This window comes from Melospiza melodia, chromosome 6 (genome assembly GCF_035770615.1).
Source record: "Melospiza melodia melodia isolate bMelMel2 chromosome 6, bMelMel2.pri, whole genome shotgun sequence".
Taxonomy (NCBI): domain Eukaryota; kingdom Metazoa; phylum Chordata; class Aves; order Passeriformes; family Passerellidae; genus Melospiza; species Melospiza melodia.
The window spans coordinates 7,528,317-7,816,065 of NC_086199.1; the positions used below are offsets into that span (position 1 = coordinate 7,528,317).

Sequence of the window (287,749 nt, forward strand, 5' to 3'; positions counted from 1 at the left end):
GGTTACCAGCACATGTGGTGTCAGCACAACCATATCAGGGCCACACTAGTTATTGGGCAAGGAAGCACCAAACGAGTTTTGTCTGGAGCTGTTGTATATATTTTGTGCCTGGGCTGATAAAACATATAGTTAAAAGCTTTGGGCCAAATAAAGGAAATGTCACTTCTAAATTGGATAATCCTTGTTAGATTACAGCTATAGTTAAATGGGACATCAGATTAATTTTGCTGCAAAGACTGTTTATTGTGTTAATCAATATTGTGTTATTTCCTACTCCCCTTGTTCTCTCTATCTACTGTTTCTATAAATATGTTTTTGAGGCAGGAATCTTGGTTTTACTCTGGAATAACAGGGTCTGAGTTTGTGCTGCAGCTATTAAAACAGGTTTCTTGTGCATTATTAGTGTTCCTAAGGGACAGTCCTCACAAGGATACAAATAAAAAACAACATCAACTTTTCAGCTGAAACAGAATTTATTATGCACCTCTCTTTGTATTGCCCTGGCATTTCTCCCTGTCCCACATAATACAATCAACTGAATGAAGTGGCAGTGAATTACAGGAAGAGATGGTTCAGTGATGAATCAGTCGCTGGTCTAACTACAAGAGAAACCGACACCCTTCCCATCAAAGAAATATGCACACAGGATATACAGAGCAGCTCCTGTAGGCAGAGACAGCTGATGGTTCCCATTTTCCAGTGACTTCTTTTGGAGTGCTCCAAGGTCAGAACCCATGTGAAAAAAAAAAAAAAAAAAAAAAGACCAGGATTCACGGAAGACTAATAGTTATTTAAGCATGTACAATATGTATGGTCAGAAATCCAGGCTCTTCCATCACAAAACTACACTACACACATAATGCACAGAAGAGGTGGAGCTCTCACGTCTTGTACAAAAGGCTTTGAAAAATACACTAATGGAAACAAGGATGTTTTGGAACAGGAGTTACAGTGCCTGTAATAACTGTGTGAATACAAATCACTCTGGGAAAAGCTGTAACATGTTTTCTATGAGGCCAGGTACTGCTGAAAGCTGGGGACAAAAGTAATGAAAGAGGATTTAAGTATGCAGTGACATTAATCCTTCTCTCACACAGCTCCTGAAGTCTGTGGACAGCAAACTTAGCAGCACTTTAAAAGGAGCTGAAAAGGAGCTACTCACTAAGACTCTGTAGAAAAAAAAAAAAAATCTCGGGACGTTTTGCCCTCCTTACTAGAACTGGAATATTTTGAAGTGTTTGTCTCAGAGTACGGAGGCATAATTTGGAGAAACCACAGCGGATTTTCATGTTTAATATATTTTCATCAAAGCACTTTCCTACCTCCGAGTTAATAGCTCCATAGCTTTTGCTAAACGTAGGCATGACGACATCTCACATTAGCACAACAGACAAGAATTTGGAGGCGGTTCAAGAATGGTCACCACGCAGGAACACGCAGCACCAGGGCCCCCAGAGCCCCACCGGAGCCACTCCCGGAGCTCTGCCGGGGCAGGGGGGACAGCCCGCTGCCATTCCCTCAGTTCTGAGGGGGGACAGAACCCGGTGCCACTCCCCGAGTTTGGGTACCGGGACAGACACGGGGCGGGGGGGTTGTCAGCCGGCCAAGTTCGGGCGAAATAAGGCTAAACACGGGCTCGGCGGGACTTTCCCTCGGGCACTTTCCCTCAGCGGGAGGGCGCGGAGCGGTGTGAGGGGAAGCGTTCCGCCATGACAGCGCGGGGGTCGCCGCGGCGGGGGATGCGTGGCGGCCGTTCCGCCCTGACAACCGTGGGGGAGGCTGAAGGGAGGTGTGTGTCTGTGACAGGGAGGGAGGGAGGGCGACATTTCTGCCTCCCTGCGACCAAATAAGGGCAAATTCCCCAGTGCCGGGCTGAGCGCTCAGGAATTACAAACACCGCACGGCGCGAGCGGCGGCGAACCCACAGCCCCCCCCCCCCACCCCGCGGGTCCGCGCGGGCGGAGCGCGGGGGCGTCCCGTAGCAACAGCACAGCCCCACCCCGCCGGCCCGCCCCCGCCTGCCATTGGATAGCGCTGCTGTCAATCTCCGGCATAACGTCATGTCAGCTGGAACTTTCTAGCTGAGGTTCGCGCCGGGGGCGGGGCGAGGGGACAGCACCGGTGCGGATTGGCTGAGCGCGACAGCGCACGAGAAAAACCCGGAAGAATCGCGGCTCGCTAGGGGCGGGCTGGCGGGTAGGCGCTAGCGGTTCTGATTGGCCAGAGCGTTGGGGGCGGGCACGCCCCGGCGGCTCGCGGGGGCGATTGGCCAAACGGCTGTTCCAGGGGCGTCGGGATTGGCCGTCAGGGTTCTGGCAGGTTCCAGAAGCGGCAGCGGCGGGTATAAAACGGGCGGCGGCGGCGCGAGCTGGGCATATCGCGCCGCGGCGGCAGCTGGAGCGGGCGGGGTGGACACGGGCGAGCAGCACCACAAACAGCCGACACCATGTCTGCCAAGGGGCCGGCGATCGGCATCGACCTGGGCACCACGTACTCCTGCGTGGGCGTCTTCCAGCACGGCAAGGTGGAGATCATCGCCAACGATCAGGGGAACCGTACCACACCCAGCTATGTGGCGTTCACCGATACGGAGCGGCTCATCGGGGATGCTGCCAAAAACCAGGTAGCAATGAACCCCACCAATACCATCTTTGATGCCAAACGCCTCATCGGCCGCAAGTATGACGACCCCACGGTGCAGTCAGACATGAAGCACTGGCCTTTCCGTGTGGTGAATGAGGGAGGCAAGCCCAAGGTGCAGGTGGAGTACAAGGGGGAGATGAAGACATTCTTCCCTGAGGAGATCAGCTCCATGGTGCTGACCAAGATGAAGGAGATTGCTGAGGCCTATCTGGGGTGCAAGGTGCAGAATGCTGTCATCACAGTGCCGGCATACTTCAATGACTCCCAGCGCCAGGCCACCAAGGACGCCGGCACCATCACAGGCCTCAATGTGATGCGTATCATCAACGAGCCCACTGCAGCCGCTATTGCCTACGGCCTGGACAAGAAAGGAACCCGGGCTGGGGAGAAGAATGTCCTCATCTTTGACCTGGGAGGGGGCACTTTCGATGTCTCCATCCTTACCATCGAGGATGGGATTTTTGAGGTAAAGTCCACAGCTGGTGACACCCATTTGGGTGGGGAGGACTTTGACAACCGCATGGTGAACCACTTTGTGGAAGAATTCAAGCGCAAGCACAAGCGTGACATTGCTGGCAACAAGCGAGCGGTGAGGCGGCTGCGCACGGCTTGTGAGAGGGCAAAGCGCACCCTCAGCTCCTCCACACAGGCCAGCATTGAGATTGACTCTCTGTTTGAGGGCATTGACTTCTACACCTCCATCACTCGTGCCCGTTTCGAGGAGCTCAATGCTGACCTTTTCCGTGGCACCCTGGAGCCGGTGGAGAAGGCTCTGCGTGATGCCAAGCTCGACAAGGGCCAGATCCAGGAGATTGTGCTGGTGGGTGGCTCTACCCGGATCCCCAAGATCCAGAAGCTGCTACAGGATTTCTTCAATGGCAAAGAGCTCAACAAGAGCATCAACCCCGATGAGGCCGTGGCTTATGGTGCTGCTGTACAAGCAGCTATCCTCATGGGAGACAAGTCTGAGAACGTGCAGGATCTGCTGCTGCTGGATGTCACCCCTCTGTCCCTGGGCATCGAGACAGCCGGAGGAGTGATGACTGCTCTCATCAAGCGCAACACCACCATCCCCACCAAACAAACTCAGACCTTCACCACCTACTCAGACAACCAGAGCAGCGTCCTGGTGCAGGTGTACGAGGGTGAGAGGGCTATGACAAGGGATAACAACTTGCTGGGCAAGTTTGACCTGACAGGCATCCCCCCAGCACCCAGGGGAGTCCCCCAGATCGAGGTCACTTTTGACATCGATGCCAATGGTATCCTGAACGTCAGCGCCGTGGACAAGAGCACGGGTAAGGAGAACAAGATCACCATCACCAATGACAAGGGTCGCCTCAGCAAGGACGACATCGACCGCATGGTGCAAGAAGCAGAGAAGTACAAAGCAGAGGATGAAGCTAACCGGGATCGGGTGGCAGCCAAGAACTCGCTCGAGTCCTACACTTACAACATGAAGCAGACAGTGGAGGACGATAAACTGAAGGGAAAGATCAGCGACCAGGACAAGCAGAAAGTGCTCGACAAGTGCAAGGAGGTGGTGTCTTGGCTCGACCGCAACCAGATGGCTGAGAAGGAAGAGTACGAGCACAAGCAGAAGGAGCTGGAGAAACTCTGCAACCCGATCGTCACAAAATTGTACCGGGGAGATGGAGGGGCCGGTGGTGGCTCTGGTGGCCCCACCATCGAAGAAGTAGATTAAAGAGGACTGAAGTAAAGACTGGCTTATGGACAGTCACTCCATTCTTTGCTTTGTTATTTTTTTCTAACGTTTAAGGAAAACGTCCTTGCCGATAACAGAGTTTATTCTGTTGGGTGTGTATAAAGGCAGATCTGTCAGCTTGGTTTTGATAAGAGGGAAGGCACGTCCTGCTTTATAAGGTTAGTAATAGACAAATGTTGTTAATTCAGATACAGCTGTTTGTATTCTGGATGTTTGTCTCTGTCTCTTCTAAAGTAACCACTTGACTGTTGCAGTTGACAAGTTTCAAGTTATGCATGAAAACCTTTACAAAAGATGAAAAAAAAAATTTGCCAAATTTGGCTTCTGGAAATTTTGGTAATAAATAAAATGTTTTAAAAGCATAAATCTATCCTCTTTCTCCTTTCTGTGAAGGGGCAGTAGTGGGGTGAGGGGGTGAGGAATACTTTTCTGCTGGTGTCTGTGGCTCTGGGGGGTGACAGCAGTGGCGCGGGGGGTGTTGGGCTCTGGAGGGGTGGCTGATGCCCCTGGAGTGGCAATGGGAGAGAGCATGGGGGCTCCCTGAGGGACCCCAGCTTGGGATGGGTGATGGGGAGGGGGTCTCCTGGTGTTGCAGCCCCCTGGTTTCCTGGCAGGGGCAGTGGGATTGCAGCTCCCGGGACTTTCACAGCAGGGAAAAATTCCCTGGAGTTCTGTGCCCGTGCTGTTTTGGGGCAGGACCTGCTCCTACCCGCAACCGGTGTCCGGGGCTGCAGTTCCCAGCTGGGGAATGAACGTGGAATGACTCGATGATCTTAAAGGTCTCTTCCAACCTAGAATTTCTGTGATTCTGTGAATGCATCGTGTGCGTGTGGCTGGGAGAGAAGAGCGGGGAAATGAGGACAACAGAAATAGTCCTGCTTGGCAGGTGGTGGGGCTGGGTAAAATAGAGACCGGGTTGTGGGCAGCTGTAAAGTGCTGAGTTATTCTTGGGTTGCTTGTGTGCTCGCTGAGCTTTCAATACTTTACTGAGTGTTTTTCTCCTCTTCAGACAATCAAAAGTAGAGCCGGGAGTGCTGAGTAAGGAGCTGGTATGCTGAACTTAATAGAATAGGCAAAATCTGTAGTAGTTAAACTCGTCTGGCTTTGCTGCAAACGGTCTGCAGAGCTCTTCATTTGTATAAGAAAGCAAAAAACCTGGCAGGCAGCTTGGGAGTCCGAGGCGCTGCGAGTTAATGAGCTCTCCTGCCGCAGCCCCATGGCACGCACATTTCGGACTGGCTTGTCCTTTAAGGGAAAAAACTGCAGAGCAGTGGGCAGCTGAAGGGAATCGGCTGCCGTGGTTTGGTTTGTTGCTTGTTTGGATGTCAGCAGCGTCGGTGTCCTGGGAACCGTGGTGGGTGCTGCCCTGCCAGCTCTCCCCACTGCAAACAACTTTTAGGACTCTGATTGCTTAAGCTAGTAGGTGATGTATTTAAAAAAAAAATCTATAGGGAGGGGAGGCAACAATAAAGTTGTTTAGTATTTAATAACCAGCAGAGATGTAACACTCTGGTTTACTACATGGATTTCTCTCAGCTTTCCAGGGTACTCACTGACTGTGGCTTTCCCTTCACTAGATGCAGAAAAGGGTTGCAGTCATCACAGGGGAGAATGTGAGACTTGTAAAAAGCTTGTTTGATAGCTGTTGTTGCAAATGACTCAAAACCACTTCAGGTTTATGGGGCAGCTCGCAGGTAAATGTCAGTGCCATCACCGTGGGATTGGAGAAGTCGATTGCGGCAACTTCAGCACCGGCTGAGGGCTTCAGTGAGATCTGCAAAGGCAGCAGTCAGGCTCCTGGTGTTCAGGTACACAGCACTTTCCTGGCTTTTCCAGGCCTCTTGATTTCCAGGCTGTAACATAGAGACGGCCCTTGGGAATGAGAAAGCACTGTGACTTTTAATTTTATTTTTCCCCTAGGAATGAATAGGTAATATGTTTATGAATGGCACTAGATTATCTGTAAATTAGAAGTTGTTGCTGCAAACTGTAATACTTTGTCAGATAAACTCTTCTTAACCAAAATCCCACTACTATGAGATGACAATGAGGAATAGGTAGCATCCATTTTCATTGTAAATGCAGGTTGAACTATTTTTTTTTCTATTAACCAACTGGTAATTGCCCTTGCCACATAGTTTCCTTTACTTTTCAGCCCTTGGTTTGCATTCCTCAGCGTCGCTTCCTAGTTATTAAACACAATTTTTTGTTATTTAAGTGTCTTGCAGAGCTAATGGAGCTAAATGCACCCAGCAGACAGTTTGTCCCACGCCTGTGCTGTTTTCTGTCCTTCCTCTCACCTCTGCCACTGCTGCTCTGTGCCTGTTCCAGCTGTGTGGCAGTCAGGGAAAAGAGAGCAGGGATGTGGGGTGTCCATCTAAATGGTGAAAGTGGCTGAGGACAACAACAGGTTAACACTGGGAGAGTTGTATTTTTTTTTCCTACAAAAGAGGTGGTTTTTTTTGGAGTGACACACCTAAGGCTGTGTGTGGGGTACGTAAAGGATTGGAAACTTGTGCTGACTTATGTGCTTGGGAAAAGATTTATAGTCTCGAGGCATAGAGTAGCCTTTCAAATATGTGAACAAACAAGCCCCCAGAACGCAAGAAGCAGAAAACTTGAAGAGCTCAGAGCTAGATTCCTTGCATTCATTCACTTAGTTTATAAAACAGAGAAAAACTTCACGTTGATTTTCAGTATGTTGTACTGACTGTAGAGTGAACTCTGATCCTGTTAGTGGAAACTTCCCACTGACTCCAGTGGGTCTCTATTCCCCCCTCCCCTCCCCAGTTTCTTAAAGAAATAAAGCCAATTTCCCAAATGCTGCTCCTCATTCGCAAATAGGTGCATTTGGTGTGTCCATGTCCTTCTGTGGAGCAGTTGCACATTTCAAATGAATTTGGCAAAGCCAGGAAAGTAATCTTGTTTGAAATCTGCAATTTCATTGCTTTTGCTCTCAGCATCTCTCATCCTGTGCATGTTCCTGACTCACAGCAAAGCCAGCTGCTCCTGTCAAAATCCTGGGCTGGCTTTCTGAACTCTGCCACGCTCCAACAAGGCTCTGCAAGAAAGACAAAGCCCATAAGGGAGAACGTAAAGTGTGTGTAACTTCCTAGCACTTGTGCAACTCCTGTATTAACTTTTGATGGCTCCATAAATTTTTCTGATTGAGTTTGAACGGTGTTATTTCAAACAGAGCAACACCCATGGCATTAACACTGGAGAATTTAATCACCCAAATTAAACCCCTCAAGCCAAGCCGTGTCGCGCTGCAATTCTCCGCTGTAACTTTGCAGGGGAAAGAGCCAAAAAAAAGAGACCAAGCCAGAAGTATCGTTAAAACACCATGCAGTGTGAGAGCTCTCGGAGGGAGCTGAGGACAGGGAGCTGTCTGAGGGCAGCCTATGGGAGCCGGGACGTGCTCGGACAGGCTGTGTCCACCCAGCCGGCCCGGTGAGTCAGCCCGGCCCCGCCGCTCCGCAGCGTCTGTTTGAAGTTGTGCGCACAGACAGGCTGCAGCCCTGCTCATCCCTTGTGATACCATCTTCAAGGCAGGAATGAATACATCCCAGCAGCCTGCCTTTTATCTCTCGAGAGGCACTCCGTGCAGCCCTGCAGGCTGGGGAGCATTTCTCTTGGGAGCTGCCTGTCATTTGGGTTCTCCTTGAAGGTTTGGTGCAGCCAAGGTGCTTCATCCTGAGATGAAGGATCTCAGGAGTGCACCATAAATTCTGTCTTCCCCATTGTGAGCCACTCCTGCAGATACATAGGAGGAACAGGAAGAAAGAGAAAAACTACTCAGGAAATTCACATTTCCAGTCTTGGCACTCACATTAAATGCAAGGCATCACATTAAAAAGCACGGGCTTACACCCAGCATGCATACTTAAAGTTCCTTTTTTACAGCCTTGTCAGTGCATGGTAACAGCATTTTAAACTTGACTTATCTCAAAGGTGTTCCTTGTTTCTCCTCCTTGGCCCTGTGCCTGGCATGAGTTTCCCTTACTGTGTCCCTTCAGGAAGCACACAGTGGTCTGATCTCTGCTGCACCTTGGCACCTGGGAGTCCTGGGATGTTAAAGCAGCAAAGCATGTGGATGCTCTTACAGCAGCAAAATTACCTTCTGTAGCTGTTCATCACAGGAAAGTTATCACCCCTCCCTACCCCCCAGCGAAACAAGTTATGCTAGTAAAGCCTCTTTAGCACACCTATGTGGGTCAGGTATCACATCTCCCTGCTGCTCTCCTCCATGTATTTATGCAGGCAGAGCCTATAGCACAGACCTGCCTCTGGAGCAGCGTGGTGATTATAGAGTTGGGCAGGCCAGCATTTCCAGATGCAACAACATATTTCACTTCCACATATGAAATGGCAGCATTAAAACCCCCTGATCCACCCTTGCATGACCCATTTGCCTTTACTCTCTCCTGCATCAAGAGGGTGGAGACAGAGACAAGCTGGCTCACCTTGTCATCCCAATAACAGCACCAGCCAGGAATTTCAGAAAGGGAAGAAATTTCCAAGAGCCAACATTTCTTTTGCAGTCTTAAAGAAAATCGAGAGTACAGGAAATTTTTGCCCCTTTTCCACTGCTGAAGATATTCTCTCCCACCATTCAGGAGTTGTTTTTTGACTGTTTGCCTCTGCAAAAGTTGACAGATTTCTGTTGCATCCCAGACCAAGCAATGTGAGGTTGTTCTTGCCCATGCTTAGGTAGCAGTTGGCAGCACCTGTACCTTACCTGCTGGAGCAGTTAAAAATGCAACTGCTCCAAATAATTTGCAGGTCAGCAGTTAAAAAAATCTATCTTGGCTAGGATTAAGGGGACAGAACCACTTGAAGAAGTGGCAGTGCTGTGTACTTTGGCAGCATTCTATAGAAACTTCTATGGGTTTAGGAGGTCTTGGTTGCCTTTCTATATTCACTGCCAAGCATCATGAAATGCTTTCTGTCAATCCTTGTAAGAGCTGCTGCACAGTTGCACTGACAGTCTGGCAATCACATGTAATGGATGAAAGCAGAATTTCTTTTTGCCAGGCTGCATGTAAAAATGTTCATAAATTTCTTTCAAAACCACATTGCTCAATTGGATGACTCGTTATTTCCCTGCTGAAGACTTCATTCATTTGCATTTGTGTTAGCAAATGTTCCAACACAGCCTGGTTAAAGACATTAGATGGTAGCTAGTCCTTAGTCCTACCCCCAGCACTACAGGTGGGAGATAACTAATTTTAAAATTCTGATAATGTAAAAAGCCTCTGTAATCCATGAAAAACTAAAAGTCAGACTGTCTGCCATAATTTCCTTCAAAGCTCACAGAATTGAATAGAGAAGATCTTGTCTACAGCATTTCTATATTAAGTTTTCACCTTTTTTTCCCTATTTCTGTAGCAGGAAGATGGTTATTATATCCTGAGAAGAATTAGAAATTAGGCTATGAAATTTTTTTGGTAAAGTTCGTAGATTTCTGACCACCTCAGAATACAGAATCGAAATCAAAATTTTGAAAATACCTTTTCAGTGTGAGGTACTTTTTAGCACTTCTTCCTTTCTGTCAGAGGCACTTAAATAACAAAAGGTTGATTGTTGGGGGTGCAAGGCTGTGTGAAAAGGGCTGACAACTGCTCATGTTCAATAACCTCACCTGATAAAACCATGCAGGGGGAGTAATGGCATGAGGAGTTCACCAGAAGAATGTGCAGCTGGTTTCTCTGGCTTTCCAAAATCAGACTGCAACCAAGGGGAACTCCTGGGTTTCCCTCAGACCTTTGGTGTGGACTCAGGACCTGGTTCTGCCTTTGCCTTCAGCGCCTTCAGGCAGGCTGGAGCTGTGGATGTGGCTCTGAGGGCTCTGGTTCTGGGAAAGGATGTGAGGTGGACATAATGTGAAGTGGATATAACTTTTGGTTCCTCTCCAGAAGTTACACTGCAGCTACCAAACTGCCATTTGCTTTGGGTTATCCACTGTTCAAATTGCTGAAAACAGGGAATTAGGAGCTTCCACGATGCACAAAACTGAAGTGAAAAGCTGCACCAATGTTCATGGTATCTTGCCCAAGGGACAGTATTTATTCCATTCACACAGCACGATCCAGTTTTTAATGAGCAGGCAGAGCACTTGGCAGGTGAATGGTGTAGTCATGGACAGCATTAGCTACTGTGAAATTGAAATCTGTGCTTGTGTGTCCAATACAAACAGTAATGCACACATGGAGTCTGGTATTCCCAGAGAAACCAGGGCTGACATTTAACAGCCCCTGGGAAAAGAGGAGGAAATTAATACAGTGGGGATGGGAGACAGAGGCTTGACACAGCAAGAGTAAAGAGGCAGAGAAGAGGTGGATGACTGGATGGTGAGTCAGTGATATTTTTGTTGAGTTTATGCATTTGTTTACTTTCTGGGTGTGATATCCAAATTAAACATTAGATATACCTAAAGAATGGGCACATCTACATATTGTTGAGCGTTCTCAGCTACTGGGACACTCATGGACACACAAACACCACAAGAAACAACACTAAAAGAAGCCTATTAAGGGTTCAAGGTCAGTTGTTCAGAATTATGACAATTGGAGCAAGCCTGTTGCTTGCTTTCTTTGTGCTTATGCCTCACAACCCAGTTTTTAATTATGCACTAACAGGTTTTTAAATTTTTTTTTCTTCTGCAGGGCACCTGCCTCAGCCACTGCACACAATGGGCAGTGTAAGCTCTAAGAAGGTGGTAGTTTCTGATTCAACATACACCTTATTTAGCTCTGAAGACGAATTCTTGCTTAGGATGTTGCCTGTGGAACTCATCACCATCACATCTTGATTGCTTCACGTTATCTATTTAGTTTTTAACCCTCAGATGTGTATAATTCCCACAAGGAAGAAGGTGATAAATCAGCAATAACCAAATGCCGTGTGTCTATTATGGCATCTTCCACTGGAAATGCTAAGTTTTTTTCAGAGAGCTTAGTGTTCTGCTTTTTGTGGGCTGTTCAAAGCAGATTTCCATTACAGAGGAAGGTTTCTCTCCCCTTCCTCCTGCGCTTCAAACACTAACACAGGAAGCCCTGGATCTCTGCAACACATCCCTTACTTTTGCCAATTCTTTTAGCACAACTTTTACTGAAGTCAAGATGGGCCAGTGGTCTCCTGAGGCTGATGACAGCCCTGCTCTCTAAAAACGAGCCAAAGAGCCATCAGTTCCATCCATTCTCTTTTCCCTTGAGCCTGTTTCTACAGTGCTGCCTGGCTGCCGTGGATGAGATCTGAGGTTGTTCCCAAACCTGCTTCTCTCATCCTCTTAAATATGTAACTTGGCTGCCAAGTCATAGATATGCACTTGGCAGCTGGCAATAGCAACTGGAAACACAACATACACAATGCATTTATATTTAAAAAAAGGAAAGAGATGACTGCAGAGAGCAGAGCCAGAGAACAATTTTCATTTTCAGGCTGTTCTGAGGTCTTTGCTTACCTATCCATAGACTCATTCTGTTTGCATGGATATGCCTTTAAATAGTACCCACAAGAGAAAAGATGCAGTGTTTGGAAGGCTTTGGAAATAAGGGAAGTTAGGGACAGGTTGCTTTATGGAAATTTTCTTGCCCCACATGGTGTTGTCCATTTGTTCTTCCATGTGGTCATGAGCACCTGTGATACTTTCAGGACTATTTTCCCTAGTTAGCAACTACTGCAAAAACTGTTGATGCCATTTTCAAGAGATGGAAGCACAGGAGATGTTCCTTCTGTCTTACTGACCTGACCTGTCTAGAAGTCTTAGGTTAAGTATTTTCATCCTTCAAAGTATGCAGTAGTGCAGCAACATTTTCTTAGGTTGTAGCTGACCTGGTCTGCTGCAAGGTGTGATCCTTCCCTTGTCCCCTTGTATTTATCTGTATCTCCTTTGGCCCTTGTCTGACTCCACCATGAACTGATAGAAAATGCTAACTAAACAGAAAGCTTCTCATTTATTTTTGCTGGATGACTTCTTTTGACAGTTTAGGGAGCCGCCTTGCTGTGGGGTCAAAGATAAAGAATCGTCACACAGGTAAACGATGGGAAAATTTTGATGGGTTCAAGAATGCTCCTTCCATTAACAACTGGCTCTTAGGCTGGTTTAGCTGCAATGTGAAACCTCACCCTTGATGGAGACTTGACTTCTCTTGGCAAAAAGTGCTTTTGTCAGCATAACTTGTACCAATTTTGGGTGTGAACTAAGCAATACCAATTATACACAACATTGACCTGCTGTGAATGATGTGTGATTCTCTGCTTGAAAAACCAAATGTTTCACAATATCCCAAGAATTCTAGACCTCAAAATCATGCCCTGAAGTGACCTGCCTTAGTATATGGGAATTATTTGCAGATGCAGCTTCCAAATCTTGAGCTGACTGCTCATGTAAGGACCTAGGTTGTGCCACATATTTGTGACCTGATATAGTTTGAAATCTTGTAAAGCCCAAAGCTAAAGTGTGTTTAACATTCAGAGCACTGTCACTGCCCATAACAGAAGGACCAGGACCAGCTGCCCTCTCTGCTGCCAGTCCTGGGAAAACCAGGAAAATCTCTGCAGCTCCTGACCATCAATGCCACAATGAGCATAAATAAATGGCTGTGGAGATGTTATCACATGGAAAAAACTCATTTCTCTGTTTGGACTAAAATGTTGCCCAGGGAAGCTGCTTAGCAGAACTGGGAGGAGCAGAGCATGTTGGCCATGAGTCCTGGTGGCCAGAGCAGGCTGCAGGGGAGGGTCTGTGCTGGGATCCGCAGTTCCTAGGGGACAGCAGATGGTCACTGCTGTAAGCAGTGTCACCCCTTCACTCCCAGCAGTGTCCTGGCAGCACTGTGCCATCTGTGAGCCTCCCCAGCTCCATCCTGTTTGTGTTTGCCTCTGCAGCAGATCCCAGGGGCCACAGGAGGCCCCACGGGTGGGCAGGACCTGTCCTGCTGCCCCAGCACAGTGGCTGGGACAGTCATTCAGCCATTTGCATTAGTGAGGAGCAGCTGGGATGCATTTTGAAGACACAGGGGTGGAATTTTCTCCTTCCTGTGGTGTGCTGGTAGGTCTTGCTGTACTGGATTACCATCTTTCCTATTTTTCTTTCATGGCTCATAATCCCTTGTGTGTAACATAAAGGTACAGCATTTGCGTGGGCCTTTTCATCCAGGAGTGGCAAAACACTATTAGAAAGCTGGAACTGAGACTGGAAGAGGCAAGCTGAAATAACCACTTTTTGTCAAAGGATTAGAGCCATGATTTCCTCATATTCATCTCTGTGGTCTAACCACCACATGGGCTGTGGGCTGCTGACTTGAAATTATTCTGTTGTCCCATATCCAGCCTCTGCTACCAAATTAGATTGAGTAAGAATCTCTGAGAGCCTTGTGGCTGCCTGGCTGAATAGTACCTGGCAAAAAGTCACAGGAAAGCATAAAGTTTCACTCAGTTTAAATTTGTAGGCAGAGGGATTTCAGCAGTAAGAGTAATTTTGCTTTAAAGGTGACCTGCAAATAATAGTTAAGGGTTTGCAAGTCTCTGTTGTTAATTAAGAAAGGAGTAATAGACCTCATTTATTTCCAGGGGATATTTTTGTTTGGAATTCTTAGAAATATATAGATGCTGTGAAATGCTGTTACTAGTAGTTTTGTCCAGTGTTCCCTTAACAGTCTGTCTGGTATTTAAAGTTCTTAGAATATCAGGAGCATGCATAATATATTGCTTCTTTTAGTAAAGGTTTCTTTTCTCCTGATACTTAGATTCTACAATTACATAAATATTATTAAAAACCCCCAAAGCAATGTGCTGTTTAATGTCTGGTTTCATTCAATTTCTCAGTCTTTTCAGATTCACTGGCAATCAAAGAACTGATTCCTTTAGCAAATTTCCCATTAGTTTTTCATAACCTGAAAGACAAAAAAAAGAACAAATACACATTTTTCTTTCTTACACTTGCAATCTTTGAGAACTTCTGTTGAAATAACTCGCACACAAACAATATCTAGGGGAAAAGCAGGCTTAAGACTGATGGAAAGTGCCCAACATGCACAGAATTTGCATTATAAATATTTTGTTGGTCTGAGAACTTTGAGCATAGATTTATGACAGGCACTCTATACACTGCTTCCTTGCAGAGGATAAAACTGGCTTGAGATGTGTGGTACTGAAAAGCTGATACTAACACCCTTGAATCTGGAAGGCAAAATAATGATGTTTGCTTTCAAATTATGCAGCTTTAGGCCTTGATAAATACAGAAGAAAAATATAAAATTTGGTCTAGTATTTTTTTTACCCAAGCATCGACTACAGGACAAATTCTTACATCAGGCTAATGGAGTAAAGGAGAAATGCACATTTACTCCATACTCCTGTCAAGCTGAACTGCAGGGGGACAGCTAAAATGGTGTGTCCTGTGTCAGAAATGTGTCCCACACCCTGGGACAGCTGTGCTGGATGTGAGAGCCAAATGCCACCCCAGGTGTCCCCGGGTGATATCCATGGAGTGATGTCCCTGTGGTGTGTGTGACTCTGCAGTGGTGGGCAGTGGAGCACTGCAGACCTTTAGGGAAACCACAACTCTGCAGGAGATAAAGTGCACCTGACTCTGCTTTGAATGTCTGTGGCAGGTGTGGATTAGGGAATTATCTGGCCTTTTAAACCATTAGGGAGAAAAAAACCCCAAAACCTAAAAGCACCCAAACTATCCCCCCTGCTCTTTTCTCAGGGGCAGGGAGCCAGTGGAGTGTTGGCAGCAGTGGGTCACCCACGCTGCCTGCTGCTGCCTCCTGCCCTGCTGGGCATTTCCCAAGCTTTTGTCTGGCTGGAGCCAGGCTGCTCCCCTGTGTCCTGCTCACACAGCCACAGCAGGCACCTTTCATGGGCTGTGCCACAGCAGCTTCAGCCAGCTGCTCCACTGGGGCTGGGATGCTGCTGGCTCTGCCTGGCAGCTCTCCAGGGAGAGGTGTGGGCTCTGTGGTGACCTCTGCCTCATCTTCCCTCAGTGATCCCAAAGAACAGCTCTGGAACGGGACAATTGGCATCTGAAATCTTCCTAAAGCCACTTGAGACACTGCTGGAAGGGTTTACCTGTCACAGGGCAAATGAGGCAGGAGTCAGAGCAAGAGAGCCTCAGAAGCCCCTTTGTTCTTTGCTTCTGTATTCTTGAAAACATCATCTCACAATAGCCTCACCACAACTCAAATATTTTCTTAGTGTCAGCTGGAGGTCAAAATAGATATATCTTCATGTTCTGGGATGTTGACCTCTCCCAGTACTGCTGTTAGTAATTGAAAATCATACTGCTGCATGCTCATACTCTGTATTGCAGCTCCAATCCAGCAGCTGAGGAAAAACCTCAAGGAAGGAAAAAATGCTCTCTTTCAGGAAATGCATGTTAAGACATTAAAGAGGTATTTCAATTCGACTAGCCTAGCTCAAAAAGAAACAAGATCATCTGGGTGGGAATATTTTCACCCATTGTCTGAGGATCATGTCTGAACAAAGCACATGAAGCAGGAAGCCAGCTGTCATTTCAACAGGGTGGATGAGTGGTCTGAACACAAAAACAGAGCCAGACATGCCTGGTATTGAATGCTAGCTCAGGCTCAGCCTGGTCTGACTTTGGTAAAGTCATTCAGCATCTTTGTTGCTGTTTCCAGATCGTTCACAATGAGGTAATAATTCTCATCTACTCCAAAGAGTATTGTGAGGTAATTAATTCATCTGTGTAAGGCACTTCAAAGATTAAATTATTATTATTGTTATTAATTTTATAAATTCACAACACAGTAAAGCTGACTTTCATCCATTACTTAAATCCTCTTTGATCTATATAATACAGTTGCAACTTATTATATTAGCAACTAAAGGAGCAACTTCAGATGCAACCTTAGAGGTGAAATGTCCTGTTTCTCTCAACATCCCCAGCCTGATTTGTAGTTCTAACAGTTGAAAGTTAGTTCAGGATACCTGCCAAGCACATTTCACTGCCTGTCCCTCTGAAACTGAGTGCAATGAAGAGAACATGTGCCAGGCAGACAATATTCTCAGACTGGAATGACCACTGTGCCCTTGAATGTTACATATTGGTCAACCACCAGCATCTTCCAAGAGGATTGCAGTGCCCTGCTCCCTGAGAGAAGGCTGGCTGACAACGGAGGGAAATTGCATAGGCTGTGCAAGTGGGTACAACATGAATAGGTGACGTTGGATGATGTAAAATGTGAGTAATTGCTGGTGTTTCACATCAGCAAGGCATTGCCTCTACAACTTAGAAAGCTCTTTCTGCTGACACTAGTAATTTTTTGAGGAAGTACTGTTTTTCTCCTCTGTATGCTCTCAGATGCTGCTCTGCTTTTGAAAGAAGCGAATGACTCACATCAAATTGCCTTTTGTAGCTGGTCTGAGGTATGTCATGCAGAGTTCATTTTGAGAATTTTGTTTTTAGCTGGATATGGAGGGACCTCTCTTTTGATTGAGAAAGAGAATGGGAAATATCAGAGGTTTAAAATCTCTCAGCTGTGTGGTTCACTGAGAAACAATACTGAATTCGTGTTGTGTTGAACACTTGCAAAGAAATAATTTTATCACCTGTTTGAAAGCTTTCTATCCTGTTACCTAAAGGAAGGTGAAGTGCAGAAAATAAATATGTTTCTTGGAAATAGCTCTGGTAATACCCAGTTCAATCCACTCTTCAGCATGTTTATTGGACTGTCAGTAGTTCTCTAAAAACCTTCAAAATCCTAGTGTGAGGTGGAGTGCTTGCTACAAATAGGTCTCAGCCACTTTGCTCATATTTGGTGTAATGCAGCCCTTGAGCAGAGACTTTGTTCTTTCTCATAATGGTCTGGTGGTGTCTCTATCTGCAGATCTGGAAACTTCACAGTGACCATTCCACCTTAGGAATGAGAAACTAGATGAGTTCCTCATGGCCCTGATCTTCCACCTGCCTTTTCACCTGGGAAAAATTGCCCTGGAATTACCTGGAAAAGGAATGCAGATCCTTGATTTTGTGAGTACATTAGGGGTATAAGTACACAGAGCTTGCCTCAGCAAATCTGGAATCATAGATCCAGATAGATCCATAGATCTTTTGGGTCAGAATCAGTGGAACTCTGCTTGTGAGGAGCTGCTGGCTATGTTGGGATATATGGGATACTACAGAAACCCCTTGGTCTCACATTTTATGTCTCCCATCTCCCTGTCCTCTGTGCTCTCCAGGGCATAGGTTCCTCTGGCTGGGGAGAGGCAGATTTTCTGGCAGGGTTTGAACCCTGCTTTGCCTCAGCCCTTCCCTGAGTTCTGAGCTCTGTTGTCCACGTGCCACAGCATCACCAGAGTCTCCTGCTCAGGGTGCTGGCAGGGTCCAGTCCTGCTGCAGTGGGGCCACCAAATAATCTGGGTCCACAAGGTGATTGGAATAAATAATTTCTACTACCACTGATGTTAAATCTGTGTCAGTCCTCTGGACCAAATGACCCTCCCTTAATGCCCTTTCCCAGTATTAGCATTAGCATCCACACATTTCTGCCTGCACAACAGAGCAGCAAACAGTCACAACTGAGTCTGCTGTGAGTTAATTTGTGCTGTGGGTGACACTGCTTGAAGACTTCATTTCTAAATACTTTGCAAAGCAGGTTCTGATGACTCTTGGGTGCTAGAAACATGTTCCAGCATGAGGAATAAGTGCTAGGAAAGCAGTTCCCAAGTTAGGGTGTGTGAACACATTTGCTGCCTTGCAGAGTGAAGTGGGGATGCCAGGGGAGCAGATCAGGAGCTGCTGTGTTAGAGGGTTCTGTGCCTTGGGAGAAAGCACTGCAGGATTACAGGCTGTGATTGTAACAAACTTCTGTGATTTTCTGGACTCTAATAGTTTCTGGAATTGGTTCACCATTCTCCTAAATCACTTAATGATTAGCTGCTTCACAGTTCATGGAGCCTTGATGCAAAGACAGACAGATTTATCTGGTTTGAAGAATAGAGTGTGGGAGGATTGGTGTCCCTAAGGAATTGATTTGTTCTACATCCATCATTTACAGATGTTTCTTTCATTGCTGAAGGAACAGTTTATAAACAAAGAAAACCATCAGCACAGTTCAGTACACAAAGGTCACAGACTCAGCTGAGGTGCTCTGGGCTGCAGCTCACAAAAAGATTTCCTTGCTCCTGGCTGGTAAAGGACAAGGAGGCCATGCCATGGGTCAGGACACCTCACTCTGCCATTGACTGGTGTGGCAAATGCAGCAGGAAACTGAAACAAAGGGGAGTTCAGACCTATTGCAATATAGGGTTGTGTTTCCTGGATCAAGGGACCTCTGGTTAGCAGGGATCAGCTATAAGCTGCTGGATAAACCCTGTCAGATGAGACTTTTCAGTGCATTGTGCCATGCAGTGCTCTCAAAGTGAGTCCTGCCTATTGGTGGGAAACATACACTGAGTACTGTCCTTTTCTACAACAGGGCTTTATTTAGATTCATTACCATCCCTGAAGGGAAGTGCTTGCTTGTCAGGATTATCTGAATGGAGTGTTAAGAGAAGATTAAAGAACAGGCACTTACCATGCAGAAACAGGAATTCAGGATATTGAGCTACTGAAATATAAATACAAGTAAGGAAAATAAAATTACAAAAGGCAATTTTAGGTCCTATTTCATGTTGAAGTTCAACTTTAATTGTTTTAGTGTCTTAGCTGAATTGGAGAAGCAGGGGGATGTTAGTCATGCTGTGAAGAACTTTCTGGTATTACATCTTCTTTCCCTATTCAAGACCTCCCATTTCTTCTTGTCCACACAGTCCTATTACAAACTTATATGTGTTATATTTCAAATCAAATGTATCAAGGACTGTCTTTCCCCTCCTGTGGAGTAAAATTCTGGAATGATCTTCCACTGGAAAGTAGTGGGGACAAGCAAGGAAACTGCCGTGTTTCTGAAGGTGGAGTTCTGAGAGCTTGTGAAAGGGATTTCGTAACTACAGAATAGAACTGGAATGACACAAAATTACACTTGTGATAAGAATCCTGGGGTTTGTGATATGCTGATGTATTTGGGCAAATGGGAAAGAAGATTGCACAGTCATTTGTTTTCCTGTATCTATCCCACATAAATCCCATGCTCAGGGCTGCTGCTAGTGGCCTGCTCAGGGAGAAAACTCCTCCTCCTCCCTCCAAGATATAATTTAATTTCAGAGGCTCTTTTGCTTCCCTGCCTAGTGCTGGCAATGTGCCACAAGGAGAGACAGGCTGGAGGCAAGACATGCCAGTGCCACTTCAAATTTCTCCTTAGTGATGCCTGTAATTTGCTCCCAGTTAAAGCAACAGACAGATTACTTGGAGACAGGGCTTGCTGACCCACCCAGTCCTTTATCAGCCCCATGCTCACCCATGACAGGCACATCCAACACTGTGCTGTCCTCCAGCAGCTCTTCTTGCAGGCCCAATGAGATAATCCAACAAGACAGAAAACAAAGCTGGCTATTCCTGCTCCTCCTTGGTGTGTTTGGGGGTTCCTGCCATCTGGGTTGCCTATTTGAGAGGTTTAACTCATCTGTTGGGTCTAATTTTGTCCATAATGAGCCAGACTTGATGGTCTGAATAGCTCCTCAGCTGTCTTGAACCTAAACCACTGATACTTGTAGAAGTATCAGAGTCCACAGTCCCTCAAGGGACACCTGAGACCATCCAGGCTTCAGAATTCATTGCTTCTGTGCATTAAACTTTGGAAAATAAAGTATTGGAAGGGGGTCCTGCCAGAGAAAGTCAGGATGAATCTGGACATCTTTTGCTTCTTGTGGCTTTGTCCTTTGTTGATGCCCTGCTGATTCTTTTAGAAATATTTGGTATTTATCCTGAGGCTTTCATGATTTTTTTTTTCTAAATTCAGGAAGATCTTGTAAAATAACATTAAAAACAACTAACCAGTTTTCCAAAGCCGTGAGCATGAGACATTTCCCCGAGACAGCTTGGGAGGATTCATCTCTGAAATATGTGACTCTAAGAACAAAAACTCACCAGCAGTGGATGAGACATGAATGGAACAAGGGCTATTATTTCTGTCCTGCATTTTCTTTCTCCTTTAGTTTCTGGTTCTGCTTCCAGCCCTTTCATGTCTTTTGGGGGAAATCTGCTGAATTTTATTAGCCATTATCCTTGAGAAGCACAGAGTAATTGTTTCAATTTATTAAGGAAGGGTTGGGTAGGAAGCTTTAGAGCTGGAGCCCATCAAGGAAGGGCAGATAAACACAATTCTCCCGTGTGTGAGGGGAGGCTGGAAGCTTCCAGGCCAGCAGCACTCCCAGGAACTGGCAGACAGTCGGCTGGATTACAGGGGAAGCAGAGGAAATAGAAAGCTCTTTGGTTTGGAATTTCCTTAGTGTTTGATGTGAATTGGTTTAAAATACAGGCTTGCAGTGTCAGCCTGTCCTGTTTGGAGGCGCTCCCGAGGGCTTCCCGGGCCCTTTTGAAGAGCAGTAAGTGGTGACTCCGGGAGAGCCAGGCCCACGGCTCGGGGCGGACAGAGTGACAAAGGCAGCCGCCCGGGGATCCCTGCCCCCAGGGCTCCATGCTGCCTTCAGGAAGGGCTCACAGGCTGTGCAGGATCAAAGGCAGCAGCCTGGCTGCTCCTTGTGCGCTGTGTGGGTAGGAAAGGCTGGCTGGGCCCAGGCCCCAGCCCCTGTGGCCCAACCAATCTGAACCATGAGGGATCCCTCATGGTGGTGCCAGCCAGAATGTTGGTTTGGGTGCCTAAAATCCACACCAACTTCTCAGGAACAGTCACACTTCTGCATCCCTATTGTCCAGAGCCTCTTCCCTGAAAACATTGTTGCCTTTTGTTTTAAAAAGTACGGTGATGTTTTAGAGAACATGTGTTGGTGAAGTGAGGGGTGTCCAGGCCTACTTTGCCAAGGTGTACTGTATGTTCATCCCCAAGGAATGGCACAGCAGCACCACAGCCCTGTCCAAAGCAAGCCAGTCCCTTCTGGGGTCTCTGTCAGGGGCCTCAGCAGCCCAGGGTCAAGGTCTCTGTTGCAGGACACAAGTAAATGCAAGGACAATAAATGTCTTGTGAGCCAAGGGGTCACAGAGACTGATGGGATCACGAGACAGAGAAGTGTCCTGATCTTCCTGCAGCCTGTCTCATCTCATAACCAATTCCAAAAGTGTTTCTGGTGAGCTGCTGACAACTGATTTGGCCACAATGAATTGCAGCAGAGCTCTGGATACCAGACTGGAGAGATGTAGCCCTGGTATGCAGAAGTGTTGATGAAGACACAGAGCAGAAAACTTTAATGGACTCAACATGAAAGTCAGTGCAGCCCTGAATCTTACCCCTGCCTCTTCCACTTGATCTTGAAAGCAAATCATTGGGCGCCTGCTGGTTGCCATTCATAAATTTTCTCTCCTGCCAAGTCTGAGATAGCACAAAGACAAATCTGGCAAGGGAGGGAGACAATGTACCTGAAGGGCAGCAAGTGCAGGGAGGAGGGGTAGGAAGGGGCTGTGCTTGGGCATTGGAAGTGTAGGATCCCCCCTCTGAGTGGGGAGGGTGGTGCATGGCTATTTCAGAGTGTGGGGACCAACCAGGCTTCAGCAGTGATGGTCCAGCCATGGGCTGAAAGGGAGACAAACTGATAGTGAGATTTTAGAAAGATCCAGAAGGCAGGAGAAGCTGAGGGTCCCAGGCATGGGCTGAAATGGGAGACAGACTGATAGTGAGATTTAAGAAAGAACCATAAGGCAGCAGAGGCTGAGAGGGTGTTTGAAAAGGGAGAGAAACTAAGGGAATGATGAGGACAAGAAAGGGGGATTTTTAACAGGTGATGAGGACCCTGTTAAAAATAACCTTGGCCAGCAACTAAACCCCACAAAAAATGGTTAAATGGAAGGAAAATGTAATGACAGAGATCAAACACTGTACAAGTGTTAAGGACTCTTTCCTCAGCTATGCATGTCCTCACACAATATTTCCTTTCCCTGGCAATACAAAGGAGCAGTCCCCACACAGCACTCCAATCCCTTGGGATCCTCTCAGAGCAGTTTCATGAAAACTTTCAGTCAGCTGGTGTGAAACTGCTGCCAGTGCCCCAGAGGAGTCACAAACATGCACCTGCCTTCCTGCAGCACTGCTCCAGGCAGCCTGGCTCCTGGCTGGGTGGGGGAACCTGGCTTTCTTTGTAATCAAGAGGAGAAGTGAGCCACAAAATGGAGTCAAAGGGGGCTGAAATTGCTGTCCCAACAGGGCTCCCATCATAGTGTGTCCCATACTAAAAGGTGCTGGACACAGAATAAGAATGTGTTTCCCCTGGATCCTGACACATCAGCTCTTCACGAGGCACTGTGGGAGCAGCCTTCTCTGCCAAATTCTTGCTCCCAAATCCTGATGAGCAGAGTCAACCTTCTCTCTGGTTGGACAGAGAGGGTCATGGCAGCATTCCATTGCTTATTGGGTGGCCCTAATGGCTGTGCTTATCAGAATCAGTTGGAGGAACCTATTGCAATAACTTGGATTTGAGAGCTGTGTAAAAGAGGCAGTTAGCTCTGCTGCCTCCTCAGCCACTCCTGCTGCCTGCTGAAAGGGAGGGATTGAGACAAGCAAGAGTTCTAGTGGTGAAAAACCACCAGCATGGGAGTGAAACCATGTTCTTCAGTATTTCCATTGCAGTGGGGGTTGGAGGCTGGGTTGGGTTGGGATGTTGGTGTCCAGGCTGTGGAAAGACACAAGCTGTGTTTTAAAGGCCTCATGATGTAAGGCAGGTGCTGTGTGAGGAGAGGGCTCACTGAGTTACTCATACAGGGTGGCTGACTACAGCTGCCTTCAGAGTTAGGCTAATGCTGAGCCTGTTAGAATATAGGGCACTTCCCATACCATGCTGCAATTATATAAACATAATCTTTTCCAGGCTGACTCATTCCAGCCTTAAATGTTATCTGGATCCTCCCAGACCATTATATGAACAGCCAAGTACAAGAGCTGAAGGACAGAACTGGTTAACACTCTTAATTATAAGATGGATAGGAATTTTTTGAGCACACCTGGGTTTGGATGAAATGGAAACTGTGGGGAAGGTTACTTTTGATGACTTATTTTTTTAACATGAGAAATGTTTAGATTAAAAAGCTGAGACACTCTTGATGGTGTATCAGCCCCAGTTTTGCTGTATTTCCTTATAACCCAGCTGTGGGTTCATGGTGGTGTTGAAGCTGTTGCTTTTCATTGCAATTCACCATAGCAACATTTTAATGAAACCTTATACTATGGTGGTAAAGTACATTCTCTGCCAGATCTGCCAAATATCTGTGTGTTTACATTAAATTATTGATGTTTCACAGAAGAGTTTTCCCTGAAATTGTAAAAAGGGATGCTTAGGTGGAGATCATCTTCAGCTTAAACACTTACATGATTTGTAAAAGGCAGCATTAAAATCCTGTCTTGACACTATTCCAGACTGGAATTTGAGAGTTCCTGCAGACCTGTTATTTGTATATGCTAGCATTAGTCCTTTTGTGCCTCCAATGCTAAGGAAGGAATAGGTGTGTCTGGCTTTCTCCTTTTAAGTTATGAGGATTGTGCAACTTTTCTGTAGTGCCAGTTTCCTTATGGGCATTTGTCACGATGGGAACAATACAGAGTGTTCCCAAAGCTGCAGCAATGGGGCAAACAGGGCTGTGCTCCTCTTTCTCTTATGCATGAACTCACCCCATCCCCTTCACAGCTCTGAGGAATCAATACTGCTGTGTCAATTCTAGAACAAATATTGTTTTGTTACTAGAAGCCATGATGCTTTTTGCTCACTCTTTCAAATTTCTTACAAGTCCTGTCCTGAAGCTTGTTGCTCCAGGATGTTTTCTTGACCCTTTTTTGAATTTTCCTAATTAGCAACTGTGCCCTAGACATGGGAGGTGCCTTCTAGTTCAATTCTTATTTTAGGAAACTTTACTTCACTCAGGTCTTTTGGCTTAGTGCCTCACCTCAGGGAAGAAAGCACTGGGTAAAGAAGGGTGAAGACCCCTGGCCTTCTTTGTCTCTAATAATTAGTGTTATTTTTTGTTCCTGGCTTCTACATAGGTTTCTCTGCTAAACTAGGAGCTTAGACACTACAAGAGCTGTATAATGTTAAAAGGAGAATCTGGGTTTCATATTTAGGTGTGTCTGGGGTCACTTTAGGTTTCTGAAGACAGAATGCTGCTCTTTACCAGAATCCATAAGGAACCCAAATCATTGAAGCTGTTTTGGGAGTTTTCTTTGGCAAAGGGCCATGCTGTGCACGCACAGTCAAGCCTCTTTTCCCTTGTATATATGTGAGGCATCAGCAGGATTGTGGCTGATGGGAACCAGGTATGGAGATAAGTGGTTTTCTTGATCAAAAATCAGTAAATAGAAGTGCAGGGATGGTAAATAGAGCTAAAGGGCTGAAAGGTACAATCTTTATGGACTGCTCTGCACTGATGTTTCTGGGGTGATTTGAGCTGGCAATCAAGGTCTTGATGTTATCAGGAAGGTGAGGGACACATGAGGAGCTGGTGAGCTGATGTGGGGACAGGCTTTCCTGTGCAGCTGGCAGGACCTGTGGGGATCTGTAGGTTAGCAGGGAAAATGTGTTTGCATTCCCATGAGGGTGAGATGTGCCACCTCCAGGAGAGCAGAGTGGCTGCTGGATGTGTGCATCACCCTCTGCTGAATGTCCCCTTCCATGAGGGACGGTCACTTGGCTCTGTGTGACCATCCTGGGCTCAGGAGGGTGGCGACAGCTTCTCTTTGGCTTCCACTGGGCAAATTGCTGCTTCTTTAACAAAGGCTCTTTGTTGTTCTTGGGCATGTTTTACATTTCTTCTTGGAGATACATCAGGCACCTCCTTCCTGGTTTTCAAGTTTATTGTCTCAGTGTTATCCTGGCTTTTTGCCCCCAATAACTCTGCTTGTTGCTCTTCAGTGATGTCAGGAAGAGTTTTTTTATTGATTTCAGTGGAAACTGGGTTAGATCAGTGCTGACCACTTTTGAGGGGCCCGTGCAGAGAGCTGAGTCTAAAGGGAATAGCAGGGGAGCCTTGCCTGCTCATCACAACCAGCTTTGTTCTCTGTCACATTTAATTAACTCAGCCATACCATATTTTGCATTTTCTTCTTCTGAGGCAGTGCAGAAATCCTGTCTTTCTCCTGGACAGTGGGTCTCTGCATGCTGCTAATGAGGATCCACCAGCAACAACTTTATTGCCCTGGTGCAAAGCCAGCTTGGCATAGCCCCATGAGTCATATCCAGTGCTCTGTTCAGAGAACTGAAAGGACGACTGCTGCTATTAATTTTGTGCTCTTGTTTGCTGCCTTAGGAGAAAAACATCATTGCACAAAGATCGGAGCTTCTTTGAGGTAAAAAAGTCACAAAGATAAACAGAGAGTGTGCCTGAGTGGCAGCCCAGAGCGTGTCCCTGCCGTGCACATACACCCAAATGCTCCTTTCCCTTTTTGTTCCCCCAGTAGTTCATTTGTAGGGCAGAGTGGATAGAATAAAATTTGACCTCCAGGTCCAGGGTGTCCCTGTAAAATTCCATTTTTGCCCTTCTCTTTGCCCTTCAGCCCAAATCTTTTCCCTTGGAGCCCTAAGCTGGGGAGTTTCAGTCTCTTGGTGGCTCTTGGACTCCAGACAGTTCCCACCGCAGCCTGAGGTCCCTCTGGGAAGTCTGCTCTACAGATTCTTCTCATCATTGGCCTCATTGTTTCATCTCTGCAGGTGAGAAATTTTACAGTCTTTCATTTCCATTGCCCTTGGTGGCATTTCTAGATGCCAATAAGCTCCTTTGGCCTGCCACATTCAGCTCCAGCAGCCATTTGTGAGACTTGCCATGAAGCAGGGCTTCAGCAAAATCAATACAGAATATCTGGGCCCAAATTATACTTTGTACTTCATAAACTAGGAATCTTTTCCTTGAAAGAGTGGAACTGTGGATTTAGCTCCAAGGATACCCAGCAGTCCCAATGATGCCATCTTTTCAAGAACAGACTTGGTAGAGATCAGATTCATAGGGAGCTGATTCAGTTTATGCCAGGGATGACAAATGTTACATAGGAGTGAAAAGCCAGATTTTGTTTTTTTTTAATCAGCAAGCAGACACTTGAAGGTGAGATGCAATGAGCTGGTGTTTGGTAGTGATATTTTCTCTGATAAAATGCTGTCATTCAGGGTGGGGATCATCTTGTCTGCCTGCAGCTGCCTAAACACTCTCTGTCCAGTCAGACCATGCCTTCAGCTGCCTCAACAGCCCCTGTGGAATTACGAAGCTCAGCCAGAGGGTGAATTGTTGCCTCTTGAGAGAGATGTGTGTGATAGAACCCCCACAGAGTGACTCATCCCATCAGTCTCTTTCCATTGATTATTGAGGGATACTGAGTGATGATCTTGGGTTAGACCAGCCAAGACTATGCCAAACTGGTCAGAGTTGAGCAAGGTGGAATCCATCTGAGCTCACTCTGTTTCTAGCTTCATCTGTCTGCATACCTTTAAAAAACCAGTGCTTTCAAATCTTCACTGATCCATGTATGGATTTGGTAGTGCTTTAAGGAAGGATAAAACCTAAATCTTTCTCACTGGGAGAGGATTTGGTCTGCACAGGAGGAACAGGAGGGTAGGTTCTGAGAGGCCTGAGAGAGCCTGAAGCTTGCAGAGATAATTCTTTTGGTTATCCAATGGCAGAGCACCTACCATAGTGCTTGCTTAAAAATAATAAATTTTCTGTGGAAAGGAAATATGCCTTAATATAACTTAAGCATAAATTAATCAACACTTCTGAAAACCAAAATGGGGTTTGTTTCTTTGCTCATGATTCATTCTAACTTCTTCAGTCTTCTTAATTTTTAGTTTTTAATAGTGTTTTGATCAGAAATTATTGATATACTTTATTCTAAAAAAGGAATTTTGTTACTACATTGTACTTTAGAAACACAAGTTTGATGGTAATAAAACCAGAACCTTTTCTCCTGATTCATGATAAACATAAAATCTTTCAGGCCTGGGTATGCCACAGGAGAAGAATTCCATTTCCCATCTAGCAGTGGTTAACAGCAGTATCACTGCATAGTTTTAAATGCAATAACTCAGGACTACTGAGTTATCAGTAAATCACTTTTGCTCTGTTGAAGTGTATGGAAAGCTCCCTTTGAGACTTAACCCTTCTTTTGCCTGGAAATGAGAAATTAAGAATTGCCTTCATGAATGCTACAGCCCTGCATATGCAAAACCTTTGGACATGTCTCCAGCACATGACCAGTGAGTCTGGTATTTCTTGAGAGTGTGAAATTTGCTGCACACGCTCCTGTAATTGTTCTGTGCATGTTCTGGGACAATGAGGTGCATCCCGAGCATCTTGGCTTTATACTTTACACACAGAGTCATTTAATTGGTATGCAGGGGAACCAAACTCTCAGGGAGCTTCAGTGGGATGTCTGCAATCCATGCTGTGTGCATGCTCACTCCAGACATGAACACAAGGGGCTTTCAAGGTGCTGAGGGTACAAGCATGGTTATTTGCTTTCCCCTGGGGCAGAGCAGGAATTCTCTGCTAAAGGAGGGAAGGTTCTCTGCTGCTTTTCCTAGGAAACATTACAGACCTGTCCCACTCTCTCCTGTTTTTCTTTTCTTCATTGTGTCCAGCAGATTAACATGATGTTTTCTAACAGGGCAGCACCACTGGAGCTCATTGTAGTGAGTTAAAATCCTGCATGCACACACCCCATGGGACAGTGGAGGAGAAGAGGAAGAAGAACAAGAACAAGGATGAGTGGCTCCTCTACCCTGACAGATGACTTCAGTTTGCCCCCCTGAGAAGCCCCAGAGGAAGGCTGAGCAGGGGCAGCACTGGCAGAAGGTGGCTGCAGTCAGAGCAGCTGCAGCAGTGGTGTCTGTGGGACAGCATGGTTTCACTTTGCTCAGTAAATCACTTTGAAATTGCAGCTTGAGATGCCCAACTCATTTGTCAGAGCTGGGGAAGTCTGACACACAGGAGACTGGGCTGGGTGACTGCAGATCCAGGCTGTAATTCCTGGTCCTTCATCTTAATGCCTTCATTGGGGCCATTCTTGAGAAGATTATGTTCCTGGCTGATTTTGACAATTGCTTTGACACCTGCAGATGAATATGATTATTGATTTCAATGTCAGCCCTGTTTGTCTAAAGGGTTAGCAAAACAACCAGAATACATAATTTAGTAGAACCAAAAAATTGGTGAACTTTTGCTTCTGAAGGAAGCTATGCTATTCCAGAATCTCTAATATATTGTGTTCACATTGTTTTTTTGGTTTTTTTTTCCTTTCTTTTTTTTTTTTTTCCCTTGGATAAAATTATCCTTAATTATGACTATTTTACCTATAAAACTATCTGTACCTGCCAAATATTAAAATGTTAGCATGGAAATTTTAGCAAGGATGAAATCCTGACATGGTAATAGCAGATAAAAATAAATGGAAAAATAATGGATTTTTAAACAGTGGAAAAAACCACAGGTGTAATATTTAATCATTGCTAAGAAGAGAAATTTGACACATTAGTGCCAGTGTGGAAGTTTTTCAGTAAAATATATGAATGCAAGATAAGAAGAATACAATTATTTTACCCTTGCAATATGTGGTTCAGTTTTTAAAAGGATGAAAATTTGCAGCACAATTATGATGAGAAAAGTACATTTTCTGCAGTTACCAATACCCAGGGACTGGATCACTTCTGTGGGGTGGCCCTGCACTGCCTGATGGAGACAGACACTTGGAGTGCAGGTTAACAGCTAATACTTAGACTGGCACATGTGATATTAAATGCCTAAGTAGCATTGTGGCCTAGGCTTTTTTTTCATGTGTCAGGTGAGTCCTTTTACCATTGGTTGAGGCTGCTGTGGTCTGCAGCTTCTCTTTAAGCTTTTCATTAGACATCCATTCTGGTAAAAGGAAAAATATTTAAATACGACCTCTTAGAAATTTTAGGGGATGGAAACCTCCCAGAGAAGAATAAATATAAAAGATACATTTAGAACTGTGTGTAGCTTCTATATCTTCCTCATATAAATGATGGTACACTCTTTATTCTCTGAACAACCTGGTCTAGTGCAAGATGTCCTTGCCCTTGGCAGGGGAGATGGAACTAGATGATCTTTAAGGTCCCTTCCAACCCAAACCATTCTGTGGTTCTATTCAAAATTAACACTTCTAGGTTACACCTTCATTCCAGGCAGACAGGTTAGTGATCATATGATCTGAAAAATGGTGGTGAGATGCTGGGTTTTGGCTTCTTTTTTCTTCCTCTGTCAATTCAGGACTGGAGCTCTCAAGATGATATTTCGCACTCAGGCTTAGGTGTTTATTATTTCTTATCTATATTACAAGTGGTGAGTTTTACAGCATTCTACTAACAAGCTACAAAATGGCTAACTATCTCTTGTTACAAGGTCTTTTAAGGCTAAACTATCCAATTAAGAAATGACACCTGAATTATTTTCACTGTTAACCCAATAACTGATCACTTGAAGTCTGCAATGCAGAATTTTCTGTCCTATTACAAAACACCACCCACGAAGAAGGAAGAAGAAGGGAAAGAAGAACAACCAGCCCTAAAACCTCCATCTTGCCCCATGTATTTTGCTATATTCTAAAACCTTAAACTCTAAGTCTTCCACCCAGTGATATTACACACTTCCAATCAAACTACACACCTGTAATCCCAGTGCTATTAATCAATTTTGGAACCTTCTCCATGGCCTCGGGTCAAATATAGTATTTTCTTGTGGGTCTGTGCCCTTCAGCACAGAAAGTTTAAAATTCTCAGCATCCAGGGTTCCAACAGTGAGACCTTAAGATGGGGCTTTAGCTGCAGTTTTTCTGTGTCAAAGCACGTGTGAGTGGCTTTCCCAGCTGCATGGGTGACTCCTGGAAGGTGCACACCTGGTGGGACACGCAGGAGGCAGCTGTGCTGTCACTGCCCTGTGGCAGCACGGTTTCCCTACGTGATGCAGAAAGATGTTGGCCAATACCTGGAGCTGAGGAAGGCTATGGAACATCTTCCTCTCTTAGTCTTGGGAGAAACCTGTCAGCTCCTGCATTAGGAGTTCTCTGTGTGCCACAGGACAGGTCAGCTGTGTCCCTCTAGCTGCAGCACAGGGCCCTCTGGGACCTGCGGGCTGACATCCCAGCACGCTTGTCCTTGCAGAAGCACCTTGCTTTGTCACAGCATGGCAACAGACGGTGCATGGAGCCTTCCCAAGGTACAAGGGCAAGGTGTCCTTTGTCACCTGTCTGCAGGGCAATGCAGACTGTGGTATGTGCTAATAGCTGGATTTGTTATTAGTGCCTGGGGCAGAGATTTCACACAGTTGCGAACTTGGCCTGTGGTGGGCCCGGGATGACAGGAGGAGACCAAAGGGTGGAGCACACACTCACGTAGGCAGCAAAGCTCCTGGGTGCAAAGAAGCTTTTTGTGCACTTACCTGCAAGGTCCTTGTCAGTGCAGAGAGAGGGGAGCGCTGAGCAGCTGCTGGTGCTGCTCAGGAACACTCAGTGAGTACATCAGAGATGATGTTCAACGTGCTTTGGTTGCCCCTCTGCAGATTCAAGGCAGGCTCCTCACAGGCTCCTTGAAACAGTGAACAACAAGGAGCTGCTTTTTTTCATGCCATTTTCCTTGGACAAAAGGCAGCTCTAGAGCAGGCAGAGTCTTGGTTATTTCTGTCTGCACCTAGAACGTGCTGGCTGGCTCACTCCCTAGGAGTTACCTGGTAAACCTTCATGGTCCTAGTAAGCCATGGCTTAAACACTGCTCTCACCAGCCGTGCCTTTGCATCTAAGTTTTCTGTGGTGATCTCACAACAACCTTGAACTTTTCAGAAAGGGTTGAGAAATACCTTGAAGTTCAGGTCCTTTAGTCAGCAGAGTCCTTTCCAGGGCTGCCTTCTCAGTAGCAAGTATCTGCTTTTTTTCTGAGGTTATGTGTGTCTAACACAGAACCCATGCTTGTTTCAGCATGTAAGGAGGACCTGGCAGCTTTTCACACATGACAGTGAGTCACCCTTGAGCAGGAGAGAGTGAGTCAGAAAGGGCAGTTGACAAGCTTTATTTATCACTCTCCTGTTATTTGGCCCAGGAGAATTTTATCCTGAAAAACCCACCCTTGCTAATGATAGGCAGAGCTCAGACATATCATATGACTCCTGGCTTCTTTCCCCCATAGGTTCTACATGCAGTTTCAAATCAGGAAATCACGACAGTTGGCTGCTTCCGAGAATTTTTATTTTTCAAGGAGTTCTGAACGTACCAGCTGTATTGGAATAACTCTCCTGAGCTAGGGTCACCCTAAAGAGAACAAACTGAAATGCCTCTGAGTGATGAAAAGAGCCTGGGGGCGTTTACAGAGTTCCCATTTACTTTCTTCTCTTAGGGCTGCTTTGCTCAGAGCCTAATTGAATGCTGCTAGCACGGCCTGGTGTCTTGACTCTCTTTTGATTATGGTTCTGCCACTCACAGGCTCCATATAGGGTGTGTCAGGCTTTCCAGTTTAAGTATCTATTTTCAGAAGTTATATGGCTCTGTTGTAGAAATTCATTCCAAGCTGAACATTGGCAGGAGATGTTGCAACTCAGAAATGGAAAAAGAGACAGAGAAAAGAAAAAAAAAATAAATTCTGCCTGATGATTAATGAAGGAAACTCTGTCCTTGGGAGTTTCAGTCTTTGCAGCTGTGAGAAAGGGAAGGCAGCTGGATTTGGGGTGACCATCATGGGTAGTTGGGTGTCTTGAGGTATGAAAAGAAGTGAAGTGAGCTCACGTCCATGTTACTTGTACTGCAGGTGGGTTTGGAGCAGCAGCCTGTGAAGGCAGCACCCCCTGTGCTCAGCAGGTTCTCTGCGAGCCAGCACGGCAAGACCTGGAGGTGCTGCAGGTTCCCTGTCTCCAGTCTGTCTGGTTCAGACTGTTCTTCTTGTCCTGTTAGGGGCCAGTACCTGATATACATGGAATACCAAGGTAGTCTGAACAGCACATTTTTCTGTGCAGGCTGAAACCAGCATTTCATCAGCAAAATAACAGTATTTGTCCATTTTTGCTTGTAATCACAGAGACATTTTAGTAGTGCTAAGCTCTAGTGAGACCAGTGACCTAACACTTCTATATGTGTTAAGGAATGTGGCTTTTTGTCCCTAAAAATGGGGACTCACTGAGTGCTCATCCCACCAGTGTTTCCTCCCCACTGAGGGACAAAATTATTTTTTAGCTCATGCATTTAGTTGCCCTCACAGATAGACAAAGCACTCTTTGACAGAGCTGTAAAGATGCTTCTCACTGCTCGTGTTTATTCTGTGGTTTGTCTCCCTTAGCCTCTCAAAGCCAGAACTGTGCCAACCAACCAACCAACCAACCAACCAACCAACCAACCAACCAACCAACCAACCAACCAACCATCCTCCACTCAAGGAGGACCATTAGCAGCTCCTTTGTACAGACACAGCTGCACCATCACCTCACTTGCTCCTCACCTGGAAATGGGTGTGTTGCTTGTATTGCTTTTTTACCTGCAGGTGTACTGCAGGAAAGGGCAGCAGTCAAACTGGAAACTGGATCAGGCAGTGATTTGCTTCAGGAAGAGAGGTTGTCAGTCTTGATTTCCTTAAAATCTGGATTTTCTTTCTGGATTTTCCTGCTTCCAAATATTGGTGATATGTGCTCCTGTGTTGGCTGGGACTAAGACCTTAATCCTTTAAAGAAACTGCACTGGAACGACAAAACACAAACTAGTTACAGCTCCTGTGGCTCAAACTGATTGTAAATATCTGCCGTGAGATTTTTACAGCTTGAAGGAAAGAAACCAAACTGCAATTTGAAGAATTTCAGGATGTTCTTTCCCTAATTATTCTTCCATGTGAAAGAGATCATACTAAGTCTCAAGGAACAGGCTGTAAGTATGCTGTCACCTGTCACAGCCTTTCTATTTGGAAGAGACAATGCTCGTGTAAATGTAGTGTATTTCTCCCTGCGATCGTGTTATTTACAGAAGAATAAACAGTCTTTTCCCCTTTCCTTGAATACAGCAGAAATAAACAGAAGTCACTTCTGGACACAAATTCCCAAGTCTGCTGGTCCTGACGAGGTCTGACCTCAAATGGGTTCCCTTCTGTTGGCTCCTTCCTTTTTTCTCTCCTATCTGAAGCCAACAAAAGCACATAAACCATATCTGGGCAATCCGGGAAGTCCTTGACTTTGTGAAGGAAATGGAAACTAGACTTTTGAGAGGGCTTCCATTGTTCATCTGTCTTTACCACATTGGAAAAGAATAGTTATTCTTTCTACTGAACCTGAGTATGCATGGCGTGTTTGTAACTATAATGGGATGTGTGGGGAACGTGGATTAAAGCCTTGCCCCAAGGCTATTATTATCATTTTTTCAGAGTAATAATCAAGAGATGAAGGTGCACCATCTAATTTAGATGTTCCAGCAAGTCACATTGAGGCAGTGCCTGGATCTCCATATTGACTGGATTGGGAGACACAATATTCCCAGTATTGCAGACCTGGATAGGCAGGGTACTGACCCACCCATTGCTTCTTTGTACTTAGACACTGTGAAGTGCTGTGATGGGTGGATATGTGCATTTTAGGAGGAGGAGGGCTTCTACAGGTACATTAGCAGCGAAAGGAAGACCAAGAAAATTCCACTGCTGAATTCCCTAGAAATGTGCCTTAAATTGTGCAATGTTGAATGCAGCATGTCCTAAATGCCACAGAGCCCCCAAATCACCATGTGACATGGGAATCTAAATGAGAGGGTGGTGGTAGTAGCAGTGGTCCAGGAAGCAGAGCAGTCAGGAAGGTCTGTAACCTGTGGTTGTGAGGATTACAGGGTTTAAGCAGCACTCTCTGCTGCTCCACTCTGATCTGCCACCCTTCAGGTGTGCTGTAGGAGCTGCAGGACTTCCTGCCCTGAACCTCCCAGTGCTCACTCAAGGTGCTGGTGAAGGACCTCATGAGGCCCTAACAGATCTAATAAGAGTCCTGGGTGGGCTGAGACCTCTCTGAAACTGAATTTACATCAACATGATCAACTGTGGCAGCTGACAGTGGATCTGCTCTTCTCTCACTGAGCTGGCAGAGGTTACAATGGCAGCAGAGTGCACTGAAGGACTTGCTATTGGGAGTTAGCAGCAGACAAGCTCTCTGAAACACACCCCAAGCAGGTCTTGGATTTCTTGTTATGTTTTTACTTTGTCCCTGTATGGCTGCTGCTTCAGATGTTGCACAGTTGCTGGTTCAGCAGGTTCATATGCACAGAAGGGCTGCCATAACTGCTTCAGGATTAATTTGGGTTTAATCAGTGTTTTGGACATGTTAACATTTTTTATTTCAACACTATTGCAGAAGAGTTTTGCTGGAGGCTACTTAATCCTCTGGAGACTGCTGGCTGGAAGCACAAACAGATTTTCCAGGCCTGAAGCAGCAGATGTGTATCTGGACAAGCAAGACACTGCATCCCCTGCTGACTGAGTACATGGAGTCATGAATGTCCTGGAGCAAAACTCACAGTATTTCTGAACCATCTCTGGGGATGATGAAATCTAGTGAAGCAAAACCCAATAAGAACTGAGCTTAATGTTGTAGTGAGGATGTAACTTTAGGCAGGACAAAGTTGCATGTCCTTATAAGAAATGAAATAGACAATTTAGATCATCTCTTTGAAGAGTAGTACTTCTGCTTAATGTTGAGTCTGAACTATTGGTTAATGACAGTCCAAATATCCCAGGTATAATTTTTCAGCAGAAGTTTTGTGACTACAGAAAGGTGAGAAACCTAGCTGAGAGCATATCTGCATTAAAATAATTGCTTTCTGTGCTAATTTCATTTCCAAACTGGACTTGATTGCTGTGTTACTATCCCCTTGGCATGAGTAGAACTATGTTATTTTTAAATTTCTGACCTTCCCTTCACAGTCTGAAATACTGACTGTTGTGACTAGAATACCACTAAAGAGAGGACATTATCTTCAAAGGGAAAACTGATGTGCTACACTGAGCAGAAGGTGTGTAGCAAAGCAGAGAAGTCAGGTAAAAATCCAGGAATCTAGCTTTAAAATAATGAGGAATTTACTGCTTAAAAAGGCTTACATGTAATACAATAACTAATGCAGGATATGAATTGTCTTTCTTTCATTATTTTGTAATTGGAAAAGATCATTAAAAGATTCCTTTCAAAATAAACATCGCTGTACTGGGGTGAGCAAAGCAGATGAATTGGCTTTGAGTTCTGGTTTTCTCCAGAATGTTCTACTTTAAAATAGAACAAAGAAAAAATGAATCCATGGAATAGTAACTTTGTAGAGTAAAATAACATAATTCAAGTGCTAAGAGGACATTTGCAAACACCAATATAAATGCCAAAACATTGTTTTAGCTTTCCAATGAGTTCTAAATGTGAATCTTTGTCAGTTCCATTGAAGATCAGGAACTTGTCCACGTATTGTATTTTGACAAAATACTTCTCTGTGGTTCTCATCTGAGGTATCATCCAAGCCAAGCTCATCCTTGAGGAATTAATTTCAATGGTGTCACATGCCAGGACTGTGGCTCTTTCAACATCCATTAGTGTAGGATCAAATTGGTATTTAATTGGTCCATTTTGCAGAACAGACCCCTGGCTCTCACTCAAGCCCCCCACTGCATCAAAACATGGACATTATGGACCTGTTGCATCCTTCTCTCTCCTCACAGCCCCAAGCACCCACCCTTCTCACCAAGATTGGTGAGGTACACTGAGGGAACATACACAATTGACTTAGCCCAAATCTTTCTGTCATGCTTCTGCCTCTCAGTGAGATTATTTATATGTTTTAGTTCCCTTTTGCCATCCACAAGCCTCCTCTGGGGGTACAGAGCATGGGAAACCCCCAGACTGGACCCTAGCAGAGGGGGCTGCTGAAGAGACCCTGTGACTGCAAGGGAGGGAGATAAGGAGTCCATACAGGTGCTGGTAATTTACCTGAAATCTTCATAGCTCAGTGTCACCATCTTGGAGGGACAGAGAGGAGCCCCATGGCTTCTGAAGCCACACATGCTTTCTGCCTTTCAGGAGAAGACAAGGGCCCTGGCTGGAAATAGCCAGTACATGACAGCCAGGGGAAGGTACTGTCAGTGAACAGCATGGAGTTATTTTGGTCTCACACAATGCACTACCTTTGCTATTTATCCTTGAGTGTCTTTTCCTAGCACTGTGTTTATTTATGCTCACACAGCTAGAGCCCCCTAGGTGGCAATGTCAATAATTCTCAATGCAATGGCACTTGGAGTGGTGAGCAAAATGCAGGAGCTGGTTCCTCTCAGTGGCAAAGTGTCCAGGGACAACAGCAGAGAACCAGAGAACTCTGAATTCTTGACTTGCTCTTACCTGGAAAAGAAACAGGAGTGAGACGGAGCTCAAAAAGGCAAGTCACCAATGCACCCCCATAAAGGCTTAGTGGTTTTGCCAAGAGAATTAAAATGTTTTTACAAGGAATCAGGTAAGTTTATAGGAAATTTGGAGATCTGTGTATGTTAAGGGCTCTTCACCCTTACAAGGCAAAGCTGTTGATACTGCACTTTTTAAAGGTATCCTGAGCTATCCCAGATCAATTCCCTCAGTGCTTTAGAGATGACATTCGAGTGTGGCACAAGGAAAATTCATTGTGTCTGACAATGTATCATTTTACTCTCTTTGGGAAAGAATTGATTCTGTGAGAAAGCAAATTCAACAGCTTCAGTTAATATTTACATCAAAGAAATGAGCTGATCCTTTTACTGACCTCTGAAAAATGAAGCTGGATTTCTTTGAGCAGGGCATTTTAAAGGTTTAAAAAAATCCCATTTGGTAATATTATACAATAATCAAGGCACATGGAGCATCTGGACCTGTATGCTCTGTTGGTAAGTGTGCCTGCCTGTTTAGAGTGGCACAAATTTCCTGGCACCAGTGAGAGTGATACCTCAGGGCTTTTTGAGGATTAAGCCTTGGTTCCCTGTGCTAACATTCTCCATAAAGGTCAGTTAGCTTTCCCCATGTTCCCTGTCAAACTCTCTGACACTGAGCCCCTCTCCTTTGCTAAAGATGATTCAAGCCCTGGAATATGCCCTTGACTAAGGAGCTATTTTGGTTTCAGAACCAGCTGTTTTTCTAGTACAAATCGTTGTAGCTCTGATTTAAGTCAAATGAGATGAGTTTGGCTTTGATAGTAAAACCTACACCCTCCTCCCAGGTGGGTCTGTCATCCCTACAGTGCTAATGTTCCTCAGCTCCAATTCCATGCCACCTGCAGGGATGAAACCTCTCCTTCAGCCCCAGGCTTGCAAGAGCTGTGCTTTGCTTGTTTCTTGGATCAAATCACATTCATCTCTGAGATGATTCTTATCCCTCCCTTCCTTCATGGTCAAAGAAATCTCCCTCTTGGTCCATGTCTCTGTGTAACAATATAGGAGAACCAACCAAAATGGAGTGGGGGGCTTGAATTAAACATATCTTCATTGTATAGCTGGGTAACTTGGAGCTGGCAGTATCTGGTGAGTAGCCCAAGGTCATAAAGAAAGTTTTTGTCAGAGCCTGAAATTTTATCCAGTTCTCCTGAATCTTAGACCCTTATCTTAGTCATTAGAGCACCTCTAACAGCTCTTTTCTACACTTCTCCCTGCATGTACTAATGAATAGTGCATATTTAACAGTTTCAGTCATGAACTCTTTATTTTGTACTCAGATGCTGCCAGAAAAACTCATGTTTTCCCTTTACTAAGGCAATGGAAGCATATATAAATCTGATGAAATATGACTTCTTCAGCCAATGGATCAGCAAAGTTTTTTCTGTGGCTGCATTTTCCTTAGTTCTTCAAATCAGTGCTGAGACAAGTCCATTTGTGTGACATGCACTTATAAACTGGGATAATGAATATAAAATCCAGACTTCTTAGATCAGTCTGAACATACCAGACATTCTCTAGGTCAGTATTTGGGAAAAGCTGTCACAGGCAGCTTATAGCACAGGAGTGGATTTCATACATATGACTTATAATCTAGTTTTAGTGTAGGAATATCTCAAGCATATATCAGTGACTCATTTGTTCAAATATTGAGACTTGAAGCAAGAAAGTGGTCTTGCTGATTGTGTTTTTGTGCTTTCTAGTGTGTGTCATGGAAAAATTTGACTGTCATGCCCAACTTTGCCTACAAGAGGTCATATTCCTTTAGCACCTGTTGATTAACACAATACCTGAAACGCCCTTCCTTACTGTTAATTATTAAGCATGATTAAAACCTATCTGTTTATTTCTAATAGTTGCTGGAATGCTGAGATAGTAGATATTTACCTGTTCTGGCCTGCTGGGCTGGAAGAATCCAGAAGTAGTCATTTGTTTACATTAAGATTCCCATTCTGATGAAATTTTCCCGGAAGAATTGACAGTGTTATATCAGTGAATGTCCTGATCAGCACTTTTCTGCTCTCCCAGACCTCCTCAGGGCTGGTTAATTTTTGTCATTTTGGTCTCTCAGGACCTTTTCTAGTAGAAAACCTCTTACACCTAGGAGGAGATGTCACCTAGAGGGGATTATGTGGCAGTGACAGACTGAAGTGGCAGCATTGTGGATGGTGGAGAACTCTGATGGGTCATCATCCTGTGGCAAATTAGAGGTTGAAAACCATGCATGAGCTACCCAGTGGAACTGCATGGAGATAGATGACACCCTGGCTTTCCCTCCAGGACCCCATAGTGCAGAGGTAGCTGGCCATGGATCGTGGGGCAGGAGGGCAGAGGTACAGAAGGAAAGAGGCCATGGCCTGGTACCTCAGAACGTGTGCCATGAGCTCATCTGCAGAGGAGTTTGGCTGGAAAAGTCTCACCTTCAATCCCAGAAGTTGCTGGATTGGATTGGGCCAATGAAGACATGCAGGGGGCCCAGGACAAGCTGTGCCCCATGGCAGCAGAGGAAAGCAAAGCTCTGTTGATGTGGAGAATAGGTGTCTGGAGCCAGTTACATCAGCTCTGTCCAGGCTGCCAGGCCTGTCATGGCAGAAATGCAGGATTTCAGCAATGCTGCTCAAGGTTTTTGGGCTTTTCAAGAGAATTCTCAATGCAGGCCAGTGCTGTTTTCACTGAGTGAAAAATGGTGTGGAGGGAATATAAATCAGGAGGTTGGGATTTATTTCCAAACTGGAAAATGAATATTTGCCTTGTGATTTCCCAGCTTATACTTTATGTGCACATAACTCAATTTTTTTTCCATTATTGCTGTCATTTAATTGTGGGATTTGCTTTTACTCTTTGGAAAAAATCAAACCAAACCAAAACACCACATCAACCTTTCAGTTCTGTTATTCAAAAGAAAATTTGTAAGCAGGATATGTGCACTTATTAAATTAGAATGTTTATTAGTTGCTCATTTGCCCCTTAAATTATGAGAGGAAATTTTCTTTCTACCTTCTTTCCCAATCTGGTTCTGTCTGAGAAAGCTGATAAAATCTCACTTTTAAACTGCAATTTCTCCTCTTGTTTTTAGCAGACTTGATGATTGCAAATGAAAGGTGACCACAGAGGGAGTGGCTAAAGTGTCATTGTTGTACAGGCTGATGATCATTAGTCATGGTATATGTTGGGAAAGGCTCCTCATAATTTTATATGCCATAAAAATAATTTGGTTTTGCTCTGAGTCCACTAAATTGCTGTTTCAGCTGGATATTTGTTGCAGCTTGCTGCATTACAAAATCTTTGGTCATCTGGATAGTATTTCTGCAGCATGGGTGAGAAGTCATGGTAGTAGCTCTAAAGCTTTATTAGGAAGAAAGTTCCACAGTTACTGTTTAGAATGGGATAAACGAGGAAGGGAAGATAGTTTATTTGTTAGAAATGCCAGCACTATAATTTTATTCTTTTTTTGGAGGTCCTTTCTACAGACTTCATATATAAAAGCCCTTTCAGTAGGGGCTTTCCATATGTAAAATATCATGGGTAGAAAATGTATGGGGACATCCTTTTCTAGCTTTCCCTTCCAAAGGAAAGCATACAGTAGTTAAGCTCTACATTTTCTGAAATGTTACATGTATGTGGATGTGGAATTAAACATGCTAAGAGCTTTCTGAAATACTTCTCATGCTGCTATAAATATAGACACTTCACTAACCACTTGCATTATTGACAACATTGTTGTCTACTGTACTCATTTCAAAAATAATGGTTTTGTGTAATTCTCAGCAATATGATACAAACATAACCCCTGCAATGAAAACTGGTGCAAAAAGGGACTGAAGACCTCATTGTCTGGTCGAATACATAATCTGCTGACTGCTCTGTTCAATTTGGGCTCCAGACTGTAAACTCCTGGGTCAGGTTTTTTATAATCTTGGTGTGAGCTGACTGATTGAAGCACAGACAATGGAAGGGCAAGCCAAAGGCTCCAGATCTTACTGGCATATTGTTATATCAGATTGCCACTTTTAATTTACAGGAAAAAAACCACATTTTAAACTCATGAGATGGGGAAGAAGAACACAAAACTGTGATTTTGATGGGGACAGGTGGCAGTGGGAATCTGCAGCACCTGGAAACAGAGAGCCAAGAGATGTGAACCAACAGATTCTCCCAGGGAAGTGTTAATTTCCAGACCTGTCCCTCACTCACACCATCAGTTCTATGGCTCCCAATTCCCAGCTAAGTAAGGTGAACTGTAAAATACAGAGGAGAGAGGTGACCCCAGCTCTTTCTGAGTAAAGCAGAAATTGGCATGGCTGTGGTGACAGCATTCCCCCTTTGGGCTACTGATGTGGTCTTTTTTCTGAAGAAATGGCAAGATTGCCTCTTTGGGGATGGATCCTGTTTAAGAAACTTCCCACCCTAGGGTAAAACTGGGGGAGGAAAAATGTGCTTGCACAGTACTAAAATTTTTCTCTTCAACTATATCATCATTTTAAAAAAAATACACTCATGGAGACCTAAGCTGATGATAAATGTCTCAATTTGAAAATTGTCACAGATTTTACATTTGATAACTCCACACTTAAAGAAAATATAAGTGATTTTCTTTTTCTTCTTCTTCTTTTTTTTTTTTTTTTTTAATTTAAGCTGACTCAATTTACTGGTATGAAACAACTTGATTTACTCAAGACATTTTTATGTCTGCCCTCTGAAAAATGTTACTTGTCTAATTTATTCTACTAATTCAAACTAGGAAATCTGCCAAATTCTTGAAAATTCTCCAGTGACAGGAAATTATTACACTGTGACTTCTCTAAGTTGAATGGTGTTTTTATTTAGCCTGCTGATAGTTTTAGACAGTAGACAGCAACTTGCAGTTTTGACTGATGCTTTCTTTGGCACTTGGATAACTTTGGCATATTTGAGGCACTGGGACTCTCCTGTCAGAAAAGCAGGCAATGACACACAGCTCATCCAAAGGACAATTCTTTGATGTCCTCTATGACCCAAACAGGCAAGAAGTGGCCTCACCCAAGCTGCTTGCTCCACCATAACTTTCCCCAGTGCTAAGGGGCTGTGGGAAGCAGGACACTGTGTTCTCACCCTGATTCCAGCCTCTCCTCCATGCTGGCAGGAGCAGAGGCTTGAGTGTGAATGCAGGGATGTTCTCTTATCCATGCAAATTTCAGTCTGAAGGGAGTCCCTGATGGCCAAAGGGGCTCATGACATTAAAAAATACACACTTTTGAGTCTATGTTGACACACAGGCATTTCATGTTCTTCAATAACACTTGACTGGCATGCTCTCCTTCGATGCCAGCACACTCATTCTGGTCATGGCAGACTTCTGCCTAAGAAATGCCAATAAATTTAATTATTAATACTGCCTGGTGAGAGCAGGGTTTATAATGTCCTGACTCAATGCTACTGAGCTTCTGTTTAAATAGCTGTCTTTTCTCCTAATCCTATTTGCAACTTGCCAGGTATAATTTAGAAATGCTCAGCACTATCTTAAGTACTTTACAGAGTTTATAGCATATATACTTTTTAAATTGCACTGAATTTACTGCATTGAATTTACCTCAATGCTAAAGGAGATAATGAACCACTGCACAGCTATTTTTTCAAACTTATTCTTCAGAACTAAAGGAGGCTCATATTTACTTTTTGATGCTTCCAACTCATTTAGTCTGAATTTCTGGCTTTCTGTTCCAAATTTGGCAAAACAATAGGAACACTCTGTGAGATCTGTGGTTTGCTTCTGTGTTTGAGTATGCAGAACCATTCAGTGTCAAGTCTCTGTATTTCACCCTTGCACATGAGTATCAATATTTACTGAAGGCCTCATGTTAGGCTCTACAGAAGACATATCTGCATCAAAGTATCAAGTGTACACACAAAAGTGAGACCTGTGACCTGGAATTTCTTCATTTCAGTTCAATTTCCTTATGCAGACAGTTGCTTAAACAGGCAGTTGGCTGACTGGAATGGTTCTCTGATGGTGAGTGATGTATCCATTAGTGTTACAATAAATAAATTTCAGAATACAAGAGCTGCAGACAGTCAGAATTGCATTTTACAAGAATATTTGCCTGTGCTTATATTCCCAAGTGATGGAGGCCTGCAGTTATTCAGTGCACAACATAACCAATGTTTCGCTAAAAGGGGTTTCCTGTTAAATGACTCCCTGAACAGATTATTTTGTGTTAGGACTGTCTGATCAGCATCACATTATTTATCTGGAGAAAGAGATGCTCTTGAGAAGTGATCATGATTGAGGGAAGCTATAAAACAGGAGTTTTATAACTTATGACTGGAGCACAAGAACAGGATTGCCAAGTGAAATGTTTAGGCCATTTTCAAACTTTTTCACTTGCTACCCAGCTATATTGTGATACACCTCAAAGCACCAGATGTTGTAGTTCTTGAAAACATACACAGACAAAAAATTGATTAAAGAGATAAAAAGTCTGTTAGTGTGTATGAGTCTTCAGCTGGTGAATCCTCAAGTTGCAGATTGCTAGAAACCAGGAGGACACATCTATTTTTACTTTGCTTACATCCTTCTTAAAAGCACCCACTGACAAGTCATGCATCTTCAAGTGGTGTGTTGGCAGGGGCAGATGTTCAGAGCAAAATAGCTGCTCACAGCTTCCAGCTCATGAGAGACTTCCTCAAGTGGGGGTAGCTTCTAGATCTTTGTGTTCAATACCTTTGGACTTTTCCTCTGCTAATTTCTCAGCACATTTTCTAAGTGACAGAATTTGTGCTTTCTGCTGTCCTCATGTACTATGAATTGTACCAGGCACAGATCCTGGGAAAGTGACTGGGAAAGCCACGAGGTCTCTGCCACACACGAATCCAGCTGAGCCATCAAGTGCTAGATCTGGTCAGCAGTGATGTGATTTAGTAACGCCAAAATCTTTTCTTCTCGGAATGTTCCCCTCAAACCTTTTTCAAGTACCATTCATTGATGAGCGTCATTAAAACAATGTGAGGAAATAATGACAAAATACACAACCCCCCCCCCAAAAAAAAAAAAAAAAGGAAAACAGATGGAAAACCAGCCTGAACTTTGGGAGCACTGCAGCTCCTCGACGATTTCATTTCCTTGGGTGCCCCCTCGTGTCCATCCAGTGTATCCGAATGCTGCTGAACTGAGACAAAAAACCCCAAGTATCCACTTGCTATCACCTTATAAGGTTAATTCATTTCGAAATCCTTTTTTCCACCCCTCTGTCTAGTAACCCTATGACTTCATCTCCAAAGTGTAAACTTTCAGGTTGAGTGCGTAGCTTATGCCTTATCTAGGACTGTCCAAAACCAAAAAAGGTTTCCTCTGTTTGTCTTTTGCCTCAAGTTTTGTGCATTTTCAAACTTCTTGAGAGACTTCATCAACACTCTTAGGCATGATTTTAAGAGGAACAATTCCAGCTGAAATGCCAGAAAGCTGAGGATGCTCACAGAAGCTGATCAAGTTAAAGGATTAAGTTTTGTTCACCTCAAATATGAAAATATTTCCGATGCAGGCTGGTGCGTTGGGAAACTCAGTGCCCAGAAAGTTGAGTTACAACCAAAAAGCCAGAAAGGCTTTTCTGTTTTCTCTGGCTTTTCTGTATTATGGCACTGAAGTATCTGCTTCCAATCTTAATGTTCACAGAGAAGGATCTGTGTCTTGTGGAAGTTCATCAGCATGCCCTGGTACATTTCCTGTTGTGCTGCACAGCATTTACAGGAGCAGAGCAGGATTCCCTCACACTCCAGACTGGATTTGTACAGCCCATTTGCGTTCTTCCTGATGCTGTGAGAGCAGTAGGGAAAAAAATATAATTTTCAAGCAAATGAGAACAGTTCTTCTCTTTGATACCTCAACAGCTGGATGTACTGGATGTCAAAACCATACACCCACAGGTGGATTGTATTTATGCTTTTGGAGGCACAGCAGGAAGGAAATTGGTCGGTCTGGGCTAACAGACATCCAGGTCACCACTTTTTGGCACCCTTAGGAGTCAAAATAAGAGATATCAAACATGAGTAGGTGAAATGGAAAACAGGTCCTTTCCTCCTCTTAACTAAAAGGACAAAATAATGCAGGGAAAGGAGCTTTGTCAATACATATTTTTAAATGACCAGTGTCACTCTGGTTTTTTAAGGTTTTCTAAGCTTTCTGATGTTGACATTCTTGTCGTGAACTTTCTCACACACTTTCTGTAAATAACTCATTGTTTGGCATTCTTTTATAGAAGAAGAGAGAGTTGATAGACTGTTAGTTTGACCAGTGTCATTGGAGAGGTGTCACTGTCACCCTCCAATCCACTGTCACTTTTAGAAAACTATAAATGTTAGAGTCAGAAAATAAACTTCCCTTTTTTCTTCACCTTGAGAACAGCTGTGTGAGCTTGTGTTCTTTTGTGTCCTATAGTGACAGACCAGCTCTTACTCTCAGGCTTAAGACAATTTACTAAAAGGGTATTTTTTTAGCCTAAATAAACCAACCTAGGGGTTATTAATTCAGCAGGCTCAATGCTATAAGTCAAAAGAAGTTTCATTAATCCTCTAGCAAGCAGAATGGGAAAAGAACTTAAAGAAGTGAAAAATTACTTCTATTTTGGCTGGTAAAAATAGTCTTATGGAATGTTTGAAATATTTAAGGGTATTGTATATGAAAGTTTTCATGAGTGGGAGGCAAAGACTGAAGTCTCCTGGACTGGGAACCCATTTTATTTCATCATCATTAGCCTCAACTTATAAGAAGATAAAAATTAAAACAGGCATCCTTCTTCAGTATGGCATTAAATGAGATTCTTTGGACAGCAGCTGTATCTTAGGCTTTCACAAGGGCCCTCTGCTGCTCACACTCAAAGTGAAACACTCTGAACTTGTTTGAGATTTTAAAAAAAAAGTCTTGCAACACTTAATTGAAGCACCAGCTTCAATTTTCAAAGGGATGTAAAACCTGAGTCCTCATGGGACAGGACTACATTAGTCTCTACCTAAATGAGGTAAAAAGAAACTTTTAAATGGAAAGGTATTTCAAAACTGCTCACTGCAGGATTTCTTGTGTTCACGCTGGCCTTTGTCAGAGGCAATCAGGGATTGCTTATCAGGAATATAATTTTCTCCTGATATTATCTACACAGTGTATAATTTTGTGAGGTCATGCTTGGCTACTGTGGCACTCATTACCTCATCATCAGCAGGAAGAACTTCAGGAAGGAAATAACCTCCAGAAGCAGAAGGAATTTGGAGATACCCAACATTCTTATTTTTTAAAAAAATACACCTCTGTGAATAGAATAAAAAGAAAGACCAACTGTGTACATAGTGGTACAATCTCATTATGATATTGCTATTTTTCTTTTCTAAAGCTCAGAACCTTAAGATTTTTAGGCAAATGACATAATTGGAGGCCTATAAAACGCTCAGCTTTCTGGATGGAAAGATATTGCTTTAGTGCGTGTCTCAGTGTGCCTCTAAATGAACAAGTCATTTTGTACCAGGTACAAATGGAGTTCATGGAGGTCCTGATTCTGATCCCTGGCTGCATCTGAATCATTCAGTGGAAGACAAATACTGACAGTATTGAATTTTACAAGGTGAAAATTTCTGCTTCTGCATTAATTGTTAATTAACTCTGCATTTCAAAAGCCGACAGATGGAAGTCTATACAAACATCCAGCTACAGCAGCTATTCTGCTCAGCTTCCTCCCCATCTGTGTTATGGTGCTGATTTGCTGCATGTGGGCTGAGTGCTAAAGTGAGCAGTAACTTGGATGGAAGCTGAGTTCTTTGATTCAGCGATTCTGTGAATCATTGAGGACATCGACCCCTTGGAGCAAGTCCAGAGGAGGCCACCAAGACAATTAGAGGGATGGAGCACCTCTCCTACGTGGAAAGCCTGGGAGAATGGGGATTGTTCAGCCTGGAAAAGAGAAGGCTTCGGGGTGATCTAATTGTGGCCTTACAGTACAGGACCCTACAAGAAAGATGGAGAGAGACTAAAAGGGCATGTACTTTCAGGACAAGGGGGAATGGATTCTAAGTGAGACGCAGTAGGTTTAGATTAAATACTAGCAAAAAATCCTTTACTGTGGCCATGCTGAGGCCCTGGCACAGATTGCCCAGAACATCTGTGGCTGCTCCATCCCTGGGAGTGTTCAAGGCCAGGCTGGATGGGGCTCTGAGCAAGCTGGGATAGTGCAAAGTGTCCTTGTCCAAGACAGAGGGATTTGAACTTGATGATCTCTAAGGTCCCTTCCAACCCAAACCATTCTGTAATTCTAAAATAATAAACATGAGTTCCAAAACACCACACTTCAACTTTATGCTGCCTTTGTCAGGCAGGGCTCAAAGCACTGTAATGGAACAAATTCATTAGGCCTCAACAACTTTCATCTCAGCATTACAGAACGATTGAATAGATTTAAGAGATGAATTTGATTGATGAATTTTATTAATGAATTTGATTGATGCCCAGAGGATGCTGAGGCCCTGGCACAGGTTGCCCAGAGAAGCTGCGGATGCCGCATCCCTGGGAGTGTTCAGGGCCAGGGTGGATGGGGCTCTGAGCAGCCTGGCCCGGCGGAAGGCATCCCTGCCCGCGGCAGAGGGCTGGAACCAGGAGCGGGGGTCGAGCAGGAGCCGATTCCCGAGGGACGGGCACCCCGCGGGCCGTGAGGGAGGAGCGCTGCGGAGGGGCGGGAGCGGCGGGAGGAGAGGGAGCGGCGGGCGAAGCCTCGCGAGAGCGGGCGGGGTGGCGGCGGCTGCCGCGCTCCTCCCCGTGCCGGTGCCGGCGAGCGAGGCCTGCGCGGGCCCGGGCCGGGCTGTGCCGGGCGGTGCCGAGCGGCGGGAGCGGCGGCCGGGCCCGTCCCGGGGCGGCGGGCAGGATGCCGGGCGGGCGGGTGTGCGGCGCCTGCGGGTGCGCGGAGATCGAGGTGGACGCGGCGCGCGGGGACGCGGTGTGCACGGGCTGCGGCTCCGTGCTGGAGGACAACATCATCGTGTCCGAGGTGCAGTTCGTGGAGAACAGCGGCGGCGGCTCCTCCGCCGTGGGGCAGTTCGTGTCGCTGGACGGTGAGTGCGGCCGGGCCGGGGCAGGGCGGGGCGGGGGCCCGGGGGCACAGGGAGCGGCGTGTGGGGAATAGCGGGCGGTGTACGGAGAGAGGGTGCTGCGAGGATGGGGCACATGGCAGGAGGGAAAGGGCGCTGGAGGAGGCGTGGACAGGGACAGGGCGAAGGGGTTGCAGTGTGGGATCAGGGATAGAGCACAAGGATGAGCGACCCAGCGGAAAAGGACCTGGGGATGCTGATCGACAGCGGGGGAACATGAGCCCGAGGCGTGCCCAGGTGGGTGGGAAGGGCAGTGGCATCCTGGCCTCTGTCAGGGATAGTGTGGCCAGCAGGACCAGGGCAGTGATCGCACCCCTGGGCTGGGCACTGCTGAGACCGCGCTTTGAGTGCTGTGCCCAGCTCTGAGCCCCTCGGTTCGGGAAGGACATTGAGGGGCTGGACCCCATCCAGGGAAGGGCAGCGGAGCTGGGGAAGGGTCTGGAGCACAAATCTGCGGCTGTTTAGCCTGGAGAAGGGGAGGCTCAGGGGCACATTGCCACTCCACAGCTCCTTGACAGGAGGGTGGAACCAGGTAGGGGTCGGGCTCTGCTCCCAGGGAATAAGTGACAGGACGAGGGGACAGTCTTCTGAACCAGGGGAGGTTTAGGGTGGACATAAGAAAGAATTTCTTCGTGGAAAGGGTGATTAGCATTGCAATGCACTGGCCAGGGCAGCAGTGGAGTCGCGGTCCCTGGAGGTGTGTAAGGAAAGGCTGGCTGTGGCACTCAGTGCCATGGTCTGGGTGACAAGGTGCTGGTCAGTCATAGGGTGCACTCAGCGATCTTAAAGGTCTTTTCCAACCTCATTGATTGCGAGATTCTGTGAGTTCAGGGGCATGGGAGTGAGGGAACAGTGGGCAGTGTGGGGAAAGGGATGGGGAGATGCTCTGCCAGAGGGTGGGGTTATGGGGATGCTACAGGGGAGTGAGGACCATGTACAGGGGAGATAAGGGCACTGTGCTGGGAGATAAGAAGGACAGTGTATAGGGAAAAGGGTGCTGTGAGGACAGACTGTGGAAAGCCATGTGGTGCAGAGATGGGATATGGATGGTGCATGTGGGAACTGATGCTGCACAGAGTGGGAATGGGAGAGACAATTCATGGGGAGAAGGAGAGCATGCTGTGCAGGGTGAGAGAGAAATGGGGTGGGGGAGGCTGGGATGAATGGGAGAAAAGAGCTGTGCAGGATGACAGAGATGCTCTGAGTGTGATGGAGTACATGTGTGAGGGACTGGGGCAGGTGTGTGAGAAAGTTTGGGGCTCTGTGGAAGGGTTGGGTGCACAGGAAATGGGGAGGTAGATGAAATTATTTGGGATAGAGGACAGGAAAGGTTGGGTTGGGTATTTAATTGAGAGAGGGAACAGTAGGGGCAACAAGGAGGAGAAACAGGCTGGACATGAAGGGTCAAGAGTCTCTTGTCAGTAGTTGAGTTGGGGTGATGGTGTGAATGCTCTGGAGGATAAAACATGGAAAAAGGCCACATCAGGAAGACAACAGTGTTTAGAAAGTGAGAGAAGGAAAATGGATGTGGGGAGGATGTAGTGTTTGAAAGGGGAGAGATGGAAAATCTGTATGGGGAATGTGTATAAGGAGAAAGAAACATAAGCAAAAGCATGGGAAAGAGCTTAGCAGTGAAACAAGTGGCTCTGATGGATTGTATAGCTGTGGGGAAGAAAGGAATTTTTTCTGTGGTGGAGAATGCAGCTCTGCAAATTGGAGTTTGGGAGTTTACTGTAGGCTAGGAGTTGTCTGATGCCATTCCTGTCTTCCAGCTCAGGGTGCTGGCATTACTTTTTTTACAGCTTATAAGCAGCTCTTGCATCCTTCACTTTTTCCTGTTTTGATGTGGAGATTACATTTTTAAGGGCTTGTTCTGCTTTTTCCCTCCCACCCAAAATTATGCAGGACAGATGGCATGCAAGCTAGAGCTCATTTTGGAATGCCTTTATCCTTAAAAAATAAATCTAAGGAAAAGAAAAAAATGCACCATACTGAGGCTTTTTAATGGATGAATTGCACAGTACTTAATAAAATTTCTTTAAGGTATACCTTTCTGTTTTATGTAAGTCTTGAGATGTGATTGTAAGTCTTGAGTCTGTGATTTTGTGAGTGCAGGCCCTGTTTCACACCAGAAATATTTTAAGGAAATTAGGATATGGATGACTTATGCTGGTACAGTTCTTTACATTCCAAAACAGATGCTTCTGTTGTGAATATTTTTTCCTCAACATGAACTGAGTGATGCAAGCTAATCTGAAAAGATATATTTGTGCTGCAATAACAGTGTCTTCATCATGCGTGCTTGTCTATTAATGTGTTTATGACTGATTAAAATTCCTCTGGAATGGAGAGAAAAGTAATTTACTGTGTAAGAAGGACTTTGCATCTCCCCAAAGGGTGGCGAATTTACAAAGGAATGTAAATTTCTTTTAAGTCAGAAACCATTTACATTCTGAAAGCAACATTTTCTGGTAAGTTACACCTTTCAGTGACTTTTGATTATATTAGTAAATTTCCACTAAAATTGAATGAAATGCCTTGGTCAGAGGCTCCTTGGACTGTGGTGTGATGATCTCAGAGAGTGTTACTGTGTGCAGCATTTGCAGTGTCAGAGGTGCCTGGGGTGCTGGTTTTGAGTCCCTGGCTCATGGTTGGTAGGGCTGGGTGCCTTGGAGAATGTTATTGGAGGTTTGCAAAGGATGAGGGATGTCAGGTTCTTTATTGCAGGGCTGGGAATTGAACAGGGCTTTTGGTATTCGTGGAGTTCAGAGCTACTAAAAACATTCCTCAAATCCCTTCAAGATCCACAGCAGCTTCTGTTGATGTGCTATTACATGTTGAATACAGATGCATTTGTTAATAATTAATTTTCATCTTCATCATAAAAAAGCCAAAGGGAGTGGAAAACCCTGAGACACTGTTTTTTTTTTTTTCTTTTTTACATTTAGAAAAACCTTTTATTCTGCCAAGCTGCATGTTAAGATTTCAGAATCTTGAATTTCTTCACTGGAGTGAGTTCTCCACTTCTCTATATTAATATGAAATGTCCAAGTCCTTGCTAGTAAGTAATGTAGAATCTCTATAAAGCATTGGAAATCCCTTCTTTTATCCTCTCAGGGTTGGAGGAAGGTGTGATATCACAGTTAAGTTTTCTCTGGCAGGATTTACATTGATCTAATTATGTGCCTGTTGTAGGAAGCCTCAACACTGATGCCTTCCAAAGAGAAGTTTGGTGTAGCCAGTGTTTTCCTGTGCAGATGTGTGAGTCCTTTGGAAAGTTCCTTTCCATTTTTTTTTTTTGATGTTTTAGCAGCTGAGATTTTGGTGTGCTGAGAAAGCCTGGGCTTGTGCTTGGCTGTGAATGAGGGGGTTTGCTTTGCTCTCCATGAAGTCTTGGGAAAATGCAGCATAGTTAAGTGTGTTGGACAAGAGGGTAGGATCACAGAATCATTTAGCTTGTAGGAGAAGATTTTTTTAGGGTTTTTTTAGGCTTTTAAGATTATCAAGTTCAACTGTTAACCCAGCACTGCCAAGTCCATCACTGAGCCGTGTTCCTGAGTGCCCCATCTACGTGCACAGGATGAGCCAAGAAGGTAGAAGTAGTGAAGGACAAAAAATATATGTTCTGCACAGGTAAATATAGGGTAACAGTGCTTTTTGGCAAAGTGGCTTGCCTTGAAGATCCTTTGGAGCTTTCTGAGGAAGTGGTAAGTAGGAAAGCAGGTGGTTGGATTTTCAAGGGAAGGTCAGCAAGTTCTTTCACCAGAAGCTTTTTTGGTAAGTGGACAAGGCAGAAAGTTGGATTTTCAAAGGAAAGTCAGCAGAGTCCTTCACCAGAAGCTTTTATAGAATCTGAGCTGTCATTGATAAGGAAAAGTCTTTACAGAGCAGAGTAGCTCTTCAAATGACAGGAAATATACTCTAAAGAGTACAGAAGGAGGTGCCAGTGAAATTCCATAGAATCTGGACTGATGATCTGGAAAACAGGTGACTGGTGAGTTAATGGGGTTTGTGAGCAGTACTGAATTATTTGGGGTAGTAAAGACTGCAGAAGGACCTGTTGCTTTTAGTGGATGGGTGGTAGGATAGCAGATGGGATGCAGAGTTGCTGTGAGAGTTAGCATTGTTCCTTTCTTCCACATGTGGGATGGCATCCAGACTGGCTAGGGTAACATTGGAAGGAAACCCCTAGGTCATAATGGATAGCTTTATAAAAACAAATTGCTCAGTGTTCATTCATGGTACAAGAACCTGACTGGGGAGGGGAATGTTAGAAGCTAAAAGAGCACATGCACCATGTCTGTACACTGTTACACATCCACAGCATTACCTGCAGCTGAAGTGCTGTGTGCAGTTCTAGTGGGTTTCTCTTTTCTTTCCCCCTCCCCAGGAAAACCTCTAATAGAGCTAGAAAAGATGCAGAGAGGAAGATGGAGTGATTAAGAGGAGAGCTTCCTGAAGAGCTTCTCAGTTAGGCTGGCTGAATAGACTCAGCCTCTTCAGACTGGAAAAGAGATGATTGAATGGGGCCACAGTAGAGATTTGTAAATGCAGTAAAATAACACAGCAAGGATGAGCAGCTGCTCAGGGTCACATAATGCAAAAGCTGGGGAATGCTAAGAAATCAAGCAGCTAACTGATTGCAGAGGTAGTGGGTAGGAGGTTCAGAAGCATTAGGAGGTTTTGTCTGGTTGGTTTTGGTTTTTACAGAAACCCCCATGTGAATGTGAAGTTGTGGATATTAAAAGTTTACATGAGCTTAAGATGATTGGGCAGACAGAATAAAAATGTGTCATGGCCATTGATAAAATACATAATTTCTGGTTCAGGAAATCCTTGAGCCACAGATCTCTAGGCAGTGGGAGATTTTATGAGAGCTATCACCACAAACTTTCCTCCTGTGTTTTGTGCTGCCCTTGCAGGCATGTATATTGATGGGCTTTCTCATTCAGAGGTAGGATACTGGACTAGTCTTTCAGTCTGATTGGGCACAGGTGTTCTTTTGAGACTTCACAGGAAGATCATGTTCTTTGAGCTTTACAGAGCTAATCCCACAGAGCTGTCTGTCTCAAACACTGGCAAGTCAGCTCTTCTTGCAAGGTACCTGTCACTTCCTGGGTTGTGAGCTGGGAAGTTATTTCACTAGTAAAAGGGAATAATCCCTTCTAGAAGGGGCTGCTGTGTATTGTTGTGTTGATCTTTTGAGAGAAGAGCCCTCTGAAAGCTTTGATATGCCCCATACTGGTCTAGTGGTTTGTAATTCTTAATTCTGTTGTGAGTGGTCACAGTCAGGAAAGAATCCAGCCTCAACATTCCACCCTAGCTATGTTACTGTCTTGAAGCTTCTGAAGGCTGCCTTGAAATTTGGTTTGTGAACTTGACTAATTTGACCCTGGATAAGTCAGGAATTAGTGGAGATGGGTTATCATGCCTGTTTTAGCTCCAAGGAACTCTGCTGATTGCACAGAAAGTGTTTGAGGCATGTACTTTTCCTAGCTGAGTCTAGTTTTGAACAATAACTATTCACTTTATAATTGATAACCAGCTCAGACTAGCCAAATAGATTGTTTGCTCTGATTTCTCAACTTAAATTTGGAGAGCTTTTGAATCCTGCTAATTGGAATGAATGTGTCTTGCTTTTTATTTTTCTTCGTACCCAAGTTCTTAACAGCCCATCAGTTACTACATTTGAACACATCCCAGCAGGAAGTGCAGCAATACAGGGTCTGAGAGTGAGCTACATTTCTGCCTCTCCATTATGCTATAATTGCATCCTGGAGGATGGAGTTACACTGAGCCCTTTGCCAGTTTGCACTGGTTTGATGGCTGCTGCTTTTGTAGAAAGGCAGGTTAAGAGTTGTGTGCCATGTCTGGAGTTCTCTGGTTGCTCTTTCACTGTCTGGGTGTCTGGGTGGGAGTCCCCTGTCCTGTGGTAATTGTTGGGAGGAACTGTTTTCACAAGTTTTTTTTTTAAGCTGACAGGAGAAAAACTGAAGCTGAAGAGAGTGAGAGAAAGCTGAGCATGGAGCAAACCTGACAGCCCAGATCTCTCTTCAGGTTTTTGTTTAAAGAAGCTGAGAAAGGTGAAGGCTGGGACTTCTGACATTAATCAAAGGAGAAGAAAAGTCCCACCTTGGAAGGTTGATGTGCAGGCAGCATAGCAGCAAGCTGGAAGATGTGACTGAGAAATACAGCACAAAGAAACGATGCTGCAATGTGTACTGAGCTTGTGATCCTCAAGCATGCTGTCTGGGGAAGCTCAGCTTCTTTTCTTCCAGAAATTCCCCTTAAAAGCTTGGCAGTAAGTTGAGAAAAGCAGATCTGATAAGCATCTTGGTCACAGCCCAGGTACTTCTGGTTCCTGCTGTTCCTGAGCAGCTTCTCCCTGGGCTTCCCCCAAGGCTGCCCAGGGCCCAGGAGCCCATCCCTGCCCCAGGGACTGCACAGCTGGGCCAGTCTCCAGCTCCCCTCTGCCTTGCCCTGCCCACCCATGGACCCTGAAGAGCCATGCCCACGTGCTGTGTGGCCTCAGCCCATCCTTGTGGCCCTGTCTGGACATTCTGGGGCTGTGTCTGACCTTGTTCCCCTTGCTGGGCCTGACCCTGACTCCCCTGTGCAGCCTGATGTCCTCAGCCCATCCCTGGACCCATGGAGGTGCCTGATGCTCTCAGCTCTTCCTGTCCCTGCCCTGCTGTAAAATTCAGTCACATCTCTAGAACAAATTTAAATAAGAATTATTAATAAATCTTTTAACTTAGTGACTAAGCCTGGAGGTTTTAGAGCAGTAACAAATACAGAAACAGGATTCTGCAGTGGGCACTGACAGCATCAGTTCTGCAGCACTGAGTCAGGCTCTCTGGCTCTGGTACAGCAAACATGCATTAAGGCTCTGCATCTCCAAATGTACATGAGCTTGCACTAATTTGAGGCTGGTGGGAGGTTATCTTCTTGCTTTTCCTCATAAATGGACAGGGAAGTTGTGAACTGGTAATTCTTAACACACCAACAAGTGTTGTTAAAGTTTTTGGTGAAGGAGGTTCTACAACATTGGTAAGTAGCCTGGTTCAAAATTTAGAACATCAAGAAGAGTTTATTTCTGCTATTACAGGTTTTTTTTTACAAGTGAATTATAATTAAGTTACTACAGAGACCCATTAGCACAGCCACAAATCTTGAATGTGTACTCTCACTCTTCAGTGTCCCATGACAGATTTAATGTATCTTTGGCTCTTTAGTAAAGCTGTGGTATGCTCAGTGTTTTAGGTATATCTGTGGAACCTTACTGAAGTACTTTCTCTACTATTTTATCCTTAAAATCTTTGTTTTTACATCAAGGCATGTGATGTAAAAACATGAGCTACATTCACCTCGCATGCAGAACTTGACAAGAGTTTGCCTTGATCTAAATATTTGTCTTTTGAGAATTGTGGACATAAAAAGTTATGGTCAGCAAACTGGAAAGAAAAGAGGGACTGACTACACAGAGAAAAAAACTTACGTAAAATTTAAGCTGAGCTTATTAGTCATTCATCTTCTCTACCTTTTTGTCCTGTAGAACTTTTTAAGATGATCAATTACTGTCACAGTGAGTGCTAGTGAGACAGTTGGGAAAGGAGATGAACTCTATATTTGTGTAGGATTCTGTGCTTTTGTCTACTTGGCTCCTATGTACAATAAAGGATTCCTGTGTATTTTCAAACATTAAAAAAGTGAAAGGAGTAAGGGTTTTGTTTTTAATTTGTAGTTGCTAATCAGTTTCCCTGTAAGGTATTAATAGACCAAGTCCTGACATTAAATGTTTCTTACGGTGCAGCCTCAAATAGTCCTGACCTGGGCTCTGCCAATAACACACATGCTAAACTTGAAATGAAAACATTTGGTACTGAAAAGTTAAAATAATATTAATACCAACAAGTTTCCTTATATTTGTGGCCCAGATTTTTAGAGATGACACTAATTCGTGGTTAATTTTAAGTTATGCAGAGTGATCATGATGTCAGTTGCAATACAGAGAAAGGAAATATAAGTATGCTGGATTTGCAAACCCTTTGATGGAAATCCTGAAGAGTATTTACCTGATTTACCCTGTGCCAGATTACAAAACTAATTCATAATCATGCTGTGTTGGGAAGGAAGAGGGGAAACTTCCGTCTAAAATAATCATCTGCTGTATGCTTTAGTGAGAGGAATGAAATCAGTTTTGCTTCTCTCCCCGAATCCTCCAGGTGGCAATCGTGCACCAGAGTTAATATGAAGCTTTTTCTGGCTTTGAGTCTTTTCCACACTGGGATGGCAGCAGCAGAGGGTGCTGCTGTCAGCTGTGGCAGTGCAGAGTAGTGCACATAACTTGGATGCAGACTGATTTCATAGACACTTGGGCAGTCCTAAGTTGGGTTTTGGTGGATGCAACTATATTTATCTCTACAGCTGGTAGTTAGGAAAATAAGCTGTGATGGAATAGATTTAAAGTTTGTCTATGTAAGTTTATCTGGCAGTGCTGTTTCAGCAGGCTCTGGTGCCTGCAGACCTGTTCACTTCCCTGGAAAAATGAGAAAAGAATTCTTTCAGTTACAAACTTAAGAACTTGAATCACAAAATTTTGCTTTTATTGGTATGATTTGTAATGGGAGGTTTACTTACCCTCCCTTTTACTTTTGTGGTCTAACTTCAGTAGGAAGCTCATTAATTTTTTTTATATTAGATTACTTTGTGTTCCCCAATTATGAAACCATTGGTGTGATATAGTCTGCATTCTTTACCAGACTTTACCAGATTTTATGCTGGATCTGTAAATACATATATTTGAAATAGAAGGTTTGCCCCTACCATGGCCTGAAGAAAGGACTGGTGGCTTTTGGGTTTAATTTTACAGGAAAGGATTTTGGTAGGATTGGTCCTGTCAGACAGCAAGTGCCCTTCAGTTCAGGTTACAAGCAGCTTCATTCCCTGTCTTCACTTGCTCATTTATGTAGAGGAAGCAAAATCTGTAATACTGGGACTGAATCTGTTTCTCCTCCAGGTGCTGAATCTGAAACTCATCATGTCCCTGACATGACAGAAAAGTGCCCTTTAAGCTGCAGATGCCCAAGTGGCTGCTCTTTGCCTCCACTGTGTGGAGTGATAGGTGCTGTTCCTGTTTTTTGTTGTTGTTCAGGATTACCCCAGACTTCAAGCTTTGCTTGCAGCTTTTACAGATTGAGGAGCAGTTTTATGGAGAAGCAGAGTGATGTGACTTTGTTAGGGAGTTGGTGCAGCAAAACAGAAGCTGCTGAGGTGCTTGTGCTGTGAGCAGCAGTGGGAGTGGCTGCTTTTGGCTGATGGAGGGATAGTCACTGTAGAACCATGTAATTGTTTAGTTGGAAAAGACCTTCAAGATTGTAGAGTTCAGATGTTAACCCAGCTGTGACAAGTAGTTTAACACTCAAATGATGTAGGATTATGATCTGTGTGAGCTTAGACTGAGTACCATCAAATTTCCAGACATTATCTCCTGCATCTTCAGTTCTGTTGTGTTAGGGCAGTGTAGCCCACTGAGAGGACCACACAAAAACTGGAGTAGCTGTGTTTCTGAGCTGCCTAACACATCTCTCCACACCTTCTGGTGTCCAAAATTTCATGTAAATGTCCAAAGCAAACTTAGAAAGGAAGCTTCAGTTATGTGAAGCTGCAAATCTGAGTGAGTTTCTAAAAGAAATCATAGAGTCATAGAATATCCTGTGTTGGAAGGGGACCCACAAGGATCCTGCACAGGATGCCCTAAGAATCACAGCAAATGTCTGAGAGCATTGTCCAAATGCCCCTTAAATTCTGCCACTCTTGGTGCTGTGACCACTTCCCTAGGGAGCCTGTTCCAGTTCCCAACCATCCTCTGGGTGAAAACCTTTTACCTAAAAGCCTACAAACCTCCCTGTCCCCTTTCCCTTCATGCCATTCCCTCAGGTCTTGGGACAGGTCACCAGGGGGAGCAGCTCAGTGTGTGTCCCTCCTGTCCCCTGGAGGAGGTTGTACCTGCAGTGAGCTCTCCCCTCAGTCTCCTCCAGGCTGAACAGACCAAGAGCCCTCAGCTGCTGCTCATGTGGCCTTCACTGTCTTCATGGCCCTCCTTTGGACACTCTCATGGCTTTTTAACATTGTGGTGCCCAAAACTGCCCCCACGACTGGGGGTGAGGCTGCCCCAGTGCAGAGCAGAGTGGGACAGTCCTGACCCTCACCTGGCTGGTGATGCTGGGACACAGCTGTTCCAGATGCTGTGCCTGATGTCCCCAGGACACAGCTGGCCCTCCTCAGCAGGTGGCATGAGTAGATGGCAGTGGGCCTTGGAGCAGTTCACCACCTCCTGAAGGAGGGCATTTGAGTTGCCTTAGGGAAATGGTAGTGTTAATGTTGAAGTTTTGGCAGGCAGTACTTGAAGACACCAAATACTTCTCAGATGTATTTTTGTATGTCTTGAAAGCTGAATGTGAAAAACCAAAAGCCTGCTTAATTCACTTTTGAAGTTGTGGGGGAAGAATGGAAAAGGTCAAGAAATGTAAAAATTGCAGTTAAGCTGGGATGTTAATTTGGTTGTGCCTAGCAATTGCTGTTCCTTTCCTTTGTACTTTTTAAATTGCTAGCTTTGTAGGGATTTTTGTCTTTAAATGAATTTGATGATTTCAGTTTTCTTTTTTTAAGAGTTTATCTTTTTATTACCCAGCTGAACAGTTATGATAATGAGTTTGGTTTGCATTTTGCTTGTAAGATTAAAGCTGATGGTGAGACTACATAGTCAATGGCAACATTAGTTTGCAGTTCTGAGAGTGTAAGTGCTCAACAGACTAGTTCTCTGTCAGTTTTCAAAGACAAATGCTAAGTAGAGATGTTCAGCCTTTCCAGTTAACTTGCTGAAAAATGGGTACATCAATTCTGATAGCAGAATCTGTCTTTCAGAGAGCTCTGCTGGTATGTGCTGCAGTCTCTATAGCTTGGAAAGAAATTACTTTATGTATGATGTTAGAGCTTGATGGCTAATGAAAAAGAGTCTTAAAGAACAAATAATTGAAATCTCAACTTAATTCCATTTTGTTTATATTATTTTGGATTTTAACTCCTGAGTAAGTTAAATTATTTAGTTGTTAGTATTGTTTATCACCACTGTAAGATTGTTTTGTGCAAGCTTTTTAGTAGTAACAGGGAAGCATTTTAAAGTGCTGTCTTATCAATGATAGTCCAAAGCAGTTCAGTATTTTGGTATATTCAAGGATAGAGGGGACTGGGAAGTGGATGGAGCTTTTGTGTACAGAACCAAAAGTGCCTTTGACCCAAGTCCTGGGTGATCCCCCTGCCTCCAGCCTGCTGCTCCTGCCTTGTGGGTGGTGTCCTCCTCCCATGCACTGATGCTCGAGTGTGCTGCAAATCAGACTAGTGAGGAAGCTTGTAGTAAAGCAAACCTTAAAACAACAACAAAAAAAAAAGGAAAATGGGAGGTGGAATTTCTGTTTAGATTTTCTACTGAAGAAAGGAATGTAAAACTATTGCCATCATTGATATATTTCCTGCCAGATAAACCATTCTTACTAAATGTACACAAAAAATGTTATGCCTTCTTTTGTAGCTTGGTAACCTCTCTCTGTTTTGTTGCATTGGTTTGTTTTCAAGTGTTTGTGGAAATACAAGGCTGTACCTGTAAGAATGGCAAAAGGAGACATTGCTGCCTCTGGTAGTCAAACACAGAGTTGGGAGAGTTACCTCTGTACCCAGTAAGGTGATCACTATTAAATGTTTTTCACTTTTTATTAGGATTATTATTAGATTAAGATCACTTAATCTGTGGGGCATTTAGGTGAAAGCTTGTTACGTGAGGGACGACACAAACTCACTGAGTGTCTTGGACAAACAATGCGTTTTATTGTTCAAATCTTCTTTTTACAGGGCATTTGAATTTCCCAGGCTCAGAGCTGGGATCTCTCTCTGCCCAGATCTCTGGCCAGTGGTGTTTGTGCACCTAGGCTTGAACAGGGTTGGCTGAGGGTCCCTGTATAGGTTTGAATCCAGCCTATCTGGGGACTGTTTATCTGTTTTTCTGGAAAGAACCAGGCTAGCAAATTGGATTTGTGTTATATCTAGATTTACCTTGTCCAGCTGCAGTGTGACAGCACTGCCACAAGAGCTGATTGTTGTTTGTTAAAGGATCTGTTAACAAAGTGAAGTTGGTTTCTGTTGTGGATAGCACTGGAAACCTAATTTAAAAGTTATATGGAAAAATAAGCTTTGAGGGCTGATATTAATTCTGCAGGAATATTAGCTTATTAGCTTTTCTGGGTTTTGGTTTTGTTTTGTTTGTTTGTTTTTCTCAGTATTAATGTACATTAAGTGCAACTGAGAGGGGACTAGAGCAAAAAAAGTCTGGTAAGAGTGAACAGTTTAGGTCACAGTTTTTCATCAGTTCTACCTGCCATGGAAATATCTTATTCAGGTGTGTACCAGAAATTCCCTAAACTGCTTTAAAGAGCAACTTCATTCCCCTCTGTGTCTATCCCAAAGCCTTTCTAGTTTGTTCTGAAGAGCCAGTCTGAGAGGAGGAAACAACCACAATAACCTGAGGAAAAGCTGTAGGCATCATAGACCACAAGATGGCTTTTTCCCCTATCCTGAAGACTTGAATTAAGTAGAACTCCAAATTGAACTAACAAATTGCTTGTTTTCAATCCTGTGCAATTTAGCTTTTTGGTCTCACTTGCTGTTGAGCTGATAAATTCAGATATCCTGCTTGAGGTATCCTGATTGTTTTAAAAAAAATCTTCCTGCTTTAGTGGGAGACTATTTTTGTCCTTGGTAGTTTAATTCCCTGTTCTGCAAGATTGGTTTGCATGAGTAGCTCCACTGACTCCCAGCAATCTCTGCATTCAGGCTGCTTAGCATTGGCATGGATGGCCAAACCAGCCTCTAGTTTATTCTGATTTAAAGCTCAGACTTCTTTTAAGTCTCCAACCTTTCAGGGTGTGAAAGTGGCAGTTCCAGACTTGCAGTTTTTGTAGCCTGAGTGTTGCTGTGTTTACCTAATGACAAACTGAAGTTACTTTAAAATAAGTGCTATGTCTCTAGTAGCCAACACAGTCATTTTTGAATGCTAAACATGTTTTATATTCTGTAAAGCCAATAATTACCTATTAGAATTCTGTAAATTCTTCATTGAATATTCTTCAGACAAAAATACTGACTAAGCAATTTTTTCCTCCATTATTTTGAGAAATGTTTTACAGTGCTGATTTTCATGTTCTGCTTAAAATTGACATTGGGAGATTTTTTGTAGTTTCTTTGGAACTGAGATTGGGAGGGCTTATGGAGCCATGTAATTCTTATGGTATCTCAAGAAAGAAATAATTTGCACAGTATTGGTTCTTGATGTCTTAAGTACTTTTAGACCTTCTTAATGTAGTTTGGCATGTTGTAGATGATACAGATACCGACTACATTGGCAAAATAAGTTTTATTTTAATATTTTAATTAAGTTATTCTCTTTGACATGTCTGGTGTTTGTTTTTTTTTTTCCCTTAGGTGCAGGGAAAACACCGACTTTAGGAGGAGGATTCCATGCCAACCTGGGAAAGGAGTCACGAGCAAAAACTCTACAGAATGGTACTAGCAAATTTTAGTCTTGCTGATATGAATTATTTTTATTAATATGGTTGAAACAATTAATTTTTAGTTTTGAATGTGACCTCAAAACCTTGGCAGGCCCCTCATTATTCAGTGGACAAGTCTGCTTAGTGCTGATTTTTCATTCTGCTCTCATTTGGCTGCTGCACCTGATTTATGAGTTCATGCAGCTGACTGACAAAGGGTAATGGCACCTGACAATATTACTGTGGTTTAAAAGGGCTTTTTCAAGGTTGACATGCCCATTGCACCTTTTTATTATCTGTTAAACCTATTGTGGCTTTTTATTTAGTCCATTTTCAGGGTTCTTGGAACACTTTATTCATGTTTATTTAAAAGTATAATTCTTCAAATATTTTTGGTCTTAAGCAATGCAAGTGTGGGATAATGCATATAAGTAATCATGTGCTTAATATGGGATCATTGAATAGAGAGAGGAAAAATGGAAAAAAGGTTTTAGCGTACAGATGACATTGAAATAAATATTCTCATTACATGCTTTACATTTTAATTGAGATCTCCATATTCTACACTCTTTAAAGAGGGTGAATAAATCCAGCTTTTATTCCAGGAGCAGAATGGTCTTGCAGTTTGCTGTTGCTCATATCAAGGGACAGGAGTTGTCATTTTTTGGTTAATTAATACTCCTGTCTCATGACTCCTGGAGATGACAGCTGATGGACTGTCATAGCAAAGTCTCAGAAGCTGACATGTAATTAACTATGGATGTAAATGGGTTTTATGATAAGGTACTCATTTGGGGTAGATATTTTAGAGAAAGGTATTTTCCTAAATTAGTCTTGCATTTGCAACTCAACACAGAAAAATCTTGCTTATATTATGCCTCTGTAGGTATATGAAGAGTAAGATTGATCTGGTATTAAATCTTCATAGGTAGAGAGGCTAGGATTGATCTGTGTGATTGAAGTATAGTCAGATTTCTCTACTCAGCATTATTCAGCTGATATATATAGAGGTTGTTTTATATACAGAATGTTGTATTCAGCTGTTTTTACTTAAGAGTATTGAGCCCTGTTTGTTTGGCAAAGTAAAGCTTGCACTTTAGGTGAGGTAGTGTCAGTGTCAGGTCTGAAGTTACTATCTTTGGAATTTTAAATTTCCTGTCTAACATGTAACCTATATAAGCAGTTGGATAAAGCCAGTAAACTTAATGAAGTCTGGTTTTGGATTAAGGCACTTTAATCAAAACTGTAATTTGGAACAGGCATTTTAAAAATAAATTGGCTTTTTGTGCATAAGAACTTCACAGTTGTCTGTAATTGTAAAAAGTAAAATGCTGATGGAAGGAAATCTGTCTTGTTGCTTCGTGGAGTGTTTGAATCCTTCACAAGCCCTTTTGGTTATGCCAAAAGGTAATCACAAGTAAAGAGAGTGTAGGCGTTTTTCTAGAATCTAAACACAGCTTTTTCTTGGATGAGTGTTTGCTGGGGAATATGTCTGAGCATCTTCCTTCCCCACAGCTTTTGTGTGGGGGGCCTCCCTGATCAAAAACAGTGATTGTGACTAGGCTAAAGTAAATCAGCATAATACACAAAAACATTTAGTTGCTTTACATGAATTTATCTCCCAAACAGTCTTGAAACAGGAAAATAATTTGTCTTTTTAGTTACACCTCTCTGAAGCTCTTTGCAGGTTTTCTTCTATTTTTTTCCCCTGTTTCTATCCTTTATATAAGGAGCAAGTGTTTGGTCTTTGATTTCTGTAGCCAACCTGCATTTGTCATGCTGCCAATCTATCTCTGGGAAAGTTCTTTTCAGTGAGCTAAGTGATGTTCTTGCTCAGTCCCAGGCATGACAACAGCAGCTGATATTTCAGGTAGAGCAATTGGTGTTTGAAAGCCTTTTCTTTTCTGTCGCTGAATAATGAGCCGGTTGTCTGCTGCTTTTAATCACACTTCTGGCTTTACATAGTTTTTAATTGCAAATTGAGCTATGGCAATGAGCTTATAAAATCTCACCCTGTCATTGTGGGCCCACGATCATGGCTTTTTTTTTTGGGGTGAAATTATGTTAAATATCCATCATGGTTAGACTTGAAAGTGTAGCAAGGTAAGTGGACGTATTTTAAAGGAGAGGTATGGAGTTGTTCATTCAGTGAAACTGAAGTGCACTGCTAGTTGGCTGTATGAAAACTGAACAGTTATAAAAAATGCTGAGCTACTTATTTATTTGCTGGTGCCACTCTGTTGGCATTTCCAAAGTTAGCTGTGCTGCAGGTGAAGTGCTGAACTCTCTCCCCTGGGGATGCTGGCACAGGACATCTGCGAGGGCGGCCACTGGTGGCTCTTACATCAAGGCTGCTGCTGCTGCTGCTGCTGCCTTCTTCTCTCCTGTGCTCTCAGTGCTCCTGCTGAAGGGGAGAGCCAGGCCTGGGAAGCAGGGTTGGGCAGTGGATGAGTCCCCAGAGTGCTGGGGAGCAGCTGAGAGCCGTGTGTGGTCCGGGAGCGCTGGTAGCTCACTCTGCGCCTGCTCTGCTTGCCAGCAACCTGCAGGGAAAGTCCAGCCATGGAGCAGGACGTGCTGGGTTTTAAAAAAAAACACCTCCCCTGCTATCCCTCCATCCCCCCACTCCTTCCCCGTGTGCTTTGGGCCAAATTCTTCTTTACTGTAAAGTCTGTCTTTCCAGGGGAGGTGATCTGGACTCGCTGTCTCTTACTTAATTACCAGCAAAGCAGCTGGGCTTGGCTGAGTGTATGATGCTGCTCTTTTTTGAAGCTTTTAATGAAAGGATGTTTAGAATTAGATGAAGAACAGTTTGGCATTAGAATGCTTAAGGTAATAACTTTTTTTCCATGCATTCTAAAGTGAAGAAATGCAAAAGTAAAATCTCCCAGCAACTGCTCATCAGTTCTGGACTCTTCTACAGAAATCGTGGTGTGTGTTGGTGTTTTTATAAATATGTGTATTTATGCTCTAAACAAAGCCATGGGCAAATCCTGACCATTCTGTAGTTTTCAGGTTTGTGTAAGAATGTCCATTACACAGAACCAGTCTCCCTTACCACATGTACCTTTCCTCACTATTTATAATGCAGCAGGGCATGGCTGTTCAGTTTCTCCCTTTATTTCTGAACCAGCTGATGTTTGTGTGTGTTTGTTTGGGAATGGCTGCTTACAGAAACTGGAGTCTTGTTTACACTTGCTAAAATATTTATGCAGAGAAGATTTAATACTGTTGTATTTGTTCATAATCACTTTGATTTTCGGAGTGCAGTACTGTGCTAATTGAGTGTATGAAGCTCCACAAGTTCAACAGGCTCAGGCCCACAAAATGTTTTGCATCTGTACATACAGACGTCATTTTTGTAGTAAAAACCTGGACATCTGTGAGATGATGTGGTGTTTCAGCTTCAACTTTGTTTGAATGGATATGGCAAAATAGCTAAATACTAGTGTTTTTCTGAAAAAGAAGAATTATGAGTAAAATACCAGCTCAGAGGGGAGACTCTTTGACAAGACACCTTCCTCTGTTTCTGAGCCTCTTCAAATTTCTACAGTATTGGTCAACACTTACAGTTACTTCCAGAGCTGAAATGCAGACTGATGTCTCTTTAAATCCCATTTTACAGTTCTGTGCTGCATTACATAATCTCTCTAAATAGCCAGTTTATTCTTGTTTCCTTGCAGGCAATCTGCTCTCGCTGTATCAGTGTCAGAGTCGTTGTTACAGGGAAGTTGTTCTTGACTTGGAGCTCTGATATTTTCAAGTCTTCAGTGACCAAAAAGAAAAGGACAGAGGAAGAAGGATCAATAGCATGATTATATATATGATATGATTATTAAAAGTTTCAGTTGCAGATACTCAAATTTGGTCTAAACTAAGTTTGAAGATTGCAGCTGCATCTAGCTTAATCCAATTTCTGAACTGTTGTGCTGTGGTTTTAATTATTTCTTTAAATGAATGTGTGTTTTCCCTCAGTCCTCTTAAATACCAAAACATAGCTAACAGTATTTTAATGCTAAATGGGAAAGTGTTTCTGAAGATGGTCTGTAATGCATTTTTTACTGTTTGCATTTAAACTATTTGTTTAATTCATTAACATTTGGTGTCATCACTCATTTTATAGCTGGTTTGTTACAAGTGATTATGGAAGGTTCTGCTTCCTCCCAGAACCATACATTGTGAATTAAAAAAGGACATAATATTACACATGTGAAGAACAGAAGTATTCAAAAGGGAGGAACAGAGAGCAAAACTAGAACAGCAAGGCAAGGGAGATTAGTGGAATTCTAGAATAACTGAGATTGGAAGAGACCTCTGGAGGCTGACAAAACGGTGGCTTTGAAGTTGCATTAAGCTGCTGAGGGCCTAGAGCAGCTGAGCTCCAGTTTTTACCAAGGAAGGATATGACAGAATTTCCCTGGTCAACCTGTTCTCCAGTGATTGGCTACCCTCACTGTGAGGAATTTTTTTCCTTATGTTGAGTCAGAACTTATTTTGATGAAATGCAACTCTTCCCTCTTGTCCTATTGCTGTGCATCTCTGGTGATGCAGCTCTGGCTGCATCTTTATAACCTCCTCCTGCAAAGCTGAAAGCAGCACAGAGAATTCTCCCTCAGCTTTCTTGAGACTCAGCAAATTCATCTGTCAGCCTCATCCACGTGCTGCAGTCTCCAAATCATCACAGGGACTCTCTGCTGGACTTGCTCCAATATGCCAGTGCCTCTTCTGCAGAGGAGCCCTGAGCTGGACAAAGTACTCTAAATATAGTCCATAAGTGCTCAACAGGGGATGATAATCACTTCTCTGGACCTGCTGGCTGCAGTTTTAATAATGTTGCACTGGGATGAAATTAACCTTCACCACTTTGACTGGGTGCTGCTGAGCCATGTTCAGCTTTTTGTCCGTGAGGAACCTAGACCCTTTTCTGCAAGAAAGTCAAACAGTCCCCAGCCTGTGTTTTTGCCCTGCAGTTTTTCTGTCCCAGGTGCAGAAAATTTGCATTTGGCTCATGAGGCTTCTGTCTTCTCATTACTGCAGCATCTTAAGATTTCTCTGAATAGTGGCTCTGCCCATCAGCATATGGCCACTGCTCCAATGAGATGTCATCTGTAGGCTGGCAAAGGAAACCTCCTGGCCTGTTGTTCATGTTGTTAATGAAGGCATTAAACAGTATTGATCCCAGTGTAAGTCTGATGGTGAACGTGCTGAGGACTACCTTTGAACCAGGCCAGCCTCTCACACAAGTTGCTGTTCACTGGCCCAGTCCAGATCTCTGCAATTTGGCTACCAGGGAGAAGGATGAAATGGGATGAGGGAAAAGCTGTAGTTAAAATTTCTCTTGACTGCATTCTGGTTGTGGCTGCTGGGCATGATCGGCCCTCATTGAATCTGTGCTGGCAGTTCCTGGTTACATCCTTGGGTTTTGCCTGTCTGGAAATGGTTTCCAGGTAGATTTGTAGCCTTCCAAGAGGCTGAGAGGAGCCCGACTCACCTTTGGAGTCTGACTTCTTCCTCTGGAAGAGAAGCCTGATGCTTGCTGCCTTCAAGTCAGAGAGGACCTCTTTAAATTCCTACACCTTTTTTAAGATGTCAGAGATTACTCTTTTTACTGTCTCCCTTTGCATTCTCAGATGTATGCCATCAAGTCCAGTTAACTTGTGTGTGTAGACTGTGCTTAGGGAGCCCTTGCTCAGTCTTTCTTTACCATGGAGGGTTGCCTACCTGTTCTCTGAACAAACTGAAGCTCTCTGAAATCCAGTGTTGTGATTATGTTACCCATCTTCCTCACACCCCTCAAGATCTTGTTTATCTTGGGTTGCTGTAACCAAGCCTGCCATCAGATTTTACACCCTCCACCACTTCTTCCTTTCCAAAGAGTGGTAGGTGTATCACAGCTTTCCTTGACCTGTTGCTGATGTACTCTGGAATTCCACTGGATTGCCTGTGACCCACTGTGGTTCCTCACAGCAGCTGCTGGGGTGGATCCAGTTCACCATGAGAACCCGGAGGTCTTCCTGCTTTCCAAAGAAAGCTTCATCCTCAGATTCAGATGGTCTATGGCAGGTGCTCGTGACTGTTCCTCTTGGCCTTGCCTCTCATCCAGACCTATTTACTTTTTATTGGCCTGTCAATCATTTTTCAGCAGAGCTTCACACTTTCAGGCAGTTCCTCTGAGTAGAATGAATCCCTGTCACCTTCCCTGTCTGTCCTTGTGCAGCCTGTCACCATCCATCTCCTTACTCCAGGCACGTGAGCTGCTCCACAGCGTGTCTGTAACTCCCCAGTGAATTTGTAGTTTTGCAGCTGTGCATAGGCTTTGAAGTCTTCCAGACTGTTTCCTTCATTAGATGCAATCTTTTCTTTTACTCTTCCTCCTGTATCAATTCCTGTCCTTGGCTTTGATTTCAATAATGAAACTTCTGGTCTAGGCTCTCTGCCATCATCTTGTCCTTCTTGCCTTCCTTTCTGTTGTGATAGAAGCTAATCCTAATCCTCTCATCTCTGTGTTTATTAGCACACCTCAAGATTTCTCTTGTTGTCTTTTAAACTAATCATTGCTTAAAGTTCTCCTTTTCTGGTTTTGCCTCATATCTTCCTCAATTTCTTTACTCACTAAGGCTTTGAAAGACTTCCTCTTCTAGCCAAACCATTGCTTCAGTTTTACCCTTTGATCTGCCTACTGCCTTGTCCCTTACAATTCCTTTCCTACCATTAGCAATTTCTCTCTCATCCATTTCCTTCATCTTCACATTTCCTGTTAACTTTGCCCATCTCCCTTTGAGGATAAGGGGGCATCTTCTCCTTTTCATTTGGGATGATATTACATGTTTTTCATGTATGAGTGTGTTTGGTTGGGTGGTGGATTTTTGTTTTTTTATTTTGTTTGCTGGTTGATGTTTCAAGTGCAACCTTTTCCCTTGGTAAACTTCTTCAACCTCAACATACCTCTTCCATCTAGTCCCATGTCATGGCTGGACATGGGTGGCAAAATTTGGATGTCTGTGTGAGCTCCTGTTTCTCGTCTCCTTTCAGAGGCTGTGCATAGAGGCAGACAGATTTAGGGTGTGATTAATTTAATCCGAAAGGAAGTCAATGACTCATTCTCTGGAGCGTCTGTTTCTCTTCACTCACTGAAAGGAAGCCTATATTGACTAAGCCCAGTCACTCATCTCTGAAGATAAGGTTGATGGATTGTAGGCTTTGGTGTCTGCTGAATCTGTCTGTATTTGTGTATCTCCTTGTTGACATAGAGTTAACATGGCCAAAACCAAACTACAAATTGCATCCAACTGTTCTGGCCTTTTGCATGTTAACAAGTTCAAACTTCTTCCCACTGAGGCCCCTCACAGCTTTCTTTCCTCCTGTCTTGTAGATCCACCCTCTCCAGCATCTGCTAAACCATGGATGTGTCCTAGCCATAACACTCACATATTTGTTTCTTGAATAAGTGTTTCTTGACTTTCATTACTCTTTCTGTCTCATCAGAACATGCTCCAGAGCCAGGAATGCAGAAAAGTTGTGACCTGAAATGCTAATTCTTTGGTCCTTAACTTCTTCATCAAACAATTTTTAAAGGAATGTTGTTTTCCCTGCTTGTTTGCTCTTTTGCATTTGTGATTGCTGTTACTGATCAGACAACAATTCAACAGGGAACTTCCCTGGTGTTACTGGGCTGTTGTGTTTGACCCCCAGCTTGCTGGACCTCTGTGCTTCTGAGGCTTGCTTGGATGTCAGCAAGTGTGGGCTTTCCTGGTCCTCTGCTTCAGTGCAGGCTCTGGTAAGTTCCACAGCTTGATGCTGGACTCCCTGGTGGCTGAATCTTCAGGGTATCTCAGTATCTTGCACACTTTTCTCAGTGCTTTGTGTTCCAGGGTTTGCATACAACTGCACTAATCAGCAAAGACTTGAAGAGATAGGAAAAACACTTAAGGAAAGCAAACAAAAAACCTCAGGGGCAGAAAACCTACTCTTTAGCCAGCATGAGTTACTGCAAGAATTTGGGTAAAAGCAGAAAATTGTGTTTCCCTACTCTAGAGTTTGATTCAGAGGCCTCTGAGGAAGCTGGGATCCTTCTGGTTGGTACTCTGGCTTCTCTTCAGGCACAGGGAGAACCTCTTCAATCTCATTTTGCTGATGAGATTCTGTCCTTCATCATCTCCAGTTACCTTTGTTAAAAGACCAGTTGAGTTCATCAGCTGATCAGGGATGACCTTTTGGTTATACATTGATTAATTAGTTTCTACTTGAGTTGAAATTTGAAAATTTCTATTGTCTTAAATCTTGGCCATTTTTGTGTTTCGCTGGGGAATGATGAACGAAGTACCTGTCTTGGAGATGCTTTTGATCTGCTCTTTATCCTTACAGGGACAGTTTAATGGAGAAGAGTCCATGTGTACTTTAATGAGTTCTGTTATTTTCTAAGAAGAAGATCTGGGATCCTTTAAGAGTAGAGGATAATGCCCAAATTTTGCCCAGAGGCTGACTGACAACTTAAAACTTTAAGCACAGCAGTCCACTGGGTAGAAATATGTGAGTCAAGCTTTGCTGGTCTTCCTAACTTTGTTCCTGTGTTTTTTTAGCCAGAAAAGGGAAAGATTAGAAAAGACATTTCTAAAATTCCTCAGAGGTGTTGGTTCAGTCTGTATGTGTCTGAGAAACTGAGGGATTGTCCTGTGACTGAGAACAGTCTCTGTTGTTACTTTTTCTTTTAATTTTGAAGGTCGTCTTTGAAGTTGAAAAAAAATAAAACTGCCGTCTTAATCAAATGGGTTAACATGACTTGGGTTGACTTAACTAATAACTAGAAATATTTGCATGTTCAGCTGCTTTGAACTGGCCTGTTTGTGACTCTGGAGTTAAAAGCATCTTTCATGGTTCCTTTGCTCTGTCTCCTCTCTGGTCTCTGCTCTGTCTCTTGGTTTATTAGCTGGCTGTGGGCAAGAGAGCTCTTCTGGCAGGGAAGCACAAATCTCTCCTTCATTTTATCAAACAAGAGAAGAAATGCCCTCTAAAGTTCTGCACACTTGTGAAATTTCTGGCTTGGATATTAAAGTTTTGGCCTTTTTTATTTCCACATTTGTCTCCTAAATTTGACAGTTTCTCTATGCACAGAGTAGCATAATACTGATCCCATTTGTGGAATTCACTGATGGAGATTCATCTCCCTGCAGCCTTGTGTAGGTAATTGAAACTTGTCATTTCTCTTGAGAGCAATTCTTTAGTTAAAGATAGTTTACCTAGTAGGCTAATGTTTTTTAAAACATTTGCTTTTTATAGTATTATTCACAAGGAAATGAACTTGGATATTAATAGGTTTATCTTCCTTCTTGTACAGTGTGGCAGAAAATAGGTGACTGCCTCTCTCCTTCCTCCCCCTCTAGTAATATCTATAAATTTCAGAGCTAGATTTCTTCTAACAAGCATCTGAATTAAGCCATTTTAACTTTGCAATGTTGTCAGACAAGCAGGTAACACTCCAGGTAATACCGCTTTGGTTTAAGTTCCATGTAACTGCTGCTTTCTTTTTTGATAATGAAAGAATGTGTACGTCACTTTTGTGGCATAGGGCTGTCTTAAACATTGAAATCTGAGTTTTGAAGTGTCTGTGTCATTTTATAGGCACTGTGGCTCAAAACTTGAGAGGAGGAAGGTTGTTGTTGCTTTTTAATGCTGTGATCTCTGATAGTGCTGAGTTCTTGTCATGTGTTTAAAGTGCTTTTTGTTTTGCTGTGTGGAATAAATTGGAGTGTTGGTGATGTGGCAGCACAGGAAAGCATTCCCTAAGCCTGAGGGTCTGCAAGTGTGATTTGCTTTTGAAGCTATTACATTTTTTTGGAAGATTGTTTTTCTGAAATAATGGCCACAGCATTAAACTTCTGAACCTCTGTAGAAATAACAACAGAAAAAATTCAGAAACTGCTGAGCTTCTGTATCAGGTGTGAAATGTGTGTCAGTGGGAGCGTCCTGTATTCAGTACAGCCACACCAGCAAATTTATTAGCAGACTGACCTCTGTCAGCCCCCTGAAACCACCAAAAACCTCAAACCCAAACTCTGGCCCCAGCCTGAACAACAGCTCTGTGCACAAGTTCTCTTTGGGCCGGGTGGTTGCAGCCCTGGGCTTTGCTGCCCTCCCTGCAGGTTGTGCTGTCAGCCCAAGGGCTGCTTTGGTGCAGTGTGTGGGTGGGAGGAGCTGTTGTGTAAAGGGCTGGGAACTCCTCTGGGTGGTTTTGCCATCAGAACCTGCAGCCCTGGAGTCCAGCCCACCTTGTTAACAGCAGAGCCAGTTCAATCCCAGCCCTTCCCATCCCTCAGCTGCCCCTTCCCACCCCCTTCATCCAGATATGCTGTGCTGTAGCTTGGGCAGTGCACCTCTTTATGGGGCAGTGAAAAGATCTGGCTTTCACAAGCAAAATAAAGAGAGAGAAAAAAAAAAACAACCCTTGTTTTCCTTTTATCATTTCACTCCTCCACATGGCACCAGAGATTGGAGGAGGGAGTGGGTGACGCAGAGATGAGCAGGAGCCTCCTAAACCCGTTCTGCAGCACGAGAGGCTGAACGCGGAGCTGCGCACTGAGCTTTTCTCTCTTAGTGTTTTTTAAACATTTATTTATAACCCACTGTCCTGTTACGTTCAGTCCTGCACAGTCAGTGTGAAGGAAGGTGTTTTCTGTTCTTTTGGCTTGACTTAACATGAGTGGGAAGACTTTTTAGCAGTGTTCTGTTCATTGACTGCTGCTGGCAGATGGATGCTCTCCGCTTGAAGTGCCTCAGGCCTTGATATCTTCCGTTCTCTCCCCCTCCCTCCTCCCAGCACACACCCCCGAGTGTGCAGGCTGTGCTAATTTAGTCACAACTTAAAAGGAGTGATGAAGAAGAAATGCTCAGCTCTAATAGAATTCTTGTCGCTCATGACATCTTTGGGGAGCACATTTTCACTTCAGGATCCCTAAGGATTTTTTCCAGCGATGTGTATTAGATGTTCTGTGATGCTTCGCTGGAGCAGCAGGAAAATTTGTAATGCATTTTAGGACCAAGATGCAAATCTATTTATATATTAATCAGTTTAGAAAATACAGCATACATGACATCCAGTTTAATATTTTTCAAATGTTTTATTAACCCAGGCTTGACTGTTTCTGGTTCTGGGGCAGCTTTTCTATCTGTCTGAACTACAAAGCAAACCTTTAAACAATCATTTGGTTAACCTAATATGTTAACATTTGAAGCAATTATTGTATTTTCCTAAACTGAGTGTTTCTATGCCAGGAGTTTTCTTTACTTACCATCAGAAGTCAGCTGATGTTAGGTCTGAGGAGTTTGATTAATTTTTCAACAGAATCACAAAATTGTATCATTTGCTGGTAAAAATTGCATGTATTTTTAATGGAAAAAAAGCCAAATTATACCCAACCAGACTTAAAAGCTGTTCTTCTGTGCTGATGATTATGCCTTAACTTAGTGGATGTTTTCAAAATCCTGTACAGCCTCAATCACCAGATGGTGCTGTTACACACTGCTCAAAACATGCCTGGAAAATTAAGTTTCAATTCTACCATTGCCATACTTACTCAAGTGTAATTTCATGGGAGGAGTGGTGAGAAAGAGAATTTCTTTCTTTAACGATGTCTTTAAAGTAGAGCCTTTTCTGAAAATTTTGGGTTTGCTCTTGTGAGAGCTGCTCAGAGCAGAATTTTCTCTCACATGGTTTATGACCATGTTTGATGTAAAAATGTTTTGTGGGGTAATTTAGGAGGTTGGGTGCTGGCTGTGTGGGGCCATGTCTGGGCTGTAGCCAGCGTGATTCCTTCTTGGGTGCTGAGATTATGAAGGCTTGCAGTGAGGAATGAAGGAGTGTAATATGCAAATATTGAGTGTTTTAGGAAAAGTGAAATGCTGAAAAGTCTCTTCATAAGCTGGATATAATCTGTTTAATGAATGAGATGTAATTTAACCTGGTGAATTTGGACGGGAAGAACTCCGGTCTGCTGTGGAAAGACTCTCTTTAAAAAAAAGAAATCCAGGCTCCTAATGCACCATTTCTTTTCAATGTCTTCAGTAAATGTAATGCTTTTTCTCTTATTTAGAAAAAAACTTTGCAACATACATATAAAATGTAGTCATTTTTCCCCCTCAGCAGTTGCAAAGTAATTAAGAGTTGTAAAGAAAGTTGCTTTTTTCCTAAGGCTTTGCAGAACTGGTTGTTTATGGTTAAATGTGGAATGGGAAATCATGAGTTTAAAGTTGCTAACTCTTCCTTTAGATGAAGATGTTTTCCCCCTCTTTGTACTCAAATAATTGAATCATTTTGGAAAATAAAAACAGCTAAGTACTAGGCTGTACTACTTAGACTAAACCTAAGTAGTGTTAAACATGTAGATAGAAATGAAAGAAGTTTAAGTAATTGCAGGAGGGGGGAAGAATTCTCAAATGCATACCCCTCCTGAAGGCATTATTATTGCTGTAATTTTAGATGTAATTTCCTACATTAAGAACGTAACACTTGTAAAATGAATGAAATTATTTTCCTACACAGTGATTTTTCTTTTAACTTTGTTTCCTAATAGACATTATCAGCAAATGACACTTAAAAAACAGAGAGAAGGTCTCCTCAAGCCCAGGCTCCAGTGTGGCAGGCTGGGTTTAGCATACTTAAGCCTGGTTTTGATCCATGCTGTGTAAACCTGCCCTGGCTGTCGGCAGGAGCTGTATTTGCTTGGCATTACTGCTTGGGACACCAGGTATGTAGCTAGAAGATGGCTTTAATCACCAAGATTTAAAGCCTTCATGCTGTTACAACAAAGCTGTCCCAAACAAACACAGTGAAAATTAATTGGAAAGGCCATTGATTGCTTAGGTATTTAATGTCAGTTCAGAGGATTCCTGCCTTTTCAACCCAAAGAGGCTTCTCTTAAGTTTGAACAATAGAAAAATCAAACGTGGATCTTTCTTCAAAGAAGGGTCATTAGCACTGAATGCCACAGACCAAGTGGCTAATTATATTCAAATGTGTGACTCCCTAAGAAGTTACATTATGTGAATGAGCATATAAATGCATTTTTAATAAAATCAATTAGAAATGGCATTTTTAGAAGAAAACTGTAAACTCTTCCTTTATGTGCCCTAATGTCATTCAGTTGATTATTTGTGCTTTTGGGTAATATGTTATGAAATGCATAATATTAAGAAAGCAGATTAGGGTCACAGTTCCAGTTTCTGAGTTTCTGGGTTTGTGGAATCACTTAGGATGTACAGGAATTACACCCACACCTTCTCCTGTATGGCTGTCATTCCTTAGAGAGAAAGTATTGATTAGTGTTTCCATTGTATCTTTATATTATATATATATTTATATTAGATGTGCTTCTTGATTGCTCTTATAAATCAGTAGTCAGGGAAAGCACTCTGTGCATTTTTACAGTAGGAATCATGAATTTGCTACTTTGTTTTGTAGTCCATCCACTTAGGATGAATTTCTGAGAATGGGTTGCTCTGCAGACACTGGTCATTAGGTCTGGTCTGAGGCTTGAGGGCTTTTTTTGGTAACAATATAGACCTAAGGAACCTGAGATTGCTTTTTTGTTTCCTGTCCTTACAAAATTGATGTTTAAGACAAAGCCACCTTCAATGTTCTTCCTTTTTAGAAAGCATCACATTATCTTGTCTAAAAGGGAAACATAAACATTGCAGTTTCCAGCCACACTCTGATGGGTTTGCACAGGTGCTGAAGCATGGGTGATCATCCTTAAAAGTCATCCTGGTACTTCTTTCCAGAGTTTGACAGAGCCACTTGATGCATTCCTGCTTTTATTGGGCACATGTGCATATGTGTGCAAGCTCAGATGCACAGAAATAGTTTTACATGAGAAAGGACAATTTGTAAATTAGATCAGGAGATGGATGTCTGTGCTCATGGCATGTAGTGACAGGACAAGAGGGAATGGCTTTAAGCTGAGGGAGGTTAGGTTTAGATTAGATTTTAGGAAGAAAATCTTCCATTTTGGAGTGATGAGACAGTGGCTGATGCTCTTGGAGAAGTCGTGGCTGCCCCAGCCCTGGAAGTGTTCAGGGCCAGGTTGGATGGAGCTTGGAGCAACCTGGTCTGGTGTCCCTGCCCGTGGCAGGGGGTTGGAGCTTGATTATCCTCAAGGTCCCTTCCAGCCCAAGCCATTGTGTGATCCCATGATGTTCCTGTAACCATAGAAGCTGTGTGTTACTGATGAGCTTCACTCAGGGCTTGTGGCTGCCCTTCTTGCCAAGGCTTGTCTCACTTCTCTTGCTTGCTCTGGCTGATGCCTGTAGAAAATAGAGTGTTTGTCTTTTTCCTTGGGTTGTGTCTCAGCACAAAATCTTCAGAGCACTGGGAGCTGGTGCAAGGGGTGGTGGTGGGATATATGGGGGGTTGTTGGATTTCCCCTTTCAGTTGTCCCCAGCAGCTTCATCCTCTGCTATTTTTACCTGATTTGTTATGAAAGAAAAAATTAGATTTCTTCTAATCCAAGAAGGATAGGGAAAGTACTCTTACAAAAAATAAAATGATGAAAAGTACAGGCCTAGGTGGTCCAGTTGAATCTAGTCTTCAGGCTGAGGTTTTTGTGTGTCCTCTCCTGTTTTTTACCGTACATTTGCTGTGGAGTGAAAAGAGGAAAACAGACTTTATATGAAAATGCAGTAAATCACTAATAGCTCTTAATTTATCATTCACTCCTCTCTAATTACCAGCCTCCATTTTAAATGTGAGATGAATCCTCACAATTTGCTAATCCAAATTCATCCTCATTTTCAAAGGTGAGGATGAAGCTGTCCTCTTATTGCCAACAAATCAGCATCTATAAATTAGGAGATTTTAGAGGGGTTGCCTTATTATCGTGAACCCCATGCAACTTGCCAAATCCAAGCAGGTGTTTTGTTTGCTTGCTCCCTCATTGTGAAAGCTCAGGGAAAATAGTTAGAAATAAAATTATTGAATGTCAGCAGAAATCTTGTGATTTCACAGCAGTGCTAATATGGGTGACTAGCTTTGCAAATGCAGTCCCTTTCCACCTTAAAAAAAATTTCTATATCTAAAGGTTTCTTCTTTTTAGAAGGTAGGAGGTGGGGAAATAATCTGACATATTTAGCTACATGAAGTCTTGTTTTTAAAATTAAATACAAGGAAAATAATTTACAAGGTTGCTTAGTGATACTGTGGGAAAATGCGTATCTTGAGACTATTCAAAGGCATCTCAAAGTAGATTTAGAAACTATGGTTCCTGACAAGCACTAGAAAAAAAAATACTGCTTCTGGTGCAAGCTGAATCAGTTCTTGAGTGTGTCAAGAAAGAATACCACTTTTCAAGTGATTTTTGGAACAAATCCAGGGTGCTTGTGAGGTGATGTTTGTTGTCTGAGTGGTCTGTGTTGTTCCAGCTGGCCCTACACTAAAAGTTAACTCTTGCTTGCTGCCAGCTTCTTTCTAGAGAGCAAAGGGGTATCTATCTGTAGCTTTGGTCAAAATAAAGTTGTTAGACACCCTGTGGATCATAAACACACTTCTGTCTCTTTGTGTTCTCTGTCCATGGTGAGTCCACCATGCATTGATGGCACATGGTCTCCTCAAGGGTAGTTTGCACCCTGCTATAGATCTGGGGGAACTGGGAATAGAAAAAATGTTCATTTTGCAGGATTACAGCTGTGCTCAGATGCTCTTTTTGCCATCAGGTACACAGTTTTCCTACTGCATGTGTGGGTAGTTTGTTACCCCCAACATTGCTCTTTGCTTTTTGATCTGACATGTACGATAAATTTTATTCTGAGATCGTTGCAGTGTTTGCTTCCAGCTGTAAGAAGAAGAGGAAACTTGATGTTGATCAAGGTCTTTGACATAGAGGGAAAAAAGCTTTGAGGTTGTTTTGGATTTCTGAAAAACACTGATCTGTCATGCCAGCAAAGTCAAGTTGTGGGATTACAGTGACACTGAATATTGCATACCAAATTCAATATCCTAAGAAAACTTCAGCAGAAGAAAAGGGAAGCATAAGGGAATGTAAGCAGCCACATGGAAATGAAAATCAAGTTCTTTAAAAAGTACATTTGAAATGAATTGTCTCCTCTGCATTTTGCAGCAGAAGTCAGGGGCTGTCACCTGCCTCCGTGGCTCGGCACAGGGGATTGTGTGTGGTTTTCCATCTCCTCCAGGAGCACTTGCTCCCTGTTAAGCCAAGAAGGATCCTTGTGTCCCATATCCATTCCTGATTCAGTCTGCAGAAAGTCTGAAAGGGAGATGATATAACAACAGCCACTTGCAAGAAGATGTTGTTAAAGTTTGAGAGTACTGATTTCAAAATGAGTACAGGCACTGTTTCTAGAGGGTAAAACCACAGTTGATTTGAGGCCCTCAGAAATGTTTGGTTGTGCCAAGTTCAGCTTCCCATGCATGGGGGCATGGCTTTCAGTGGGAGTTGAGTGCTCAAGATAATTAAAGCTGGGTTAAACAAAGCAGCACCTCTGCTTCTTGTTGTAGGACAGTGCAGTAGGCATTTGACCATAGGAAAATGTGAACTTGGCTGTGTCCTGTTGCTGTTGAAGCTGCCAGGGACAAGGATACCTGGATGTAAGGTTGTCTTGCACAAAGCTAGGCAGAATTTCATCAGCCTGTCTGCTTTTCATAACACTCCAGTAAAATACAAAAGGTAGGAAGGGCCAGATTATAATTGTTTTGCAGAGGGAGAACACGGTCCTTGAGGCTGATTAATGTAGCAATAGAACTTCTGAGGCCTTCAGTGAGGAACTGCTTGTAGCATAAACAGGTGTGAGGCAGGCAGCTGATTGAAGTGTTTGTTTATTTTTGTGGATCTTGAAATAGGTCAGTAAATAGAATTTACTCTGCGGACTGTATTGAAGCAATATGTTAGTTAGGTACAAGATGATGCTGATGTTAAGCGATTCCTTAGGGCAGCTTCTTTGATTACAGCTGCACACAGTCAAAGAAAAAGCTCATTTTGGTGTTCACAGCACCTGCCTGATTGAAACACTGAGGCAGGTTGTGTTTTATAGTCAGCTTATTAAAAAAAAAAATACTTCTAACCACTGTCACCAATCAGAAAATGCTGTGAAATTCAGACCTGTCTGTAGTCAGACCCGGGCAATATTAAATTCAGATAGATCATTGTCTCAGCTGGTCTCAGAACTGTTTTGGGGGTTTGCTGCATCAATACTCTTTCTTGTGCTGAGCATCCTGTAGGAGCAGTGGCAGTATCAGGGGAGAAGAATCCATGTCTCCTTTAATGAGATCTTTTAGGATGCTACATAGCAATCATCACATAAATCCACTGATTTCTGTTTAAGCCTTTAGTAGTCAGTATGTTCTCTGGTAGCTATTTTTCACCATACCATATTACCTAGAGGAAAAGGAATTAATAATGCATCTAGTCTTGGATATGTATGTTTAATGGATGATCTCACATCCTATCTTGGAGTCAGGCTGCACAGAAAAAGCCCTTTTGAAATTGATCTTTGAGGTCCAGCACATAAAGAACAGAAAACTGTAATTGTGCTTACTTAAAATTTTCTTTAACTACTAAGGACTGGCACACAGGAGGTAAGCAGATCATCTAGAAGAGCAAAGGAAGTTGGTATCTGAAGATTTGGTTATGGAGAAAATTTCTCAGATTTTGTTGCATGAGCAAATGTTGAGATTTTTGGGGTTCTTTTGGTGGCATGTACTGTTAATACAATATTTAATAAATAATGAATGCCATTTAATACTTAATAAATATTTAATTCAGGAAAACTAGAATGGAATGGTGACTGGAAAAAGAATTTAAGAGGCAGAAACTTGAGTAGGTGGATCTTTGCAGTCCAGGTCAGGCTGTTCTGTGTGACTGACAGTGGCTCTGTGCTGTTCTGGGTCAAACTGAGCAGGCTCAAGGCTGATGAAGAGTCAGCAGTGGTGGCCACTTGGGGAGGAAAGGGTGGAGGGATTTCTTCCCTTGTTCTGACCATTCAGAATACAGAATAATTCTGTCATGCAAAGCAGCCTCTCTCTGAAGGTTACAGTTTTGCAAAAGCATAAGAATTTCCTTTAACCTAGTAAATAATCTTAGCCCATTTCTCTTATACAGCATCATACCATATAATGATTTTTTCTTGTGTTTTGCCCTTACTGGATTCATATGTTCCAAGCACTGGGAGTTTCCACCAGTTGCCTTGGGAAAATATTATGAAGTCCAGTGAGTTTTGTTGTAAGGTCCTGTTAACATAGTGCTTATATTTTCCTTTAATTTCATGTTATTAGCCCTTAAGCATGAACTCATGCTTATATCAATTTATGGCTTAAACTTCCCTCATCTTCCAGAGATCTAGTGATCTTCTGCTTTTCTCTTGATAAATCATGTCTGATAATTAGATGAAGGTTCTAAGTTCAATCTCTGGGTCTTTAAACATCCACCCTCTATTTCCCAGCCATGCTCTCAATCTTTTATTCTAGGGTGATCAGGGCTCCTCCAGAGAAGGCCAAAGTCTGGTGAGAATTTCCTCATCCCAAACAGTTTTGATATATGACATCCCATACATAAATTGTAGCCTCATATAAATGGAAGGCATCACAAACATACAAGTAACTATTATTATGCCAAATACTTTCTAAGAGAGCCACGTTGGCTCACTAGAAATATGTAAATGGCATCGTAGTTTTAATTCCTTACTGAAACAGTCTGTACATCTCACTTATACAAATGTTATTGTTTAAAGAAATACAAGGCTGTTCCTGAAATATGTGCATTCTGTCTTTGAACATAAATCTCTTTCCAACTCCAGGCTGAAGTAGGTGCCACAAGAGACTGACTTGATAAATGGCATCACTGATTCACTACATGGTTTAGCTGAGATGTGTGGCAACCTTCAGTTATGCTTAGTTTAAAAGGGAAGGAAATGCAAAATAGAGGCTGAAGCCCTATCCATAATGTCTTCTGTCATCTCTGGGCAGGACAGAGGTGCAATTACCAAGGGCAGCTGTAGCTTTGATCTAAATGGGCCGTTTGTGGTGCTGGGGGAGAGCAGCCCCTGCACAATCACTGCTTGCATGAATGCTGTGGCTGATGGACTCAGCTGCCAGCGACAAGCTAAGGGCAGAATTTAATTCTTCAGCTGCAGCCTGGATAAAGATTGATGCTGTCTTACCTCACTGCTAGGTTTCTTATCCCTTCTGTATAAAGGAATAAGTATTTGACCACTCGTCAGCTTCACATCAAAATGCCTTAAATAAGCATTAACCTAATACAGTCTTTCTTGCTTTTGTAACAGCTCTGTGCCTTTCCCTGCTTGATTTCAGTTCTCTGTTTCTGCTTCCATTTTTAGATCATGTTTTATCTCTTATCCCTTTGATATCTTTAATAACTCCCTCCTTTTCTTCACCCTCTCAACTACTTCTCTCTGCATCCTTTTACCTTGATGCCTTCTCATTGTATTTCCATCTGTTTTGATGATTTAAGAAATTTGACAATTAGTTGATATTTATGACATTTTTACTTTGGAAATGACCGTGTCATCTTCTTTGACTGCCAGCTGAGTAGGGTCTGGATGTGGAGAGAGTGTCCTTTGTTGGATGTGTATGTGGAATTACAGGGGAAGAGGAAGGAAAGAAAGCCTCAAAGCTCAAAAAACAAACCCCACAATGGAAATCAGAGCCTGAAAGTAGCTTTGGGCTCTCAGGCCTTTTTCAGTCCTGAGGAAGCAGCAGCAACCTTAAGCAGAGGCTGAGAGCAGAGTGGGTATTAGTGCCTGTCTGTATGGTCCTTCCTGCCTGCACAGTTGGATGATGGAGAGTGGAAATAACTTAGCACTGACAGTTGTGTTTTGACAGAACAACCGGTGTGCAGAGGAGCAGGCCTGAACTCTAGGAGAGGAAAATTGTTCTGCGTGTGTCTGAGGACAAGTAAATTCTCAGACATGTTATAAAAGGTGAGTGTTAAAGGTGGACAAGGAAAGCAGGGAAGGTTCACAGGGATATACAGGGGCCCCTTGACAGGAAAAGGGAAAGGCTGGACTGGCTTTTATAGCAGGGAATATGGATTAAACAGGAAGGTTGGTTTTGTTGTTTTTATTTAAACAATCTTAGTATGTGTGACCTTATCTAATGGCTGCTGCAGTGCAGCTGGGAAGTGGTAATTGTTCAGCTGTGGTAACTCAATGACTCCTGCTCCTGTCCCTGTCCCTTGGCCTCAGTGGCAGTTGTGGCAGGGATGCCCTCAGCCCCTGCATCCTCCTGGTCCGTGAGGCTGCTCCTGTGGGCTCTGTGGCACGGGCAGGGCTGAGGGATGGCTCCTGTCAGCTCTCACTCTGCGGGGAAGGCAGCAGAGCTCCTGTCAGCGAGCAGATAACACTGCCCTGATTTATATGCTGCTCGCCTCTGCAAAGTTTTCCACTGCAGCAATGGAGCCCTTTGTGTTCGCTCTTCATTTTGGTTTTGTTTTAAAGGTTTTGATAACTTTTGGGATTTTTCTCCTATATTGTGCTGTATTCATGAATTTTTCTAGCTGGGTAGATTGATGATAGTTTTTTGTTAGTTAAATGTTTTTTATGTTGTAAAAGTATGAAATAGGTTCTATCATTCTCAAAATGCAGGTTTTTAAAACTTTTGAAAATGATTTTTTAAAAACTGTCAGATTATGTCATGAGCTAATATTTTTCTTTTTTTTTTTGTAGTGATGTAAAAATGATTTTGGGTGGTTGAAGGTAGTGCTTGGATCAGCAGTAATGCTGTGTGACAGCAGAAATGTTCAATTTCTTGTTGTGACAAGAGTAAAAACTGGTAATTGATAAGTGGAAGGGAAAAGATTTACATGTATACACATATAGAAAAATCTCTAAGAATAGCTGTCCTTTAAAATGTAACTTAAAAAAAAATCATTGTCCAAATAATTCAGAGGAAAATTAAAGCAGGGCCTAGCTAGTGGTGCTTTCAGAAGGAAATCTTGCATGTCCAAAAGCTACCACTGTCTAAAAGTTCTTGGTATTTTGATTTTTTCTTTCCAATTCCCTTAATGTGAGACAGGTAAAGGTTATGCTACATTAATCATACATGTGCTCACAGTTCTTGCCAGTAGTGCAGCTTTCCAGCTGTTTCAACTTTGAAACAGCTGCAAATCTTCTGTGAGTAAAAAAAGTTCAGTTAGCTAAACTTTTGGATATAAAAAAAAGCCCATATTTGCTTTCTTCCAAAATGAATCTGAAATGCTAATAGACAAATAACTAATGAGCACGATAGCATTTGTTTAAACTGTGGTAATCAGAGTTTTGTGCAAGCTGCCTTGCACAGGAGGAGCAGGGAGGGCTGGCAGCAGTAGCAGGGAAGCAGGAGGAAGCGTAGGGATAGTGTGTACTTTTCTCTTTGACCCATTTAGGCTTCAGTCTCACATTTCTTTAAGTTGATCCACGTGTGTGTGGCTGCTGACAGGATTTCTCCTCGCCCCTGCCACATTCTGCCGCCGTCAGGGCCTGCGAGGCTGCTCGTTGAGTTACATGAGGGAGCTGGTCCAAATGGAAATTCAGCTTTTTTGGTGGTTTGGGTTGATTTTCAGCACAGCAGATTCCCTCATCTGTATCAGTGTGTGGCCGTGTAAATGTCACATCGGAGGTGGGAACGGTGTCTGCAGGAACTTCAGCTTCACTTAAAACAGTTGTGATCCAATTCCTTCAGTGCTGGTGAATCAACAGATAAGGGCTTTGTTGGGGTTTTCTTGCTTTTGTTTTCTTTTAATGTCAGCATTGACTGTGGTTTCCCAACATGACACCATAAATGAAGTTCAGTAAGGACTTTATGAGCAAGCAGTTCTTGAGCTGTGCTGAAAAGAATAATTAAGCAGGGTTAAGAAATGAGCAAGCTGCTGTCTGGAGGATGATGGGCAAGATTAGCAATAGGTTAAATGCAGCCCCTGCATCAGCTGTGTGGCTTCTAGTCTGTAGTTGAAGCGTGGGTAGCAGTTATAGATGGATAATGGGAATGAAATGGCAGCAGGAGAAATGCCACCTGTGAGGGAAGCAGAATTCCAGGAACTGCATGCAGAAAAACAGAGGAACCACTTGTGATGCCAGATTTTTCAGAGTGGTTAAAACAAATTAATTCAAATGGACAGTTGCTGTATATGCAAAGAGGGAGTGGTATCATAGGATGAGAGAATAGAAAATGTGCTTGAGGAGGAGGGGTGGGAGAAGTTATGTGGGTGCTTTGCAGGCCTGTTTTGGCATTAATGGAACACAAGGGCCAATTTTGAGGGATTAATACTTAAAGAAGTACAGGCAAGTGCTGAGAAGAGATGTTAACAGCAAATTTTCTAGGTGAAAGAAAAGTAGCTTAGTATCAAATATTTAAAAAGTGGTTGCAGCAGTGACCACCATCTGAATTTTTAAGACATTAATCTTAAAGATGCATGGTTGTTCTCTTTAGCTGAGTGAGTGAATGAGCCTTTGAGGTGCTCTGGAAGGGCTTTACCAGGACAGAAGGGACCTGCACCTGGTAGATGGGGAGCTCTCTTGGGAGGCAAAATGGATGGGTTGGATTGTTGTCAGCAGGCAGAGAAATTGAATACAGGTCTCTGCACTCAGCTAGTCTGGGTCTGGCCATACAGAGATAAAGAGGAGGCATCAATCCTTCAGTAAACAGGTCTGGATTAAGTCTTTTTTTATTTCACAAGGTAGTTTTTATAACACAGGTCAGTTTACTGGTTTGGTTTTCTGTTCATTGCCACAAACAATTTTGCTGGCACAGTTGGTGAAATATCCCAGGGAAAGGGCCAGGAGCTGTTTTATTCTGCTGAGATAAGAGAACAGAGTGTACCCTTGGGCAGCCCCTGGAGCAGCTCTGCCAGGTGACACGGGCACTGGGATGCATCCATCGGAGCAGGGCCAAGAGTTCCCGGGCTCCAGGGTGCTCAGCCTGGGCACTGACACATCCACAGAGGAGCTGGGGAGCTCTTGTGTGGAAGAACTGGGTTTGGGATGTGGGGTGCACCCACAAGCAGATGACAGGATAAGGATTTGGAGCCAGGCAGAGCATGGGCACAAGGCCAGCGTGGTCATCACTTTGCTCATGGGCAATTAGGTGTTACTGGGAATAACTCTTAGCTAACCTTGATAAAATTAAACTTGTTATTGTGCTGGCTCAGCACTGCTGCAATGTCCTGCTGTGCTGCTACTTTTACTGCTCATTGGCCTTTTTCCTTACAGGCTCACAGGGATGGAGCTGTTCCCTGCTCCCAGTATTGCGTGTGTGGCTGGAAATGCTCAGTGTGAGCCCTGCAGCCTCACTTCCCTCCCTTCAAATGTGTTCTTGTCTTTGATCCCAGGACTCTCCCCTTGATTAGGCTGCTGGGACCAGCCTTCATGAGTGTAGCCCCACTGATCTGCCCCTTTTGTGCCTTTGTTTGTTTGTTTTACTGATTTGTAATACAAATAACATAGAAGCCTGGCATAGAGCAAAGAGCAGGAAATTCATTCAGGCTTTGAGCCGGGAATTGCTGAAATTGAAACGTGTGACAAAGCATGCAGGGATGCTCACACATAAAAACTGCTCTTTTCCCCCTTTTTTTGGAGTTCTTTTGGGCAGCCTTTTCGAAGAAAGAAAAGGAACGAAAACCCAAATGCAGAACAAAATCTGCACATAAAATTCAGTGGGTAAAGTAATTCAAATGCTGGAAATGCATATCCGAGTGCAAACCATCCAAACTGTTTCTTTTAATAGAATCTAGTGTTTGTTACCATAACAATCCTTTTTGCAAAAGAAGGATTAGTGCTGTTAACATGTCTCTGTTCCCTGCTTCAGGTGGCACTTGTTTTCAGGGCGCCTTGAGCAAATTGCAGAAAGGGAGGAAAATCCATATGCCTCCTGGATTTTGATGATGCACTTTAGTATCGTAATAACAATTCATTTAGGCTCTGGCTTTGTACTGCCTGTTATTTCCCTAGAAACTTATGATTCATCCTGACAAATATATGAAATAGCAGTGTCACAGCCTGTGTCAGACTGAAGGGAAGGCTGCAGATGAGCAGGCAGAAGCCAGATAAGAGTAATGTAGAGCTGTAGCTGCTTGACATTACTGACTTTTAAGGGGTCCAAAAAAGGTATGATTCCTCTTCCATAGGGGAACAGAACAAGATGTTTCTGTAGTAACGAGATCATAAAAGAAAGAAAATTGCTTGTAAAGAAGATGTCTGATTTTCCCTCTTTTTCTACTTTGCTTCTATTATAACTTAAGCTGCAGTTTTGCTTTCAGCTGTCTCTTGTGTAAGCATTTAATAGAACCAAGATATTCTGCAAATCTATTTTTTTTTGACAGTGATTTCTGGCCTACACATTTTGTTTTATAATAACCACCGTTTCCTCTGTCAAAAGCATGGAAATTATCTGAAATAAAAGGATAGTAGTGTTCTGTGGTCCTATGTGAACTTGTCACTTCAGGTTCTGCTGTGCCAGTTCAAAGCATTGAGGTTGGCATGGGATGAGAAGATGATGGTGTTTCTTTCAGCATGCTGGGAGTAGATGGGTAGAAACACTTTTTTTTTTTTTCCTGTAGGCTTGGAACTAAAAGCTGAAAAGAGCCTTTTGTTTTTTGCTGCAGATTCAGGAGCGTGATAAACTTTACTACTTGGTAGCCTGGGAACTTGATTTTGTGTGTTGATTACAGCAGTGCAAACTTCTCTCTTTCTCTCACTTCCCCCCTGCTTCCCCCTCTGCCCGATGGCATGATGAGCCTTTGAGAAATAAATGGGAATTGCGTGGTGTGTGCTCTATGCATTGCAAAATTTCTGTCCTTTCTAGACTTCGGTTCTTTTGCTCTGTAGAAGGAAATTTATTGCTTTATACTGGTGAGGGAAAGGGGAGGATTTTTCAAACCTTGCTGTTGGGCTTGTCCTGCCTTTTTAAAAAGACACTGTTCCCTGCCCTTCTCCCAAAGGTACTTAGATACCAATTTTCTTGCCATCACTAAATTGCAAGGGCAGCATGAAGTGTAAGCTTTGACCTCAAAGGTGCTATTTCTTGTTTAAAAAAAGAATCCCAGCATCTGTCAGAAACCTGTAAGGCCCAAAAGAAACAATGCTTATTGCAAGTTACTAATAAAAGATGCATCTACTGAGAGACTTGTTTTACCCCTATATATTTTGTCTTATGATTTGTGCTTCTACATAGCAATTCAGAAAAAAAATGCAATAATTAATTCTGACTGTTCCATGTGATGATATTCCTTTATTGTACTGAGATAGTAGCTGCAGGTTTTTAGAGCAGGGTCACATTGAAACTTTTTTAAAAGCTGTCCTGCAGGATAAAATGGATAAGAGAGTTAGGAAGATGTTGTGAGTGTTCTATAACCCGGATCATGATAGGGTTTAAAGGTGTATCAGTTCTTTTCCATCCAGTGGTGAATCTCACTTAATTGGAGTTTGTAACACTGTGATGGAGTCAGGTGAGCACTGAGTGGAGCAGATTGCTAATAAACTGCACTGTGTTGTTGGATATTCCCACTGCTTTGGCTGAGATCCTCAGATCCTCAGGCTTTGCATCCTTGCAGCTCACTGGGAGCACGCAGTGAGGGTGGCAGTCACAGCAAAGATGGGGACAGGAGGGAAACAGCAGCTGCAAGGTTCCGAAATGCCACCCAGCTAGCAGGGAGCAGTGGGAGTGGGAGGATGCTCAGGGCTGATGGCCATAATGCAGTGCTGTAGATCTGCTGGAGGGAATTGCTCATCTCTCCCCAGCCCTGGAGCTTGCAGCTGCTCAGCTGCTCCTCCCTGCCCTGACCCTGTGCTGGGGGAGCAGCATCCCAGTGCTTGGCAGGGCTTGTGGCCGCCACTGCTCACTTCTGGGGACTTCTCATGGTGAGCACTGCCAGTATGAATGAGTATTTGCACTCTTTTCTCGTTTGTCAGCAGTAACTGGAGCATTGGATAGAGAGTTTATTTTGATCAGTTGTTTTCTTACAGCCCAGTTTCTCTATGTATGAACATCTGCTCTTCAGATAGCAACAGATTAAATCACTGTATTATAGTTAAATAAAATGTTATGGAGGAACATTTTTGAGCTCTGGAAATGTCAGATTGGCCAGCTAGGCAGAAGAGGTTGGAAGTCACAAAATGACATACATTTGGTTGTCATCTGACTAGGGTGAGGGCACTCTACAATGGCTTGGCTGTGTATTGCACAGCCATCTCACTGATACCTGCCTTTTCTTGGAGTCTGTGAAGAGCATTCTTGAATCTGGGAAGGAACCAGAAGGAGTAAAGGGTATCTTGAAGTTTCCTGCGGAGAAATCTAGAAGCACAGTTGCTAATGCTAACTTTTCCGGCTTTTTTTTTTTTTCTTAGTCTTACATAAGATACCAGAAAAATAGAATTTTGTTGTCATGTTAAATTCAAGGGGCGGAGGTGGTGATGGGGAAACAACAAAGCTTTTGATCTTTCTTTGGTAAATAGGAGACTGGTTGCAGAATGTAAATGTTTGTCTTAGATGATGCTGGAAGCAGTACATTTCTTTCTCTCTTTTCACAAATAAGGACAAAACCAAGTTAGTCATCAAGATACACATAATTTCTAGGATGATTCTTGTCCTGAATTAAGTTGTTCATTTTGGAGACAAGCAGCAGTGTAACAGTTGTCTTGTTTTTCCACAGACTGTATGACTGGTATAATACCACAGGGCAGCTTGAGGGAGTCCTAACACACAGAATTAAAGCCTCCTCTGGTCTGCAGAAGGCTGAGTAAAGCATTCAGTAACATTTCCTAAGTAGACAAGTACCTTTCTCTTAGATCTCTTTGGTATTTTTTCAGTAGACAATTGCCCCTAAAGTAATTCTACTTTAAAATATTGATGGTGGATGAAGAGTTCAGCTAAAAGAGCATGTATTACTCAAACAAGCATACTGTTTTCTTAGGATGGATTATGATGAATTAATTATATTTTAACATTTGAAATTAGGAAAAGGTTAAATACTCAGAATATTAATGGTAGCTTGAGGATGGGAGCAGCTCAGTGCTGAAAATAGCTTATGAAAGAAATTAATTTCAAGTATCTTCCTCTATGTTATTCTTTTTTTCCTCTTTTAGTATGTTCTTTGTTTTTGAAGGGAAGCTGGTTTGCTGCCACTGCAAAATGAGTTTTTAGTACTCAAGTACATTTATTTTCCCCCCCAAATAAGTATAAACTGATTTTTTCTTAGGGACAGAAGAAACAGCATACCAACTGTAGAGTGTCAAATAAAGTTCTGGAAAGACCAGATGCTAGTTAGAACCTTAATTTTAGGAAGAGGTGGTATTTGTATTCGAGGCTGGTGAGTGCCAGTCCAGGGCCTGCTGATGGCAGTGGAAAAGCTGCTCACCTGCTGGGCTTTGGATTACCCTTGAGTAGCTTATCGTGCCCACACCTTGCTTGGGGGGTGATGGATCCTTCCTCTGCTCTTAGTTCACTGTCCAAACACGTTACACCTGGCTGACCCATGTGCCTTAAAGGATATCTTGGTGGTGAGTGCAGTAATTTCCACGTGTGCAGGAAGGAGAAGCTGCTGCTTTGTGGCAGCTCCTGTTTGGCTGGAGTCCCACTGGCCCCAGCTGCCTGGCTGGAGTCACTTCTTGTTAAAACCAGCATCTTTGGCAAAGGGGTGCTCAGAGGTGAAGATTTTTTACCATGATGATGGTGTAGGGATTTGCATTAAATTAAGATGGGTTTGTGCAGGAGCTGGTGGTGTTCTGGGAAGCATTCTGTGGGTGCCATTGCTTCCTGTGAGCAGTGGTGGGCATGGCAGGCACCTTTGTGCCCTCCACAAGCTGCTCCTGACATCTCTGAAGGGAGCAGATGAGAGTTTCCTGTAAATACACGTGCTGGAAACATCTGCCCAGCACATTGAATTAAAGGATTTTTCTTGATGTGCTGTCTGACCCCGTGTGCTGAGGAACTCGAGTGCTCAGTTTTCCTCATGACTTCCCCCATCTTTTTCTTAAGCTGTCTTTTCAGCACATCCTTCTGAAGCTGGGGCTGTGGGGACGGGCTGGACCTCGCTTCCCGCATCTGTCCCAGCAGCTGGACCACTTCCTGCCATGAATCATCCCAAACACACTTTTTTCTTTTTATTGTTTTATTTAAGGGTGAAGGCACATTTGTTTCCTGAAGCCACAGGCTGATCTAAGTAGTCTGGCAGACAAGCCTCAAATGAAGGCTGGGGTGTGAACGTGTTTGGAGGAAGGAGGTGCCTCCCATCACTGGGATCCTGGGCAAGCCAGGAGCAGAGCTCTGTCCTTGTGGACTTCATTTGTGGTCAGAGGAACAGCAAACTCCATCACTTCTTGGAGAGCTGCAGCAAAACGTCTTCTCTGTTTGCACGTCAGTGTCAAACACACCATGACCTCTGGTTTTTAGCTGCAGCTAATCAAGTGCTAATTGGCAAGTGATGCTAAGGGAGAGGGGCGTAATCTTTTGTCTGAGAAGTCTTGGCTATGGCTTGGATCCTCTGTTGGACCGATGTTTGTGGCTTGGTTTTCCAGAGTTCATTGATTGCATGTGTTTCAATTTTAGCAGTCCAAAACAAGGCTTTTTTTCTTTTTTTTTTTTTTTTTTTTTTGTCCTGAGGAGCTCAGCCTGAATAGTTCCTGAAACTTGAGAGGTCATTGTGTTTCACAAAGAGATGAAATCCAAAATCTGCCCCCTTTATTTTGTCTTAAAAAACCGCCCCAACACTAAAAGACCCCAGCCTAAAAACACATTAACAGCATAGTTGTTAAGCAATTGTTTTCCTTGTTAATTTTCCTAGGGAAGCGTCAGATTCACCACTTGGGAAACCAGCTCCAACTCAATCAGCATTGCCTGGATACTGCCTTCAATTTTTTCAAGATGGCTGTGAGCAAACATCTGACTCGGGGCAGAAAGAGGACCCACGTCATCGCTGCCTGTCTCTACCTGGTGTGCAGGACAGAGGGAACTCCTCGTATCCTTTCACTGTTAGAAAATATCAATAAATAGAAGACTCACTTTTAGCAAGTCAACTATCCCAGTCAGACCTTGTTTCGGAATGTGGAAAGGTAAGTGTTCAAGAGCTAGCTTGGTCATGGCTGGGTTTATACATGGAAGTGAATAGGAGTGTTTCCTGTAATTCAAGTAAATTCATTCCCTGTCTAAATGTGCAATACTTAGTATTTAATGCTATAAATGTCCCTCTGCCTCTCATCAACTCATTCAGACTTATTCATCACTAACTCTGAATTTCTTCTTTCACAACATTTGCTTCAAGTATAAAATTGCACTTCCCCTATGCTTTGCTAGAGTTTATTATTTTTATTATTATGGACTTTTTTTTTGTTTATTTTGTTTTTCTCTTTTAAAGTAAATGACAGTTATCCCCAAAACTTCTGCAGTGTCAGCATCAAAGAACAGATTAGAATTCCAGTGGGTTTTTGATCAACATACTTGGATTTCCTTCTTCTCATACTTGCAGGAAGGACAGTATCACTCCTGTTTAGGTTCTTGAAAAAAAAATTTCATAAATTCTGAAATTTGCTCAAAAATCATACAGGAAATCAAACCTGTACACCAGGCTGGAGGTGCACACAGGACAGATTTCCAAGTGAGTACTCCCTGCTTTACCATCCCTTTTTTGTCTTGGGGAACTTAATTAAAATCCACATAAGCTTTAAATACTGATGACCGTCCAAATTAATTTGTTTTATAAATTTTTTATTTCTTGTTTTATATATTTTTATTTCTTTAATGTTGTATTTTAGTTGCTGGAATTCAGAGTTTAATATCAAGCAATCATTTCTGTTGCTCTGGCTCTGAGCAACCTGGTCTAGTGAAAGGTGTCCCTCCCTATGGCAGGGGTATTGGGACTGGATGTATTTTAAGGCTCCTTCCAACCCCCAAACCATTCTCTCATTTTATCATTCTACAATTCTGTGTTTGGTTTCTTTCTACTTTAAAATAATATATTCACATCTTCAGTATTCTGATTTGATGCTTTTAATAGATTGCTGCTCTCATTCTATATTTTTGCAGTTGAACAGTTTAGCTTTCTTTTTAAGACTGAGATGATTTTTTTGTCGTTTCAGAAAATATATTCAGTATTCTAAAAGTAGTACTTTCTGATCTTGTAGTAGTGTTGTGGTAATTGTATTTGCATGTTTTAAAAAAATATGGTTTTGCAGGAATAATGGAATTAAAAGGCAGGCTTGCCTATTACACTGGTTTTTTCCTACTGTAACGTCTCCATGTGAACTTTGAACATTAGCACTCTATCACTGCCATAAAGATAGTGTTGATTTTAAGGTGTTACCAGTATTTTGATAATGTATCTTCCGGGTAACTGCCTGAAAGAGGGTGGAATTAGATTAGCTATTAAAAAATTCTTTACAGTGAGGAAACTGAGGGCTTGGCACAGGTTGCCCAGAGCAGCTGTGGCTGCCCCATTCCTGGGACTGTTCAAGGCCAGGCTGGATGGGGCTTAAACAACCTGGTCTGGTGGAAGGTGTCCCTGCCCACAGCAGGGATGTTGAAAATAAGTTATCTCAAAGATCCCTTTTATGATTCTGTCTTATATTTATGCTCATGTCATGTTCAAAGTAATTTTTTTACAGTTGTTATTTGATACTTCTGAATGATAGCCCAGCTGTAATTTCCAAATCCATTTTTCCCCACTGATAGGGATAAAAAGCATTTGAAGAAGTGAGGGCTGGAAGAGGCAGGTAGGTGCACTGCAATGTTCAGCCATCTGTGCAGCAAGTGCAGCTAACACAGCAAACAAATAAAGCAAAAATAATTTACTTCTTTTTTAACCTTCTCCAAAGTATTTCAGCGTGTATCTCACTTATGTGCAAGATGTACTGATCTGGTTGACACGTAATAAATCCCTAAATGAATTTCCCAGCTTTCTTTGTTAAATGGAGATAATGTCCTGTGTGACACTTCACATAAAATACTAGGAGTAAAGTATGAATAAAACTGCAAAGATGAGTTCTGTCTTTCTCTATCAATAATGCTCCACCCTCATTTGCACAGTTACTGTGCTGCCTGGGAATGAAAAGGTTGTTATGCATGTCCATAAAGCTCAACTTTTTTTAGGGTTTTTCTTTTTTTTTTTTTTTTTTTTTTAATCCATTAGATAAACCTCATTTTGTCATTGATATTAAGAGTTTAACCTTTGTCACTTTGGGAGAGGGAGTTCATTCAGCTTCTGCCTCTGTTCTGCTATGGTTTTTTTGTTTGTTTTGTTTTGTATTACTATTTAAAATCCAGTGTAGTTTAAAAAACAAAGTCCATAATTTAAAAAATAAATTATGGACTCTCAACACTGAAATACGAATTCCTTTTTTGGTATCTTTTCCTTTCAGAAGAAACTTGAAAACCTGAGGGCCACGGGTGCAAATTGCTGACCTTTGAAATTTGAATATGTTCAAGGCTCTGTAGATTAATTATGATGATAATCAGCATGTTATAATTGTTCCCAGCTTAAATCTGGCTCTACAGGCCTGGGCCATGGGAGGCAGGGGTGCTCCCAGGGCCTTTGGAGCACAGGGGCCAAGAGCAGGTGTAGGGAGGATGGCCATGGGACAAAGTGCTTTAACAAAAATTAAAATCCATATTCAGGGTAATGAACTTGGCATTGGTTTTGTTCTTCTGGAGAAGGTGACGAGGAGGGTTTGGAAAAGGGAGCAGTACACTGAATAATTCTGTACAAAGGGGAATTGCAGTATTTTTAACACTTCAACATTTAAATAAATACTCTGCTCAGCCACGTTCCTGAGTTAAAGTGTTCATTGGTATTGTGTTCATTTCAGAATTCTAACAAAGAAATGGGAGAGAAATTTAGAAAAGGAAGCTAAAAACTAAAGATTGGTGAAGTATTTTAGAGGAAAGAGGTGACATGGAAGAAGTAGCAAAGGGCAGCAGCATGCTCAGAACTGAGGGACAGCTCAGTAATTTTGGGTGGCCCAAATGAGTTATCCAAGTGACCTGGGAGTTGTGGAGGCAAGAGATGTTACCTGGGAACAGAACAGTGTTAGCAGTGGGAGACATCACATTTCTGAAAAAGTTGTGTGGTAGAAGGAGCAAAAATGCCTGGGGAGGTACGGGGAGATGTAGTAGGGGACTGAAGTGACAAGAAATGTTGTGTTCTTGTGGCAGAACCAAAGGAGTGGGAAGCATTTGGAGAGGGAAAAGAGAATGTAATTGTGTCTGCAAGTTCACTTTGAGGGAGTGGAATGTATTTATCTGACATGATTATCTGCTTAGTCTTCTTTTTTTCATAATGTACATGTCGCCAGCCAGCCTCTGTGAAAATGTGAAGAATACTTTGGCCAAGTCTGCTAGTGCAGTCTGAATTATGCCTGAATAAACCTCAGCCTGAAACAGGAAAACATTATGTTCTCCTTGGTTCTTATGTATTATTTCATTAATGCAAAAATGCAAAATATTCTGGTAACTCAAGTTTTTTTTGATCTGAGAAAATAGTTCCACAACTTAAGGAGAAAATAAAAATTTATTAATCTGAAGAGCAGCTTTTATTTGTAATCCTTTGCAAAGTTTTGTATGTATTAGTTGAGATGTGAATTGATTTTGCATCAGTTTATGGTTTTTATTAGGTTATGTGACACAAACCCCCATAGTTTTTCATTTGCCTTCCTTTATTGCTTGTCAGTGTTAATGTTTTCCAGGGAAAACAGCTTGCTAACTGTTAGCTGGATCTGGGAGGTGTTTCATCCTTCTGATGAGTTGCCTATAAAAACTTCAGTTTATTATTCTCTGTATAAAATGTGTGAATGTGTCTGTATTATCAATGTCAGAAGTACAGATACAATGCAAAAAGTCCATCTGAAGGAGCCAGTGGTTTTCAGACCCTCAGGTGTGATGGAAGCTGTTGTCCCTGTCCCAGGGACTGAGTGATGCTGAGCCTTTCCAGTGACATCTGACTTTGTCTGGCACTGCCAGCGCTCTGGGCACTTCAGGCTCTGCCTTTTAATTTGCTTCTTGGAATAGCAACAGCCCAGAGTTGTTTCTCTCTGATGTTTTGAGCAGCTTTTCCACCCCTGCCCATGTCAGAATGGAAACAAAGGGCCTTTAGCTGGTCCCGACGTTCCCGAGAGAGGGAATTTGGGAAGAGCCAGGCAGGGTGTCTGAGTGACCTATGGGCTCAGCTGTCACCTGTGCCTGCCCCAGGCTCACTCAGGGACAATGACAGCCTGGCCAGCGTTTTCCAGGTGGGACATCAGTCATCAGTTTGTTTTAATCAAGGAACACTTCATTCTGTTTGTGATCCTGTTACTGTACACAGCAGTTAGAAAAACTGCACAACTGTCCACTCCTTTGTGTAATGTTTTCCAGTGCTACCACCTGGGGTCTTTTATAGCAGCATTTTGCATGGAAAGTGTCTTTTTTCCCACACACACATACACCTTTTTTATACTATTTATTTATTCTTTTCCTTTGAAGTTCACTGAAAAATGCACCTTTAGTTGTAAACCAAATCCTGTCTTTTCAGAGCCTAGTAAATAAAACCTTTTCCACATGAGAAGAGTCCCTGCAAATTTCCCTCACTAGCTATCTTGTGTAAATATAATAAAGGTAAATTCAGGGCAGGTTTTTCTCCCTCCAGTAAAGCTGATCAGTCTCAATGGTGGGGGCTCTGGGCTGGGCAGCCTCTGAGACTGAGGTTGAATTATTCAGGGGGTTTTTGGTAGCATTTTTTTGTCAGAGAACAGAGGTGGGATCCTCCTGGGGTCAGACCAAGGCAGCCAAGTGAGGCCTCTCTCCTGAGTTGTTTGCAAAAGAACATTTCTGAGAAATGTATAAGAAAAATAACCTCTTCAGTTTGGGTGTGGGGAGCAGATGGCTTTCAGGAGAACCTTTGGTGCCTACAAGTCTTTGAGATGTAAACTTGAGCTGGATGGGAAAGCACAAGGAGCTTTTCCTCCCTGGCTTCCTGTGCCCTGTGAACCTCCCTTTTGTTTGAGGGAGGATCACGAAGGCATTGCCAGATCCCAGCAGGCAAGAAGGGTTTGGGAAAAAGCTGGGCAGCTGAATGGGGCAGCACTTTGTTATTTCCTATCTGTCTGCAGTACTTGTACTTTATTGCCAAGCTATTTGAAAGTCTCCTGCTTTAATGTGTTTATTTTCATGTCACAGAAAGGGAAGTTGCGAGTATTTATCTTCATTTCCAGGTGCAGAACTGAGGCTAAGTGACACGTTCAGAGTTACCCAGAAAATCTGTGATGGAATGAGGAACTGGTCTCTTTAATCCTTGCTCAGGCAGCAGCTCCTGGGCTTTTCTACCATGTTGGTCTTTGCAAGAGGAGTTCAGCTAATTCCCTGCAAGCTTCAGCAGCTCTGTCAGCTCCATGTGGTCTGGGGAGGCTTTGTACAGCCTCGCCATGAGAACCTTTGATGGATTCAATCTTTGTTTCTCTACTAACACTTCAAGGTCTGTCTTTGCAAGGAAAAGGGCAAGACTTCCTTTTTTATTAGAAATGAAAAATTATATCTCCAGCAATCTTTTGACCTCTACTAAAACTTCCTGGAGCTAGCAGGCCTTAGTGTTCCTGATTAAAAAGTTAACTTTTGAAATTAGGCTTTAATCAAGAAAATTTTAAAGCTGTGGTTAGGGAGGTTAATAAAACCAGTTTCTATTTCTCTCTGGTTAAGGACTTTCTTTTTAGTAACTGACCTTTTATTTTTTTTTTTTTTCTTAACTGGTCTTGCATTGAAAATGTGTTTTGTTCAAGTGTGCAGTGTGACAAGGACATATGAGAATAAAAATGGATTTTAAATTGCATGGTTAAAATACATATAATATTTACTGAGGCAAATTACTTAATTTCAGTGTGTGGAAAGAGATGCCAAGATCTTCACAGTAAGTTAAATAGAATATTTTCAGTTGGAACTGTCCAACTGCTTGACCAATTCAGGGCTGACCAAAAGTTATACCATGTTGTTAAGGGCATTTTCCAAATGCTTCTTAAGCATTGACAGCCTGGGGGCTTTGACCATCTCTCTAGGAACCTTGTTCCAGTGTTTGACCACATTCTTGGTGGAGAAGTGTTTCCTAATGAAGCATTTGCTTGAACTTGAAGGCTTGCAAAACCCTTGTTCACTTAATTTCAAAATGAAGCCTTAAAATTGCTGTGTTTTTAGCAGATGGATTTTAGCTGGAAGAGCTTCATCTATTAAGAAAAAATTGCTGCCTTAAATAGGGTGTGTCTGTTGTTGCCCCATGTCATTTACATAGATTTCCAAAGAGTTAGGTGTTTAGTAATGCTTGGCTTTTGAGATCATTCCTGTTTAGTACCACATGAGAAAATGCTGGAGATGTAGGGAAGAGGGCAGCCAGGGACAGCAATAGAAATTTAATTTCTGCACCTTAATTTCTCCCCATCACCCTCTCCTCCAGCCAGGGCTAGATCTGCTGAATTTCAACAGCAGGGCTCATGACCTGAAGCCTGCATATCATATCCAGTCTGCTTTTCTATGGAATGAAGCAGAATCATACAATCTTTCACTTGCAGTGCTGCCTCACACATTTTTTTCCCTGTAAAGAAGGATGTATACAGCAAGTGTGGTGCTGAGAGAATCACGTGTTTTGTGTTTCCAGTTGCTGGGAAAGTAAAATTTTCCTTTGCATGTGCTCATTGACATCATGTATTCCACTGTGTGGCTCTGTCCTCTTCCCTGCTGCATCCCCTTACTGCCAGGGCTGCTCATGGGTGGGCAGCAGTGGGGCAGAAGGAGCCTCTCAGATATCTCACCTGGCCTCCAGCTGTGTTGTAGAAGAGCCTGTGTTTCCTCTGGATGCCTTTGTAGCATCTGAAGTGGTGCTGGGTGCTTGAATTGCTCCACTTGTGTCTGGTGCTTTGCAGTGTTTTTAATTTTAAAGAGAATTCCTTCTTGAGGAGATAATAACCTGAAGCCTTTCAAACTGGTTGTGTGGCTCTGCACCCTGGGGGACAGGGCTGGGGACATGATTAGTGGCCCTCAGGTTCTCCTCTCATCCCTTGGAGGGGAAAGGCATAAACCTGAGTCGGATGTGGCAGGAGAACAGTGAGTGTGATTGCTGACTGGAATTATCCTGCAGGGTGCCCTGCTCTGGAATCATCGCGGCTTTCTGCTGGGAGCCTGCAATTTTAATGTGGAGATTCTGTACTTGGGTGATTTCCTTTGTTCCTTTGAGATGCTGAAAATATAGAAGGGGAAGGGAACTTTACATTGTGGTTTGTGTCTACTCAACATCTGACTGTTTAAATCCTTGTGCTAAATGCCCATCACGGATGCTGCAGGGAGGGAGGGGAAAAGCTGCTGTAAGTGCAGTAGTGATAATTGACCCACTTAAGAGAGCTGCTCTAATTTTGCATGTTACAGCATCCTGGAAATTCAGATAAGAATGTTGATCTCTCCAGCTAATAGGATTTCTAAATATATCATCCAAAAGAAGCAGGAGGACTGCAATTTTGCACGCATATGTGTGTGCTCAGGCTAGTGTTTTGTTTAAGAACTGCACACTCTGGAAATTTGCTTTTCTGTTCACTTGTTACTAACTGTGGATAAAATAGAGCTTGACCTTTGGTCCTGCCAAGGGGAGACCTGATCATGCTCCATTAAATTCACTGATGAAATTCTCACCAGCTTTTGTGTAGAGGGGTGACCAACTTTTTTCCTTTCAGGATGTTGGTACACAGCAGGTGGCTCAAATTGTCAGCTTTTCCATAATGCAGCATTAAACAAACCATCTGCAGAGATGGAGAGGGGGACAGGGTCACAAGATGGCCTATCAAGATTACAGGTTTTGGCTGGTGTTGATGGCTTTGTTTTCCTCATTTAAGGGAAATTTTGAACAGTAGAGGTCAAAATATTACTCTTTTGAAATCTGTCTGCAGAAATACTTTATTGCTTTGCAGAGCAGAGTATTTCAAGCCTCTCTCTGGGCAGATTTTTCTCAAAGTGCAGCACTGGAATGGCCTCACATCCATTCCTGGGTGCAGTTTTGGGCACCACAATATAAAAAAGACATGAAGTTGTGAGAGTGTCCAAAGGAGGGCCACAAGGATGGTGAGCAGCTGTGAGGAGAGGCCACACGAGGGACAGCTGAGGTCTTGGGTGTTGTTCAGCCTGGAAAAGAGGAGGCTGAGGGGAGACCTCCAAAAGAGGAGCAGGAGGGGCAGACATTGATGTCCTTTCTGTGGTGACAGTGACAGGACCCAAGGGAATGGCCTGAAGCTGTGGCAGGGGAGGTTCAGGTTGGATATCAGGATCTTCACCTAGAGAGTGACTGGGCACTGGAACAGCTCCCCAGGGAAGCGATCACAGCACAAAGCCTGGCAGAGCTCAAGAAATGCTTGGACAGTGCTCTTGGACATATGGTGTGATTCTTGAGGTGTCTTGTGCAGGGCTAGGAGTTGGACTTTGATGATTCTTGTGGGCCCTGTTGAACTCAGGATGTTCTGTGGCTGCTGAAAACCTTGGGGTTTACAATCAGTAGAGCTGCTGCACTTACATTGTTTTAATTCTGGAGGTCCTTTGCCCATCATACCTTCCCAAACAAGAATCACTGTTGCCTTTTGAAATGAAGGGACAGGATTCTGGGATAGGTTCACTGCAGCCTTTGTGGCTCTGGGCTTGAATTACATGATGTGTGGGTAGAAGTGTTTGGCAACCCTGTGCTCCATCACCACGTCAGGCCTTGTGTAACTCATAAATACTTAGAGCAGAAACATCTGAGCCAGATTTTTAATGTGTGCAATACTGGACTGTTATTGCATGAATAAAAATAATAATTAATGAAATGAATTGCATGATCTGTCTTCTTAGTAATTAGCTTCCAGTTTGGGGTGTCTGAACTGATGAGACATTCTCATGGTAAAGGTGAAACAAGGAGAGAACCAGAAGCAGGGAGTGGGAGAGAGACAAACACATCAGTAATTCTGGGGTAGAAACAGAAGGGGCAGCTCTCACTGGCAGCACTGAGGGGGTGAAGCTGAAAGGTGGTGGCAAAGGCAGGAGGGATAACACAGGAACAACGTCAGGATGAGTTCTGGGTGATGGATGAGGGGAGGGAAGTGTGATGGCAGAGAGGCCTCCTTCCAGGGAAACAAATACAAAGGAGGGATGATAAGGAAGGGATCACACCTCTGATGTCTTTGACCTTCAGCGATCCTTGCATGCTTGTGAAAATAAATATTTAACAATCTTCTTAAAGCTTGTTTAAAAGAGGAAATAATTAAGTTGGCTCTCTGCTTAATACGGTTTATCTCTGCATCTGAATTTTGGGGCTTATGTCAGCAAAAGCAGAATTATCACTGGGTGGTGTTTTGACCTGATGGGAGCTAATATGTTGCTAACACCAGCTGAATAAAAACAGTGGGGTACAGCCTGTCATTGTGCAGCACATTCTTGCTTTTGTCAGAGGATGTGCTGGATATGGTGTGGAATGAGGAGGAGACTCTTCCCCTTCCTTCCCTGCATGGCCATGCTCCTCTTAAGAAAAAAAAAAGAAAAAAAAAAAAAGAAAAAAAGCATTACCTGATGCTAAATCCTGATAGCAAATGTGATCAATTATGGTTGATTTTTTGATTCGGTCACTGAAAAATATTCCTGGTTGTAGCCATCACTAATATTTGATGCATTTTAATACTTTAAAAGTCAATTAGAGAATTAAACGCTTTTTTCATTAAAATACGAGATTGTGTATTTGAATTTTAATGCAGTAAGAATGCTGCCTCAGAACACAAATTCATTTTATTAGATTAATTAAGATCAGTAATGCAAAATAGGTTGAACAAAAGCCAGTGCTTTGCGACCTATAAGCCCTTCTGTGCTTGCTATCTGCAAATATTTTAGCTTGAGGTTTTCTCAAATTGTGTCCACTTTTATCCTATTCTTAAGTCTTATGCAGTTTTTTCTGTCTTGGCAGTTTTTGATGTCGTAAGAACAAAGTGAAGGTATATCAGAGAAACAATATTACCTGTCAAATTTGTTTTGTAAAAACAGGATTCATTCTCGCACCTGACCCAGCCTTATATCTTGAAAGTGGTCTTGATAATGATTTCTCACATCCTAGTAAAGTATAAGTCTTTTAAAAATGGGTAAAGGTCCTTCTCAAGAGCTGCCTCTTTCCTTCAGATGTTTGTCACTAGGATTTTGTTTGCATGATGTAATTTTCTTAAACCTCCCACTAGAATTGCTTGTCAGTGAAACATTTTTAGCATTTTGTAGCTCATGCCAAGTGCAGTGGGGAGCTGAGCCTTTTCTAACTTTGCCCTGCTCCTCTGCCTTTACGGCGAGCCCGTGTCCTTCCTCGAAGGCAAAGAAAATGTCTTTTCAGTTCAGCTGCCAGACTGGCTCAGTATTGTTGTGAGTATGAATGATGTAATACTCAATCACATGGTGGTATGTCTGCTATTTTCCCCTCTTTGAGAGAGAGAATAATCTTTCCATCTCATCCAGTTTCAAGAGTCTGGGAAAATAGCAGCCTTAAATGAGGCCCGAAAGAACCAAAATCTTGATTTCTTCCAGAGCTTTTCTTTTGAAGCCAGATGTTCCCCATGTCTTCTTTATTTTGACTTGCTAATTGGAAATAAGATGTTAAAGATAACGTGTGCTCTGAAGCTTGTGTATTGTGTATTTTATTTGGTTTTAATCCTTTAAACATTTGACAATAAAACATAAATTGCAGAGCTCTCATCTTTACATCAGCTGTAAGTGAATCATTTTAAGTTTTCAACATCCTTCCAGTGTGGGAGAAACACAGTAGTCTCAGTGATGTTTTGGCTGCATGTGTTAGTAAAGTGCTATGAGATTTGCTAATCAGTATTTTTTAAATAGAGATATATTGTTGTTTCTTCAATGAAAGAGCAGCTTGGTTCCCAAATAGAAAGTCTTAGCTTATGCCTAGGCAGGGAGTAGAAATCTTAGTGCTCTTCAGATTCCTTTTGTGTTGATATGCAAGGACGAACAGTGGACAATATATTTTATGTTGTCATGTATCATAATGAAAAGCAAATTTTGAAGAGGGGGAGATACACAGACTGAAAAAAGAAGGTTTTTAGTGTGGACAAAAAATAGCATGTAACTTCTACTGGGCTATAATATTTTTAATATGGAGAGAAGACTGTGCAGTGTAAATGCATATTCAGCAATATGACATGTACTAACTGAAATGGAAAAGTCCTTATTACATAAAAACCAGAACTCCAGACATTGCCTCTGTCTTATTGTCAGGAGAAATTCTCACCTTATCTTTTAGGTTTTATAGTATTTTGCCTTCTGCAATTGCTCTTTTCAACTTTTTATTGTGCCTGTAGTGGCCTTGCAGCTTCCAAGGGAAAACAAAGTTGGTTTTTCATTTCAGGGGCTGTAATGTGTGGCACAACTCTAGGGCAAACAAGGAGCTGGTGTTTCAAATTAGACTGCAGAAAATTGAGAGATTACCTGAACCTGCTTGCTTCTGAGAAAGCACCACTGTGCTCTTGCTTTGCAAGGAATTTGCCTCATTCTAGTTCACTTGCCTTAAAAATACACTTTTTTTCTTTCCGTAATGAATCCATGGTTTCCAGTGTAATGCTTTTCTGCCTGTCCATCTCTGAAGGCTCTGAGATTATAGATGCTTTTCTTGCTTTTGGACAAAAGAGCTGGGCTGTCTAAATTGAGATTGTTTCTTTTGAAATTTGGCATTGAAATTACCAGTGGATCATCCTTGGTCTCCAGGGAAATGAGGAAAGAAATGCAAAATAATTTTCAGTCATTACTGAGGAACTCTTCTTTTAAAGAGACTCTGGGAGGTTGCAGCTGCTGCCTCTCACTTGGTACCTGGGATCAGAGAACATTCAATTTGTATTTATCTGGAGATCAAAGTTTGGTTTTCCCATGTGAGTGCTTTTAACTTCTGCAGAATCTAGGCTGAATTTTCTTTTCCATTTGAAAACTTCTGGTCCTTAAAGGATCAGTCTTCTAGAGGATGCACCAGCTGGGGTGCATCTGTGCTGCTGTCTCTCAGGGACTCCCAGATCACTGCATTCTTGTCACATCTGGAGGACCCAATTCATTGCCAATAATTATTTCCAGTGCATATTGAGATTATTAATATTTTTCAGTGGAAAAATATTTTTTGTCAGTGTCCAGTTTAATATTTATTATCATTCACTTTGACTCCAGACTCTCCCTGTGGCAGAGGAAAGCAACTCAAGTGTTGAATTCTGCTGCTGTTCTCATTCCTCAGACTTTGAATGGGTGGCTTCAGTGTCTCAGCTGTTTCTCACAGTCATTCAATGGTGAAACAAGAGAATGCTCCAGTCCTTGATTTCTGCTGATAATGCTGGCAGCCCTCCCAGCAGAGCTGTGAATTGGTCACTTTTCCTCCTGTTTCAGCTGGGGAATTTGGGAGCACCATCAGAAGCAGAGAACATTGCCTGAGAGGCAGTATCCACAACGTGAGGGCAGCATCAAAAAAAGAAGCTTCAAAATGTAGCTTGACAAAAGTGTTTTATTACAACAGTCCTGCCTACTGACAGGCTCTAGGGTAGGATGAAAGACAATACAGGGTATTTTCCACTCCAGCAGTCAGAGGTGTGATACAGGGAAATGTTTGTACAGGTAATGTATCTGAAGGTGATGAAATATGTAGAAAAGCCTGTGCCCTATGCAGGATTGTAGAATAATTTAGATTAGAAGGGGCCTATGGAAGTAATTTCTCCATTCCCTACTTACATCCTCAGAAGATTCCTGAAGCCCTGCTCTGGTTGAGTGTTGATTGTCTTTAGCAATGAACATGTCATGTTCTCTCTGGGCTTTACTACCATCATGCCAAAGGGTTTTTTTTTTTCCAAATATGTAAACAGATTTTTTTTCATGCTACAGTTTGCTTCTGAGAAGAATTTGGCTCCTTGGTGCCCTCTCATTAGGCAGACAGTGTTAGTTGTCCCCTAAAGCCAGGCTGACAAGCCAGGCTCTCTCAGCTTTTCCTTGTAAATCCCATGTTCCAGCCCCTCAACCATGTCAGTGTCACTCTGATGTTCTGCTGGAGAGCCCAGATCTGACCAAGGCTCTCCAGGTGCAGCCTCACTGGTAGTCAATAGAGGGGAATATCCACTTCCCTGGGCTGCTGGCTGCACTTTTGCTAACACAGCTCAGTGCCTGTTTGGCCTTTCTCAGTGCAAGAGCCCAGTGCTGGCTGCTGCTCAGCCTTTCTGTGGGATGTGCAACTCCTTTGTGCCAGCTCTTCTTCCCCTGCTCAGCCCCAGCCAGTGCTGTAGCAAAGGGTTACTCTATCCTTGCATGTGAGGCTTTTTAGGCAGTTGGAATACAGATGCAGCTCCTGTCAGCCCAGTTCCTCTGCCTCTAAGGTCCCTTGTCAGGACCCAGGACGTCCCTCTGGCTGTCCTGAGCAGCCCAGACCCTGCCAGGGGGCTCAGAGACCCTGGCACGGAGCCCAAGATGCCCCTGTGGTTTTGATTATGACCCATGGTCCAAGTTACCAACCTTAGATGAAGATCTGCAGGCCATGAAAAATTAAATAGAATGATAGTGAATTTATCACAAGGTGGAAAAGTAGATTTTGGGGTTTTTTAGAATGGGCATTCAGGGGGGCAAGATGGAGGGATCTGGGCATGTCCAGCCTTTCTCCTTCTTCTTCTTCTTGGCCTCCATCTTCTGCTGTGATGTTGGCACTTTTAGATTGGTTTAGAGTAGAAGGTCACTGTCTAACATAGGTGATAGGTATTGGAAAGTAATTGTAAACATTGTACATGTAGTTTTTGGTATAAAGACATAACACTGCCCTGGGGGCAGGCAGAGTGCCTGGACTGTCTTGCTGAGCAAACCTCAGCAGGACAGGAGAAAGAATTTTATAGATAAGGAACAATAAACAACCTTGAGACCGAGAAATGAAGAGCTCTGACTCTTCCTTCAAGCTCTGGGCTGGGACAAGAGACTTTGCAACTTTTCTCGGGGTCACTGTGACCAGCTGGATGCCCGACAGCCCCTCTGAGTGCAGCTCCCCCTGTGCTGCAGGGCTCTCCCAGCTCTGTGCCGTCTGCATCCCTTCCTGGGGTGCCTCCCTGTCTCTGCTGCTGGAGACACCATTGTCCCCAGGGGATGCCTGCAGCAGCTCTCTGCTAATTGCACTTTGTGCTATTAACCACAGCCCTTCAAACCTGGCAGTGCAGCCAATTCAGTGCTTGCCCAGGCCAGCCAGCCAGGCCGTGGTGTCTGAGCAGTTCCATTGCACGGCCCCAGTGTCCCTGAGCTGGTGTTGGCTGGGGCCATGCAGCACTGATGGGTAGGGGACACTTGGCACAGGGTGCAGCTGAGCTGTGTCTCTGCACAGGGCAGGTTTTTTGGTTGGTGCTCTCCATGGAGAGTTTCTCTTTGCTCAGAGTCTGGAGCTATCTGTCTTCTGATGGGAAACACAGCAGGGCCTCATTGATATAATTTCAGGTTTTTTTTAAGTACTGGTGACTAAAACCTGTTGCTGGCTTGCACAAACCCCAGGTTCACATCTGTAAGGGGAGTTAAAAGCTGAGAGGGGAGTCAGGGCTGAACACTGCCCATGCTCCTTTTGAAGCTGTTGCTGCTGTGCAGTCTGAAACAGGGGAATTGTGAGGCCAGGAGAAAGGCAAACAAGGGGAATCTTTTGTAGGTGAATGGCCAAGCTTAGAGAGGGGGTGGGTGTACCTGGTTCAGCTTCTTTCTCTAAGGTTACTCCTGTGTGTTTCTTTGTTCACAAATGTATTAATTATATCTTATTCTCTTGACCTAATGCATAATCAGTTGTGGCAGTAGGACTGTAATTCCAGTTTGCCTCCTCCCAGCTCCTGTTGGTGGAGGTGTAGAATTTATAGTGTTTTATGGAGAAGGTCAGTATTCTCATGTTCTGATTGGAGAAACCGAAGCATAGAAAGGAAGCAAAATGACTTGTTCATCAAGATGTGCATATTTTTGTGTCCTGTGTGCATCTGTACCTCTTAGTGCTGCCTCCCATAGTGTAGGAGCCCTGTTGTACATATTGCTTTGTATTTAATTCTTCTAAGATGCTAGACTATACTTTTCCAAGTATACTGGCTAAATACATTGGAATTTTTAGCTAAATTTTCCAAGAGGAGCAAATTCTGCACTGAGCTTGTTAGCTAAATTCTAAGCTGAATTTATAAATCTCACTAGTGAGAAAAAAGTTATCATTTTTTTTGAAAGCTTTGCAAATATGACACAATCAGCGAGCAGCTGTAAACATGAGACTCACAATAGCATTCTCAGTTGTTCAGAGCAGAGCAGTATTTTATGAGCTTGCCATCAGCCTGCTGGATAATGTTATTTGAAATCACACTGCTGGGTTACAATAAAGCTGCTGCAAGACGCCCTGAAAGGCGTCTAAGGAGATCTTTCCCAGCATATCACTGGCAGTTTTTATTTTCCCAGAGGCAGATGATATGTACATCATTACTGACTTTTTTTTTTGCTTTCTCTCATGAGGAATTCCAGCCACTGAGATAAGTTTACAGCTTCTTAAAAACTGATAATGACAGAGCAGCCTCTGTGCTGTAAGAGAGACGTGAGATAAGTGCTTGCCATTGCTGCGGCGTTCAAAAGAAGATAATAAAAGGATAAAAGTTTAAAATGACACTTCAGAAAAACACCTTATTTTCCATCTTGATTAAAGCTATTTAATGAATGTTGTTAACTTTTAAGAATGTGGGAAATACCATTTGCAAGTAAATTAACTTCAGTATGTTCACTAACTGATGCTGTGCAACATTGTCTTGAGATGCTTTGAGAGTTCCTGCCTAAGTGAGGGAAACATTGACAGTAATGCCAACAGAATTCCAGTATCTTTGACAAGTGAATTGTACCAGATTGCTTAGTGAATACCCAAGTTTTCAGTAGGATATCAATGTGGATATTCTGTCCCCTTCCTACCCTCCATTCTCCCCCCACATCTTGCCCCAATAAAGAGTTTTCCTTTATCCTTAATGATTCCTTCTTAAAGATGTGTAACCAATAACAAAGGAGTTGATACTCACTCTATCTTTTTTTTTAACACTGAAAATGGATACATGTGCTTACAAAGTGATTTTAGAGCAAATTGATGCAAAATCAAATCAAATATTAAACTGAATAAAGGATTTTAAAGTTATTGTAGGAGGTGCTTAGCTATGTGTGTTGGATAATAGAAGCATGAAAATTAGGACTGTCATACTTGAAAGGAGTGACTGAATCTGTGATATCTCTTGCATCTCTTTATTGCAATAAGTTCAGGATGCCTCTCAGTTAAGCCCTTTTGCATGTTTTGCACAGGGGGACAGATTTCTTTGTTGATTTGCATAGAAAGGCTGCAGCATGGGTCTTTCAAAGGCAGAGAGCTGGTCTGAAAAAGAATTGTTGCCCATAAAGTTAGTCGCCTGCTGGGGTATTATAGCTGAAATACATTTGAAAGCTTGTTTCTGTGACCTTCTGGGGAGACTTGGGAACCCCAGAGTCAAAATAGCAGACTATTATAGTAGATAGATAATCAGGATATTTCAGAGCATTTTACCAAGGAAGGGGAAGCTGTTATCTTCATTACAAAAACATTATAAAGGATGGAATGTTTTTTGTCGGGCAGTGGCAAAAATGGAAACAGAAATCCAGAGTCCTGAGGCACAGCCAAGAGTCCCTCTGGGTTGTGCCTTTCAATTTCTTGGGAAAGATAGATTCCCAAAGGGAAGCATTTGTTTCCCATCCTTTTGTGTAGATAAAATACAAAGTGTATCAAATGCCTGTGACTGTATTTTCTCTGCTTAATAGATCACCTCAAAGATTTATTCTTGTAATTTAACTCTCTGAAAAGTTAGCTGCCTTTAAAATCTCAGATATGCAAACTCCTCCCTCCACCTGCTCTATTATGCTGGTTCAAGGACCAAATTGAATCTTGTTCTAGAGAGAAGCTTTTGAGACATAAATTTGTTTTAACTTTAAAATCCACTGTATTAGATCCTTGAAGAGAATGTGTCATGTTGAGAATTGTATTCATTTCAAAGTATGATGCATTGCTTTTCCCTAGTCCTGAAAGGTATTTTAAATTGGTATTTGGTATTTTGAAAGTTAGAAGAGCTGTTACATTTCTTTTTAGGTTTTTTATAGTTCTTATAGAGCTTTGCTCAGTTGGGCTGAACAGAAAGTATCAGTGAAAGTATCTTCTTACCCTGGCTGTGACAGCTAAAGGCAATGTCTCACTTGTGCATTGCTGGAAGTAGAAGTGAAGATGTGTTTGTGTATTGCATCTTGTCCATAGGTTGGTAACTTCACACTGAGTGCTAACTCAGTGCTTCTGTCTGTTATCATATCCCAAGATATCCTGGAGGTAATTTGAGTTTTCTCCTCTCCTGTTTCCCAAAAAACCTCCCTTGAACACTCCTCCAGTGGTACTCTAAAGGGTAAGATGCATTATTATATAATTTGGTGAAATGCTTTATTAGTAACTCATTTGGGATATGCTGCTATTTATGAACCATAAGGCAGCTCTGAAATACAAACCAAATTCAGCAAACCTCAGTGCTGCTGTGACTTACGTGGTTTTCTGCTACAGTGAGCACGCAGGAAGCTTGTTTTAGGTTTAGTGTAGGCATTTCTTAAGGTGAAAGCGTGGGCTGAGGAATTTTCAACCCACCAATGCAGTGCATCAGTTCAGCTTCATCTGTTTGTATTCATTTTATTGATAATCCCTAAACCAGGCTGCTTGGAGGAGTTCAGCCTCTGTAAGAGTGGGGTGTTTTCCTGACTTCCAAGCCCTGCTGGTGAGCTTGTCCTGAGAGCTGTTTCCATCTCCATGCTGAGTTCAAGTTCTGTAAGAAACACAGGCGATTGGGGAAGTTGCTGTGAGTTACTGTAATGCCTCTAATCAAACTTTGATTGCTGCAAGAATAGTAATGAACAGTTTGGCAGCATCTGAGGAAGCATTGCTCCACCCATGCCCCAAGAGAGAGCCAGCCATGCTTGGAGCCATGACACTGACATTTCCCAGGGGAGTGCTGTGGGTGTGAGGGAGGGTGAGAATGCACAGAGCTCTTCCACCTGCCCAGCTGAGGTTTCCTGATCAGCAGGAATGCACCCTTAGGAGGAAGGGTATTCCTGTAGTGCCCACTTCCAGAGCACAAGGGCTCCCTTTGGTGCAGCTCAGGTAATGAAAGGTTTCTGCAGCTGTGTGCCTGTGGGCACCTGATGGAGAAGGGTTTGTCGTTGTGTTGTGTGATAGATGCAGAGATGGTTCTCTGAAGGCCTTTGAGAGTGGGAAATTTAACACATCCCATTGTTGTACTTCCCACCAAAGGCCATTAAAGAGCCAACAGCCTTGGAAGGGCAAGGATGCAATTAATTCCTTTTGAAGCTGCATTTTCTCTTAAAACAAAGGCTCTAGTGTCAGAATTTTTATTTTTTTTTTTCTAAATAAGTGACAGTGTTTTATGTGTATGATACTGGATCATGCCTATGCCTGGATAAATCAAATCCACTCACCCTGGCAGAAAAGCAGCAACTGAGTTTGTGTGTGTGTCCCAGTGCAGGGACAACAGCTGCCATGCTCCCATCCCAGCAAGGTCTGCTGAGATAATTCACCCAGGAGCACTTAATACCAGTGCATTTGCCTCAGTGTGGGTATGAAAGCTAAGATGTAACACTTGGCTTCTGGTGTGGGAAATGTAAAACATTCTGTGTCCATGGAATTTGGTTTTACTCTGATTTAATTGAGCACTGTAATGCTGCTTTTTTAAGAAGTATAGGTGAGTGCTTACTGAGGGTAAAACCAGAGTGGCACTGTGACAACTCTGACACAGGAACTGTGTTTGTACTTAAAACAAGAGAGGTTTTATCAGTTTATAACATTTTGGGTTTCTATAAAGCAGTTACCCTGCAGTAACTGCTTACTTGTTTTTTCTTCTTACTTGGTTTTTTTAGGCTTGTCTTTCAGATAAGGTAGGTCTTTGTGTTTTGGAGCAAGCTGGGAAAAACTGTGCAAACTTTAAAGAGAAATTTGAGAAGGTGGGATGGGTGACGGAGGGGTTGTCTCAGGCTCCAGTTTTGGAGAATGTGTTAAGCCCCTGTGAGCTGGCACAGCCTCAGAAAGAAATTATCTTGCTTTGGCCTTGCTTTCTCAGCCCTCCCTCAGTCCATCCCCTGCCCTCTATCAGCCCAGGTGTTGATGCAGTTTCATGTGAGCTGGGGAGTTAATCCAGCTGAAAACAGGCAAAATGACAAGACTTAATTACAGACAGTTCCTTTGGCTGGTTTGCCAGGTTGCTGCACAAATAGCAGCCATGGGGAGGGGGTGGTAATGAGCTGCAATCAAGCTAGTTATGGCAGATTTTTTTTTTATTTTTTCATATTTTTACATATTTCCAGACTCCTGCATTTGGAGTTTTCTGAAAAAGCAGAGTGTCAGGCTGATGACTCTGGTGGTTTTCCTCTGCCACCTCTGAGCAGGCAGTGATTTTCCTCTGCTGCTTCTTTCAGGCAGCTGCTCCCAAATGTGTGCACTGCTGCTGTGCTGAATTCTTCAGAGCCATCTCAGAATAGTTCTTCTGAGTCTGCACCTCTGACTTCTTTGGAACTTTTCTTTCACTGTTGGTACAAGAGTCATAACCTTTATAGACTTTGTACACACAGAAAAGAGAGAGAACTCCTTTACTTTACTTAAATCTTTACTATCAGTCCTCCTTCCCAGCTCCTTTGTAAAATTCCACTTTATTATCAAATTGTCACTCTGTGCCGATTTTTGGGCTATGCACTTTCATACCTGCTTTGTTTTCTGCAGTGATTTTACAATTTATTCTGGTTTATTTTTCCCCTTGCAGCTTGAGCTTTGCTCCTTTCCTGCTGCCTCTCTCCCATTCTCATCTGCCAGCCCTGCTCTTTCAAGTTCTTCCTTAAACCTTGCTTCTCCTAGCAACCTCTCTTGTTTTCCCTTGCCAGTGCTTGTTCAATTTACTGTTCAGGGGATGGGGTCTCTCTTTCTTGTTTGGAGACTTTTTGTTGTTTGAATGTAGCCAACTGTTATTTATACATGGCCACATCATTCAAGTTGAAGATTAACCTCATGTCTCTCAGAACTTTTAAATTAATATTTACATTTTCATTCTATGCCTAAATTTTCTTTGCCCTAAGCAAATATACTAACTAGATTATCTTTCAGGGGCTTAGTATGGATATTCTTTGCATATTTTATCCCTTTGATACCCTGTATAATTGCAAGTTGACTGTACAAGCATTATGAGACAAGAAATATATTTTTTCCTTTTTTTTCTGTTGTGTTGCACTGTGCTGTAAGTTTATATGTGACTATTAAAAATTTACATGTGTCTGTGTAAATACTTGGCAGCACCCTACAAAGCAGGATTTTGCTTGAAGTCAGTAACACTGGGAGCACAGCTTAGCCCCACGTTCTCCAAGGGCAGCATTTTCAGAAGTGCTGAATGCTCCCTGCATATTCAGCCAGCCTGGGTGCTTTGGAAAACGTTCCTCTAAATGGCAATGACTCTGAAGACAATTATTGAGGAAAAAAAGCTGCAGCAATTATTTAGGAAAGAGTGAGCTGTATGTGTGTTGGAGTCTGAGGCTGATGTAGCTCCCAGGCTTGGATCCCTCCTGTCTGCAGCTGCTGGAGGGGCAGGCGTGGGGCAGAACTGGTGTCAAAGCTCTTCAGGTCTCAGGTGAGCCAGAGAGCCCCCTTGTCACCCTGCAGTCAATGCCGTGGGGTCAGACAGGCTGAATGCAGCCCCAGATGCCTTTGGTGTGCCTGGTGCTGGCACGATGCTGGATCCCTGCTGCTGACTTTGCCTTGGCTCTGGAGGCACTGAGGCTGCACGTGCTGCGAGAGAACTGCTGCACAAACATCCTGGTAGACATGGGGAAGGAGTTTTTGTTTTCAAATTGGGGATTTTAGAGTGCAGAATTTAGAGCAATACACTTTTATGAAGCACAGCCATACAGCTGTGTGCAAAGAAGAAAAAAAAGCCCTCAGACCAAAATGCAGTTCTTTTTTTATCGTGCATTAATCTACACATAAATAAAGATTGCTTTTTATAAAAACAGCATTTGTGCTTAGCAGTTTCATTTGTTAAGTGCTGTTTTTATTTGTGTACTCAAGTGCAGCCTGTGCTTTGTGGACTTCTTTGCGGAGGCAAAATTGGAGACTGAAGAAATTTTGGAAGCTGGCTCTGTGGGAATTCAGCCTTGAGGCAAAACTTTCATAAGAGTTGTCAGAAATGAGTTTTCTACAAAAGCATTGAGTTTGAGTATTATTTTCTAATTGCTTTAGTTTGGTGTCGTTGGAAAGAGAAATGTTTACTTTAAACAATTAGCATTGTCAGTCAGTCTCAATTAATGGCTAATTAAAATGGTGAAAGTTTGTAAAGCAGCAGAGGTATAATCATGATAAGTCAATCAAAATCATATGGTGTATGAAATTATGGAAGGGGGAGGTTGTGAATTGGGTGTTGATCTGAAAGGTTCTGGGCCAGACAAATGCTGTCATAGATTTTCACCCTGGTATCACCCCACTTTTGTGTTCAGCCTCCCTTTTGTCTTTCCTCCATGTGTTTGTTAAAGAAAGTGCTTCTGGGAAGTTCCCATTTGTTATGTAGTATATCCAGAACCCTGACACTGAAATTGCAAATATTTCTTTTTGTTAAGAACTTGAGAAAATTTTGTTGTAAAATTCTTTTTTTTTTTCTTTTTTGCTTTTCAGACATGTTTCTTATTAGGCTTTGCTTTTTTATTTGCAACCAGCTGAGTTGCTGCTGTTGAGTACAGAAAGTAAGAATATATTTAAATATTTTATATGTTTAATGGATCTGCTTTTAGTTTTTGTGAGAAACAGAAAGCATGTTAGCTTAAGCTGAATAAAGGTGACACTTCATTACAGTCAGCAGGACTTTCATGGATGTCAGATTTCTCCTGAGTAGCTTGCAGTCACAGTTCCTTGACACGAGTCCTCCTTCCATGGTATGGCTGCTTTTGTAGTAAGCTTGTAAAAATAAGTAAAAAATAATCCAAGGGTAACTTACAGAAATTAAATAACTATAACCCTTTGCCTTCTCCCTGATTCTTAATACTGGCCTGTGTCTCCCAGATCAAGCATGCTACTCAGTGGAAGAACTTTGGAACAGTAGCATGAAATAATCTCAAGATTTCCTGATTATTGTAGATTGTCAGACACTAAAGATTTTAATTTTTTAAAGAATTCTTTAGGAGGGGTAACAACTGTACTATAAGTGATAGTTGTTATTTTAACAGCGTCTTGGACAATTTATTCCTGCAAATGGCAGATTTGCCTCCTGCTCAATGTTATTATTGAAAATCAGGGGGATTTTGCTGCACAAGTACTTTAGGCTTGCTGGAATATGGAAAATGTAGGTCTCTCTGAAATACAAATACATGTTTGTTTTGGTATTTTGGGTTTTAGGTTTCTGGTACTATTCATTTCTTCATGAACTTTTGTTTCCTCTGGTGCTGAGAATGAGATCATTCTTGCTGTGAATCATGGAGTTCTCATATTATCCACATTATAAAGGCAGAAAAGGAACATTTTGGCCGTTCAGTCTGACCTTTTGCATCATGTTGGCCCAAGGATTCCCTTCAATTTATTTTTTTTATATAATGCCTTTAGACTTATCTTGATTTAGACATTTCTAGCGATGGACAGACAGTTGCATACCTTGGTGAAACTTGCTTAAAGACTTAATAGCAAAGGAAAAGTAGTTTAAACTGTTAATGCTTTTTCTTTTCCATTTATTTTTTTTTAACTTGGGCACATTTATAACTTAAGTCCCCTTGTGCCCTGTTATTTGCATGGGTATATCCACAGTACCAGTAGCTTTCCATCCCTTCAGGAGCTTTTCCATGTGGGTAGCAGTCTCCATATGTAAAACGATCATTGTTTTCTTCCAGCCTCAAAGAAAACATTTGTCTTATGATTGTATAATTTTGGAATACATATTAAGTATTATCTGCTGTTTTCAGCTGTTGTTGTATGTTCTCCTGGACTGTTCCAGCTCTGAAAAGGAGTTTGAAAACAACAGGCTGTTTTTACAACCACTTCCTGCTGATAATCGTGCCCACAATGCTCATAGTAAAGGCCAGCCCAGTGCTACTGCATGACTCAAGTTTCCCCTTTTGCTTTGCTGTAGTAGCTGCACATCTAATCAGGGAGGGAGATTGCTGGGGGCTACCTTAAATGAAATCCAGAAGCACCACGTTTTTATTGTGACCTTTGCTTACAATTTTGGTGGACATTTGAACTAACTTCTCTAAGGAGCAAGGGAGCTGTATGTTAAAGCCTCTATAGTGTAGCTCTAAATTAATTCAGAGTTGCTTGTGAATTTCCCACTCGTTAGCTCTGATCTTGTGTCATTATAAATGCATAAAAAGGTGGGTTTGTTTTCATTGCAGTAATAAAGCCTAAGCATTTGTAATGTGTTAATAAGTTCAGATTTTCCACCAAAGTGTGTTCAACAGTTTGAGGAGGTTGAAGAATACTCTGCTATGCAGATTTCATGACTGTAACTGAAGTGCCTGGGTTAGAAAAGCACCTCTCTGAATCACCTAAAATCAGAACTAGCATTTGGCACTGATGCTCCTTCCAGCTCCTCTTCTGTCTCCAGTGACAGCAGCCAGGCTCTAGGACCACTCAGTTATTTACTTCAGTAACCTATAAGATGCCTCAATAACCTATGAGATGCATTTCTTTTGGTGTTTCAGGGTTTTTTCCCCTCCTAAATTGTGGTGAGATCTATCAGATATGAGTGATAATTTTGCTTTGTCTCATTGGGGCCAGTATCTCAGGGTCGGCATAGAAAAATCAGACACTTCAAGTCAATAATGAGCTGGGAATATTTTCAGACTTAGAATATTTCTTGAGCACAGAATTGGCATAGTGATTTCTTCCTAGATCTGTTTGATGAGCTGACAATTAATATGGTTCCTTGGCAATTGCATTGCTAACGTCTTTCCATTTTCTCTTTTTTCACTTTTACAAAAAATTTGCACTGAATTCAGTATTGCTCTGTGTAGATTTCTAAGCTGTGTATTTTACAGATGGTTTTTGTTAGCAGTTTCCTTACTGTGTTAAAATTTCAGATTACTGTAATGTCTTGCATAATACTACCAATAATGGATTTCTGATTTTTTTTTCAGAGCCATAGTGAATTTTCAGCTAATTAAGTACCCAGCATTGCTGTGGTTTTTAATGTGGAAATTAATTTCCACCAAATAATATTAACATAATGTATTAAATTTTGTAACAAATTTGGAGTACATTCATACAATTTCGAATGCAAACTAAGGGTAGAAATGCTCAAGGATAAAAGTTCTTTGCAAGGAAAATGTTTATGTATAAACTGATTACGTTATCTGAATTACTCTCCTTCCTCAGCTGATAACGTTTAGGAGAAATGTGCACTGTATTACCCTGGATTACTTGGAGAACATTCACTAATACTTGTGTTACCACAGCATGCACCAAGCTACCCTGGTGTCCCTGCATTTTATTTAATGCTGGATTTCTTAGCACATTGCTGCATACAAAACCTCACACACAGCCCTGCATACATCTTTTATTTGCATCTCAGTCTCTCCCCTTCTCTCACACTTTACCTTGACACTCCTTTTAATGATAAAACCCTTTTACAACATGTGAGCCACACCTGAGTAGCTGATAGGATATCTGGCCTGTGCTCATTAACAGCAGCAAAAGGGCTACCTTTGCACCTTGGGCCTCGTGGTGCTTTCTTTTATTTTTTCCTCCTCTGTTTTGGACAATGTTTAGACAATGCAGCCATAAGTGTGCTTGCTTTCAGTTAAATCTGATGGAAACTTGTAGTGGCTTGGCTTGTCTTTAACTATTATGTGTTCCAAGTGTGCCCATAATGAGTAGATGGTGACCTCATATTTTGCAGCAGCACAGGATATCATGAAGGGAGTGAAAACTGAAAGGTAACACTGGGTTTGCTTGGCTGGAGAAAGGAGCAGCCAAAGCAGCTTTCCCTTCACAGCACTTTGACCTCATAGAAGACAGCAAAAGAAACTTATTTCAGTTTTCTTGGTGCTCTTCCATCTGTGTTTCTGGGCTCCTAAGCTGGCATAGGAGACTGATGATACTTTATATTCTAAAGTGTAATAAGGGTGTTCTATCTTGATGCTATTACTGTTTTTAGTTGTCATAGAATAATAGAATGGCCTGAGTTGGAGGTGACCTTAAAGGCCATCTAGTTCCTGTCCCTGCCTCATGCAGAGACACCTTCCACTAGTCCAGGTTTCTCCAAGCCCCATCCAGCCTGGCCTTGAACACATCTAGGGATGGAGCATCCACAGCTTCTCTGGTAACCTGTGCCAGGGCCTCACCACCCTCACACCCACAGATTCCTTCCCAATATCCAGTCTAACCCTACTCTCAGTTTGAAGCCATTCCCCCTTGTCACTACAAGCTCTCCTCCATCTTTCTTCAGGCTCCCTTCAGGTACCAGAAGGCAGCAGTTGGGTCATCCCAAAGCCTTCTGTTTTCCAGGTTGAATAATCCCAATTATCTCAGCCTTTCCTCATAGCAGAGCTGCTCCATCCCTCTGATCATCTTGGTGGCCTCCCCTGAACTCTGTCCAGCAGTTGAGTGTCCTTCCTGTGCTGGGATCCCAGCACTGGGGTGGGGTCTGAGCACATCAGGGGACCCCCTTACCCCTGGGTCTTCCTTGGGCTGCAGGATGTGGCGAGTGTTGTAGGTCACATACGTTGTTGGCTTGCTCTTTGAGAAATCTCACCACTGTGATCATTCTGTTACTGTCAACTTCGGCAGTAAATTCAGCAGGTGCTGGCAGGGTGTTTTGGGCAGCTGAACAATTAACTGGATGTTGGCTGTTAGCATAAGTGGTGAATTGACCTAACCCATATTTGGTTTCTTTAACAGTTAACCTGGGTTTATTTCTTCCCTTTCTTTGGCTTGCTAATGAAATGAAATTAAAAAATACATTCAAGAAGCATGTATGTTCCTTGACTTCTTTCACAGACATGTTACTTGACCTCAGCGACCTTCTTCAGGTATTGTACCCTTTTTTATTTTGATTTTTTTTTAATTGTTAAAGTTTAAGATGTTTCAGTTTTTCTCTAAAAAATCTGAGTGGAAAATCACTGGGTTTGGAAATCTGAGTAATTTTCCAGTAATATTAAATGTCAGAAAAATTTTTTGCTTTTAATGTTGCAAACAATATAGAAGGAGTTGGTATGATCCTTTCATCAGGATTCAGAGTCACTGCAGTGGCACAGGGTCAGATACTGCATATTTTTAAAACAACAGTTGTTGACGACAGAAATAACCTTTTTGGTAGGTAATGCTGCATAAATGTATTTGTGCACTTCAGAACTGTGTTTTATAAAATGTATTTTGAGAGAAATACAAACTTGCTCTGTCTGTGGAAATAGAAATGGAAATAGAAATAGAGAGCTCTACTGGCATATGTTGTCCTACCCTCATTCTCTCTGTTACAACTGTTTTACATACAATGCGAGTAGGTTACTTGCATCTATTTTTGTCCTCCCAGCTGTCTTGGTAAATGGCATCCCTCTGAAGACTATTTATTGCTTGAAGCAATCTGCTGGAATTGCAATAATCAAATGCATCTTTAATTCTGAAATTTAGTAACTTTCTTCTCTTTTTCTAAACTCTGATTGAATTATTTTGATTGCTCACGACCAAACAGTACATGTGTAGAATGGAAGGTTTGTTTTCCTTCTAAACACAGGTAATTTTTCATGGTGATGGTTTTGAAATAGAATGATCACAGTAATATGAAGAACAGTCACAATGTGAACTAGAAGAAGAGGTATTGTATCTGTAAGAAGAAAAAGAAAAATGTATTGTCAGCAGAAACAGACAAGAAAGATTGATTTGTCTTTTCCCCTCTGTGCATTCCAGCCAGAAAATATTCTGAGATGGGACTTACGGGGGACCAAAAGGTTAAAGAGAGGTAACTGAGGAGATGAGAGAGACAGAAATATGTGAGCAGTAGGGAAATAATCAACCCCTGAAAGAGAAAAATCCAAGATTTCAGTATCTTGATTTGCATTTAAGTGTCTTCTGATGAGCTCTACTTTATGGCTTCTTTAAGGTGAATCTGAGCAAACAGGAATGTTGAATATTATTGTGAACTCTACCTATCCAGAAAGTCCTGTTTAAGAATACATAAATGTGTTTTTCAGGTTCTAGCTTGATGGTTTTTCCCTCCTCCACAAGTCTGTTAAAAAAAAAAAAAATATCAAACAAACAAACCCCCACAAACAAAACCACAAACCACACAGAAAACCACAACTACAAACTGAGCCAAAAAAAACCCCCAACAAAAAAAACCACCCAAGCCACCTTGGTAGCAAAACATTTGTGGCCCAGGCAGTAAATTTCAGTACATTCAGTACATTCTGCTTTAGATAAAAAAAAGTCTTTGCTCACAAAACCTAAAGAAGAATTAGTTTGTTAAAAATAGTTCATTAGATGATACTATTTTACTTTGAAGCGCCTCGTTTTTTTAAACGACTACTCTCCTATCTTGAAGTTGGGATATAAATGTTCTTAAGGAAGAAGAGTTGAGAGCAGCAGTAGTAGTGGTGGCAGCAAATTACTTTCCAAAGTATTTAATTTGTTCATACTCATCTGTACAAAATTTGTCATAGTGGTCCAGGTGACTGTTTTTCTTGGTGAGATGAGAAATGTGTTGAATTTATATCACAAAAAAAATCACATCTGAAGTCTAAAAAAATGAACTACTGCTGAGCTGCACCAGCTCTTGCTTAGAAACTAATAGTGAATGCTGAGATTTTTCTTCAGAATGTTCCTGATGCAGCTCAGTTGCAGTGGGAGGTGAGGGACCTGCAGGGCTCTGTCATCTGGCTGCAGGAATTTTGTAAGAAAGTCACCACATGAAACATCCTTACAGATTGTCTCCATGGAGGCCACTGACTGAATTACTGAGCACCCTGAAATAGGTTTCAGTGCATTTGAGGGTGAAATAATCATAGAATCATAGAATCAAAAGACCTCCAAGATCACCAGGTCCAGCCATCAACCACCACCATGTCCACCATTTAACCAAGTCCTGAATCTACTGTTACTCTGGCTCAGTATTTGTTTAATGACACATCCTAAATTCTTTCTCTATTGCTGCTCTTTAGGAAAAAAGTGGTAGAGGAAATCCTGTCTTTCTTGAATTGCTTTGGGACTTAAAAATATAAAAAAAAATAAAAAGCTGTCCCCTACAGTGTAATGTGCTTTTAGGATAGTATCGTGCTGCTAAAACTTAGCAATAGAGGAGACTAATTTTTACTGTTAATGGCAGTCTGTTTAAAAAGTCATATCAGTTTTCCTCTTATGCTGATGACTGAGATGTGGGAGTTTGTCTTGTTCCACTGGGGAACTGCTGCATTTTCATAAGAATTTTTGGAGCTTCAAAATTGCTGCCATCTTGGGAAAAGACAAAAAGTCTTTTTTTTTTCCTTTTTTTTTTTTTTTTTTTAATTGGAAAGGCAATTTCCTTGGTGTTTAATCTTCATGTAAAATACATCTTACATCTTGGAAATCTCCTGTTGAAAGTGTTGTTGGATCCAGAATGCCTCTGATCCATTTGGACTTCAAAGCAGGATCTGAAATGATCTGAAAATGTCCAGAGCACTGCTGCAAATCAGGCGCCCTCCTTGTGCCGAGCAGTCGTGCTGCTTGTTGATTGAGTTGGAAGGACAGGGAAAGTACTTGCTTATATTTTCAGATCCTGCAAATTTTACTTGCAAATATAGTCCTTAGAGAGGTCTGCAATCAGGCCTTTTGTTTGCTTTTTTGTTAGTCCAATCTAAGCAACAGGCCTGGCTTGTTTAGGAGAGCTGCAGAGCCTGTCTAGCCTTGGCCAAGTTCTGAACAGTTTAGGTTTTCTCCCATCTTTCCAAGCATCCCATTCCTTGCACCTGGAGAACTGTTTGGCTGAAGTTTCATCTCACTGTGATCAAAGGCTGCCTTTCACGTCCTCAGAAATGGCTGGGGTTTTTTTAGTCTCTTGTCATCTCCAGTGTCATGGTCTTTGCAATGGGGTCGTAAAAGACTTTTGGGAAGGGTTTGGCAGTGCTCTGACCCCCAGTTTCAGCCTGGTAGAATATAATTTTTAGCATGCCTTGTGGTGTGTCCTGCTGTTAAACAAGGCTGGTGTTCACTGAAGAGATCTCAGACATCTGAAGAGCCACACTCTTTAAAGGAGTGTGCAGGAAAATCACCAGCAATGGATGTCATTAATTAAAGTGGGATGTCTCTACTTGATACGAAGAAAAGGTTTTTCACTGTGAGGACAGCCAAGTGTGGAAACAGGTCATTTACAGCAGTTTTGAAGTTTTTATCCATCAAGGCTCTCAAGATCCAGAGCAACCTGGTCTGAGCAACCTGGTCTGTTCTTGTGGCTGAGCCTGCTTGGAGCAGGAGGTTGGGCTGGAGACCCGATGAGATCCATTCCCACCTGAACCACACTGTGGTTCTAGGTAAGGGAAGAGGATGCCCTTGCAAGAAATGAAAATCAGTGACTAGTACTTGCTTGGTCTCTCTTCCACTTCAGAACACAACTCTCACCACTATTTCTTCATCTGCTGTTTGTCTGGTACTTGCTTGTCTAGGAGGATTTTTATTGTGAATTGCTTTTGAACAATTGTTTTCATTTATTTAATGTAAAGGCAGCACTGAGCTCCTTGACTCCTCTATGATTATTGCAAATTATTGCGCTTTGACTTTCTTGCATAGATGGTTTCATAATGGCTTATTGTACTGCTGTGGTATTGGAGGAGGGGCTCCAGGACTGCCATGGATGTGATTAGCAGAAGGAGTTTCCTTTGGAATCCCCTTACTGAGGCCATTGCTTTAAAGCCAGTATGAGAGAAAAGCTGCTTAATTTTGATTTGTGTCTCTTTTGAATGACAAGCTGAGTTTGGTACTTGTTTGTATTTTTGTGTGTTACCTTTTGACTTCCCTAAATAGAGTATGGATCAAAAAAATTAGATGTTTCAGTTTATTGCACGGAGAAAGGTAAAATAGAGTATTCTTTTAAAGACTCTACTGGTTTGCTTCAGTTTTTGATACCCTTTGTTCATTTAAAGTTATTAATATGTTGACTGTATTTGCCTTTATTGCCCCTATGCAAATTGCTGTTGATTGAGTTAATTTAAACAACCTGTTTGGGACCTTCAGGCATTCCTACACTAGAAATGTTAATAATGAATCAAATAACCACAGGTGCCTCTTTCCCCAGCAACAGACACTCTCCTTAAAAACTCATTTGCTTTTCATGCTTGCTTAATTATTTAGGCAAGCAGCCATGGATGTTTCACAGTGTGAATTCTCATCGTGTTCCAACTGCCCGGTCTTTGTCTTTCCAGAGGAATATCTTAACCACTGTCACCATTTGTTGTACTCTGCCAGAATGCCACACTATGGTCTTGAAAAGCCTTTTTGGAAATTGCTTGTAGAAGGGTTATTGTTTTATAACTTACAGTCCAACAGAAACTTCCATTCAATGGTAGCAGCTTTATTTTTTGCTACTCTCCAGAAGTTAACGTGACCTGGTAACCTGGTAACTGTATGAATGGGAGAGTCTCTGCTTCCCCAGGAGAGTTTAAAATTCTGGAAGGTGTTAGACTGATGAATTCCTGTGTTACTGGAAATGAGGTGTGTGTTGTTATTTCTGAAAGTGGAAGTATATTGGTATTTGTGAACAGATCAGGCATGATGTGAAAGCAAGAGGAAATGATGAAAGGATAAGAGTCTCTCTGGAAGTGTCCCTTTGAAATCAGTGTCTGATGACTGACAGATGTGAAATGAAAAGACTGTCTCCAAAAAATACTGTGAAGGGCAAAGAGCATAACAAGTAGAAGGATCTTGTTGTGAAGATGTAACTGAATAATTGGAAGCCATTCCTTCACTAAATGCCCCTTTTAATTAACATAATGTGTTTGATAATGAGAACAGAAATTAACTATTGGTAAAGGACAACATCTTAGAGAATCTTAATGTCTCCTGTAAAAAGAGGTTTTTGCAGTGAGCACATACTTTGTCTGAAAAATGTCTTCCTGCTAAAGAAGCTACTTGTTTTTTTGTTTTGCCTTTTTTTTAATAAAAAAAAAATTGTGATGGGTCCACATGCTTGTAAACTTATTCTGTTAATTATGAGTTGAATATAAGAGAATATGGTAAAAACTATCAGAGTATGCAGATATTTTAAAATCTCCCCTCTAGCAGAGGTTGACACCCCTCTTTTGCATTAGGTGTTGATGCTTAAACCTAGTGATTACAGCAAATTTAGGAAATTTTAATATATGGTGAAAATCTGCAAAAAAAGAGCACAAGTCTTATGAAAGTACATAGAGCAATTGTCTCACTTCAACAGTTTTGATTGGGGAGAGTGGAGAAATACTGTTTTTCAGTATGATCCTTTTAAATTAAGGGGAAAAGAGGCTGAAGTTGATGTGGTAAGCTTTAAAGCTGCACCAATTCAAGTTTAAGCCGGAGACATCCTTTCAGAAGGGCATTTTTGTTTATTCACCATTCTAAGAACTCATATAAAATTAGGTTTTATAAATGCAAATGTCATATGATTCTAAATTTGGAACGTTAAGCTTTTGATGGATTGGAGTATATGAATTTTTATAAGAAGTTCTTAATGAAGAAAGAACTAGAAATTAAAGTAGGCCTCTAAATTAATTCTCCTAATTTTCTAAGCTTAATGGAGTGCAGAAAAATCAAATGATGAGAGTAAAGAAAGACCTCTCTAAATGCCTATTTTATATCGTATCTCCTCTGTCACGGGATCTGTGTGTGCATGTGAGTAATAGCTGAAATCAGTGATAGAGGAATAAAATTTTAGTGAAAGGGCCACCTTCCACTAAACCCAGGAGATCTTAAATATCATGTTTCAGGAGTTCAGTGGCATTACAGATTTCTGAGTGAACTTTATGCCATCTTTAATTTTTCATTTATGAGAAGTGCCTCAGAACCTGTGAGTATCTGTTAACTTTCAAAGTTGAGAAGCATATTGTTTGAGGGGGCCTGAAGTCATTTTTCCTATTGATTTGCCAGAAAAACTGGAAGCAATTAAATATTCCTGATTCTTTTTGTGACCCTGGCATTAAAAATATGTCAGCTTCATGAGGAATACAATACAGAACATGGACTGTACTGTATATTTTGCTTTCTTTCTAAATAGGTAGTAACCAGAAACTACAAAGAAATGGGCTTGTAAGCAAAAGAAATAAAATCCCTCATTTACCATTTCTATTTTAATTTATTATTTTGTGCAAATACATTGCCTGCACCTTGAAGTCAGTCATGAAACACTGATGATGTGGGTGAAGTGGAAAAGCAGGTTAGCTTTAAGCGCATTACTTCTCAAATAAACCATAGATCAGGAGACTTTTAGTTAGTCCAAAGAAAGAAGGATAAATAGTAATTGAGCACATTTATTATTCATTTGTCTTTGCTTTAGATTTAATTTGGAAATCTCTTTGATTGTTAGAACTTCACTAGAAGAAAAAATACATGCTTCTTTATGTCTCTTCATATTTATTTGCTCTTTATTATTGGGTTTATGGAAAGTTTACTTGGGAGGAGTTTCTTAGAGAGTGACATGGTTTGATGGTGACAAACATCAAGTGATAAGGAAAAAGGCTAGAAGGAAAAAATACTTGTTTGGATTAGAGTTTTATGTTGTTTTTTTTTTTCCCTCTAGACTAATATGAGAGAACTAGTTGAGTTTGTGAGGCCTCTCATGGAAACATCATATGTACTTGGCTCCACTGAAGTAACTTTATTGATTTGTGCAGTGAAATCGTCCTTGCAGAACAAGATCTAAGTGATGAGGTTCAGGATTTATAGTAACTTGGTCTGCCAGCTTAGAAGGCTGAAATTACAGCCAAACATTCATTCTTTATGTTAATATTTTTTAGACAAAAGGTCAAAACAACCCTTTTTGAGCTTGCAGTGAATCTAAAGCCAGCTGAAATGCTGCAGACATTTTGCTTTAGTGATATCTGTTCTGTTTTAGTGGCTCGTGGAAAGTCACACACACTCAGGCTCCATATCAATTGCCAGATTCTGTAGGTATTTTTTTTTCTGCATAAAATTTGGTAACTTATTTCCTAGAAAATAGACTTCTCATTCAGAGGGTATATTTTGCTCTTTTCCTTCCCGTAGAATAGTGCTTGAATGTTGTCTGCTATTTCAGGAAGAACAAGGGCAGTGAAACTTAAAGCTATATTTTTGCATCTTGTAGGCCAGTCCAACCATTGGTCAGACACAGCATTTCTCATACACTCCTTTTTCACTAAATATGGAATGAATTACCATCATCTCATGTATAATTGATTGCACAGTCACTTTCAGGATATGTGATCATTCTGAGGATATCTTTGAAGTTCTAATTTCTGATTTTAAAAATATATTTGAGAAAAATACACATTAAGAACATTTTCATGTAAACATTTTGAAGGGCTAGGTGAAAATATGTCAGTTGTTTGGGGGTTTGGTTGTTGTTGAGATAGATATATTTTAGTTAGGTTGGTAGAACCATCTGTACACATGGGAGGAAAGCCTGCTTTTAACCTAATGTTGGAAAAGCTCTTTGATGAAATGGAAAGAGCAATAGTTTTCTAATTCCATAGGCTTGTGCCATAATCATCACTCAGTTGTGTAATTGGCTGCTAAGTAAACACTTCACTATCCAGGCATAGGAAAGAGAGGGGCAGTTTTGTTCCATAAAAGCAACAGAGTATATTGCATTGTTCAAAACAAACCAAAACCTACTTGCTTGGAGTGTAGGAGGATGGAGTTTTTATACTAACCTTGACCTTTACATATGCCTTGGGGGAAGCAAGGTGTTCATGGAGCTCCGTGGGAATGTTTGAGGCTGATTGGGAGCTGGAGTGCATCCTGCCTTTCTTGCTGACCACAAAAACACATCTTAAGATAGAGAACGAAAACTTCCTCAGACTTGTAAAATACAAATATGGCTGTCTGTGCTATAAATTGCAAATCAGAGTATGAAGAGTAACTCCTACCCTCAATTTACATCCTCCTGCGTGCAGCAGTGAAGGAGGGGATGGGAGCAGAGCTCTGTCCCTGGTGCCTGAGCAGGTTTGCTGTGGTTTAGAACTTTTCTGATTATTTTTTGTGTTGCTTTTTGTTTTGTTCTTAATGTTTTTAATGTGATCTGAGGCAATGTCCAAACAGCAAGATATGACAAATAACCCTTGGGGCATGCAGCACCACTCCTTGATTTGGTGAAAAGTTTGGTGTGTGCTTGTGCAATACTTAATTATGCCACTGCAGATGATCATGCAGAACCGAAATTTGTACTGACTTGTATTTGCTCAGGTTTTGTAATAGTGCAAGATAAATGACACTTTATATATACTGATATTACATTTAAGTCTACTTAATGCTTTATGATGTAATGTGAAAAACTGTACTACAGAGTAGCACTGAGCCCACTGAAGAGCATGATGAACAACTTATAATTTTTTCAATATAAACTTATGCTTTGATTTACAATGCTAATTTGTGCAGATTTTGACAGGCTCTCTGAGTATTATCCTGTACATATGAATATTGCTTGTATAACTTGAATTTTTTTTAAGCAGGTTAAGATTTTGAAAGTTGAGGTTTTCTCCTTTCCATATAAATGTTCTATTAAAAACATTTGTGGTTTATGATCTACATAATGCTTTTTTTGTCTTTTAATAGGTGAATGTCTATGTGCTGGGAAAAACCTTCCTTGTGTTGGCCAGAGAACTCTGCATAAATGCTCCAGCCATAGGTATTTTTTTCAATGATTTGACTTTTGACTATTTTGAGTCTTTTATTCCTATGGTTACTTGAAAAGAAATATGTATGTATGTATATATACACAGTGTTGTATGTTAATACTCAAGTAGAAACTTTACAGTGAAGCTGGAATCAATCCAGGCCGAGGAGCATTGCTGACTGTAAGAGTCTGTTCTCCTCTTTGGAAGAGCTTTTTTGGAATTAGATGCTGTTTTCTTTTGCAAATAGTTTTGTTGCTTTTTCCAAGAGTAATTTGGGCTATACTAAGACAATGGACTGACGTGTAACAAATTAGTGTGTGTCAGCAAGCTCCTGCAGGCCTGTCACGCTTCAATTCCACAGATGCAACATTTGATAAGTATTTGCCAAATTTACTATCTGTCGATCACCTGTAGCTGAGCTGTTCATTGCTTGAAATACGAGTGGCTTGGTGGAAAATGAGCAACTTTTTCCAAACATGTGAATAACTTCTAACAAGTCAACACTGAAATTGTAACTGTGATAGGAAGGTGGGGTTTAACCTGTCAAAAGGGTATAGAAGCCATTCTCTAGGTTGTGTGTCGAAGCCAAGGGAATTTGTGCCAATTCCAGTTAAAAGAGTGCATTTATAGTGAGGTCTTGTGACTGTTACCCACCTCTGTGTGGGAATTATCTGCCTGCATCTTTACCCACTCTCACTCCCACTCTCTTTCATCAGTACCAAGAGAATCAGATGGCTGTGTTGCAGAAGGACAACACAGGCACAGCCCTGGAGCTGTTCTGGGCTGGCACAGGGCTGCTGCCTCTGCAGCAAGGGGAGCAGCAGCTCACACACAGAGCACCACACAGCTCAGATCTGCTGCAGAGGTCTTCTTCTCAGTAATCCACTCCCCTTCTTACTTTTCATTACTTTTTTTGGTCCCTTTTTTAGAGAGAGAAAACAGGCAGGATTTGCATCGCAGCTTAGTTTCAAGGTGAAAATTAATGCAGCTTGGGAAAAGGCAAACTTGTTAGATGTAGAGGTACTTGTTATACATGGAAAAAATACTGGTTTAGACTGCTGTTCTCTTCCAAGCCCATCCTAAGACTTACAAAATACAGTAAATATTTCTAATTGGCTCAGCTATCATCATGAGACCTTTGAGAAAAAACTTCTATTACTTTCTGAGCAAAGTACTAACCTAGAATGATTGCTGATAATGCCTGAGACTGTGTTTTCCAAAAAAAGAGCAAGAGGAAAGATCCAACAGCTTTTTTCTTTTTTTTTTAAGGTGGCTTATTTCTAATTAGTAATCTTAAGTGAACGTAAACACCATGTTGCAAGTATTTTTCTAATGCCTGCTGTGCTGTATAAAGATGGGATGTAAATTCAGATAGTGTCTGCCAGTAACACAGCCCTGGGCTAAATCTGTGATGCAGGCCTGTCACTGAATTAATTAACTTCATCTGTGTGTCTTGACTGGCCATTCAAGGGGGGTATAGTTTGACAGGTGCAAGTGGCAGTGTTGCTGTTTGGTGGGCAGGCTGGAGGATAACAGAGATGCTGCATGTGAAGGGGCATTAGGAATTTTCAACTATAACCACAGGAGGATTTTGATCAGCTTTGATTATACTGATGGTTTGTCTATCTTCAGCTTGGGCAACACACAAAAAAACCCTGAGCTTCCTCAAATGTCAGCTCCTTTTCTCATGAAGGGAAAATAAAGGCTGCTGATGGATAGTTGCAGTTACCAAGAGAGGGAACCTTCCTACTTGCTGGGTGTGGATGCACACAGGGACCAGACTACAGTGTCATCACCCCTGTTAGCTGTACATGAATTAACACACACGAGCCATAAGGTCAGCAAAGATCAAGTACACAGGATTTAGGGCAAGTAAAAATGTTTTTTATATTTCACAGATTCGTAAACTGCTCTAGTTTAGAACATTCTGTTTGAGTCAGCTGCAGTCTGCAAGTTAGTTATCTATATACAAAATAAATGCACAGTACGTGCAAAATTTAACATTTTTCTGCATGTTGCAGTCTTAATAATTAAGTCAAATAGCTTATGAATAAATAAAATAAGATTAAATTCAAGAGCATTCCTTCACTTATTTGTATAGCCTGATGTAGCAGATAGGTAAGTAGCATAACATTCCATACTGCTGCAGAGTTCGTAGTAAAACCAAAAAAATCCCTTAATGTGCATCATTGCAGCACTGGAATACAATCAAGGTGAAATGCATCATGCATAGAAAATGAGCTCAGGTATCTGTCCTCCTTGTACTCCGGTCCCATTGGTGCTGTCCGAGGAGCACTGGAACTGGAACGTCACTTTCCCGCACTGCACTTCAGTCATTCCCTCTTGTCCAAAGTAACTGAGTTCGTTCCCATCCAGAATAGCACTTACATTGTAAAACGTGTCTTGCTCGACCTGCACGGGGTGTTCAAACCACACCGAGAAGGTGTTGCTGGAGCCGTCGGAGGTAAACTTTGTCAGGTTCTGAGCAAGGACAACGCCTAAGCGCTTCAGTTCGATTTTGACGCTGTATTCAGCTTTGCCACAGCTTGACCCATACAATCCCAGTCCCGCTATAAATATCCGTTTGTCTACGGCAAACTGAATACTGTCACAGCGGCCTCGGTACCGCCACTGATTGCTGCGATACGCAGACGACTGAAACCGGTGGCAGCGCTGAGGCACGAGTCCTTTCCTTTTCGTCAGGGGGAACTCTAGTTTGGGTTTATTTGCTGCTGTGTACCATAGGAATATGTTGTGAGTCTCCTCAAGGGTGAGGATGTCGGACTGGGCAGCTCCGTTGGCAAACTCTTCCAAAGTCATGGTTGGAATCCGCACCAAGTACAAAGCTTTCCCTAATACATTCCTCTTGTTGCGAGGCGTCACCGGCAGCCCTTGCCTTTTGCATTCGGCCTCTGCCCAGTTGAGAACAGCCTCGAAAACTACCACTTCCTTGGTGTTGAGTGCTTCCCGGGTTACAATGATCTCTAGTGTTTGTTGATCTATCTCACAGAAGCCCTCTGACTTCAGTGCCATTTCTGCCTGAGCATCAATCACTTCCCAGCAGCGCTGTGTCAGCTCTGGCTCCTCGAAGAGCCTGCTCTGAGACAGCAGGACACAAGCGTTCTTCGCCTCTAAGCTGGTCTCCAAAAAATTGACGCAAGCCTTCGCTAGGGCCGGCACGATGTACTTCTTGGCAGCATAGAGTGTAGCCAGAACTGTGTCAGCTTCCAGGTCTATTTCATCGCTATACATGTATCTAGACGGAGGGGTGAAAAAAAAAAATATTAGTTTCTCAGGGAAAAAAAAAAGTAGGCCATGAAAATAATCTATATTCGTCTTTGCTGGCAGTGAATCTGACATTCAATATTTGTCAGCACATTAAGTAAACAGCAATAAGTGCATATTGCACAATGTCAATTAGGAGATGTATATTTTATAAGCTACTTTGATTCTGTCCATGTAATTAGCAGACTTGTAGTGGCCACTTACTTTAATAGGATTAGAAAGGCTGCAGGTTCCACATCTGGTATATGGATTTCAGATTTGACCTCTGCGAGATCGCCATAAAACATAGCATAGAAGACAGAGCTACCAACTGCCAAAACATACTGGAAAATAAAGAGAGAGAAGCCTCAGTAACATGGATCAGGAACAGCTGAGCGTGCTGGCTTTCCTGAAAGCTGCATTTAGCGAAAGTTACAAGCTGCAGTGGAAGCAGAACACTGCCTTAGACTGCTCCCTTTAATTGCAGTGTATTATGCGAATTACTTCTGGGATTAGACAAGAGCTATAATTAGGAAACAAAAAAAGTGGAACCTAGTTGTAAGGCAGGGGGAAAAGGCGACCTGCGCAGCAGCATTAAAAAGCCAAAAATTATCTGCACAAACCTTATGGGCAGGAACTTTCTTGGATGCCCCTGGCGGGCCCACGATGAAGTGAACGTCAGCCATGAGTTCGTTATTGAACATCAGCGCGTTCCTGCAAGCAGGGGAGGGGGAGAAGCCGCGTTAGCCGCGGGCTGCGCTCGCCCGGTGCCCCAGCCTCCCGCCGGCGGCCCCGCGGCTCCAGCCCAGCCCTGCGCTCTGGCCGGGCCGGCCGCAGGTGCACAGGGCGGGCGGGCGCCTCTCGCTCTCTCTCTCTCTCTCTCTCCCGCCCGCCCGGGGAGGGTCCGGCGGGCCTGGCCCTTACCTCTCCCGCAGCGTGGGATGGAAGGATTGCCAGTTGGCGCTCTCCAAGTTGTTGTTGTTGAGGTTTTGGAGCTGGGGCGGCGGGGGCGGCTGGGCGCTCTGCTGGAGCTGCAGGGCGTTCTTCTTGCTGTTGGCAGCGGTGGCGGCGGCGGCGTTGCTGTTTGCAATGTTAGTGTTGGTGCTGGCAGGGTAAAGTTCTGCAGCCATCTTCTTCTTCAGGGACAGGGGCACTATCTCATAGCATCCTGGCACCTTGCCGTTTGACCTCACACTCTTTTTGGACTTCTTTAAGGTCTCTGGAAGCAGAAGAAAAAAAGTCAAACACTTCATGATCCTGCCATTGAGGCAACCAGGGGGCAGTGGCATGAGCAAGAGAACTAACAGATCCCAAATGCGAGTCCCACTATCAGGATATTTTGTACGCTTCTAGATGCAGGGTGGCCTTTGGTTTTTTTTAGAGTGTGTGCCCGTTCTTTGGTTACCGGCCCGACGCACCTTTCCGGGGGGAAAGGGGTGATGCTGTGTCGGATCAGTGCCAGCGCTCACCTTGGCTTGTGGGGGGGTCCCAGCCTCCACGGCACTGCCACGACTGCAGCGGGGAGCCCGAGCGGGGCCGGCAGGCAGTTCCTTCCCCAAGGAACGGGGAGAGAAAAATAAAAATAAAAAAAAAAAAAAAAAAAGAAAAAAAAAAGGAAAAACCAAAAAAAATCCAAAATCCAGCAACAAAACCCCAGGAATCCGGCAGAGGCGGTGGGTCAGGAGCGAGAGTCAATCCACAAATCCTCCGAGTGCAGCAGCCCGGCGAGGGTGAAGCGCAGCCAGCCGCCCGATCCCCGCTGCCAGTGCTCCGCTCCGTCCTTCCCGGCCCGCCGGGGGCACATCCGCGGCGGCCGGGCCGAGCCGAGGCGGCGGCTCCCTGCAGTCCCGCTCCCGGGCGGCCCCGCCGCCGCTCGCACCAACTTTGCTCCGGTCCCCGCGGCGGCCGCCGCCGTCGCTGCTGCTGCTGCTCCTCCGCGCTCCTCCCGCCCGCGCCAGGGGCGCTGCTGCCCGCGGGGCGCCCCGGCTCCTCCGCGGCGGGCGGGAGGGATGCGGCGCTGCCCTGGGCGCTCCCTTGGCGGTGGGATGCAGCGCTACGCGGCCGGGTTCGGCGCGGCTCTGCCGGGCCTGCCTCCGCCTCCCGCACTAAGAGGCAGCGACCGCGCCGCGCGTCACGGCCGCCCGCGCCAATGGCGAGCGCAGGGGCGCGGCGGGGAAAGGGCCGCCCCCCGCCCGCCCGTCATCGCCCCCCGCGCCTACGTGCGCAGTGCCGGGCGCCCGCCGGGAGCGAGTCCCGCGGTGCCCTGCGATCGGTGTCCCCGCACCGCCCGGTGTCCCCGCTCCGGCCGCAGCGGGACGGGCGCGGAGGGACGCGGGGCAGCGCGGGGGCAGCGCGGCGGGGCGGAGGGGGCGGCCCCGAGCGCGCAGCGCCGTTCCCGGGCGGCCCGGGCGGGGGCGCCGCCGCTCCGCGCTGCGCTGGGCGGGGGAGCCGCGCTGCCCCGCGGGGCCGCCCACCGGGCTCGGGGGGCACGGCCGCGGCGGGGCTGCTCCAGGCTGGGGATGCTGCTGGGGTTCCTCCCCTCTCCCCGCAGCCCTGTGCCCGCTGTCCCCGTCCGCGCCGTCCCGCCCATCCTCCGGGATCGTTCGGAGAGGGCTGTCCCCCTCTCTGTGCCCGTTCCCTGGGGGAGACCTGCCGCGGGATCGGCGCTCGCCGCTTTCGGTGGGGAGCACTCTTCGGAGCACAACTCGAAATTGTTCTTACATCCCTCGTAGTGACTGTGTGGCATCAAAGTTCTTCCAAAAGTCCAAGTCAGAATTGGGATCAGGAAAGAAGAGAAAGTCTTGAGCAGAACACATGCCCCTTGCTTAAAACATGAAATAATGTTTTTCTTGTGATCTGCTCCATGGCCCCCAACATCCCCTTTGAGGAAAACCAACAGGGTTTTGCCTGATTGTAACTTGCTCGCATGTATGGAGTTGCATCCCCAGAGGTCGCCCAAACTCAAAGGGGACCCTCCTGCAGGCAGGTGCATCCATGCTGGTTTGGTGCCCCTGGAACGAAGCAATGTGTTTGGGGTTTGCAGCTTCTAACAGTTATTTACTTATTTTCAAATATTTACCTCCATGCAGGGCCTGTATATGCTAACCCGGGCTTGGTCTCTGACTTATATATTCACTGTCCTACTTTTTTTGGTTTCTTTGAGGCTTGCTATTTAAAACCCACCCACGTATTCATTTTCTGACTGTTTGGTAGCTTCAGAATTCAAATTAACGATGTGCAACGTTTTGTCAAATGACCTGTGGGCATGAATGCCAGTACAAATGTCTGAATAGCTACAATGCAAATGTGTAAATGCTCCCGAAATTCAGCTCTGAAACTCAGCTCCAGAGACAGAGCTGAGAGTTGCTCCTCCCAATCTGGTGAGGTATGTGGTGAATAGAATGGAAGTAATTCTGGTCCAGTTGGTATTATTCTTAAACTGGCCAAAGTTTGGTCCTGTGAAGTTTGACTCCATTCAAATAATAGATTGATTGAGGAGTGATATTTGAAAAGGGGATTTTCCTGAAGGTGAGCCTATTTGTTTGCACTGTGTATTACTGTTATTAATTCAGTTCAATTTCTAGAGAGTGCCCCTACCAATGGTAAGTGTAATTGTTGTACCTCTTCAAAGTGAGCTATTGAAGGTTACATGATTTGTGCTAAAACTAATAACAGGGTTACAAAGAAAATTGTCAGGGGAGGGAGGTCTTGGGCTGTACGTCCCTTCCAAAGATGCCAGGTAGATTTTACCAAAATACCCCAAGTGGTAAGGTTTAAGTATCTTCTGGTAGTAGTATGTCAGCTAACAGGGTGGCCAGAAGCATTTCCAACTCTTTCAGCAACTTCAGGATTAGTTATTGAAGTGTTTTTGGAACAAATAATTCCAAGATATGGTACTGTGGAAGCAATAGACTCAGATAGGGGAACTCATTTTACAGGAAAGACCCTTCAAAGGGTGATGACTGCTTTAGGAATACAATGGAACCTCCATATCCCCTGGCACCCCCAGAGCTCGGGCTGGGTTGAAAGAATGAATGGAGAAATAAAGAAACACCTTTTGAAGCTGGTGATAGATACTAAGATACCATGGGTACAGCTCTTGCCACTGGCTTTGGCAAAAATAAGGGCCAGACCCAGAGGAGATAGTCAGTTATCACCCTTTGAACTGATGTTGGAATTCCTTACCCTTGTAATTCTCAACCTAGTGTGGGGATGGAAATAAGTGATTATATTTAAAGTAATATGTGGCCAGGGTACTGTCTGCTCCATTCTGGCAGCTGCAGGAGCTGAAGCTGGGCACTCTCTGGATAAGAAGAGATGGAAGAGCAAACCAGGCATTGCTACATGTTCCTGTAGTACCAAGAGCAAAGTTTAAATGTATGTTGAACCCCAGGCTGTGGCTTCTGAAAGGTTGGGGTTTTTGTTGTTGAATTTGAAATATGTCATTTCTCTAGAGCTTCATAAAGTCATACTTGGAAGTGCAGAACACCTGTCCTTAGAATCATGGGGCTTGATAAAGTTCTCCTAAATCTTTGATTTTTCAAGTCATGTTTGGGTCATGTTTGCAGCCTGGAATTTCTTCAGTTTTGAGGGAATTTGAGGTTGGAAGTTCTTGCTTTATAAGTGCTTTCATTTAAATGCTTCTGCAGGGCTGACAGGCATTATCACCTACGGTGTGATCTTGGTAATTATGGATAGCAACAGGGCATCATTGTTAGGACTTGGTGCTAAATGAAACTGCTTTGATTAGTTGTAAATCCCTAAGATTTCTACAGTATTTTGAGCTGAATTTTCATCTTTATAGGTTTAAGTGCCCAAGTAGGGGATCAGCAGAGGAAATTGAGTTGAGACTAATAGTTAACAATTTACCGTACGTCATGGATTTTCGGTCAAGTGATAAAAGGCTGGCAGGAAATGAGAAATTGATATCTCAACTAAGAGTAAACATGTGTTAAGTGTAGCTTTTAAAAGATTGTTTGATAAATTATAAATTGGTTTAGGCAGAGCACAATCTGTACTGACATATTTTGGTTAGTTTGAAGCTGTTAACACCAACGCTTGAAATAAGTTTATACATCTGGAGGCAGATCTGTGGCTGATGTAAATTGTCATAGTGCTAATGATGTTAATTGGGTTCCAGCACTTTATGCTGATGGAAGTCTGTCTTAGTGTCTGTAATAAAGTGTTTTGTATTCTTGGAATGTGAGTCTGAGAAGAATTATCTTGGAAGGTAACTAGATTTTTGTTAGGGAGGATTTAAAGCAAATGATTTTTTTTCAAGCTTAGTTGGTTTGAGATGAAACATGCAAGTTACCTTGTTACTTTTTGAGAGATGTTGAAAGTTTTGGGAGAGATGTTAGAAGTTTTGGGCCTAAATTGTGTCCTCATTCTGCAAAAGCTTTTGTAAATGTTTCACTTTGGATGTGGTTTCCCTGATACCAGTGACACTGCTCACATGTCACAGTCAGCGTGTCAGCCTTGGATGCTGAAACACCTGTAGGAATGTTTGTGTAGTGCTTTAAAGATCTCCTGTCTAGAGAGCAAGAAATTATTTTGTTTTAGGTTATCTAAAAAAGTGCTTCTGAAGTATAGTGGTAGAGGATCTGCCAAGCAGCAGCGTCTGTGTTTGCTGAGGTGAAGCCAGACCAGCCCGGCAGCCTCGCTGCGCTGCGTTTCCTAAATCCACGTTAGGGTTTGGCATAACTGTGTTACTTTGTGTTGCAGATCCGTGTTTGTACATTCCCCGTTTTGCACACATGCTGGAGTTCGGGGATAAGAACCACGAGGTGTCCATGACGGCTCTGAGGCTGCTGCAGAGGATGAAGAGGGACTGGATGCACACGGGGCGCCGGCCCTCGGGGCTCTGCGGGGCCGGTACGTCCCAGCCTGGCCGTGTCCCTTCCCCCTTCTCACTGGTGATATCCACCAATACCCACCACTTCTAAGGGTTTTGTTCTGTCAGGCATCTACAGATTATATAGGTCTTCATGGAAATAGTTTCTGAAACTATAACTCCATTTTTGCCCTTGCTCCTACAGTATCTCAGACCCTTTGTAGCTTGCGGCTTGAATTTTTTTTTTAAGCTCCATTCTGGTGCTTTTCTTGCCCCCACTCTGCAGGCTCTAGCTGCTAAAAGGTTTTTTTTGTCAGCTAAAAAGACACCATTAGTACAAGCACTTTGATTTGTGTCTTTACACAGAGTCTTATGCAAGAAGTGCCCTCTTTGACCTGTTTTGTGAAACTATTTTTCTCTCTTTCTTCATCTTTTTCCAAGATCCATCGCTGTCATGATGCTTGCATAAAACCTATGGGTTTGGGAGGGCCAGGTTAAAAGACAGTAGCCAGTGGGGTCAGAGTAATGAGGAGTGTAGGTAGTCACAGAGTTCATGTATGCACTTTATTTTACTTGAAAGTTCTTACATGTTTATGCATGAATGAGAAGTTTGCTCAAACCTTTGAGAACCTAGGACTGTGCAATTTTTTGATATTTCTAGCCCCTTTTTGTTAATAGTACTTGATTGTTGCACATTGCTAAAAATTTGAATATAGGCTATGGGAGAGCAGTCTGCTCTTTGATGTGCTACATGGGCTGTGTCCACACGAGCAAGTAATTTAATTCTACAGACATGGATCAATAGATGGAAGCAGGTGGTGCTGAGCCCCCTCTATCCATCCATGCAATCTGCAGCTCACATGTTGGACTGGGGACTGGGTTTAGTTTGGTTCCCTGGCTTAAAATTAAGTCTGTGCCACACATAGCTCAAATGACCAATTGTTAGTTCAGCCCTGATGTTCCTGTTAGGAGCACTTTAAACATGGTACCACAAGTGGAGCTCTGGTTTAGTTTCCTCTATAAAAAACCACTTTTTAATGTTTAAAACTGCTCTGTGCAGTGAGCTGCCGTATGATGAGTGGGGGTGGTGCTTCAAAACAGAGCTGGTGCTCTGAATCAAGACACCATGTAAATGCAACTGGTTATCTGGCATTTAGAGGGTCTTGCAGGAGAGCACTTGGGCACCAGCAAGACAGGGATAGTAGTGACTATCTAGTCACTACTAGTAGCAATGAGGAGACCAAGCTTAGGCACGTTCAGTGTTTCTCTGGAGATCTTTTTATTTGGGACAGAATTCAGTGAGTCTTGCTGAAAAGATGGTAGCTGAAAATAAGTGATCATTGAAATATTCTTATGCTGTAGATAACCATGGTTTCCCAAATGTTAAAGCGCAGAATTTTCCAGGGTGCAACTTGCATTCAACTTAGTGGGTAGAAAGCAAATTTTGTGAAGTCAGGTCCATCACCAGTATTCAGGGACACAGCTGAGCATAGACATTTACAGCTCCTTAGCTGAAGGCAGGGACAAAGACAGGGTATAGTTATCTGACTGTTTCCTGCTTTTCTTCAGGAAATTTCCCTCTTTTCGATATTAACTTTCCCTGGTTGTTCTCCAGCTCTGCTAGTGGCAGCAAGAATGCATGATTTCCGACGGACTGTTAAAGAGGTCATCAGGGTGGTGAAGGTTTGTGAGTCCACATTGAGGAAAAGGTCAGTGCAGTCTTGTTGCTTTTATCTTTGGTTTACAGTATTGAACAGTGATATAGTCTAAAATAAATGTATATTGGAGAAAACCAGGTTATTTTTGTAAGTGCCGTGAATCAAATGAGTGTATGTTTTAGCCGGTCATTTTAAAGTACTAACACCTTGCCTCTTATGTAAAGCCTCAAATGCTCAGCAAAGATGGTAAGGAGCACTGTGCCTATTTAACAGGTGAAGACTTGAAGGCAAAATAATGCTGTGTCAGTAATATTAACAGTATTGTCATGTCCTCAGAAAAAATAATTTATTGATTCTCAAAGCTGACAGTCTACTGTGAGATTTTTTTTTCATTAATCCAGAGGCCAAGTGATGAGAAGTCTTGTCTTTAAGCTGTTATTGAACAGAACTTTTCAAAATATTTTGCTGAAGTGTTCATTTTTGGCAGTGTTGCATTGCTAACAAATAGAAGGCAGCGCAGTGAATCTAATGATAAGTTCAGTGAAGGATCCTCTGAAAGTGGGAATTTTTCAAGTACCTTTTGTGTGTGTATTTTTTGAAGATCAAGTAATATTTTCCATAGTTTAATGATGCAAGCGGATACCCAGTTTCTGTCATTTTACTTTTGAAATGTTGTAACATCATACAACTCTTTCCCCATAGGCTGAGTTAAAAATGACCTAACAGAAATGCCATGATTTCTGTTGTCCACAGCTGGAAATTCTTCTGTCACCAATATATTCTGATATTTGTTCCCCCAAGGTCTGCCTTTACAAAGCTTCCTTAGTGTCACTCTTCACCTTGCTGGGATCAGCTTAAGCACATCCAACTGAGCATAATACTTGTTAAAAATAATGACTTATTAATTGTGGAAAATGTTTTTCTCCCAGATCTTCACTGATGGAACAGGAATGATGCTATTTTCCAGCTATGCATGGGTGGTATAGAGATTAAATTTAAAGTGTTTTAAATGCTTCCAGGTACTACAACCATAAGGATGGAGCAGTACCAATGCCACCTTTTTTTCTCTGGCCAAAAGGTCATGTGTTTCAGTTGTGCATTTTGTATGATTAATGAGTTATGCACCACAATCTACTCCAAGATGCTTTGGTTAAATAGCTCAAGAGTTTGTACTTACTAAGAAAATAAGCATAATAAATTAGAGTTGGAAGGGAAATTAATTTGAGCAATTGTTTCAAGCGAGAAAATCTTACTTCAAAATTCATGCTTTGAAATGTTTACTCAAGTCACACACATCAACTAAAATGACAGCCTTATTTACTTTGACAGGGTAAACGTGACAGCTGAATTATTTTCAGGCAGCTATAATTACAACTATTTATCACGAATCTATAAATTTGATTGATGTTTTTCAAATAAGAGCACGTTATATAGTATTTAACGAAGGCAAATAAAAAAAATACCTTTGAATAACTCTTTCTGCACTCTACTTTTTTTCCTCATCTTTCAAGAATTCCTTTCAAAATGCCATCAAATAGAATTTGTCTAAATGAATAAGAACTTATTTCACATTCTTAAAAATTCCTTTGCTTCTCAGTTTGATGTGCAGTTTTATTTCCTTTTAATTATAGTTACTCAGGTTGGTAAAGAGTAGCTGCTGTGTTTTATGAAGGTGTTGGATGCTGTGCTCACTGCTGATGGCTTTGCCCTGACAGCTCCAGAAGTGAAACCCAACATGAGTCCAGATAATGCTGACACTTCCAGCCTGCAGGTTCTGCTGTGTGGTTTGATTCAGCTCCCAGCTGCCTTCCTGGGGAAGCACAGACCTTTGGAAGCTGGGTTTGCTTTGGTGCCCATGGCAGAAATCTTCAAGGGAAGGGCCCACATGGTGTGTGCTTGCCTGGGAGGGACAGGAGTGTGTGGATGAGGATGCAGGAATGATGCTCTTTAAGAAATCCTGATTGGGAATTCCTGGGAATGTTTGGGGAAGACCCTCAGCAAGGGGTGGTGCCTCTTCCCTGAGCAGGGCCCTGTTTCTGGTCCTGGCAGTGCAGCTGGTGGGACTGGATTAGTTCACCCCATTGTCCATCAGCTGGAGAGCACCAAGCCCTCCTGCCTGGATGCTGTGTCCTCTTTCTCTGCTCTGAGATGGAGGAGTAGCTCTAGAGGAGGTTCACAAAAATGTGAGGTATCTCCAGGTCATAAAAATTCATGACCTGGTCATAAGGGGAGTCTGTTTTGGAAGGAAAAAGTGACAAAGTGTCGCCCGTGTGTGCTGTCACTCATCCTCCAGCCAAGAGTTCTTAATCTGGGCATCAGTTTGGTTAAAAAGCAGGGCTTGTTTATTTTAATGTGAGTGGGTTTTTGGTAATACTGGTAGACAAAACTTTGAAGTCACTTTGGTGGGCCTTCTGGCTTTAAGTTTTGAAGCACACAATTAAAATGTAAAGCTTGTTGCTGTTGTTGAAAGCGAACTTATTAAATATTAATAAATGCACTGATAATTCTATCTCATTTCCAGTCTAATTGAAATTATATTAACTTATATATCACTTCATATATTCAAAGTACTGTACAAATATTAGCTAATTAGTCAAATTGTTATTTTCTATGTAATCATCCGTGGAGGTAGCAGAAATTAACTTTTAATAAACCCAGTCCTTTTATTTAGTTGAGTTCTCACATTTGTGGCTGTGTTCAATGCACCTGTCTTTGCCTCTGCATTTTTAACCTTTAAATACTTTACCCCTTCATCTTTTTATTCACCTCTTGCATGCCTTCTCTGTGTTCTACATTTTGTGTTACCCTCAGTAAAAGTAATTTTTGTGATATTTGTCCATTGTGCATTATCTAATACTGTGCAGTCCTTATGCCTGTTTAAAGACCTTAGGCACTTCTTCCATAGAATTAAAAAAAAATTGGCTTATTTTAACATTTGTATTTTGCTGCTTTGACTTGCTCACTTTATCTTTAAATTGATCTGCTTTTTGCATAAAAAATACTTCTTCTCAGTTCCATGAAGTACTGTCTGCTAAAAAACTTATTTGTGATGAACTTCAGAAGCAGTAAAGCTTCATTTAGAAGAAATTGGAATGAAAAGCCAGAATGGGTTTAAATTGCTTGGTTTTGGGGTGATTGTTTTCTTCTCACAACCTCATAGTGTTTTGGGAAGGAAGACAAGACTTGTTAGAAAGGAGCTTCACTTACCAGTTGTAGATGCTGCAGGGACTTTCATAAATGGGGTCCTTTGCTTATATCCTGGGGACCCTGTTACAGCTCTTTCAATGACTGAGGTGATCATTTTCTGGAAAAATTAATGATCTGTGCGTAGAGATAAGTGTTATGAATGTACTGCCTGCAGCTTTTCTTTTTCTTTTTCTTTTTTTTAATTTTTAAATTTAAATTTAAATTTTAAAATTTTTTAACTGTAATATGTGGCTGGCATCAACCTCGTGTCTGTCTCAGTCTGGACAGATGCATGCCTGAGAGAGAAGGCAAAGAGAGGAGCCATACAAGAGTCAGGATGAGAAGGGAAGGTAACAGGGACATGGGCAGCTGTGAGGTGGCTGTGAGGTTGTTACTCAAAACACCAAAGCCCTGTCAAGGCCAGGGCTGAAGGGAAAGGTGTGTAGGAGTCAGTGTTAGGCTGTGATCCAAGTACAGCCATGCTGAAATTCTGTGGAGGGTATCCAGTGAGTCAGGGAGAGCTTGGCCACCTGAGATGTTCCAGCATGGAGGGGCTGGGGATGCTCAGAATGTCAGAGTCATGTAAGGGCTCTTGCTTGAAGTGTGATGTGGAGAGAAGCTTTTAGAACACCAGGAAATTTATTTCATGTAAAGGACCTGGTGGTGGTGTCTGCTCTGATCTCAGCTCAGCAACTGAGCTGCTCCATTCCTGGCTGCCATAAGCTAAATTGAGAAATATCTCATGTCTCCAGTTCAGTCAGTTCAAGTGGCTTACAGATGATTTCAGAAACCTTTCTAGTATGGTGAGTAAAATACAACTTGATCCGTGTGGGCTGATACTGCATACCTTTGTAAGTTGGATGGTCTGGTTTAATAAAAAAAAAAGCTTTTATTTCTGAGGAATCCAATTTCACAGGCAATGTTCCTTTTTATAAGTGCAGCTTCTATACAGTTAGCAAGTTAATACATTAATTAGATTCCTAATATATTTTAATACATCATACTTACAGACATAATTTCAAAATTATTTGGTGACTCTTACTTTTGAAACAATCAGTAACTTGTTTGCACTAACTCAGGCTTAGATCTTGTAAATAGTTTTCCTGTGTTTGACTTTCTTCATCTGAGTGGCTGTTGAGAAATGAAACTGCTCTATTTTTCTTTTCCAGGAGATCATAGAGTGCTTTTGACAGACCACAGTAAAGGAACCATTCTAATGAAGCAGAATTTTAAGGAATGCTAACACATTTTGTTTCATTAGCATGGTGTGAGCATTTGAATCAGAGGGGAAAAAAGAACAAAAATTGTCAGGTGGTTTAGACTGACAGAATTCTGGGATGGCCAGGGAGGTGCTGGTGGGATTATCCAGTGGCTGATAGAGGGTCACAAGTGTTAATGCAAGTTAACTCTCTGTGTAAGCATTTGTAGAATGAGGGCTTTAAAATTTATGCTAATGAATTTGTGACAGTTTTAAATCTCTGTGTTAGTGTGAGCAAGTAACAGGAACTAATTCTAAAGGGTGCTTTATTTAGTACAATCTTTAGAGGTGCCTGTTCTTAATACTTAGAGAAACATCAGAGAGTTCCATAAATTACTAGTCACCTATTAATTGGAACTAAATTTGTGTGTCTATGCTCTTAGTCCATTGCAAAAAGAGGTGATGAGTATTAATGTTGGAAGATGTGTAAAGGGAGAATATTTCTCTTTAACAGTTGCATTTGGCTGGGAACAGACAGAATAATTTAGCACAGCTCAGGTGATAAGTTGTAACTTGTAAAACCACAGCAACTGGATCACCTCTGATTTTGTCCTTACCTTTAGTAATGAGATACTCATTCATGCAGGCTTAAAACTACCTTTTATATTACTGCAAATACATGTAAAATTTTATATATGTACAATGTTTCGTATCAGGAGATTTCTATTTATTTACTTACTGGTGGCTGCTGGCAAACTTTTCATTATGTCACGTAGGAAGCATTTAATAACTATTTCAGATATATGTTCTATATTAAGTATCACTTTTAGGGTATGTGTTTACATACTTCCATAAATAGTTCATGTGTAAACATTGTATGGCTTGGAAAAAAATAAGGAGAGAAGGATGATGCAACAGACTGTTGGATTTGTGGTATAGAAATAGTGATGGTTTGAACACCAGCGTGAATTCTGAGCTTCTCTGCCTTGAGTGCACAGGTTTGGAGTGGCAGGAGGCACTGAGGAGGGTTAAATTAAAACAGTGGGATGTTCTGCAGTATTCTGGTTCTTCACTAAGACACAAAAGTAAATCCCTTACTTTTCCAGAGTCTGGAATTGTCTGAGGTGTCAAATCAGCTGATCTATTACCAGAATGTTTGTAGTTGATACCACAGTTAAGATTATATAGATATCATGTAAGTTATTACTTATGGTTTTAATTATATTGTTAATTTGGGAAAACTCAGGGGAGTTTAGTTGCTAGCACCAGTTTATCTTGCAATGAAGATTCTTTTTCATATATTTCTGCTAACAGCGTGGCACATTCAGTTTATTATTTTTCTAATCCACTGATAAAATACTTGAAGTACTTTAAAAAGACCTCTCACAACAGGTAGCTTAAAGGCTGATGGCTTAGGCTAAACCTCATGTTCTTTCTTTAACAAAACATCTCTCTGCAGCTGTAATTTGTTTGCCCTTCTGCATGGAGATAGTTCTGCTCATGCTGCCTCTTTCTAGAGCTGGATGCCGATTGTGTAGGGGCAGAAGGACACCGTGGCTGTTCCTGAATAGTCTCTGCTTAGGAGTCCCTCTTGGGCTTTGAACTTGGGCTCCTGAAGGATTTGTGAGTTGGAGTCCAGAAGTCCTTGTTCTTTTGTGTTCGTTGTCACACCCCACTGCTGCAGAATTAAACACTGAACCTGAGCCCTTAGCTGCACACGTAAATCTTGTTTTTTCCATCACTGCAGACTGGATTCAAGAGTCTCCACTGGAGGGTATCCCTGGAACAAAACAAAGTAAAAAGGACATTGCATGTAACTTCATAATGATTGACCCATTTTCCCTTATTGGGAGTTAAATTAAGTGTGAATAGAATCGGTTTGCTGGTTTGTGCACAAAAGTGCTTTATCAAGAGCAGAGGTGTGGTTTTGTCTGTAAATGGATGAAACAACAACTGTGGAAATTTTTCTTTGTAAAAAAGGGTTGGGTTAGAGGCAGATGACACTAGGCTCTGGAAAAACTTTTCTCCCAAAGGAATTTTCTTGAAAGAGTTTGCTGTGAGAAACTGTAAGAGAACGATTTATACTGGAAGTTGAATCTTAGCCTGAGCTTTAGTGGTTGCCTCTGCTTTGACTATAAATAGAAAATCCTTGTCTGCCAAATTTCGGTTTTTAAAGCCTTTTTGAATTTGTGCCAAGGAAATAATATTTTAATTTGTATATCTGTTTATTTTCCCTCTGTCTGTGCATAACTTAAAGTGGCAACTCTTATTAGATTTTTTTAGGTTAACAAAAGTGAAAAATGAACTTGGATATAGCATTTTTATGTGGGCCTTAAAAAATAGCCTGTAGCTATTTTTTTTTGCATGAAGCCACTCCCTTGCCCCTGAAATGATTGTGTTTATAATTAAGGTTGTGTCAGTTTTTCTTAACTGCCAAACTAATGTTGCTTTGTTTCATGTGGTGCAGACTGCTGCAGCATCAGTTTGTTGCCTTGGTGGCATGTGTCCAAACAGTGGATAAAATTAAAGAATGTTTAAAAATATGTAGACAGGATATCAGCCAATGTAAAATGTTGAGGCAGGCGAGTGGTTGGCAAACACAGGTATTTATTTATATCAAGTTAAAGGAGAAAATGCTGAGTGTGCAGCTTGCTCTCCCACAGAGATGGTGCTCAAGCTGGGATCCTGACCATCAGGGATGGTTCCTCATTTTGGGAGAGGGGTTAGAGCCTTGGGGGCAGGACTTGAGAGAAGTGAAAAAATAACATTCTGCTCTAAATTGGCATCATCACCACCAGCCTGTGCTTAAACTGTGATGCTGGCAGTCCTCCCCGTGGGGTGGTCAGCCCTGCCCTGCTTGGCTTGGATCAGGACTGAGGAAAGGACAGAGGGCAGGTGTCACAGACATCTTTCATGAAAAATCCTTTCCTTAGGATTTTTCCTCCTGAGAAGCTGAGAGGCTTCAACAATGGTTATCTGCTGCTGTGGAATGCAACAGGTGAATCTGTGGTTGGTCTCATAGAGTTGTTTCTAATTAGTGGCCAGTCACAGTCAGCTGGCTTAGACTCTCTGTCCAAGACACAAGCCTTTGTTATTCATTCTTTCTTTTTCTATTCTTAGCTAGCCTTCTGATGAAATCCTTTCTTCTATTCTTTTAGTATAGTTTTAATATAATATATATCATAAAATAATAAATCTTCTGAAACATGGAGTCAACATTCTTGTCTCTTCCCTCATCCTTGGACCCCTGTGAACACGGTCACAGGCAGGGGCGTGGGGCTGGGTGCTGGTGGCCTGGTCAGATGGCTGAACCTTGCTGTGCTGTGAGTTTGAGCTCCCTGGCAGTAACCATGGTGTAGCTCTGCCCTGTCCTAGAGCAGCCACACTGAAGGTGTTGGGAGAGACCCGTCCTGCCTGGTGTGGGGCTGGGCTTGGGCTGGAGCTCGTGCCAGCTCTGACTCGCTGCCTCACCCCAGACCTGACATCTGATGGGTGCAGGGTACGTGACATGAGTCAGGGGACACTGTGGGCAGCAGAGGGACAGACAAGAGCCCAAGGTGTCTGCAGGCCTTAGGTGCTGACTGACACCCAGCATGGTCATCCTGTCCCCAGCCTGGCTTCATGAGTTTTGTTCCTGTTGTTTTCCTGCCTGCTCGGCACGCTCAGAGGTGGTGCTGCTTTGGTGGGGCCCTGGCAGCTCATCTCAGACTCAGAGCAAGTGTTGGATAAATAAACTGTGTGTTTTTGCCAAAGTGCACCTTGGCTTTTAACACTGGGAGGAGAGTATTTTAATAAGGTGAGGCTAGTTGGGAGGAAGAGTCATGCTGAAGTGGGGCTGCCTGAGAGTACATGATTCATTTGTGGAGAGATGGATGGCTGTTCTTTAATGATTGTGACTGGGAAGATCCATGCTCCTCAAATGATACATGGGTTTGGCATTAAGTGAATCCTGAATTTAAATAATAATAATAATAACAGTGCCCTAGCCAGGTTTTCCCTCTAACCTGATAGATGTGGCTCCCTCCTGGAAGGTGGGTAATGCATGCTGGAAGCCCGTTAACGCCAAGAAAGATTTCTAGTCTTTTAATTAAAAGCTGGGTGCTGCTGCTGCCAACAGCATCCTCCTCTCCTTTCCAATTTGATCTGAAAGAGAGGAGGAGGGAGCTGGTCCCTGGTACTCTGAGGGAAGGGTTTGGGCTGTCAGTCACTCCTAAGTACATGGCTAATTTGGGGCTTTGTGGAGATGCTTGAATTCCAAAAGCAAGTCTGGTTTTCAGAGGCTTTCTTCTCCTCAGCAGCACTAACTCTGGCTGGTGTAGCCATGCATGGGCTTGGTGTGCTGCCTGCTGTTGGAGTCACACAGAGGTGCCTGGCTCTGTCTGTGCGTTTCATGACATGAGATGCTGCCTGTGGCCTCTGGCCCCTGCTGCAGGAGTGGGATGTCTCCAGGCAAAGTGTCCTGCAGTTGCAGCCTGCCTACACCCCTCCTTATGGGCTGTCTTGTCCTGCTCCTCACTTTATAAAGGAAGAAACACAGAGACTGATGAGGATATAGTAGGAGAGTGTGGCCCTGTGCTCCTGGCTTTGACCCTGGTGTTGGCTAGAAACTGAATTTCTGTCCTAGAGAAAATTCCCTCTTCAGAGAGACTTTTATTGCAACCAGAGGTAGAGGAGAGAACTGAGGAGAAAACCACAACTGCTTTTAGGGGGGGAGAAACGCAGAAAAGTCCTGTGCTGAGAGCACTGAATCACCATTTTTAGTTCCCTGTCTTTGCAGATGGAAGCTGTTGTCAGCTCTGCTTCCTCTGAAAGATGGGAATATTCCAGTGAAGCAGCTGCAGACCCATCATTGCCATTTTCCCATGGAAAATGTTGATATTATTAAAAGGGCACTTTCTGTCAGAGAAGCATTCTGCCAGACGTTTCCTGACCTGGCTTTGTACTTAACCTTTTGTCTCATTTTCTCCATCTGTAAAATGGATGTGCTTATTCTCAGCCACCTGTATAAAATGCTGGTATTTGTGGATTAAGTTATGACCACGTGGTCTTATTTAACATTGAATTCCTGTGAAGGATTCATCTGCTTTCATGGCAATTGCCCATGGAGCCAGTCTGATCTCTCACATAGGTAGGAACTTTAAAAATGCAAACAATTAAACAAATCCAAAGTTTATTATTGTCAAATTATGTTCATCAATCTATTTAATCTGTGTGATGTGCAAATGATCAATTTATTTTACCACTGCTTCTGTGTGTCCTGGGAAGATTATTTCTTGTCTCTCTTCCAGCTTGCTAGAGATGTTGAAGAGATGTTACTTTAACGTTTGCTTTGTGTAAATTAATCATGATGACATATCAGCAAGATTTTTGAGAAACTCCTAAACCAGGATGACAGATATTTTATTTGGTGAATCCATTTTGTTGTTGCTGTTGATAACAAAAGCAACGAGAGGGGAGGAATGAGCTGCGTTTCTTGTCTTAGTTTGTCTTTGTTCATCAAAAAAAAAGTATGTTACATACTCTAATAAATCAAAAGCTAATTTGGGATATGAAAAGATACTTTCTTTGCAGCAGATGAAACAATTAGTAGCACTTCAGTTTTAATGTATTCTGTGTTTGAGCCAGAGCTGCTAAGGGTGACATGTTTATTCCATAGCTTGGCAGTTTGCAAATTTTGTTCCTTTCAAAGGAGTTCTTATAGATGTTTTGGTCATGTGCTGTATGCTTTGGTAGGTTGACAGAGTTTCAAGATACACCAACCAGTCAGCTGACCATAGATGAGTTTATGAAGATTGACTTGGAGGAAGAATGTGATCCTCCTTCGTTTACAGCTGGTCAAAAAAAATTGAAGATACAGCAGGTAAATTCTGAATTGAATGCTCTCTGTGGTTCTTTCCTCTCTCCTCCCTCTGTGCATTCCCTTTTGAATTTAGTTAATGCCAAATCCTAACTGAGCAGCCCTTGGTAAGATTCAGTACATTTATTTTGAGGTTTTTGAGAGAGGGATGAGCATTAGTGCATATGGTACCCATTAACTGAAGATATTTTTTGTTTATTGGCAAAGGAATAGTTTCCCAATTAAAAATATCATGGGATTAGAAACCATGCACTGTTTTTAAGGTGATACATGTGGTTAGGAGAGGTGCCATTACAGAGAACTGTTTTTAAATAGATATGAAAACAATAACCCATTTGCTTTAATGAGACTGCTGATGGGTGTGTATGGTACAGCACCCACTTCCACAGAGATTAGTTCTCATGTGCCTTAATTTCTTTACAAATCATGAACTAAAGCTGGCAGCAGAGGAGAAGATTTTACTGGTGCCCTAGTAAATTCCTATATTATTGGTTTGTTAGGGTTTTTGCTTGCTGTAACTATGCTATAATTTAAGGTCTGTAGGGGTGTTAGTGATGTTCTCAAGAGCCAGCTAGGTCAGAGCTTCACTCTGCCATCCCCAGTGTGCTCTGTCTGGTGTGGGCACTCCAGTCTCAGCCCTGTCCTTGCACTTCTCACATCTACAGGCACAGTCTCAGGGTCTGACTGATGGAGAATGAGGCCTTTTATTTACAGCTTGCCAGACTGGAGGCTCTTTTTGAAGTATGAAGATGGGGGAGATAACATTTTGAAATTGGTCAGTGTTTTGAGACCTGTCTGTCATGCCTGTCTGACACTACAAAGTAATTTCAGTGGTGATTCAAAACCTCCTTATGCTTTTGAAATACCCTGCCATTCTCTGTGTGCAGCTCACAAACAGTTTAAAATTGTGCATATTTTTTTAGTAATTTCATGTTTATTTTCTCTGTTGTCATTTCAGCTTGAAAAGGCATTATCAAAAAAGCTGGAGGATTTTGAAGGTATGAGTTGTGTTTAGTGTAACATATCACTCATTTCTTCAATATTGCATCGATGATCGCTGAGTTTTATTTTTATTTCAACACCACAGGAGAAATATCGAGCTACCAAGATGAAATAGAGAGTGAATTAGAAAACAGCAGACCGAAAGCAAAAGGTGTATTTGCAAATTTCACTAAAGATGGTAAGTCTATAAAGTCTTATGACTCCTTAAATAGTATTGAGCTCAGATCTGTCAGTCTGGAGTGAATGAATGTTATGGTGATAAATGTGATCATATATATCTTGCATAGTACAAGATCTCCTACATGTGGGTTCTCTCTGCCAAATAGGTGGTTCATAAATCAGTCCTCAAAACAACCACATTGTTCATTGCAGGGATAGTTCATTAATGATTTCAGTTGTTTTTCTTTCATGGGCAGTATAAGCTTGGCACTGGCACCTGGGAATGTTTCTTTTTATCACTGAAAGTGCAGCGGTTTCTAGACCCTTCTGTCGCCAAATTCCCCAGTCGACTTCCCATATGGAAGGGCTTTGTGCTGGTTTAACTGGCTATTTTTAATTTGTAATTATACCAGGAAATAGCTGACTTCTTCGCAAAGCCCTTTTACCTAATATGATAAGATGATGCTTTCTATTTTAAATAGTGACTGTAGTCACAAAAATACATTTTAATAGTCAAGGTAATGAATTTGAAGAGCATCTGGAAACTCCATGTATTCATACACTGAAGTAAAATATTGTGTATTTCTTTTACAGATTTCCTCTAAAGATTTTTATTCTTTATTTCTTTATTCTTTCTCTATTTGTTTAGTTTCTGTAACAGATGGTATGCAGTGATCTGTTGGGTTTCTTCCCCTTACAGATTCTATAGAAGATAATGCCTCTAGCATATTTGGAGAGGAGGAGGCAGAAGATGAGGAGCTAGAAGCAGCTGCTAATCACTTAAACAAGGACTTTTATGATGAACTTAATGAGAAGGATAGAAGTAAAAGAATTGAAGATGGGGAATGCAGAAATGGAAGTGAAACTCTTGTGAGACCCCCTGCACTGGAATCCTTGCTTGGCCCACTGCCCACTGCTGCTAGTCTTGGCATAACAGAGTCCATCAAAGAGTGCATATCCACAAAGGACCAAGAGCCTGGTGAGTAGGAGGTCAGCTCAGAGCAGAAACTGGACACAGGCAGCCAGCTGTGGGTTTGTTGTGTCATTTCCATGTATCCCGTTGGTCACTGTGGTAGCAATTCTGTGAATCACTGAGATGTCAGAGTACAGGAGCTGCGAGGCTGGATGGGACCAGTGGTCTTGGTTGCTGATGTTGCTGACATCTGCTCTTCTGGAAGCTGCAGGAAAATCTGGGGTGCCTAATTATTTTCTGAAGCCTGAGAATGTGTATCTCTTGGTTAAGCTGACAGTTGATTTGCAGTCCTGTGATAGCTGATGGGCATATTTCAAGCCATGAACTCTCAATTAGGAAATTGGAGGAAGCAGATTCCTGTAAATATGACTGGAAATTAAAACCCAAGTATGAGAATCTTAGATCAAGACAGACTTTCTCAGGAGACATTTTACTGGAGCCAAACATGATGCAGTCTGTCTCTGATTGAGAGTCTCTGCAAATGGCAAACATTTAAAATGTTTGCAAGAGGAAATAACTGGTGTTATGCTTTTTTCTTTGATATGAACTTCAATGTGTATTTGCTGGTTTTGCTCCATTTTTCTTAAAACCCACAGATCTATTTGCATCATACAGCTCTGTATAGCACAGTGGGAGCAGGACTGATCAACTAAAGAAGCCAGTTTTGCCAGAACCAGTATTGCAAACAGTCAGTGAAGCAGGCAGGTTTGTTTGCTTTTTCTTACATGTGCTTGAACTTTAGGGAGACAGCATTTTTTTTAAATTCCTTTTGCATCTTAATGACTCTGAAAACAACATATCTAAGGGGCATTTTATTCTTTATCACAATTAATTTTTCCATCATAAGACACACCCATCTGAATCTGTTTTGTCAGCTTACTTGGAGATCTGTGCAGCAGAACATTTCGTTACCCAAACTGTTGTGATGCTGATTTCTGTTCAACAGTAGATGAACTGAACACATTCAGATTCTTATTACTTTAGTGTTCAGTCTCCAGGAGCACAGTAGGATGATTGCACATTTTTATTTTGTACAAACAAATTCATATAGAAACAGTTGAGTGGCTTTGGTTTTGTTTTAATTACGATGAAGAAAAGGGATGGCTCATAGTTTCCCTCTCTCCTGGAAATCAGCGGTTCGTGTCGCAGAGAGGTCAGTCATGGCTAGGAGCTGTTGTTGTCTGCTTGGCCAGTGACCTGTAAAAAGGAGATCCCAGTGATGGACATTTCTCAGCTGGCATTGCTATTGACCATTTTAATGGGCAGGCTGAGGAATGGGTGTGAGGATGGAGCTAAGCTGGTGCAGCCAGGGAGGTTCCTGTGAGCTGGGCTGCAGGCAGGTGGGCAGGAGAGAGCAGGGCTGCTCATGCCATGGCTTGTCTGCCTTTGCTGTTTGTTTTCTTGCAAAAGTGGAGGATGTGCCAAATGAACTGAATTTCGAAACCAAGCAGGTTTCAGTATGTTCACTCTCTTCTCCTGCATCTGAGAAATCATTGCAGGTGTTTGAACAAGTACTTATTTTCTTAACATGTTATGAAGCACATATGCAAAATTACTGTTTTGTTTTCATTTTGATTATAGATCCTGCCCCAATCTTTGCTGGATTTGGAGTTTTTCTTTAGGTGGTGAGGAGGGTGTTTGAGGGAGTTTTGGATGCATTTCTTTGTTGTTTTGGTTTGGTTTTGTGACTCTGCTAATTTATTTTAACAATTTAGAAGTTCTGTGTTAAGTGCAATTCACTTTGGTTATGCCTGTACTGCAGGGTAGTCAGTCTGGGTGCAGTTCCCAGTCTCCAGGCCCTTGCCATGTGGTGCCTGTGTGCTGTGGGTGCATCCCAGTGGTGTGTGCATCATCCCCCTGAGGACCTGGTTTCCTTTGGGAAGTCATCTGTGCTCAGGAGCAGTTATGGAGCCTTGTGTTTTGGGTGAGTGGGAACCAGGTCTAGCAGACAGGCTGGGAGCTACACCTGGCTTGCAGTTGGCTTGTTATTATGCAGAATAAAGAAAACCTCTTGTTAGGATGCCTCATGTTGGCTACCTTGGTGTCATAGCTCTGAACCTGATGAAAACCAGTGTGGATGATTCTGACACCTCAGGCAGTGTTGTTGAGTTCTGCCTCATAGCTCTGGGAAGTCTGGGAAGGTTGTATTTTCTTCTGTCAGACCAATTGTTACAGTATCTGTTTTCCAGGTTTGTGGGCCCCTTTTCAGGCCTGAAAAAGAAATGACAGTTTTCAAAACCAAGTACAGGATGAGAGCAGTTGCTCAGAGTTTAAGTTGAGATAGCACAGTTATAGATTGTCTTGAAACAAAAGTAGTTGTAAATGTGGAGGGAGGAGGAAAAGCTCACAAAATTTCCTGCATTTATCCTGTGTATTTGAATTTGGTTTAGTGCAGTTTGTATTGTGAATTACAGCTGGCCATGGCTTTGCTGTGGTAGTTCATGTTCCAAGATCCATGTCCACTGCAGGAAGGAGAGTGCTGTCATAGCACTGAACCCTGAAGGTGATGTTTTGTTCCTTCTCCACAGCTGTGAAAGTTGTAAATCAGGAACCTTTCCCTCCCTTAGCCCTCTGCAGCCCTGAGTCATCTCTCACTGCGTGGGTCAGGCTGGCTGGAGCCCTCATGGAGATGATTTTGTATCTCCTGTTGGGCTCCCTGTGTTGGTGGATGGGTGAATCCTGTCCAGCCAGTTCAGCAGCTGGAAGCAGCAGGCCTGGTGCTGCATGCTGAGGGTGCCCAGCAAACTCTTGTGGTGCTGCATGCTGAGGGTGCCCAGCAAACTCTTGTGGTGCTGCATGCTGAGGGTGCCCAGCAAACTCTTGTGGTGATGTGCTGCAGACAGGGCAGGTGGCTCCTAAATAGGAGCAAACAGGTGCAGTGTGTGCAATGTTTGGCCTCCCTAAGTGCAGGGTATCTTGCCTCCTCTCTGTAATGATCTCTCTTCCTCAAAAAACTTCTGCTGCAGGTACCTTCTACAAAGTCTTTTCATTTGGCTTTGGCATGTGGTAATTCAGTTTATAATTGCCTACATCAGCTGCTTTGGGAAATCTTCCACCTTTGTGCTACAGTGGCAGCAGCAGCAGGTTTCTCACAAACTGCTTATGTGGATAAGACTTAGGTGCAGAGCTGAAATATTAGGGAAAAGTAAGTGTATTTTTGCTTCACTTACAATTGGTATTTGTGCAGTGTGAGCTTGTCTGTATGAATGTTTTATGAAAAGCACAGTATTTTAACAAATTTGCATTACAAAGACAGCATGTAAGGTACCAGGTTAATGAGTCTGAGGCACTAAAGTGCTTAGAATAAACACTGCATTTGACTGCTTTTTCCTACAAGTGTATTAATTTGCAGAGACTTTAGCTGAAAAGTGTTTGAGTCTTTGCAAACTATTTTTCCTCTTATTCTTCATGATAAAAGTGCTTTATGGTGAGATCTCAGTTTCAGAGATGGAGACCAGGTACATCAGTCTGTCCATTTTCCTGGCCATGCAGCATCCCAGTGTCCTCTCCACACTCTACATACTCTTTCTGATTCTTAGTTCCTCAAAAAAAAATGCACCATTTCTTTTAGGAGACTATCACAGTCAGTATCATAGAGTTTGTTCTCAAGAAATAACATCCTTTACTGTGAAATTTCTCACTGCAATTTATTTTATGCATCTTTTATACCATTTCAAATATTTTATCATCTTTCTTGGTGTTTCTGTCATTTTGCTGTTTGCTGGCTGTCACCTTGTACGCTGCCAGTTCATCTCTTGCCACACGAATAAAAATGTGGGGAAGGTCTGATAATAGCAGAGATAAAGGTAAAATACAGGGTGTAAATTACCAAATGACTTTCTATAACTTCCCCTTCATAATCTAGGTAAGGTTTGAGACCTGATTTATGTTTTGTTTTGAGTGAAAATTCACATGCAATCATCCAGGGCAGCAATTTCAGGTGAAGTGTGTGCAGTGGGTGGTAACGTGCTCCTGCACGTCCCCATGAAAGCAGGCAGCTGGAGCAGTGAGCAATCCCTGTGCAAGTACCATCTTGTGCTGCTCAGGCACCCTGCACTCACTCCTGCTTACAGAGAAGACATGGGAAAGCTTCACAATTAGCAGTTTGCTCATTTATTGCTGTTCATGTTTATGCCTCTGTTACTGCTGCAAGCATGATCTGGCAGGGCTGGGGCTGAAAGATTTTCCATTGATTTCTGGGGGTGTTAAAGGCCCCATGCAGGCAGTTCTCATTGATTGTGGTCCTTGTCCCTCTGTTCAGCTTCTTGCTCAAGGAGGATGTGAAAAATGGCTAAAGGTGATCTGATATGAGCTGGGGATGGGCTCATGCTCCTCTTGTCTTTTGCATTTCATCCCAGCAGCTCCCGCCTCATACTTCATTCCTGGCCTTGGGGTTTCACCAGTCCTTCTGTGAGCAGATTCAGCTCCCTTACACAGCAAGAACAACACATGTGTGTTCTGTCCTCCTCCTTTTTTTGGCAGCAGCAGATGACCAGTGCCAGCAGCACCGTAGGCAGGGGAGATGGCAGAAATGTGACATTTCTGGCAGGGTCTGAGCTGCTATGGAAGGATGCTTGAGGGTCTGCAGGCAGGTGCCAAGGAGCATTGTTGACCCACCTGGGACCCCAGCATGGATTGCAGGATGCTGGTGCTGTTGTTGCTCCATCAGTGGTTGGGTGTTGGATCCCTCTTTGTACTGATTTCTTCTTCCAGCATCTTTTCTTCCTTGGATTTTGTTTGAACACATCAGTGCCAACTGTTTGGAAATGTATAAATGTGTATGTTACATACAAAAGGTTGTTCAATTGTTACAATTGTTCAGTCTTGAGAACAGAAGTGTTAGGGGAGGCTTACCACCATGTTCCAGTATTTAAAGGGTGGCTACAGAGAGCATGGAGATTCATTTTGTGCAAGAAGTCAAATGGAAAAGACAAGAGATAATGGGTGAGATTTTGATTGGACAGAAGAGAAAATTTTTTCATGGTGAGATCATCCTTTGGATTAATCTCCCCAGGGAAATGATGGATGCTCCAAAATAGGACACTGATAAAATTTTCCTGGACAGAGTGCTGGGCCATCCTGTGTAGACTATGAAAAGTTGGCCCAGATGATCCTTAATATCTCTTCCAACCTGTTATTCTTTGATTCTATAATCTAATCAGTGGAGAGAACATTAGGAAGCCCTACTACAAATAATTGCTGCATACATGAGAAATAAAGCTGCTGAGTTTAGTGCTAATACTGACGGGACACTTGGCCATCAGTGCAAGCGTGCGTGTCCCCATCCTGATTGCTCTTCTGGCCTCTGGCTTCAGCCACCCCCATTGCTTCAGTGGTTTTGTGCCCCTCCTGTGGCAATGACCTGCTTGGTGCCACCTTCCTTGTGCACAGCCTTCCCTTCTTTGAGGGTTTGATCTTTGTCTCCATATTCCGTTTGCTCACTGGAAAACATTTTCTGTGGCAGCACTAGCTCTTTCCCAATTCCAAGATCTAAACAATAAAAACCTTGGTACAAGCTGATCTTTCTCCTCTGGCCTGTGTGTGCCTGTGCTTGGCAGGGTTGATAGGCTGGATCCCTGATTGAGCCTTCATTACGCCGTTAATGAGATGTGAAGAGCTTGCTGCAGCCAGCACGGTAATGCAAGACCACCAGCTGCTTTGAGTGCAGTTTTCTGATACCTGGAGTCTTGGGTGTGAATTACAGATGACAGGATTTTCTTACTTGGCTCTGTATGTCACTCACAGTGTACTCAGAGTACTGCGTGTGCGTGTCTCACTCCAGAATCTCTGTGCGTGCTTTTTCCTGCAGGATCTTTGCATTTCATTAAGGGATAGGAATGCCATAAATTCATTCCATATTCATGCCTTGAGTAACTAGAAAGGTTAAGGGATGAAAACTAATCATAGAGTTTGGCTGGAGGATTTTTAAACAAATTTAGAGAGGGGTTTTGGAGGGAGACCTGCAGTTTGTTAGAGCCATCAAGGGGATAAATTTGAGTGAAAGCATAAGCTGGATCATGTGAATTCATTTTTATAGCATTTGTGGCTGTTTTAGGAATTTTCCAGAGGATTGGTTGTCAATACAGATACTCCCTATAGGAAAATTTGTGTCATTTTTGTCAGAAGTCTTGGTCAAAAAGAAGTGCCCCAGAGTAATGGGTGCTGGGGGTCAGGAAAAGATACTGGAAATTTGGGTTCAGGTTCCTGAGCCAAGTGAAGAATACCCATCTGTTAAACCTTACTTGGCTATATTGCCAATATAGCCAATATAGGCTCTTAGCACCCAGCTGACCAGCCTGGCTGTCCTGTTATCCCCCTCCTACCCCAACTGTTTTAGACCAGGTTTCCTTTCCTTTCCTTTCCTTTCCTTTCCTTTCCTTTCCTTTCCTTTCCTTTCCTTTCCTTTCCTTTCCTTTCCTTTCCTTTCCTTTCCTTTCCTTTCCTTTCCTTTCCTTTCCTTTCCTTTCCTTTCCTTTCCTTTCCTTTCCTTTCCTTTCCTTTCCTTTCCTTTCCTTTCCTTTCCTTTCCTTTCCTTTCCTTTCCTTTCCTTTCCTTTCCTTTCCTTTCCTTTCCTTTCCTTTCCTTTCCTTTCCTTTCCTTTCCTTTCCTTTCCTTTCCTTTCCTTTCCTTTCCTTTCCTTTCCTTTCCTTTCCTTTCCTTTCCTTTCCTTTCCTTTCCTTTCCTTTCCTTTCCTTTCCTTTTTTTCCCCCTTTTCCTTTTCCCCCTTTTCCTTTTCCCCCTTTTCCTTTTCCCCCTTTTCCTTTTCCCCCTTTTCCTTTTCCCCCTTTTCCTTTTTCCCCTTTTCCTTTTCCCCCTTTTCCTTTTCCCCCTTTTCCTTTTTCCCCTTTTCCTTTTTCCCCTTTTCCTTTTTCCCCTTTTCCTTTTTCCCTCTTTCTCTTTCCTTCTTGCCTTCTTTCTTGCCTTCCTGTTTGTTGGTTTGATAAAATTCTGGTCTGGAATGGAGGATATTAAAATCCTGAAAGATTTTCCAGGCTTGGATTTTTTTTTTTTTTTTTTTTTGCCTGCTGTGTTGTGACTGCAGTGTCTTTTCTGTCTTGAATTTTCTCTAATAAAAGCATGGTGGAAAATGAGCTTTATTTTCAGTTTGAGCAGCGTAAAAGCCTTGCATTGCTCTTTGATGAGTCCAGCCAGCCTCTCAAGGCCTCATCCTCCCTTGCTTGAGGGAAAAAAGGGCAAAAAGTTGATTTTTCCCCTGGCTGCTTCAGCTGGCTGCTGGCCACGGGCCCTTTGGAGGAGGAGATGGCAGCAGGGCTGTGTCTCTGGCTTGGAGAGGTTGGATGTGTGGGAAAGGGGCTCTGTGGTGTCATTCTGTGTGGGATAATTGACATGTGTGTGCTGTGGCCCTGATCCTGCTGTAGTGGAGCAAGGAGGAGCAGCCAGCCCCAGCAGGTTTTTTACCCATTGTTTTGTGCTGATGGGAAGTCCAGGTTTGCTGTACCTGCTCTAGGTTTAGGATTAAGGAGCACAGAGCTGGGCAAGCAGGGAGGAGAAGCTCACCTGGGGCTTTGGAAACGGGCTTTTTTCTGTACCTAAAAAACAGAGTTGCATTAAGAGTTGTTGCCCAAATACTAAGGGATGGTTGTATTCTGTGGTTGACTTACATGCCTCAGCATTTGGAGGTGCCAGTCTAAGCTTTTCCTTCTCCTGGGGCTTCTTTTCAAGGTTCTCTCATCACTGCACTCCCAGGCACCTGAAAAGATGCTGGGAGATAATTTCAGGAGCATTTATAATTTCTCCTGTCTTTCTGGGGGTCAGTTTTCAAGGATTCTGTGGAAGTGTAACCATCTCAAGAATCCCTACCCTGCTCTTAAACCTTGGCTAAAATAGAATCACAGAGTTACAGAATGGTTTGGGTTAGAGAGGACCTTTAAAGTCATCTAGTCCAAGCCCCCTGCAGTGAGCAGGGACATCTTGAACAAGATCAGGTTGCTCAGAGTCCCATCCAACCTGACCTTGGATGTTTCCAGGCACGGGGCATCCACCACCCTTTCCAGGCCAACCTGTTCCAGTGTTTTACCACCCTCAGCCCCATAGACTGCAGACTGAGACAAGACTGGGGAGGTGATGTTTGGTGCTGATGACTCAGACACCTACAGGCACTCAGAAAACCTGGCTAAAACAACTCCCTGCTGGTATAAGAAGTATTTGATCCTTTTCTGCACCTGCCCAGAGCTGGAGCCCAGTAATGCTCACTATTATTTTGGTGGGTGGCCCCTTTGCAGAAGAAACAGACATTCCTGCCCTGTCCTTCTGCCAGAAAGGGAGAAAAGTAATCAAAAACCTCAAATGATAACCAAATTTTTTCTTTAGAGAGCTGTGGAAAGTGAAATGTGTGGAGGCTACAGAAAGGACAGTGAGTTTGCAGGGAAAGCTGGCTGCTGAGGGGGATGTTAGCCAAGCAATTCATCACAGTATCTGAAGTGTCAGGAGTGGAGGCCTGGGTTCAGTTCAGGGAGTCTCCCTGGTCCCAGTTGTTATTGAGAATAAAGACTTATTAACCCAGGTCAAGGAGCCCCCAAACGTGGCCTTGGAGGAGGGAAATACAGCACTGGGAGATTTGCAAGGCTTAGCTACTCTGGGTTTAACACTATGGGTAATAAATCTGTGTGCAGTGCTGTGGTGGATCCTGACCACTTGGGTTTGTCTGAAAAAGCTAAAATAATCCTCCATTTAGTGCTTTATTTTCTCGTGGTACAGGTTCAGCTGGTAAAGGCGCTACCTGGAAACTGAAAATCCACCAAAATAAACCCTTTAAATGGAGTGCTGCTTCTGCAAGGTTTTAATGGTTTTGTGCAGCAGTTGTGTTGTTTTGCTTTTGTTCAGTAGCTTTGAATTTAGTTTGAAAAACTAATTCCTATATCCTCTTAAGGATTAACTTCATCACACCCCTAAACACTTCATCTGTTTTGTTTGTTGCTCTTAAATCTGTGGGACTGTCACAGCAGGCAGGATGCATGGGCTGGACTGTGACTTGTGTAGATGACCCCTGTAATTAGGGATTTCAGCTGTGACACTGTGGGCTTGGGATGAAAACAGCCCTGAGTTTAGCCTTGTGTAATTGTAGTTTGACATTTTTAGTTTGCTAAATGCTTTCATAACTGAAAGGGATTTATTATCCAATAGGAAGAATATTAATGTTGACACTGTTGGCAATTAAAAACAATCCTGGAAACTGAATTTTACTTCTCCTGATTGCTTTTGAAGTAATTTGTTTTTCAGTGTTACTTTAGGATTGGTTCATTTATTAGGTCTTTTTTCCTTGTGTGACAATGAGATAATTGCTATTTATTTTTTATCCTGCAAGCAATTATAATCAAAGCAGCCAAATATAGAGTCTGCTTTGACCTGGAATCAGAGTGACCTGTCAACAGGGGGCTACTGTAGTCTTCAGCTTTTCCATGTAATTTTATTTCATAGACATTAACCAGAATGCATTCAGCAGGGCTGAAAAAATTATGGGTAGAGTTTTGGGTGTTCATTAATTACAGTGGTGCAGAGCTGAAGAAGTGGGCAGATAAGAACAACTTTGGGCTGGTTATTAATAGCAAAAATTGTGATCTTTTATCTGGGGTTGGGCGGACTGTGTTGGGCCAATGTCCCAAGCGGTCAGAGGAGGAGATGCTGGCAGGCTGCCAAGGGAGGGGTAGCTGCAAATTAAAGGAAAATTGCAAACAATTGCCTCTGGGGAGTTTCTGCAGCCAAGTTTTGCTGAAAGGAAGCAGAAGATACTTTATTTTTGAATTTAGCAGTTTTAAGGTAAAGCTCAGCTCTCATATTGAAACACACATGAACACATAAGAATGCAGAAGTTGTTTTCTGTTATGAAATGCCTGGATATCTACAACTGTGTAGCAGGAATAAGGGAATGAATATGAAATAAGAGTGAGTAAATAATGCTGTTAAGTAGTACCTGGAAAGAAATTTGGAGCAAGAAACAGGGCTCTTGAGACAGGTATAAGCACAGAAGCCAGCAGTAAACAGCTGTGCAGGGGGCAGAAGGGTGCCATTTCTCAGCAAATTCACTACCTACATGCCAGGTTTGATTTAGTTATGGCGGGGAAGCCACTGTGTGCTCACAGATGGGAAGGAAGCAAGATGGTGCTCAGTGATCCTTAACTCTAGCATGGGATCAGGGCAAATGGCTGATTTGGGGAGTTTTGCTCAATGGTTCTTATTAATTTCCATCTAAAAGTGAAAAATGCAAATCCACACTACCACTGAAGTCAAGTATTGAAATGCAGCAGCATCTTATCAACATGAAATGATGTCACTGGTGGCAGAATTATATTCTGGCAGCGGCTTCCATTAAATAAAACACACTTCAGTGAGAAGTTGCTTTTCCAAGAAGTCTCTCTTCTCACTTCAACCCAGAGTTTTTTGCTCTTAGTGAGAGCACTTCTTTTGTGTCTCATGGCTTGGTAGCTGCTGCAGGACTGCCTCAAAGCTCCTGTCCCAAGTTCTTTCCCTGTTTTATGCTACACTGTTTGGATTGGCCCCAGTGTAAGGCAGAGCAGATTTGTTGGGATGTTGTGGGTGCTGTTGGTTGAGGTTAGGAGGTTCCTTGTCCCACTGGCTCATCCCCTCCTATCTGCTGGCATCAGTGCACGTGTGCTTGCCTCCCTCACCCAGCTCTGTCAAAAATGTCACAGGTTTGTGCAGGTTTTTGAATGGCAGGGTTGTTTTGAGGGATGTGTGTTAGGGAATGCCGCCTTGGCAGGTGCAGCAGAAGGAAGGGGCACAGGGGTGAGTCAGGGGGGAATGAACCAGCTCCCCCAGTTCAGCTGGGGCTGGAGGAGCATTTCAGAGCATGTCTCTGCAGCAGCAGCAAAGAATGTGTATTTTGGAGGCTGAGAGTGGCATTTGTGCTTGTGCTGAGGTCCCAGGGCTGGAAAAATTTTACAGTCTGTCAGTGACTTGGAATTGGTAATTTCAGGTATGGTCTTGCCCAAGGTCACTTTACATGCAGGGTCGTTTTAGAGAGTGAGGTTGATGCTGGGAAGTTGAGCTCCTGAAATACAACATTTAGAAATCTGGGAGCAGTGAGGAAGTTTGGTTTAACAAGGTGGGGAGGGAATTCAAAAAGGTATGCTGAATTCTCTCCTGAAAAAGCCTCCTTTTAAATTCAAAGTTTATTGCTTTATCTTGACTTTTAGAAAACCTGCATGAAACTTCCTTGCCTTTGAAAGCTTGATAGAAACTCTTGAAGTACTTTGACTGAAACAGAAAATTTAATAGTGAGGCATTTTGAGCACTGAACGATGTTTGTGGGCAGGTAATTTAAACAGGTACTAATATGGAACAGTGTTGTACTTGAAAGGCTGCAACTGGTGTACACACATAAATGGGGGAAATATCACTGGGAGCAATAAAGTCTAGGGATGCTTCATACTTCTTTCATTGCAAACAATTTTTATGGTATGGTCTGTGAAGCAGTTGAAATGCAGAGAGCTGGCACATCACTAGATTGATAATTCCTCTTGCTTCTTACAGCTTATTCTCAGTACAGATGTCCCCAATTCTTTCTTTCTATCACATTAAAGTTTCTTGTCTGCTTCAATTTCATGCCTGCCTCAAACGTAGCATTTTTCAAAATTGTCCCTCCAATTTATTTTTTTTTCCTCTTTAAAAGTTTATATCAGATGAAACCTAACTGCTAGTTTCTATCCCAGGGTTTACACTTAAATTTTTAACAAGCTCGTTTTTAAGATTGGTCTTCCTTGAGAGAGCACTTGGCTGATCCATCAATAATTATGTAGTAATAAAGCAACTGTGTAAAAATGGCACCTTCGTGCTGAACAGATTGGTTTGCAGAGCCACTGACAAAGATGAATGTTTATTACGATTTACTACTTTTGGTTCTGCAGATGCAATAGAGCTATTTTTTCTTTTTGGCTTAAGTGTCACGAAAAGTAATTTCCAATTGTGGAATCTTTATGATAATAAGGATGTATAACTAGGAGAACTCAGACTAACTTTCAAATACCAGCATGAGTTTGCAATACTGGTAATTTAGGAAAAAAAATATAACCAGAACATTTTTTACTTCATTTTGTTGCTGAAATTTTTCTTTAAGAAATCACTTGGATAGAACCCTACAATATCATGCAGCTACTCTTCTGAATTAATTGCTATAATATTAATTGTTGATTCTTCAAAAATTGGCAAGTTTCCTCATTTTCTTTGCTGCATCCAAAGATTTCTAATGTTGATTTTTCTACAATGTGAAGAAAAATGTAACATCTAAAATTAACACAAAAGCCTGAAATTGTTGTTCTTGTTTCTTTTTTTTTTTAAGTGCCAGCACAATTAAGGCTGTGATTTATATAACTTTTATTGTTCAAATCTGTCCTCTCCTTTTGCGCAAAATGCAGAATAACATATTCTGTAAGTTTTTATGGCCAGTAGATGTGTCATTTCAGTCAGCCAAGCTGGCTGATTGCAGTGTCACTGCAGTGATGAAGTTGTCTCTTGGTAGCAGCTGAGAAACACCTTGAGCATTAAACTTTAGTGGCTGCAGATGTTGGGATCCGTGCCCCTGGCACAGCCTCTGGGTGTTCCTTTGCTGGATTTCCCGGGTGATGTTGGGGTACCAAGGTCCTGTCAGGGGGGGTCACAGCTACAAGCTGCTGTCATTGGCCTGCAAAGGCCAGAATTCCTGGGGTTCCTTCCCTTTGCTGCCTGAAATAGTGACTTGGCCTGGTGTTGGGTCTGTTACTCCTGGTTTGGAGGGAGGGGTGCAGGTTGTGCTGCTCCCAAAAGGCCCTTGAGTGTCAAGGCTGCAGCCTCATCCCCTGGGTCCCTGGTGTGAGCTGTTCCACAGACCATTTTGCTGCCACAGCCCTCAAGCCCTTGTGGCAACTTGCAGCTACGTCAGCAAACGCTTTCAACCCAGGTCATTCATTTCAGTTGGCAGCTGCTGACAGAAATGTTCCTTTGCTTGGCTTTGTTTTAGCATTTAATGATTTTTATGTTGGTTTTGATGGCGTGAAGGGAATTGCATGGGAGTGTTTTGTCTGGACTTTAGTATTCTCTGCTTTATCTTGCTAGCAAGATTTAAAATCTTACTCCTTCAGGAGACAGGGCTTTTGTCTGTGCATCTTGCAAGCTCTTCCCTCACTGGTCCCTTCTGTCAGATCATTATCCTGGGCTTATTTCACTGCACAGCTCATGATGCTAAAGTTTGGTGTGGAAAGAATTTGCCTAGTTAAAACTAGCATCAGGAACAATCCATCTCTTCTTACCAAAAGAAATAATATAAAAATAAATGTCTATTCCATAGAAGAGGATGGTAGATCTGAATTTGAAATCGTGATCTGGCGGTTTTTGTAATGAAATTATAAAATGTTATTCAGAACTTATTTTCAGAAGACAACTGTGGTTTCGTTAATTCAAAATAAACTTTCCTGATTTCAGAGAGATTAGTTATCTGTGGTGCTGAATGTGTTTAAATGAACTCATACAAGAAAAGAACATCACTCTCTCCCAGTGGGCTGTGGACATGTAGTCATGTTCCTGAAAGTAGGTGCTAAAATGCTGTGTATTATGGAGGACCTGGATTGAGCTCCAGAAAGTATCATTATTCAGTTAATTAAAGAAGAACAACTCTGATACTATGCCATATGCTGTACAATAAAATGGCTGCATGGCAGAAAGAGCCATGAGTTCTTCCAGACTGAGACATGATTTGTTACTTTCTGCCTCTTCAACACCATGTTAAGTAGAGGCCTAATATATTTAAATAAAGAATTAATTACATGTGGATGTGGGACCTGTCTTTTCCAGTAAGCTCTTTGAAATGCTTACTGAGTTTTTGAGATTTAGTAAAATCTTTCCAAAGTCTTTGCTTTGCTGTACATCTAATCAACATTTAAGCAGGGTCCTTTGTGTGCCTGTAACCTGGAGAGGATGGCCAGATTGAGGAGAAACTGTAATCAGCAATGCAGAACTTAGCTAAAATGACACATGAAGTATAGCCCTGTTAGTATATAAAGTTTATATACAAGTCAGATGTTGAGATTAATCATAAGGACAGGTTGCACAAGCAGATGGCTGGCCTTCCTGATAGCCATTAGCTTGAAAGGCTGGCTTTGAAACCAGCTCCATGCTTTATAGGTGAATCATGCTGCTGGGAAAAGGTTGTTTCTGCAGCTCCACCAAAACCTCCTGTGCACAAAAGTGCCTTTTCCCACTGTTCCTGGAGGATAAGACAAATTATTCTTCAGGAACTTCTCCACAACTTTCTTCTCTTGGAGAGTTGCAGTGTCAGAGGGCACTGCAGTGCTGTGATGGATGGATCTCCAGCATATGGAGTACACATGCTAATTGTGCTCTGCTTGTGGATCACTCTGTCCAAATGCCAAGGCCTCAGAGCTGCTGCAGGCAAAATGTAAAAATCCTTCTCCTCTGTCTGCCATGCACTGGGGAAAAGGCTCATTGCAGTCACTAAAGTGTAGGGGAGAGGAGGAGGAGGAGGATGCGAGGGACAGAGCCCATGCCTGTCCTCCTCAGGAGTTCCTGCAGGAGCTGAGCTGTCTGCAGCTGTGCCCAGGTGACCAAGGGACCTTCCTGTGCTCCAGTGGCACCTGGAGCCATGCTGGCAATGCCTAAACTCTGGATTGCAGACATCCTTATATGCTTCATGTATATAGATAATTGCCTGAATGGACACAAAACTGCCTTGGTCCCTGGGGAAGGGCTCCTACAAGAGCTCTGTTTGATAGAGAAGTACTTTATCACCTTCATGTTTCTCAGCCATTAGGCATGGTCAGAGACAAAGAGATAGCACTTCATCTAACAAGAAACAGTGCAACTGCTGTAATTGTTATTTAAAATATGGTCTGTGCTGGCTGCAGGTCTCTGCTGCATAATGGCTGATGCTCTCACCACAGATCTGCAATTTTGTAGCTGCCACCTTTTGAGCGTTCAAACCAAGTATCTCCTACTTCCATGTTTGTCAACCCCAGCTGGTGATCCTGATCAGCAAACCAGTCAGGATCTTATGTGTCCTTTCTCTCTGCTCCCTGTCTCTGATGGTCCTGGCAACATGGAACTCTGCCTGGTACCTGCTCTGAGTCCAGCCCCCATCCATCTCAGAGGATTTCCTGCCTTGCTTGTGATAGGGGAGCTTCTGCTCTTGTCTGTGCCTCTATTTAATAATAAGAATATTTTTTTATCTTCTCTTTCCTCTCCCCATCTCTGTAATTCCCTGCTTGCTATTTCTCATTAGCAATGAAGGAAGGAAGAAGCTGGGTAACAAAATGAGAAATTTCTTACCTAATAATTTTCTTTCAGTTAACAGCTTCTCACCATTCAGCCCGCCCGGACAGTGTGGTAAATGGCCAGGCCTCAAATTGATTTTTTTCCTCTAAATAAAGACTTGGGTATATAATTTCATACTCTATGTTTTAATGTTGTCTTAATGCTAATAATTTTCTGCTGAAATATTTCTGTGGTCTGGGTGGCTTCTGGTGGCTGGTACTGAGCTTGTCACAAGATCTACCATAGATGAGCTCTGAACCTCAAAGGAGGGGGTAGAAATCATCCCATCTTTGCTAAGAGATGGTAAGGGTGACTGGATGCAAGTTATAAGTAGAAAGTTCAACTCATTTCACTTTCTTGCTCAGCGGAGTAAGTTATCTTGGTAGGCTGTTTTTGACCTGGAGCAGCTCTTTGGTGCAGTTTGTGTTGGAAGAGACCTTAAAGATCATCTAGTTCAACCTCCCTGTCATGAGCTGCCAACCCACTAGATCAGGTTGTGTATGTTCTGTAGTTATATGGCTGTATACATTTAAATTTTTTTCCTGGTGGAACAGAAATTGATTCAAAATAAATCGAAAAAAAACCAAACCAAACCAAACCAAAACAAACATCTATAATAGTCCAAGCAAAATCCTAGGATTTGCTTTTAAGTTCTCTGTAGTGCAGAGCTCACCATTGTGTTTTATTTTGTAGGGGGGGTTACAGGAGGAGATTTGCTTCTCACTAACACATCTGCTGGGGTGGCTGAGTGCTGGCCAGCCAAGGACCCTGGGCTTGCAGCAGAGCATTTAGCGCCCGCAGCAAGACCTGGCGAGTTACAGAAATGATGCTTCAGCACTTAAACACGAAGCCAGCTGTTCCCTTTGAGGCTGGCTCGGGTGCAAAGTGCTCTTGCTGCTTTACATAGTGGTCTGTCAGGATGGGGAGAGCGAGCTGGAGTGGGATGAGAGCCTGGCTGCCTTTGCTGTCGGCTCTCGGGGGTGTTGGGCTGCCCTCGCCTCTGCCAGAGGTAGCGCTCTGCCCTGGTGGGGTTTGCAGAGGGGAGCTCACTCACATGCTCATCACTTCTTCTCCTTGGTCTCTCCCTTTTTATAAACTGTTACTCTTGGATCCCCGTGCACAGATTTTTTAAAAAATGCAGAAAATACGGGCCAGAAGGCACCAAAAAAAATGAAGGCTGGGGGAAGGGAAAGGGGAGAAAAGATGCCAAGAACAGCATAAAAGGCAAAGGAGGAAAATACAGCGGGGAATTGGTGATCGGCTGGAAAAGCACAATAAGCAGGGGAAATCTGTCTTTATAGTTTTCATTTTAAAAAGTTTAAAGTCCATAACTGTTGAGGCAGGAGGGGGTGGATGTATGGATGTAGGCTGAGGTGTGAGTGTCTGGCACTTGGGCACTAATGCCATGGTCAGTCTTGGCATTGCTGTATGCAGAAATCACAGGCTGGAAAAGACTTGTGTCTGTGCATGGGAGCTCTTCAATGTTCATGGTTTGGCATTGAAAAATGTAATTTCTGGTAGTTAGGTTGTATGTTTCTGTGTGAGTATTGGTCAGTGTGACTATTGGTTATTGGTTCCATCAGCAAAAGATAACTCTTTTGGTGCTGTTCAGAGCAGCTGTTCTCTGAGCCCTCAGTCATGGCAGTGAGATCAGAAGAGGACGACAGGTTGCAACAAGTAGGTTGCATAAACCCTGCTCTTTTTCATTGTTTTCCAAAGGTGTTGGGGGAACGTGAACGTTATTCCAGAAGAAGAACATCTGCTGCTGGTTTTGAGGACAGTGTCAAGATGTTCTTCTGTTCAAAAGCCTAATTTTCAGCTGTATTTATTTTTTGGGAGGTTGAAAGGGTTTTTTTCTTAAGGGCTTTTTATGTTGCTATGTAGTTCAATGAACATGAGCTTACCTTTTCAAAGAAAAGTCTTCAGAATCAGAAGGGTTTTGTTTATTGCTGGACTGGTTTTGTACTACCTGCTTTGAAGAAATACATATTGCAGGGAGGATTTCTGGAAAGAATGGAGAGATTATCTGTTTCTCTGAAGCATTAAGTTTAGGTTAACAAATTTCCATGTCTGTTAGACGAGTGGTATAACCTCTAACTGGATATTAAATATGAGGATGTGGTTTGGTTAGTCCTCCATGGACTATGAGGTGAAACAATAGCATTTGTTTCAGTATAGATGTGCTCTCAGGAAAGCAGCAGGGTTGGTGGTTAGGTGGTGTTTTTTTTTCAAAATTGAAATTTAATTTATAAAAAATATGTTCACTATGTAATAAAAATTCAGTGAGAGTGATTGACTGCAGGAAAAAGCTTTTCTCATAATTTATTCCCATATATCATCAAGCACAGAAATCTGAAATTCCGTTCCTGTGACGGGGTAATGGTTCTGAGACCACCATAGGAAGGTGCTGATGGGGGAAGGCTGTCGGGTGTCACTCAGCTGTGCAGGACAGACAGAGCATCTGCAGCCTGAGTCTCAGTGTGGGGAAATGGAAGCAGGCACTTCATAAACATGGGTTTCTGGTTCTGTGCTGCATTAAGGCCCAGTGTTGTAGGAAAATCTTTTGCCTACAGCATATGAGCCCAATGCAGTGCCCTGGCCCTGGCTGTTACACTGCTTTGCTTTGTGAGAAAGTCCTATTTTGAGTAGACAGCAGTGAAGAAATAGCTGATGAGCTTCTACATCCCAGCTTTTATACAGGCTGACCTTGCACAGCTGCAATAGCAGAATATGTGGAATTTCTTTTTTTTAAATTATGCCTTTTTTTGAATTGTGCCTTTTCCCTCTTTGCCCTTCATTTGCACCATCTTGGGCTTAGCCTCTACACTTCTCACAGTCCCAGTGAGAGGGGCTGTCCCCTGGGCACCGTGCAGAGGCAGGGCTGTGCCCTGGCATGCTGGCAGCTCGGTGCCAGCCGGCAGCGCTTCCCACCAGCCCTGGTCGGCAGCAGTGAATGTTTCTGGGAAGATGGGGCCTCTCTCTGTGTGCTGTGATGTGTTTGCTTTCTCTGAGGAACTAGCAGGCTGGAAACTTGGCTTTGCCTGGAGAGGACCCCTTAACCTTGCCTTGGCAGAAGGAAATAATAAAGTGACAGACTTCATTTATCTTTACGCTGCGTGCGTGGCCTCGTGCGCTCCGTGCACCACCAGAACTAAATCCCGGCACTGTGATTTGGCACTGTGAAGGAGCAGGCTGTGATTTTCAAGGTGGCTCCAGGTACAATGAAGTAAAAAACATTTTCTCTTAAATACAAGCATAAACATTGTGTTTTGTGACCTTATTTCGTCAGCAAGTGCAATTAATTTTGCACTGCCCTTATGTTTTGTTTTTGTGGAATACTTCTGTAACAGCACACGATTGTGCTGCTGAAGGTGAGCTGGGGGAAGTAGAGGGAGTGCCTGCTGTGGGATGGGAGCATGGCACGGCAGGCTGGGATTGCACAAAGAGGCTCCTTACCTGGAGCAATGGGGTTGGCAACAGTTAAACCAGCCAGGATTACCTCCCAGCCTGCTCTGGAGGGAGGCTCCTGCCCTGTGTTAGGGAAACTCACAGGGTTCTCTGCTCTTATGGCCCCGCAGACTCTGCTCGTGGCTTGATGTGTGGTGTGTTTGTTTGCACACACATCTATCCTTGTACTTCATCCTGTGCTGCTGCTGCTGCTGCTGCAGCATTTTCACATCCATTTCTCTTCCTGCCTGGTCCCTGCAGTGCCATCACCACGGCACTGTGTCTGCCTGGTGCTGCTCCCCTCCTGGTTACCCACCCTTAATGCTCCCCTCACCCCCTCTGGTAAATCAGTTATCTCCCCTGCAGATGGGTTTGTGTCCCCTCTGATCAGCCAGTCAGTGATATCCTGGTGTGGTTGTGCAGTGCCTTTTTTGACTCTCAGCCATCCCCTTCCCTTCGCACTCACTGCAGCTCCCCAGAGTGGCACCAGCATTGCTCATCAATTTGAGATGTTAAAGCATTTCTGCCCATTGGGTCTCTCTGATGGTCTGTGGGAGCTTTTTGTGGCTCCCATTGGATTTAATCCCTCCCTGGAGAGCAGCAATCAATCCCAGTGTTTCTGCTGCCCCAGGCTCAGGTTGTTTGGTTTGTTGCATAAGGATTTTTGTTGCTGAAAATGCATCTCCCAACTCTTTTCAGATTTTGTCATGCTCTAGCCCCAAGTATTTCTTGAATACTGGAGGTGCTTAGTGTCTGGTTTTGTGCCAAATAGGTGGAAAGGTTCTTTGTTTAAACTCCTTGCTGTGAAACGTTGTGGTGAAGGATGTATTTGCTCCATAGGACCAGAGGACCAAGTGCCTTTCCATTATATCTGCTGTAGAGGATTTCCTGGGAAGTGTTCAGCCTCCATTTCTGTCTGTAAGGAAATCCTCTTATCTGGGCAGAGCAATAAATAGTGCTGCCTCCTGTAATAGAAACAGAAAAACATATTCTTCACGTGGCTGTTTTTAAAAATGTGGGGTTTAAAATATATCGGGTGGAATGATTTTTCTGTAATAAATCCCCATAATAGTGCACTATTGTGCACAATATGTGTACATTTAACTGGCTGCACAGAGGTAGGGAGAGGGGCAGAGGGTGTGTTAAAAGATGATTTAGTGTGTATTTAGTAATGACAAGAACAGTAAATAATCCTACAGGTTTACAAACCTAATCCCCAGTGTCTGATTGTAGCCCTCATGTCTGCTGGAATTGGTTGGGAAGATGTTACAAGGCTGTAAAGGGAGGGCTTTGGGGGAGTTTATTTTTAAATTTTTGGGGAGCTGGCTGGATGATTGATGGTTTTAGGTAGCATGAAGTCAGCTGATTCAGTACCTTGATGGAAAGCTCTTGAAGTGCCTGTCCTCCTCCACTTGCTGCAGAGCTGTTGGGTGAGGATGGAGTAGGCTGGTCCTTGCTCTGAGCTCTTCCTGGTGATCCTTTCATTTAACAACTGGATTTGGAGGGAAGGGGAGGAGTGTTGTTGTTCTTAATGCCCAACTCATTTTTTGCCTGTGCCCTGCTGTAAAGTGGTTGTTTTTCTTAACAGAAGAAATCCATGATGTCTCAGAGCTGTGCCACGTGATGCTTCTGCTTTTAAATAAGCTCTTAAGAGGCTGGACCAGATGTTGGCCACATCTGTGTTTTTATTTCGTCGAACATTTTATTTCGACCCTTTTATTAAAAGAGAAAATGATAATTTAGAAATCACTTTGAAAAGTTTAGCAGCTAGGAAGATCTTTCTGGTATATAAAAAAGCGTGGGTTTGCTTTCCATGCCCTGCACTGAGCCATGTAGCATCAAGCACACAGATATTTGTGGCTGGTAGGGTCTACTCCTGTTGGAAACGATTGCCATGGAAATTTTCATGCCAAAATGGATGTATTTTATTTCGAATTGGCATTCGTAATGAAACATGTATTTTTTTTTTCTCAGTGAAAGCATTAAACTCAGGATTTTAAGGCACCTTCACTTCTGAAAAACCCATTTAATGAATGCCTATTGCCATTAAAAAAAGGCAGGAAAAAGGAAGATTTGCAGGCAGAGGGATATCCTGCAATTACTCCCTCTGCTGCTGTTACGGGGGTCTAAGAAATGCTTATTATGTGTAACTTGCTTCTGGATTCTTCTCTGCAATTTAACAGTTGGAAAATGAGTTTTCTGTCCCTGTTGCTAATTGATCCAATGAGAAAAACTGGCACCTAATTCAGTAACAAGTTATATTTTAAATGACAAGTGAAATTGTTCATGGTGCCTGAAATTGCATCGTTTTCAGTCTGGCATGTTAGGGCTGTGTAAGAAAACAGGCACCTACCGTACTGTGACATATTAAATTTTAAACCTCTGATCCAAAAATATAGCAGGGTATAGGAGGAGCAAGGTGTATAATGATGAAAAGCAGTGGCAACTTGATGTCAGTGGGATACTTTAGTGGGATACTACTCTTTTATTGTTTTTAAGATGCTTTGGCAGTTTTTGCTACAAGAAATATTGGGATCAATTTATGTAAAGTTGAACAGTGAGTATGTCCATGATCACTTCCAAGTTTTGGTTTTGTAACCTGTGATTTTCAGAACTTACTGGTGATTTTCAAGATTGGCTCAATTTTTCTTTGTTGATAATTCCAAGCCTTTTTAGATAGTGGCCAATTTAGTTTACCTGGTGCAATGAATAGTGAAGAAAAATAAATCCTTTATTTATGCAGGTGAACCAAATTGAAAATTTGGGGTTTTTTTGGAGTAAACAAAGGGTAGATAATGCAATGAAGGTGGAGGCCATCCCCCCTTCTGTCCTACAACTTGGTGGTACCCAGAATATGGGGGACCCAGTTGAAGTCCCATTTTTGTATGAGCTCCTTCCAGCCTTGGAGCCAGGTTATCCTGGTCTGGACTCCACTCGCACTCTGTTGTTGAGCTGTTTTATTTTATGTTATGGAGCATTTCTTGGACTCAGGTAGACCAGCTCCTGGGAAGGTTTCTCAGACAGTGGACTACAGTATTTGCTCCTTTGCTTGGTGAAAATTCATCCATTTTGCTCACTGGCAGTTTCTGTCTTGATACCAGGAGGAGAGATGTACAGTTCTGTCTTGAAGAATACCCTGCCCTCCCTTGTGTGACTCCTCTCCACGCTTTGAATGATTATTCTTTGCTAAAAAAAAATGTCAGTTTTTTAATTAGTTGCATTAAAAAGGCAGCAAACCATCAGGATGTATTTTGTCACCTTGTTTTTCCTCTCCATCCTCAAGGCAGGGAGTGCTTGGCCATGTCCTGGGTGCATCCCTGCCTGGCTGGGAGCAGGGTGCCTGCATGAGGAGCTGCTGGCACTGGTGCAGAAAGTTCTGCTCTCACTGCACTGTGCAGAGATCAGAGCAGAAGAAAAGCATATGTACTGATCAATTATGGAGCTATAAAATCTTCTGCACTTCTAAAGTATTTTGGGGAAAAAGGGTTGTGAAGTAAATCTGGTGCCTGGGACTAATGCGATTGATTTATAAATGTAACGACAGTGAGAAATGTTCTTTAAAGCTTTTTTGGTCAAATTAGCACCACATTATCTGAGCTGGTAAACTTGATAGTACTTTTATGAGACAATCTCAAGGTAAAAATCAAACCATAGTGTTACAGAGGGCTGGAGCCACCTCCGTTGTGAGGAAGGGCTGAGAAAACTGAAATTGTTGAGCCTGGAGAAGAGAAGGTTTCAGGGGGACCCATCTCCAGCCTTTCAGGAGCTTAAAGGTCTACAAAAGAGCTGGAGAGTGACCTTTTAGAAGGGCATGGAGTGACTGGACAATGGGAATGGCTCCAAACTGATAGAAGGTTTATTAACAAGATATTAATATTAACAAGAAGTTGTTTACTGTGAGGATGGTGAGACACTGGAATGTGGATGCCCCATTCCTGGAAGTGTTCAAAGCCAGGTTGGATGGGGGTTTGAGCAGCCTGCTCTGGTGGAAGGTGTCCCTGCCCATGGCTGGGAGTTGGAATGGGATGATCTTTAGAGTCCCTTCCAACTCAAACCATTCATATTCTGTGCTGTTCCTTGTGATGGGACATTTTTGGGGGCTTAAAGCCCCTTTTGCTTGTGGCTTGGGGTGGAAAGTATAAAACTTTCTGTTGGTTGTTTAAGGTGAATTCTGAAAAGAGATTTGTGAGTGCTCAGTGGCTGATCCCAGGGATGTCTGTTGAGTTGAGCAGCCATACCCTTTGCACCCCCTCAGGAAGCTCAGACTTTATTCCTAACCAGGTGTTTTGGTTGGATTCACAGCCGTGTTATTTCACATGCTTCAGGCTACTGATTTAAACCCAACTTTTGCCAAGCAGATAATTGTTTTATCTTCTGGGAATGCTCTTAATTCCAAGCTTTGCTTGACTTTGACATTTGGTTGCCATGATCTGCCATTGAATCCTGGCATCACCCTCTGCTAGTCCAGCACTGTGCAGGAGCACCAGGCTGGGGAATCAATCCATCGAAGATCTTGGTTTGTGGGGAGGCACATCCCCAGTACTGGGGAGTGGGAACTGTGAACATGCCAAACTGTTTTGGCACCATTTTGGTTTTAATTTGTTATTGTTGATTGTTGGAACTTAATTTGTTTATATTTTTCTGCTAGTGAACTAGTGAGATCATCTCTTGTTTGATCTTTATTAGATGTAATGGAGATCACCAAGAAGATTGCTTCATTCCCCAGTATAAGTCTTTGTTAAATAATTTGTTTTCTTCTCTACCTGGACTACACTAATAGTGTATTACTATAGTTCTTTAATGTGATGTGGAAAATCAGGTTTTGCAGCTGTACGCTGTTCCAGTCCCAAATTAAGCCTCAGTTCTGTGCTGTTATGCTTTTTAATGGATGGAATATTTGAAAATTTGTTTTCAGAAGTCTTAATAACTACCAAACTAGCAAAATTGCAGTGAAATTGTAATTCTAGAAAGTCAAGAAGAAAGCCGTGGTGTAACTGTCAGCAGTGGTCTGTGCTGCTTCCCTGAAAATAGAAAATATTTTCTAAGTCATAATTTACAGATAAATGACTGACCTATATGCTCTAACAGAGAAATTTTTGTTATGGTGAAAGAAAAGTGGTCATCTTTTTGAAATGGTTTCCCCAGCTTCCTGCTGAACATTTGTGCCTGTAAATTAAAATGGGTGAAAAAAAGGCGACTGGAAGTCTCTGGCAGATTTTTAGTACTGATGAAGACTGTGCTGGTTCCTGAATTTTAAATTAATCCAATGTGGTGAATTTCTGTGCATGAAGTTCTTCAGTGAAAATACTCAGCAACACATTAAACCTCCCAGATGAAGGCAGGAGGATGCAAATCTCTGAAGGACATCCTGAAGTGTTGCATTGCTGCAGAACTCAAGTTGCAATAGGTGTTGGACAAACATATGGGCTGATTAAAATGTGTTTTTTTCTCTAGGTTGCAATAGGTCTGGGACATACCAACATATGGGCTGATGAAAATGTGTTCTTTTCTGCAGGTGAGAATACAGGGGATGGAGAATTAGATCTGAGTGGAATCGACGACAATGAAATAGATCGGGTAAGGTGCCCCGCTGTCCCTGGTGTCTCTTATCCTGGTTGTCTGGATAGCTGGGAAACTCAAAATGGTTCTTACCTGGTTTATCCTCTCTGCAACTGCCTCTTCTCTCTGATCTATAGAGAGGTTTGAGCAATTTCAGTGATCTGAAATCTAATGTTCATGCAAACCTGTGAATTTGGTGTTCCTTGCCCAAGTTACATATATATTTATGAGGCTGCTGCTGCTGCTTGCTTTTAACATGCTGGAATAATTATGTTTTAGAATGTCTTTTATTCCAAAGAAGAACTTTAAAAAGTTTGGTGGAGCTCTACATTCATTATTTAATTAAGATAGATTCAACATAGAAGGCTGCCATGGAAACCAAACTGTAAAACCAGTATGTGCAGCTCTTATGTACTTCCAAAGATTTCTGTGATGTTTCCTGGATTTATTTTTATTTGTGTGGCAGCAAGAAATGCCATTTAACATACAGACTGAGTGGGACAGACACATGGCTGTGGAAAGGGGCTTGTTGGAGGCCCCACAGCTGGTCAGCACCTGGACACAGCACAGTCCAGCTCTCTGAGCCTGATGCCCTCTCCAGCTGCCACACTGGTTTGCAGTGTCATCTGAACAGATAATGCCAGTGCTAAAAACTCACTTTGGGGTACAAAATCACTGAGACTGATGAGGTTGCACAGGAATTACTGATCTCCAAAATGCAGCTGTGAGGTGGGATTTGCTAGGCTGGGCATTATGGTCACAGTCTGAGTGAGCAGACATTGAATGGAGGGAGCAAGAAGGCTGAGGTTTTGCACTATAGCCACTCCATAATTAAAACAATCACAGGGGAAGAGCACATTTTCTGCTCTTCCTAGGCTCTGTGATGAGGTCATAACTCTGCTTTTATGACTTCATGTTCATTTCTGTGGCAATAGACTGTAATATTGTAAGTCCAAGGTTATGAAATCTCTGAAAGCCTAAGAGGGATGAATAACTGAGCTAGGGAAAAGTGTATTTTACTATTATGGCCCACTTTTAATAGAAGCAGATGAAAGAGTGAAAATATTGGTCTGATAACCCAGGACTTGCACAGCCATTTGCTCTCCTGTTTAGCCCTTGGAGGAAGGACTGCATTAGTTTCATTTGACTGGAATTATTTTTCTGCTGAAATCCTAGATGTACATCTTACTTTGGAGAAAATCTTGAATGCTCAGACTCAAAAGATGGAGAAACCTCAGATTGCTTTTCTTGCACTTAAACAATTTTGCAAATCTCAGGTGCACTGCTTTAATCTGAAGTGTCTTGTTCATGATGGATTACCTCATTTGTCTTCTCCATTCTGCTGTTCTTCACTCCCAAACACCATCATCTGTAGAGAACTTCTGTTTCATTGCTAATTGTGCTGAATACTGGGCTAATTTTTACATTTAGGTCATCTACAATTAAGTAATTGCTACCTATCTGTCTATTTATTTCTGTGATTCATCTGAATGGTCCTGGATGTATTTTACAGCTCCATTCCCACTAAAGATGTTACCGAGACTGGGTGGAGTTAACTGCAAAACCTCTACATGTGGTTACTGAGCCCAGCTGTCTGAAATCCACAGGGCTGAAGCTCCAGCAGTCTGAGCTGGTTCCCTTCACACAGATGTGACCATTGAATTAATAATCTCAGTGTAAAGCTTCACAGAAACCTACCCAGAAGACACATGTTTTTGTTTTGGTCGCACAGGGCAGTGGTTCCCGTCCTGTTTTGAATTACAGACCACCATCAACACACAGAATTACTTGCAGACAACCACGTTGTCATGATAACCTCTTGTATCATCTGAAAGAGATCATAAACCCAGGATCATTTTTGTTTAATTAACAGACCATGTATAATGAGTCCTGGGTGGTTTTTAGTCACTTCATCATAGTTTGGAAGCCAAGCACTGTTTTTTGAAAACAGGTTGTTGCTTGTGCCAGCTTCAGATGTTACTAGAAATACTCTCTGATTGTCTTATATCACTCATGTTTTCTTTTAATGTATTCTTAAAAATGGGACATGGAGTGATTTTGCCAGTGTTTTTCAGTACAGTTTTTTTCTGTGATTTTCAGTTTGATTTCTGAAAGTAGATAAATTTGTTTTCTTTTTTAGTATATACTTAATGAAGCTGAAGCTCAGATAAAAGCAGAGCTATGGATGAAAGAAAATGCAGATTATTTGAAGGAACAAAAAGGTAAATGTGTAGGACTGAAATTTGCCTTTTGGCTGGTGTTGCTGAAATATGCAGTCTTGTGTAATTTTCATGCTGGTTACCCTTTTGTCATCTTTCAGAAAAGGAAGCAAGAATAGCAAAAGAGAAAGAACTTGGGATTTATAAGGAACACAAGGTATTAAATTATGTGTTAATTGTGTCTGTTTGAAAATGTCTTGGAAATATCTGCTGATCAGCTTCATGTAGATGTATGGGCATAATGGTACAGGTCACCACTAAAGGAGCAAAAGCTACAGTGCATCTAGCTGTTACTGAATTGCAAGGCTGTATTTTTTTAGGTGGTGAGTAAAACACTTTCTTGCCCAAACTTTTATTTTAAATTGCTATTATGAGAAAATTCTGTGCATGTCAAAGTCAGAGCTAGCTCTTTGCATTTATGATTGCTCTTCTAATTGCTTGCTTATTAAAATACAGGCTTTAAGACGTCTGATTTTTTTTTTTAACGTGTGCATGGGGAATTTGTTTGTACTTGCCATAAGTTCAGTGGCTTTCCTTGCTCTTACAATAATGATTTCTTTATGAACAACTGAACAGATCCTTGTTACAGTCACTTGAAGGGGTATTTTGTTCTACCTTTCATAAAGAATGCAACGGTTATGTTAACAAATGGCATATCCTGTCTCCATGTTTAGCAGTTTAAAGCAGCCTAATTGGCCGTATATTCACGATTTACAGCATTACTATTTTGTGTAATTGAGCAAGTGACAACTCCAATCTTCCACATGCAGCTAAAGCCATGTTAGTTTTTAGCTTGCATATCCTCTATCTTTTCCCTGACTAATGTGAAAGGCAGAGTTTCCTGCTTCTCCTAGGTATTTCAACAATAAAAACAAAACCAGACAATGAAACACTGTTTTAGACTTCAGAGTTTCTCATTCATCCTGCATTTATACAGACATGGCAGTCTACCAGCAATTTTCAAAATTGTATAACTCCTTGGCACTGCCAAGTAGCCCAAACACCCACTTTTTTGTTCGGACAACACAGGAGTTTTTCTCTAACCTTTTATTGTTTCTGACAGCTCGAGTAGAACTTGATTAATATGGTGCTTTCCAATTTCAAGGTAGCACTTGACCCATGTAGGTAAACAGAGGGGCTATTATCCATTAAAAAATAAATCTCCTGCAGAGCTTGGTGTTAAAGCCTTCCTTTGAATAGGAAAATGCCAAATGAGAAACAGAGGTTCTGGGTTGTTTTCTTTTTCCTACCTACCCAGGCATGGAAAAGTTGTCTGGTGTCGTTCCTGCTTGCCTGGCTCTGCGCAGCATCAGCTGGGAGAGGCAGCTGCAGGTGACAAAGCTCCTGTGCCTGCAGCCTCCTGCTCCCTGTCCCCTGGCATCCCATCCTTGGGAAGCTGCTGCTGCCCCTGCTCTGGGCCCTTGGCAGTGAGGAGGAGGAGGAGTTGGGCAGAGCCTTTCCCACGCTGCCCTCAGATTTGGTGTGAAACACGGCCGCGGTTCCGTGGTGCTGTCAGTGCTCTGGGAGTTGTGACCCAGCTCCACTCTCACTTTACAGGCAGTTTTAGTAGGGGAGGTTCTTTATTTCTGTGCTGTGAGGTCCCTATTCCTGTAACAGGAGCTCACTCCCCCTTTCTTTTTTATTTTCATACATGAAAAATGGCCCATCCTTCTTCTTTCTCTCTATTAAGTAAAGAATTTCTAATAAACTCTCTGGGCACTTGGCAAAAAAGCAAACATTCATCTCTTGGAGAAAAGAGACCCTTTGATCCCATTGAGTGGCAGGAGATGCTTAGCCTGAGCACATCACCTGCATCCCCCACATCAGCAGCACCTGAGCCAGGACTGCTGCACTCCAGCCTGCCCCTCTGCTTCGTGGAAACTTTGTTTGTACCTACATCACTAATTTTATATTTTAATTAAGCCAAAGAAATCTGCAAAGAAGCGGGAGCCAATTCAAGCCAGCACAGCAGGAGAGGCAATTGAAAAGATGTTAGAACAGAAGAAAATCTCGAGTAAAATTAATTATAATGTGCTAAGGGACCTGAACAGCAAAGGAAGTAACACACCAAAGAAAGAGGATGACAGCACTGATGACAGCACCAACACCAAGAAGCTGTCAAGAAGAAAATCTATTGCCAGTAGGAATATAGCCAACCCTGTAAACAGTGTGGGAAAAAGGTACTGCAATTGTTCATTTATATCTCTGTCTGTGAGACTGTCTATGTATCTTTCTGAGCCAGACAATGTAGGGACTGAAACATTTGTTTGAGGCTAAAATAATGTCGAGGCTCTGTTTTTATTTATTTTGCCTGCACTGTCATGGCAACACCTTATTTATAGTTCACATTTCAGAGCTTTGCTTTGGTGTGGGTTAATCATCCCAAAGCCAAAAAAGCCACAAAATCAATGGAAATTCATAAATGTGAATCTATCAGTCAGGGACACCTTTTCTTCATAAAATCCTGACATTTGCTGTCCTTCCTTTAAGTTGTGTGTGTGAGCTGATGTGACACTAAATGTTCGAAAGCTTTTCCTTTTTGCTTGATTTGAAAACTATAGTTCCCATCTGTTTTGACAGCTAGCTGCTTTGATTAGCTTTTATTTTAGTTTTATTCCAAACTTTTGTTGTTAATTGATGACACAAATACAAAGCTTTACAGTAAATATGCTTGTCGGTTTTCTGGTCTGCATTTGAAAATGTTTTATAGTGTGATGAAAGCTCCTGTTTTAATGAGAGAAATGCTCAACTTGCTGGGCAGATTTGTAGTGTGCAGTAAAATGTATAAGGAGATTGATGTGTCAAGTCTGCAATATTCAACTATTTTATCTGTCTGGGGTTTATGAAGTCACATTGAATCATCATTTGAATAATTTTGATGTATAGTAATTTCTTACTTAGATGTTATTTATTTCTTTATTGCCTATTTATTTACTGCCAGGATTATAGACCAAATGCCACAAGGAAATCTCAGTATTTAATTTTGAAATATAAAATGTTGTCTCTGCACAGTTGTTCAGATTTAGGCATGTGTTGAAGCTGGGTAAGGGACCTGGGAGGGCAGGAGAGCAGCCACCTACAAGGTGTGAGAAAACATCTGTTTGTGAAAGAGCAGGATACATGGGGTGCCTGAAAACACGATGCTGGGAAGGTTACTAAGTGCAAATCTCTCAGAAGCTGAGGAAAATAAGGATGGCAAAACCTAACCCCTTATTTAACTTCATTTAACACTGAGGCCAGAGGCACAGGCTTCAGTTTGGGCTGAGAAGCCAAATGCCAAAGTCACTGGCCCCACTGTCACCAGATACAGGTTTTTACAGTATACCAGACATCTTTTCTTCTTTACTCTGTATTTTTGGCTTCATCCTCATTCAGCTTCTCATTCTCAGTATCAAAAGCTTTCCTTTCCAGCTGTTGAGTCACTGGGGATTTTAGGCTCCCCTGTAAGTTGCACGTAAATTTTACACAGGTAAAGGATGGGGAAGATGCATTGAGGATTAACATAAGAGCATTTAGCTTATGCTGTATTTGCAGTTAACAGGTATTAATGAGTCATATTTCTGGTATTTCCAGTAAAGTGGGACCAATTCAGTTGTCTGAAATGCATTGCTGGGTGGGAAGTAGGGGCTGGGCAGGATCCTGGTTGCATTTTAGAGCTCAGCAGTGACATCCAAGCTGAAGCTCCTTTGCCACATCCCAGCCTTGTCACTGCTGGGATTTGCAGAAATGCTGAGCCCTTGGAACTCCTGTTGAATTCAGCATGTAAAACTCTTAACAGGTGTTAAACCCTTTGGAAAATCATGCCATAAATATTTAATTTAACAGTGGTGCAACTTGAAAAGGTTTCTAAATAAATACAAATCAGTATTTTCCAAAAGCAGCTAATAAAACGTATTTATTTTTCCTCTTGAGAGCCTAAAGTACATCCTTAAGATGCATAACAGAGTTTCCTGATGATGATTAGCAGATATCAGATACAATGAATTTTGCAGCAGAACACTTCAGAGGAGGTTGAGGATACATGCAGATAAGTGAGCTAAGAAGATTTTGCACTCCTGAAGTAGGCAGTGCTCTTGCTTAAATATTATCAAGGACTTTATAAACATTAGTTGGGGTTTTTTTTCCTTATAATTAAAAATTTATGACATACTTTTGATTTTTTTAAATGCCATGCCTTTTAAATGGCATGCATAAATTTCTGTGTTCTGCATTGTTCTTATATGCCTTGCATTCATTGCCTTTGTTCAGCACTGTTCCTTTGAGAGGTGAATGGCTAAATACTTTCCCAGGGATACAAAAATCATGATAATTTATATGCAATTAATAATAATAAAACTCCTGAACATTGCTCATTAGAAAATGAATGAAGCAGATAATCTGTCTTTTTCCAGGAGGCATTTGCAGAAATGGGATCATATGGTTTGGGTTGGAAGGGACCTTAAAAGATCATCTCTTGTTTTGGTTTGTAGTGATTTACAGGCCTGCATATTTATCTTTATGTATTTTAAATATTTAGTAAGCTGCATCTGACTGCAATATCACTGTGGATAACCAGGCTTTGATCCAGTCCTTTAGTTCATTGGAGTTGTAGTCAGATTTTAAAGAGCTATTTCTTTAGTCCTGATCCCAATTAAAAGATGCCAAAACAGGCAGTACCAAGTTACAGGATGGGAAACGAATCCTCATTCTTGGTGATTAAAGCAGTGCTCCTGTAATGGTATAAAAATGGAAATTTATATATATATATATAAATATCTTTCTTGCTTTCCTTTTAAGTCATTTCACTTACCACACCAGATTTGGACAGATGATGTAGCCAAGTTTGTCATGTATCTTAAAATTCATCTTCATATACAGTCTGAATCACTCTGGAAATAGGAAGTTGATATTAATTTCTATCTTTCTAATTGCTTCTTGCTCTAAAATAGTCTGTGCTGTTATTTCCACACAGGGAAATTCAGATCATCCCCAAAGAATGGGTACCCCAACTAGACAGGGTGCAATGTCTGTGTGTTTTGTGATTTTTTCTTTTTTTTAATATCACATAAAGTAGCAGTTACTGTGATAATCAGTTTAAAATACAGAAAAGCTTTTGTTTCCTGATGTGATAATGATAGGCAAATTTTACAGTCTTGTAAAAAGTTGTTGATTTGGAAGAAATTTATAAAGAGCTGAAATGCTAAGCAGGTCCCAGGAATATGCTTGAAGTGGATAGTCTTTCACTTGGTGGCCCTTTTATTAGAGCTTTGTTGATACTATAATCACTTAATGGTTACTTGGATTTCAAAGACAATATAGTTTCATCTGTGTCTTATTTTATCAAAATCCTAGTTTTGAAATATCAGAAATGTTTGGTAAATTCTGCAATTTTGGTAGGAAGGTAGTTCAAAGAATTCTTGCAGGTTTCTCCTTGTCAGGTGGGCAGATATTATATACATCTGTATTTTCAGAAGGAAACTGATGTCTTTACTGTGAACTTTTTGAGCTTTAGAAAAAGCCTGACTTTCCTCAGACACATCTCCCAGAATTGTACTCGGTGTTTACTTAATTTATCTGTCAAGATGGTAGAGGACTAGTAATGACAATGTAAGTAATTTTAGGGAACTTTATATTGTGTAAATGTATTTTATTCTATTTCTTATTGCATTTCTGTTCCAGTGAGTATCACGACTGGTTCTTCATATGCAAAATCCTTTTCATTCCCAGTGTGTTGAAGATGTGGCACAGTGGATGTTACCATAATAGATGTTGCAACTCTAATTTCAATTACTAGTTGCACAATTTATCTTCACTAATGTTTTCTGTGCATATGAAACATAAGAATAATATGTTGAACTCCAAGAAAAGAACAATTGCAGCTTCAAGATCCTTAAAATCTGAACTCTAGTTAGAGCTGTGCTGTGCACTGGAGCACTTCAGGTTCAATAAAAATGGTTTTAGGACTGAAAGTATTTGGTTAGAAGCTTAATAATTTATTTTATATTTACTTGAGCTGAATTTTACAACATTACATGTAAAGTGAAATGTGTTGTACCAAGAAAAAGTGGAAACAAGGAAGCTTTCAAGTCACTACTTTTAAAAAATTTTATGCCTATTTCTTGCTATGTGCTTGAAATTGGTAATGATATCAGAAAAGACAGGATCCATTATCAGGGGAGTAAATGTGTCAGGTTAATCTCCTGAAGAATTTGCCTTGGAAGAAATGAAGCAGGACTGTGAAGCACAGTGGAATCCCTTGTAATGAAACAAGGTTGTTCTGAATGGAACCATATGAATATATAATAGCAAACCAAATCATGCCTGCTATGAGTATGACAAAAACCCTTGGTAGTGATCTCAGATCTGATTAGATTTGAAAATTCACCTCCAGATTGTCTCCTCAGTCTCACTGGTATTTGCTGACTGTCCATATTGCCAGTCCAGCTTGGTGCATGGCTCCACCTGTGCTTTACAGCCATGGGATTTGGGTATTGGGAATTGTGCCCTTTCAGTGCCAGGGACCTGTTCTGCTGCTCAAGTTCCTGCTCTAGTTAAATTTTTAGCTCCAGCTAAAGTTTTGTTAGGTTTTCAATGGGTGTCACAACTCCAGAAAAATCTTCTTTATTAGGGAGAATGTATGAGATGCTTTTCTGCGGCCTTGCATGCGACATCTTGTTTACCCTGATAAATTGCTTGGTGCTTTCTTGTCTCTAATTGGAATCATATTTCCCTGGAGGGTAAAATATGGGCAGAAGCCTAATTTTGATGCTTTGGAGGAGCCTGCAAGGAGCCACACTGCCAGGGAACCTGGGGAAACAATGAGAGGCCCTCAGCTGCCTCCCCCAGCCTCCACCCTTGTTTGTAGTTCCCCTTTTTGGTGTCCAGGATGGGGTTTTTGCTCTGTAAGGCTGGGTGCTCCAAACTCAGCTAGAAGTGTGAGTGTTGCCCAGAAGAGCTGTGGCTGCCCCATCCCTGGAGGTGCTCAATGCCAGGTTGGATGGGGCTCTGAACAGCCTGGGACAGTGAAAGCTGTCCCTTGGCCTGACATGGTGACCTTTGAAGGTCCCTTCCCAGCCAAACTGCTCTATGATTCCATGATTCTACCAATCCTCATTCTGCATTGGCCATGGCTTGTCACTGATTTTTATAAAACCAAAGGAAATGGATTTTTCCATGTACAATATTTTTAGTTCTGCATTACAAGACTGGTATTTGTGGAGGGGAGGAGCATCAGCTCATGTTTTCCAAATAACTGAGGCCAATCCAAACCAGCATGAAACAATGCTCAGCTTGAATAATCTAAGGGATTCCTGAGCATCTTAAAACCTTTGTATTAGTTAAACCAGGTGATTACAAAAGTTAGAGCTCTTTTGATTCACTGCATCAATAAGAGTTGTTGATTTAGAACCTTCTTTGTTAAGAAAAATGACATTGCAGTAATAATTTAAAAGTTTGGGAATGGGTATTTTAAAAGTTCCTTGTCTGCAAATGGTGCAGTGGAGTCTGGGGGGTGTCTGCAACCAGTCCTTACAGGTTGGTAATTGGTGATGAAGCAAAGCTCCTGCAGAGGGACAGATGCTGTGTTTGGTGAATATGAAACTTCTGAGAGTCTTTTCCGCGCTGGCTTTGGTGATATTCTCTCTACAAATGGGTCCTTTCAGATTAGATCTTAGTATACTCTAATTTTCTACCATATATTTTTATTTTTCAGAATTGCCTTCGGCCCTTTGTCTAATTTGCTTTTGATATCCTATTTTTCTCTCTCTGCTTTGAATTCTGTTACAGGGTTTGGAATTCGTGTGTGTTTACTCAGAGTGAGATATAAGATTTTATTTATTTTCTTGTGCTACTTTAGACCTTCTTTTTCTATGTGACTAAAGGGGCAACACTGATTTCCCACCTGGAATAAAATTCCTTACAAAAGATACTGTGATTCCTTGCTGAGATGGTAGTTAGGAGTTTATAGCTTAGTTGTTATTTGATATTATTTAGTGTTTTGTATGGAAGCAGTCTCTTTTTGGCTGCAGGATTCTGGCTACACTGTGATTCCTGGGTACACATGGTGGGAGTGTGTGGAGTCAGCTTTTGGTTTGAATATTGTGTACATGGTGAATAAATTCTCTAACCACTTGGACATAACTGTTTTCTTATGTGATCTGTGCTTTGAGAGTTTCTTTGGAGTGTATTTTCATGTGTGTTTCTGCTTTGCTGTGGTATATAATCATTTAAATCAAAGGTTAATCAAAATGATTACTCATTTTGAACAGGAAAACGGTGACATTTGATAAGTACCTCCACTTTAAATAAATCCTACCAGTATTTTCCAATCTTGTAACTTTTAGAGGGGCAAGCTTATACCAATTATGTTTAGTATTTTATTTACAAAAAAGCTAATCCAAGGGAAAAAAAAATGAGTTCAAGGCTTCCAAGGTTCTGCTTTTTAAGTCATGCATCTCCTTATTACAGTCAGCTCTTTGGGGGAGAGCCTCCTGAGTGACCTTGAGAGGAGCTGACGCTGGAGTTTGCTTGTTCACAGCTGATTTGAGGAGTGGATCTGCTCGAGCCTGTCGTGGTGTGACCTGGCTGATGCTGCAGGTTACTGCTGTGCTGTGAGCTAAGCAGCCTTTTGTAATAAAGAGATAAAGGAATGGGAGAGAAACAGATCTGACCCAACATGTTTTAAAGCAGAGCGTGTGGTTTCAGTGTGTGAACGCTGAAATGTGATGACCAGCAGTCTTTCCCTCTTCAGTAAGTGAGGACACAGGAGGAAAAAGGCATCATTTTCTGCATGTTGCACCATTCTCTGAGAGGATGCAGAGCTGGGCAAATGCCACTGAGGGACTGGGAGACAGGAGCCAGCTTGGGGTCCAGGCAACGATGCAGCAGGTTGTTACTTTATCCTGAAATTCACTTCGCTTGGCACTGAGCCAGGACTGAAAGATGGGGAAGAATAATTTTTTCTTTAAAAAAATCCCCAAAACAAAACAGAAAAAGCCTCAACAAAGCAGCCCCCTCCCCAACTCCCCCCACACCTGTCCTTACAGAAGCTGTCAGGTGTTTGTCAGGAATTGATGTTTATTCTTATTATTCAGACTGTTTTGAGGATCAATTCCCTTATTCCCCCAATACAATAGCATTTTTATTTCACATCTGTCAGGCTCAGTGCCTCGCAAAATACAGCTGCAATAAACTCTGAAACATGCATCACTGGGAAGGGAGCTCCCACCCAGCCATTGCCTGGCATGGCTTGTGTCCCCAGCCTGCTGCAGGAGCTGCTGCTGACAGTCATTCCCTGCTCATTCCAGCATCTCTGAACTTTTTGTCATGTTTCTTAGGGTGAGGTTAGCAAAAAAAACTCATTCCTTCATCCCTTAGTTCTTTCCTTCCTTCTGTAGGAGGTGAATCATTTCCCCTTTCATGCCTCTTCTGCCAGTGAGTCAAGAGAAATCAAGTTTTAAAATATTTTCTAGCCTGTTATATTAGTAAAATGAGTATTCTTGGTAAAAAATCCCAGTTTGGGGCTCATTAGTTTCTGAATCCTGGAATGAAATGCCAGAATTTCAGTATGGCAATTAACCCACCCATATCCTCATTCTGTAAAATACAGTTGGAGAAAAAATAGCTTAGTGATAGGGGAAATAATGTAAAGAAGCCTCCTTGATGTGACCTGTACCAATTTATTTAAGTTCAGTGATGCTGCAAATCATCCATCCCTAGTTGTACATCATTCATTAAGAGCTTTCAGATTTTATAGTACAGATTTCTAATGCTGTCAGAATGTGGTTTAGTGTAAGGATAAGGATAAGGGAGCATTGTCTGCTGGGACTGCAGAGGAGTGTTCCTGAGCTGTCATTTACTGGGAGTTATGAGAACCTTTGAGAAATATACATATATAAACCCTTCAAGACTGGGTGAGGACACATCTCGACTTGTGTGAGTGTTTCAGGAATAACAAGAATCTGCCAAATCCAGTGCTCTGTTCCATTTATCCCAAATTATTAGAATGCCTTCAATTTAGAACTAAAAAGGCATTGATCCAGCTCGACCTTGTGGCCCAGACCCAGGTCAGGTCTCCTTATTTTTACAGCAGCCTTTTTGTTTGCTTAATATAAATTGGATATTTCTTTTCTGCCTCCCACTCAAGAAAGTCATCAATGTGTTGAATTCCAGGGGAGGGTGGCTGGGCAGCACAAAGGTGCAGAGGAGTTTTTGGTGACTGTCTGAAATAATTTCTTCTTGCATTTTAAAACCAAATAGGAGCAATTTGTGCCCAGAAGATAATTTTGTGTGACAGTTGGATTGTGAGTGCCTTGTTTATCTATGTTCTCATTTTCAGCTTGGTTATAAGAAAAGACTCTGCGAGCTTTTTTCTTCCAAATTACACTCAGTGGGTCTAATGGGAGACAATATAAATATGTATGTGCAGTCTCTTGAACTTTATAGCGTGTTAGCAAAAATAGTTATGTGGTTATATGTGGTGCAGGGATGAGGAGAGTGGGAAGAAACAAAAAATTGGAAGTGTTATGTGTCTTGTTATCAAACCCTGGAGGTGCCTGTCCTGTGGCTGAGAGGGCGTCAGCACTGTGAAATGCTTGTTCTCAGTCTGTAGATTTTTCTGATTTATTTTTTCTCCTTTTTTTTTTTTTTTTCACGGATGGAAAATGATTCGTTTCTGAATTGATTTTTCTTTGACCCCTTTTCCAGCAGGGTCTGCTTGTTGGTCTTTACAGTGTGTGTCTGCTCATTTTTCCGGTTTAAACCACGGGAAGTGAATGTCTGATGTGTTTTAGATGTGTCAGTGAAGTTGAGTCTTCACTGAGTATTTGTAAAATGTTGAAGGGAAAGGAGCCAACCAAACAAAATATTAACTTTCCCTCACTGCAATGTGGCATAAATTATTTTACCAAGGCCAATACCCAAGCCAGGGGAGCAGTCACACGGAGCTTCTTGTGGCATTTCCAGATGGGATGGCTGGCAGCCATGCTGTGGTTAGGAGTGCAGTTCTTTCACCATGGCAGGGCAAAGGCTTGGAAAGTTGCAGCAGTTTGTTACAAAACTTGAATTACTATTTGCTCACGTAATATTTAACAGCGTCCACATAATTAGTGTTAAATCAGCCAGTGTGCTGTAACTCAGTCATTTATGGAAGTGCTGTTCCATTACCCAGTGATGCTGCTGGTGCACTCGCTGAGTTCAATTTTACCTTGGCTGCAGTTGTTGCTAAATATAGGTTAAAACATTCTGAGATAACTTTACATGTGGTCTTGGAAGATATATGCAGCAAATTTAACTTTTTCTTCTGTTGCTGGATTTCCAATTTATTGTGAGTCAGAAATCTCTACCCAGCATTTTCCCTTTCCTCCAGTGCTGCAAGGCCATGGATTGAACAAACCCATTGCTGAGTTTGGGACGTTCAGATCTGAGGACACTTCCTGACCTGCTCTGGGGCAGCTCATCTCCTCTTCTCTCATACCTTCCTCGTCACCTACAAATATGATGGAGGGAAACCACCAACTTCTTACAGATCTTTTGCTCTCCCCCAGAGTTTTGCCCATGAACAGAACCCTTGTGTTGCCACACAGGTCAGACACAGAGAAGAGTACAGCATGTGTGGACCTCAGGAGCTGCTGTCCATCTGCAGAGGAGAACCTCTGGCCCTGAGCACTCTTCCCAGGCATTGCTTGGCTCAACAGCTGTCAAAACCCAGGCAATTTAAAGGATACAGTGAGGCTGTAACAGCCCACAGCATGGCATGGTGTGATAGATTTTAAATCTTTATTTATACTCAGAGTTGAGTGTAACCTTCCTGCTGAATTGGAGCACTGAAAGATGTTGGACATTGAGAGCCCTCTCAGGCCACATGCAGAATAGAAGTATTCAGATATTTATTAAGTAGTCTGTCACCTCTTTATTCTGAAATGGTTTTAGATGTGATATTGTGAAAGAAATATATGCTGTTATGGCATAGTGTTCTTTTAAGAAGTTATCAACATATTTAATCTGAGTGGTTTGAGATATTTAATCTGAAGTATGAAGGACACGCATACAGATTTGGAAGTGGAATGAAGTGGCTGGCATATTTATTTTGTAAGGTTATCTTTGCCTGTCTAGAGGGGTAACATAGTAGTTTTAGGAGAAAAATGGCTTTGCACATTTCTGTATGGATTTTATCACGGAGCAGTAAAGAAACAAAATAATTTGGAATCCTAACTAAAGCTGTTGGTGAAGTTGAGTGAGATAATCATCAGATTAAAGCTGTAGTTGAATCAATCAGTCATCTGATGAATTAATAACAGAGATGAAAGTCAACAATGAATCAAATTATTAGATGAAGAGAAGCAAGACAGAAATCAGGGTAGTTTAAAACATTGCAGCAGGTTATTACAAGGCAGTGTCACTTGCTGCCCTGTTCCTGGGGCACAAGTGGGACCATCCAGTCTGGGCTTAGTAAGTCAATGGAAGGGTTAATTCTGTGCCTGAAGGTGCTGCTTAACTGGAGGTGGTTTAGAAGCTTGTTCTTTTTCCTGCCAGATAAACTGTGTGCAAGCAATATTGGCTTCAAATTTGATATGCAAATACAGCACGTCTTAGACATGTTTGCACTTTATTCATACCTATTGAAATATTACAGAGAAATATGGTGGGAACAGAGCAGCAGAACAGTGAGCTCCTTTGTGCGGATTGTTTGTGGAACAAGATGTCTGGGAGAGCAGCTTGGGTTGCTCATATCCCTGATGGTGCCTGCTGTGGGCTTTGTCTGGGTGTTCTCATGTCAGGCTGTGCCTTCTGAGCTTTCTCCTCCACCTCTGGACAGTGTCCAGGAGATTAGGATCATCAATGGCTCTCAGTGATGTGGCAGTGCCAAAAAATTGCTGTTTGCCAACATGTTCATTTGTTGCCCCACCTCTAAAGCCATCTAAAGGCAGTGGTGAGTTGAGAGCTTGCTTTGCCTACAGCCTGCTCTAGTCCAAATGTGATTTGGACCCCTGGGAAGTCTGGAATATAAAATATTATTGGGCCTTGCTATCAGATTACATGTAATTTATTTTTCAAGTCAGAGCATAAATACTCTGAAAGTACAAGAGAGAAGCTTGCTGAGAAAGCTTTAGTCTCATCATGGGAAAACTCCAGAGTATATATACCTTAAATTTCCATAAATCCCTGTAGGAATAGAGATACTTTCTATCCATTCTTATTTTCATTTTCCTGTTATTTCTTGAAACATTCTTGTTCCTTTTCAAGAGCAAAGCACTGGGGTAATGAAATCATTTGGTTTAACTGGATTTCATGCATTGATCTTGTATGGCTCAGATAGACGTTGTCATAGATTTCATGAAAAGAAACCTAATGCTGTACCAATTCAGCAAATCTAAAAGCATGAGATGACAACAGTTGTTTCTGTTCTATTAAAAAAATAAAAAAAAGGAGGGTGGGGAAGCCATGAAGGGCAGAAAGACAAGAGGATAATTAAGGATTTAAAGCCACTGAGGTTTGGACATTTTTGCAACCAGTGAGCTGAGTCGAGTGTAAAGTGTGGTGTGTGTAAACTGTAAGGAATCATAAATTCTTAACATAAATTCAGTGTAATGCAAAATAACTTCATAGTAAATGACTGAGTAGCTCGAGAGATCTTGGCTGGAAGGGAAAGGTTTCTGTAAAAATAAACCTCATCTCGCTGACCTTTGCCAACCCCGGCTGCCTCTCTCTTAATCTAACCTGAAGAGATGAGAACAACTGCAAACATCAAAAGGAGCCGTGGCCAGCATTGTGTCCCATTGTGCTCAGGAGGGATTTCTCAGGAAGCAGCAGCCTGGCCCTGCTCCGGAGCCTTCCCCCGCTGGCACCAACAATGCAGCCCTGGCTGCAGGTCAGCCTGGCCATCCTTGGAACAACAACCCACCGCTCCTGACATGATGGATGGATGGGAAACCCGACCCGGGATGCATTTGCCCAAACTTGTTTGGAGGATTTGCTGCGTTTATTGAGCCAACATTTTTCAGGTGCTTCCTGTGTTTTATCCAGGAGTGGATAAAGAGCTCCTGTGTTCAGCGGCAGAGGAGACAAATGTAATTGCATCACATTGAAAGTTTGCCTTTCAACATAGTAATCCCCAGAGTCTGGATTTTTACAGAAATTATATATATATTTTTTTACACATGCAGTTATACACACACACACAGAGCTTTTACAGAAAAAAAAAATTCAGATATTCATTGGAGGAAAATGCAGGTTTCATGCATTTATTTCTGTCTTGTGGGGAGAGCTGACAACATTTCTGAGATCTGATGATTACTAGGCTGTAGTTTTCTGTTAGCTTTGGGTCACAGTTTAAAATTACTCCTTAAAGCTTAAGGAAGTCTTAAATTATGAAGCAGTAGGAAATCCTGAGATCCAAGGCACTGAGTGAGCTTGCAGTATAGTATATATTCATTATTTTGTTACTACTTCAGTAGCTCACAGGTATTAAGCACAGCGTTATATTAACTTTTTGGTGAAGTCCAGGCACTAGAAAACTCAAGTTTATGGTTCAGCATTTGCTGATAGGATTTGCAACTGAGGGAAGTCCAGACTTCAGATGGCTTTTGCAGAGTGCTTGTAAGAGGCCAGCCACAGGAACAGATGCATTTTTGTCTAAATTACTTTCCCTCTCTTTTCAATTTCAGTATCTGCTGATTTCATTTTAAAACCCATTTTAAAGCAAACGAAACAGCTAAGGGTTTTTCTAGCACAGTAATCAAGACCTTCAATACCCTACCTCTCTACAGACCACAGTTTTAGGAGCTGATGTTTGTGCTGTGGTTGCCTGTTGCTGGGCAGGGTGTTGGCATATGCTGTGGGGGACACAGTGGAGCAGAGGTGACCCATTTCAGGCTCTACTTCCAAGTAATTTTCAAAGTTGATGAAGATTTTCAGGCTTTTATTGGAGGACTTATCTTTTCCTAAAGCACTCTGAACAGCAGAGCTCCTCTTGCCTGTGCACTCTGCTCCACATCACTGCTCCAGAGATATCTGGCCAGCTTCCAGTTTAAATTCACTTAATAGGGTAAATTTGAAATGATTTAAACACTCTCAATTTACCACCATAACCAAAGGGTCGAAGCCAGGAGCTGCAGAAGCACTGATATTGAAGAGAATTTTTGAGGAGGTATTTAGATGCAGCTGCTTTTAAAATGTCATTAAGATGAGATAAGGAATGCTTTAGGTAAGTGATTCGTGATTCCAATCTCCCAAATCTTCTGTTAATGGATCACCTGAAGATTTTCTGTACTTACTTTGGCCTGGAGTTTGTCTCACTGACCTTGGTGGACTTTGGTTCATGCCCTCACACCTGAGCAATGTGTATTTTGGGATGTATATGGGATTTTTTGTTATGTATACAGGCACCACACAAAATGGTGAGGCTCTGTCCCTTACAAGGCAGCCCTTTGACTGAATGGATGTGCTCAGGCATTGTGCATGCTTTTGGGACAAAATGGTGAAACAATCTACTTTAAAACACCTGAATTTTTGCCAATTTGTGCTGCAGCTTTCAGGTAATTAAGTTACTGTAGATGCTGTCTATTCTATTGATGCAAATATTTCCTTTCTTGTTTTGTGAGACTTTTTAGGATGGGCATCACCCTTGTTTTTAATGATCTTTTTTCAGCTCTTACCAAGTATATCTCAATGTGATTTATTATTTTTCTGTCTAACAGGCTCCTAAACATGGTTTTTTTGACTGCAGTTCTTTCAAAATCTAGAAAAAGAACCTTTCATTTTGCATGAAGAGGAGAAAATAGCTGTGTTTTTCTTTCCCTTAGAACTTCAAAGGCATAAAAAAAATAAATAGAAAAATAGAGAAAAATAATTCAGAGATGCTGAAAGGGGCTCACTGATTTAACTGTAGGGAACATTCACGTATCTGCCATTTTGGTCTCCTGAGAATCAATACTGTGAAACTAATCTATGATGCTGCAGGAGTCTATAATAACTCCAACATATTATCTTTCAGAGTATTATTACTGGAATAAAAATTGTTGGCTTTAAATTTCGGAGATATCAGGATACTCATCCTGGCATTCATTATTTCATAAAATGGATCCACAGTGTTCTCTGTGTGCAGACACAGTTCGATATTCCTTCAAAATTGTATTGAAGGATGGTCATGCTGTTCCAGTGATCCTGTCCAGCACAGTTACTCTTGGATGGGGATGTAAAAAAAAAACCAAGAAGCCCAAGCAAAATGTGACTGCTTCATTTCTGCTGCTCATCATTGCAAAGATGTCATCTCTCAGTTGGCTGATGAAGGGAAGGCAAAGGAGTGTCTGTATCAGCCTGGTTTTTCCCAGTGAGAGCTGCAAACCCACCTTGAAATTTTTTCCTGTTGACTTATGGTCTTTGTTTGTTAGATACTGTGAGTTTGTAATTGGTTGAGGAGGGAGAAGCATCTTTAGTGATGTATTTATTGCTGTAGTGATAGACAAGTTATGAAGTTTGGGCTAATTATAATTTCCTGTATCTCTGTAAATGGATTTGAAATGACTTGTTTGCTCCTGTGCTATAGTAACTTCAGTCATTTATTATTTTTCTTTCAAGCAACTGAATCCCACATTGCCTCTAATCTGGGAAAATATTAGATTTCCTTCACCTAATCGTAGAGTCTTGGTTTTGCAATTACATTTTGAAACAGTGATGGACAATTGTCAGTGAAAGCAAAAAGACACAATTCGTACTGAGGCTGAATCTGGAAAAATGTTAAAAATATGTCTGGAAAACAAGCAGTCAGCAATGGAAGTAGCAAAGTCTAATTTTCTACTGGTTGGCATCTTATTCCCCTTGGTCATTCCCTTCCTTTCCTGAAGCAAGATCCCCAGTTCTGCAGCTGGTGGCTGTGTGGGATGGGGTTGATTCCTTCCCCTTTGGTGGGGGAACTCTGTTGAATCTCTTCGTGCTTCCAGTTTTCACAAAGGAACTTGTTTATCTTGGTGACTTCTGCCTTTATCGTTTTTTGTGGTCAGCAGATGTTTGGAGGGGTTGGAGCGGAGTGTAAGTGACATAGATGGAATGTCACTATGGATGTTGCGTAGTAATCTTTTTATAATTATATTTTATTATATTTTGCATAATTATCTTTTCTAAACAGTGGAGAGTGCACCCTGTTTATGTGGGCAAAGACTTGGAAATAAGGGATGCATTTCTTTTAAGTAGTAGCTGATTTTTGGGGATTGGACTAGATGGCCTTTAAAGGTCACTTCCAACCGAAATTGTTTTATGATTCTATAAATTAATAGGACTTTCTGAGCTTATGGTGGTGTGGGGTTTGGTTTTGCTGGTTTTTGTTTGGGTTTTTTTTCCAACTGATTTACTATCTAAATATCTTCTAACATATAGTAACTGTTGTTTTTTCAAGATGAATCCAAAATCACCGCATTGCTAGGGGCAGAATAATCTCAAAAATAACCTTTAACCCTCAAAAACACCTATGTTAGAGTTGCCCAGTATTGGTAATGAATACATAGGTGTGATGCATTTTATCAACTTCACTTGTAGAGAGCCAAAGGGAGTTTGTCATAACACGAGTCCCTTATTGATGACACGGTTGTCTGTGATTGATTAAAAGTGGCAGATTTATTTCAGCTTCAACTCTTTCCATTAGCATTCCTATCGACCATCTGGCAGTGGAAAACCTCACTTGTGAGATAGACTGGGATCTTGTTAAAAAAATTACGAGATTTCTTGGGGCCTTTTTTTTGCCAGTGTCCTGATGAGCCAGAAAGTTGTCACTTCTAGTGACACTTCTCATTGCCTGAAAGGGTTGAGACTGATGCTAGGTCAGCCTGTGGCTTGGTTTTAATGGCTTTTAATTATTGCCTTGATTGCAGCAAACATCCAGTTAATGGTTATGCAAGTATCATTTTGTGGGCTTTGTAGCTCTTCAGTAGCCTTCAGTTGTTGGTTAGGATGAGAAAGATCAACTTGCTGTTTAAGTGGGAGGAACAGAGAGAGCAACTTCTTTCAAAATGGTGCCTGCATAAAACTGGAACTTTCCCTGAATTGCTCAATTATGAGAACATCATATCATAATCAAAATCATTTGACCGTACTTAAGATGGCCTAATCAAAATAATTTACAGATTATGTGCAGGGAGGGATGCTTGAGGGACAAAAAGTGAATTCTAAATGGATTGTGACGTTGCAAAGTGTGGAGGTGCCTGTGTGTCCATTACATGGTAGATACATGCACTGATAGGAGAGAAATATGGAGATGGCTTGAGGGGGTGATCCCACCTCGGGGCATTCAGGGAGGCTTTGCAGCAATACAGTGAGTTACATCACAGCCTGAAATGCAGCAGCTGCTCTGCCCCACTGCCCCCTGATGAGTAATAGAGTAACAGGGCAGTCTTTGGGAAACAGCTTTATGGGGCTTTTCTGCTGCTGTGTTTGCCACTTGGAGTTGTAATGGCCAGCCCTGGCTTCCCACCTGCAGCATCCCCTGCTCCCCAGAAATACAGCCATTCAAAATAAAGGCATGAAATCTTATGGTTAGGACTGCTTCCTTCTAAACTTTATTGGAGGCATTCTAAAGATTAATGTTACCTGTGTTTTGCAGAGAGGTGAGTTATGACGAAGAATATGTGAGTTTCCTTGTATCTGCTGGGTTTGCTTAAAAAAATTCTTTGACGTTGTTGTTAACCATGCTTTTTTCAGGGAGGGAGGTTTGGCAGAAATGTTTCCATTTCTCAGAGTGTGATAGATTTCTGTCCAGGCACTCCAGAGCTTGACCTTGGGGGCTGTAAATATTTTAAATGGTTCCATGGGTATTTCAAGGTTGTGGCTTGCTGAGGCATAATGCCCAAGGGACAGCTCCCTAAACGGGCTCTTCATTGCACTTAGACTCACACAAACATTGCAGCAAGTGAAGGTGTTAAAAATATGCGTGAAGGTCAAAGTGACAGGTCTTATTAGGAGCTTACTGGCAATAGTTTTCTTGAAGAGTAATCTCCTAACAATTTATTCTCAATTTTGTATTCTATTTTGGGTATTGTGTTGATGCAGCATTAAGATTACAAAGATGGTAGTTGCTTGTGCAATATTTAGCATTAGAAAGGGGATGGATCCCTTCTGGTTCTATTTTGCATCATTAGATATGTTTATGCTGGGGGAGTATGCAATTTCTGAAAATGAAATGTTTTTGGAGTTAGCAGGAATTATCTGAAACCCATACATAATGTATAGTGTAATTCTTTTGAAGGTCTCCTATGTTATCCATTTTTTGGTGTGAAATAAGGTAATATTGGAGTAAAAATGGGTAGGAAATTTATTCAGCCACTTGAAGGCATTTGGTGGAGCATTAAGATTTGTTTGGTTTTAAGTGTTTCTCAAAAAGTGCTTCTCTTGTCCGCTATTTTAATTGTGCCATCACATCTGTGGAAGATCATTATCATATTCTTTTATGCAGGCACGTGTCAAAACATTACTCACTTCCAGCCATCTGTAGACTGTTTGATACAAATTCAAAAATTGAGCTAATAGCCAAGGCACCATCCTTGTATCAGAAAGTTTCCTCAATTTCATCACCTACAGGGTTTTTTTGTCCTACTTACCACATTTTTTTTCCAAAACAATGCCTTTTGGCAGCTCCTGTTGTATTCATGCCGTTGTTTTGGATAACAGGCCAGACTTTCACACACCACCATCTCCGTGCACTCTTCTGGATCCTTTGCCAGTTGTCTGCTTGAACACCATCTGTTCCTGGCAAGGAGTTACCTTCGAATACCTAACAAAACAGGTCATGGGAAAAGCCAGAGTCTTCCAGGAGCTAATGGTGATAACACTGGCGGATCCTCTGTTAGCATTTTCCTCCTAGCACTTCAGGAAAGTTGCTGTGTTTAGGCAGATTCTCTCAGCCCAAGATCTTTCCTTTTGAGGAGCAGTTCCACACCTGCCAAAGTGAGCAGCAAGGAGGGTGCTAACTTGCAAGGAGATGTTTTGTGGGAAGCTTGAACAATGCATGAAATTCAGTCCTACCCCATAATGACTTGGAGAACGGCACTAATGAAATCTGCAGGAGACAATAAAGTGAGTCATACAGCAAAGTCGACTGAAAATGGCTGTGCAAAGTAGTGCTGCTAAGGAAAAAAAAATATAACCGAGAGTAGGAAATAAAAAAGAGCATCTTGGAAAACATCCAGGCTAATGCATCCAAAGAAATACAATCTGAAATGCAGAGGAACATGGGAGCAGAAGCTGTAAAAGCCATAAGGCTGAAAAAGATAAAGAGATAGTGGACTGCAAATTAGATATGAGGCTCTACAAAAAGACCAATTTGGGCCACTCGTTGGAGGAACAGCATGTGACAGATTAGGGAGGCATTAGGCCTGTCTTGGAGAACCATTTGCCTCTGCAGATGAGAGAATGGGAGTCATTATTGTGGTTTCAGCAGGAGAGAAAATAGTGGTGTTGATCTGGAGGAAGTGCTGAAGCCCCATCCAGAGTGTGGAGTGAGGAAAAGGCTGATTTCAGTGGGACAGCAGGAGTCTCAGTGGTGGTAAGTTGGGTGCTGTGTTGGAAGACAGTGTAGTCAAAATACAGGTTCAAAAATACTGAAGTGAATTAAGATCTTTGTCTCATTTTGGAGCTGTATCTGGTTATATGAGGTCTGAATTTCTTCCTTAGTGCACTCATGAACTGGAAGAGGGATAAATGGTGATGGTGAAGCATTTACTCACTTCCAAGGATGCTCTGTAGCTGGAGGAGAACAATCACTGTGTGCCCTCAGAGGGTGCTGCATGTCCCAGCCACTGAAGGGTGAGAGGGGAGGATGGGGATGCCAGGCTGGGCCAGTTTCATCTCCCTTCATTGAAGTCAGCTCCTGAAAAGTTTCTTTTTTTTCTGGCTACTCACACAAGTAGAAGTGCAAAAGGGTTTGAAAACATCTTGAAAGGAGTTTGTAAATCACCAGGGCTGGTTTGTTTCTCCTGCATGAGTGGGGCTGTCACATGCTCTTTGGAATGGGGGCAGCTGAAAGCTCCTGCCTGCAACCCAGGCCATGCTGGTGTGAAGTGGAGCTGTCTTGACCTCTGTCCACCATGGCTCCTGTTGACCCTATTAAAGTGGGTTTAGTCCTAAAGAAACAAATCATCAGCTAATTATTTCCCCACTCTGGTGGCCCTTCTCACAGATGATTTACCATTTCAAGTAGGAGCAGTTGTTTTAAGGTTTTTGTTTGTTTGTTTGGGATTTTTAGTGTAGCAAACAGAAGGGGAAAACTAAAATCTGATGCTGGGTGCAGGTCAGTTTTCATGTTGAAAGGGTTGTATGAAAACAGGTTATGTGGCAGCTTTGAAAGTGGTCCAGCTTGCTGCTTAGTAGGCCTGCATTTTGCAGAGCCTGATTATTCAAATGAGTTTTTCTAATATTGGCATTAATTCCCTTAGAGCAGTGTATGAAGTTGCTTATTTCACAGTCCTCTTAAACGTGGGAGCCTGGCTGTGAGCAGAGCAGACTGCTTATCAGCTCAGCAGCCTCTGCAGCATCCTGAGTTCAGTAAATGCTGGGAGTCAGCCTTGAGAGTTTACAGACACTGGCTCATGTTTCCTTTGCTCTGGATTTCACTTGAAATCAGGAGTTTTAAACCCAGGCTAAATTTAGAGAGAAGAGGGAATTCCAGTTGCTGGAATTGCATGGCCAGCAAAGCATCTCCTGGCCAGGGGCTGAAGGGGATGGAGTTTGGGAGGGCTCTGCAGACAAAGCCCAGCAGCAGCTCTGTGGTGAGAACTGAGCCCAAAGGTAGTTCATGACTTTGTCAGAGAAGTGCAGGAGGAGGCAAAGAGCCTCCAAAACAGCACTTTTACTCTCTCCAGGCAGGTTTTTGGTTTTTTTCTCCTTTCAAATGGTTTTATTTTACTGTATCTGACACCAGTCAAGGAGAGAGGAAGCTCTTTAACCTTAATGCAAATAAAACAGTAGTGTTTTAGAAAAAAAAAATCTGCTTGCTTTATACCTCTAGGCCGATGGTTGTGACAGACCAGAGAATTTAACTATAAAATTACTCATTAGTTGGGGGTTTTTTTCTTAATCTGTTTAGCTGTAACAATCCATTTGAAGCCTAATTTTTGCTTAGGAGGAATAAAAAAATTACCTGTAGCAATAAATTCATCTGTCTGTCATGCTGTTTATCTGTCTATCTGTCCCCTAAAGACTAGAAAATGTTGGTTTTTATTTCTATACTCTTGCTGAAAATCAATTGTGACATTTTCTGTTTAGGCTGCTAAAGGTTTTGGCAGATAGAACATGGATTTTGTCTTTTGATGGTGAATTCAATTCAACATTTATTGCAGAGACCTCAAGTGCTTAAACGTGTGGTGATAGACAACTAAACCTCCCACTGTGCTGAACTCCACCAGGTCTCGTCAGTAGTTTTGCTATTCAAAAAGAATTGGGACTTGTTTCATCTGTTTTTAATAAATATGAGGCTTGCATGCTGTTCATGTCAGAACTAAAGCCAACTCTGAGTTGCAGTTTGACATGTAGACTCTTCACTTTTTAGCTCTTGCTGCTAAAGATACCTACTCAGGGTGTTGTTATCCTTAAAAATATGTAAGGGGCTTTTACATCTTCTCATCTGAACCGTGATGTTGAAATGTTTGAGGGAAAGGAAAGCAAAATCCAGGCTGCAAAAATGCTGGTTGTGTAAGAGGGGACACACCTGGACTTGATGCTGGCCAAGATGAATACCAGCATTTGGGAGCAGTCGGGTTTGGTTGGGTCGGAGATGCTGTTGCTGATGCTGGGGTGAGTCTGATGGAGACCTCTCCTGAAAGCTGGGACGTGGGAGGAGGGCACAGCTGGGTTTGGTTGGGTCTGAGACGCTGCTGGGGTGAGTCTGATGGAGACCTCTCCTGAAAACTGGGACGTGGGAGGAGGGCACAGCTGGGTTTGGTGGGTCAGACATCACCATCATCCTGGCCTCTCCTGCATCATCCTGGAGGATTTGCTCAGGTGATGTCTACAGGAGAGTGATCGGTGATCCCAGGGCCTGTGCCCTGAGCTTCCTGGGAGCTGGAACACCCCATGGATTTTGTGAACTAAAGTGCATTAAACACCAGCAGCTGTTACTGGGGGCCACGGGGATTGCAGGGAGCGGCGCGTGGCAGGCAAGGGGAGCTGCTCCAGGCTGGATTTGCCAAACACAAACACACTCCCTGTGCTGCCAGCAGGGCTGGTGGGCCAGGAGCCCGCTGCAGTGACAGCACCTCCCCAGACTGCTTTTGCTGGGAGATGAGAGAAATCTGCTCCCGGGCTCTCTGCGTGGTGCTGCCATTTGGTGCAAACACCACATCACTCGTATGCCGTGTCTGAAGTGTATTTTTTCATATTTATCATTTATCCTGTGAGATGGATGGGGAATCTGAAGGTTAGGACTGCTTGCATGGGCATCAGAATTCAGTGGGAAGACATAGAGGCAGTAAATGAATTCAGTATTGGATTGATCAACTTCTGCCAGTGTTGGCAATTGGTTTTAGCACGCTTGTGTGAAATGTGTTTATGGTAGAAACATGTATTTTGTTTAAGAGGTTAGGCTGCTTTCTTGTGCTCTTGTATTAAGATTTTCAAATAAATTATTAGTACTCAGAAGCCCAGAGGTAACAAGAACCTTAGAACTGTAATTTCTCCATTGAGGCCAGGCAAAACATAGCACTTCTGAACTTATACATTCTTGCTCTAAGAATGACTGTGAAAATTCACACCAAAGGATCATAAATTGCTACCACATTATTTTCTAATGTAAGTCTATTGTGCATGTGTTAAATCTGATTCAGTTTCTTTAAAGCAGTTTACTCTGTAAAACTTTTTCTATAAAAACATGCACAGTAAAAAGTGTTTATGTTGCAATACAGCACTTAAATTGCATTTTAAAAAAACCCCGCACAACAAAAAAACCCTCTTTTACACAACTATTTATTTGCTGTAACATTTTACAAACCAAGGGAGCAAAGTAACCCGGAGATCTGTGATGTCATGCTAAAAGCCCAAGTGTTAGCTTGCCAAGTACTGATGTTCTCACGATACTTTGCAGACACAAAAAACTGAGGCAGAGTGGAGCGATGCTGTGGTGCTGATAAAGGAAATCCAGTGTATGGAGATTAAACAGCTGAAGGGCGGCCGTGTGTTACCAGTGAGTCTGTGCAGACTGTTGTCTCCCTGGGGCCAAGCACTTCTTAGGCATTTGCTGCATATTTTGACCAAGTACAGAATGTAGGAGATCTAAACTTTATGCATTGAAGTTTCTTAAAAAAGCAGGGGAGTGTGTCACTTTTTTTTTTAATCAATTTTTTTTTCTGAAACTGATCATTCAGAAATGCCTTTAGAGAGCAAAATGAGTGTGGTGGTGAAAAAAAAAAAAAGAACATAAACAGCTTGCTCATTAGGCTCAGTTAAAGCTAAGTTGATCATTGATACAAATTTGCATTATTTTCCCAGCGTGGCGTTGGGTAACAACTTTTCCTCGGTGTGCTTTTGTTTCAGTTGACATTTGCTTGAATGGCCAAGCGAGTTGGCAAATTCTGTGCTGCTGGTCTTTGAAGTTGTGACTTCAGCCCAAACAGCCTGGTCTTTGTGTGCAGCAGGGAGCCCCTTGCCTTTGGAGAGGATGCTTGCAGCACAAAGCCTGGAAGGGGCTGTGCATACCCAGCCTCACAATGCTGCTCAGCACTTCACTTCAAGTAGCTCAGGTCCTGCAGGAGTATTGGTTTCTTTGCTTGGGTTTTTTTATTGCAAGGAGTTGAAGTTCAAAATATTAAAAAAAAAAAAAAAAAAAAAAAAAAAAAAAAAAAAAAAAAAGAGAGAGGCAGAAGATTAACCTGAAAGTACATTTTTTTTTATTGATCTTCAAACATAGGTTAGTATTTGGAGGGATTTGAGCTACAGTGGGAATTTGCTGTCTTCTCTGTTCAATACAATTATTTCACCATGGGGTTGGGGAGCAAGCTCTGCTAAGTACAAAGGAAAAAGCTGGGATTTACTTGAGATGGATAGAATTTGTTTAAGATTTTACACATTGTCACTAGAGTTGTACTAAAATCTGTTGTATGTCCAAAATTGTTTGAAAAACTAGACACAATGCAGTGACAAAATATGAATGCTTGGATGGGAAGGAGGAAATCTGTATAAATAAGACAGTGTATAAATATCTATTTATTGTATTATTTGCACATTTCATGGTCAGTTGAACTTCTTTTACTGTTCACAGCCCATATCTTAGTAATTGTGGTAGGAGTGTAGCTTACACAGCATTTATGTGACTCCCTCTCAGATGGAACAGCACAATGCTGAAGGACAACTCCAGCCCCTCAGTATTTCTGTGTGCACAGAGCTGAGGATGTGCATGAGCAGTTTTTTGAATGTAGCTTTGTAGCTGCAGTAATTTTCTTTTTAATACATCTTCCATAGCCACATGAAGTGGAGGAGAGGATGTTCAGCAAGAGGAATTGCTTGCCTGGCTTTTACATTGGCCCTTCTCAGAAGCTGGGTTTTTGTTGGCTGAAAAACTACACACAAGGGGCCACAATTTCTTGGAAGGGCTGAGTAAAAAATTGAGGTGGAGTAAGGTTTTTAAATGGATCTCATCACATGGGTTTCGCCGTGTTTTGCTTTGACGGGGAATGACTGATTCCCAGTTACAGAAATTTTGGCCATCTGAATATTGGAGATTGGGGTCAGCTTTCCACCCCTCCAGGTGAGGGCTCGGTGCAGAGGAGGTGTTGGGAGAAGGTCAGGAAAACATCTTCCCAGCTGAACTCAGCTTCTCTGTGCTCTGACTGCTGCCTGACCTGCTTCAGGTGCAAGTGCTCTTCAACTGATTGTGCAAACTCCAGCAATTTCAAAGGTAATGGTTAGCAGAGCTCTCCTCAGGCTGACCTGGCTTGTTTTGACTGAGCCAGACTGGGGACTGGTGGCCCAGAGCTGCCCCCTGTTCACCAGCCACGTGCAGCTGACTGTGTCCTCACCTGGACAGGTTTCCAATGGATCCAGTTAAACCAGTGTGAGCAGCCGTGAGGGCATCTCCCCTGCAGTTACACTGAGCCTTCTATTGGATAATTCTCTCTGTTAACACTAGTATTAAGCTGTATTAAAGCAAAACACTATCAAATAAGTCTGTTTTACCCATAGGTTCCCCTGCAAAACTCAGCTAAGTTCACAGATGTGCAACCTTACACACACTGGAGAAGATGTTGCTGTCTGCTCCCCACATCAGCATCAGTTTTCTCATCTTTCAAAAGCAGTTGCACTTATTGTACACAGATTTTAAAACAGCAATTATTGTTGTTTTCTTTCATAACATTTCCATTTGGAATTTTCTTTCTGTAAAAAAAATGTGGCTGCATTTTTATACTCATTTCTTGATCTGTACCAAATGCATTGAGAAGGAGACAGGACTTCTGGGTCATGAAGGGCTTCTGTGACCCAGTTCAGCAATTCATTGGTTCATAACAGAGTGTATAAGCAAGCACCCACAGTGTGTAGCAATGCATATTTTAAGCTTGTGTCATATTCAATGGTAAATAGCCATTTTCCCAGTGATTTGTATTGGTTTTGCACTTCATTATCCATGCATACTTATACCCAAGTAGAGATTGCCAGGCAAGCAGTTTCTGAGGTTGGAATAAAGAACAGTTTACTTTCTGGTCCTTTCTTGTGTCAGTAAAGATTGGATCCAAAATTGTGAGAGAGCTGTATGAACTTGCAGGAATTAGAGATGTATTCTTCCTGTTGACTGTCTGTGATGGTGTTCCCAGGGGTTCTTGGATGAAGGAAGAGACGAGAATGTTGACTCCATGTTTCAGAAGGCTTGATTCATTATTTTATTATATATTACATTAAAACTGTACTAAAAGAATAGAAGAAAAGGTTTCATCAGAAGGCTAGCTAAGAATGGAAAGGAAAGAATGATAACAAAGGTTTCTGTCTCAGACAGAGGGTCCAAGCCAGCTGACTGTGATTGGCCATTAATTACAAACAACCACATGAGACCAATCACAGATGCACCTGTTGCATTCCACAGCAGCAGATAATCATTGTTTACATTTTGTTCCTGAGGCCTCTCGACTTCTCAGGAGGAAAAATCCTAAGGAAAGGATTTTTCATGAAAGTTGTCTGCGACAACTATCCTGTTGGGATTTTGGGATGGGATGTGGGATCAACCTCCTATTAACTTTGACAAAAGCTGTACAGGTTAATGTGCATGTATTCACAGTGTATGCTGATACCTGACCAGTTCATGCACTGGGTGCAGGCTGTTCTTGCCTGATGCTGAAATGTGCAGTTTCATCTCTCTCTGTCAGGTTCCTTTTGCACAGCATGTCCAGGTGAGGCGAGAGCAAGTATCCCACAGCATCGTTGTGAGGAGCAGGGAGGCCAGATGCAGGCACTCAGGACAGCTCAGCACTGCTGCCAGCAAAGCCTGGCTTAGCCCGTGTGCCAGAGCAGGGAGGGAGACCTGACAGACCAGTCCTGCTCACTTCACACAGGACAGAAAGTACTCAGGTGCTTCATGGCAATCACATGCTGGCCTGACCTCAGCCATCAGCAGAGCATGGCTGTGGTTATTAGCTAAGTATTTCCATAATGTGCGCCTCTCCAAGCTGTAATTAAAGCCAAGCCTGCCCCTAGCTAATTACAAGCTTGCTTAGAAGTGTAGTTTATATAAAGCTTTTCAAACTCTGTATGGGGAAGATACACATCCACAGGCATAATAAGAATGACGCCTTATTTTCAAAATGAAATTTATAGGCTTTGGTGTCTGTTTCTCCCTCCCTTTAGATTTCTACAGGCTGTTTTTTGCATCCTTGTTCAAGGTTTTTGCCAGAAATACTACCCAAGTTTCACCAACATCAAGCCAGTGATTTTTTAGTTTTCTTCAGAGTGTTTTTGTTCTCACTGCTGAGAGAGTAAACCAGATGTTAAAATGCCTTTGAGCTTTGTGTGTGGAGAAGACTAATAAATAATACTTAGATCTCTCATAAAAAGAAGATAAGGAATTCTGAAAGTGGTGAAACCTTTTGTTGAACACATCACTGCAAGGTCTCTGTAAATAATGATCCGTCTATGGAGAGTTGCTGTGTGTTGCTTAGGTGGTGCTGCACCTGTACATCTTCAGCTCAGTGTGTAGCAATAAAGCTGGCAGTGCTGGCAGTGTAAGCCCCTGGAGCAGCAGTACAGGCAGGGCTTGGTGACAAGGCGGGTTGTGACTCTGACATGTTGTAGGGTGGGCTGGTGTGGCTGTGGCTCTAACAAAGCATTTCCCTAGTGGATGTTGCAGCACCACATCAGCCAAGGCCATCCTCTGGGGTGACTCTGTGGCAAAGGCACAGCCAGATGGTCCTGACATGGTCACCACTGCCCTTCCAAAGCATTCTCTGTGGATTTTCTTATTCACTTGCTCTCTTCCATTCCCCGTTTCCAGGTGCTTTGCTTAGATCATAGTGCAGCCTGGCAGGGAGGAATGCACCACCACGTTCTCTCATGAGTGAATGATATCTCAAAAGGAAAGGGAACACAGTGCAGCCTGCAGCACTTGTGCATTTTGACACCTTTGGAACAAGGGGATGTTCCCATAGCCTCCATCACCATGGCTGTTTGGGAAAAGTGGAGTGCCTAACCCAATGTATAGCTGAGGAGAGCGTGAGATAACTCCTGCAGCTGAAGAATTCCCACTCCTCTCTCTTGTCTAGCCATTTTTGAATTTGGTATTTAGTTTGATTATTCAGGTCAGATCAGATTTAGGTCAGTTGTGATGGATTTTTTCCAAATCCAGTTCCCTAGATTCCTACTGTAAACGCTTACCAGATGACACGATGTGAAGCTGGAACAGGCTCGAGCTGTGTGATGACCGAATAAAATCTCAGTGGGAACCACTTCCACGTTCCTGAGATCAGTTTCTCATGTAATAAATTCTGTATCCAGAATTGTATCAAATACTTTTCTGACAAGAGTGAGGTTTTTTTCCTAACGGACAAATCCCAGCAGAGCTATTTATAAGAAGCCTCTCTCTTGTGTTTGCACTCACATGCCTGTTACTCGGACCTACACTGAAGAACAAATATAACTAAATTTTTTTTCTGTGTCCTTGCCTGTGCTTTTGGACTGACCCTGGTTGGTCTTATCTGACATCCTCCACAACATTTCTTTGCTGGTGTTCTGTTGGTAAAGGTTGCCGTAGCAAACCACCATTAAAGGCTTGTCCCCAAAGGAAGAATCTGGATTTATTTGGTGACACTTTTTCTCTGCTGACCATTTCATTCCTTTATTCTGCCTGATTCTCTCCTGGCTGGGAGGGATGGGGAGAAGTGATCTGAGTGAGTGCCTTGCTCACGCTCTATGTTAACACCTGCAAAACCTGTGTAACAGGGAGTAGATGTGATGTTGAGCACAGGGCAGTGTATGGGGGAGTCCTTTGGCTTGGGGGGAGGAGGCCAGCTCGTTTCAAACACAAATCCAGACATGGGAAAGGCTACTTGAGTTGTTTTTTCAAAATATTAAATTTAGAGCTGTGTTCTTTCACTGTTAGTTCCTAAAATGAAACTAGACATTGCCCAGAAGTTCTTACTTAACCAATCTACAGCTTCTGCTGCCACAGCCTCTTTATTCATTTCCTGACACGTAAAGGGAATCCTTGACACCAGCCTTCCCTGAGTTGTGTCCTGGCTCTCTTATTGCTGCATGTAATTCTCCTCTACATCAAGTCAGGCACATGAGGCCTGTGCTTTCAGTTTTGAAAAGTTCTGGTGTGTACAGGTCACAGGGGAGGGTGGACTCTTCCACTTGTGTCTTCTTGGTGGTTGCAAAACCTACATTAAATCATCGTTCTACCATTTGGCTCCCTCATTAGATGTTCTGTGCATACCTCAAAATATGTGATGTTTTACAGTGAGATTTGCTATTTAAATAAGAGGTTTGCCATAATTGGCTGTTATAAATTACAAGCAAGAAGGAATGATTTATTGCTTATAATTAGAAATGAGTTACGAAGGGGAATGTTGGTAATCATAAAATAAAGCTCGTAATACATTGATTTCCAGATGGCTGCCAGTGAAATTGTTCTTTAATGTATAATAGACCAGACACAAGGAAAAAAAAATCAGTCATCCATCTTTATTCCTTGATGGACTACTTGTATGAATCTGTAGTTGCCTGAATTCTGAAGTATTAGTTTTGCCTGCATAAGTGGATGAGAGAAGCTGAATTTGCCCCGTGGTATAGGCTGCTAGAGTGTGGAAGAAGTGAGTTCCTCTTTTGTCTGGCATGATTTTTGTCCTTGTAATGTCAACAGGGAAGATCCAGCGATCGATCTGGCATCACCTCTGGGTATAACAACCTCAATGAATTGTTCCCAGAGACTGCAGGTTACTAAGGTGTTTTCTTTTTATCTTTTGCCTCATTTGAAGCTTTCATGAGGTTAAGATTGATCAAAACACTTGTCCAAAAGCAAATATCTGTAATCCTCCTTGCTTGAGTCTAGAAAAATACATTTGCACCAGAAACAGACGGCGGTGCTACTGCTGAGAATTTTTCAATAGTATAATCCTTCTGTTGAGATGATAATGTGTTCATTTAACTTTTAAAATTTCACTTCTTGTTACTATAGTTTCAAGCACCGTTTGAAATTTATTTTTATTTGCCTTATCTGCTAATAATGGCTCTTTCTGCCATAGCAGTTGCATTCTGCACTGTTGCCATTTGAAAGACTGCACTACACGATAGTTAAGGCATATGGATTGTCACCACATGAGTTGTCTCACGCCCATGTTTTAAAAGTGACACTGCCATTAGACTTGCTTAACTGAGACCATTATGATTACTCATTTACCTTCATTAAAATGCTTCATAGCTTCCTTATTTTAAGTAGCTTTTCTCAGCAAGGTGCAGATTTGCCTTGCTGCCATCATTTCATCTGGAAAAATTTCCATGGTGAAAGGAATAACATATTTTCAGCTAAATACTTTCCTGACCTGTGGAGAGATGAGCTCATCAGTATCTTTATTGACAAACCCAGGAAGAAGGTGTGTCAACCAGAAATATTAGATCAGTCAGCTTGTCTTGTCCTGAAGCAATTGTAATTTCCCATGGTCTGCAGCAATTTCCTTTAGGAGCAGATATGTGGAGATATTGTTTGGGATCTGCTGCAGAAGCATAATTTCATTTGGTCCCAATGAGGTGGCCTTAGATGTCATTCTTTTCATTTTTGCTGTTGAAAGGCTGTTGCTTTAGTCAGTGGAAAGAACAGCAAGTTGCTGTTTTCCAGCATCTGACTGAGGAAAAGGTGTTGCAGCTATGCAGAAAAATATTGCCCACTCTGAGCTGGGTTATTGAAGACAGATGTTATGGCCCCTGCCCCTCTCTGAAAAGCCTGGAATAGGTGTTCAACTCATGACACACCAGCAAAGTTCCTGCGTGGTGACTGATGCAGGTGCTTAGTTCCTCAGTGGTAAATTTATTCCTTAGTGAATGATAGAGATTCTTACTCTTTTCCAGTTTCCTCCTGCGAGTTTTGGTCCCTCAGTGCTCAGTTCAGGCGTTTGCTGGGAGAGGCTGCTCTCATTAGCACTGAGGATGTTCTCAGTGCTGTGTTGTCTGGTGCTGCACTGATGAAAGCCAAGCTCCTCTGATCCGGCATGAAAGAGCACTGAGTGGGAATCAGAAGTGGGAACAATTCCTCATTTCACTTTAGTTTTTGGTGTCAACTTCAGTTTGCTTTTTTCCTGCTTGAAGTGGCTCTTTCCGTGGTGTTGCTTGCCCAGAAACAGGATGAAGGCACTGTCTGTTAGTGGAGTTGGAGTTCACACAGGGATGTTGGAGCAGAGTTAGCAGGAACTGGCTCAGCTGTCTGTTGGTATCCAGGAGGGTTCATACCCTGCCTGCTGCCCATCAGTCACATCTGTACAGCAGATCTCAGATCTGCTCAGCAGCACTGAGCCATCTCCAAAGGGACCTGGCTGTGTGGGAGCTGAGCTTATTGCAGTTTGGACATGCTCTTAGTTGGAGTCTTTCTGCCATTAGCTGAGGTCTCTGCAGCCCTGGCACTTGGGGGAACAATTCAGGGAAACTCCTTGGGGCTTTCACAGTGATGGTGAGCTGGACAGGGTGAAGAGCCTGGTCTTGAGAAAGCCAAAACCACCTGCCTACCTCTTGTTCAGGCACACATGGTTTCAAGATGTGAGCATCACAGGTGCTTTGTCACTCTGCAGAGCATGATGGTGTCTGTGGTTGTATCTGGACTTCTGAGGAGGCGCAGTGCACCCTGAGCCCCAGCCCCTGTGTTCAGGGCATCATGCTGCTGTCCATGGGTGTCACAGCCAGCCCTGGCCTTGGCTGTGTGCCTCCATTTCCCCTCGAGTGCTCCTGTGAGCATCTGGCTCTCAGGCAGAAGCAGATGTAGAAGATGGTGGGATCCACAGCTGGATGTGCAAACCCTGAAGTGCTTCAGGGTTATGGTTGTCATTGCAGCCTTTGTTTTGCCCTCTGGAAAACAGCAGTCATCCAGGTATGGGAGGGTCACCCCTTTGTCCTGACCCAATGGCAGGACAGCAGGCAATGTCTCCTGATGCTGTTGTGTTTCCAAGAAGAGATTTACATCCTTGCAGAGAGGTAATTCCCAGCTTTCCAGTAAGGATAACATTGATGGTACCTAATTAAAGGGCACTCTTAGCCTGTGTAAACATTTATATTAATTTCCTTCTCACACAGATGTCTAGTAAACTGACCTCCTGAGGCAAAACCATTTGGCCTCAGGTGGGAGGAGGATCTCGGCCAGCGTGGAGAACCTGACCTGTCTCTTGTTGAGTCATTTCTCAATAGTTTTTTCTGTCCCTGCACATGAAAGGCCTGTGCATGGATATATAGGTTTCATGGGCAGTTGTCTTGGGTGACCTGCATAATTACACTGCAGGCTTGTGGCTGTGGGCTCTGCTCCCTCTCTGCTTCCCATTGTGTATTCTGGGACCATCCATGTATAAAATTAGTATGGGCGGTAAGCAGCAATAAGATGTTCCCTACATGGGTGGATTAAATTAAAATTCAGTAAGAAAAGAGCTTTGGGTGAGTTTCCAAATTACTTGTAGGATTGCACTGAGGAGATTGTTATGGTATTGTCAAACTTTTTGGTGGATGAACAGTCTGATGCAAGTGGGGTGGGTCTATTACCTCTCGCTGCTCTTTCTCTTTTATGTACTATGCTGTGTAATCTTTTGTTATTAAATAATAAGCAAAATAAAAACTGTTTTTTGTCACAGCCAGCTTGTTTTGCAGAGAAAAACACTTTGAAAGTTCAGTCTGTGTGATCTCCAGCCCTGTCAGGAGCTATTATATTGAATCTTCTTTTAAATTGTTAAGCTGGAGGACAAACCCAGACGTTATCGTGCACATCTCAGCTGAGAGCGGAGCGGATTCGGCAGGGAGCAGCCTCTGATGCCTTGTACCATGCCATTAGTTTTTGTCACAAACATGTCAAGATAATCTGCTTCCAGTGTTATGTGTGTTGGCTGACATGAGCATTAGTAGATCTGCATAATTTTTGAAGTAGTTTGAAGTGTGGATGTAACACACTTGGGGCTGTGTGAAATCTTTTTTATCCCCTTTTACGGATCACATTGCTGTTCAGAAAGTTGCTTGTTCTGTTTTTCCCTCCCACAAGGTACTGTGTTAATTTGCAAAGTTCAAAAGGAAAATGCCCCAAACTGGAAGTCATCATAAATAGTGAACGACAACTGACACACTTTGGAAGACCAGGAGCCCCATTATTTCCCAGTCACAACATTACATTTTAAATTGATGCCGCTGTCACTTCAGGATAAATGGAATTATACTTTAATGTAGGCTGTTATTATTTATTGAGCTATTTATTGAATTAGTGAACCTCTAATTCAGTCTGGACTTTGATGGACAGGATCTTTCTTCTGTGCATGTGTGTCCCTTGGTAGACTTCTACAGAGGTTGAGTCATGCCCAGTGAAAGTTGGATAAGACACTTCAATTACTTATTTTTTCAAGGTGCTTTTTGATCATTAATACTCAGACCTGTCCCAGCCTCAAAAGGGGTTGTGCTTTTCCATGAAGACACTTTTTTCCACCCTCTGAGGTGCAGCCAGACAGCAGAAGGAGCCTGTATCTGTAGCCATGGCAGCCAGTAATTTATTGCTCCATATGGCTGGTGTGGCAGCAGCTGCTCTGGTTTAAGGAGGTCAGGACATTGGGGCATTTAAGAAACAAAGCAACACCCCCAACTATAAAACCTTCTTAAATGGTTTTGTACTGTAATAGTAAGGCTCTCCCTAGGCATAAGGAGAGCCAAGGGGGTTATGTATTTATAACTTTTATAGCTGTATTTTGAATCAAAGCTGTTATTTCAGCAGGGAAATAAGTTTTTGTGACGGTTTTACCTTTTTCCAGTGTCGTGGTTAGTGTTTTAGGAAGCAGGTAGTATGGAGGGGCAGTGGGCTGAGCCAGTCACCCAGGTGATGAGATCCACCCTTGGATCTGGCCTGCAGCAGGTGCTGACCATCCCTGGCAGGAGCAGGATCCACCCCACTGCTCCTGGATGCATTTTACACTAAGCTGAGAGAGAAACTGTATTGCCAAATCATGGCAGAGCTGTGTTTGTAGTAAGGAAGTGAAGATGAGCACGTTGTGAGTGGCTCTCGTGGAACAGAAATACAGCTTTAATTTCAGTTTGGGTGTGAGGATCCCTTGCTGCTGAGAAATGGTATGGAAGGGTTCTTGGATGTAGCACTAAAGTTTTTCCAAATAGGCTTTTCATAAACGTGAATCTTTTTATTTTCATTAGGGGACCATTTTAATTAAAATGAAACTGGAATGTTTACTCTGCTTCCTGTAGCTGTGATTGTTTTCTTCACTGTGTGAGCACATGTATAATTTGCTCTAAAAGAAATGTCAGCAGTTTCTGATTACCTTGTGAGTCTTACTCAACAGCTTGATTTTAATTGGGGGGAGGAAATATTTTCAGGGTGCTCCAGGGAGGTCTGATGTCTTTGGGTAGCAGGAGGGAAAGGGTGCTATCTTTGGTACAACGTTAATTACAATAATCATGACTATGAATTTAAAATAAAAGTCTTTAATTTCTTACCAATGTTGGGTGTTTTTCAGTCATGTCAATGAAACACAACCTGTTTGGTAATTAGAATCCTTCAGCTATGCAACCTTTTGGCTTTGCTGCATCCGTATTTTTGTAAGCATCCAAACAGGGTGATTTTTTGGAAAACAGTGATTGAAAGTAGGTAGGTGCTCTCAAATCTCAGGAATTAAGGAAGAAATTTTTTTGTTGTGAGGGTGGTGAGACAATGGCAGAGGCCCAGAGAGGTGGTGGATTCCCTGTCCCTGGAAACATCCAGGGTCAGGTTGGACAGGCTCTGAGCAACCTGGTCAGGCTGAAGGTGTCCCTGCTCCTTGGCAGCATTTAAATGTGAAAACTCTGCAGTTGGGTTAGATAAGGAAAGAGAAGGCTGAGCACATAGGGAGGATTGTGTCCATGTTTTCAAATATAATCTCTCTGATCCCAGAAATCAACCAGGATTTGTAAGTAGTAGATATTTATGTAGGTCAAGTGACTCTCTTTCTTGAAATTCTTTGTAATATGACAAGAAGTATCTGTAGCAGAATTATGTGTTCTGGATTCTTCAGTGGCACTGCTCCTGAAACATTCCCTTAGCCTCTTTTGATCATCTTCTAGGAGGAGGCACCTTCAATTACTTGAGTTGCTGAAATGCCTTTTGGGTCCTGCAAAGCATTTCAGAGGTGATCAGTTTTTGAACCTTTCTGGAGCTTAGCTAATATCTTGTATTTTAATATTGTCTCCACCATCAGAGATAATGATCTGAGTCTCCCCTGCTCATTCTCTGGGGTTTTGTTTCCTCCTGCTGATTATTTGAAATAAATAAATAAGTAAGAAAACAACAAGTTTCTGTGTGTTAACAAGGAGGAATGACTAAGAGAAAAATGAGAGTAAAATACTGCTTATCATAAAAGACTGTATCTCTGGAGGCATAAATTGGTATTCATTAAGTTGTTTGCCTAGACTTGGTTAAAAGACGTGCTTGAGGAGCTGTCTGAGCAGCGTTTCTGTGGAAAGCAAGTCATCCTCTTTGTGACTAGATACATCTAGATGAGCTGGAGAGACCAGAAAGTAACACTAAATGATGGATTGAGAACAGCCTCCTTGGCAGTGAGGAAACAACAGACTATGAAATGCTTTTCAGAAATAATAATATTTAACACTTAGCTGTAAAGTTATACTGATCAGCTCTTCTCCCTGATGCAGGTCTCTTTCACATCTGATGCAGAGTTTTTAAAAATGTTTATGTTCAATTTCTGTCATTTCTCATGGGTCCCTGGGTATTTTTTTTATTATTTCTGTAGCTGGATGTTAACTTCTTGCCTGTGATGGTTATGGTGTCCTGCATGTATAATCTTACTGGTATCCTCTGTGTATCATCACTTGCAGAGAAGCAATTGCAGACCAGTAATCAGAGTGTGGCCTAGTCTTGCCATGTCTGCATTCTTCCAAAAATCAGTTTTCTTTTGATTTTTGTAAAATGTGACAAACGCAGCTATTTCAAAGACCTTGGGGAGAAGCTGGGGCTGCAGTTTGAGGTGAGGTTTTGCTACTGTGCTGGCATCTTTTATTGCTACCTTGATCTGGGACAGACTCTTCCAAGGGAACGTGTGTGTGTTAATTATCGTGGCATTTGTGGCTCTCTGCTCTTTATCTTAAATCATTAAAAAAGTAATTGCACAACATAACACTAGCAAAGTGCTTTCACTGTTTGGAGAATGAATACTCTGTGTCAAACTCTTGTGCAACTCTTCTGATGTTCAGCATTTTTTTCTTTCTTTCTTTGCAGATTAAGACCCTTGATTTCAACCCAGTTTGCTAAGAAGGCTGCCACTGAAGAGGTAAGAAAAGTCCAGCACTTCTCCAACCTGGTGCAACAGGTTGAGTTTGGAAATTCCCACAAGCTATTTTCAGCCTAGCTCTGGTCATGTGGTAGATAAAGGTAAAAAAAAAATCAGTCTTGTTTGTCTGATCAGGCCAGGCATTGGTTACTGTGAACACTGCAAAGCTGAGATTGGATGTTTTTTAACCTAGATTTGCCTTACTTATCCATCAGGAACATTAGCACAGCCTCATGATGTGGATAGCAAAAAAGAGAAAACTCCCTGCAAGCATCTAAAAAGGTCCATGTCAAATAAATGGTCAGGAGGAGTAGGAGGGGGCAGAGCTCATGCCTCTTTCTCAGCACTTGGACTGTCCTCACAGGGAAGAACTTTGCAAACTCCACTTTTGTGCAGCCACAGCCGACCCCAGGGATGGGCTGGGCTTCTGTCAGGGACCAGTGTGGAAAGAGCTTACCCTATCCAGCCTGGCTTACTCCTGCTTTGTTTGTCTAGTTTGAAAATGTAATAGTGCCACAGAAAAGTTGGTGCTGGTAACTGGCCACTGCCAGAAGCCCTCCTTGGGTGCCTTTGTGCACCTCCCAAAGGGATCATGATTATTTTCAGATCATTATTATTTTCAGTGAAACCAGATAACAATGATGGCTGCTTTCTTTCACTATTAATTTCACACTGTACAAAATATTCACCGGCATTTTGTATACAACAAACTGTCTACTGCATATCTAAAAATTCAGTATACCAAAGGGATTTGTCCCTCTTGCCCATGAATGTGTGACACTGACACCCTTCTGAAAGTGAAGCAGTTCCCTTGGGTAGTTTAACACATTTGGCAATTGCCCATCCATACATAAAGCTAAGTGCCAAACTCCAGTCCAGGATGTCTGGAAGTGAATTCAGGAAGTTCTATTTAAAGGTGTTGTTTGACTGCCTTTTTTTTTAACATGACTAAAAGTCATTGATTTTCAGAAACAGTTTGATATCCTGCCTAGGGAAATACATTTTCACTTCTTATTCTATGCTCATTAGAAAACTCTGCACATTTTTAGAAGTACAGCAGTCTGGAAGTGGACATGATAATTAGAAGAAGGTCACATTTTAATTAGCATGGAGCAATTTTAAAAAATAATGACTCAATTGTAGCTCCTTTATATTCACCCACTTTTTCAGAGCAGATGGATACTTTTAAACATACAAATTGATGTATATTATGATGCTGATTTGTTTCAAACTCTTGTGTCCATTTCTGCTTATACCAAGATGGGCTCAATTTGATCACAGAGGTAAAAGCAGTGGTAGGAAATATAAACTGGAGGGAAGTTCCTCTAAATAATATGATTAATTTGAGCATTAAAAAATAATGAAAACCTGTCTTTGACTGATCCGAATATCTAAATACTTGATTTTCTGTTAAAATTAATGGGTGTCTTTTGACCTATTAATGAGCTGTTGGAGCAAACCCTGAGGTGACTTTGAAAAACTCAGGCAGATTCTTTAGGTTGACTGTCATGGTGTATGACAAGTTCAGGAGCAGCTTTGATGTTTGAATAATTAGACTACCAACTTTCTGGTACAGGGATTTTCTCTTACGGTGTATCTCTGAAGTGCCTGGAGTTACAGGGATTCTGGGAGCTACTGCATCCCAAGTAAATGCATTTATAAATAAATAAATAAATAAAAATAAACTGCAGCATTTTATCAGAGCTTGCTGTCAATGGAATTGAAGAACATGCAGCAGTACATAGTTATGTATGTAATTTAAAACCTAGAGCACTGTGGCACTTTTCTCATGGTTTAGACCAGAGGAGTTGGGGTTTTTTGGTCTCCTTTGGACCATTCATTTTTAGAAGCACTTCACAACTGGTCCTTCCAAGGAAGAGTTTCCATCTTTCTTACTAGGGAAGGTGACTCATGCTGGTTACAGCTGGCTGGTGCCAGGTACTGTCAATATTCCCTTCTCAGAATTCTTCACATGACAACACAGCATTCATGAATAATCTTTAGGGTTCTTCCAGTTGCTAATTGGCTGGTTTTGTGTGCCGTGGGCTCTAATGTCTGAACCCCAACAGTCCAAGTACAGAGTGTGTGTGGAAAGTACCCTATTACAGAGCTGATGGAGGTAAAGCTCCTGTGATGTTTCTTCCTTGGATGAGAGAAGGAGTTGGAGCTCCAGACTGAGCACACCATGAAAATGAGAAGAAAGAGCAGAAAGAGCAGAGCCTGGGCTGTGCTGGTACAGGCTTTGTTGCTGCTTCCTACCCTGTTCCCAGATCTCTCCTTAGTGAGCCAAAGACAGCATTACCTGCTCCAAATTCACCTCTGTTCCCTTGTGGTGCTGCCCTTTCTCTCCCTCCGTGCTGTGTCCTGCCTAACCTTGGAGCAGCTGGGGAGGACCACGTCCAGAACAGGTCCCATCCATGATTGATTCCCAAGGTAGTGTTTGGAGATCATTATTCTGCTGAATTCCACAGGTAATGGCACAGGTGCCAGTGTGTATTATCAGCTGAGTGCTCTGCCATCACATTAAGTGCTGTCTACAGAGTGCTATTTGTTCCACAGCTCATCGCGCCGCCAAATAAATCCAACCAGAGCTGTCAAAACTAATACATGTTGGGCTTTTTCTGATTTGAAGGGTACATTTTTGCTATCATTAAATTGTCAATAACGTTGTTATTTTGTAATAGGCCTGATGTGAGTTGAGCACACCGTGGGAGAGGTTTAAGTTTTCCCACAGAGCTCTACTGAGGAGCCTTTGCTCCCAAATTTCTCCTCCTCTTGTGCTTGCCAGAGAATCCTTGTTCTGCTGTTATCATTACAGGATATTTCAGTTGCTGGTTCTGGACTAAGTGAAAGCTGGATGGTTTTGCCTGACTTTCATTCAGACTTCCATTAGAACAGCTGAACCTGTAGCACTGGACATGAGCTTCTGTGTCTCCTGTCCCTATTGTTTGGAAGCTGCTAAAGTTCTGTACAAATGTTGGGCCAAAGGAAGGGCTGTTCTACTGTTGTCTCTTCTTTTGTGCAGGTTACCTTTCCAAATGCACAGGCTGAAGCCTCTGATGTAGAAAAGCCAGCAGCTGTGCTTGTGGAGAGTGGCCCAGTAGCTTACAACCCTGATGAAGAGGTGGAAGAGGAAGAGGTAGAGGAAGATGAAGATCACTGCATGAGCGCCTTGCAGTTAATGGGAGGAAATGGTGAGCTGGGGGTACCATCTCTGCTGCTGTGGGCTTTGTCCTTGCAGGGCTGGGGACACACAGGGTTCCCCTGCTTGTCCCTGTCCCAGAGCTCCTGCTGCCTTTTCAGCATTGCCTGTTCCTGTGGGAAGCCTGGGATCGCCCTTGGAGACTCCTCCTGAGAAAAGTTTGCATCTCGAGCTTTAGGCTGAGAGGGCTTCCCAAGAACAAACTGAAGTGTGGGGTGTTTTCCAGAATAAGGTTTATTAAGGTGGATCTGAGGAGTTAGTTAGCTCAGTAACCCCTCCATTAGCAGTGCCTGGGGCCCCCTGAGCCTCTCCTCCCTTCTCCTTGTGCCTCCTCTGTGGAGGCTGCAGTGATGTCCAAGTTGTCCATGAGCCCTGGGGACGTGTCTGTCCAGCTCAAAACACAACCAATCTCCCCACTCTGTTTCTGGGGAAGGTGTTGGGAGGAAGAAGTTGTTCCCAAGTGCAGGAATGGCATTGGTGGTGCATGTATGGTACACAGATGTGTGCTCATTTCTTTGGGTTACCCAGCAAAGCCACTGGTTTAATTAGATTTCTTTGTTGGCAGGAAAAGGCAGTCTCCTCTCCACTGTGGTTTTTCCTAGCTGGACACATCCACATTTATCCTTTATTAAAAACTTCCCTTTAGAAGTTAGGCTTTGAAAACACACAAAATTATTTTTAAAATGGGAGCTGCTAATTATGGGTTGTGAAGACGCAAGATGGGAATACGTTTCCTAGTGAAATGTTATTTACTGCAATAATCTTTCCTTCACTATTCATTTAGCTTTCATGGACAATATGTATACATTTCACAAAAGTGTCTGTTGCTTTTAAATTGATTTCCCTGCTGGAAAATAATTGCTGAACTGTAGGAAAAACAGTTTGTTGCCTGCATTTATTATTAGAATAACGTTCCCAAGAAAAGGCATCCATGTGGGGGAGGGTGGGTTTATGTTTATTAATAAACCCCCCACAAAAATAGAATAAAGGTCACTGAGTTTTTTTTCTTTGTAAATGTTACTAATTTTGAACCATTCTGAGAACATTCCACTACTCCCTGTCTGGCCTGCACAACAGCTGAAAAATTAGAGTTAAAAAATAAAAATAAAAAGGAAAAGGAAAGGAGTATTCCCAGAATTCGAATGCAGGTGTACAGAGCTGTTCAGAACAGAAAATAACTCTTTCCTAGCTGCTTTCTCTGTGGATTTTAGACCTGCCTGCCTGGAATAACAACATGAATTACAGATGGTGAACTTCACCCATTCTACACAAATCATTATAGATTACACTTAATTCTGCTTTTGAGCATTTGCTTGTCTCTTTGGGTGAGACGTTGCCCTGTATTGGATTTGGAATATGAAATTTAACTTTCCTCAGTGCTCATATGCAATAATTATCCATAGGTTCATCTACATTACAGAAAGTATCTGTGTCAGTGCATTCAGAAGCACACAGAAGAGAAATAGGTGCATTAGAAACATACAGACTTGCCTTCTGACACACAGCACACAGTCTTTGCACTCAGCATTAAGAAAATAAAATTGGATTAAAAAATCTGACCAAAAATTTTAAGTCCAGAAGTAAGAAGATAAGGGAGATCTGAGTCAGATGCCTGGGTTAGGATTTGTTCCATGACTCTTTTGATGTTGATGGGAACTCTGAGCTATCTCTGAACCCTTGCAATTTCAGCTCATAAATCCATGAATAATATAAACAAACCAGCTTTTTCCTTGGTGCCTGTATCTAGTGAAAAACGTGCCTACTTGTAAATGTAATGCTGCTGCTTATCAGCCACTCTGTGCCAAGTCACTTGTGACAATCAGGCTTGATCACCTTAGCCTCTAAATTAAACCAAGTATTTCACATACACGTGTGCCAAGTATTCCTAAAGGAGAGTCTAGTGACAAGTGAGAGGAGATATTTACACATACATGCTTAAAAATAATTTTATTTCATTGAGGGAAGTACATGCAAGAACTTATTTAGGCCTAAGAAAATAGATGATTTTTAAAATGCTTGCCTAAGGCAAAACTTATCCTGTAGTTACATAGCAGGAAAACAACCTTAAAGAAGCAATACTTCTATTGTGTCTTCCATCTACCCAGAATATTTGCATTTTTATATGCCCTTGTCTTTGTGTGTTTCAGATTATGGCTGTGATATGGATGAAGATGATGGCTATTAGCTCCATTTACTTCCAGGGTACATGGACTGTGTCTTGTTCTCAGCAAATCTTTGGTCTTCAAGCTGTATGAATAGTGAAAGAAGCTGTCTATGGTCAGCAAATGTAATCAAACAATCCTGACTTTTGTAAAGTGAATTCGAGGTTGGCATTGGGTCTGGTCAGTTTACATTGACCCATAACCCAGCAATAACCAGTTTGGATTCCTACTTGAATTTATTTTTATTTTGGTGGATCATAGTTGGAGAATTAAATTAATGAGAGTAATGTTTCCAGAGAACAAAAGAAAAGAGACAAAACAGACTGTGCATGAAGCCTGTGTGGCTGAAAGCAGCACATCTCTTATTTATGTGACTGCTTTTAGGCATACTGCTGAAAGGGAGGGAGCAGGTTGGAGGACAGGGCCTGTTGATTATTTGAGTACAGGAAAATTAGTCAGTCTCATCGTGCTACAAGTGACAGAAGGAAATGTTTCCAACCTGGATTGTGAATGTGACCATGTTGCTGTATACGAGTTCCCTTACCCAACCCTGTCAAAAGTTAATGATAAGTTATATATTTGCAGAGCAGTACTGGTTTTCTGAAACAGAGTAAGTACTTCTTTATATTAGTAAATTCATAGATTTCTTAAAATATCTGGCAGTAGAAGGCAATGAAGAATTGTCTTCCATTGTGAGTCTGGTGTGGTTTTTGTGGAAGGAGGGAGAACACCTGGGTTGGGTAGGAAATGCAGGGAGGAAGGAGGCAAAGATGCTGTGTTCATGAGCTGTTGCTGGACATCCTTAGGCAAAGCCAGGTCTTCTTTAGGCTGGTGTTTTGCTGCAGGAGAGTCACTAAGGCCATCTCTGTGGAGCTGCTCTTGCCTGACTTAGAGTGAAAGTCTGCTCCCAAGAGCTGCTGGTCTCTAAAACCAGTTGAAAGAAAGGGAAAGCTGAGCTTTTTAATAAATAAGCTAGCATCTGCTTTGACTGAATTTAATTTAATGTAATTTGCTTAGCATTCACTGGGTAAATTAAAGGTCACCATGCAGCAGCCTGACTTTCATGGCTCAAATCCCATCCTTGAACAGTCGTTGCTATGTGAATAAAGCTGGAGCTCCAGCCCTGTGTGCCCTGAAATGTCAGCAGGCAGGTCCTCTGTCACAGATAGATCAGTTCTGGCAGTGCCATGAGAGCAGGGGTCAGGAGTGGAGGCCCTGTGGGCAGATCCCACCCTGGTGCCTCTGACCTGCCTTCCCCTGGCACTGCTGGGCTGAGGCTCTCGGCTCCGTGGGAAATGCACGGCACTCTGGATCACACTCTGGATGTCTGCAGCTGATGTTTCCATCTCTCTCCCTTATCTGGTGACAATCAGGAAAACTGTAGTGCTGCAGGCTTCTCCTAACACCAGGGCAAGATGGATATTTATCTTACCAGCACAGTTTCTGTTCAGCTGTGTCTCCTGGTCGGGTCTTCCTTCCTACCTTTTTTCAGGAGTGCTCGTTACTAAAGCACCATCCATCCTCCTGCTACAGAGATTGGATTGTGGCAGGAAGAGAAGCTGCTTCAGGATGCTCTGCCAGACAGGGTGATGATGGTGCTCACATCTGAGGTCATCACCAAAGAGGGGAAGGGCACACAGCCTTCCATACTTCCATTCTTCTCTGTCCCTCTTGGTAGCTTGGATCATGCAAGTCAAGCAAGAGTGAGTGCTTTTTTTAGGAGCAGACTTGATACTATTTGGCTGGTAAATATGCCTTGGTGGATTGTATCTGTGTGGGATTTTTGAGCCCTGTATAGGAGTATTTCTGTAATGACTTCTTAGAAGCAGAACTTGGTAACAAAATTGGTGTGGTAAGGCTACTGGAAGGAAAAGCTCTTCTGAACCAGATTCCAGTTACTTCGTTTACAGCACTTAAGTGGAAAGAAGAGATTCCTTATAATTCTTAGGAGAAAAGCTGGCATTTTCACTGAAAAACTATAGATTTTTTTTTCTGACATTTTATAAGTACTGCACAGAAACTGATACTGAGGAGATAAACCTTTCTACCTCTCTTTTATCTACACCATAAAATAGAAGTATGCTATAAGCAGACAGTTTTCTAAAAAGTGGTTTGTTTTATCAAAGTTTGTGCTCTGCAAGTCTTTGAGACCGTTGAGTTTGATTGTTTGGGTTTGAACTAATCTTCCATAGCACTGCTACAAATATACTCTCAGTATATTCTCAAGACTTGGGTTTTATTCCAAGGTACACAGTATTCTCTATGCAGGAAATAAACATGCATAAATAAACATGTGTATGACTCATGTAGGTCGAGTGCTTTTCTCAAATGCAAGATTTTGGCTCTTAAAGAAACCTCTAAGATGGGCTAAGATGGATATTGCTGAGGGTCTTCCCTGCAGTCTCCTGCTTTGTTCCCCCAAAGGACACCAAACCTGCTGCCAGGGTGGTGGTGTTGTGTGTGAGCTGAGAGCATACCCAAATAAACGCAGCTAGGAAATTTGAATTTCAGTAGTACATTGTGTTGCTGAGAACATTGTTTTGTGCACTGCAAGTAGAGGGTTGCAGTTTTTGAATGCTCTCATATGATTTGATTAGGAAAGGCCATCAGGCAATCTGCTGGAAGAGCAAGGGAAAAAAAAAAAAGACCTACAATTCCATAGCATCTCAGTATTGCTGGTGAAGTTAATGGCATGACTTCTGTACAGGATTCCTAAAGAAAGGATATTGGATAGGCAGACTTCACTCTGAGCTTCTTAAGCTATAGTGGTTATGTACATTTTTAATTTATTGGTGACTTACCGGGATTTTTGTAACGTTCATTCCTTCTTCATTTAACTAAGCTCAGGAAATGTAAACAGATTCGAACATGCTAGTTTCTGTTTTTATAGCTAGTCATTAAAATGTAAAAGGATTAACACTGCATTAACTCTGTTTACTACTGTTGGTATATCTGGACAATTTTGTTGTGTGTAAGTAAGCCCAAATTCACTTGGAGTAATTTGGATCCTGCTTTTTCTCAGGATTCTGATTATGATGTAAAGAGCTTATAAGGCTTCAACATTTGGTATTCTTAGATGATCTTCCTTGCAGCCACACAAGCTGTGTATCATTGGGTTTGCTGCAGAAAGCACATCTCTTGCTGCAAGTCACTTTGCTTGACAGGCAAAATTCTCCAGCTGTTGCACCCAGCTTGCCTGCCATGCAGCCTTTTAACACTCTGGTACTGTGGGAGTAGGAAAAGAAATAAGGAAAGTAATGGGCTTCTTCACTGTGCTGAGTGCATTTTCAGTGTCTTAATCATCTGTGACATTTCTTTAAAATCAGTGTGTTCAGTACAGCAACTTTTAAATGGTGCCAGACAGCCTTGTCTTGAGGGTTCAACATGCTCATCAAAAAAGTCTTTGCCATCCTGATGACTTGTTTGTGTTCTTTGGATTGCATTGAAACCCCAGTTGCAGATGTGTACAGTTAGAGTTTGCCTAATAAATGTTCTGTTTCTTATTTTTGTGTTGAATCCTTGTATTCAGTTCAGTTAGTGCCAAGAAAATGAAACCTTTTTGATGTATGCATATGTACCATCCCTCCACAACCACAAGTCATGTTAACCTTTTTTACTGTAATATATTTGCTGTAAATAAAAAATAAAACCTTTACATAGCCCATCTGTTACTATGATGCTCTCTTGATGATTTCTGATTTTTCTGTCTTAGTTCTTAAAAATGTTCAGTTTTGATTGCTGCATGATTTTGGTTGTGGCCAAAATTTGTCATTTAGAGCTTTCTTTTGTCTGTATAAGGGAAGACACAGCAATCAGGCAAGTGTTTTTCACAAGATACTGTTCCACTGATAGATGTGGATGCTTTCTGTAAAGTACATAACATTAACGAGGCTTTTCCACTGAGCTGTATAATTAACTGACTGTGGGAACAATATATGGTGTGTGTATTTAGTGGAGCTGTTCCAGTGCTTGTTTCTCAAAGTTGTATCTTGATAAATAAGGTGTGTGCTGAGTTAAAAATCATGTTATTTTATCAACATCTGGCTGCCACAGTTTGGAGACAAAAATCCACATCTGCCCTTTGTACAGATGGGTGTTTGCTCCTTTTAGTTTTTGTTGGAAAAAGAGGTACTGCTGGATCCTCAGGAGGGTCTCCTGCAAAGTTTTAGCCTATAAAAGGATGATTAACAGTGGATTTGATAAGGCAGTATGTGTCATTCCATCATTTCACTATGTTCCCAGAGTGTGATCAAGGCACACTTCTGCTCTCTTTGACATTGGGATGGTTTTATCTGAATTTCTCTTCAGCTGTTCCAGCCATTTCCACTGGGAGTTGGGAAATTCTCCAGCAGTGTCCATCACAGCTGCCCTCTCCCTGCTAACAATTGAGATATTAAAAAGTACTGACCACCTTGGCCTCATCTTTTCTGCTCTTCCCAAGCTGCACAGCTCTTGGCTTTGTCCTCTCATTTTTCTCTTCTGTGCCACACCAGCCTTTCATAACCAAAACCATTCTGCCCCCACAGCTGCATTCATCAAATGTGCCTCCTTTAATAGTCTCAGAAGTTAAATAATGCTAATAAAACTGAAATCTTACAAGGCTTTCTATTGCCTTCATTTGTCACCAGTAGGTCATAGCACATTTGTTCTTATGTTCGTGTTTTGTAATACAGAAGAGGCTGTTGCAGTTTTCTACTCCTGTCTCCTCTATAAGAAGAGTTACAGCACATTATTCAGAGGTTTTTGCACACCCTGATACCTGGCAGTGATCTTGGTGAGTGGTGGTTGTTTAACAAAAGGAGCTAAGTACAGGAGAAAGGATGCTCAGTGAGAATTCAGGACTTAGGGCATAACAAATTTACTTGGTGAGTTGCTTTGTTGTAATTATTTTTTTCTTACAGGGCCTGTTGTGCATTCTCATGGAAATTAGGGAGGCACATACAGTTCATAAAAATGCAAAATGAAATTCCCTTCTTGCCATGGGACTCCAGGAGCACCAGATTTAACAACTTGTAGCCTGAACTGCGCATTTGTTATTGTGTGGGAGGGCAGTAAGTCACCCAGTACTGGGCACAGGGATGGCAATCACTGTGTTATCCATTTCTATTGCCAAATTGCAGCAAGAATGCTTTCTCACTGCTCTCAGTGCTCTTAGTAAAGTTTCTCAATTCTTTAAAAGCAGAAAAATAGAGCAAATTAAAGGAATTTGAACAGAGCAATGAAAAGAAACAGCACCAGCACTCTGATTTCCAGGTAATTTTTCTTCAGTACTCTTCTGTGGGAAAAGTAGAAGGGATTTGTACACAGAGACTAAGGAGGGGCAAAAGCTGCATCTTGGCAGCAGCAGAGGTGAGGCAGTGTTAGCCCTTTTCCACACAAGAGTTCCAGACCCTTTTGTTTCATGGCATATCATGCATGATATTCATCATTTCTAGCCTGAGCAGTCCACTGGAGGGTATTGAAAGAGGTAGGACACCAAGCCACATGAGGAAGAAGAGATGGTGAGCTACCATTGTTTCTCAAGTGAAAAAAAAAGTTAATTATTTTGAGTGAGTTTAAGGGTTGTAGTTTGATGTTAAGGAGGAAAGCTGCATTAAAACCAGAAAGATGAGGGAATATTCTTTGTTATGGTGTGCACTGGACTGTGCAATGAGCAGTGAGCAGGAGGCAGGAAGAGCTTTGCTGGTGTCCATCACTGGAGGATCTGTGCTGTTACCAGCAGTCTCTAGAGGTGGTAGCAGTAGTGAAGGAGGGATAGAAGTGGTCTGGGGTTAAACCAGAGTACTGTGGGTAAAACCAGTCCTGGAGTAAACCAGATACTGTGCTAAGTCCCCTTCTTTCTCAAGCCATGCCTAATTAAACAGCAAAGAGGAGTTATCTGTTCTGCTGCTTTTAATAGAGATGGGGATGGCTGAGGTTCTCAGAACTTTCTAGGTGGTCACAGCCTTACTCTGAGGTGGATGTGCTGTAATTGAGTAACAGCTCTTCAGCACAGCATTGTGTCTGGGAAATAGATTAATCCTTGTATTGGCTGTGATCCCTGCCCATGCTCTGGGAGCTCAGCAGAGGAGAGTCCAACACACACCAGCACATTCAGGTAAGATTCATGGCTTGGCATGGCATAAAATACAGCTGAAGCAAATGTTTTCAAAACTCTACTCAGTGCTTTCAAGCAAACTCTTAGGCAAGGCCACTGAGAAATTGTTAGTTACTGCTGCATGGTGCATTAAATCAGGAGGACCTACCATAAGCTCTGAGGTCTCCAACAGCAAATCAGCACAATGTGAATCACTGTGTTTTCTTTCTGGGCCATCAGGCACCACGAGGAAGAGTCTGAGTGTATTTTCTGCCTGTGGTAAGATGAATGATCTTTCATCTTGTTCATCTTCCCAGTATAATTTATGTTGGTTCAGAGTTGCTGGCTGCACTGCATGAATAAGATGCCATCTGAAAAACTTTTGGCCAGGGCTCTTGGCACGTGTGCAAGTGTGGACTTGTGATCTCCCTGGCCTCTTGGGGGGCAGAAGGTCCAGCACAGCCCAGGTGTTGTCACTGCCTGTGGATGTGGCACAGAGTGAAGGGGCTGCACCAAAGGTGGGATGTGACAGTGCCTCAGTTAGAAGATTACAAATTTTGTGTGAGTGGGGAGAACCATTGCACTAATCACTGTGCAGGAAGGTGGTTATGGGGTCCCAAGGGCTGCATTCAGCCCATTGATCAGTCCCATCTGTTAATCTACCACAGCAGGTATGAAGCTCAGAAGGAGATAAGCAATTAAGGCCATCTGTGACACCTCAAGTGGAGATCAGCAGCAGGCAGGATGAAGACTCAGCCATTACAGGACTTAGCAGAGCTTTGGAAGGCAGGCTGTAGCTCTGCCAGTTAATTTCAAGCCTGCTTTCACAGTCAGGCTTAGCTGTCATTAAATTCTTGGATATATCTTAGGTTGATAGGGCAATAGGGTAGCTTGCTATCCAAGAAAGTGCTTTAGGGGGTTTGGGATGGGATGTATGTGTTTTTTTAAGTTACTCCTTCTATTGCCATATTTTGCAAGGACCATGCTGAGGATTGCAGCTTTCCTTCTGAGCAGAGTTCTCGGTGCTCAGCAGGAGTAAGCAATCACTGCTGAGGAGCAGGGATGTTAAAGGAGACAAAAAACAGGGTAAAGCAGCACAAACAGAGAATGATGGTGAGACATGAAGTGTGAAAATATCAGTTGATCCAGGTATCAGAGCCAGGGATGTCCCACATCAGAGGTGAAGAAGCGAGCAGTAAGTGGAGGAGACCTGGTCTGGTAAGCTGTGACCTGAAACTCCTCCTCATCTCAGCTCTGAGATGGGCTCTCTGTTCCCTAATACTGCTGAGGGGGTGGTGGAACCATCTCAGATGGCTCCCCATGACTTCCCTTACTCCTTGCCATTAACTCACAGGGCCATGAACCCAGTTTGTTCTCCTCCTGCTGGGGATCACAGCCAGATCCTGGAAAGAGCAGTGCTGTCCCTTGGGTTTGGCCCAGCCTCTGCTCTGACTCTGGCTGATGATCTCACCATGATTTCTCATCCCTTGTTCAATTTCTGCGTAACTCAGGGAAGTGAATGTGAGGGCTGAGGGAATCTAGAACCACCAAGGGATTTTGGCAAGGGCACGCAGACCCTGAGGAGAAATGTCTGCCCTTCTCTGCAATGTACCAGTCACTGGTATTTTTGGAAGCATGCTGAGAAATAGTTCCTGGAAATGTTCTTTCAGTTGCTGTGTGTTGGGCAAGTACCATGAGAATAGGAATTGCATTATTTGTACAAGGAATATTCAAGGGGCTGAAGTGTTCAGTCACTTTAATTAGCCATGGGAGTGAACATCATCAGCTTTCTGTGGAAGAACAGCAGATTGTTTCCATTGTCTTTCTAAATACCTGTCCTGTTTTCCCCTTTGTATATTTCATTATAAAATAAAATATTAAAGCTTTAAAAACTCTTCATTAGCTAGCAGATGGTTTTGCAAGTCACTTTAATGAGATGAAGAAAACTTTAATGGCAAACATTTAAAGTTGTGTTTAGACAGACTATTGCCATTGGAAAAATCTAGTGAGTGTTTTCTCCATGTTTTTGACAGAACTTGGCACCAGATTATGTTCTAGGAAATAGAAGGGGGTGATTTACACCAACCAGTTCCCTCCCAAATGTGCTTCTACATCAGTGTAACATTGCTGAGTCCCAGTCACGTGCTGATGGACAGGGGTGCAGGGGGGGAGGAAAATATCATTAACTTGATGCAGTTCAGGAGAAATAGTACATTTCTTGTATATTCACCTCACTCCCTTGCTGCAGTCAAGGCATTTTTGGGAAGCTTAGAGGCAGCCCCCTGACAGGCAGTGCTGCAGTGTGCCAGCTCCCTCTGGACATCTCTGGCTGTCAGCACCGGCAGCGTGTGGGGATGAGATAAATGAGGCTGGAGAGCACTGAGACCCTGTCCATGAAAACCTGGCCTTCTTATCCCACTCTGGCTGAATTTCCTGAGGCATAAATGCTTGTGCTGAAAGCAGGTAGGAACATGGCTGACAAAAAACCCTTTCCAGGCCTTGATGGCTCTTCCAGTTCTGTATTTCTCTCTTGAGCAATCAGTGCCATGTTCTTAGGAGGTGCAAGCTGCATTACAGGAATATGTTCACATCCACAACACCCAGTCCATGACAAGAGGGGTTTCTATCCCTTCAAACATGTGAATTCTTGTTTGTGGTGTTGTGAGCAGCTGCTGACTCTCAGACCTGCTTCCTCCCAGGGCTGGTTTGGGCTGTGCAGGGTCTCAGCCTCGTGGGAGCAGGGAGAGGGGAGCGTGTGCTGATTCATTTGCACAGCCAGAGGATCCACTGTCCATGCACATACTGAGAGATGAATCATGCTTCACAAAAGCAATAAAAAATGCCTCCTAAGTGAGTAATTGCCTGGCTACCTCCTTAGACTGTCCAACCCTTTGTTCCTCCTCTGCACTGCTGACCATGTCCCACCTGGCCAAGCTTCAGTGTCAGCTTTTTGCACTGCTGGGGACCTTTGTCCTTCAGGTTTTTCTAGATCTGGCTGATCTGATCTCATAAGGGTTTTTTGTTTTTTTTTTTTTTTTTTTCAGATGTGGAAAAGCCTCACAGCTAAGCAAAGGTCCTCAAGGAAATCCTTTCCCTTTCTCTCCTCCTGTGTAGGATTAGCTATACACCAGCAAGAAATAACATCTCTAATGTATGTTAGGAGCTCTAGTGATGAACTTGTTAGAAATGCCCTGACCAATGCATAGAAGGGAAAACAGATCAGTTTGCTGGGATATTAACACTCAGCAGAGGAGAATTTCTCTACTTATGAGCCCTGAGGAAAATAACAGTTGGTCTGAAAAGCCCTGTGAGTTCAAAGACTTGTCATGAAGTTTCCTTCCTCAAAAAGCAGTGTTTCCATGCCAGCTGCTCAGGAGGAGCTTGGGAAGTGGAGATCAGGGTGAGCTGCCCTTCAGGATCCCAGTAGGGAAGGGATGTATCAAGGGAAGCACCAGCTCTTTATCTTCTCCCCTGTTTTGTGATATTAATACCAAATAGAAAGCATTCTCTGTCATTTTGTCACCATCCCCGCAGTCATCCCCATTAGCTCCTGAGCAGCTCTGGTAACACAGCCCCTTGTCATGTTTTGCTGCTTTCTCTGTCCAACAGTGGGTATTTCTGTGGAGCCCTGTCCTGAAAGAAGGGTCTCTTGCCAAGAGAAACACAATCCCTCCCTTTGCCAGGGACAGACAAGAGGCATCTCTGCCCCCTGCAGCAGATGCCCTACACGATGAGGGCTTCTCTCAGCCCTGGCATGCAGCCTTCAAGTGGCCATGGGGCTGATGAGCAGCAAATTGCCGCCCACAGCTCTGTGATTCCTGCAGAATTCCAGTCAGCCCACTCCCGACAGCTCTGCCAGGCTTGGCTCTGCAGAGGTTGCAGTTTCCAACTCTCAGAGTGCAGTGCTGGCTCATGTGGTGGCCAAGGGGACAAAGGGGCAGGAAGGAGCCCTGCATTCAGGTGGGTGAAGGAACACCTTTGCAGTTGGGAAGGTTTCCATGCCAGGGGGTTCTTGGCAAGAAGCAGACCTGTGTTGCCATGGTCACACAAAAACATAGAGGGACTCGTGTTCTTGCCCTGTTTTGACTGTGCACCATTGATGTGGCCCTTTTATCTCACTGGCTTCCAAATTCACCAGTCTGTGCTCTCAGGTGTGGCAGTGCCAGCCACACCCACAGAGATACATATGGCAGTCTTCTCTCTAGGAACATTTTCCTTCATTTAAAGCCATCCATCTTAGCTTGGTGACTCCCTGGGCTGTCTGTTTATCTTCACTGAATGTAAAGGAGCTGCTGATGAGTTGTTGGGACAGTGTCAATCTTGTCGGCACCAGGAATGAGGTGAGGAAATTCCTTTCCCACCTGCCTTGCCTTTCCTTTATAGTCCTGATTGTTCTGAGGAAAGGAGAGGCTGGAGTGCCTCCCTTCTGCTATTAACCAGCCACAAAACAAAACAAAAGAGCTTTTAATGTATAGCCAGGCTGACTAGTCATTGTAAAATGTTGCACCATAAATATCTCAGATTAATAATTTGTTTATTTTCCCCACCACAATAGGCAGGGAGAGTATTCATGAAGCTGTTAGGCAATGCTCATTGCAGCTAAATTTGGCATTTAGAACATGCTCATGAGACAGGCATCACAAAAACTTTGTGAGGAATGAAGACAATGTGAAATGTCTGAAGCACATGCAGAATAAATTGCAGCTGGCCCGTTTGCCCTGCACATTTACTGATGCTGCTGCTGGCTCCTTCCTCTGGCAGTTCCCACACTGAAGCTTTATTACTCAAGTTGTGTCACATCCTGGTGCCTGTGCTTGTTTAATGTGGGCTCCATCAGTGAAATCTGAAGTTCATGTGTGCCAAGTTAAGCCACATCCTGAATGCTGTGGGTCTCCTCCTGTCCCTTGGCTCACTGCTGTGGTGCCTGTGTCCATGTGCTGCAGCTTGGACTCATCAGGAGCCCTCCAGGGAGATCCCCAGGATGCTCTGATCCCTCCAGTGCTCCATCTGCCTCTGGAGCTCTTTTTTAAATGGTGCTTCACCTGAAAGATCTCATTGTTTCCAGGCACACCAGAGGGATGGGGAAGGGAAGGGCAGTCAGTGCCCTTCCCTGGGCCAGGGGGTCACTGAGGGGCAGGGCAGGTACCTGAGGCTCCAACAAACACTTGATCCCACTGAGAACAAGCTGTCCTCATTTCAGGGGAGTATAACAGGATATCTCCTGGCAGCAGGAAGGGACTGAGTTTCTGAGTAAAAGACAAAGTTTTTAGGTCCCCTGGAAGGCTTCAAAGCTGTGATTTGGGCACATGTGGAGGGCTCTCCTTTCCACAGTGAGGTGTGTCATGGGGTCAGCTGGCAGGGGTGGCACAGGGTTCCCATGGCAAGCTAGGGATGGTAGATGCCCTTATTTTTTTATTTAATTGCTCCCTGGATTTTACAAAATGATTTGTGATGGTGCTGCTTGAGTAAATAAGTCTGTTACTGGCACTTTGCTTCACCTGGCCTGTGTGAGCCAAGCATGGATAGAGGCAGCTGTGTAACCCCACAGCTGATCTCCCCCTGGAGCTGGGCAAACCTGTGAGCAGGGCTCCAGGGCAGGAATCCCAGTGCAACACCTTCCCAGGGCAATGGGAAATTCCTGTGGGTTGTGGCAGAGCTCTGACTGCAGGTTTGTGAGAGGACATCAGCAAAGTCAAGGAAAACAAAAGAAGTTCATTTCCTCCCCAAACAGCTCTCTGGCAGAGCAGTGCCTGTGATGGTGAGGATGAGTTCCCTGGCACGTTTGTGACTGTGGAGAGCAGAGGAGGGTGTGAACTGCCCTGGAAAGTGGCAGGCAGGTGCAGGAGCCCTGGCTCTGGATGGATGGGGAGCATCCAAGTTAAACAAAGGTGTGAAAATCTGTGGGGAGACTCATCCCAGACCTTTGTATCACATGGAAGCTCTCATCATCTTGTGCTTTCTTTTTACATGACTGTTGGGATTTGAGACTTCTCCCTGCTGTTTAGGACTGCTCAGTTATATGGGGAACACAGGACTCAGTTTTCTCAGGAAGGACAATTGGTCCCCCATCCAAGTTCTACAGCATATTAATATTTCTTTTATAATTCATGTGTGCATTTGTTTATGAAGTGAACACATTAGAGCCTTGTCAAGGCTGTCATCTGGGTCTCCCTTGACACCTAACTCCAAACTCTGCCCCTGCAGCCAGTGACCCTCATTCCAATATCCCTTCTCCTCCTTCCTCTCCTTCCACATGGAGAACATTTTCTCCTTTGCTTCCCTCTGGGTATTTCAATTGCAGCATGCAGCATGCCTGGATTGACCCTGGGGCTCCTCTCTGGTGCTGCAGAGCTGGGCCTGGATGTGCTGCTGTGGGAGAGGAGTCCCAGTTCTCCAGCTCCTGTCCCAGGAGAGTCGGGCTGGGGAGGCTTCCAGGGAGAGATGCAGAAGTCCCAGGATGTTTCCTGCTGCTGGAGTGTTCTCTTTTGTGCAGAAAGGCAGCAGCTGCTGTGTTTGCTGCCCCCAGCTAAAGCTGTTTGGGTAGATACAGACTGCATTTCTAAATGGGCAGTTTTTATCCACTTTTTAACACTAAACTCAGGCCCAGGGCGAAGCTGCTGCAGAAATTCCCATGGAAATTAGTGCAGAGTCAGAATGGGAGAGTCTTGAAACTCCTTATAGTGTTTTCTAGAGCAGCACTGGAAGAGGATGGCATGTCAGCCCTAAACTGAGATTTCCTGTAATTTGTCAGTTTTCACAATTATACAATTATTAAAAGGAGAATTTTCTCCATGTTTTTCCTTTGCATTTGCTGGATGCCATGAATCAGAAAGTGGCTGGAACAGTTATCTTGCTCCAATGTAATTTGATTCTCTTTCCCCAACCCCCTTAGTATTTGATGAGAAACCTTTGTATTTTCATGCTTTAATACAATCTGGCACATAATTACAAATGACTCATAGATAATCTTGGTCATGGAGCTCTCTGAAATTAGATGATAATTTAGACTGGAATTTCTGTAGAAAGAATGAAGGAAAAGACAATTATAATTATTCTAATCAAGATATCTTTTTCTTTGCCTGGGGTATTGCTCTGTGAACTGCCAGAAGCCTGAAAGTATTTAGACCATTTCTGCTGCTTGCTGTTTCCCAGGCAAACAGTGCTGAGCACCACGGAGCTGCCTCGCTGTGAAATTCTCAAAAATGCTCCTGACAAAGAGGAGAAGATGGGATGTGCAGGGGCAGGACCACAGAGCTGAGAGCTGCTGGGGTTTGTTGAGTGGGGCAGCCACTAAAAGGGTCTGGGTGAGGAGCTTTGTGCAAACCCTGGGGCATCCTGCTGGGAGGGACTGGATCCTGAGGGGCAGCAAGAGGGCATTTGGTGACATCCACCACTGATTCTCAGAGCAGCTGGCAGAAAGGAGGCCTGGGTTGCATCCCTGAATTTTGTGCTTCTTCCCTTCCTCAGCTTTGGTGTTGGTTCAGGAACTCCCAGTCACCTGCTGGGCTGTGGACACAGTTCCACAAGGCCAAGTGCAAGGTCCTGCATGTGGGTCAGGATAATCCAGGGACAAATTCAGTCTGGGCAGAGAATGGACAGAGAGCAGCCCTGAGGAGAGGGATTTGGGGTCATGGCTGACAAGAAGCTCACTGTGACCAACAATGTGTGCTCCCAAGCCCAGAAGGGCAAACATGAACTGGGCTGGATCCAGAGCAGCGTGGGCAGCAGAGTGAGGGGGGGTTCTGCCCCTCTGCTCTGCTCTGCTCTGCTCTGCTCTGCTCTGCTCTGCTCTGCTCTGCTGAGACCCCACCTGCAGCACTGGGCCCAGCTCTGGAGTGCCCTGTCCTGGGTTTTATATGATGCTTTTATCCCCAGTTGTCTTGTTCTGTTGATGCTGAATAATAAGTTTTGCACCTTTAAGCCTTGTTCCAGAGAGTGAAGTAGGGAGAGGAGAAGTGCGCAGTTTGTTTTCTGACACTGCACTCACTCCTCCACTTTCCTGCTCCTGGGCTGTGTTGTCTGTGGATGGACAGACAGCAGGACAGAGCTCTTCTTTGTTTTAGTTAGTTTAGCTAGCTGAGGCAGAGACGTTCCCTGGACTGTGGGGTTTTCCCTTTTCTTTGGGCCTGTTCAAACCTGCTCTGGCCTGAACACCAGCAGAACAGCGGCAGCTCCACCTGAGGCCCACTGGGCCGGGCCTGGGCCGCGACATTTCCATCATCAAAAGACTGAGTGAGCTGAGCTGCAACCTGGGGAGGGACTTTCTCAGTTTGTCATCTCTTTTGGAGCAGCAAGGGGTTCTATTGTTTAATATTGTTTAGGTTTTATTGTTTAATAAACAGGTTTTTGCACTTTTGTCCAAGGAGGTATTTTTCTCCCGCACCAGTTGTGGGGAGGGGCCGATTGAATCTGCTTTGCTAGAGTACCCCCTTTGGGGGGTTCTCTCCTAAATTTGCCCTGAACCAGGACAGTGCCCCAACACAAGAAGGACATGGAGCTGCTGGAGCAAATCCAGAGGAGGGCACGAAGATGCTCAGAGGGCTGAGGCACCTCTGCTGATGGAGACAGGCTCAAAGAGCTGGGGCTGTCCAGCCTGAGCTGAGCTTACAGCACCCTAAAGGGGCTACAAGAGAGCTGGAGAGGCACCTTTTATAAGGACATCTTGACAGGATGAGAGGGAATGGGTTTAAACTGAAAGAGGACAGATTTAGACTAGATATTGGGAAGAAATTCCTTGCTGTGATGGTGGTGAGGCCCCGGCACGGGGTGCTTACAGAAGCTGGGGATGCTCCATCCCTGCAAGTGTTCTCAGCCAGGCTGGATGGGGCTTGGACCAACCTGGACAAGTGGAAGGTGTCCTGTCCATGGCAGGGGGTTTGGAACTAAATTATCTTTATTGTCCCAGTCCAAACAATGCTGTGACTTTGTGACAGGACCACCTTGCAGAACAGAAATCCTGTCCTTATCCTCTCTCCAGTGCCTGGGACACTTTTGCAGAAGGGATGTCTGGCCCATGGGATGCTGAGCAAGAGAGAGTCACCATGAAGTGCAGCCCAAAGGGAAAGGAGTTGGTTGTGTGAGACTGACCCTGGATTAGCAGATCTCATGTCCTGGTCACTCCTGAGATGTGGCTGTTAATGAGAGCTGACTGGTAAGAAAATAGAGCATTTATCTTTAGGAGACACTCTTGTCTTACCCAGCAAAGGAAAAGAGGGGATCTGAGTTCAATCTAAAAATACTTCAAAGGGGCAGGCACCAGGGAAAATAGAAAGCAAAAAAACCCCAAGGTTGCATAAGAATAAATAAGAATAAATTAACCATGAAGTAATCTAGGCTGAAAACTGGAAGGTTTGTTGGTATTCTGGGGAGTTTCTCCTGGTTTTATGTTCTGTTTATTCAGGAGAGGGAGATAAAGGCTGCTCTCTCTGAATCCCAGAGGATGAGTCTGGAATGTAATGACCAACATGTTAATGCCAACATCACTGGCTGTCCTGCTGCTGATTGCTTCTGGCAGCAACATAAAATGAAAGTGCTTATGAACGATCCTGGGGCCTGCCCTGCACCCTGATAGGCATCACCATCCCTCCATCCCACCTCCAGGGCTGCCTGGGGCTGGCTCCTGGAAGTGTCTTCTATGGGGTCAAGCACTGGTGATGCAAAACCTCTCCTGCCTAGAAGCCAAGAGATGTTGGGCCAACAGCAAAGCCAATTAAAGTGGATGCAGCAATGTCATGGGAAGAGGGATGTGATTGCACTGATTTTCATGATCACTCTTGGCATTAATTAGATTAAATACTGGTTTTGGTCTGTGGTGGGCACAGGTTTCTCAGCCAGCTGTCCTGTGGAGCAGTGTCCAGTCCCCACAGGGCCCATACACCAGGGGAGTGGGATGCAGGTGGCTCCAGCCCCTGGGAGATGGAGGTCTCTGGCCTGCAGATCTCCTGCAGCACCCAGTCCATGGGTTGTACATGGATTTTTTCCTTGATTGTACATGAGCTTTGCCTTGATTGTGGCCCCAGCAGAGGGGCAGGGCTGGTGGGGTGACCTGTGAAAGCAATGAGCACAACTCCCACCCCTCACACTGTGGGTGCCAAGTGCTGCTTGCACACATGAAACTGTGTGTTAACAGCTGAAATCTCACCTCCTTTTTTTCCCCTGCACCTTTATAGCTCTTGGCTTTTTCCCTGCCAGCTCTTTTCCCACCTACCACTTGCTAGCACACATCATATTGCAGCCTCACACCAATCACTCAGTGAAGGAACTCACTGATGGGGCCTGGGCAGAAGTGTCCCTAAAAAGAACTTGACCTATTTTGCATTTATTTCTTTTCCAAGCAAAAACTTTGCCTTGCTTCCTCCGTTCTGATGGCATTTCCAGGTGTGTGCCAGGGTGCCATGGCAGCAGAACTGGCAGACAAAGGCAAGGTGAGATGCTGTGGATGGGCAGGGATAAAACTCAGGAATGCTGATGTGCTGTGGAAGCCACTCTGAGGCCAGGAAGGTGATAACACTCAGTTAATTCTGTTTGCCAAGCCACCATCTGATTTTGCAGCTGTGTCCCCAGCTTTGGTTCAAACCCTGCCAGCAGTGATATCCCGGCCAGAACTCTCCCTCCCTGAGCTGCCACAGGCTCTGCAAGGGATGAGGGCAAAGGGGCTTTGCTGGAATGAATGAAACAGGAATTTCCCAACTTGCCTTAAGATCCTCCACCCTAAATGAGGTTATCTTCCTTTTGTAGGAGCTCAGGTTCTTGGGGATAAGCCCTGCCACCTGCAGCCTTGATGCACTGGGGTAGCATCTTCCTGCTGTGCCAGCTCAGTTTGTGCCTGCAAAACAGTTAAGCCTGAATGTTTACTCCTGCTGTAGGATTATGCAGGCAGCACTGTTATTCTGATGGAGCTCATCCCTTTACCCCCAGGAAAGCAGCCAGAGGAGGCTCAGATGCCTGGGAGAAGCATTTTATCCTTATTTTGCTATGATGTTGTGCTGCCAGCAAGTGGGACAGGACTGGCCTGGGGCTGGGCCAGCACAGAGGCTCGGGGAAACAAAAACAGTGGTGGATTTCATGTTTCCCCCTGAATTTATGAATTGTACACTCAGGGAAGGCTGTGAAGATGGAGGGGCTATCAGCTCTGCCATGAGGATGGGATGTGGATGAGCTGGGATCCCTCAGGACACTGCTCTGCCGCAGCACCATTCCTGTGAGGAAAGGCTGAGAGAGTTGGGATTGCTCAGCCTGGAGGAGAGAAGGCTTTGGAGAGACTTTACAACACCTTCCAGTGCCTGAATAAGGGGAGCTGCAGAGGGACTTTTTAGAAGGGCACGGAGTAACAGAACAAGGGGGAATGGCTTCAATCTGAGAGAGGATAAGTTTAGATTGGATAGCAGGAAGAAATTATTTACTGTGAGGGTGGTGAGCCTGTGGAACAGGTTGCCCAGGAGAGCTGTGGATGCTGCATCTCTGGCAGTGCTCAAGGCCGGGCTGGATGTGACCCTGAGCAACCTGGTCTGGTGGAAGATGTCCCTGCACACAGCAGGGGGGTTGGCACTAGAAAAATCCTTAAATTCCCTTCCAACACAAACCAATCTGTGATTCTCTGGTTCTATGATGCACTGGTTTTTATGTGCCTGCAAACCCTCATTAACTCAGCAACAGCACAAACAAACTGGAAAGCAGCTTGCAAGAGCAGGGCCTGCCCTGCCAGGGGTTTCTCAGGGCTGTCCTGCTTCCTGAAGCCTGTCAGAGCCAGGTTTAAGATCCTGTAGAAGTAGCAGGAGACTAAAATCTCTGATAGAAGCAAAAATAGCAAGATCAGAGAAAAATGCAATTGGATTTGGAGCAGCTGCTGGGAAACAGATTCTTTGCAATAAACTGAAATGCTCTTAGCACTTGATGTTTGTGCACTACAGAGAAAACATCCCTGCTACAGAAGGTTTATTTTAACTACAGAGGACACAACCTGTCAAACGAATGCACAGCTCCTGATTTGATCTAGTTCATTTTCATGTGTGTGTTATTTCTGCTCCTTGGCAGCTCTTGTGGGGCTTGTTGAGGCTGATTTACTTGTGCTTTTGGAAGGTGGGCTTTATGGGAAGCCACAGCTTCTGATCCCCATGTGGAGAGGCATTATCAGACAGGACGGAAGAATAAGCAGGGTGATGATGGATGCTCAGATTTGCCAGCTGAGCTAAAACACTGAAGGGAAAAAAAAAAAAAAAAAAGCTGTTCTAAACATTTTGTTTGATCTCAGTCCAGATATCTGATTTCACTTCAGAGAAACTTTGTATTTTTTAATATTTACTACACACACACACACCTGAAATGGAAATTTCATTTAATGCACACTTGCTCTAGCATTTATAGTGAGGGATCATGTGTAAACTTTTAAAACACTGCTTCACAAGGAAAAGTTAATTTTTAAAAAATTGCTAATGCTGTAGTCAATCTCCCCTTTGTCAGCCAAACCTTCCAGCTCCCTTTTGCTTTAGCCAGCCTGACATGCATCTGTGAACTCCTTGGGTCTGTCTGAATCTGCATTTTCAATTGCATAAGCTCTGAACAAAGCATTTCCTTCCTGCACTGGAGAAAGCTGCTCTGCATCCTCTGCCCCCAGCACCACCAGATGCCCCTGCTCCTCTCCTGCCTTTTGTTCTTGTCTGGGAAGTTTTTGCTGCTCCTTTGGTGCAGCAGCAATATCAGAGTGTAAAATAAGAAATCGCTGTTCTGTATCAAAGCACTTGTGGTTTTGGGGTGCAGCTGGGGCCTTACAGTGCTCCCTGCTCCTGGCTGAGCTCACATCTCTGCAGGGTTAACTTCTGCCTGTCCTCCTGATTCAGAAATCTCCTGATTTCTGAAGGAGAAAATTAATAGGCAGGGAGCCAACAGCTTTATAGAGGTGGGACTTTGTGACAGAAAGGGACTTTGGCAGTGCTGTGAAAGGAGAATTATTTCTATACAATTTAACATGAATCAATGTCTTTTGAAGATGAAAAAAAAATCCACCACAACAAAACACCACCACCTGAGGACTAAAAAAAAGAAAATGTGTTTGCTTTTAGCATGGTGGTGGTACTGCTGTTCAGCAGGGGATACTGGAGGCTGATTTTGCTGCCCAGGCTGGAAGTGACCCACGTCTTCTCTGATGGAGGGATCTGAGCAAAGCAGGACTAGGGGAGTTCTGTAGGCATGGCTGAGCTGGGTGTAAAGCCCACTTGGCCCCAGACTGGCTGCCCTGTGCTTTCATAGTTTGGTTTGAGATGCTTTTTAGAGGTGTGGAAAAGGAGGGTGGACAGGTGGTCATCTCTTTCCTCTTTGTCTGAGGACAGAACCACCTCTTCCTCAGGAATCCTCCTCTGTGTGTAACTCTTCCCTCTGTGGGAAATGTAGGGGGATGTGCACGTGCTCAGCCCACCAGACACAGATTTGGGAGTGAACTTGAGCAGCCTGGCAGCAGGGAATACATTTTGCCACTCTGTGGACCCAGCTCCATATTGTGCAGAAGACAAATCCACCTGGTGTGCATCTTGCTCAGCCCTTCTGTTACCCTCAAATTCCTGTGATTAATCAGCTTTTCCTATGAAAATCCTGCCCAGAACATGGAATGAGGAAGTGATTGCTCATAGATATGTATCTAAATTGCTGAACTGATACCAACCCAATAACAAAAGTGATTTTGACTAATGCTCCTACAGCAGGCAGAAGCTCCAGTGCTTGGAGGAGCAGAACAGCTCAGCCAGCAGGTACCTGACTGCAAAATTAATGATTGATTCTCAGGTCTATATTTATTTTAAGGTGTCACCTTCATTTTGCTTTTCCCTGTACCTACCAGCTCGGGGATAACTGGGTGCAGAGGAGGTGACCCTCACTCAGGGAACAAAACCATAACAGCCTCTTGCAGCATCACCCATGGACCTTGGAAAGAACCATGGAGGCACCTGGTCCTCAGGCCCAGGAGCAGATGCTGAGGGATGCATTTCAGAGGGAAGAGATCATGGCTGGGCAGATGCAGTATGTTCCCAGGCAGAGAAAGATTTTCTTTTAAATTTGATTTATGATAAGTGGAGAAAGGGCGGGACTTCCCAAAGCAGCTAAGGGAATTAGGTGCCTGATTCCCATTGATTTCCCTCTGACAGAGATTAATGCACTGTTTTCCACTTTGCCATGTACCCAGATGTGTTGGCAGGGCAGGATAATATATCAATCAGTGAGTCATCTGTCTGTTGCTAACTCCCATGAACGGCAGGAGGATATTTTACATTAGGCTCTGGATCAGGCTTTTGTCTGCTAATCATATTTTGGGTCCTGTTGTGTTGGTTGTTTTTGTTTTTGGTGACTGCAAGTTGTGTTTGCAGGGGTTCCCGGGGCAAGGCTGATCCCTTGAGTGGGTTTTTTCATGGGGTGAGGCAGCAGCAGGTTTCAGAGAAATGAACATCTCAGGTTCATTTTCATTTCCCCAAATTCACAAGAATCGCAGGAAGAATAATGGGACTAAACGATATTTTCCAACCACCTTAGGCACTTTGCTGAGGCTGCATTTGCATGACAGAGCTTTTCATTTTCCACCTTCTGATACTCAGCAGGAGAGGGACATTATTGTCACTAGAATATTCCCAATTCAGTGAAATTTGAGTGGGCTAATTAAATAATGTAAAAACCTTGCCAAAGCCCAACACTTCTGTGTGAAAGGAAACGGCATGGCGTCCCCTCTCTTTATTTAAATGGGAGGAGAGGAAATATGTGAGTCTAATGAACTCTATAAGTTCCTGTGGCTTTTTCTGAGCAAAGCAACCCTTAGCACTATTTGCATTATTAATATCCCAGATGGGCAAACTGGCTGATACTTGACACCAAATAAAAGTCACATGGAAAAACTTTAACTTCTTCCTGTTGTCTTTGTGAGATTTCTCCTCAATCTCAGGCAGTGAGCAATGCTCCTTGAAAACATGCTGAAAATGGGGAGCACTTTCTGTCTGTATTTCATATTCTGTTTGTTTAAGGACTGGAACTTTTGGCCTTAGCAGTAAATACCCAGCTCCCATTCATGGCAGTTGACTTTGGATGAGGCACACACTACTCCAGGTATTTCTGTAGAGGGATGTGAACTTCCATCTTGGCAGAAGGAAGCAACCAAACCTATGCTCTCACCAGAGCAGTTTTTTGCTTTTTAGAGAAATCCAAAGTTCTTTCATGCTCCTCAGTGTCTCTGCTAGCTCTGCAAACCCCTTCTGCTCACCAGGTGCCTTTGTGGGACCAATGGTTTCTGCAGGGGGGAGTTCAGCTGGCCAGGTCTAGATGGGGCAGAAACAGGGACATGCCAGGGTCAGATCATAATGCCCTGCTCTGCCCTGACAGTGACTGAGTACTGAATCTCTGACCTGATCCAGGTTAAAGATATCCTTTTTGGATACAGGTTCTTAACCCTAGGTTAAAACCAGATCAAACCTGGGGTAATTTCAGTGCCCTGTTTGCAGCTGGAGCTGTGGGGTCCAATGGGAAGGAGGAACTTTGGAAACTGGATTTCAAAACTGAGGGCTTAATCTTCACTTAATCTTCACTTCTGCAATTTTCCTCACCCCTCCTTCATTGTCTGGGTTGCAGACTGTAAACACAGGAGACTGGATAAGGTATCACAGGAGGGGCCTGTGGACTTGTGTGGAGCATTTAGAACCCTGCTATGTCCAGGCAGGAACTATAAGAGAAACTTCAAGCATGGATTTACAAATAGCTAATGGAGATCCCAAGATTTCCCAGAGGATACATGTGGGATCATCCCACCCCCTGGTGTATCAGGTGTATCCTATGGAGAAATTATGTCCCTGCCTATCCAGAGCTCTGGATCAGGAGCCTGGCAAGTTAGATTTGCACTAAGAAGATGTCTCATGGTTTGCTGCTTTGTTTTTTTTTTCCCCTGTACAACATGTGAGATGTGGTGAGAAGAAATGCTTGAATTGTTCAGTGCCCAGATTGCTGTTACAAGTGAGTGCCTGAGGCTGAATGTTTCTGAGTGATTTCACTGTCCAGTCAGGACTGTTGATTCTGCTCCATCAGGTGCTGGCAGCTTGCTGGATGTGCTAAGAATTGCTGGGCTTTTAAAAGGCCTTTAATATATAGCCTGTCCTTGCCAGTGCTCTGAGAAACTTTGTGAGGTTCCCAGAAGGTCAGACAAAGCTTGGAAATGTCATGAAATATTTGTCCCAAAATCTTTGCTGGAATTAGAGCTGCTCCTCTGCTTCCAGGCCCTGTCCAAGAAGGCTCTGTAGCTGCCTGCCAGCCCCTCTGGCTGCAAAGTGTGTGTGTGCTTGCTTTTAAATGAATGAATAACATTGTTAGAGCCAATAAGGACATCCATGTGCCTGGCACTTGGTTTGTTTTATGCTCTGCTTTCAGTTAGGGGTTGATGTTTTATCAGCCTCCCTTTGTGCTTCTGCAGACTCATCCCTGCTCCTGTGTCTGCACCAAGCCCTGATGTCCACGTGGGCATCCCTGGAGGGCTGTGCATCCCTCCCTGCCTCCCTCCCTGCCTCTCTCCACCAGCAGCAGGTCCCCCTCTGCCTTCCTTGCTGCAGGACATTTTGTGCACTGCAAGGGAAGAGTGAGCATCACCCCTGCTGCTCCCCAGCTCCACTCAGTGACCACAGTGCTGAGTTTGCTGGGGTCCCCAGGATGAGGGAGGAATTGAGAATCTGACTCCAGGTTCTCAGAAGGCTGACATTATATTATATTATATTATATTATATTATATTATATTATATTATATTATATTATATTATATTATATTATATTATATTATATTATATTATATTATATTATATTATATTATATTATATTATATTATATTATATTATATTATATTAGCTATACAAAAACTATACTAAAGAAAGAGAAAGGATACATCAGAAGGTTTTACAAGAATGATAATGAGAGCTGTGACTGACTCCTCAGAGTCTGACACAGCTAATGGTGATTGGTCATTAAGTTAAAACAATTCACATGAAACCAATCAAACATGCACCTGTTGGATAAACAATCTCCAGACCACATTCCAAAGCAGCCAAACACAGGAGAAGCAATGAGATAATTATTATTTACATTTTTCTCTGAGGCTTCTCAGCTTCCCAGGAGAAGAAATTCTGGAGAAAGGATTTTTCAGAAAATATGACAGTGACAACCACATCACTCAGCAGAGAATGGATGATGGTGCAAACGTGATCAGACAGGAGGTGATGAACTGAGGAGAAGCATTATGAAAACTGCAGCAGCTGCAGGTTGGGCTGTGCATAAAAGTTTGCAGGGATCTTGCTTCTGGCCTGTTCCTGAACCAGGCAGTCACCTTGAGGAGCCACATAATACCCTGCCATGGGTTACAGAAAATTCTTGACACCCTCTATGACCCAGGACTTTTTTTTTTTTTTTTTTAACAGAAGAGTAAATGCATCAGAAAAGGTGCAGAGGAGGTTGAGCAAATCAGCAATGCTGAAGTCCCTGGAACAGCAATTTCTTGTGTAACTCACCCCAGGAATCTGCCTGTGCTGCAGAGGGGGCAAGAAATCCTTGCAGTCCCTGCCTGTCTGATCACTGGGCTCTGCAGACAAGTTTAACTCCAACAGACTTGGAGGCTGAAGGAAAACTTTGTGTCCTAAAGCTGCCCTCTCTGCTGGGCCAGCTCTCATCCTCCCCTTTTATGTGCTTTCTGCTATTTTTATCTGGTGCACAGGTTTGCTGAGTAAGAGTGCCCTCAGTCACTACTAATCAGCAGCCTCCCCAATCATGTCTGGATAAATAGAAGTGTAACATATGCCCCAAATGGCAGGAGAACTGGAAAACTTCGGTGACTAATCACTGTGAGAGGTGCATCACAGCCACCAGAGCCATTTCTGCTAAGCCCAGGCTAAAATCCCAGGGCAGATGCTATTTATGTTGTACAGCACTTCAGAGGCAGCCCTGCAAGAAAGCAGATAGAGATGAAGGTCAGAGCAGGCCTTTTAAACACGACATTACTTAAATGGCTTTTCCTGCCTCAGCTGTCCTGCTCTGAGATTAGCCCAACTCCAAATGAGAAGGGTTTTTTCCCCGTCACAGTAAATCCCATGCATATTTCTGTGCTGGTTCTGAGGCTGGGAGATGCAGAGCTATCCTGTGCATTTCCAAACAATTCCTCAAGCTGAACACTTGGCTGGGAGATCCCTTCTGAAATAGTTAATGATTACAACATCTCCCCAAATTGCATCAGTCCTTTGATCTGCTTGGTGCTTGAAAAAACCCAGCAACTCATTTTCTAAATTGCTGTCAAGTCTTTAATTTTTTAGATACCTAAAGCTGACATGTGAACACACCCATGTCTATAGCATAACCTTGGCTTCTCTGAATTTATGAGGAGCTTGGCGAAATTTGAATGATTGAGTTACTAAAATAACTTTCTGTGTAATTACCATGCATTGCCTTTCCAGGTACCAGGGAAATTGGATAATTGAAGTTCAGGTGATGGAGGCTTTGTAAAAGCACGGAGTGTCCACTGCAACTCTTTGAAGAAACCTCATTAAAATCAACCCAGCAGCATATGAAAACACAGAGTGGTTCATGGTTTGGGAATACTTCTGCTCTTCTCTGGCCATTTTTTTTTTCTGATAGGCTGGCTGGAAAAGGGGCTGGGTGCTCATGGATGAGGATTGGGTTGCAGAGGATGCTGCATTCAGTGCAGTCCGGGGATGCTGCAGTGACTGTCTGAGTGTTTGCACCCCCTGACACTCTGCAGGGGCAGAGACCAGACTCTGCATTTTCAAAGCAAGTGTAAACCCAGATTTAGCACCCTATGTGTTACAGATTTAATCCAGTATAACAGAGAGCAGCATGTGGCCATACTTCAGAGCTATCACTGGTTCTCATGTAATAAAGCAGTGGCACAGACCCGAATGCCTCAGAAACCATCTTTTCCTGACTCTGACCCCACCCTGACAACTGTGTGCCACAAGAATGCCTGGACCCTGGGTTAAAATTGCACTTACCAGCAGATAGGTTAACTCAGCACTTTCTCAGCATTCACAATTTGAGTGCCTTGTAAAGGCCTCCTTGTACCAAAACGAGCATGTCCTTGACCTACTGCTATTTACAGGGATTGCCAGATTATACATTTAGTTATTTTTTCCTGTGCTGCCTTGAAGAGCTGGAGAAAGAACCATCTCTCCATCAGCTGAGAGAGGCACCCCACAGATCTTTGTTCCAGGCTCTCAGCACACTCAAGGAAATGTTTCTGCGTCACCTGTGTTTGTTCCACACTTTTAACTTTTCTTTGGAAACAGAATTTCTAGAGGCTTTTTAAGACATTTGAGACACTTGCCTTCCATATCCTGAGCAGAGCAAGGTGGGAGGCACAGGTGCTCCCTTTCACCAAGTATCAGAGGACTTAAAGATCTTTTTTGGGTCAGAACAAAATAGGACGCCCACACGAACACAAGGGAACTGTGCAAATGCTGGATTTCTATTTTTTTGTTCTTTGGCCAAAATGTGAAAGAAGCTCAGGTTAGATCAGTTCAAAGTAGATTTTTAAAAGTATTTTTGCAAGGTGAAATATTAAGCAAAATATTTTGTTTTACTGAGAACATAAAGTCTGAGTGCTCTGGTACTTGACTTTGTTATTTTTTCATTATGAAGCTTGAAACAAAGCCATGTATTTCATGCCTGAATTTCCAAGAATTCCACTCCCCTCTTTTTTATTTTTTTTAAATTTGGAACATACCCAAGAAGTTCAGTCCAAGCTAATAAAATCTGGCCATCTTAAGAACTTAATTAAAAAAAAAAATTTTTTTTTTTGCACCTTAATATTTCTGGCTGGTTTTCCTGTGTGGAGCTCCCAATCTTACACCCCCAAGTCTTGCCCCTGGCACCATGCCCCATGTGAAAGCTGTGGGTGAGCTGACATTTGTGCTGCCAAGCGTGACTGTGGCTTGAAGAGCATCAGGTCCTTCAGGATGGTCTCCTGTGACAGCTCAGGGCAGCTTCCCAGAGACCAGGAATGCTCTGAACAACAGAAGGACTAAAAAATGTTGGGAGGGACAAACTTTGAGGCTCTGATCTACATGACCATCAGAGTGACAAGCCTGTGTGTTGCTGTAGTACTGCGTCTTATTTGGCCAGCCAAGTGTAATATCAGATCCAATTGGAAAAAAATAAATATAAAAATAGAAGAGCTCAAGTCCCAGCTCAGATAACAGTTGTGAAGTTGAAAGAACTCAGCCCAAGCTAGGACAGCGCTTAAATGTGTTCCCAGCCTTAGGAATGCACTTAAACTGGATCTAAGCATGGCCCTAAAAATGCTCATGTGTTTGTTGCTGTCCCAAAGGTTCCCATGAAAGATGTTGCCTCCCTGGGTAAAGAGAATGAGCCTAGTGCACAGTTCCCAAAAATGCAAAAACTACAGTTAAATAAAATGGCAATAATTGGATTTATGTCATCTAAATACTCTTTGGTGTGAAATCTCCCGTCTGTATGTGGGTGAAACAATTTCTTTCATCTTTGCATAAAACCAAGAAGTTATAAAAATGAGAAGGTATAAACATATCCTTCAGCAGCAAGTGTTGTTCTGAATTGGCAATCCTTCTGGAGCTGAAGGAAAAAAGATGTTGAATATTACTATATTGTAGTGTACACATTAGTAGAATATTATCCAAAACCAGCATTCGCTGTTCTGCATTAAACAGAGGTATATATGCATTTAAATAGGCACATCATGGCTCGGGTTTATTGCACCAATATTTTATTTATCTATCACAAGCTTATTTTTACTGCTGACAAATATTTTCTGTGTAGTTTGAAATTCAAAAGAAATAGTCACACACAGTCATTAATGTTTAAAGTCAGAGGATATTATTTAGTGTAGTGCTAGTTGTATTATATTATACATTATGCATTAAATACTTTTTGGTGGTACACTTATTAAATACAAATTGAGGCAAACCAATCCCTCAGTGGAAACAGACCTGCCAAATAACTATTTTCTTTTTACTTTCAATCTCACATACAAATGAAGATCTTTTGGATTTCAAAGCTGGTGCTGTTTTTACCCCCCTCTCTCAGTTTTCAGTGTGAATTTCCAGGGCTATGGGGACTTGTTAAGGAAAGATCAAACATAATATATATATGTATTAATGCATGAAACAGATATATTTACCTCACTGGGGCATTGAGAATTAATTAGTTGCTGATTAGAAAGTGGTGGAAAGTGAAAACCACTCTCTAAGCACTCGATGGTGTTTTTGCTTTGAGCGTGCAGCTGGAGATGGAGCCAGCCAGAGACGGTGCCATGGGACGTGTCTGGGTGTGGGGGCAGCCCCAGCCCAGGCTGGCAGCCCTGGCTGTGCCCTGCTCAGTCCATCTGATGGATCTGTGCCTTTCCTGCTTTGTGTGGGCACTCCTGAAGAGCCAGCCCCTGCCTGGAATGGCTGGGATTTACACAGCAGCAGCCCCAGGATCCCCCAGGGATGATGCCTGGATCCTGGTCATACCAGGAGAAGGGTAAGAGCAGAGCAAACGTGAGAGAGGGGCTCCCCTCAACAACCCCCCGCCCCTACCAGGCACTTCCCAAGAATTTATTTGCACCCCCAGATTTATCTGGTGTGGATATGTTCATTCTTTCATTCTCCCCTTCAAGCCAGGTAAACCCTCAGCATGCCCAGGGCAGTGCTGCAAGGAGCTCCCAGAGCTGGTTTAATTCCCTTTTTTTTTTTTGTTTGTGCGTTTCTTTGTGTTTTTTGGTTGGTTGGTTGGTTGATCGGGGTTTTTGTGGGTTTTTTTCTTAAAGCCCTCTTTTTTTGTTTGTTTTTAACCTCCATCCACTGGTTTGATGCCATCCTGTTCCTGTGCTGTGGAAGGCAATGAAACACCAGTCCCTGCTCACCCTCTCCAGACTCCCGAGCTCTCAGAGCCTTATCACATCTCCCTTGTCATTCAACTCCCAACAAGAGCTGAGAGAGGCAAGACAAATCCTGCTTAGCAGTTTCCTGTGTGGGTTAATTTCCCTGAACTTTCCTCTAAGGACAAGGCCCATTGAGCCAGTGCTGAGGGATGGTAAAAATGAATTTACAAACCGTGAAGTTTTCTGCAAAGCCTCTGGGACGGTGAGAGCTCTCATCCCCCTGGGAGGGGAAGGGGAGGCACCAGGAGAGGAGTTTGGAAAGGAGATTTTTGTAGCTAACTCAGTGTCTTGAATTACTGCTCCTGTGTGAATTTTTGTTTCTGAGTGCTGTGGCAGGTATTAGTATATTGGGATTGTAATTAGGAGGCAGGACAACCAGGGGTTTTATGTATGTGTCTTTTGTTATTTAAATCTTCTACACACACTCATAGCAAGCTCTGGAGCTGCCTGTGCTGGCTTTGCAGCTCTTGTCTGATCAGTGAAACCCATTTAAATGGGGATTCTTGGGTCTCCCAGCTGCCACAGCCCCCTGCTACCCCAGAGAACCAGAAAAGCCTCTCTGCCACCTCTGGCTCAGCTCAGCAAATATAATTTGGGTTTTTATGTGGGCTGGAGGACGGGGTTCTGTTGGGTTGGGTCACAGATATCCAGTGCATCCCCAAGCATACAAGCAGCAAGTCTCAGACCATCTCTAGAGAGAAAAGAATGCTGCAAAATCTGGGGGGAAAAAAATCAAAGAAATTAGGTAAAACATTAAACTGAAGAAAAGTAATAGCTTGTGATGGCTTTGTGGGATTAGAAATACACTTCTTAGGCAGCCTTTAACCCCTTAATTCACTACCAGTGAATTAATTTACTCAGAACTTGCACATGAGCAGAAAGCAGGACATGGAGAAACATGGCACAAGGGGGTGGAATGCTGGGGTGCTGTCATCACCCCTCAGAGCAGCTGTAGGTGGGCAGGGGTGCCCTTGCAGAAGCAGCTGAGCCCTGGGGTGATGGCCAGCTCTGGCCACAACCTGGCTTCTTCCTGCCTGTGGTACAGATGAATAATGAGATTATTTGCTCTCACAATTAAAAGATAACTATTGTGTGAATATTAAGAAAAGCTTTAGTGATGTATAGTTATGTTATTGTATTTAGATGCCCTCTGTTCTCCCCATAGTTCCCTTTCCCCCCTGTATTGTGAACGTCAGACAGCCAGGGTGGTCTAGGACAGGTAAAAGAAGGCTGTGCATGTGTCCCTTGCATGGGACAGTGGGGAATGGGAAAGCTTGGTGCTTAGAGGGGTGGCATGGCAACACCTGACCTCCAACCAAGCTACAAGAAAACAGTTTCCACTGATAAATGGCAAAGAAGAGCTGACTGACAGACTCTGGGAAGAGCCAGGGCTGGCTGATGCAACCCCAGGGGTACAAAACACTGAGCATCCATCTTGAAGATGGACCGGCCACATGGTATGCATGAGGGCAGTTCCCAGCACTGCAGCTTTTTCCTTATGCAGTCCTTTGTTGTATTTTTGTTAAAGTTTAATAAGCCTTTTTAAATTTTCAAAGTGAGCAGTTGTTTCTCACACCTGTGTGCTGAAAACAGCACAGTAAAAGGCCACTCCACAGAGCCAGGCTGAGGCCTGCCCTGAACTCCACTGGAGTTCCTTGACAGGCTGTTTTCCCTTCCCTTGGGGAACATATAGAATGTTGTAGGGCACATGTCCCCCTTCCCTTGGGGACATATACAATCATTTCTCCACCAATCCATGAGGGCTGCTGAGGGAGAGTGTGTCCCTGTGTGTGGCTCCAGGCAGGGCTGTCAGGGACTCACTGGCACAAGGCTTCACACATTTCAGTGCATTTTAGCCAGGACCCCTTGGACACACTTCCTGACCACACAAACAGCATTTTCTCAATATTGGTCTTTCTGCTTCAGCAGCAGACGGATTGAGCAGCGACTAATTCCTCTTTTCTTGAAAGCAGACCAAGCCTCAGCACCCGAATCTCTCATTAAACAAGCAGATTTACTGCCCTCTAATTTCCTATAGATTTTGCATTAGCCTCTTATCTGCCGTGCCTCCCACAGCAGGCTGGATGAGTCTGGTCCCCATCCGGGTGGCAAACAGTGTCAGGACTTTAAGCACATTTGCAGGGCCTGGTGGCTGCTGGCTGGCACTGACCTTAGGTGAGGGGACAAGCTGTAGCTGCCATAAAGGAAAACCTCCAGGCTTAGGCTCATTTTATCCAAATCTGTCAGAGATTTAACATCTTTGTCTGCATGTAATTAAAAAGGGGACACGAGAGGACAGGGAAGTAAGTGGATGGGCTGCAGCAAAAACCGATGGGATGACTGCTAAGACAACCAAGAGGAATATGAGAAAAACAGGCAAAACCATCAAAAATAGCTCCAGCTTTTAGGGCCACATAGAGCAAGCTCTATAGAAATGGAAGGGAGGGTCATAAATCCATTGAAACTATTTATAACACTATATGGGGCAGTGTAATATTTTCCCCTGCTAATTCAGCCCCCTGTCATGAGGAAAGAAAGAGGATGGATGGTGGATGGGGTCTGTCAGGCAGTAGGATGGGGTGCTGGGAGGGGGCTCAGGAGAGGTGGGTTTGCTGTGCTGGTTTGCTGTGCTCTTGTATTTGCAGGGTTTCCAGACGAAGGAAGGAATGATGCATCTGACTCCATGTTCTTAGAAGCCTAATTTATTATTTTATGATACTATGTTATATTAAAGTATACTAAACCAAACTATAATAAACTATACTAAAGAATACAGAAAGGATACATACAGAAGGCTAAAAGATAATAATGAAAAACTCATTACTCCTTCCAGAGCCCTGACACAGCTTGGCCCTGATTGGCCATTGAGTGAAAACAACTCACACCAGAATGCAATGAAACAATCACCTGTGGGTAAATAATCTCCAAACACATTCCACATGAGCAAAACAGAGGAGAAGCAATGAGATACTATTGTTTTCCTTTTTCTCTGAGGCTTCTCAGCTTCCCTCAGCAAAGGGATTTTTCCAAAAAATATGATGGTGACACTGTGCTGACTGCAGCACTGCTGGGAGCAGAGCTCACACAGACCCTGCCATGGGCTGGGAGCTGGAGCAGTGCAGGCATTTTGGGCTGGCTCCACTTCTCTCCCAGGAATGGGGATGGGGATGCACAGGGCAGTGGCTCCTCCTTTCATCCTTCAGCCCCATCTGACCCCGCAGGGAGAGCTGAAATTCAGTGTCCTGCTGTCCATTGGGAAGAAACCATGAGAAAACAGCAGTGCTGAGAGTCAGAAAGGAGTCTGTTTACATCTTGGTAGAGTGGATGAAAGCACCCAACCAGGCCTGTTTATTTTAGCAAATGTTTTATGCATCGTCCGGAATTTTCATTAAAGTGTTATTTTAAAATTTGCTTCTCCTCTTTCTGAATTAGGAGATAGTGGAAAGCCAAGGAGGCCCTCCTGAGACCTGGTGTGGAGTGTCTAACAAGGTAATTAACCCATGTTTCTAAGAAACTCTACTTCAGGTCTCACAACTTCAAAGAAAACCCCACAGTATCCCTGGCTGCAGGGTGTCCGTGTTTTGCTGTCTGACATTTGATGCAAAGGGGATTCATTCTCCCACATCCAAGCTGAAATTCCCCAGATACTAATCAGTGATCTCACATTTTCAGCTTGAAATGATTTGTGTGAAAGCCATTAGACGGTAGGAAGTGGGGTGTATGAGAGAGTTCTCACTCAGCCTTTCCAAAGAGGAAGTAATTTTTTTTTTGCATTCCTTGCCTGGTGACATACAGGATTTTTGCCCCCAAATTTTAAGCAGTAGAGGGAACTGCACCAGCCTGTGCTCCAGCAGTGTTAGAAACAAAATCTGGCTGTTGGGTGTTTGTGTGTTGCCTTAGACCTGAGGTTCCATGCTGAGATATCTTCTTTAGTGGAAATTAAATAACATACAGTTGCCCCTGTCTACAAGGCTCATTACTGTCTGTCAGTTCTGACCATTATATCCACTTAAAGTACCACAGGGAGAGCATATTGGGATTCTTCTGATATACTATTCCTCCAAAAGTCAATCAAAAACCAATCTAGTGCACTTAAGGCTTTTACTGCTTTGCTGAAGACAATCTCCCGGTATCGGCTAATCTGCACAGCCTGCTCCGATAGCACAAAGATTTTTGAGGCCGTGTGAGAAGAGATTACCTACCTGTTTGTAAATGAGAATAATGGCTCACTTTCCCAGGGCTCTGGGTGTGCCCTCGGAGGTGACAACGCAATTACTGCTCCTTCTGCAGCCGCAAGAGGGGAAAAACCCAAGTGCAACATGTTTGGAGTGTGCCATAAATGCAGCAGAAAGGGACCCATCAGTGGGATCAGCTGGTCAGGGGGGTGAGCAGCAGGCCCTGGAGCTGAGTTATTTCCCCGAGGTGCTGGTGTGTGAGGCAGACTCCAGTGTAGGAGGGGAAGGGTTTGTTTGCAGGGCAGCTCAGAGTCCCAAAGGGAATCCTTTGCTCTGCACTCAGGGCAGGGAAACGGGGAATTGGGAGGAGCAGGGTGCACGGAGAGAGACAGCCTGCCAGAGCAAGGGGACAGACTTGAGTGATGCTTCCTGCAGATGGAGGGAGGGATGGACAGATGGACAGGCACAGCACTGTCTGGTTAGAGTGCCAGAAGAGTTCAGAAAACATTGTGTCCCTATTTAGGGTCTGTGAACTTCTAGGACACTTCTCAGGGGTGGAGGGGAAGCCAAGGCACAGAACAATTCAGCAATTAGCACTGATGGTTTAGAGGAAACCAAAGGAGAGAGCAGAGGAATCCTTCTCCCTGTCCTGCTCTAGTGAAAACTGTGTCCTTTTGCTTCCTCAATTTTAAAGTAAGCTTCACATCTACATTTTCCAAGACATACAGTGTCCCTGAGGGTTATGTACTGGAAGTTAGCATCAGTCTGGCTTCCAGATGACACAGAATGCCTCCATGGATCCCCTTACCACCAGGTATTCCAGCAGTACTGGTGCTCTCACTCACCCTGAGAGGCTCAATGCCTCTGAGGAGAGACAGCCCATGCTCTGTTCCCTTCCTGTTCTATCCCTCTCATAAAGCCAGGGCTCTCCTCCTGTGCCAAAACTCCCAACTGAAGCATCAATTTATGCACATTTCACGCATAACTGAGGTATCCTCTGCACAGCTGTTTAGAGCTGTACACAGTTGTGCAGTTGTGCATCTGAACAAAGGCAGATTTCTCCAAGGATAGCTGGTACAGAGACAGAGGAGTGCAGTGGTGGGGCTTAGTACAGCCTAAACACCAATATTCTATGGGTGTACCAGCAGTGTGTGGTCATTTGGTTGTTAGAAATGACTGGTGTCCTTCACAAACTCCTTCAGGGGTTCAGGTATGCTCCTCCCTGCCACAGAAAGACATTTCTTCCTTCCCTGAGCTCTGTTCTGACAATTTTCATGCCAGGGGGTGCATGTGCTCTGTTAGCACATTTAGTGGTGTTTGAATGTGTTAGGGAGCTGCACACTTACTGTGATGTTCCAGGGCCCCATTTTTAATATCCAGGCTTTAATCTCCCAGTTTCTTTTTCTCTTTCCCTTAGATGAACCTGGAATCACCCTTATTAACTCAGGGTGGAGTTTCCTTGCCATAGGGATTTTTCTAGAGGACAGAAAGGCACAGAACAAATGAAGGGTCATCTGAGGTTAAACTGTTCCAGACCTGCCTTCAGAGTCCTTCCCTCCTTGCTGGCAGGGATGGGCTGCATGAGACCATGGAATACTTTGGAACCAGAGAGGGATGGACTCATCTCACCTGCTGGGTTGCATGACACCACAGAATACTTTGGGACCAGAGAAGGATGGACTCACCTGCTCCTTGCTTTCCTCAGAGATTTGTTGAGTAATAGTTCCTATTTTTGGTGATTTAACTATCAGTCTGAACATTAGGCCATTTATTTCTCTAATTCCATTCTAGCCATACTCTTGTAAAACCTCACACTCTGCATTAAAAAATGTGAAATAAACAGATTTTTGTCACACTTCTGTGTGATGCTATTGTGGAAGCACAATAAAGAGATCAATGTATTCCAGGTGGTTCAATGATGAATGTGGCTCCTAATTTGAGTAACACCTCTCAGCCCGTGCAGAGTTTTCCCTTCCAGCTGTGTGGCCTGGAAGCACCAGGGCAGCAGCAGCCCTGGCAGAGAGAGCAGGTGAGCAGATGCAGCCCAGGCTGCACTCCCAGCTCATCGCTGGGGCTCTGCTGCCTTCAGCAGAGGAAACAGAGCAGCCGAGGTTCCTCCCTTCCTCCCCAGCCTGGAGGGAAGTGTCTGTGTCTGGAGCTGGCAGAGGGGGAGACTGATCACTCCTGTCCTGCTGATTACTCAAAAGCAGAGGCTGGCTTTCTAAGCTGCTGATTTTGGGTGTCCCCGCGCAGACACCGCGCCTGACAGCGCGGCAGGGCTTGATGTGTTTATCCACAGCTCCCTGGGACGTACAGGAGTGTGCTCCTCTCTTCTCCTCCTGTTTTATGGATGAGGAGTGCAGTAGGGATGCGAAAGCTCAGCCTGACTGTCTTGACAGCAGCCATCAAAGAATTCCACAGTGGAGGTAAGAGCCTGTCACTGAGTATTCCTGCTCCGTGCAGAGAAGCCCTGCAGCACTGGCCAAAGGGCCTCAGTGGGCACCAGGAAAGGCTCCATCTGGCTCTGGCCAGCATCTCCCTGCTCAGAGGTCACCCACCTGGAGTTCATGTCCCAGGTGTTCACAGGGGTCTCAGGTTGAGGGAAGAGATGAGGATCTGACTCCATGTTTCAGAAGGCTTGATTTATTATTTTATGATATATATTACATTAAAGCTATACTAAAAGAATAGAAGAAAGGATTTCCTCAGAAGGCTAGCTAAGAATAGAATAGGAAAGAATGAGAACAAAGGCAGCTGTCTTGGACTCTCTGTTCCGAGCCAGCTGACTGTGATTGGCCATTAATTACAAACAACCACATGAGACCAATCACAGATGCACCTGTTGCATTCCACAGCAGCAGATAACCACTGTTCACATTTTGTTCCTGAGGCCTCTCAGCTTTTCAGGAGGAAGAATCCTAAGGAAAGGATTTTTCATAAAAGATGTCTGTGACACAGGTGCTCCCATCCTGGTCCCTCCACCTGGGGTAGACCATGACCTCCTCACCTCCTTTCTGCCACCTTCAGCGCATTCTGCAGGGGAGGGTGATGCCCCTGCTCTGTGCAGGATGCAGGTCCAGCTGTGGGAAATGCTTAAAGAGGCTGAACTGGGTGCTCACATGTTGGGTTTGAACTGCTAAAGCCTGCATTTGCAGTTGAAAACTCAAATAGTGTAAAAATTGTAAAGTGACTCATAGAATGACTAACATGACATCTGTGTAGACTTCAGGAGACATTTTCTACCCTTTTCATACCCAATCACAGATTAATTCATCAGTTTGATAAAATAAAAAGTAATTAATATATTTCTGTCATGTAATCCTTCCAGTCAGGATGATAAAATATTCACAAGAGAGGTGGCTTGGAAACATGAATTTGATGAAGATGATTTAAAAAGAAAGAAACTTTAATTAAAGTCTAGAAAGGTCATTGAGTCCTACCATCAGATAATGGTGAAATTATAAAACAGATGGCAAATGTCCCCAAGAAGAAGAGAAGCAGTGGTCTGGAAAAAAAGAAAGAGCTACTGCTAACAAAGTAAAACTCAACTCAGCACTGGCATTGCTTTAACAGCCTGGAGAAGAGGAAGAGGTGGCCAGACAATCTGGACTTGTACTAGACTTTTTGACTGCTATTAAAAATATTTAACTTTTGGAGAAGGATGCTGTATTTAGATTTGTCTCAGCCATTTCACTGATCTCCTTTTTTCTGATGCACTGTGGCAGAGGAGGATCCTCTGCTGTCTGAGCTGATTTGAAACCTCATTCCAGAGGAAAGGTAAAGGTGAGGACCCACAGACCCAGATAGTCTTAGACAACTGTTCAGAGCTGAAGCTTGGAGTTGAAAGGTCCTATTGGCAACAGATACCTCTGGGTTTTAATCCCACTGCTGGATGAGCTGTGTGTGCTTGGGGAGGGCTGTGGGCTGAGCCATGGCAGGGTTATCCCAGGGGCACTCAGACCAGGGCATGACACCTCAAACTAACCTTCCCCTCTAACCAGAAACCTTTGCTTTTTTGGAGGAAAGTCAAGCAGATGAAGAAGCCCTAAGACCACAGTGAATGCATATTTTTTGGCTGAAAAAGCAGAGATAGCCAGCTTGCCCCATGCCTTAGATGTTATCTGGCATGTTGTAGGACTATGTGACCTGGTGTACTGCAATATTTTTTTTGGGAGGAATTGTGTAATGTATGTGGCAACATGGTGCTATGAAGGTCTTACATCCCTTCTGTCTTTGAGGGAAATAAGGAGGTTTCAAAAACCAGAAAATTGGAGTATTTTATTCACAGTGTGATTACTCTTACATGAAGTGTGGGCTGCTGCTTCCCCAGAAATCCCACTGCTGCTCCCAGAGCCTTGCTCGGGTCTCAGCATCAGGGAAGGCCAGGCTCAGGGTTGCTCATGCAACCCTAATTCCCCATGATATCATCTTCACTTACTCTGTCACAACCTATTTCTTCCACTGAAGCCCGTCTCAGCTGAGGAGAGGTGGTGCTCACTTACTGAGCAGCTCTTGCAGACACTTGGCTCCTGATTGCTCCACACACAGCCCCAGGCATGAGCTCCTGCTGGCTTTGAGCTCCCTTGGGTTTTCCTTGTGCCTGTTGCTGCCAGGTGAGCGATGGAGGGATGGAGAGGTGTTGAGAGGTTTGCAAGAGGCTCAGTTCCTCCCTGAACTGTCAGAGGACTTCACCTTCCACAGCTCCCACTGTCCTGTGGTACCCAACAGGGTTCAGCCCTCATCCCCAGCAGACCTCTGGGGACTGAGCTGTGCTGAGCACATCCCCGGTGGTGATCACACCACGATCCCAGCTAGAACAAATGGATTTCTCTTCTCCTCCCAGCTTTCTAACCTTGCAGACAGAGGAGGCAGTAAATGCTCTTCTTGGCTGGCTGGCATTGACTCAGTGCTCAGACACCTTTGTTCTGGTGAGCAATGCTGTTCTGGAGGAAATGTCAAGTGGCTGTGTAATAAAAGATGCCAACAAGATATATATACCCCAAACAGTATTCCCAGGGTCTCATGCTTCACAAACAGAACTGTAGGGTACTTTGCAAAGGCATCTCATTGATTTCAGCAGAGGACAGGTTTCTCTCATCATCTGAGTCAGCCTTGATGTGGCTGACTATCAAACAGCATCCTTGGCACCTGTCTCAGGCTCTCAGCAGGGGTACGTGAGATTTGAATGGTCTCAGACATTTAAATCACAAATCCTTCTCCCACATTGTAGATAAAAGCAGGTGAAGACAGGCAAAACCAAGCTGTGATACATGCAACCTGTCAGGGTGGGCTGAGGGAGGCAAACCTGGTTCTACCCACAGTTATCCACACAGCTCCCCTGCCTGGTGTGACTTTCCTGAATCAGGGCTGGCTGAGCAGGCTGTTAGACCCTGAGCTACCATATTTCTCAGAGATTTCTTCAATAATGAAAGCATTAACAAAGAGGAACAACAATGTTCAAGGATATCATGGGCTGTAACCTGGCAGACACAGAAACCTACACCCAATCCTAATTGTGGGTCAGTGGGCAGCACTGCAGTAAAATTGGTCTATGAACTTCAGCTGTAGCCAGGTTCATAAAATGGTCTTTAAATGTCCCTAGGGAAGCTCTGCATCCTCTGACCCAGCACCCTCTCTCCTCCAGTCATCTCTGTGCTTCAGCATTGCCTCTCTATCACAGAAAATGGGAAGAACAACCAGTTTTAATGTGCAGTGTTTTACTTGTGTAAGTCACATGTGAAAGATCAAAGGTGGGCCAGCAGGGCTGCTCTTTTCCCTGACATCCTCAGCATCCCCTTGGCCAGTCGAGATGCTAAAGATGGATGACAGCACAGACCAAACTCTCTTGGTTATCTTTTGGGCACACATTGGATGAACTGAGGCAGACAGAAACCAGATCTACATGCCTCTTTATTTTCTCTTTTTGAAGGAAAATCGTGCTCCCAGGGAACAGGGATCTAACACAACAGAGTTTGAACGTACTTTTTTTTGTTTTCTATAGCAATTAGTTGAGTTTCTTTGGGTTTGTCTTTTATCTGTTATCTCATGTCTACTACATTTTCCAGAAAGTTTCTTTGATTTACAGTGCATTATAGTTTCTAAAGGAAATAACTTCCCTTCCTTTTGCCTATTTAAATTGGTTAATGTGTTTAAAGATTTTCTCCCCCTGCCAAAGGCAGTATTATAGAAGGGCTTTTGCAGTGGTGTCCTTGGGGCAACTCACTGCTTTCATGTACAAACCCAAGTGTGCAGTTTCCCTCCATCATTTATAATATTCCACTATCTGAAATGGGTTGGTTAGTTACACTTCTTTGCAAAAAATGGAAATTTGAAAGCTGTTGCTTAAGGGATCTTTTTGTCATTTTAACCCCTGGCTAATGCTCTTAAAAGAAAACAAAACTTACTATTATTGAATTCTAAAAGAAAATTCTTATTTCAGAATTACACCTAAGGAGAACGTGCCAGGAGTTTTGAGATTTTTGAGGAAAGAAAGTTGAAAATGAGCACATTTTTTTGCAAATTCCCCTTCATGCCCTTTGCAGATCCCCTTCTTGCGCCAGGAGGAAGAAAACCACGATTTGCAGGAAATGTCAAGAAGACTTCAATAAAGAAGAAAAAAAAAAAAAAAAAAAGAAAAAAGAAAAAGAGGTTTTTCACTGTAAATGAATGACAAATGCTGTTTGAGATGGACTTCAAAGGAAAATACAGGCGGGCACCCTTTGCAGGTGTTCACACCTGCAACACATTTCCCAGCACAAGCCATTCACCTCCAACAGAGCAGGAGAATTTGTCCCAGATAAGGATGGGGGTATCAGCCCCCTCCAAGGGCCATTTGCATCCAAAAGGGACAGATTGGGTCCAGCCCGGAGGAGAAGCATTTGGGAGCATTAGCATATGTGCATGCCCGGGGACAGAGCTGAGCCCGTGTTTGCTGTCCCGGGACAAAGGATGGGGAGGGATGGGGACAGAGCTGAGCCCGAGTTTGCTGTGCCGGGACAAAGGATGGGGAAGGCTTCCCGCAGGGTGGGAATGAGCATCTTCTCCTTCAGGACTTACATCACCTGCTAAATGCTTCCCAGCACAGGAGATGGCTGCACCTGGCCACCCAAGCGCGGATTTGCATTTCCAAAGATTGGAGAATCCCCAGCCCCGCGGGGAGATTGGCGGAATTGCCTCCTCTTGGTGGGGCATCACTGGTGCTGGGACCAGAGGGAGCTGGAGTTTAAGGAGGGGGAGCAACAGGCTGCACCAATTCTTGATTATTCCCCTCACCCTTGTTGTGTAAATGCATTTCTACATTCTGAGTTTGCATCCTGTGACTATAAGAAGTGACTCTATCTATCTATCTATCTATCTATCTATCTATCTATCTATCTATCTATCTATCTATCTATCTATCTATCTATCTATTCTACCTGTTCTATTCTATTCCATTCTATCTATTCTATTTATTCTATCTATTTTTAGGGGTGGTGGATGTTTCTATGGACTTCTGAAATATTATGGTTCATTTTGGAACACGTTGTTTGTTTGTTTGTTTGTTTGCTTAATTTAACCTGGATTGTGTTAAGTGTGATTAAATCAGGCTATTCATTTCTCTGGTCTGGTGAACCCCCTGGCAGTGCTCTGAGCCCAGCGTTTTTGATGCGATGTGCAGGTGAAATTTCCAGCAGGGCATGTTTAAATCCTAAAAGGTTTGAATAAGTCTGCAAGAGGGGTACAAATTCATGCATGCAAACAGAGAAAAGTGGATGAAATGTAATCGTTGTGACACACGTGCGCAGTGAATGCCAAATAAATACCAAGTAAATTATAAATAAATAGTAAATAGAAAGTAAATTTATGTCCAGAAAGAGTACAGTGTGTTGCTAAAAGAGGCAATGCCTTTTAATCTGGTTATATGGGATGTAGAGTTTAGCCATCACAATGTACTTATCACCACCTGGACGTGAGAGATAGCCATGTAAGCACATCTTGTTTATTAACTCATCTTTATGGTGTAAGGCCACATAAACACAACGCATTCATAGCAACGTGAAATCTCTCCTACTTATCAGCTCATCATCTCACTCCCTATCTCAGCAGAAAATGCCCTCTTTCTTACTTGAAACTTCTTGGCTCGCACTTCTTATTTAGGTGACTGATTCGGCCCTTTAGCTTATCAGATGTGATGTGGGGATGGAGCCTGGGTGAAAATGCCTGGCCCAAAACAGACCAGAGAAAACGAGTCTGGGAGGGACTTTATGAAGTTTTGGTGTTGATTCCCGGGCTGCGAGCCAGGACTGGCAATTCCTGTGCCATGCCGGTGGAAATTTCATTACAACCCTGAAAACTCTTCGGTAAGGGAAGAGGGACAGACCAGAGCCAAGCTTTGGATCCATCCCAACATCCCCAGAGAGGGATTAAGGCGGGCTGGGAATGAGGGAAGCAAGCCCAGGGCATCAGGCACCTCCAAGGCTCCAACTGCAGGACAGCAGAGGTAAAGGAGGGCTGGCAGCCATCGGAGTTAAAGGAGGGCTGGCCGCCCATTTTTGCTCTTTATTTTATTATCTTCTTGCTTCTGGAAGTGCCCAGGGTGCCTAAAGGACAGCTTGTCAACACCTGTGTGTAGAGATGTACTGAATTGCTGTTTTTTTCATTGCAATAGCAAATTGTGGAACACTGAAGGCTATGTGACAGCAGGAGATTTGTCATGGTCACCTTTTAATATCAGTGTCTGTTTTCAAGCCCTTTCTGAAACTGTGTTGATGCCAATATCCCCGTTTTATAGTGGGGAAACTGAGGCACAGGAGCTTGCTGAGGTCTTGGGCCAGGTCCAATAACAGAATAGGAATTAAGCTTTCTGAGTCACAGTGGTACCAAATAAACAGAGCACACAGAGTAGCTGATTCAGATGAAAGATGCTTGTCTACTTTATTGATTTACACAATCATCTGTGACCCTGATGCTGCAGGACAGATGATGCTATTACTACCTCATAGAAAGGAGAAATTACAAAGGCTTTGTCAGGCTCATTTTGGTCTGATCACTTACTCAGGAGCATCTGAGCCAGAAGTAATTCATAATTTGTTCCTCGGAGGCAAATTACCATTAAAATCTTTTCATCTTGCTCTTTGCTGTGAGGAGTTGTGGATATGCAGTATATTTCTTAGAAAATCATGTTCTGAAGCATTTTCAGAGAATTTAATCCCTTCCACTCCATCTTTAACCTGCTTTCCTAAGGGAACAAGGCACATACAATTGCAGGAGTTATCCACCTGCAGTCTATTTTCTTGACCTTTAATAAGGGTGAGCCTCTCAGCTGATTCCAACTGACAGAGGTCTCAAAGACACTCAGATCTTGGGAGTTTTGTGGAACTGGCAGCACAAGGAAGCCCTTGGGGGATCACCACCAGAGACTCCAGTGTGACCCTCCCAGGAGTGGCAAAGTTGGGTGCTAGAGAGGGGAGCACCTGAAATATCATGGGTGTGTTGCAAAGGAATGTATCAAAATCACAGGAAAAATCAAGAAAAACAACCAGCAGTGGTTCTGCTCTGCTGGGCTATTTTGTTGCCTCTCTACACTCTCGTTTTTGAGGGATCTCTCTGGGAATCATGGGCTCCAGTTGCCTGAGGAAGGGATTGGGGAGTTCCAAGCCAGCCAAAAACATGCTCTGAGTTTCTGGCCATCTATTGAGACTTTGCTGGGCCACCTTGGAGGGATGTGGATGAGGACCAAAACCTGCATGCCCTGGGCACTTGGGATTTTGATTCCTCATGAGATGATGTCCCTTCTGTGTTGCAAACCACTGGGACTCAGCTGGCTTCAACAGAGCCTCAGCTGCTTTCTCTGGGTGAGGAAACCTCCCCTCTCCAGCCCAGAGGGCTCCTGAGACACTGGCTGTTCATTCCTGATGGCAGCTCCTGGGAAGGGCCAGCTGAAGTAAGATGAAGTGACACATCAGCATGGTCCCAAATGAAATGCTCTGGGGAAATGCAGAAATCTGCCTTATCCCACCTTGTGTTCAGCCCTGCATTCTCCTGAGGCACTGAGGTGTCGCCAACCTTTGGAACACACAAGTTATCAATTCCTGCATGGGGATGGACATCTGTGGGTCAACACAGTGGCTTGATTTTATTTAAGAAATAGGAGGGGCAGAGGGGAAGACTCAGTTTGAGGCTTTTCCTTGAGAAGCACAAGAAGGGAGCTGCCCTTCCCTAAGGAAAGCCCCAGTGATGTCTGGAAGAGCAGGGTGCAGCTGAGATGATTTTTCAGCTCGTCCTGTGGTGCTCCAGCAGATGCCCGGTGCATTACCGGGTGTTGAGAAGTTAATGGCCTGGAGAGAAGCTGATATGCCTGCTGAGCAAAGATGCAGTGCTCTTAAGCGACTGGCAAGGCAGTGAGATGATGCTTGAATTACACCTACTTGGCCTCTCCTTTTTTTAATAATTTTTTTTTTACCCAGCTCACTTCCATGACGTGAAAGCCCAAAAAGTGACACTCAGCAGCTATCAACAATTTTAATATGGACTTTTCTGAGGGAGCCAGGAAAATAAAAGCTTTTTCCAAGGTCATTAGCTGACAATTGCAGCCTGTTTGAAAATTGCTTGCACTCTCTGCTAATTGGTCTACCAGACCTGTTCATTTGTTAATTTGATGCCATTAGGTAACTGGCACATCTCTGCTGCAGACAGAGTAAGACAAGGACTGAGGGTGCTATTTTGGTCTTTTCCTTTGGATGTTTTGACACGATTTGATGCAGAGCAAAGGTGCTCCCTGTGGGGACCATCCTCAGGGGTGGTGGGACCCTGCAGAGCGCTCTGGGCTGGGTGTCACCCCTGCTGGGTGCTGTAAAACCTGCAGTCTAGGTGAAGGGGAATAGGTTGAATGAATAAATTGCTTTAGGTTGAGTGAATAGCTCAACATTAAACCAATTATTGTAATTGCTTAGATTGGCCCCAAATTGACTGGTTTGGGATTTGCAGAGTAAAAGAAAAAAAGGTGTTTCAGGGTTAAATGGATGCTTTATTTGACCAAAATTGAGTTCTATAAATAAGAGTGAAAGGTTGGACATTCAGAACAGATACTAAGACCTGCCATGACCCTCTCCTTTCTTACCATACCCTGGGAGGAGGGCTTGGGTCTCAGTGATTGCCCTCCATGAGGAATTGGGCTGCTTTCCATCTCTTCTGCCATTTCTGTGAGACATGAATGGGCAGAGGGTGAAGAGGCAGATCATCTCTCTGTCTGGTGAGCCAAGCTCAGGAAAGAAGCTCTGATCACCCTGTGTGGGAATACCCTGCTGTGCCCACCCCTGGACATGCCCTGTAGCTGCATGATCAGGCTATTTTTGGAGGAGAAAGACTTTGAATTCAACATGGATGCGATTTGAACTGAGATTAATGCCTGAGATGCTGCAGCAGAAGAGACATCAGCTGTGTCTCTCAATCTGTGAAAGGTGCCAAATGCCCTGAAACTATTTATACATTTAAGAGTACTCAGTAAGTGCAACCCAAACTGTTTCAGGTTGGCTGAAGCAGGATATTTTAGCAGCTTCCCTGTATACTTGGAAAAAAAAATTGCTTTCTCACATATCAGGTCTCCCTCCTCCAGCCTGTTGCACTGCTGTGCCAAGCAGAAATCCTCAAACTCATTTTACTGGTTGATGGTATCTCTGTGTTAAGCACCTGCTTGTTTTGGAAAATGGCAGCCAGAATTTCTCTGGTGTAGAGAAAAACTAATGAGCCCAGACAGTGCACAGAGTTGCTGGGCTCTACCAGGAAAGGGCTCAGCTGAGCCCCCTGAGCTGAGCCCAGCGTTTGGGAAGTTGTGTCATGGTCAGGCTGGACTCTGTCCCTCACTCTCCAGCACCTCTGCCTTGCTCTGATACCAGTCTCCTACTTTGGTGCCCTAAAAACAGCCTCAGGACCAAGTCCTGTGTTGATCATCCCATGGGAGTGCTCATAAACCCCTTTGCATCCTTCACTTTTATCCATCATCCTCAGCCTTCCCTTGTATCCTTCATCCTGAAGAGACCAGAAACCTTTCAGTCTCAGCAAGACAAAAGACAACTCACAAATCCAAATTTTGAACAGTTTTTTTGCTTTTGAATTAGGTAGGGACATTATTGCTCTTGTTACAAGGTCACCCTTGGGTCCTGGCTCTCACTGCCTGGACTTTGCAACTGACCACTTTTAGGTAAAAGGTGCTTCTTTTACCCTACAGACCTAAGAAAACACTGGGTTTGTGTGTGATCTAGGTGCTGGGCACACCTCTTGGAGCAGATCCCAGGAGCCAGGATGCAAAGTGAAAAGGACTTTCAATCCTACCTTGGATCTGCCCCTGTTTGGAAAGCTGGGAGTGGGGAACTGGTCAAGCATCCCTGGAGAGGGACTTGGCTTTGAGCAGGTAACCTGTGTTTTGGTGGGGCTGGATGGAGGAAAACAAGGAAAAGCCTGTGTAATTCTCCCTGGATTGGAACTGGTCAAGCACCCCTGGAGAAAGACTTGGCTTTGAGCAGGTAACCTGTGTTTTGGAGAGACTGGATGAAGGAAAACAAGGAAAAGCCTGTGTAATTCTCCCAGGACTGGGGCTTTCACCAGCCCAGCTACACTGGTCACAAATCACACCTCATTGAGGCTGACAGTCACAGCTAGGCTGGAAAAACCTTGTCATCCTGACCCGGCCTCAGGAGCCAGAGGATTTAGTGAGCTCCTCTTTGCTGTGTTTTGAGAATTTCTTAAGAAAACACTTTGGTTCTGTGGGTGATTTCACAAGTTGGGAGAAAAGCAGCTGTTGGTGCTTCACAGCTCAGATTTCCCTGAGAAGTGTAAAGTCTCAGCTGGACACCACGATGATAGATTTTATAGATTTCCCCCTCCCTCCACATCCAGCAGGCAGCTAAACCCAACAGTGAGCTACAGTGCATTTCTCTGTGTTTAACTTCTCCTTGAGATAATCCATTTGCCTCTGTTCTTTGAAAACTTACTGAATAAGCCACTTGTTTCACACTGGTGGGGAAATAACACTTTGGGGGCCCCTTTTGTGCCTGTCTTATGTACAACAGAAGCGTGGAGTTTTATAAAGTCTAATAAATACCCAGCTCTGCCAGATGTTAGCTTTTCCTTTTATTTTTTATTCCTTTTCTTTTTCCTTTCCTTCTATTTTTTTCCTACTAGAAAGGAGGTCGAAATTTGAGTTCCAGACTTTGGCTGACTGCAAGTAAAATGGGACTGTTTCTAAGAGACATGTTGTGACAGTGTAAATTATCACATTTTAGATGGTGTTAAATATAGAAATGCCACTTAAGAGGGGATGCATTTTGTTCAGCGTCTGATATTTGTCTCGTCAAGACATTCCTGGGAGATGGTGCCTGTTTATTACCTCCCCACCTTTCCACTGCATTATTCTGCTCCCTGTGCTGACAGTGGTTAATGGAGAAGTTGGAGCCTTTTTCTCTGTGTTTCATGGGGCTTGAGAGATGGGGCAGGTCACTGCCTGGCTCCAAACGAGCCTGTGATGGAGAAATTCCCACTTGCACTCATCCTCCCTGGGATAAACCTCTGGATTAAATGCAGGGAGCAGAGAGGGGTGAAAAGGCCATGCTCATACACAGCCCTGAGTCCCCATCCAGGGCTCAGGGGCTGGAGGGTCCACAGGAGGCAGGAGGAGACACAGCCCAAGTCAGGAAAATAACATTTCCCTTAGACTGGAACAGGCATAATTCACTGCAGTGAATGGTTTTGAAGTTTATTCAGTAATTTTGGTTAAACCTGGCTCATTGATGGCTCTATTTCCTCCTCCCAGTGGAAAAGCATGTGTTTGGTCTCATTTATTAAATCAAAAAGTGACATTTTCTTTATGCTGTGTGCTCTCTGTGCTCCTCAAGAGTGGTAATTGTGTGGAAACTTTCCTAGTTTATACCTAGAGGAATCTTAATTTTAATACAAACAAAATTATACCTGTCTAAGCCTCATTTAGTTAGAAGCAGTGCAGTTTTCCATCAAACACGTCTCCAAACAGAAGCTGGCTTTGCACTTAAAGTGGATTCTCAGTTGTAACTTTATCTTCCCCACCTTGGACTCAGCTCCATTAAAGTTAATCACCTTCATATACCACCACCCGTTCACTTAATGAAAAATAGTTTTCTCCAAAGGTAAAGTATTATAATTAAAGACTCTGTACATCAACAATAGCTTTTTTGCCTTCCACCTTTTTCCATTTTTGAAACTGGTTCATTCTGTGCAGAGTGAAATGCCAGAAATGCTTATGAGACAAAATAATTCTGCTCAGACAATGAGAAAAAATAATCACACAGGATTACATGGCCACAGATAAAATTTTGCAAGAGGTTCTTGTCCCTGCCATGGATCATCAGACAGATCTGATAAAACTCTTAAGTAGGCCAGTGTTGCCCAATGAGTTAACAGCCATGTTGCTTTTATTCAGAAATGATACCTGGCTGATTTTAAAGCACTAATGAAACTTGTGCATGACTGGGCATGTGGTCTGGCCAGAAATCCCAGTCCGTGGCAGAGAATAGGTCCATCCCTCCATCCACCTGAGGCTATGCCAGCAGTTCTGAGAGGCAATGGTTCAGGCCAAGTGATATAAAGTGAAATAACTTCTTTTGTTATTTACAATATCAATTTGTTTTGTCAAAATTACTATTTTCCCCCCTATGCACAGAATTAATTTCGTCCTCTCTTCCTTACCCTCTAAATTAAAAAAGTTCTGCTTGGAAAATTTCTGATTTGTGCTAAAAAAAAATATGTTCTTGTGTATGTTCTTAGGATGCACATCCAGCTATATAAATATAGATGATTTGCAGCTATTCAAAAATAAAGAGCGGGATTTTCAAAAGCAGTCTAACTACTCCCAGCCTAAACTAGTTGGAGCAAAAGCAGGGAGAGTTTATAATTAAATTCACTGGGAGCTGTGCTAGTCCCCTGCTGAGTACTTTAAACATTCCTCTCCTTAGAATCTACTGGGAGAAAAATATACTGTATTTATAGCCATCTTGTTTCAATATAAACATGTCAAACTGTAAATCTCAGACACAGAGATGGGCTCAAGCTGAAAACCTCAAATCCAGATTTCCGACATTCTCTGTTTCAGATCATCTCCATTGTGGGCTCTGGGTTTGAGGATTTGGGGCTGGTTTTTCACTTAGGTCCAGCTTCCCTCCTTGCATTCGGAGAGGATCAGCTCTCACACCCCATCTCCCATTGCACTCCAGTTAAACTTCATGGGCTGGGTTAGCTCCTGATTTCTCTCAATTCCAACATGCTTTCCTGGAGTGAAACATCCTTTGTGTTTCAGCGCCTCTGTCCCTGATAACCTTGGCTCCCTTCAGAAGATGATTATGCATTTCCTCTGTCGTGGGAGCTACATGTACCTGTCTTTGCTCTCACATCTTTGTTCTGTGTGTCCCTGTGTTTTTCTTTCCGCGCCCTGTGCTTGAAGACAGCCTAATAATACAACAGCAACAACAAAAATAGCATGGTGGCTATTATTATCCTTGCACAGGTTTCTCACTGGGAGCAGATCCATCTGTGAAATGTCCGCGTGCTGCAGGACGGGCCCCGCTCCTCTCTCCTTGGGCTGCGTTGGAGAAACGCAACCAACTTTGGCTAATTTGGGATAAGACAGCAGCTATTGGTGTGTTGACAACCCCAAGCTTGTTTAAGCAGTGGATCCAAGGGAGAAAGGAGGGGAGAGGAGAATGTTTCCATAATGACTGGCACGTGAAGGCTGCGATGTTCCCGTGAGGTGCTCGCGGCCCCGAAAAAGGTGTGTGTGCTCTGCAGATGTTCTCTGGGAGCAGGAGATGTCCTAATAAGCAGGTACATTGTTCCACATGTTTAATCATGAGCAGCAGTGAATGGCTGCTTCAATTCTCCTGACCCCTTTTTTTCTTCCCTCTTGACCTTTTCCTTTCCTAGCCTGTCACAAATGAGGAATGGTTATTAACTGAAATAAAAATTAAAAATAATAATAAAAAAAAAAAAAACAAAGAAAAAGAAAGTAAGGGGATTAGGCTTGGGGGAGAAGGGGGGTCTTGGGAACATAAAGGAGAGTGGAAGTGTGTTGTGTAGTATTTGTTTTCTCTGCTGCCATTTTATTGCTTTTCTGGGAGCGCTGCCAGGAAAATGGCGAGTAGCACTTTAATTAAAGAAGGCTCTGTGTGCACTCCAGCTGTTCCTCATGTGACCAGCCTGTCTATGGGTAAAGCAAAGGATGCTCCTGCCAGCCTGCCCCAATCAGTGCTAACCCAATTCCTGAGCCCAGCGCTGGTGCAAACGTGGCTGTGTCTGTGAGCCAGACGCTCGCTGGGCGCCCTGTCCTGCTCCTCGTGTCCTCATGGATCTGAAGGCACAGCCTGGCAGCAGCACTGCTGGGGCTGCAGGAGTGTGTGGAGGGAGTGTTTTTACACTAAAAACATTTCTGTGCCTGTAGGAGTATGCCTTACCCATAAGCAGACTGTGCTGCTTGGAAGGAAGGGAAGTTTGGGGCTGGTGAGCTGTTACTGAAGTATCTGGGAAAGCAGGAATTGAATGTATATGTGTGAATGAATATGGCTGATTTTTCAGAAGTAACCTAGATCTGAAATGCCCTAAGCTCAGGGAAGACTGTGGCATTGTGTGTTTTAAGATATTTATATGAGTTCTGTTGTAAAGTTGATTATTCCTTTTATAAGTTAAAAATATGGTTTGATCCTCGGTTCCCCCACTGCATTTATTTATATATGTGTATGTAAATTTTATTTTTTGAATTTGCAGGAAAACAAGTTCAGCTGGAAGAGTCCAGCTATACTGATGCCCCTAAACTGAAATACCAAGCTGCACATCTGGAAGGTGCTGTATGGATTCATCAGCAATGTTAAAAAAATGCCAACAAAGCAAAGCTGCACGATGGGATGGAAATTTTTGTGATGACCCAATGAAAAAACTGACATAGCATCTTATAGCTTATATATACACTAAAGTTTTGTCTCTTGTGAAACCAGTTTTTTATGGAAGAAAATATGTACCCTGGCAATTTAGGCTATATAATTCCTTGAGACAATAGGTTGGACTGAGGTCTTGTTTTTGCTGCAGGGCCCTTTTGCAGCCCTGTGCCAGTGTGGAGGGCACAAGGATGAATGTGATGTTGTTTGCACCCACTGTAGGGCCATTCTCCAGTGCCAGACAGGCGTAAAGGGGCCTCTCTGTAAGCGAGAGCTCCATAAAACCCTGGGTAATAAAACCCTGAGCTTTTGTTGCAGCAGCTCAGTGGCATTAGTGCCATTGGAAATGTCACTTCTGACGTGTGCTAATTTAGGTGTGACATGAAACGTCCCCAGTGTAACCTGAAGTGTCCCACAACTGAAGCATTTTATTGTTCTTTCACACACCTCACCTATCAGTAACACGAAGCTGCTTCCTCCCTCAGTGGTGCAGAGCTGAGCCTCCTGTGCTGACCTGCACGAGACCTTTTTTGGGAGCTTTCCAAGCCTTTTCCTTTCATAGCCTGAGAATTGCTCCTTCTGTATTTGTCTGTCTCCCACACACCGAGGCCCATTCACAGGGTTTATGGCAGTGGAGGTGAATTGATACAACACATTGAGGAGATTTGAGACAAAACTATTGTATTTCTGAAAGTCAACTTCAGAGAAGTGGGAACAGGCTAGACTTCCTCCCCTTTCCAGCAAAAAGGGGGAAACACTGGCAAAACCCCATTGAGAGATGTTATCTGGATGTGGCAAAAAGCATTAGATGGAGTATTGGTGTGCAATAGGTGGGATGTTGGAAATCTACCTTGCATACTTTGTCCAGCCTTTATGAATTTGTGGAAGGCCTCAGGGATCTGAGCAACTGTTGATGCATGTTGACAATATTTTATAAAGGGGCCATCTCAGACTGTCCTGGTGGAGAAGCTGTGGTGTCAGCCATGGGTAGCTTCCATGCAGTAGCTGGATGAAGGCTCCTGTGCAATGTTTTCTCTGTGTGTTTACTGTGAAACCCAAAGGATACCCTGGGGCCCCTCTTTGCACACCCACCAGGTTGTCATTGTCAGGTTTTGGGTGCCATTGATTAAAGCAGTGAGTTTTCCTCAGGTATGGAAGTAATTCTGTGTGCTGCAGGGATGTGGGCCCTGCTCTGGTGCCCCTGGGTCTGGGCAGGGTCATCTCCTCTGTTTGAGAGCTGGAAATACATCTGTGTGTATATACATGGATGTGGGCCCTGCTCTGGTGCCCCTGGGTCTGGGCAGGGTCATCTCCTCTGCTTGAGAGCTGGCTGCACACTCTGGTCTGGTCTGAAACCCTGAGGAGTGCAGGGCCTTTTCCTTCACACTCAAATGCTGATCTCCTTTCAGTGGCACTGCCTGTTTGTTTGCACCCCAGCTCGTTTCTCTGAGGTGATTTATCGGTCTCCTGCAGTCATTTCCCTTTGGGTGAAGTCTTTATGGGACTCTCTCATTTATCTGATGCTGTCTTTCAGCTAAATGCCAGATTGTTTCCTCCATCCATGCCAGTTTCTTTTTACAAGAAAACTCACAAAATATCTTCCTTTCCCTGGACTTTACTTTTTGGCTTCCTTGGCAGTTTACCTTCTCTTCACGTACATTTGTGTGAACCTTGTTTGTCCTGGCTGCTTTGAAGTTCAGGCTCAGAAGCAGCAACAACTTCATCATCTAAAAATGGTCTGGGCAGAGTTGTTGCTTTTACAAGGGGCCCTTTGCTCTTCTGTGCATCAGGTGCTGGGGAATAATGTGACAGAGACTCTCTTCTTGTACAATAACATGGGTTCCTTATTAGCAGAATTTTCCAAAATGTGTCTGGAGAAGGCATTTGTTCTGCCCTGCTTTGCTCCTAACACTTCTCACAAGTTCTTTCCATTCTGCAACCCTCCCAGTTAGAAGCAGGTTAATGTGTATTTTGGCAGAATTTATTTATTTATTTATTTATTTATCTATTTATGGTACAAGTTTGTGTTGATTTGCTGGCCACTCTAAGGGCACAGCTTTTACTGTCATTCTGTTGTGGTCTTGCAGGCACCCCTGTTGGAGCTAAGGCAAACTAACCCTGCACAGGAAACAAACTTGGGTTTTGGACTTGTATATCAATTTTCCACGTCTGGATGTCTTTTTCTGGTGGAAACATGGGTGCTGCAGGAAGCTGGATAAACAAGTTTCATTCCAACACAAGGTCAGGATGCAGCCAAGGTACATACCCAGCTTGGCAGCTCCAGCACTCCCTGCCCTGCTGAAACAACAAGGAGGGACAGTCCTTGTGAGAGAGGAGAGAAGAAGGGCATTTGAGATGAGGAAAAAATACTGCAGGCAGAGGTGACCCAAATTCATATTTGCTCGTCTGACTGATGGCATTGAAAGCCCTTCCAGGCAGGATCATGGCTGTGGCTGGCTGAGAGCACGTCTGCATCAGACAAACTGATCTGAGTCAGAGCTCTCCAGGTGCCTTTGGGCAGGATGACACAGCTGTTTGGCACAGGGCTGCACAGCAGCTCAGCCTGGTCCTGGAAAGGGGATGGATGGGTCATGCTGAGGGCCAGGACCTGCTCAGAAGCAAAAATGTTCTGCCTGGTGCAGCTCTGCACTGCAGTGCCTGCTGGTTTGCTCCAATGAGGAGCAGTGATCTTGGCACTGTGTAGCCATTGCAGCCACCCCAGTGATCCTCCAGATCAATCCCTGCTACTGTGGGTCCCACAGAAAACAAACTGACAATGTCTGATGGTGAGTGGATGGAGCAGGAAGCAGCTGGGTTGGGCATGCAAAACCAGAATGAACCTCTGGCCTTCCTGGGCCCAAAATGAGAGACAGATACTGGCCAATCCTGAGCTTGAACAGCTTGGCAAGACCCAAATTGGATCTATTGCCAACCCTAAAAAAATCAGTTTAAGAACTTGGTCTCTGCTCAACTCTGTGTGTATTGAAAAATGCCTGGTGGTGCGGTACTAACACACTGTGCATCATGAAAATGAGTAACAGTGTTTTGGACACAGCCTAAAGCAGTGTCCAAATTATTTCCTGCCCAGGAATGACATTGCTGCAAGTGTGGTGACTCATGAAGCTCCATGCCCAGCACACCATCAAAGCCCATAAAATGTTATTTAGCTGTAGGACAATAGCACCTTTCCCAAGCAGGACAAGGCAGCTGGCTGGATTCCCATGTAGGAACTTTCATGGATACTTGGGAAATGCTAACAGGACACAGGATCTTTGCCTCTCCATGATTTGAGTGCAGTGCAGGTGGGCATGGCCACGGTTTCTGCTGTGATTCCACTGCTGATGGGCTCCAGGAAGCTGCACTGGGACCAGAGTGGTGAGTTCAGGATAAAGTGCTTTAGGGAGGCAATGGAGCTGATAAAATATAAAGTGCCTTAAAGCTTTTTAAAGAACTGAATTAAGTCCAGTAATGAGGACAGATGTATGATGATATTATTATCAGTTGATTTTCCTAACTCAGTCAGGACTTGGTGGTGTCAGGTTCTGAGTTTGCAGCCTAAATACAGGATTAGCAACAGTGGGTGGGGACAGACAGATCAGGCAGCAGAAGGGATCAGTGCCACGATGCCAGCCAGCAGAAACCTTTGAAGGATCCAGCTTCTTGGAGGTGTTGTAGCAAAGAAGAACTAGAAAGATCAGCTCAGAGGTGTAAAGCATCAGGTCTGAAAGAGTGGCTGTGGAAAGCTGTATCTCAGGCTGAGCTCTTAGGAGGTGGTGTCTTGGCCCAGGGATAATAGTAGTGGGGAGAGTGGGTGAAAAAGAAAAGAAAGTGGGCTGTGTTGGTGCTCTGGGGTGAGTTTTTGAGGGCACAGAGATGCAAATTGTGTGTCTCTGCAGCAGCCTTCAGAGTGGCTCTGGAAGGGGAGAGGATTGCATTTGTGAGGGATGAAAGAGATGATGCTGCAGTAACTGGGAAGCTGAGAATTTGGCCAGGTTTTTGGCTGTTCAGAGTGGCAGAAAAGGACATGCCTGTGCAGTGGTATCAGGACTAAACCTGGAAAGTTCAGCTTGTCAGTGCTGATCCTGGGGGAAACTACAGGTGGAAATGCCCTGTAAGAGTGACCTTGCTGTGGAAAGCAGAGGCAGCCTCGAGCCTGTCTCAGTGGTGTGGTCTAAGCTTGCAGCTGAAGGACAGAGCATGGCTTTGTTAGAGCAGTCTGGGGTCAGGGCTGACCCAGGAGCCACCTGCATGGATGGGATTGCTGAACTTGGGATGGGAGTGGTCTTGGAAAAGGCAGTGTTGAGAGCAGGGTCCTCTCATCAGGAGACAAGGGAGGTGAGGAGGGTCTTCAGAGACATTGTGAGAGGTATGAGTAGAAACAGGACAGAAGAGTAGCATGGAAGCCAAAGGAAAATTAATCCTCAGGAAGGTGAGATGTCTGAGTGAGGATGCAGGGAATGCAAAGAGACTGGAGGCAGAGAGTTGGATCTGAGATTGTGAAGACAGTTGTCTGGAAACTAGGCTGTGTCTTCGGCCAGAAATGTTGGTTTCTGTATGTCTGCTTTTGATCTCACTATGAGCATTAGTAAAATATTTCCATTTTTCTGGCAAGTGGATGTCCCTAGACCATGCAGCTGCTCAGTAAAGCAGCTTTGTTATCAGGAAGGTGGCCAACATTGCAATGACATTATACAGCTGGCTGGGGCCCTGCACTTTTGCCTGCATCCATCACCTGCTTTTGAACTGGTCCCAGTTCTCATTGCTGACCTACTGGAAACCTCTGCCTTGCACCAAGCTAACGTTTATCAGACTGAAGAGGCTTTGAATAAAACAATTCCTGTTCCAGGGAACTTAAATGTTTTGACAAAACTTTAGTCTCATCCCAAAATCTCCAAGCAGCTCCAGCCATCAATGACTTTGACATCTGTGCTCTGAGCTGAGCACAAGGAGAAGATGCTGAATTTCTTTAGTTGGTGCCAGGCTATTGTGACGGCTGATGCAATGTTTTGGCAGCTAAGCTGTAGCAATGAAGGTCTGTGCTGCAGGACCCAGTCCTAGTAGGAGTTTTAAGGCTGTAATATTAAAAAAAAAGGAAAAAAAAGCCTCATGGAATTGGCAAATGGCCAAACCATAGTACATAACCTCTGAGCACTCCAGGAGTATTTTCCTAGCAGCTGGATGAGGAATGAGTTGATAGAGACAGAGCAGGGGGAGTTTGAAGTGCAGCCCCTCAGATCATTTTTCACTGTGCTGGATTCTCCCTGCGCTCCCTTGGCAGGAGCCACAGCCCCTGCTGCTCTGTCTCCTTGGCCACCTCCACACCAGAGCTGCTGCTCTCCATGTGCTGGGCACGGGCTGGGAGGGAGAGGAGTTTACACTTCTCATCCACCGGGAAAGCTGGGAGAGAGCACAGGCACTTCAGAGTGTAATGTGATAACAGCTTTGCCCCCATCACTCACTCCTACTGCTACTAATAGAGCGGGAGAGGGAAATTCCTCAGGCATGTGGGATCTCTCAGCTGTGGAAAAAACACCACCCTGGTCTTCCCCACTTCTTCCAAGTCAGAGGCTGAACTGCTACTCCTAATACAGAATAATGCCCAGGCACCTAACGTAGAAAACAGGGAGGATACACTGAATAAATCAGATCAAGGTTTCCCAGAGAGGGCTGCAAAGTCTCACCCCTCTGTTATCACTGCCTGGTGTGGCTGTGTGGCCTGGGACAGGAGGGTGACAGGGAGAAAATCCCCATCCCTAGCACAACCACATCTGCCCAGGGGCAAGGAAATAACCTCCCACACTCAAAGTGCACTGGCTATAGATGAATGACTTTATAGTTCTCTTACTTTTGTGGCAGAAAAAAAAAATTTCTGTGTTTTTTAGATTTGGGTATGGTAGGACACGTGGTGCTGCAGTGGCCTGACAAAGGAGTTTGGATGATCTGAGTGTGTGGCAGCTTCGTCTTCAGTAAATCCATTGGTGGATGAGTTTCCTGAAGCAGTAAATTCATGTGAGCACCCACCCAGCTGAGGCCACTCCCAGCTTCCAGCAGCACACATCCCTGCTGGAGCAGGCTGGGATGGAGCAGGCTGGGAACAGGAGTGCCTGTGTGGTACAGCACTGCTGGAGCCATGGCAGAAAGCATTTGTCCCCAAGTGCTTCCCTGTCCTCTGCTCACCCACACTGCCTTCTGTGTTCAGCTTAGATGCAGATGTTCCACTTATGTTCCAGTTTGTCATCCCAAAGCTTTGGGATTTTCTCTCCACTCTGAGGCCAGCAGACATGGCTAATGGGTGGAGGCTGTTCTTTGACTGGCCATTTTGGTGATGTGAAGCTACTTGGGAGGGTCTTTCCTCCCTGTAAAAACAACCTAATGAGTTCCCCTTGTCCTTTTCTAGGTTTTTGGTCTCACTGACACAGTCAAAGGCTACTTGGGTGGGCTGGGAGGTGTTGCTGTGCTGGGGAGGGAAAACTGGAGATATAGTCTGGCAGAGAGAGAGAGGGAGAGACACTGCTCATTTTGGTGAGCCCTACTTTCCTGCGTGCTTGGGGACCCAAACCAGCCCATCTGGGTGTGGGGGCCATGCTGGGAGGGAGAGACACCCCTGTGTGGGCTTTGAGGCTGCAGTGCCCCAAGGAGCAGGGCTGAATAAATGGGCACGTCTATATGTGCATCCACTTTAATCACTCTGAATGTGCAGCTGTTCTCCATGGCAAAGTATTGTACAAGAGCAACGGGGTGACCCCAATTCCCCTTTTGCTCCTGCAAAAACCTGCTCATATTCTCTCTCTCGTGCCTGAGAAACTACTGCAGAAGGGATTTCCCCTCTCTCACTCTCTTTTTCACTTTGCAAGGAGAAGAACAGTCTTTCATTGTTAGATTTCAAAATAATCCTTTTCTGTCAGAGTCTGACTCCTACATCCAGCAGCAGGGCTGGACCCTGCACCAGAAAACTGTGAAGGAGGTGATGCATGTCTGGCCACCCATTGCTTTTCCTCTCAGTTTCCCAGGAATTGCTGTAGAGCCATTCCCTACTGCTGTGGCCAGTAGAGTAATGCAAAGGAAGGTCTGGCTCCAAGGCCATTGAATGGTGTGCAGAGGCTTTTGGACAAAGTCTTAAAGGAAAAGGCTTGGTGGGGATTTTCAGGGGACAGTCTGCTGCCAAGGAGAGCGGCACCAGCCTGCAGCCGGGGCTGTCCCCAGCCTTTGTTCCTGGGGGTGGTCGGCTTCCTCCGCCCAGCAGGGCACAAAGAGCCTTTGGGAACGGGCCCAAAACTGAGGAGTGGCAAAATGCACTTAGTTCCCCTGCCTTTGTGAAAGGCATGTCTGGATGCCAAGGGAAGTTTCCATATCCTGCTGCCTTGTGTTCTCTGGGGCTCGTCTGGGCCCTGCTGTGCCTGCGAGTCCCCCGGCTGTGACCGGAGTCTGGGAGCTCTGCTCCTGCCTTTACACGGCGTGGAGAAGACAACGGGCAAGTGTTCTCAGCTTTTCTGGCTGGTTTGTGCTCGTTACAAAGCTGGCTGCCTGGGCTGGCTTTCTGACGTGGGTTGGGTGTCCTGGGGACATTTGCTTTGCTTCTGCTGGGGCTGGGCTTGTTCTGGAGACAGAAGGCTTGGTCAGAAACGTGGGGAAGGCTCTGAAAAGATGGATCTGAGCTTGAGGATGCCCTCCAAGAAAGCCCCAGTCCAGGGTGAGGGGGTGAGTGAGCTCCCTTGCTTAGAAAGCAAATGTAGTGTGGGGAAAAACTAAATCCTAAAGACAATTGTCTCCCTCAGTGCATTTTGGCTTGAATAAATTATTAATATTGTCAATAAATAACATTTTTATCAGGCAAGATGGGTTCTTTGGTCCACATACTTTCCTTGTGGTTAATCTTGTAGTGAAGGGGTTTTGCCAACACTCAGGGCACAGTATTGGGACAAACCATAGCATAGGCTTTGTAAAAGGGAACTAAAGAAAAAGACTGAGATACAGGTGATCAAATGACAGTTTATTGAGAATTATTGTCATGTGGAGAAACTTTTCACAGATTGGTGCAATTACCTGATATCAAGATGGTGCTTAAGCTGTAAAAACCATCCATAGTGGTACGATGGGCAGCGGATTATGAGGATGAAAGCAGGCTGTCATTAAAATAAAGATGCAGTTACAGGAGGAGGAGTTTTAATTTGAGTTAATGCAGCATGACAATTTGTATGTAAAAAATTTCTACTTTGGGAGAATTTGGGCATATAGTTTTGTTAATTTTCTGTTAAGATGGCGCCTTTGGTGTGAGTTCATGTACTGGACCACTTTGGCTGCCTTCTGCAAGCACACCTTTCAGGCCACCCAGACAGGGCTTGGGTCCATTAGACTGCAGCAGCTGCAGGCAGCTATCATACTGGATCAGCCAAAAAGCATACTTAATCTTAATCTAATATGAAAATAGCAGTAAGTGAAAATGTGCCATTTGTTTGACAAGAGCATCTCCCAGTCTGGGGGAGCACTCCCCTTGATGGCCACGTTTCGTGCAGAAGAGAAGCCAAAGCAGGCAGAGAAACTCTGAAATGTGCTATGTGCCTGATATGAAAAGCATGTGAGGCTTTTTTCCCTGTCTTCTGGAAGGAATTAATATAATGGAGCTGCCACCTTTCATCAGTCAGATTTGGTGGCAGCTGAGCTCAGGGACGGTAGCGGAGAGGAGGGCGTGTGAAAGGTGTGGAGAGAACTGGAATTTGCATTGCAGAGGAAGGGATTTTTCTGTGCATCTCCAGGAGAAGTGAAGGGCTGTTCTTTGGTGTTTGCTTCTGTCAGAGGCTCTGACAGATTTTGGGCTGGGCTGAGCCTGCTGGGGTGGGCACAGGAAGCATCTGGGTGTGCAGCAGACGCTGCTGCCAAAGAAAACCAAATCCTTTTATTCTGAGAGCCTGTCAGGGTTATTTAGAGGTGGGTTTAAAATGCACTGCTGTTTTCCCTGCAGTGAGGAATACCTCTCTCTGAACTCTTCCCTGAGGATAGGCTACACTGCCGAGTAGGAGGGAAACATCCCAGCCTGAGCTTGCATCTGAGTGTGTCTGAAACACAGTGGAGCTGACACATTTCAGCAATCTAGGGGGAACTCTAGTGCAGAATTAGGTATTCCATGTACTTAATGTCCTATATGCAGCTTTACAACCTATATATTCATTTTTTTTAATTGAAGATGTTGATGTACAGTGTCTAGCACACTAACATTTGCTCTTACTTGCTACAGCCAGAATTGTTCTGGATACTGAGTGTCCCTGCTCCTGCTTGCCCAAGTCTTGGCCTTACCAGTATACAAGAACCCCCTGGGCAGGGATAAGGATCTGGAGGTCTCACAAGGGGCCACACAAGCAAAAGACTCTCATCAACTCACCAGAGATTACACATCCTCAGATCCTGTCCCACAGGACATTTGGATAGGTCCTGAATGGGATTTTGATTTGATGGCTTCCCTGCTTGCCCCTGTGGAGCTCACAGCACTGGAGCTGCTGCTCTGAGACGCATTTCTATTGAGCAGATTTTTATATTGGCTCAGTCTTAGCATGTCTGAGGCTCCTGGGATGGAGCTGCCACAGCTTGCTGTAGGCATGAACCTGCTGTTCTCCTGTGGCTGCCCCCAGGATTTTTGGCTGTGTGGTAACTGCAGTCTCAGGACACATCAAGCCCCTTTCTGTCCCTTTACAAGAGTTTCTCTTACCCACAGAGCAGGAGAGCTGAGCCACCTCAGGAAAACACGTGACTGATTTGAATTAAGAAGAAAGTGGAGAAAGAAACATTTTGTTTTCTTCCTAAAGTTTTTTGGAAGATGTCTGAAACATGGGGATATTCCACCAGTGAGTGATAAAATTAACAAGAGTTGAACTCAGGTCTCGCTGTCAGCGTACACCTTGAGAAGGAGCTTGAACAATTCTGTAGAACTGCACCACTGCAGATGGAGCTAAATACAGGGAGCTGGGTCTGCCCACTTGTGTGTGCCACAAGTTTCTGTCATCCCTAGGACACATTCTGAGGTCCTTGGCTTTTTAAAAGGAAGCATTTACGTATGCCAAATCCCAAGTTTTTTTCCAGAGAGGGTTGTACAGGGAGAATCAGAATGAAAATCAGGTGCAGAGCTGGGGATGTGTTTTCTCTCTCCCAAGCACTTTGAGTGATCTGATATGATGGAGAAAGGGTCTCTTTGTCAGGCTCAAACAGGATAACTGGTTTCACCTGGCACATGGGGCTAAAGAAAGGAGAGAGGTGGGAGATAAAGGTTTTGGTGTGAGGGTGATTGGGTGGGACTGTCTCACTCCAGATAGCAAACCCAAGATACTGACCCGTGTTTGCCTTTCCTCTCCTTGCTACTTAATGACAGCATCTTAAAAACACTCTGCAAGTGTTTTGGGGTATGGGCTGGTTTTATGTATCCTGTTGTAATCTGCACAGTGCCTGGCACAGAGGGGCTCAGATCCTGATAAATCCTGGGGCCCCCAGGGTGGATGTCCAAGATTTCCACCTTTGGCATGGGGACTGTCAGATGGAAGGTGCTACCTGATTTTTCACTGTTGAATCTCTTGTCCCTGCATTTTTGATTGTTCATTTGCCTGGACAGTATAAAAATGAGGAGATTCTCTGTTCTCTCCTCCCAGTGTAAAACATTATTCACAAGCTCCCATTCCCTCCTCCCAGTGCAAAGCATCATTGACAAAGAGGTGAACATTGCAATCACCCAATTTCCCACCTCTAAAACAACCAGTTTTGACTGAGTATTTGCTTGGCATTCACACACTGAACAAGAAAATATCATGGTCTGTAAGCGTCTTGTTTGAGTGAATCACCTTGTGAGTAAGGGCCACTGGGTCTCAGACTGCAGCTGGCAATTCTCCTGACAGAAAAATCTCATTTTAGTGAAAAACCTCAAATATGGGGATCTTTTTATTTGAAGCCTATCAGCATCCCATCCTTCCACCCCCTGCAATTTTGAGCAGAGATAAGCCAGGTCTCTGGAGCGTATTGTGTTCAGTGACCTTCAGTGCTCCGGCGCCGTGACCTCGGTGCTGAGCCCTGAGCAGATCTCTCTGCACCTGCCAATATCTCCAGGAGCCTGCTCTGCACAGCACAAGGTGCTGCTTCTTGGTGGACCTGGCAATCGGCTCGAAACCTCCTGTTCAGTCTGAATTTCAATCTGGCATTGAATTTGTGGTTTTTTTTTTTTTTTTTTTTTTTTCCGGTTTCTAAATGGATCAAATCCTTCATTTTCTTATTTTGTCTGGTAGGCACTTTTGTACTGTGTACATTTGTGAAGACTGGCTTTCTTATAGATTGCCCTTCTCTTGCTATCTCATCACTGCACTTACTGCAGGCCTAGTCAGTATTTTTGATTCATGGTTGAATAAAAAAATATATGTTATTCAGGACAGGACACTGGCAGAACTTGTGACATGATTTAGGAGCATTTGATGATTTCTTAGTTATTTAACCTGAAGAAAGTGTTAAGCCTGTCCTCCCACCACTGTACATGACATAAATGAAAAATTAGGGGGGGAAAGCAGCTAGAGAGCCACTCTTCCACAGATGGCTAACATACATGAAGAGTATTTTCTATTATGTCTTTGCTTAATTTAAGTAAAGATAGCATTACTAGCAGGTAGTACCTGGCTGGCATTTACATCTGTCAAGCCTAAATGAGAGTAGGGTGTTTGTGAAGTTGAATGATTTAACATACCAGTCTTTTCTCAGCTGTCATCTATTTCAGGAATTTCAAATCTTTCTAAATTCAATTTTTCTTCTTCTTATTTGGCTTCAGAGTGGGGGAAAATTTTACTGGAATAAACAAGTAAGTAAAATTTTACAAGTAAGTAAAATTTACAAATTTTAGTAAAATCATACTGGTGGCAGGGGGAAAAGGTGAAGGAGAATAGAGTAACTGCTTTAACTCAATGAAATATTGACATGGATAAGTGAAAGAAGGAATAAAAGGGAGAGAGAACATGTGATTATTCAGCATCCCAAATGTGCAGTGTTAACAAAACTTTTCATGTCAAGAGAGATGGTTAGCAATTGGCTTGGTATGTCAGCAATTGCTCAGCCTGCTGGGAAGCCTCACTGCTCAGGTGATGGAGTGAGAATTTCCTATTTGTTCAGCAGCTTCTCTGTGGGCCAGGGAATCCAGGTCCTCGTGTCAGGCTTGGGCAGGGAGAGTGGCAAGTTCTCTCCCCAAAGTCTGAAAGAGAATTTTTTTCTAAAAGCTGATTCTGCATGGTGGAAGCCAGGGTGAGTGTGCTGCCCTTGCACACAGTTCCTTTTCCATGGGTCCCTTAGGAGGGAATGACAACTCACAGCCATTTGGAAGAATGTTCTCATGACTATTCCAGATGTTTCCCTCTCACATTGAGCTTTTACCAGTTTCCACTACTCTCTCCTTGTTTTCTCCTTTTCTTCTTCCCTTTTCTGCCTTGTTCTGAACATTAAGCAGCAATTAGTGTGATCTGAGCTCTTTGCAGTGGCACAATACCAGGAAACTGGAGCGTGTGCAATTCCCACTGGTGGATTTACTGCAGTCACTTGGTGTGGGGAGATGGGGATAGGAGTGAGCTGTTGGTGACTAATCACATTTCCTCAAGGGCCTGGACTTTTCTTGAAGCTCTTTCTCAAGGCTAGACTCATCTAAGGAACTCCTGATAGCTTCTTGACAGATCACCTGTCTGGCTGCTTATCTGCTGCTGAGCTGGGAATCCCGGGTGGGATTAAGCACCCTACAAGGCAGAGTCACCAAAATTCAAAGACATTGATTCACACTTGTGGATTGTAATGTGCTTTTCAGAGGTACAAGCCTTTGAAGAAGCAGCAACAATGGATTTTGAACTGTTTTCAAGGAATAGGTGAGAGAGGAACCATGCCAGTTTTAATCCACAACAGCTACGGTTTTACTGTTGGGTGCCAGACTAGCAGCTGGAGAATGCTGGGGAGCATGTTAAGCTTTGATGTTTCCAAATTGTTGTCCTGGGGGATTTCACTGTAACCAAAAATGTTTGAAGTGCTGGCCTCTTGCCACAGCTCAGGATGAGGAATGTTTCTGAAAACCTTCACAGATCTGTGTGGAACTGGAGTGCATTTTTCCCATGCAATCCCAGGCAGGACTGAGACGGATGTACCATGGAATTGTATTACTGTCTTAGGAGATCTCTAATTCACAACCCCAGGGCAACAGAAAAGTACTAAGGACCAGATTTTCAGGACATAACTCCAGCTGAATACCTCATTCTTATTATCTTGGGAAAAAGGAATATCCAATAGTTCATATTTCTAAAGTGCAATATGATTTCCAATCCCTAGATTTTTATAGAGTGACACGAGTTTGGTGTGTGTATATGCATCTCTGCATCTTTACATGCAAAATCTACTGCAGAAAGCAATGTTTGGGTTTTTTTTGAAATTTGTTTGTTTTGTTTTGGTTTTGTTTTGTTTTGTTTTTAATAAGGCAGTGATGTGTCTCCTGTTAAGGTGGCTGTAAAGGTAAAACACAGAATGCAAGCCATTAGATTAGTTGTAATTAACGTGATTCTAATTTTGGCCTGAAAGAAATTAGTGTAACGGCTGAGGGAAAAATAGGGGTCCTGTTTTGTTGTTCTTCAGTGATGATTAGACAGAAATTGCTCACTGATATCCATTAGGAAACTGTGAGTTCTGTAACTCATGAAATACTATCAGAGAAGAAACTGTCACCCATTGATGTTAAAATGCCTTTAATCAGCAAGGTTCAGTGGGACATTGCCCATATACTTTAGAAAGAAGCCCTATGGATGGAGATATTTTCCCTCTCTCCCTTCACAGCCCTTCACCATGCTTTTCCCTTCCCAGCTTCATTTCAGGTCTGTGCCTGCGTTTGGCTCGCAGAGCTCTCACACAGGTCACTGGGAAGCTTTTCAGCCAAGAAACGGGTTAAAGAGCCAGTTTTGCAGTAGACAATTAGTCTCTTCTGGCAATATCCTAATTAATCCTGTTATTAGGCCTTGCCACTAATTGCTGTAGGAGAGGTCTGGCCCCGATGAGAGCCACCCCCTTTGGCGCGGTGCCCCCAGCGCAGCCTGACCCGGCGCTCCCATGGAATTCTGTGTGCAGGAATTCACCAGGGAGGATGGCAAAGGGAAATGTAGTGTGACCCTTCCTGGGCTACAAGGGGAAGTGTGGTGTGACCCTTCCTGCATGTCTGGGCAGTCCAATCTGGGGGCCACCACCATGCCGTGTGTGCTCGGTGATGCATCCCAGCCTTCAGGTGCACGATGCGCCACCGCAGCCTGCTGTGGATAAAGGCTTCAGATTAAAAGCCTTGATCACCTCCCGTTAATGCTTCATGCCAACGGGGCTTTTAAAAGATTGTCTCGATGATAAAATGAGTGACCTTCAGATCAGAGGGTTTCAGAAGTGCCAGCTATGCCCTCCCATTAGATTGTTATTAGCGGTTATAATGTCCTGCTATAAATTGGATGAGACTGGGTGTAACAGTGAGGCTTGGTTCATTCGTTCTCCCCAGTCCCCATCTCACTGGGACTGTGTTTCTCTTTGTGCTCACTGAACAGCAGCTCACACCTTCACAGTTTCCTGCACTTCTCCCTGAATTTTGCTCCTCGGCATTTTTAATGTTGTGTAGAGTGCTCCACCATCCAAGGAGCTGCTTGAGTGCTCACTAAAAGCAGCACTCCAGCCTCGTGTGAGTGGTTTTGGGTGCCCCTGGCCCATCAGCCAGGTGCAGTGTTTCCCCTGATGCGGCAAAAAACGGGAGAGCATTCTCTAAACAAGGGCAGGAGGCAGGGAAGAGGACAGACAAGTGTAACAGTGCTCTTGTGTTGCAAACTGCATGCCAAACAGGAACCTCTTGTTTTTCAGGAGCTTCGTGTCCTTGGATTGACTGTGCTCACCTCCCTTGCTGAGCCCTTCCTGCTGAATCACACAACCTCACCTGGATGTGCTGTGTGTGTGAGATGCAGCAGGGAGGAACAATGCTGGGTTCAAGGGGGTCTCTGAAAGTGCAACGAAACTTTTCTGAACTAAGCAGAGTGCCAGGCAAGTCTGAAAACCCTGTTTGTTGTTTCTGATGTGGGAACGTTTGGATGATGAGTTGTTATTAATAATTTTAATAAGGTGTCTGTAAACAGTAACAGAATAGATGCACAGAGGGTGAAAATCCTCACAGAAATGGCTTTTCAGTGGGAGGGAGTGACTCTTCCCACTCCTACTCACTGATTAACACTGTGTTGGTGAATGTGCTACAGACCAGAGGACAGAAACTCCTCATGAGATGAGTCTGGCAGGGTTTGGTCCAGCTCGTGCATCCCCTCTCTCTGCTGGCCTTTGCAGCTCGTCTTTCTGCATTTACTGCTGAGCTTTATGGGCTTGCAGAATGATTTCTGGAGCTCTTTCAGATCAATACACAGTAGAGGTCCCTCTCTGGAGGGCATGTTCTGACATGATATTACCCTGTCAGTGGTTCTTTTCTCAGTTTATAGCGTTCCTTAATATTTAAATGGGTTTCTTGCTGCAGCGCTTGTGCCCCGTTTACCCAAATAATCTATAACTCAATGACTTCTAAATCCACTTCACAAGTTGTTATATTCATTATAAATGAGTTGCAGTGCAACCTGCATCTCAAGTAGATACTCTCATCTGGAGGTCTGTGCTGAGATCCAGCAGGAGCAGCGAATATATTAAACCCATAAAACCCCCAAGACATCCCATACCATACAAAATGAGCTCTAACTACAGACTTTATTCTTCCTTATCACTTCTACTCGCCAGCCATTCAATGGAAATGTATCAAACACACACACTCATGTCAGGTAGCTGTTCCTGCAGCCACAGCACCTCACCAAGGTTTTGCAAGTGGCTGCATTTCCAGCAAGGCTGTGTGGAGGTGGCTGACACTGCAAATCTGTTATCTGTGTGAGCCTTCAGAGCTTGTGCAGCAAGGACCCAGCCCAGCAGCATCTCCTGTTGGGCTCCAAGCCTGGTCTCACTGATTTCAGTGGCACCAGGCTCCCTGGCTGCTTTTTCCCAGCTGAAGAGGCAGCTTGGTGTTGACTGGCCAAGGATTCAGACATGCCCCTGTGTCTTTGGGGGGTTTATTATTGTCACAGTCAGCTTTATCTGTGCAAAGGCTTTGTCTGGGAGGGTCTTAGCTACTTATTAATCTCAAATCCTGGCTGATTGCTGTGCTAAAGCCAGCTTCACTCCCAAAACATTGTTTATCTGAGAATCCTGCATAGATGCTGCTTTCAAGATTTAACTTCCCTTTTAACTCCGGTTTTGTGTTGCTGTGTGAGTTTTTTTGCTTTCTTTTTTTTTTTGGTTGGTTTTTTGTTGTTGTTGTTGTAGTTTTTGGGTTTTTTAAGCACCGTGGAGTAGTAGCTTTAAAAGGGATTTTTATAAGAGGAAATCTGGAGTTTGGAAGAGACTCCATACCCCATTCTGACACTGAACACAGGAGAAATATTAGAACTTGGCAATATTCCTTTGCTTGTAAAATCTGATAGATTTGGATTTGACTGGTTTGCCTTGGATTGAGTGAGAATGTTAATAGTGTATGAAATTCAATGAGCTCTAATGCTATTTAAAAAGTCCTAATGAGAAGGCAGCTTTTGTGTCAAATTCTATTGTTTTTTTTTATTTCCTTTTCTGCCTTCCGTATTTGAAGAGCACTAAAAATATTTTTAACAGCTAAGGAGGGAAATAGACTTTTGTCTGAAGGACCTGTGGGACCAGAGGAGTCTGGGGGAAGGCAATGGAATTTATTTGGTTGGTAGCTTTTGCTGTATGGATGTATTCCTCTGTGAACCATTAAAATGGGGAGTTTGCTTGGCTCAAAGCTGGAGCTAATTGGGATCTGAGTTACTGACTGGCTTCCTTCTCTTCCCAATCAAGAGCCATTGTCTTTCCTGCCTGTTGAGACTTTTGTGTGATTTACTGGAAAGTATCAGCTTAAAGGACAAAGAATTGAGATTATAATTTTGTACAGTGGTGGCTTTTGAAGTGATCCTTAGATTAAACGCAATATTCCTGTCCATTACAAATGGTAAAATCTTGTGCATTTTGGTTTTGGTTGGACACGCAGTTTCTTAAAAAAAAATCCATGAGGGAAAAAAGACCCCTAAAGTGGTATTTTTTCTATCCAAATAAATATATTTAGTTTGTTGAACTGAACTGAAGCTTCTTGTTTTGAACATTATTAGATTGGGTCTCTCTGTGTCCTAAAATCACTGCCCACAGCACAGACTTGGCTCCTTTACTGATCTTTCTGCTTTGACTGGGTTTTGTTCCTATAGAGGCATCATAGGAGATATATGCTTGGTATGGAGCCCAACCCACAAAAAGGATAAGAGCAATGAACTCACAAACATCCACTCTTAGCAGGCACCAAGACCATGAGCTGATGCAGTCGTGCCAAGCAGCCTCAAAGCAAGCTGTTCCTAATGATGTTAAAATAAGATCTTTCATAGTTTATATAATCTTTGAAATTAAATTCTGAAAAGAACTTTGATATTTTAGCTTTTTCTCCAGCCTGGAGAGGAAAACAAACATCCAGTGATCAGAATTCGCTGTGGAATATTAAATCTGATTTTATTGTTTTGTTTTAATACTACACATACAAGCAAAATTGATCAAGACCTGATGCTTCTGAGTTATATCTTATACAATTTTATGACTTTTCAAAAAATGTTTTGAAATTTTTCTGCTCCAAAAGCTTGACAGGTCCCTGCACAGAAAGCCTTAGGACATGGAACTCCAAATATACTGTTTCATTCATTCTCACTAGGCTTTTAAAACCTAGTACTCATTTTATGCCAACAGACAGAAGAGCCTTTTTCTAACTGCAATAAATCTGATGACAACTTACTTTTTATTAAGTCTTATGTAATGCACTGTTTATCTCCTGGATAGAATTTCTTTTTGACTTCTGACTTAGTTGGAAGCAGAAACAATTACTCCTGCAGCAGGGAAAGCTGCTCCTTCTGCAAGTGCTCCCAGCCCCTGTGCTTGCCTCTGCTGCTCTGTGTGGATGGGAGATAAGCTCTGGTCTCAAAGGTTTCTACACCAGCCAAAAGCTGGGCTTTAAGGTGTGCTGGGTCTGGTGTGCAGATTTAGCCAAAACACCCAGAAATTCCAGTTTGCACCTTCCCAAAGGCTGCCTGGAATGAGTACCAGGGCAAGGAGATGCTCTGCTTCAGCTGCAGCTGGAAACTTCACCTTGTGGCCCTGAAGATGTTTGCTCAGCTAAATCTTTCCTAGAATAAAGCAAAAATGGATCTGAGTCACATCTGAGCAGAGCCCAGCCAGGTCACTGTGGGACTGGTGTGGCCTCACCTGTATCTCCAGAAGGGAAGGAGGCTCAGCATCTTGCACAAGGGAACCATCAGAAAACCTCCTGTGACACTGCTCACAGCATCATACAAAGTACCAGCCATCAGCAAATAATCTTTGCTAATTGTGTCCAATAGTGGCTTCAAATCCACTGCTTATTTTCTCTTTGCAGATGCTCTGCTCTGGTTTCCCAAAGCAGAAGTTGTAAAAAAGCCTTGCAAAAGGCAGATCTTGCAGTATAGTGTCTCTTCCTCTTTGAAAAGGATCAAGTCCCATAAATCCTGCACAAGAGCTTGGTCTTTGTAATCATCTAGCCCAGGCTGCAGACCTAAGAAACAATAAATAATCAGCTCAGGCTGTGGATGCCTCTTCCCCAGAATTAATTGTTCACGTTTTTGTCATTATCTCCTGGCTCTTTCACAGATATTTTTTTCCAAGTTCATTTAAAAGAAATCTAAAAAAAGAAGCTTTCATTGCAGTATCAAACATATTTCTGTATACATTACAAAAATACCTCTCTGTACAGTTCAAGGATCTATCATTGTTCTATTAGCTGTGTGACATCTGCATATTGGCACAGGTTTCATGCCCTGGCTGCTCTCGAGGGACTGTGCCCCTGTTCTATTGCTGGCACAGCCATGATTCCAGGGTAACTGGTGCACAAGGGCAGTGTTATATTAAGTGCAACATATGCTAGAAATCAGAAATGGAAATGCCTCATCATTGCAATGAGAGCACTAAGCCAAGGCTTAGTTAGCAGCTGGGACTCAATATAAAAATAGTAAACCTGGGTGAGGAGGTTTCTCCTATGAGAAGGGCTCATAGGAGGAAAAAAAAGGCAATAAAAGAAGAAGGAACTTCTAATTTTAATTTTTAAAACCCACTGGGGAAAGCATTCTTGCTTGATTTTTCATCAACATAGAAACAATGATAACAAGAGTCCTGAAATCTTCAATGAAAAATCTCAAGGGTTTTGGCCGAATGCTCTTGTTCTCTTCTGAAGTGGTTGTTAATTTCTGCCTTTCATCAAACCTCAAGTTTGAGCTAAAAAGGGAAAACATCTGAGATGAAACTTCTACATATTTTCAAGTTTTGTTAGTATTTTGTTTGTTGTTGTTTTTTGTTAATTTTTGCCATAGTTGTTTGTAGAGCATATTATTATTACTGTTAGCTTTTTTTTTTCCTCCTGGGTGAAAAAGATAAATATATTCCAGAAGAATATCTTATAAATCTGTGTTACATCACAAAGGAAAACATCTTCACTAAAAAAAGTAAATACATTCCAGAAGAATATCTTATAAATCAGTATCATATCACAAAGGAAAATATATCTTCATTGGTCTTGGAATACCTCAGGAAACCTAGAGGCAGGGACCCAACTGCACTGCCACCAGACTGGGTGTGGAGCAGGGTTCTGGCATGGTGAGCACAGCAAAAATCTCCTTTGCTCTGTAGGGAGGCACCCAGCTTCATAACTTGGTGATTTTAAAGGTGTTTTCCAACCTTAGTGATTCCATGATTCCCATATGGCTCTAGGAGCCCAGTGCTGTGTGCTGTGCTGCTCCACCTGGGGCCCCTTTCTGTGAGTCCCCATCCAGACTGGATGAACTTCTGACCTTCAATCCTTGAGAGATCAATGATGATCCTTTTGGGACTGCGTGGAGAAGCTGCAAACCTGCAAGGCTGAAGATGTCTAGGTGGTTTTTGTGTAGACACTTTTGCAGAAAATTGTCAGTTTTATTAAACTGTTTGGTCAAGGGACCAAAGTAAGCCAGTGGTTCTTTGCTTAAGTTTTAGGTGTTTCTTGAATCTCTGTCCTTCTGTGCTTCTCAGATGTGCACCCTCCTTTTCAACACTTGAATCCTCTCACAAATCCTCTTCCAGAGCTTTGATGTTTTATGGGAAATACAACACATTTGAGGACATGGCACTGAAGACAAATGAACAGGAAAAAAGAAAGGGAACTAGAGTTTCTATCAGGATCTAAAACTTCTATTTTTTTTGCCAAAATACTTTTTTTTTTTTTAAAAAAAAGTTTTTAGGAGAAAAGTTGTCATTCACTGTAAAATTCTAATGAGTGGTAGTGCCATTAACAGTTTCCACTTGAAATTCTGTTTATCTGTTTTTGCCAGCCTGCTGCTCTCTTTACACTGATATAAAAGGATAGATATTCCATGGCTGGTGAGCAAACTCAGACACCTGACTCTAGTGCTGGCCCTTTCCACTGGTCTCAGGAGTCACTGGTGTTTCCACGTTGGGATATTCATCTGTCTGTTCATTCTAAAACCTTTAAGTCTGATCAACAGTGCAACTTTTCTTATAGGTTTGGAAGTGATGCTTCACTGCAGCACCAGTTTGTGGGCCCAGACATTATTGCTATAGCTGTTCTTGTGCAAGCTGAAAGGGCTGATGATACTGTTTGGTTTCCTTTCCTCCCTTGTGTCTTCAGCATTCACACTCTTTTCACAGCACTACTGCTTCTTCCAAGACATATCTAACAAAAAAAAATGTCCATAGGCTTGCTGGATCTTACCAGAGCTGTGTGGACAGTGTTAGTCTGGCCCCTGCCAGCCTGATCAGTGTCACTGTAAGAAACCAGGTGTTCACTGAGGGTAGGAAGGAAAATCTTTCCTATGCAAGCTGGAAAAGCTGCCTTGACAAATTTCTGGTCAGAAATGTGGCTGGAAGCACTGATTTACTGCTCCAGATGGTACCTGCAGCCCACACACCTCATCTGGAGCCTCCTCAGGCAGGTCTGTCCCCAGTGTCCCCCAGGGCCTGTAGCCTGAGGAGGGCTGAGAGCACAAGCACCCCTGCGTGCCTTGTGAACCTCCCTGCAGCCTCTGAGAGAGGCACTGGGCAGCACTGCCTTCTGAGGCTGGTGGGGCTGTCACAGATGTGCACTGCTCTGGATCCTTCTACTACAGGGCTTTCACAGAATCACAGAATCACAGAATAATGAGGTTGGAAGAGACCTCTAAGATCATTCAGTCCAACCTATGCCCTCTCACCTCCACTAGACTACAGCACCAAGTGCCATGTCCAGTCTTTTATAAACACATCCAGAGATGGTGATTCTACCACCTCCCTGG

At 43.2% G+C, this 287,749-nt stretch overlaps 3 protein-coding genes and 1 long non-coding RNA gene across 5 annotated transcripts; 2 read left to right on the forward strand and 2 right to left on the reverse strand.

Annotated features, from left to right (window-relative positions):
- The first annotated feature begins 2,369 nt into the window (after window positions 1-2,369).
- HSPA2 (heat shock protein family A (Hsp70) member 2) lies at window positions 2,370-4,735 on the forward strand. The gene has a single exon (XM_063159789.1). It carries the CDS (start codon window positions 2,447-2,449, stop codon window positions 4,346-4,348), a length of 1,902 nt encoding a protein of 633 aa, XP_063015859.1. The 5' UTR covers window positions 2,370-2,446; the 3' UTR covers window positions 4,349-4,735.
- A 1,101-nt stretch (window positions 4,736-5,836) lies between these two features.
- LOC134419743 (uncharacterized) lies at window positions 5,837-31,361 on the reverse strand. Its single transcript, XR_010028131.1, has 4 exons — window positions 31,230-31,361; window positions 30,816-30,961; window positions 18,919-18,948; window positions 5,837-6,222 (listed from the first exon to the last, which is right to left on the reverse strand). It is a non-coding gene; the product is annotated as an uncharacterized LOC134419743 (long non-coding RNA).
- A 16,318-nt stretch (window positions 31,362-47,679) lies between these two features.
- BRF1 (BRF1 RNA polymerase III transcription initiation factor subunit) lies at window positions 47,680-220,894 on the forward strand. The gene is made up of 18 exons (XM_063159797.1): window positions 47,680-47,866; window positions 61,436-61,516; window positions 90,270-90,443; window positions 116,508-116,539; window positions 125,253-125,325; window positions 134,303-134,452; window positions 136,027-136,120; window positions 146,187-146,313; window positions 147,269-147,308; window positions 147,398-147,490; window positions 148,172-148,450; window positions 172,686-172,747; window positions 174,870-174,951; window positions 175,050-175,105; window positions 176,872-177,128; window positions 211,820-211,871; window positions 214,897-215,065; window positions 217,221-220,894. The coding sequence occupies exons 1-18, from the start codon at window positions 47,680-47,682 to the stop codon at window positions 217,256-217,258; spliced, it is 2,046 nt and encodes a 681-aa protein (XP_063015867.1). The 3' UTR covers window positions 217,259-220,894.
- Window positions 127,177-130,398, reverse strand: BTBD6 (BTB domain containing 6). Of its 2 annotated transcripts, XM_063159799.1 has the most exons (5): window positions 130,048-130,397; window positions 129,503-129,797; window positions 129,202-129,292; window positions 128,804-128,922; window positions 127,177-128,570 (listed from the first exon to the last, which is right to left on the reverse strand). In XM_063159799.1, exons 2-5 carry the CDS (start codon window positions 129,706-129,708, stop codon window positions 127,538-127,540), a joined length of 1,449 nt encoding a protein of 482 aa, XP_063015869.1. In that variant the 5' UTR covers window positions 129,709-129,797; window positions 130,048-130,397; the 3' UTR covers window positions 127,177-127,537. The 2 variants fall into 2 exon arrangements, with proteins under 2 accessions (XP_063015869.1, XP_063015868.1); XM_063159798.1 differs by having other exon boundaries at window positions 129,503-130,398.
- Window positions 220,895-287,749: the final 66,855 nt, after the last annotated feature.

Excerpts from the sequence above, each read along its gene's own strand:
- HSPA2 (XM_063159789.1), top strand. The coding sequence starts at position 2,447 with ATGTCTGCCAAGGGGCCGGCGATCGGCATCGACCTGGGCACCACGTAC.
- BRF1 (XM_063159797.1), top strand. The coding sequence starts at position 47,680 with ATGCCGGGCGGGCGGGTGTGCGGCGCCTGCGGGTGCGCGGAGATCGAG. Across the intron at positions 136,121-146,186 it reads GAGTCCACATTGAGGAAAAG|GTTGACAGAGTTTCAAGATA; the intron begins GTCAGTGCAGTC and ends ATGCTTTGGTAG. Across the intron at positions 147,491-148,171 it reads TGCAAATTTCACTAAAGATG|ATTCTATAGAAGATAATGCC; the intron begins GTAAGTCTATAA and ends TTCCCCTTACAG.
- BTBD6 (XM_063159798.1), bottom strand. The coding sequence starts at position 129,867 with ATGCCACTGCCCCCTGGTTGCCTCAATGGCAGGATCATGAAGTGTTTG. Across the intron at positions 128,923-129,201 it reads AGAAAGTTCCTGCCCATAAG|TATGTTTTGGCAGTTGGTAG; the intron begins GTTTGTGCAGAT and ends TTTATTTTCCAG. Across the intron at positions 128,571-128,803 it reads GCCTTTCTAATCCTATTAAA|ATACATGTATAGCGATGAAA; the intron begins GTAAGTGGCCAC and ends CCCTCCGTCTAG.